The sequence below is a fragment of the Mustela putorius genome, unplaced genomic scaffold (genome assembly GCF_011764305.1).
Source record: "Mustela putorius furo isolate JIRA1106 unplaced genomic scaffold, ASM1176430v1.1 tig00003896_pilon_pilon_pilon, whole genome shotgun sequence".
NCBI lineage: Eukaryota > Metazoa > Chordata > Mammalia > Carnivora > Mustelidae > Mustela > Mustela putorius.
The window spans coordinates 11,752,676-12,040,184 of NW_025422045.1; the positions used below are offsets into that span (position 1 = coordinate 11,752,676).

At 48.6% G+C, this 287,509-nt stretch overlaps 2 protein-coding genes, 1 long non-coding RNA gene and 1 other non-coding gene across 5 annotated transcripts; 2 read left to right on the forward strand and 2 right to left on the reverse strand.

Annotated features, from left to right (window-relative positions):
* Positions 1-26,307: 26,307 nt before the first annotated feature.
* CORO2B (coronin 2B) lies at positions 26,308-154,372 on the forward strand. Of its 2 annotated transcripts, none has more exons than XM_004758606.3 (12): positions 26,308-26,421; positions 93,553-93,753; positions 132,602-132,718; positions 141,564-141,713; positions 142,364-142,528; positions 144,350-144,466; positions 144,597-144,701; positions 145,223-145,319; positions 148,310-148,422; positions 148,748-148,838; positions 149,051-149,190; positions 152,374-154,372. In XM_004758606.3, the coding sequence occupies exons 2-12, from the start codon at positions 93,553-93,555 to the stop codon at positions 152,503-152,505; spliced, it is 1,428 nt and encodes a 475-aa protein (XP_004758663.1). In that variant the 5' UTR covers positions 26,308-26,421; the 3' UTR covers positions 152,506-154,372. The 2 variants fall into 2 exon arrangements, with proteins under 2 accessions (XP_004758663.1, XP_044923504.1); XM_045067569.1 differs by lacking the exon at positions 26,308-26,421 and adding an exon at positions 26,871-27,542.
* Positions 154,373-187,207: 32,835 nt separating this feature from the next.
* ANP32A (acidic nuclear phosphoprotein 32 family member A) lies at positions 187,208-224,741 on the reverse strand. Its single transcript, XM_004758605.3, has 7 exons — positions 224,566-224,741; positions 194,790-194,939; positions 194,475-194,597; positions 192,424-192,622; positions 191,178-191,275; positions 188,714-188,777; positions 187,208-188,462 (listed from the first exon to the last, which is right to left on the reverse strand). Exons 1-7 carry the CDS (start codon positions 224,617-224,619, stop codon positions 188,401-188,403), a joined length of 750 nt encoding a protein of 249 aa, XP_004758662.1. The 5' UTR covers positions 224,620-224,741; the 3' UTR covers positions 187,208-188,400.
* On the forward strand, positions 221,280-225,508 carry LOC106006477. Its single transcript, XR_006602755.1, has 2 exons — positions 221,280-222,198; positions 224,642-225,508. It is a non-coding gene; the product is annotated as an uncharacterized LOC106006477 (long non-coding RNA).
* A 21,404-nt stretch (positions 225,509-246,912) lies between these two features.
* LOC123388248 lies at positions 246,913-247,019 on the reverse strand. Its single transcript, XR_006602803.1, has one exon. It is a non-coding gene; the product is annotated as a U6 spliceosomal RNA (small nuclear RNA).
* Between the last annotated feature and the right edge of the window lie 40,490 nt (positions 247,020-287,509).

A 287,509-nucleotide genomic window follows, 5' to 3' on the forward strand; every position in this document is an offset into this window, starting at 1 on the left:
GAGCAGGTAGAGTCAGCCAGGAGGTGGATAAGAGAGCTGCCAGACCTGGTGTGCTTGGAGCTGGGAGTTCTCTATGAAGAACACTGCTTGCCTCAGGTAGATTTAAGCTACTTCTTTCTTGCCAGCATGAAAATGCAGAGTTGCTCAGACAAGTCCCAAATGAGCTTGTCCTCCAAAGTGCCTTCTTGTTGATTTAGGTTCCTTCCCAACTTTGTCACTGACTTGCCCGGAGGCTTTGGCAAGTCACTCCGCCTGGGCCTAGGACCCCTTCTGGAAACTGCCCTTCAGGGGAAGTAGGTAGTGATGTGAGGAGCAGCGTTCATTTTCTCCCACCCCTGGGCGACTTATGCAAATTATTTAATCGTTCTGAAGCTCAGTTTCATAATCTATAAAACTGGAACCTGATAGCACCAAATAATTTATTGATGCAGGCAAGGTAAGGCTCAACATGTCCATTTTAGTATAAAGACAGAATTCTAGGATTCCGGGGTCGCCCAAGAAGGGATGGGTGTAATACCCAGAATGGCCAGCAGGTGGTGCTGTCTCAGAGCAAATCTCCTAGCGGCGGGTGAGTAGGTTTTCTCCAGCAAGTGGGGAGGTCCCTTTGGAGCCAGAGTACATTGTGATTGAAGGGGCTCTGGAGAGTCCAGCGCCCTCATCTTCCCGAGACAGGCTCTGAAGCTAAAGAGAGCATGCCGCTGTAGTCACAACAACCAGAGCTCCACCCCAGGGCCCGTGTGGCCAGAGGGAGCCTTCTTACTCTCCTCCCACGTCCAGTCTCCCTGCCACCTAAGGGCCATCTCTGGCCCTCCACAGAGGTGTGGTAGACCCTGCTGGAGAGGTTGGGATGGCTGGTTTCCCCAAGCCTTGCTGGGTGTCTGTCTGGGTGGGGAAGTGGTGTCTGACTCTCCAGGGGAGGAGGACCCAGGCTGCCCGACCCTTGGATGACCCTGCACAGAATTCCCCACTCAGCCTTTCTCAAGGGTCCTTGGCCAACAGTGGGTGGAGAGGGGTGCAGCTTGGAGAAACTGCGGCATGACCTGAAGGAGGCAGCTCAGAGGGCACAGAGCTGGGGTCCCCTCTGCCCTCCAGGGACCCCTTCCTTGTGAGTGCCTGATCTACTTAGCCCAAGCAAGCAAGTATCTCACTCTCAGGGTCTGGGAGCTGAGACACCCAGCAGATGACCCCCAGGGGCTCTCCCTGCAGGCTCAAGGCACAACCTGGCACTAAATGTGGCTCATCTCCCCTTGGAGACCTTAGCCCCAGGTCCCCTCATGGGCTGTGCACATGGCTTGCTATCCCTGGCTCTTGTGTGCAGAGATAAATTCTCCCCAGCTCTGCCTCCCCAGTCTTTTTCTCCCTCTACTGCATCCCCTAACAGACCTTGACCAGCCACTCCACTCCCTCTGAAGTTCTTGCCTCATCTCCAGGTAGCCCCAGACTCCTAGAGCCCCTAGGAGGGATGCTGAGTGGCTAAGCCCTTGGAAGCAGGGAGCCAGGGCCCTCATAGGGGGAATGAAGGCCTGGGCCATTTCCATTTCTTCAGACCATGGTCTATTTGAAAAATGAAGAGTGGTAATGAGAGTTACAAAGACTGAAGCTTATTTTAAATACTTACCATTCCAGATGAACAGTTTCTACTTATAAAACATGACAGGGACTAAAACTTCTCTGGTATGACATCTAACGTCTAGATTTGGGGCCCTTCATGAACGTAAGGCCCAGAGCCAAGTGGCTCCCTGTCCTTCTCCCTCCCATAGACCTAGACGGACCGCTGTGGACTTGGGTAGGTCGGAGGAGGGGAGAGCAGTGCAAAGCCCTGGCTGGAATGTGGGGCTTGGGATCCGCTCCATCTCTGGAGGTTCTGAAATCAGAGAATGTCAGGCCCAGAAAGGGCCTTGGGGATTCCGTGGCTTACACTCTTCTCTTACAGGTGGAAAAACTGAGACCCAAGGACAAGTGCCTTCCTCAAAACACTCGACAAGTGAGAAATGGATCCAGGCCATGACGCCAGGTCTCCTGACTCCCAGGCTGGTGTCCTCCCTGCTTCATTTTAGTAAAAAGAGAAAAGGAAAAACACCCAGCAAAGACTGAGACTGAAGTGCCCCCTATTCACCTCTCCTCCCCTAGGCAGTCTCAGCTCACCTTTCTCCCGACGTCACCAATTCCAGAACCCCGCGCTCGTCAATCACAAAACCATCCCCTTTCCTTTCCTACCCTTGGTATTTGGACACAGAGGGAATCTGGTTCCATCTCAACACTGGAGCAATCTAGAAAGGGCAAGAAGCTCCCAAGGGGCAGAAATGGCCATAAGAGGGATGGGGGAGGTGGGCCTCGTTGCTAGGCAACCAGCTTCATCTGTTGCCTCGGTGACAGTCCCATCAGAGGGAGGCTGTGTGCTAGCGCGTGCCTGTGAGTCTCCAGGCTTCTCAACACCAGCTGGCTGGAACCACGTCCTCCCCCATGGTAGACTCCCTCCTGCACATATCTGAGCCCCCCCCCAACACGAATAAGACCCTGTCCTGCCTCATTTCCTGCCTGCTGCCCCCTGCTCATCACAGAGTCTCCTGCTTCAACTACCCCAAATTGTCAGCCTCACAAATTACAAGAGCATCTTTGATCTTGCCTCTAGACCTCAGTTCAAGCAGTTCTCCCCATCTAGTGGCCCGCTGGGCTGTTGTCTCATGGGAGCAGAGAGGGATGGAGAAGAGGGATGCTTGCTACTCCCTCCCAAGGACACTTAGCAGTTGCAGAGGTTGCCCGTGGCTGGGTCCCCTGCCGTCGACCTTCAGGGACCGAAGAAGCCAGACAGGAAGCCCTTCATACACTTCACAGACGTCCAGTGAGAGCTGCCTACATGCCAGGCACTGTGCCAGGCCCGGGAGCCCAGGAGCTCAGCCTCACAAGCGAGTCAGACAAGGAAACAGAGTCATACAGGTGGGTGTCCTTATAAAGAAGAGACCTCAGGGAGCTTGTGGGCACAAAGAAAGGCATCTCATCCATGGCTGTGGGAGAAGGGGCTGTGGTAGGCTGAGTCAGCGCCCTCCCCCGCCCCGACCTGAGAGACATCCATGTTCTAAATCCCAGAACCTGCAAATGTTACCTGGTGTTGCAAATGTTTACAGACGTGGTTAAATTAAGAATCGTGGGATGGGGAGATTGTCCTGGCTTATCCGGGTGGGCCCAATGTAATCACGATGGTCCTTATGGGCAGGAGGCAGGAGCATGCGAGGCTGGAGTGAGAGGAGGCAAGGAAGGCAGGCGGTCTCAGAAGCCAAAACAAGCAAAGATCAGATTCACCACCGAGCCCTCTGGAAGGAATCGAGCCCTGCTGACACCTTGAATTTAGTCCCTAGAGACTCCTGCTGGGACTCCCGACCTCCAGAACTAGAGAGTAAGGAGTACACTCCTGAGCACAGTCTCATCTGGGCTCTGCTGAGAGCTTCAGGCAAAGCCAAACCCTCAGGAGGCCTGGAGACAACTACTGGGAGGCCCAGGACTCCCACCTGCCAGAGCCTGAACAGACCTTGCCTCCTCCTCCAGGCAGCCCTCCAGCCCAGGCCCCTTCTTCTTCACAGACCTAGTAAAAGAAGCTTATCAGTTCTAAGACCCTATGATTGCCATGCGTTGGGCTGGGGCATTTGGCTCCATTCCTGGCCTTCCTCCGCCTTCATTCGAAATTCCCTGATAAAACACAGGCAGAGTCAGCCCTGGTCTTGGCAAGCGGTGGGCTGTGGCCTTGCTGACGGCCCCTGCTGTCAACGAGAGTTGGGGGCTACAGTGCCCCCTCTGCACCCTGCATGACCCCGGTCTCAGGTTAGGGCCTATGAAGTCTCCATCTGCTAATGACTAGGAAGCGATGGAAAAAGACGCTCACCTTTATGAGAAATCAAAGAATGGTTACTCAGCGGGAGAACATTCTCAAAGCCCAAGGTGGCCAGGTTGACAGAGACACTGCGGGAGTGACGTGCTATGTTCGGAAAGCAGCTTCAGAAAGCGTAGCTTGAAAAATGCTTGTTTGCTTTTACTCAGTAATTTCCCTTCTGGGAACGGGTCCTCAGGAAATAAGCAGAGATGTGGGGGAAAGACTTATGTACAGAGCGGTATCTTGTGGCCGTGTTATCATGGCGGAAATGAAAACAATCTCATGAACAATGGGGTAATGGCTATGGAATTCAGGGTCCCTGGTAAGGAAATTACGAGGCCTTAGAAAAAGATGTTAAAAAAAAAAAAAAACTTAATGATATGGAAAAATACACGTAATATAAGATATTTACATCATGCACAACTGTCTTAATGGTATAAACAACTCCACCAAGGAAACTGCAAAGAAAGAAATTTGAAAGCACTGGGCTGAAGTGAAACATTGATTAGTTATACATGCTGGGTCGCCTGGGTGGCTCAGTCCATTAAGGGTCTGCCTTCGGCTCAGGTCATGATCCCAGGCCTGGGATCAAGTCCCCCATCAGCGGAACGGGCTCCTTGTTCAGCTGGGAGTCTGCTTCTCCCTCTCCCTCTGCCCTTCCCCCCTGCTCATGTTCTCACTGACTCTGCTCGCGGCCTCTCTCTCTCTCTCTCCAGTAAATAAATAAAAAATCTAAAAAAAATACAAATGCTGGTGGGGCACCCAGCTGGCTTGGTAAGTAGAGCATGGAACCCTTGATCTCAGGGTTGAGTTTGAGCCCTGTGTTGTGGATAAAGTTTACTTTAAAAAACTAACTAATTAAAAACATTTTTAAATAATAAAGAAGCCTTCTGCTTCTCCAAGGTCTCCCTCCTGGGCCTGGGGCCCAGCCCACCGCACACCCCACCCTGCTCCACGGGGGTGGGGGGGGGCTTGGAGCGGGAGGCCCCTTCCCACATGCCCAGCCTCAGGCAGGCCAAGCTGTCCCTCTTCATGGGTACCTGCCCTCTTTGTCACTAAAGACGTTCTGTCAGCAAGACCCCATGATGCGGCTTGTGTCCCTGGGAGCAGTCTGTGGCTTCCCCAGGAGCTGGCAGAACAAATTTGTTGGCAGATGGGTGGGTGAGAGGCTAGCTGCCTCTTCCCCACCCGCCCCGGGGTCGTGGTCCTCACAGCCTGCCCCCCACTGGTGCTCCAGCAAGGCCCTGCTCCTCACTTTCTGCTCCCCTTCCTGGGACAGCTGCTGGACCCCTAAGCCCCTGAGTCCACTGCATGCAAACCTGCACCCTCCAACCCTCCTGCCTCCTCCTGGGTTGCTGGGAGGGTCAGAGCGCAAGACACCCAGGGACATGGCCTCCACGCTGGGTGACTTCAGACACAGGGGCACTAATTCCTCCAGCCCAGGTGGCCAGGAAGTCAGGGCCAGTAGGGGTTGGGTCCTCCCATCTGGAACCACAGCAGGTGGCTCTCCACAAACGGCTTTTTCCCCTCCCCCGAAACTAGAGCCGGTTCTAGGCCAGGCTCCCCCCTTTCTGCTAATGAGCAAACAGAGGGGCTGGGAGAACAAACAAGCTTCCTGCTGAAGGTAACCCAGACCTCTGAGTCAGAACTCACAGCCCTACCTCCCCTGTCAGGGCTCTCCTCCCCCCCCCCGGGGGGAGGGGTGGCCAGTGGACAGGGCAGGCAGTGGCAGCCCAGGGTGCTAGGACTCACGGACCTCTCACCCCGGTTCCCCTCCCGCGTCTGAGCTCAGGAATCTGCATGCACAATGTCAGGAGAGGGGCCCCGTTTCCCCCGTGGTACTGGTAGGTTCTTATTTCCATCTTGAAATTTGTATGATATTCCAACCTCCCAGATGAGAAGAGAAGGACTTTGCTCCCAGCTGATGGGTTCCCCAACACTGCGAAGTCAGGCAGCTGCAACACGGCCCCCTCCTCTCTCCGATGCTCCTGTGATGATGTGTGGCAGAGTCTGGAAGGAAGGGAGCAGGGGCTGGGTTCCCTCACGAGAATTTGTGCCGAGGGTCAGGGGTCAAGGTCCATCCATCGTGTCAGTCTCAAGGTCACAGAGCCACATCTGGCCCTCGCTCCTTGACCTGGGCATGTTAGGACCAGAAGGGGCCAAGGTTGGAACGGAGGAGGGCAGGTTCCAAAGAGGAGAGAAGAGAAGGCCCATCTGCCCCTCTTCCCTGGCAGCTCCTGGCTGGGGCCCTGAGAGATGAGAGGAGGGTCAGGGGCCAAAAAAGAAGTTCAGAAGAAGGGAAACCTACTCATTTTTACCATATTCCCACAATGCTTACTGGTAATAGGGATGCATGGCAGGAGGAAAGAAGGGGTGACAAATGCGGAGATGCCCCCAGGGAGAGAGCAGAACAATCGCCTCCTGATTGCCACAGGGAACCAAGCTGGCAGGGCTCGCCCAGGCTTGCTGTCGGCGGTGGGGGTCATCGCTGGGAGGTGTGTCTCCCCTTTCCCAGACTAAGCACTGTCCCCCGACCCTGCCCTTCCATACTCAATGGGTTGTTACCATTTGTGATGTAAACATTAAGTATAGAGGGGAGTTGATCTCGAATCTAGAAGGCTGCTATGCTCACAAAGCCTGCAGATGGAAGGTTTATAAAGCCCAGACCTGCATGGCTCAGGCCAGAGATGTTGAGGTCCAACAGACCCCCAAGGGTCACCGCCAAGAGCCAAAGTGTTTTGCATGTGGAGCAAGGCCAGTTGGTCTTTATTTCCATGAGACCATGTTCGTTTGGCAGATAGATCTGCCACCAGGTTGGGGAGGAGTCCCTTTGGTTTTTACAAGGGGTCTTCTCCCCCACCCAGAATCACACTGAACGGGCTGCCCAAATGCTCACCGTCCAAGCCCGTGTGACCCTTTGGCTTGACCAACCTCCCAGAGACCTGACCACTTCCCGGAGCCCGCTCGTGGGACCCGTGGGCCTCCTCCCTGTTTCTCAGGATCTGTCCCCTGCAGACCTTTCTCAAGGACTCTTGGCAACCGAGTCAGGCGTCCAGCTTTTGGAAGCTCTTGGAAACAAACAAATGAGTCTTGTTGGCTGTGAACGTCCCCAGGGAAGGGAAAGCAAAGCTTGGCTCCCTCACAGAAGGGAGATGACAAGGACATGGGGCTCTGCACAGGATCTGTCCCACTTATGTGCTCACCAGGGCTCCGAAGGGGACACGTAGAGAATTACAATATGGAGTTCAATCTGCAGTGGAACTCCTGGGAGGGTTGCAGACAAGGAAGCTGAACCTCTGGGTGAGTCCAACTGAGGTTGTACATCTGGAAAATGTCAGAGCAGGGAGGGGAACCCAGAACTGTGCTTTGCACACCCAGCTTTCAGAAATAAGTCAACTTCACACCATAGCAGCAGCATCTCCGAGGGCTTACTGGAAGCCAGCCACTGGTCTGCTTGTGACTGCCTCACAAGTAACCCTGGGAGGTGGATACCTTTGTTTTCATGATCACTTGGGAGCATAGAGAGGATAGGGGAATGTCCAAGGTCACAGAGCTGGTGGGTGGCAAAGCCGGGGCTTGAGCCTGGGCCATCTGCCCCCCGAGTCTGCACTGCGAACTTCTAAACAAACAAATAAGTCTTTGGACCAGGGTGCAGGGGTGTGGGGGAGGGGGGCTGGCGGTGGTCCCAGGCAGCTCAATAGGTACTTGGGGGCACCTCCCAGAAGGGGATGGCAAGGAGGGTAGAGGAAGCACAGGGCCTCCCACAGGGGCCAGTGAGTGTGCTGGGGCTGGCAACAGCCTAGGGGAGGGCACGGGCAGGTGGGAGAAGCTGACAGTTGAGGCTGGCCTGATCCGCTTTGGGGATCCACCCAAGGGGTTGGTGAGGACCCCCCGCCCGATACATAATGCCTCCCTCGGCTAACCCCAGCCTCTCTGGAAGCTGGCTCCTGCTTCCACTGCCTGGCAGGTTCAGGGGTTCTGCTGCAACTCCAGATGTCTAGGAAGGTTGGGGGGTGGGGAGGAGAAAGCAACTGCCTTCCCCCAGAATCCAGACAGGATGTGATCTACAAGAAGAAAGGAGAAGGAGGCTATGGGGCCACAGCCCCCCTACTAGCTCCTTGCTGGGGGCTGTAGGAGAGATAGGTGTGAGAAGCTGGATAGACCTTGGGGCAGATCCAGGCCTACCTTGACTTGCTGTGTGACACTGGGCCAGTTAACTCCCCTCTCTGAGCCTCAGGTCCCTCATCTCTGGGTCCTGTGGGGACTAAAATGAGATAACAATGAGGAAGTGGCCCAGACAGGCCATGCAGTGAGCACATCTCTCATCCATGGACAATTGCAGAACCATTCGGTGGTATGAGAAAAAGTATATACATTGGAGGTCAGTGTGGCTTAGGAAAATGAAGACCTGTCCCCCTTCTTACATTTTGAAAGCATGGATTGAACTTTGCTTCCTGAATGGTGGCCTGATGAGGTCGGTGGAAAGACAAGCCTCCAGAAAGGGCCAGCTCTTCTGACATCTTGACTTCAGCACAGGAAGGCTGATTTTGGATTTAGGACTTGCTCTAAGAGAACAACCATGTGCTGTTGTTAGGCCACTAGGTTTGCGGTAATGTGTTACAGGAGCAGTGAGGGACTCTTACACCCACCATATAAGATTAAAGGCCCCTGGGTGAAGGGCGCTCAGTCTACATGGAAGAAACAACCATGCCTGGGCTGGGGGACATGGGACTTCTGCTGTCCTCCGGTGCTCGGTGACGATCAGCAGAGGGTGGGGAGTAGCCAGATAGGACCACAGGGCAGAGGGCCTCAGAAGCCGGGGTGCCACTGGAGGCTTGTTTCAGGAAGGTCACTCCGCTGCAGAGAGGTGGATAGGCCACAGGGATCTCTGGGGAGCAGTCACCATGGTCTGGGGAGCAGGACAGTGTAAGAAAGGAATGCACGTGGGACGCCTGGGTGCCTCAGCTGGTGAAGTGTCTGCCTTCAGCTCAGGTCATGATCCCAGAGTCCTGTGAATGAGCCCCGCATCGGGCTCCCTGTTCAGTGGGGAGCCTGCTTCTCCCTCTGCCTGCTGCTCTCCCAGCTTGGGCTCTCTCTCTCAAATAAATACATAAAATCTTACAAAGAAAGAAAGAAAAGAAAAGAAGGAAGGAAGGAAGGATGCATGTGTGGGATTGGCTACCAACGGAGGAATAGAGCGCCGAGGACAGAACCTAAGCTAGCGCCCCCAAGAAGAGGGGGAAGGGACAAGATGGGGGTGAGGGGGTAGAGGAAACAGGTTTGGTGGTGACAAGATGTTGTCAGCCCCAAGGACTTTTCTGTCTTTAATCCTTTTTCTTTCTGGGCCTCAGTTTCCCCGTTGGTAAGGTGATCTTTGATGGTCTCAGAGCAAGCAGTCAATAAACCTGAGGTCACAAAGAGACCATTCCATGCTTCCCACCCGTCTCCCCTCCTGGAGGTGTAGTTCCCAAGGGTGTCCACCAGAGGGCGGGGCGGCCCAAAGCCTTCTTAACTCCAGGGCTTCCTGAACACCCTGTGTTTCCACATGCGTGTGCGCGCAGGACCGTGGCTCTCGGCCTCTGTGTCATTTTGGGTCCTGTGGTAAGGAGTCAGGGGTGCATGAAGTTGTCCAGGCTTAAATCTTTGGCAGACGGGGAGGGAAGAAACGGGATTGGCAGGGAGAGCAGCAGCCCCTGCCTCACAAAAGCACCCCCCAACCCCCACCCAACAGGGACACCCGAGCCCAGACTGCCAGTCTGAGGGGTCTTTCACAGGCACACAGGCTGGTCCCTGAAACTCGCTGTGCTCATACGTTAGCTGAAGGCTGCTTGGCAAGATGGGCCTTGTCATTCAGCTAATGGAAGGTGCTGGAGGCTGTCACCCGGCTGTATTCCCTGGAGGGGTCTGCAAGTTCTTTCTCACAGAGGGACAGGAGAAGCTGCAGCCTCCCCTCTCTCAAATAGCGCTGCCCCACAAACAACCCATTCCCTCCGTCAGCGCTTGCCCGTCGGTCCCCTCTAGCTGCCCACCGTAGGCCCTCCCTTTCCGGCACGTTTTTCAGGGGCTTGGGGCCAGTCTGCCAGGCTTCTGACTCATGCACTCAGGGTGAGAGCAGACAGCAGGGCCCACCAGAGGCATGCGCCGGGAGGAACCAGAGCCTGGGCCTCCTCACCCTGTTGTGAGGTTTGCACAAATCGGCTCCCACTCTTTGGGTTTTGTATGGCACCATCGTATGGTAGTCTTCCCTACCAGCTCCCAGGGAGAAGATCCAAAATGGGAATGCAGGAAGGGGCCACGGGTCCCCCAAGAGAGTGGCACACAAAGGGCGCAAGAGCCCTGGTGGTTTTAAGGGCCGTGTGGGTTCCCCACCCCCACTCCCTCACAGCTCCACCTCTCCCTGGTGGTGGGGTCCCAGGAAGGGGAGCTGTGAAAGGGGTTTTTCCAGAATCAGTGAGGTCTGAGGGTGCTGAAGGCAGTAAGGCTGTGGAAGAGGACCAGACTGCAGGTGCTCTGTGGGGCTGTCTCCCTCCTCCCCATGCTGCTCAGGCGCCATGATGCCCATCTGCCATTGCAGAGTCCTTGGGCCGGGCCTGTAGCTCCCCTCTCCTGGGTCCAGATGGTCATCCCGGGCCTTCCTCCCCCACTCTCCCCACTGCCTTCGTCCCCCCCGCCCCCCCAGCCCCACTCAGAGCCAAGGCCTGGGCAAAAGCCAACTCTGCTTCCCAGCACCTTTTCCTTCCCAGGTGGAGGGTCCTTGGTTGCCATGGAGACCAGGCCTGCCCACCCTCCCTCAGCCTTCGCTGTGGGGAGGGAGAAGACGGCTGGGGTGGGAGAGCGGAAGTTGGACAGATATCCAGATAGAGATAGCAGGAGAAAATCCACCGCCCAACACACACACACACACACACACACACACACACACGAGCCTGAGAAAAAAAAGGCAGAGTATATGAGGTTTGTTGTGACGGATCTATGATTGGGTACAGGGTCCACAGAGTGTGAACACGTATGTGAATGGGTGCAGGGCCAGCGTCTGTGTGAGCAAAACATGTTTCGGGGGTCTGAGCAGACGGGAACATGTTTCTCTGGGGCTGTGTTGGGCAGTCCTGTCTGTAAGTGCCTGGGAAGGTGTATCTAGGTCCAGCGAGCTAGACCAGCGATCTGGGCAGTGGGGACTGTGAGCACATGTCTAGAAGGATGCATGTGTTGTAGGGGTTGGAAGAGCCCTGGTCTTCCACGTAACTTGTCCCCCGAAAGCAGGTTGGCTGGGACTACCCTGCTCCAAACCACTGGGTGAAGAGGTGGCCTTTGGGTGCTGGGCACTGGGTGGACAATGAAGTGTAGGTGGGGGAAGAACCAAGAAGGAGCAGAGACCGTGGTGCCAAGGCCTGACTTGCCCCACCACCACCCCTGCCTTCATGGGAAGATCGCACTGTCTCCCCACTTGAAGTGGATGCCTGTCAAGCTAGGTCCTGATTTTTCCCCTTAAGTCAGAAATTTCCAGAGTGTAGGGCTGTGTCTTTACATTCTTACTGGAATAAAGTTCTCAGATAAAATACAGAATGCTCAGTTAAATTTGAATTTCAGATAAAAAGTGAATAATTTTTTAGTATAAATGCATCCCAAAGAGTACATGGAATATACTTATACTAAAAGAATTACTCATTGTGTCTCAAAATTCAAATTTAACTGGATGTCCTATATTTTTATTTGCTAAATCTGGCAACCCTATACTGGAAACCCCCAAAGACACAACAGGTTGGAATGAAAGGATAAAAAAAGATATTCTATGCAAAGAGAGACCAAAATAGAGCAGATGGGCTATATGTACTAATATCAGACAAAAGAGACTTTAACTCCAAAATTGTTACCAGAGACAAACATGTTATATATTCATGAAAGGGTCAATCCAACAAGAAGAGATAAGGATATAAACAAATGTGCATTTACCTACAGAGTCCCAAAATATATGAAGCAATCAGAGACAGAACTGAAAAGGGAAACACACAGTTCTACAAAAATAGAAGACTTTAATACCCTACTTTCAATAATGCAGAGAACAACTAGGGAGAAGATCAATAAGGAAATAAAGGACATGAACAGTTATAAACCAAATAGACCTGACAGGCATATCCAGAGCATTCCATCCAACAACAGAAGAATACACTTTCTTCTCCAGCGCACGTGGAAGGTTCTCCAAGAGAGACCACATTAGGTCACAAAACAAGTCTCAATAAATCCTGGAAATCTGAATCATCTGAACTATTTTCTCCGACCACAATAGGAAGAGACTGGAAACCAACAAAGAAGGAAAACTGGAAAAATTCACAAATCTGTAGAATTAAACAGCACAGTCTTTAGAAACTAAGGAGTCAAAGAAGAAATCACAAGGAAATGAAAAAATTAGAAAACACTTTGATACAATAAAAACACAAACACAAAATACCAGAACTTTCAGGATTCAGGGAAAGCAGTGCTGGGAGGGAAATTTGTAGCTGTAAATGCCTACATCATAAAAGGAGAGTTCTCAAATCAGTAGTGTAACTTTACACCTTGAGAAAGCAGAGAAAAGAGAGGTACTTGGGGGGCTCAGTTGGTAGAGCGTGTGACTCTTAATCTCGGGGCTATGAATTCCCCACATTGGGTGCAGAGTTTATTTAAAAATAAATTCTTTAAGAAATTAGTAAAAAGAGCAACCTGAGCACAAAGCAAGCAGAAGGAGGGACATAATAATGATTAGAGCAGAGATGAACAAAATAGAGTGGAAAATCTGAACCAAACTGTAAGAAATAAAGAGCTTGAGTCAATAATGAAAAATCTCCCAAGAAAGCAAGGCCCAGAACCTGATGGCCTTCCTGGTGAATTCTACCAATCATTTAAGGGGAAATCGACACCCATCTTTCCTAAATTCTTACAGAAAACAGAAGAGGAGGGAGCACCTAAATCGTTCTGGAGGCCAGCATTACTCTTATACCAATCCCAACAAAGATGTTCTAAGAGAGCTACGGGCCAATATCCCTTGAGAATGTTAGATGGTCTAAGCTCTAAATAACTACTGTATTGTTAGTGCGTGTGTGTGTGTGTGTGTGTGTGTGTGTGTGAGAATAGGGGTGTATTATAAGTTAGTGCTTTTTACTTACTTACCCTTTAATAAGTAGTGATTTCAACATATGAGTCAATTCAGAGAACTCACATTCATACAGTGGGCCTTGACACACCTAAACTAAGTTTCTACACAGGATTGTTTGGAGAACACTTTAATCATGGGGAATTCCTTCAAGTCTTCAGGCATTGTTTGTGTCTCTGTAGATTCAAAATCATCAGTGGCTACAGATGAAGAAACAGGGGTGCCTGGGTGGCTTAATCATTAAGCATCTGCCTTCTGCTCAGGTCATGGTCTCAGGGTCCTGGGATGGAGCCCTGCATCTCTCTGCTCAGCGGGAGACCTGCTTCTCTCTCTCTCTCTCTCTCTCTCTCGCTATGCATCAAATAAATAAATAAAATCTTTAAAAGATATAAAAATGAAGAAACAGAACATGAGTCACTCAGTTACTGTCATATTCTAAAACAATGGGTCAAAATCATGTCAATAGTCTTTCTCTCTGCCCTTTTCTCCGGTTTTTGGAGAAGAAAAACTTTAGGTTTTACCAAATAAGGTGAGAATTTTCTGGCAAAGATAGTTTACTGGAAATTTTTGCCTATGGAAACATTGGAGAACCACTATAATCAATACTAAGGAAACAAAGATACAAACACATTGCAATTTCTAGATTCTGTTGTGAAACCATCTCGACCAAATTTATCCTCCTATTCAAGACTTCCTATTTGTAATCTGCTGCTCCAGGTGGAGGAAAGTTTTCAAGGTTAAAATCAATAATTGTTCTTTCATGGGGCACGTGGGTGGCTCAGTGGGTTAAAGCCTCTGCCCTCAGCTCAGGTCATGATCCCAGGGTCCTCGGATCAAGCCCTGCATCAGGCTCTCTGCTCAGTGGGGAGCCTGCTTCCCCCTCTCTCTGCCTGCCTCTCTGCCTACTTGTGATCTCTGTCTGTCAAATTAATAATAAATAAAACCTTAAAAAAACAATTGTTCTTTCATGAGTTAGGAGCAAATTCGGATGGGCATCATGGTATCATGGATTGAATATGATTTAGGAAGATTCACTCGGACGTATTTACATATTTGCAGGAGCTGTCATGTGATTATTTGCTACCCTAACAGGCTAATAGAGAGAAATTTTTCTCTATTTTCAAAAACAATTAAGGTAAATAAAAAGTATTAAGCATTGCTATTTTCCTTTTTAGGACTTTTATTTTTTAATTTTTTATTGGCATGAATATATATATAAAGTCCATATATAATGAGTTTATATATATAAAGTTTGTGTATTATTCTACACAATTGTGTATTATAGTTTGATTTTTTTTTTCATTGCAAGTAAGTAAAAAACACTAACTTACAGTATGCCCCCTTACACACACACACACACACACACACACACACACACCATTTTCGCTGTCTATATTTCTTTCCCAGCCATTTTGATTATTTCTTTCATTGCAAGATCATAGCTCCAGTTAAATTTATTTTACAGGGGAAGGGGACAGCCCCCACTCCGGGTGTCAGATGCCCTAGAAAGTATTCCTGCCTGGAAGAGCATTTGTCGATGGCCCCAAGACCAGGCCTGCCCATTATTCCATGCTCGCCACACCCCTTTCTGGAACCTTCCTGCCCAACTGGGAATAATACCTGCTGGGATACCCAGACTTTGCTGATAGTTCCACAACATCCCTCTCACCCCTCCCCCCATCCCCACCCCCCCCACCCATAAGCCTGGCTGCTTCCTCTGCCATGTGGTTCTAGGCCCTGAGCCAGCAGTGAGGCAGACCAGGGTGAGAGCAGAAGGGAGCCTCACGGTGTTAATTGGTGCTAACGAATTCCTCCTGCAGCCCTGTCTTTCCTCCACCACTGTGGGGAGGCAGCAGAACCCACTGCTAGCTTTGCACTTTGCATCCTAAAGTCAAGCAGCCCCTCCCCCCTGCCCTAGGTGCCCCGCACATGTGAGAAGAGGTAGGAGGAAAGAGGGCGTTAATATTAAAAATAGTCAATGCCTTCTCTGTGCCGGATCCTTCCAGAGCACTTTGCATGTATGTTTCTCCCTTAATCTTCATGACAAGGCAGATATTATCAGGAATCCTAGTACACAGCTGATAAGCAGCTAGTATATGCTGAGCCCTTACTCTGTCCAGTGCTGGTCCCAGCTCAGGTACAGACTTTGCCTCGGTAGGTAGCTCCTGTCAGTCACTACCATCTGATAGAGGAAGAAACTAGCGCCCAGAGAGGCTAGGTAATTCAACCAAGATCACGCAGTCAGCAAATAGCAGAGACAGGATTTGGACTCAGACCAGACTGATTCTCTCTTAGGTTCCTGATCGCCACACAAAACATCCTCGTGGAGGGGCTCCCACTCAAAGACCTGTCTCCAACCTGTGAATAGGAGAAATACCTGTAGGGACACTGGCCCCTCCCCTCCAGCCTTGGGTCACACCTGCAGGGAGTCAACACCCTGCAGGACTGGCTTCGGGCCCTAGGGATGTGGCTTCCCTGGGCTACCGCCTGCCCTGTTCCTGCATGGTGACCCCTCCCACCTCCCTGTCCTCCTCTGTGTTTCAAGGGCAAATGAGACCTCACTGCTCCTGGATTTCCTTTCCTGGCCTGGATTGTGGGCACAGATGTCACATGGGGGAAGGAGCCTGTACCACCAGAAGCTCCTAGGGTGAACACGGCAGGAGCCAAAGCTCCTGGGGCCCAGGTTTGGCCTCTCGTGGCTCTTGATTTGCTGAGTCCCAAAAGGAAGGATTGCAACAGCACAGCACAATGTGCATAACACACACACACACACACACACACACACACTAGCTTGCTCATTCATGCCTGACTCAACTGACCTTGCAGCAGCTCAGGGACCTGAGGGGTTTGCCAAATGTCCAATAAAAAACTCGGACCAGCTGACCCCCATGATCCTCCTTGGACCTGACATGTTCTGCTCTTTGACGTCTATGCTGCAATTTTCTCACCTTCCCTTGGGCATCAAAACAGGAGCTATTCCACGGAATTATGGTAAGAAATCAGTGAAACGGTGCGTGTCACGTCCTTAAGGATGGTCCCGGGTCACAGTAAGTCCTGCAGAAAGGTTGGCTGTGACCGTCCCCTGTTACTATGAAGCCAGTCCCCAGCAATCAGGCAATGGGGCCAACCCCTGGCTGGCCCTGGAGGGCATGGGGGTAAAACAGAAGGTTGAATACAAACATTGAGCCTTCCAGAATCTTCTTTGCCACTGACCAGCTGGGCGACCCAGGGCACATTTCCTGTTCCCCACCTGCTGCTCCCCTTCCTACCCTAATTCCATGTTTCTGTTTCTTATCTATAAAATCAGGATGGTTGTAGGGATTAAAAGAAATCATGTGTATAGAGTGCTTAATACAGAGTCTAGACATAAAGGTGCCTATGCCCATCATTATCACTACTCACTCTCTGAGGGGTTGTCATGGGGATGGGAGCAAAGAACACGTGTTTTCCTCTTGGTTTATAAAGAAGGATATTGGGACCCAAAAAGTCAAAATGACCGATGTGCACCCCAGTGCTGATCTCTGGCGAGCTGGAATTTAAGAACATAATATCACTGGTCCTTCATACCAATAAACTAACTTGCTGTCTACAAACAGTCTCCATGGGCACAAGCTTGTGTATCCTAGCTTGAGACCTGGGTCATTTTGCCTCTGTCTTTAAAAATAGATTTTTATTTTTTAAGGCAGTTTTAGGTTAACAGCAAAATAGAGCAGAAAATACAGAATTCCCGGGGCACCTGGGTGGCTCAGTGGGTTAAGCCTCTGCCTTTGGTTCAGGTCATGATCTCGGGGTTCTGGGATAGAGTCCCGCATCAGGCTTTCTGCTCAGCAGGCTCCCTGCCTCTCTGCCTACTTCTGATCTCTCTGTGTCAAACAAATAAATAGAATCTTTAAAAAAAAAAAAAAAAAAAGGAAAGAAAATACAGAATTCCTGCATATCCCTCTCCTTCACAGACATAGCCTCCGTCTCAAGTTCCAATACGCACCAAGTGGGACATTTGTTATAATTCACAAACCGGCACTGACATGACATTATCACCCGAAGTCTGTAAGTTACATCAGGGTTCCTGCTTGGTGTCGTCCATTCTGTGGGTTTCCACAAATGTGTAATGTCATGTGTCCACCATTTGCAGGAGCATACAGAATGGTCTCACTGCTCTGAAATCCTCTGTATTCTGCCTACTCATCCCTTCTCTCCCTTAGCCCCTGGCAACCTCTGCTCTTGTTACTGTCTCCATAGTTTTGCCTTTTTCAGAAGGTCCTGTAGTTGGAATCATACAGTGCGTAACCTTCTCAGATCGGCTTCTTTCACTCAGTAATATGCATTTAAGCTTCCTCTATGCCTTTTCATGGCTCAGTAGCTCATTTCTTTTTAGTGCTGAATACTATTCCATTGTTTATCCATTCACCTGCTGGAGGTCATTGTTGCTTCCAAGTTTGGGCAGTTATGAATAAGGCTGCTTACTGCTATAAACCCCATGTGTAGATTTTGTGTAGATGTTAGGGTTTTAAAAAATATTTTATTTATTTATTTCATACAAAGAAAGAGAGCACGAGCAGTGGGAGTTGTGGGAGAAGGGCAGAGAGAGAGGGAGAAGCAGGCTTCCTGCTGAGCAGAGAGACTGATGCAGGACTTGATCCCACGACCCTGGGATCATGACCTGAGCCGCAGGCACATTCTTAACCAACTGAGCCACCCAGATGCCTAGCATAGATGTCAGTTTTCAACTATTTTGGGTAAACGCCAAGGAGTAGCAGTGCTGGATTGTATGGTATGAGTATGTTTAGTTCTGTAAGAAACCGCCAAACTGTCCTCTGAAGTGGCTGTGTCTCTTGTGTACCCACCAGCAACGAACGAGAGTCCCTGTCGCTCTACATTCTCACCAGTGTTTGCTGTTGTTCATGTTGGGAGCTTTCCCTCCATTTTGCAGGCGGGGGTACCGAGGCGCAGAGAGGCAAAGGCTTCGTCCGGGCAGTGACAGATCATCCTCCCACTCCACCTTCTCCCTGCGCACCTAGCTCTCGCAGCACGTAGGCTGGGGAGTCATTTTCCAACGGGCCCTGTGCCCTGCCCAGCAGGCTGCAGGGAGCAACTCACCTGCAGGGAGAAGCTTCTCTGATGAGTCACCTGAGCAAGCATCCCTGCAGAAGGGATTCTGGAACAAAGGGCAAACCTGTGGGGTGGCTGTTTCTCTTCCCCTCTGCGGATGGCTAGGTGATGCTGTCGGAAGAGCCAGCTTGCTGATAGTTGGACAGAGTCGGTGCCACTCACGCGCTGTGCGGCTGTGTCCAATTACCTTCCCTCTAAGATTTCGTTTCCCCACCTGAAAAATGGTGGCCACTCCCTGGGGTTGTTGGCAGGATCAGAGAGGTCTCTGCATGTGTTAAGTGCCTGCAGGTAACACAGCAATGACTCAGACCTTACACCATCTATATTCATAAGGGATATTGTTCTAGGGTCTTCTTTTCTTGTGATGTCTTTGTCTGGATTTGGTGTCAGGGTAACCCCGGCCTTATAGAATGAGTTGGAGGCTACTGAGGGTCTTGATCATGAAATTGTCCGACATTGGAAGAAACTTCTGGGTGGTGACTCATAAGCCGGTGTCCTCACAATGAGAAGAGTCCAGGGGCTAAGACAACCAGGAACAAGCCAGCCGACCACAAAGATGGGCTGGTTTGACAGCCAGGAAACCCCAAATAGGAAAGTAGGGGCGCTTCCGTGCTCTCCTTTCAGTATCCCCTGGGGTTCGGTGGAGACCGTGGAAGCCGAGCCAGTCCCACCTAAGCAGCGGAGAGCATAGGGAAGGAACTGTCCAAAAGGGCAGAGATCCAAGTGGTACAGCAGAAAGAGCCCAGCTTGGATGCAGGCTGACCCACGGGTGACTCTTGTCTCCATCACTGCCTCTTCCAACAACCTTGGGCTCCAACTCACTGAGCCTCTATCTCTCTATCTGCAAAATGGACATAAACCCCTCTAGGATCACAGTAAAGACAGATTGAGACACCAGCCCAGAGAAGGCTCCTGGGACTAGTCACCTTCAGATTTTTGATCTTGGGTCCCCATGTCTGACGATGGCAGAAAACATGAATCTTCCTGCCTGCAGAGGTCCCCTGGCAGGATTCTGTCCTTTTGGAAGGAAGTCTGGAGGAAGAGGAAGAAGTAATGGGTGGTGCCCCTGGCTGTGGGCACCTATAAGCCATGGCCTGGGTAGGGGAAGAGGGCGATCAGTCCACAGAGTGTTCAACTCTTGCTTTCAGTTTGAGTCATTATCTCAGAGTCATAAGATCGAGCCCCATGTCTGCGCTGGTCATGGAGCCTGCTTGGGATTCTCTCTCTCTCCCTCTGCCCCTCCCCCCACACCCACTTTCTCCCTCCGCCCCTCCCCCACACCCACTTTCAAATAAATAAATAAATAAATAAATAAATATCCATGCCCACACTTAGGTGGCTCAGTCAATTAAGTGTCTGACTTTGGCTCAGGTCATGATGTCAGGGTCCTGGGATAGAACCCCATGCGGAACTTGAGCTCAGTGGGGAGTCTGCTTGTCTCTCTCCCTCTACTGCTCCCCCTGCTTGTGCTCTCTTTCTCTCTCTTTCAAATAAATAAACTCTTAAAAAGAAGAAGAAGGAGAAAAAGGAGGAGGAGGAGGAGAAGAGGAAGCAGCAGCAGCAGCAACCATGCCCCAGGGTGCGTAAGAGTTTGGGGATAGAGATCTGATGGCAGGGATAGACATCTCTCTAAAGAATTGTCCAAGAACGTTGGGCACTGTCTTCTGCGTCCTCTCCTAGAGGATCGGCTCCACACCAGTGCAGTATCCTTCTCTCCTTCCATCCAGCCCTGTGGGCCACCACACCAGGAAAGGCAGCCTCACTCTCCCCTCTGCCTGGGCTTCCAGTGCCCAGACGCACGCAGCGCACCTAGCCCGGTCCCTCAAGGTTCTGCCCGAGTGTTGCTGTGTTCCTTAGGTCTCCCTGACCCCTTCCTCCTTACCTTGCATCACACCCTTCAGCCCCAGCCATGTATTTACTGGGGCATTTGCTCATTGTCTCTATCCCTGGCCCCACACCCACAGAACACAAGTTTATGGGGGGCAGGGACCTTGGCTTTGGTCCCACCCCCGTCCTCAGCCCCCGGTACCGCAGATGGTACAGAGTAGGTTCCTGTTAAATATTTGCCAAATGAATTGTCAAATTAATACCATTTTCCTGATGGGAGAAGCAGTCATGGAATGGAGACATAACCGGTAAAGAGGTAAGATTTGGGGGAAAGGAGCCTGGACCACAAGGAGACCAAGAGGCAGACGCCAGCCCCCATCTGTAAGAAGCACTCCCGGGGCTGACCATGGGGGTGACCTGTTATGCAAACACACGGGGCTGCTGTAAGCAACGAGGCTCAGGTCCCCAGACCCACAGCCCAGCACTCTTCCCTCCAACCAAGTTACCTTCACTGGTCTCTCTGAAAGCAGGTGCCACTGTCTTGGAGAGAAGCCTAGCCCAGTGAGGGTGGGGGAAGGGGGAGAACCAGTCAGGGCCTACACTGCCACCAATGCAAGATGCCGGGGAGCCTGGCCTGGACCCTGCCTGGGGCTTGGTGCCCCATTTCTCTTGTTAGGATACCCTCTGACATTTACCCCAGGCGTGGGGTTGGCTTGATGACTCCCCCACCAAGAGCTCTGGGACTCACACTTGGGGAGCTGTCCTAGAGCTCTGAAATCAGGCCTCCCTTCCAAGAGGGTGGTCTGATGGGTAGGTAGTTCCCGCCGTGTGGCTGGTACTCAGGCTTTTGTAGGATGGAGGTCCCTGAAATGGGGCTGACACGCTGATTAGGAGTGATTCCCATGTCAGACTCAAGACAAGTTCAGGCCTCTGGGCTACCATCGGTCTACCACTGACCCTGTGCGTAAGTCTGGGCTGGGTCTTCCCCTCATCTATGATCTGACCACAGTGTCACCTCTGGCCAATAGCCCACAGTGGCAGGGGTGGCAGCAAGCATCCTTCACCCTAGTACTGACCTTCCTGAGCCCCCGGGACAGTTCTCCACCCCACTGCAGGCTTCTATGGCTTAAAACATTGGTCATTTACACCCTGGCATTCTGAACGCTCAATTTACATCCAGAAAACAAGTGAACCTTCTCCCACACATCGGGTAAGACTCGCATGAAGGGGCATCACCGATGAAGCAGATGAAGACCCTTTGAAGAATTCACTGGAAGCCAGGATTTCTAGATGTCACAGTGGATGGTACAGCGTCATCAGTAATGATGTAACTGGCATGAAAGAGACAGTAGCAGGGACCAGCAGAGGCAAGGGGACCCGTACTATTTGGCTACAAATAAGTTCCTAAGAAGCACGAAATTGTGAATGATAGCAGTGTTCTAGCCTTTTTCTCCTGGTGGAAGATGAGGAATTAACCAGGAATGACATATTTGACAATAAAGAATATGAGAGATGGTTGAATAAGAAAAGATGGTTCTTGGGGTGCCTAGGTGGCTCAGTTGATCAAGTATCTGCCTTCAGCTCAGGTCATTATCTCAGGGTCCTGGGACTGAGTCCTAGATTGGGCTTAAGGCTCAGTGGGAAGTCTCCTTGTCCCTCTGCCTCTGCCCTTCCCCTACTCCTGCTCTCTCTCAAATTAAAACAAAAACAAAAACAAGAAAAAAAACAACTAAAAAAGAAAAAGTTGTTTCCTGGATTCTACAAAGAATCTTCATATGCCCTGTTTGGACAATAAACAAGTTAGTTAGTTTCCTTTCTCTACACATTATTATAAATTTTTATTGATAAATCACAACACCACATATGGGCCAAGAATTTTGTAGTACATTTAAAAATCAAATTGTTTATATAGACATGGATCCCCCGCCACACACACACACACACAGATTTCCATAAGGCCCTGCCCACACTAAGAGCAGTCCTAACAAGGGGGAGATAAGCCTGATTCTTGTGGACCGGAGTCAGAATGTCTTACAGCAGGGGGAGACCTCGGGAACCATCTGGTCTAAAGCCTGCTCTTTACAAGTGACGGGGGATTAAAATGCAACAGTGACACCTCGGGGTATTTAACAGGGACAAGCTGGTAAGTGCTAGGGGCTCAGTGGAGGGAGAGGACAGAGTGTCTGGGTGTTGGGGAGGGGGATTGTCAGAATGGAAGGACTTTCTGCTGAGCCAGACTGGAGGAGGATGGCACGGAGCATTCCTGGGGCGGCAGTGGGGGATCCAGGATCTTCTCATTCTATTAAAGGAGCCCCAGACTCCTCCTGAAGGAGTCTGTCCCTGGAGACACAGAGGGAGAGGGATCTGCGGGGGCATGGGACTGTCAGGGACTGGTCTGGCTGAGGGCATCTGGGAAGGGTAGTCACCCCATAAGCATATCTCTGAGACCCTTCTCCAAGTCTCTGAGCCTTGAGGGCCTTCTCTCCCACAAGGCAATCAGGATACCCAGGCACTTCCCACTCCTGGGGGCATCTTCAGGATCATCCTGGAAGGGCCGAGGGGGGCTAACCCTGGTAGTACCCGCAGCTCCTGAGGCTGTGCATGATTTCAAGCCAAAGTGTGAACACCCAGAGCCAGGGCCCTTCTCTGGTTCTGCCATGCCTATAACCTCCTCATCTTTGGTGGAAAGATCTTAAAAGCCTCTAGCTACGGATTTTGAAGTACAGGTTAAAGTTCCAGGCTGTTGCCTGAAAGACGGGAGGTGAAACAGCCCCTTCCTTCCTCCTGGTTCTGTGTGGTTTGCGAAGCACCTTCCAGCCACTGGCCCACAGGATGCCTGCCGTACTGTATGCTGAAAATCAGTGCTCTTCAGAATCCCAGGAGGACTTACTTAAACACAGCGCTGGACCCACTTTCAGAGTTCCAGTGCCAGTAAGCCTGGTGTGGGGCCCAAGAATCTTCGTTTAGAACAAGCTCCCAGAGCCACCTGCTGCTGCTCTGGGACCCAGGCTTTGAGAGGCACAGGTGGAGGTGTTCCTGAAGTTGAGATGCAAAAGGAGCTCCAAGCTGGGTGTCTGGTTCCTAGGTCCCAGGTGGCCAGATACCAGGGACCGCTCATGCCCTCTGTTGGTGGTTGGTGGCATGGCTGGCTTTTCTTCCCCTTTCATTTTTTCTTTCAAACATTTTTTATCTTTAATACACGTTTGCCAATTGATACTACTAGAGACGATGGGTTTCTGTCATCTCATTCTATAAAGGAGCAAACCATGGCCTGGCAAGGCTAGGGGGCTTTGGTAAACCACATGCTCACAGATGGTACAGCTTGAACTGGAACTCAGGCCTCTGATTCCCTTTCCTGTACCCTGGAGGAGTCTGAATCCACAAGCTACTCGGGCAGATACACGGCCCCCAGTGCTCTCTCACTGAGATCCCATAACAGCTCTCTGGGCCAGTGGTATTACCGCCACTGGCGAAGAGGAGATCAAACACCTGTCCTGATCCCACAGATAGTGCGGGAGAGCCAGGATTTGAGCCCAGGCATTAGGGTTCCAGACCACAGCACTGAAGCCTTGTACCGTATAAGAGTGGGCAGAGTTTCTGGAGCACATCTATCTCTGGGCTGCATCTGCGGTGTCTGCCATCTTCCTTGCCAGTGGCTGAACATGCCTGTTTGCCACCATGGCCCCAGAGAGAGCTGGGAGAGCAGACAAGGGCAGGGGCAGCTGACCCCTGGCTTCCCTCATGGAGCTTCCCTCACTTACGCAGCTCCTCCCTTCTTCATCCATTTCCATACATCCCACATAGGCACAGCATGCATACAGGACACAGACTTGCAGATTTGAAGCTTGGAGAGGTGGGGGCGACAGAGACAGAGGCTGGAGAGAACCCAGGGACTAAGACATGTAGCCAAGGAGTGAGACTGGGAAAAAAACGAAGAGCCAGGAAGGGAGAAATATAAACCATGAGAATTGTATAGAGGGAAGGGGATGTAGGAACGCTCTAGAATGGCTGCGTGCTGGAATCGCCAAGAAAAGGAGTAGTTCCTGTCTTCAAGCAGCTTGTCCTACTGCAGGATGCCACACACACAAACAGGAAATGTCAAAACAATGCACAGGCACAGAAAGAGACTCGGGGAGTGTGGAAAGTAGCACAGAGGCTGGGCCACTACGCCATCCTTGTCATAATCCAGGAAGGCCTCCTGGAGGAGGCAACATCTGAGGAAAGAATGAGGAAGACTCTGACAGGTACTGAGGAGGAAGATATGGTTAAGAGTATGATGAGACAAGAAGCCTGAAGATGAAAGAGACTGGAGTGGGTCTTGGAGGATCCTAGTTAGGCTTCATCCTGAAGGCATCAGGGAGCCCCTGATCAGTTTCATGGAGGCAGATCTGTGCGTGTTTACTCAGGAGTGCATGAACTGCTGGGTAGAGAATGGATGGGTGGGCATAAGATAGGAGGCAGGAGGACCACTTGGTGTGGCCCAAGCAAAAGAAAATGCTGTGAGGGCAGTAATAGTGGAGACAGCTTCTTTTCTCAGGCTGTGCTTTGGGAAGAATGTGAAGTGAGATGGGCCGTGTTGCTGGAACTCAGGGCAGGAGGTGTTGTGGTATAGACAACTGCATCACAGAAGAGGCATTTCTGAGCATCTTCTTCGGATTTGACAAGGGGAGGCAGAGTTCTTTGAGAGGCTCTTCGCTCTCTCCCAGACCTCCATCCCGAGGGGGAGATGAGACAGAGGGGTGAGCCACCAGCCTGTGAGGGATCGGGAACATTTTCTGTCTGCCTTTGGAGCATGTCACGTGGGTTGTGGGCAGAAGATTGATGTTCCTAATTACATTTGGCTCAAGCTGATATTAAGTATTTGTCTCATTCCCAGAGCCCACAATGCCGGTGGATGGTGGGGAAAGTGCCAAGAGGCATGCTGGCTAGCTGAGGCTAACAATCTGGGATCTGAAATATCCGTGAGGGATAAAATGGACAAGTCACAGCCATGGGGGAAGGGTGACCGGTGATTTTGAGTTGTCCTTCAGTGTCTTCCAAGAATGGTTGGAGGGGCCCTGGAAAGGTCTGAAGGTCCAGCCTCCGGTCTTGAAGGCTGATCTTACCAAGACAATCCAGACAGGGAATGTGACCCACTTCTGATGCAGGACAGCTCGCCTAGGAAAATGCTTTTGTGGGTCTAATTTAAATTTTCTCTGCTGTGTGTCAAAGGTTTATTTCGCTTGATTCATTGTTAAAAGTGTTAAATATTCACTGAGCACCTACTGTTTGCCCAGGGGCACACAGCAAGAGAAGTCATGGCCTTGTGCTCAGGACACTTGTTAACTCACCTCAGGAAGCTCATGAAAACATCAGGCACTCAGACCCAAATGAGCGTGGGGGCTGGAGTCCGGATGCACCAAAGAGGTAGGGCCACAAGAGATGGGGTATGTTGAATTAGTGCATAAAAATCAGGAGGGTGTTCTTGGCAGGGGAGCACTGTGGTCAAAAGCATGTAGTCCAACATGGGAACAGGAAGGGTGTGCACAGAGGAAATGCAGCAACATTTGCTCCCCAAGAGAATTAGCAAGTCATTGAAACACATTGAAGTGGGGCCAATAGCTGTCCATCCACCTCCGAGGACAAGTGTGAAGATCACATAGGGCAGCAAGTGTGAGTGTGCACTGTGGAACCTGCAGAGCCACGGTGCAATGCTGGGAGTGCTAGTCACCATTTAAAAAGACTTCTGGGGCACCTGGGTGGCTCAGTCCTGAAGCGTCTACCTTTGGTTCAGGTCCTGGCCCCAGGGTCCTGGGATGGAGCCCCACATGGAGCTCCTTGCTGGGCGGGAAGCCTGCTTCTATCTCTCCCATTCCCCCTGTTTGTGTTCCCTCTCTGTATGTCTTTCTCTGTAAAATAAAATAAAATAAAATAAAATAATCAAATAAAAGATCTCTATTAGAAAGACTTCTGTTCAAGTCCTGGCTGTCAGTGTGTGATCTTGGGCAGGTCCCCTCCCCTCTCTGAGTGTGTTCACTCATCAGCAAAATGAAGATGGTAATTCCTTCCTCATACTCTTGCAGGTAGGGTTACAGGAAAAGAAATTAAAATAAAAATATAGCAGGCCCATCCACTGAGCGCTCAGCAGATCCCGATGACTACTGTTGTCGTCTACTCAGCCGGCTCCTTGAAGGCAGGCAACTGGTCTCCCCTCTTTCTCCAGCACCTTCCGCAGAGCAGGTGCCCAGACACCACCAGGTCCACTTGGTCTAGTTAATTGCTTTGCACAGTCGCGGTGGAGCAGGAAGCCAGCACTTCCGGGCTTAAGGCAGGCAGTGGGGCGCGAAGATTCCTCCGCCTCCGTCTCCACTAACCCCTCCTCTTTTGAGTTTCAGAGGTTCAGTATCTGCCGAAACCGGTTCTGCTCAGGTGCTCGGGAAGGAGGAGACTTGCCCCGTTACCTTCAGGTGGTTGTCCCTCAAGTCCGTCAGCGGCTGGATGTGGCGTGACCCAGGTCAGGATTCATGCACCACACAGGTCGCGTCTGTGCTCCGCCAGAGTAGCGCTGCACCCAAGCGCAGTGTAGACACTCCTAGGACAGGGACGGTCCGATTTCTAGAGGAGTCTAGCTTTTTAAACAAGGGGTTCCGTAGAGAGCTTGTGGAGACGTGGAAAGAGCGGGCGCCAGGACGACCGCCTGGAGCCAAGGATGGCTGTTTGCCCTTGTCTAAGTCACTTCCCAGTCTGGTCCTCAGTTTCCTTCTCTGTGAAACTGGCTACACTGCCCGCTGGGCCAGCCAATCGCTGCGGGGAATTAGATTCAAAAGACCGCCAGTCCCGCGACCCCGTGCGGGGTCCAGCGAGGCAGGGCCTGCGGCCGCCACGCCCCTCTCCGCTGCTGCGCGGCACTCTAGGCCCGGGACCGACGTCGCCAACCTCCAGGGGGCGAGCCTGGCGGGCTTCCCGGCCCACGCGGCGTCTCGGCCGTCTAGCGTGTGACTTCAGCAGCGTCCCCGGGCCAACGGGGGCCCCCAAGCGCGGGGGTGGCCGTGCGCGCCCGCAGCCAGCAGGTGCCAGGACCTGGCCTCGCCCGGACGCGTGGCGTCCGCGGGCGCGAAGGGGTTAAGGCCTCGGGCCTGGGCGCCTGGCCGGGGCCTGGGGAGCGGCGGTGCCCGGCGGCGGGCTAGCAAGCCCCAGGCGCAGGGCAGGGCAGCGAGCGGGCGTGCGCTTCCTCCTCCTCCTCCTCCCCCCCCTCTCCTTTGTAGCGAGTTCCCGGCCCCTCTTCCTCCCCCCGCCCCCCAGCCTGGGCCCTCTCCCCCTCTCCCTTTCTTCCTGCCTCGCCTTCCTGCGGCGAAGGAGGCTCATCTATTATAAATGCACATTCGGGGCTGACATCAGCGGCGAGCGGCGGGCGAGCGCCGACGAGCGGTCCCTGCGCGCTGCCCGCCCGGAGCGCGGCCCCAGGCTCCTGCGAACTGCCCGCGGGGCGCGGGGAGCGGCGAGCGCGCCCAGAGCTGCCCGCGCCGCGCCCGCCTGCTTCCCGCCGCCGCCTGGGGCCCGCGGTGGACCCGGGCCGCCGCCCCCGCACGCCGCGCCCCCGCACCGCCCCGGAGTTTCTGCATGACTGTCACAAAGGTAAGCGCCGCTCGCCCGCCGCGCCCGGGACCCGCCGGCGCCTGCAGCCCCCGGCCTCGGCTGCTGGGGGCGCGGGGGTGTGGGCGTGGGGAGGGGGCACTGGTGCAGGGGAGGTGCGGCGCGCGCCTCCTCTGCTCCCCGGGTTCCTCCAGTCGCTCTGGCCCCCAGGGACTGCGGAGGGAAGGGGGAGGATGCCGCTTTGGCAGCCGCAGTGGTTTGGACACCCCCCCCCCCCCCACACACACACCCGCACCGGCCCACCCCGCGACTGCATTTTTAACCCTTATTTAGGATGCTGCATTTTTAACCCCTGGAGAGCAGTGTTGGGCAGCTGCTTGGTGTCTCCCGTTAGAGCGCGCCACGGGGAGCGACGCTAGCAGGAGTGGGTGTGGGAATGGGCTTGTCGCCCTGGGGAGACCATCCGACGGGCAAATCCACCCCACCTGCCAGGCGCTGCTGCCGGTCCTGCGAACTCTGGCCCCACTCCGGAGCTACTTAGTGGAGAAGGCACTCCTCCAGCCCCAGGAGTTGCCACTAGGGGTAGGACAGGTTCCCTGATGACCCTCTTGAAGATGCGGGGAGGGAATGTGACAGGGACAGGAGAGATGCGTGTTCTGACAGCCCCCATACTGGAGGAGAGTTCTGACTCTGCTACAGCGGCCCAGGTTTATTGGAGAGACTTTGTGGCCTCCCCATTATGGAAAGCAGACCAAGATAGTTGTGGAAAGTGCCCAGCATCAGGAGACCTGTGGAGACCTAAGTTCACTCTCCCCTCTGCCCCAAACCCTATGGATGACCTTGGCTGGGCCCTTCTACTCTGGGCCTCAGTTTCCTCTTGTGGAATATGAGGATGAAACTGTGGATCCTGGGGGTGGTGACAGACAGTTGAAGAACTAGTAAGAAGATCAGAGGTGTAAACCCAGACTTTTCAGAGGGCCCTGTCAGGTAAGGAGCTCACAGCGTGGCCTTGGCCTTAGGATTGGCAATCCCCGCACCCAAGGCCAGATTCCATCAGCTACCCACCTGGTTTTCAGGACTGGAGAGCTGGAGGCCAATGTGGAGAGGAGGTCAGAGCCGTGGACCAGATGGAGGGTCAGCTGTGGAGGTGATGGGAAGGGTTCTTCAGGCTCCTTCTGCTAAGCCAGGGGTTACCAGTGCCTCGAGGAGATCTGCCTGCCCAGAGACAGCTTGTCTGTCCAGGGTCTTTAGGCTCAGTGCCCAAACTGGGACTTAGAAACGTTGCTGGGGGTGGCGGGGGGGGGGGGATGTGCCTGGGGGCTAAGGATCTGCCTCAGTTTTGAGTACTCCTGGCAGGGCTGCTGTGGACCACGGTGGGTAGGATGCTTCGTGTTTGGAAATGATGCAAATGCTGTTTGCCTGGGAAGGATTATTATTATTAAGGTTATTCATGTCAAAGACGCAAACAGGCCAAGGCAGAAGAGTAATGGATGGGCCTGAATGAGAGATAAAGCATATGAGATTTGTAATAATAGCACTGAAATTTGACTCATTGCCTCCCCTGCGTCTCTTTATGTACATGAGCTCAGGCAGCCTTCCTTCCCAGGAGGCCTGCAAGGAAGGTGTGTTCAGCCCCCTTAGGAGTGGAAGAGGCTGAGGCTCAGAGAGGAAAAGGGACTTGCTTAAGTTCACACAGCAAGTAAGTAGCAAAGCTGGGGTTTGCCGTCAGCTCTATCACAACCTATAGCTTATGATCTTTGTCTTGCTCTGCCCTGTTGAGTACATGGACGCTGGGTTATGCCATGAAAGGGGGTCACTACTCGAAGCCTCAGGCCCCCGAGGCATGGAGCCCACAAAAGTGGGTACTTGTCTGCTAAACTCAATGGCAGGCCTAGCCTCTTGAATCTAGTGATTATTCACTGATGCCCTCCTCTTTCCCCGCAGCCCCCACCAAACCCTCCTGGATGTTCTCCTGCCCTAACCAATGTGGCGTCAGTTTAAGCCAGCTCAGAGGATTAGATAAAATCCCCACCTTAACCCTAGCTTCTCTCCCCTTGCCAGCCCTTCACAGACCAGCAATGTTCATGTGGGGAGGCCTAGGAGAGCAAAAGAGAAGCAGGAGAGGGCCTAGGAGCCCTCCTGCTGCCTGAAAGCCTGCCAGAAGAGGCTTCTCCAAGAGTTCTAGAAGAACCACAGTGCTCTAGGAGTCTGAAGGCCTGGCCTCTAGTCCTCAGTCAACCTCCAAAAGGCTGTGTGACCTTGGGCTAGTCATGGCCATCTCTAAGCCTCTGTTTTTTCCATCTATGAGGTGAGCAGTTGGTTTCTTGGATGTCTTGGATCCCTTCTGTTGGGCATTGGCACATCTTCTGCGAGGAAGTGGGCTCTGATGGCGACAGGGGGAGCTCTCTCTTTTGGGGGGTTGGTCGAACCCTCGAGGGGGTCTGAGAGGTGGAATCACTGCTTACCAGCTGGAGTGACAGGCAAGGGAGGACTGGGTTGGAGGGTGAGACCCCAGCCCTGCTTGTTCCTTAAGGCAAAGGTCACCCCTTTCTGGTGAGCCCCGGCTGCCTGCCGCTTGGAGTCCTCTGGGCCAGGGGTAAGGTGTGGATTGGGAAGAAGGTCTCTTTAGCTCAGAGGGCCTGGAAAGTGGAGGAGAGGAAACCGATGACAAACTGTTAGATCTTCAGGAGAACCTCCTGAGTCTGGATGGGCCTCCAGTTTCCATCTACCGTCCCCCTCTCGTGCGCACCCTGGCCCCCTTCCTTTTGAGGTGCAGCCGCTAATGTTGCCCTTGAAGTCTGGGGGGCTTGGAGGAACCCCTGCCCCAGATGGCATGAGAGATGAAGAGCCGTGCAGGTCTCCGGAGTGGGACCTTCCAGGCTGACAGAATGATTCCTGGTTATGATGTTTTAAACTCTTATTTTATTGTGTGGAATCTCATAAGCTGTCTTAGGTTCTTTATGCAATCATGAGGAGAAGGAAGATAAAAAGAAGGGATGCAGCCTGTCAGACCATAAACATCCCCAGGAGGTTAAGGGCCCATCTCCTCCCAGGTTCAGTCCCGTATCAGTCCAGAGGGCAGGTGAGCACGGAGGGAGCGAAGGCTGCTTTCCCAGTAATGGGATGATTTTATTCTTTGCCCTTTTCTGCCTGCTCTCTATACGTTTTCTGTCTCGATGCCGGGTCAGTCATGTACCAGCCTGACTGTGCTTCTCTGGCCCTAAATATGTTTCTAAACTCCCATCAGCTAGCAAAACAGAAAAAAACACATTAAAATTGTGCACAGAGTACAAGTCAGGAGGCTATAAGAAAGGTCTGCCTCTGTAATGCAGGGCTTTGCAAACGCCTTTTGCTGCCTTGAGGTCCTTTGGAGTGATTTCCTGGCTTTTGTCTGGCTGTGGTCAGAGCTGGGCTGGTAGGTAAGGAAGGTGACTGGGCTTCCTCGTTCCTGAGTGTGGCTTGTCACACGAGATGCTGGGAGCTCAGCGCTTTCCTGGTCCCCAAGGCCACCTCCGGGGGGTCGGCAGTCCAAGAACAGAGTACCCCAAGCAGCCAGAATGCCTGCTGCACCTCAGAAGGTCTTAGGAGAAGGAGTGTGGGCAGACAGAATATTCTAGAGGCCAGCATCCCCCACTCTGAGCAGCCAGTTCCAGGTTCAGAAGTGACATCCTTGACCATGGCTGGGCCCCTCATTCTGCACGGCAGCCCTTTCTCTCCTGCCCCTGTCCCAGCACAGCCTAGCTCACAAAGGGGAGCCCCTGGCCCCTGCTGGATGTGCTGGAACCAAAGACAGTGTGGCCTTGTCCAGGAAGCTACTAACAGACCTTTGTTTGGCCAGGTCATGTGTCCTTAGGACCCCTGAAGAGCGGCCTCAGAGAATAGGAAGTTTGAGTCAAAGCCATCCAAATCTCTCCCCTGACAAATAATAGAACAGGGACCCAGGGAACGAATCCTAAGTTACCTAAAGTCACTCAGCGGGTTTTTGGCTGGAGGAGTCAGAACCTGAGGGCTCCTGATTCCTGGCTGCCGTGCGAGGGGGGCCTCAGGCAGCCCGTGCCGGGACAGGGAGTTTGGCCCCACTCCAGTGACCCCACTGCACCACCCCAGCCTGGACCTCTCGGGTCAGAGTCTCCCTCTTCTCTTGAAAAAGCATCTGGGGTCCCTTGCGACCTCCTGGGCCAGGACAAAGGAGAAGGAAGGAGTATGAAGCCTTCTGCTTCCAATTCCCAGACCAGGGTCTGGCCAGTCCAGAAGATGCCTGGACTCCCAGACATTCCACTTCCCAGCACCTGTCTCCTGTCTGGCTCTTACTGGGAGAAGAGAGGAGAAAGCAGGCCTGTGACAGAGCCAGTTTGAGGGCAGAGATATTCACCGTTCCCCACAGAGACCCAACTCCCAGAAACCTGAAGCGGAAAGTTCTGCCTCCCGTGCACTGTGTGCCCATCATACCTCCTCCCTTGCCTCAGTTCTTGCAAATACCCAGCATTCTCATGCAGAAGGTATGTGCTAGCATTCACTGGTTCCTAGGGCCAGCACCCTGGGAGCTCCTAGTCTGGGTCAGGCTGTGTGTTAGGCATTAGGGTCACAGGACACCGAAGCCACGGCCCCTGCTGTCCAGGACCTCTGAGGAGATGGATGCGGGAGGAGTTGTGCCAAAACATTGAGTTAGGATCTCAGGGTGCCGTGGGCACAAGCCATGTCTGTCTCCTGCATACTGTAAGTAACCTCAGCCTTTCTCCTTCCTCGCTGTCTCTCCCTCCAGAGCTCCCAGGGTTATTTTCTTCCCACCTGGGCCCCTAGGCCCTGTGTTCTCTGGCCCCGGGGTCATTGCCACCTTTGCCCCTATGACAGCACGCAGAGGCATCTGGGAAGGACGGTGAGGCGCCCTGGGGCCCCCCAAAGCCCCACAGTGAGCCGGCCCTGTGGAATCGGCACAGACTTGATTGAGCTTGGCGGGTTCGGGAGTGTGGACACTGGCTAGACCCACGGCCTGGCAGCATCCATCCCTGGCAGCTCAGAGATGGAGTGAGTTTTTCCATTTCTCTCCCGGGTTGGCCAGCCTGGAGCAGACATGGCCTCAGCCACCGCCGGCTCCTGGCACCGGGGCTGATTCTGATCTGGATACGCTAGCCACAGAATTTGTCTGGTGTCCAGGAGATGAGAGAATGTGCAAATTCCCTCTGCGCCCAGCCCCCCTCTCCGTCCCTTTTCTGATCAGCTAGTTCTGTTCCCCTTCCTCTCCTGGCCTGTGGACCCTGCAGGCTCAGGCTGGGCAGCTGGCATGGAGCAGAGCCCACTGGGCGAGGACAGATGCAAATCCAGTGGCTTCCGCATGAAAAGAAGCTGTTTTGAATGAGCCTCTCCTTTGTGGGCCTGGAGTGTGGGACCAGCTGCCTGGGAGGGGGAGGGGAGGTTGTGACAATGAGGGAGGAGCTGCCACCCGCCCCTCCTTGCCCACTGCCTCCCCTCTCCCAAGAGGTCCCTAGAGGGACCTCCTAATTGGTTTCTGGCTGGCACCCCCCCTTCCAATTAATTAACACAGCAAGGAGGAGGCACCCAGTTCTGGTCAGGACAGTCCCTTCTACAGAAAACAAACACAAATCCCTTGGAGGGTCCCAGGGCAGGGAGGGAGCCCCCTACTTACAGATGAATAAACAGAGTCTCCCGGTGAAAACATGGCCACACCCTAATCCCAGAGCTAATATGGGTCAGAGCCGGGTTGCACACCCAGATCTTCTGACATGGAGCCAGAACCTTCTCAATCCAATCGCTAATGGTCCACAGCCCGTGGACATTAATCACCAGGCTCTCAAGAATAAGTTATGAAGCCGCCATTGGGCACACACAGTCGCTTGGGCTCTGGGAGCTTGGTTTTGTTAGCAGACACTCCCATTTTCCAGAGGCGCAGGGAGGGTGAGTGACCTGCTCTGGGGCGCAGGTTTAGCGGTTGGGGGAGTAGGTGGGGACCGGTCCCTCAGCCGTCAGACCCCAGAGCACAGGGGCATCTCATTTCCAGGACTCTCTTCCACCCCCTACCCCCCAAGGCAGAGGGCTGTTGTCTGTGGGTCTGGGGACCCGGCACCAAGGGGTGCTTGGCAAAGGCTGCTTGCCTCAGGGGACACCCATGGCTGTGTTCTGCTTAGGCTCCCGCTGTAACTGGGAGCCCTGTAAATCCTTTGGGAAAAGAACGTAAGCTGAGTGAGTGAGGAGGAGGGCACCCTGCACTCCGTGTCTGAGGTCAGACAGGGCCTCTAAGGAAGGGCGACCAGCCCTAGAGGGTGAACGGTTATGACACCTCCATTTCCACAATTTGCGTAGGGAACCCGGGTCTGTGGTCCAGGCTTGCAGGCCTTTCCCACTTGAATGCACAAATCCCCTCTCAGCCTGGGGTGGGCGGCCCTCTTGGGATGGCCCCTGATGACCAGGGCGGGTGCTGCTGGCTTAAGAATGCCAGCTTAGAGCCAGACAGATGGCACTGTATCATTGACTTGCTGTTTGCTCTTGGGCAAGTTGCCTAACCTCTCTGAACATCACTTTCCCCGTCCATTAATTGGGATTGATAATAGTAGCACTTAAAAGGATTATTATAAAGATTAAACGAGCTGATCCTGTGAAGCACTTACCACATGCCTGAGTGTTCGCTATTCACGTCGGGAAGACAGAAAATTAAACAAATGCTTATAATGAGCGTCCTGGGGCTCATGAAATGAGAAGTACCAAGGAACTCTGGGAATCACAGCAGAGGGCCTGACCTAGTCAGAGGGGGTGTGGAGGGGACTTTTCAGCTGATTCACGAAGGATGGGTACAGAAGGTAGCAGGTGGAAGGAGAGGAGCTGAGGAGAGGGTAGGAGGCAGAGGGAACAGCGCAGGCAGAGGCCCGGAGTCAGATGTTCAGCAAGAAGGCCCCCTGCACGCAGGTGTCTGAGAGCTCGCACGTGTATTAGGTCATTGTATGCGCTGAGTGACTTTACGGTCCTCCCCCACTTCAAGAATGAGGAAGCAGGCACAGAGAGGCCGAGTAAGCTGCAAAAAGTTGCCCAGCAGGCAGATTAGAGGCTGGTCCAAACCCAGGCTTCCTGCGTCTGGCACTCTCCTCCTCCTCCTCTCTGCGGCTTCCTGATCCCAGGAGGATGGCTCTTCCGTGGGCCAGGAGGATAGCTTTTCCGTGGGCCACTTCTTAGACTCAACCTGGGCCAGTGGGGTATAAGGTATGATGTTCTGTTTTCCCTCACAGAGCCTCCCTGGGCTGGGTTTTTGGGAGGACAGGACCCTTCTTGGCTGGCAGGCAAGGGTCATTTATTTTTCCAAAGGGAAACTTTGCTCTGGCAGGGAAATTTCTACCTTCTATTTTTACCGGGCCCCGTTAAAACCATCTGTAGTCCTTCCGATTATCAGGAGCGGGCCTCAGTCTTTAAAATAAAATTGTAGGGCACCTGGGTCGTTAAGCATTGGCCTTCGGCTCAGGTCATGGATCCAGGGTCCTGGGATAGAGCCCAAGTTGGAGGCTCCCTGCTCAGTGGGGAGCCTGCTTCTCTCTCTCTCTCTCTCTCTCTGCTGCTTCTTCTGTTTGTATTATCTTTCTGTCAAATAAGTAAATAAAACTTTAAAACAAAATAAAACTATAGGGATATATAGAGTGAACTTACTGGCCCGTGTGTGAGACCGAGGAGAACACCCATGCAGGATCCAGCTGCCTAGACAGACGGATGTGGGGAGGCTCTCTCAGAGTGGGGGAGGGGGGGGATGGTGGCTGTTCACACCCAGCCCTCAGAAGGAGCCCCGTGCTCAGGGTTCAACTCCAGAGCTGTCTGGGGTCATCTGGTCCAGTCCTCTGCCTCTGTGGCACTCCACACTTTCTAGGAACACGAGTATGACTCCTAATCTGAATTTTGATCCACTTAATAAATGCTAGTTTCTTAGGAGACCGATCCTAGCCTTTTACCAAGTGTTAGGTCCCTGCTTTCAGGAAGCTGGCCGGGAAATAAAGATCGCCAGTGGAAGGAGCTGACCTTTCTAGAGGGCATCTATACCAGACTCACAAAAAGTGTTTCACACGTATTTCCTTATTCAGTCTTGATGTACCTTTACTGCTCCTCCTCTGCTCGGTGCAGAAACAGAGGCCCAGAGAGGGAAGGGAGGTCACTTACTAAGGTCACAAAGCTGGTGAGGGGCTGAGCCTGCCTTTCAGGCCTCTCTTGCCCCTTAGTCAGGCTGGTAGGAATGACCCTGAGACCTGTGGCCAGAGCCGGGGGGGTGGTGTCTGGAGGCAAAAAGACTCAGGCTTTGCTCTTAACCTCTGCTCCTCCCTGCATGACATTGGGCTAGTCCCCTCGATGTCTCTGAGCCTGTTTTCTCACCTGTGAAAAGGGAGTTAGTGCTCCGCCTCACTAGGGCACTGGGATCTCTAGGGATCTCACACCCCTCCTGCCCCCTCCCACCACCAGTGTCCCTTGGCCTTGGGAGTTAGGCAGTCTGTCCAAGAGCTTCCCCGCTGCTGTGGTCGTGCCAGCAGCCCTCTTTCACACTGTGTCCGCAGAAGAGACCAGGTCATCTCTCCCAAACAGCCTCTGTCTGTTTGTATTCGGTCAGGCTGGTATGGGGCAGATGAAAAGTTGCTTTTCCCTCTTCCTGTTCTATTTCGGGTGTTTTAATATGCTTGGGACAAATAATCGGGCTAAGAATCGGATGTCCTGCTTTCGTTTGAAAAGTGAGACAAATAAAGCATCCAACCCTTGATCTGTATCGTCCTGCATCCGCGCAGGCCCCAGCGCCCTGTGGAGGGTGGGGGAAAGTTGGTCTCAAAGCCCAGTGTTGCCCAAGTCACTGGGCAGAGAGCCCCGAGTCCCCGCTGGCAAATGACCTTGACCTTTGCTCCAGATACATCCTGGTGCCCCCCAGCTCAGACCTGCTTTTCCTTTGAGTGTATGGGAAGCTGTAGCCTCTGCTAGCTTGAGGGATTTGCAGCAAAACATTTTTTTTTTTTTTTTTTTTTTTTTTGAGAATGATTTCAGGGGCGTGAAGATCTGGGATCCAGGGGAGTTTCCAGGACGTGAAACAGCTGATGGAAAAGGAAGGTGTTGGGGGAGGGGGACAAGGGGATTTAATTCCTGCAGTTTGGGTGTAGCTTGGTGAAGAAAATGCTGTCCACGCCTGCCTTGCTGACCTCCCGGTAGAGATCACTTCGCAGGAATGCGTGGGGGAAATTTAGGATTCCGAAAAGTTTGGAATTCTGGGAAAGGGGATTTCTGTGTACCTGAGGGTCCATCTGATAACTTTTTAATATCACCAGTGTGTTCTCCGAAGACCCCAGGGCTGCTTTCCTGCCATCGTCATTATAGTGTGTGAGAACAAACTCAGGTTGTTACGGATTGAGGCCATTTCAGGTCCCAAAATCCCTGTTAAATTGACCTTTTAGGGTCTGGATCCAAGATAATTCCCCCGTTCTCCAAGCTCCTGTCCTGCCCAGCCTCTACGACACCAGTCTCAGGTAAAGGCCCAACAAGTTATGTTGTTATGGGGATTGACCTTGATTCCTTGACTTGACTGTGAGCTCGCTGAGGCGGGGGATGATGTCTGGTGTTTTGGGGTATCTTTCACAGTGCTCGTCAAAGGTGTGGTGTAGACTTTGGGGTAGCCGTTGTGAAGTGCAAGGTTGGGCGGGATGTCCGGGAAGCCAAAGCTCTTCCCTAAACATTGCTCCTGCTTGGGCTTAGTCCTTACTTTTGTACGTCCGTGGACCGCTGGAGCTGGAAGGAACTCTAAATAGAGACATAATGGGACCTCTGTTTTGCAAAGGAGAAAATCGAGACCCCAGAAGGTTTTCCTGAAGGGGGCACAAGCGGCGGAGCAGGAAGTGGGGCTCCCTTTGGTTGATGGCAGGCTCAGGCTGGGTGAATTTCAGTTCCGTGGGTTTTTCTCCGCTTCTGGTAGAAATCAGGCCAAGGACTGATTCAGAGGTGGGTGGCGGGGGAAAGTTCTAGAAATGAGACTTGGAGAACTTCGCCTAGCTGGCAGGGAGCACCCGAACGGAGAGGCTCAGCTCCCCAGGTAATCAGCCAGGAGCACCACGCCTAGTCGTGGCCTTGGTCTGGCAGAGGCAGGAGGAGTGCGTGCTGAGGCTCCTTCTTGGCCACGGAGCTGTGGTCCCCGAGATCTGGCAGCCAGGTACCCTGTGTACTAGGCTGCCACTCCGGCCGCCGCAGAGGCCCACGAACCCCACTCTCCCTCCTGGAAACCAGCCCTCCTGGCATGTTGGGCTGCAGCCAGTCTTTTCCTCCTTTGTTTCTCTGAAACCATTAGAAGGGCCTCTGGGTTGGGAGCCTGGGTTGCTAAGAGCTTTCCTCTGGCCAGACCTTATCAGGGCTTGAGAAGTCTCCCGGCAAAGGCAAAGTTTTCCCTGGAACTCTGGTTTGGAGGGAAGGAGGGAGGGAGAGACAGAGAGAGGGAGAGAGGGAGAGTGGGCGAAGGGAAGGGGGGGGCTCAGGAGCTGCAAACAAAGCCACCCCTTTGCTGGCCCCCTGGGGAACCAGCAGACCTTTGCTTTTGAAGAGCAGCAGGAATGATGCTGTCCCCCAAGCCTGCCCCCCATGCGATGTGGGTCACATCTAGGATGTACCCCATGACTCGAGCATCACCCCAGCCTCAGAGAGGGGCAGTAGCCCTGAGCATCCCAGTTGGGGGGGGTGAACCCGGACCTGCCCCAGGGTGTCTGACTGCACCACCCGCGTGGGCCCAGCCTGACAGTGGGGGCCGATTGTGCTGTATGATTACTTTCTTCAAGATCACCCTCCCAGCACCGTACCCAGGATTCTGTTCCTCTGGGCCTTTTAGATGTTATTAAAATATAAATTCCCCCAAGAGGGGTAATACCTGACTTAGGCAGCTGTCACCCACTAGACTCCGCCTGCAGATGGCAAGACCCGAGAATAATTAGACTTTACTTGGGAGACGATCCTGAGGAGGAAAGTGAGGCAGGAGTGAGGGAGCGGGGAGCCAGAGTGGCCAGGGGAGTGGGGGCAGTGAGGACTTGCCGTGGTTCTGGGTACCTCTCCACCCTCGCTGCCTTGCTCTCGCGACCACTGACCAACCCCGCTTCCTTGCCCCTAAATAAAATGAGGCGCTAGATACATTCGAAAAGCATTTGCTGAGCACTTGTGAGCCAGGCCCGAAGCACGTGGCACCAGGCATGAAAGGGTGTCCCCAGGCCATCCTCTCATCAGGGAAACCCCCATCCTGTGGCAGAGACGGGCTGCCCAGAAGGACAGGTGCTTCAGGGAGGCGGCAAAGGGAGGCTGGTGAGCAGCAGTGTGGGGAGGGCAGGGATGTGTGTACCGAGCGCTGAAGCCATGGGGACGGACCCGGGAGGCCAGGCAAGTTCTCCGGAGGAAGAAATCGTAGCCCAGTCTCCAAGGCCGAGTAGGCAGAAGCGTACGAAGAGGAGGGAAGGGCATTCCGGGGAGAGGGGGCGGCATGAACAAGACAGGGAAGGGGGACATGGGTTTGGCTTAGTTTGGGAGAGTTGGGTGTGGCTGGGTGGAAAGGGTAGGTGAGGGGTGGTGAAGCAAAGCTGGAGGGGCAGGCGGAAGCCAGGTGGGGTTTGGGCTGTACCCTATAGAGATGTCAGGTGCCCTGGCTCGGCTGTAAGGGGAGGGACCTGATCCGACTTGCCCTTAGGTGGTCTCTTCCAACCCTAGAGGCAGAGAGTGAGTGGACATTCCCAAAACCTGGGTGTAGCCAGGTGGGGGCAAGGGGTTTGGGCCCCCAGCCCAGATCCCCAGCAGGTAGCTCCTGCAGGGCTGCGAGGGAGCGCTGCCTGTGCCCCTCTCCCCACCAAGGAGATACCCGTGGTGGGACCACACCATGGTACTGGCCTTTCCCGCCTGCCTGGGGCTACTAGAAAGGTTGGCTCTGGGAGTTGAGGATACAGAAGGAGGGGGCAGAGGGCCATAGGTCTCCTGCTGGGAAGACATGGTTCCAGCATGAAGAGAAGACCATCATAGGAGGCTTCTAGCAGCTCTCACCTAAAGCCCAGCTCAAATGCTGTGTGACCTTGGGTTAGTCAGCCTCCCAACTCTGGTTGGGACGCAGTTTCCCCAGCTAGATGGCATCGCCTGGTCCAAGGTTGGGTGCAGGAGGGAGCTCATGGATGTACTTACTTCCTGCTGCTGTCCAGCCTCAGGCCCTGGCCCATCTTCCTCCCTCTGAGCCACGTCCACTAGTGCATGCACACGTGTGCATCACACATACTCCAGACTGTCAAGGTTGTGAACAGCTAACAAAACTCGGGCATTGATGGGGCGCCTGGGTAGCTCAGCCGTTTACTGTCTGCCTTCGGCTCAGGTCATAATCCCAGGGTCCTGGAATTGAACCCCACATTGGGCTCCCTGCTTCCTCTCCCTCTGCTGCTTCCCCTGCTTGTGCTCTCTCTCTCACTCTCTCTTTCAAATAAATAAATAAAATCTTAAAAAAAAAAAAAAGCCAAAAAACTTGGGGGTTGAGGATCAGAGTTCGAGTCCTGGCATTGCCACAGCTGGCCCTGTGACTTTGAGCAAGTCGCTCAGCCGATCGAAACTTTGGCTTATTCCCTGTCATTTGGTGTAAACATCAGACCCTCCCACGCCAGGGAATTCTATGGGTCAACCTTCTCCACATCTTTTCCTATACCCCCTTTGTGCTGATGCTGCCTTGCTCAGCCCGAGAGCCCTTCTTCGATGAAAATTCTATCCACTCTTTATTGGTGACCTGGGGGGGCGTGTAGTATTCACTAGGAAAGGACACAAAGGAACCTTCCGGAGTGATGGCCGTCGGGTGAACGTATGCATGGGTAAACATTTTTCAAGCTGAACACTTAAAGTTTGTGTGCTATGAGCATGCTGGATATATTTTAATATATTAATGTTAAAATATGAATATTTTATTTTATTTTCTTAGACAAAATAATTATTGACTTATTGTATTTACTTGTTAATAATACAATATTAATATTTAATATATTTATATTTGATTTTTAAAGCAAGTGGAAAAAGGATCCTTCCCGGCTTTCTGGTATAAGCTTCATCTCTCTCCATCCGCTCATATGTTCATTCCCACTACAAATATTTGTGCTCCGGGCGGCCCAGGCATGCAGGGGTGTGAGCACTGCCACGGGGGCTCAGGGGTACAAGAAACTTCGGTGTCCCCATGTTGTCAGGGGCAGTGGTTCTCCAGGCTTGGCTACACATCCCCTGGGGACATTTAAATGCTTTGCAGGATTATATGACCCGTGGGACACTTGGTTTAATGTTCTGCTGATACTGTCTTGAAACCCTGTATTCTTTTTGATCAAGGGCCCCTACAAATGATGGAGTTGGTCCTTTCTCTCCAGCCCACCCCCACCTTTGCCCAGAACAGTAGAATCAAAATCTCTGGGAGGTAGGGCACGGGCATGAAGATGTCTTTACAGCTGAATTTCCTTCTGGAGTAATGTCCAGGGGCAGCCCTTAATCCTCAGACAGCTGGCTGAAGCAGAAGCTGGCACCTGACTCTCTAGATGCTTGTAAATGAGTTGGAACGCTAAGACCTCACACGTGAGGGTGTCCCAGGAGCAGTTTCCAGGTGGCTGCAGGGACAGTGATCCAGGAGGAGGGGGAGGCCAGGGGAATCATTGCGAGGGTGGGGCGGCCAGGAATGGTCAAGGAAGACTTCACGGAGGCGGTGTCTCACTCACCATCCTGCAAATGGTGAGAGCAAAGAACCGAGAGAGGAGAAAAGGCAAAGGCAGGTAGCAATAAGGAAAGGGAAGGACTCATCTAGGGGAAGGGAGCACACAGGAGCACTGCAGTGTGCCCTGTGACTTGAGTGGAGGGAGGTGTGGCTGGGATTGGGGTGGGATTGGGAAGCACAGGAAATGACAGTCTGAGAAGTCAGAATCCTGGTGGCAAAGGGGAGCTGCTCAATGTTCCCTGCCCAAGAATAATGTGCTCCATGAACGACTGAAGGAATAAACAAAAGGAGGGTATGAGGGAGCCCAGGGGGACTGGCCCACTAAATGGCCGTGGTCTCCAGCCAGAGCTCTGGTCCACCTGTGCCTGGAGGCTCTGTACCCTTGCCCCGCAGGTGGTGCCTGTCTGAGCAGGAACCTCAGGTCCCCTGCACTGTGGTCTCGGGCAGCAGCCACTAAAGTGTCCCCAAGAACAACAGATGCCGAACAGACTATGTTCTCCCATTTCTAGGGACAGCAAGCAGTTGGGGGGGGAGGATGCTTCTGGTGAAAAAACAAAAAACAAAAAACGGGTCTATATTCTCCTGCTCCCAGCAGGTTCCCCAACCCAGGTGCGCACCCTGTGCAGGAAGGCGGCTGTGCCTGCCACCCTTTATTTCCCATGGCCTCTGGGAGACACTGCAGGGGTAGGAGTGGTGAGGGTCCTGCCCGCGGCGGAGGAGCCCCCATTTCTGAGTGACCAGAAGCAGACCAAATGCAGATCTGTTTGTTTCTCCGCCTCCTGAAATATTTAAGCAGGAAGATGAGAAAGGGGTTCTGTTTATTGAACGTATCCTCCAGGGAAGAAGCCGCAGGGAACGGGCTGCTTCCCGTGTCTGAAAGCCAATGAGCAGAGAAAGGAATTTCTTTGGGTTTGAAGCCAGACAGAGCCTGTGTGCCTGCAAAAAGGAAGGGGGCGGGGATTTCTGGAGGGGACAGAAAGCCCTCTCAACCTCCTGCTTCTGGTCCCAAGAAAGCCATTCAGCACATGCTTTCTTGGTGACTCCAAATAATAACAACTGAAATCTCAGCCTAATTTCTGTTCTGGGCTCTGCCTCTACCATGCTGTGTGACCTCGGGCAAGTTGCTTAACCTCTCTGGGTCTTTATTTCCAGCTCCGAAAAGGGAGAGATATCAATCCAGTTCTGTCTGTCTCTTGCCAGTATTTGGAGAGTCAGATGAGCTGTGGAATGGATAAGAAGAGGTGGACGGAGCATTTCACCCTGCGAAAGTCCCAGCTATGCAATGTTCAAAGCCAGAGAACTGACAGGAGACAGGATTGAAGGGCCAGCCCAGCCGGCAGCTGTGGCCTGGGGGATCAGGCCAGGGGGAATGCTCCCAGGACCAAGGCCCACCCTGGGACCCCTTCCCTCCTTCCTCCTCCAGCTGAGTCCCACGCATGTGTCCCTGAGAATTCTGGCAGGATTTCCTCCCAGGAAGGGGACACGGCTGTCGGTTTCTATCCCCTGGGAGTTGCAGGCACCAAGGGGCCAGGCTGCACTTCCCCTGACCATGGGACTGGCCTTGTCTTCAGATGTGAAATTCTGCAGCTCTGTGCCTGGGTTCTGGCAGGCCCCAGGTCACCTGCTGTGAAATTCTGCAGCTCTGTGTCCGGACCAGGCAGGCCTCAGGTCATCTGCTGTGCACACTCCAGGGGCCAGCAGCCCTGTCCCCAGTTTGGCCCCTGGGGCAGGGCTTCCAAGGCTTCTCCCAGGGCCAGGTTTCTATTCCCAGCTTCATCACTGGCTTGCTTTTCCTGTATCTCATGGGGGACCTTATAAGAAGTCATAGTCAATAACATCAGTTAGGATTAGAACAGATTAGGATGATCTGAATCTGAATACGAAAGACCATCCAGGTGATAGCCCACTTAGGGGACTGGCCCTGGAGGCTTGGGAGACAGGACAGAACAGAAATGTCAGGGGATGGTAAACGCCATTAAGAAAAATGCTTTGGGGTCAGGGGCGGAGCAGTGGGGGCCAGGGAGTTATTGTGAATAGGGTGGCTCTGAAAGGGGATGTGGAGACCCAGAGTGGAATGAGGGGAGGGATGGAGCCCCAGGGAATCTGGGAAGAATTTTCTGGCTGAAAGCAGAAAGCTCAAGGCTTTGAGGAGAAGGCCACCTGTAGCTGAACCACAGACAGAGGCCCTAGTCTGGGGCATGGTGAAGGGAGAGGGTCAGAAGGAGGCTGAGGCTGGGTCTGGGTCACACTGAGTTCTCCTCCTCCCACAGGGTGCCTCCTGCTCAGTAATGTTTGTTGACTGACTGCTTGAGAATGACTGCTTAGGAAAGGCAGGAAAGGAGGCGGAAAAGAAGGCTGGAGGTCTGGAGCCCAGCAGCCCCGTTGAGCTGATGAGGGTCTAAGCCAGGGCAGAGGACTCTGTCTGGTGACTGGGTGGGAGGAGGGGGAGATGGCTGTCAGCTCTTCTAGGAGCTGCTCAGAGGAGGACTGTCTCTATGCATCCACAGGACATGACCACGGGGGCTCGCACCCCCCTGCCACGATGGGTCCCCGGAGCTAGCCCTTCCCCTGGCCTGGGACCAGTGAAGCAAAACCAGAACCTCACATCCCTCTTGGCCTCTAGAGGATGCTCCAAACTGGGCTGCAGCCTCCCGCAGGGCCTGCTGGGTTCTCGCAAAGTCCTCAGGGCCGGCCTCCCCTGCCCGCCTCACCTGGCGTCCAACCTCATTAGTATTTTGAGCAGAAGCATATTTATTTTTTCCTGCGGGGAATTGGTGCCCTGCTCATTTCAAGTGGAGGAAAACCAAAGAGCAATTAAGAGGCTCAGCCGTCTCAGGTCAAGGAGAAGGGAGGAGGAAAGTGAGGCAGCTGCCTTGTAGGCTGCTGTGCTCTGCTCTGGGTTGGCCAGGGCTGGGGAGGCGAGGAGGAAGGTGCTACAGGATTTGAATTTGCTAGTAACAAAATACTAATGATCAATGTTTACTTGGTTCTGAGCATGTTCCAGACTATGCTAGTTGCTCTGTGTGCCTCTCATTAACATTCTTTCAACAGCCTGTGAGATGGAGGGGTGGGGGGGTTGGCATGGGCTGCTGTTATGTCCATTTTATGGATGAGAAAACTGAGGTTTGGAGAGTTGCGTGTCCCAGCCCACACAGCTGCGAAGCTGATGGAGCCAGCGTTCCACCCATCCCTGAAGCACTGGCCCTTTAGCCAGTTTGGTTGCCATTTTGTCCCTCAAAAATAGTATATTTGGGCACCTGGGTGGCTCAGTTGGTTGAACGACTGCCTTGGGCTCAGGTCATGATCCCGGACTTCCAGGATCGAGTCCCGCATCGGGCTCCCAGCTCCTTGGGGAGTCTGCTTCTCCCTCTGACCTTTTTCTCTCTCACTCATTCTCTCTCAAATAAATAAATAAAATCTTAAAAAAAAAAAATAGTATATTTAACGCACAGCTTCTCCCTGATTTCTGTTTCCCTCCCATCAAGGGGGGAAAAAAGGACCAAACGAACAAAAAGCTCTTGGTTGTGGCGCCCCACTCCCACTCCCTCCAGTTACACCCACTGCTCTGGTTGGGCGAGGGGGGGGGCAGCAGACCTGTGGGGGGTGGTGGTCGTGCTGATGCGCCAGGGGCCCTGAGCCGGGGAGGGCTGGAGAGGAAACAGGACATGGGGATGACATTTTGGAGGTGGAAGCGGGTACGACGTGGAAGTCAGTAGGGCACTGGGGATCCTGGGAGGGGCCAGCTCCCATCAGGGGCCCTATCTCTGATCCGTCCCCCTCAGCCAGACCATCTACCTATTCCACAGACTGGGCTCTGAGAGCATTTTCAGTTTCAGAAAATCAGATCCCTCAGAGGCTGAAGCTCGGGAGGAAAGGGACAATAGCAAGCTGGAATTGGGGTGTCCTGGCTTCGGAGTCCCTGGCCAGAGAGAGCAAGGGGGGAGGGGGCTGGGAGGGAGGGAGAGAGAACAAACAGGAAGTTTTCCCCGTCTCTGCTTCTCTGTCTTGCTGCATCAGTGATTTTGCTAATAGCAACCTCCTGGTAAAAAATTGATCCAATTTTCTCAGGACAAGAGGCCTGATTTTTTTTTTTTTTTTTTAAAGCCTGGACCTTAGAGAAGCCAGGCGGAGGCAAGTCCCTGGCAAGCGTCCCTTCCTGGAGCCCACCAGGCCCGGGGGCCTTTCTGCCTTTCCTCCCCAACTCCTGCTGCAGACCCTATCCTCCCACTCCCTTCCCCTCTTGATGCTGGGCTCCTCGCGGGGCACCCAGGGGCTCATCTGTCACCTGGTCTGTGTCTAGAACGCTGGGGTTTTATGCAGGAGCCTTGCTGGGAGCAAGCTCCCATTCTGCCTAGAACTTCTGGAAGCCTTGGAAGGGTGACGCTGTTGGAGGGATGCTGGGAGTCGGGAGCTAGGGGGATGGAAGCTGTGGCGGCCCTGCTCTGAGCCTGTTCTGGCTTTAGGCCTAAGCTGGCCCGGGCTTCCCCAGATGAGGGGATGGAGGAAGGAGGAAAGCTCTACCAGCCTGTGCTCCTGGAGTCCGTTGTCTACCGGAGTGGCAGGGTTCTTGGCTTCCCACCACCCAGGCTGCTTAGCCGGGTGTGCAAAGCCTTCCTTCTCTGACCAGGTTGCTCTCCTTGGTTCCTGCCCACACCCTTCCCCTTAGCCACATTGGTGTGCTTGCTGCCCCCAAATTTAGCTCGTGCTTTTCTGCTCCTGGTACTCCAAAGGCCTCCTGATCCCCGATTTCAAGGCCCAGCCAATGGGCCCAATGCCACCTCCTCCAGGGAGGCTTCTCTGATCTTTCCTCAACTCCAAACTGTTCTTCTGTCGCAGCTCTGCGGGGACCCCCTACCTTCTCCACCAGAGGGCGAGCCCCATGTCCTGAGTGGGAGGGAGTCCACGATGCCGCGGATCCTATGACGCCTTTCTCGTGCCTGGCCCCGGATATGTTCGAGTGGAGATTTTTGAATGACATTTTTGTATTGTGCATGGAGAGGACTCTATTCTGTGCTTGTGAGACTTCAGCCACGTGAGATGCATTTGTTGGCGAACCTATTAAAGGGCACAGAATAAAGCTTCCCAACCCTGACCTCCGAAGGGCCTGGGACAGATAGAGGGAGCTTATTCTTCCTTTTCCCATCCCCCCAGCACCGCTATCAGCTGTGCTGCCCTTGAAGAATTCTAAAGCGGGGAAGTGCTCCCCAGGGCCTCCCAGACCTCCCGCCCAAGAAAGGCGGTGGCCTGGTGACCTCCTCAGAGCGGCGTGCTACCCTGGGGGCTCTGCCGTCCCCTGGGAGACTGCCATATGCTTTCCGGATGTCCGGGTCTCATTATGCTCCAACTCAAAAATTCATCTTGTCTAATTGTGCTCCAGGCCGGAGTGAATTCAGGAACTCTTACCCAGGCTCTGTGGGCTGGGAGTTTCCATGGCAACAAGGGATGCGTGGTAATGAGCTGCGTCCTTGGAGATGCAGCCCTGGGCTAGGGGGGGTCTCTGCCTGTCTCTCTGTGTAGACTGTCCCTGCTGCTTGGTGGAGGCCCTCTCCAACCCGGGACCAGGGGCTGGGGAGCAAGGATGGAGGCAACCTCTGCAGACCTTTGGGATGGGTCCATAATTCCCCTCACCCATGGTGCAGGGATAAAAGGCACTCAGATGATTTCAGTCTCAGCCTCTTTGCAGGTTGGGGGGTTGTCCTTGTCCCACAATCAAATAAACACCTCTTCATCTAGAACATATGAATGTACCCCAAATTCCACTGCTTTGACTGTCATCTGTTTTGCAAACTTTCTAAAATGTGGAAGTGGCACTCCTCCTTGAAGGCCTGACTGAAAGGCCACCTCCTCCAGGAAGCCTTCCTGGAACTTCTCTCTGCCAACCCCCTTTGCCACTGTGCTTGGTCTGTCCCTCATGCATATTTTTCAGCACAGTTGCCCAGGAGTGGACTTGGCCCAGTATACTTCAGGTTCGCTTCATACCAGGTGACGAAGTCCTCTAACATAGGTAACCTTCTGCTTTCCTCTCTGGAGCTTCAGATATGGTGCCCCCAGAGGGCTTAGACAGAAAAAGGGATCTTTGCTAGCCGCCTCTCTCTGCCCTCAGTCCTACCCTAAGCTTCTCTGTTGATGTGGCCCCCAGGGCCTCTGGAGACCTTGTCTTCCGTGACTGCGGGTGACAGCCAGGGGACAGCCCTCTCTGCCTTTCCCTCCTGAGGAGGGGGGGACGCCCGGGCCTTTGGGGAAAGAGTGGGAATGAAAAGGAGACGAGAAGAAATGAAGATAGCGAGCGGGGGACAGCCTGGCCCGGCGCCCAGCCTCCTAGCTGCTGGGCCCTTCTGTGCCTGGTCCCCGACGGGGGAAGATTAGTGTGGGAGGAGGGTTGTGGGGGGTGGGGGATGCAAACCCAGCAATCTCTCCACAGCCACCGCACTTCCTTCTCCTCTGTCCTGCTGACTCTCAGTTACCAGAAATGACCTGGAGACAGAGGAATGAGTGGGGAGGAGGCTGCCTGTCTGACTTTTAATCAAAAGGACCAGGACACTTTCCAGCCAGCCTCTCGGGCACTGGCAATCTGTGATGTGTGTCTCCCTTGAGGGATGGGGTGGTGGGCAAGTTTCTGGGGGTGCAAATAGTGACAGGAGTAAAGATTTAGAAATCCACCCAGAAAGTAGAGTCTTCTGCTTGTCTCTCTGTACCCACTCCCCTCAAGGCTGCAAACTGTCCTTGAGCACCTGCTGGGTGCCAAGCCCCAGGCCCTAGGGATGCAGTGACGGATGAGGGGTGTCCCTGGCCTCCAGGGCTGTGGGGACAGTGGTGGGGCCCGCCTGTTGCTGGGCCTTCCTTCAGCCAACATCCCCTGAGCGCTGCCTGTGAGCTGTGCCTTTTGGTGAGTCCTAAGGGTAAAGCAGCAAACGTGGCAGCTGTCAGTCAAGGGCAGGAGGGGGGTGAGGAGGGCAGGGTCTCACCCTCACAGCATGGAGTGAGGCACATAGGCCAAGGGAAGCAGAGGAGCCCAAAGGAGTAGGAGCCGCTAACACAGTTGTAGGAGATTGGAAGGCTGCCTTGAGGAGATGGTTCTGGAGCAGAGAACTCCAAAAAGGAGGAGGATTTGGCCCAGTGATTACTGGGCAACAGGATCAAGAGAGAGGAAATCAGCACGTGCAAAGGCCCGGAGAAGAGAAGCAGAGGCCCCGTGGAACAGGAAGAAACTGAGTGCATCCGGGGCCTAGATGGGCCGTGCTGGGGGCCCAGGCCACAGAGGACCACCATAATCCAGTTCGCAAGGACCACGGACTTGATCTTGAGGGTGGAGGATGGGACAATTTACTGGCTTTACGCAGGGGAATGACATCAGATTTAGGTTTAAAAGGGCCACTCGGGGGTGTATTCCTTTATGATTAAAAATAAATAAAGATCCCCAGTTTTTCATGTCAGGTCACCCTCAGTGCTGTGAAGGGAAACCAGGGAGAGGCCAGGCGGGAATCGCAGTGACTGGGGTGTGTGGCCCACAGTAGGCTCTGACTTGGGACGCACACACACTTTGCCTATCTGGTTTCATACAGACATTCCAGGCCACTCAAGGGAGAGATGAGCGTAAGGGCTCTCACTGTCCTGTGTCATATGTGCCTTTACCTTCTGCCTGTCCCCGTCTGTCCCAGGTTAAACAGGATCCATCCATCATCTCCATGGTCCCCGGGGCTCTTACTGCCCCGGTTGGTGGGGGTCCCGTAGTTTGCCTGCTCTATGGTGTCTCCTCCTTTTATTGCCCCTGGTTGGGGAAGGATGGTAGCTGTGGGTTTCAGCTTCTCCACTTCAGCGAAGCGAGATAAGCAACGCCCTCCTTCTTCCTCCTCAAGAACACAAAGAAGCCTTTCCTTTCTGTTTTCTAGTGGGAATATTTCACCAACGTGGACTTGTTTTTTGGGCAAGGAGGGCCTGCCTGTGCAAATCTTGCGTACACACACTTACATCTCTTGTTGGGATGCGTGTAATTTTATTTTCGGGGAAGGGACACGGAGCTTGGCAGTCTCTTGCTTAGAAACAGCTGGCTCGTTGGATTAACACCTGTTTCCCTTGAGCGGGAAGGTGCTGGAGAGCCTCCTGCCCAGTGTGGGTTTGGGATGGGAGGTGACAGATGTCAGGTGGCCGGGGCTGAGGGGGGAGAGGAGACAGGTCGGCAGCTTTCGGAGGCAGAATTGCCTCTCTGTCTTGGGCACTGGTGCCCCCATCAAAGTCCCAGGCCAACAAGTGTCCAGCTTCTAGCAGGTGTTGGGATACTAAACTAGCTGCCTGGTGGCCGAGTGACTGACTCAAGGAATGAATGAGTTGAATGAATGAATGGGAGGACAGCGCGGAGCAGTGACCGTTGGCCTGGAACCTCCCGATAATCATAAAGTACTTACACAAAGGCATGCTTGAGGAGGAAGCTAATGGGAGGCGGGACAGAATGAGCCACGGGGATGGTGCAGGGTCCCCTGGATGTCAGCATTCTGCGTCTCCCTGAGCACATCCAGGGGCACGTATTGAAGGGATTATCCCCCATCGCCCCCCATTCATATGTGGAAACCCCAACCCCCAGTGGGACTGTGTTTGGAGATGGGACCTTCCAGTAAATGCTTAAGGTTGAAGCGGGTGAGAAGGGTGGGGCCCTAATCCTGTAGGGCTGCTGTTCTATGGGAAGGAGGGAGCGTATGGCGCCCAGAGGAAAAGCTGTGTGAGCCCACCAGGTCAACCAGACTCACACCTCCGGAGCCAGCTGGCCTGTGGCCCTCCGTTTCGGCATTGCTAGCCGGTGAGCAAGCACAGGGTTGCAGGAACTCAGGTGGGACGTCAAGGTAGACGGAACATGGGGGGAGGAATTCCGAAGGGCCTCAGGTCTTCTTCCGGGGCTCATAGGAGAACATGCGCACTCTGGACCTTCAGGACAAGGGGCCGGGCTGTGAGGTCAGACTGCTGGGATCCACATCCTGGCCCCTCCGATCCTCCAGCTGGGAGGTCCTGGACAGGTTTTAGCTCTCAGTTTTCCCATCTGTAAATGGAGATAGTAACCATGGTCGCTATGGTTAACCCCTTGTTGTACAAGTAGCATTGTGAGTGTGGGGTTTTTTTACATACTGAAGCAGTGAGTACTGAGCCTGGCGCCTAGTGAGTCCCCCGCAAACACAGCTGCCCCCTTCATCCTCACTGTGTCTGCTTGTCAGTGATGTCATTCGGGTGTCCCCACATGTCACACGCATGCCAGGGGCTCCAGCCTTTGTTCAGAACGTGCTGGAACCTACTTGGGAGCAGCTTTCGGGACCAGCTTCTAAGGGGGTCCAGCCTCCTACTTCCCCCTGCAAACCATCTTCCCCACCTTGGAAGGACCAAGCTTGTGTCTGAATGACTCTGACTGTGGCTAAGGAGAAGAACCCTATTAATGAGGGCAAAGATATGCCTTCACTGAAGCTATTCCTAGCCAGTCCTAAGCAGGGTTTCACTCCAGGAATTTAAAAAGTGATTTAGTTTCTTTCTTTAAAAAAAAAAAAAAATGGTGATTTGCTCTCAACGTTGTGGTTAGAATATGTGCCTGTCCTTCCCAGGGGGCTACTCCAGGAAGGCCATCCTTCTCTGTGTGTATAAGCCTTGACTTAAAAGCACCATTTCACTTCTCTGTAAATTCAGGGAGTTCCTCGTGCTAGCATTCCGAAATCAGAGGTCCTGAGAACCTACACAAAAGTGGGATTGTAGGTGTTTTTGTTCTGTTTGGTTATACGTCTCTGTTTGCCTTTCTGTACTGTATATTTATTTATTTATTTATTTTAAGATTTTCTTTGAGAGAGAGCATCAGAGAGAGTGAGAGCAGAAGCAGGGGGAAAGAATAGAGGGAGAAGCAGAGTCCCCACGGAGCAGGGAGCCGGATGCGGGACTTGACCTAGGACCGTAGGATTATGACCTGAGCCGAAGGCGGATGCTTAACCAACTGAGCCACCCAGGCACCCTATACTGTACATTTATTATTTTGACAGTTCAGAGAAAATTAAGCAAGCTTTTAAGAAGTCCTCTGAAAAAGAGAGAAACTCCAGACTTGGAGCTGCCCTGGGCTGTCCTAGGTCCTGTGGCACTGTCCTCCAGCGCTGTAGAAGCCATTATCAAAGGCACATAAAAGTAAAGGAGTGTCAGCCTTTTGAAAAGCAGTTTGGCAACATGCATCACAAGCCATAAAAATGTCCATATCCTGTGACCTAGTAATCCCACTTCTGGGAACCCATCCAAAAGAAATAATCCCAAGGCAGGGAAAGGCTCTATGCATCAGAGTGCTCATCATGGCATTATTTATAACAACAAAAGATTGAAAGCAAAATAAAGGCTTCGCAATATGAGACTGGCTAAGTAAATTAGGCAGCGTTTATTCAATAGAACATTTTGCAGCCGTTAAAAATTAGAATATCAAAATGATACAACAATGTGGAATAATGTTCATGCGAAGCGAAAAAGGAAGGATACAGTTTTTCTGCACACCGTGATTATCGCTGTGGAAAACCAAAGAGAGGAAGAGTGGACTGACCTAGAGGTGGACGGGGAAGAAGTGGGGTGGGGGATTCAGAGATGCTCTGAGGTTTGTGGGCTGATCTGCTGGGTGGGTGGAAGTTTCTGTTACTGCGAGTCGCGGTGGCAGAGGAGGAGCAGAGAGAGGTGGGGAGAAGATTCATAGTTTGTCCCCACGTGTCGGGTCAAACACACCTGGGAGAATCTGAATGGATGGGTCAGAAGTTCAGGAATGGGGCCCAGGCCCGGGGTAGGAATTGCAGAGCCATCAGTTTGTCGATGGTGTGTGATCCCGGAGTGTGGGTGACCTGAGGCAGGACAGCGGGTCTCACCCTTGACAAGGTTAGCATCAGTGGAGGTCCCTCCTGGTAGGTGAATCAGAATCTCTGGGTGAATCAGAATCACCAGCGTTTGTTCAGAGCTCCCAGGCAATCCAGGGGTGGGTTATATGGGTCAAGGTGAAAGAAGACAGGCTGGGTTTGAACCTTGCTGAGACTGGGGACAGGAAAAGTCCCCAGAGGTGACTGAGAAGGTGTAGCCAAAGGAGAGTCAAGGAGGGGAATGGTCATCGGTGCCAACTGCTATCCAGAGGTTGGCATGTGGAGGCCTTGGCCTCTGGATTGAGCTGTGCAGATGAGGCCCTTCCAGCACTGGGGTTCGTGGTTCTAGAACTGCCTTGAGGCCCTGCAGTACCCAGCACAGAGCCTAACATGCAGGCAGCAGGCTGAGGCACCCACCCTGTGGAACAGAATAGAAGAGTTGTGGGTCAGTCACTTTCCTTAATGGAAATGTTTTCCATACCCCCAATTCTGGCACACAGTTTGCAGGACTTCTGAGCTGATTCTGGGTGGAAGAAGCCATGTAGAAAATGCAGATTGGGGCGCCTAGGTGGCTCAGTGGGTTTTAAGCCTCTGCCTTTGGCTCAGGTCATGATCTCAGGGTCCTGGGATCGAGTCCTGCGTCGGGCTCCCTGCTTGGCCAGAAGCCTGCTCTCCCTCTCCCACTCGCCTTGTGTGGGACTCTCTGCTCAGCAGGGAGCCTGCTTCCCCCTCTTTCTCTGCCTGCCTCTCTGCCTACTTGTGATCTCTCTCTCTCTCTCTGTGTCAAATAAATAAGTAAAATCTTTAAAAAAAAAAAAAAAAAGAGGGGTGCCTGGGTGACTCAGTGGGTTAAAGCCTTTGCCTTCAGCTCAGGTCATGATCCCAGAGTCCTGGGATCGAGCCCCACATCAGGCTCTCTGCTCAGCGGGGACCCTGCTTCCCTCCCTCTCTCTCTGCCTGTCTTTCTGCCTACTTGTGATCTCTGTCTTGTCAAATAAATAAATAAAATCTTTATTAAAAAAAAAAAAAGAAAGAAAGAAAGAAAAGAAAATGCAGGCTGTATGTAGAAACACCAAAATGATGGGGATGTTTTGCTAGCTCACGGGTACAGAGGGCAGGCAGAATATTTGAAACTGGGACAGACAGAGAAATCTGGAGCATAATGCGGAGTTACATATCTCCCAGTATCTCTGGTTAGTCTCTGCTGGTTCCAGAAAAAGGGTGGTTTCTTGAGCAGAGAAGTGGGCACAGGAGACATTTTTCGGATCCCCTCAAGCTTCATGAACTGGGTATGATTCAGAGCCAGGGAAAGGATGTTCCCAAACTGCAGAGCACTACAAAAAGGAGCCTTCTCCCATGTTCTGAGTGTCTCCTGGCTTTCTCTCTGGCTTACCAGGGTAAAGACACATACCGGGGTTTTTTTTGGAGTCAAGGGAAGGGTTAACAAGGAGCCTCATGGACTCTGTGGGTCAGATTTTTCAGACAAAGAATAGAGACAATAGCTTGTCTCTCTTCTACAACATCTAGGTTCCCAGCTAGGATAATGCAGAGGACGAGGGGTGACTTGAACATGCCAGGGGCTGGAATCATCTGGAAGTTTCTTCAGTCTCATATCTGGTGCCTGAATGAGGTTGACTTGATGGTAGGCCTATCTGGGGCTTGGGACTGGAGCATCTACACGGGCAGCTCTGTGTGGCTTGGGCTGCTTCATGACGTGGCGGCCTTAGAGTTGTCCGATTTTTTTTTTACCTCATGACTCGGGGCTTCAGAGGCACGTGCCCCAGCAAACAACACAGAAGACTCATGGCTTTTTGTGACCTAACCTCAGAGCCACACAGTGTCCCTTCCACACCTAGATTAAGGGGGAAAGGACATGGAAGCCATCTCACAGCCCCCTCTAAGATGTGCTTCTCTGGCTTTCTAGAAGGTGAGTCCAACTAAATCTCCAGGAGCAGACACTACCCCGTGTTCATATCAGCAGCTTTCTTTCTTTCTTTCTTTCTTTCTTTTTTTTTTTTTAAGATTTTATTTATTTATTTGACAGACAGAGATCACAAGTAGGCAGAGAGGCAGGCAGAGACAGAGGGGGAAGCAGGCTCCCTGCCAAGCAGTGAGCCCGATGCGGGGCTCAATCCCAGGACCCTGGGATCATGACCTGAGCCGAAGGCAGAGGCTTTAACCCACTGAACCACCCAGGCACACCTATCAGCAGCTTTCTTGAGACCCTCATGGTCTTTATCATCTTCCAATCAAAACTTGGGCGTGCACTTCATGAAGGGGAGTTCTGGAGAATGGGGGATCCCGGGGCTCCGCTGCAGCTTCTCCACAGCTCCATAGAGAGTTTTCTGGACTGAAAGGCTGCCTTGCTGAGTGGACTTACACCCCTCGGCCCCCACCAGACCTGGCAGCCTCCCCAGAGCCACCACAGGCCCAGAGCCAGAAGTTGGAGGCTGTCCTGTGTGATGTGGGCTGCACAGTCTTCAGGGTGAGCAAAACAGGTTTGGCCTCCTATGACTGGCTGCCACGGCCCGACCCCAACACTGGTAGTCACAGTTTCCAGGCCTCCTGAGGAAAGAGCCAGCAAGGCAGGTCTCCCTCCCCATGCTCCGTTCCCCTGGTCAGGCCAATGGGTGCAGCCTGATCTTCCAGCTGGCCCGTTGACTGGCAGGGAGCCTGGCCCTCTCCACCTTCGTGTGTGTGTGTGTGTGTGTGTTGGGGAGCATTTCTGTTTTTCAAGGATTTGGCTCTTTGTGCCGTGAAGTGATTTTTTTTTTTTTTTTTTTTTTTTAAAGAATGCTGTGAGGACCAAGGTCAGGGAAATACCCTCCCTATTCTTCCTAATTCCTTCTCTCCTAGAGAGTGACCACCCCCTGAACCAGAACCCTGAACCCTGAGTAGTTGGAGCCTCAAGGCTTTGTTCTCAGCCCCTCCCCTCCAGACTCCCAATGGCCCTTTCTCAGGAGTAATGGGACCGCAGGAGGGGACTTGGAACTCTTCCAGTTGTCGTCACCACCGCCATCATTCCTGGGCACACGGCCCTAGCCCTCCACCCATCCATTCAGCAAGGGTTGCAACATGCCTTTACTGAAACTGGGGGAGAGAGAACTCTGACTCTGACCCTATCCTCAAGCGACAGCAGTGGGAAGGTGCAGAGCAGGGAAGGAAGCAGGGCCAAGCAGCGTTGACCTACACCTCTGGAGGGCCTGGGATTTGGCTCTGGCAGGTAGGGCAGGAGACAGGGGAAGAAATATGGGACAGGAATGTCCTGAGCGTGGGGCCTGGTACCAGGGGTTTGCCACCCGCCAGGGCCACATTTGCTGCATTGAGAGAATCAGTCCTTATCCACCAGCGTTCTTAAGGCTTTTCGGGCAGAGGGGAAGAGGATCTGTTGACCTGAGTCCCACACAGCAGGCCAGTAGGAATGGACTTCCATCTCTCTCCTGGCGGGGTCTGTTGAAGGGAGCTCTGGCTGTGCAAGCTCTGGGACAGGGGATCCGTTTGTGGCCCCTGTGGAACATCTAGTAGGTGGTTACAAGAGTCTGAACCAGAGTAGCGTCGGCGGGGAGGAGAAGTCAGTGTGAGGTCAGGGAGTATCCAAGTCTCCAGCTTCTCCTTGCTCCTGGCCTCCAGCTCCTTCTTGGGCCGACCTTGGCTTCCTCACTACCATTCCTTACCCAGAGCGTAAGATTTCAGCAAAGGCCTGAGAGCTACGGATGGAAGGCTGCTGCTCAGCCTGCCCAGGGGTGAGCTGGGGTCATTGGTGAGGACACGGGACTGAGAGCGGCTTTTCACCGCACGCGGTGTGGACGGGCCTTCTGGGCCTCCTCACTGGCTGTGATGGCAGACAGGATGGAATGGGGTGGGGGAGTGCGAAGAGGTCCCATTCGGTACGCTGGCTTGACCTGGAATCCACATGAATCATCCATATTGGCTCCCTAGCCCATCCCCAAGGGGCTCCCTAATTGTGCAATCAACTCCCCCCCCCACCCCCCACTTTTCTTAGTAGAAACCCCACCAGAGACTCAGGCACAGAAACAAAATGGGTAGGGCTATTATCTTGTCTGTTATTCAGAACTAACTAGGTGACTCTTTACTGAGCCCCTCCTACAAGGTGAGCACTGCAAATCTGTCAGAAACGGACCCTGTCTGCAGAGAGCCAGTGGCCCTCAGTAAACATGAATGTGTACAGCCCAGAAGAGGAGCCAGGGTCCCCCAGGAAAGCATGGGGCCTCCAGTGCCTGGTTTATGAAGCAAGAAGTGAGCCACTCCCTGACCCCATGGGGGATGGGCTGGCAGCAGGCTTAGGTCCTGGGAATACCTCTTCATTGCCTACCCTAGATTTGACATCAAAGACCCCTCGATGCCTGGCCCCACCCATCTGCCCGAACCAGTCTCCTGCCCTGATCTCCAGACCCCCTGTTCTGGCAACAACAGGCTCTTTCCCAAGCGGCTCATGAACTTTACCCTCTGTCCACTCATGCTTTTGTGCTGTTTCCTCTACCCACAATGCCAAGGCCACCCCTCCCTCCTTGCCCCGGGTTCGGCAGTCTGAATCTGGAATCCAAGTTAAGCTTCGGGCGGGTTCCCATGCCAACTTTTCCTCGACTCCTTCCCCATCTTTCTGTCGGAATCAATCAGGCATTGTCCTGCTTCCTGCCCAACATTGCCGTTAGCTGTCTAACTCAGGCACTCACTGGAATTTGAGTTCCTTGAAGGCAAAAGTAGCGCTTTTTTCCTTACAGGGAAGATGAGACATAGTGGGTTAACTGGGGTTAGGCTGTCAACTCAACTATTACCATTTTATGACCTTAGGCAGATGACCTAATAGTTCTGAGCCTCAGTTTTGCTGTCTCTAGAGTGGGGAAAATAATAACTGGCTCCTGGAATGGTCACTAATGATCAAGCAGCTCCATGCCTGACAAATATTGTTTGTTCTCGAAGTGTGTTCCCCCCTCTTCTTCTGCTTTGCAGTCCTGTGGTCCACATGCTGTGGCTCGCACACATAATTTGTTCAGTGATTGTTTGATGAATAAAATGAGTGGCTCGAGATCAGAAATAAACCCAAAGCATATATAATCAGCTAATTTTTGATAAGAACACCAAGAATGTATACAATGGGAAAGAGAGCCTCTTCAGTAGGGTTGGGAAAACTGGATATCCACATGCCAAACAGTGAAGTTGGACCCTTATCTTAAAGCATACATGAAAATCAACTCAAAATGGATTAAAGACTTAAATGTAAGACATGAAGCTGTAAACAATCTGGAAACAACAACAACAACAACAACAACCACAAAAAAAACTATAGGGAGATAGCTCTTCTACATTGGCCTTGGCAATGATTTTTTGGATATGATACCAATGCTCAGGCAACCAAAGCAAAAATAAACAAGTGGGACTACATCAGACTAAAAAGTTCTGCACAGCGAAGGAAACCATCTACAAAATGAAAAGACGGCTTATGGATTGAGAGAAAATATCTGATAGGAGGTTAATATCTGTAATATATTAAAAAAAAACACAGCTCAACAACAGAAAGACAAACAACCTCATTTGTAAGTAAGCAAAGAATTTGAATAGGCATTTTTTCCAAGAACAGCATACAAATGGCCAACTGATACATGAAAAGGCGCTTACCATCACTTATCATCAGAGAAATGCAAATCAGAACCATAATAAGATACCACCTCACACCTGTTCAGATGGCTAGTGTCAAATAATAAAAGATAAGAAGTATTGGCTTGGATGTAGAGAAGAGGAAACCGTCAGGCACTATTGGTGGGCATGTAAATGGGTGCAGCCATTATGAAAAAAAGTGTGGAACTTCCTCAAAAAACTAAAAATAGAAATCCCGTATGGGAGGGGCCTGGGTGGCTCAGTCATTAAGCATCTGCCTTCGGGTCAGGTCATAATCCCAGGGTCCTGGGATCGAGGTCTGCGTTGGGCTCCCTGCTTAGCCAGAAGCCTGCTTCTCCCTCTCCCACTCATCTTGCTTGTGTTCCCTCTCTCACTGTGTCTCTCTCTGTCAAATAATTAAAATCTTAAAAAAAAAAAAATCCCATATGATCCAACAATTCCTCCTCTGGATACACAGCCAAAGGAGATGAAGTCAGTACCTTGAATAGATAAATTTGCAACCACCATGCTTACAGCATGATATACAATAGGCAAAATATGGAAGCATCCTAAGAATCCGTTGGATGAACGGAAACAGAAACTGTGATATGCTTGAGATGCGTTTGTATATGTGGAATGGAGCGTGACTCCACCTTAAAGAAGGAGATCCTGCCACTTGTGACGATGTGGATAAACCTGGAGGGCATTATGTGAAGTGAAACGAGCCAGGCTCAGGAAGAAAAAAAAATGCACGATCTCACTTACATGTAGAGTCTAAAAGAGCCAAATTCATAAAAGCAGAAGGCAAAATAGTGGTTACCAGGGGTGGGGGGGGAGGGATGGGGAGATGGTCAGTGGGTACAGAGTGGCAGTTCTGTAGGATGAGTAAGTCTAAAGACAGCATGGTGACCATAGTTAATCGTATTGTATCGAATACTGGAAATTTGCTAAGAGAATAGATTTCAGGTGCTCTCATCACACACGCGCACACACAAGGTAGCTGTAGAAAGATGGGTATGTTAATTAACTTGGCTATGGTATCATTTCACTACCTATATGTATATCAAATCATTATGTTGTGCACCTTAAATGTATACAATTATTATTTTAAAATAAAATAAAATAACTTTTTAAATGAGTCGCTTGATTGAGTTGCATCTGTTTAGGAACCATATGTCTAGATCAGACTTGGTGTATGCCCTCCATTTCTTATTTCCTGAAACTGACCATTGGAGAGCACATGATGTACTGAAGGTCATACATCCTCCCTAATTTCCCATCCCTCCCTACCCTTTTTCCCCCTCCCCACAAGCACCCTGTGCCTTTAAGTTCTATTGGTAGACACCTGATCTCAGGCTAGATCTGCCCATCTTCTGTGCCTGAGGGTACGTCTCTCCCAGGGTCCCCCATCTGTCAAGAAACTGATGTTTTCATTTTCCTTATTCAAATGTCATATCACCTGGCAGAGTACGATATTCTACTCCCCAGTAGAACTCCAGTTTCTGTGAGGCAGGTTTGGGAAGTCAGTATGGCATCAGGCTAGTCCAGAATGTTCACATCTAGAAACAGAGTGTCATAGTGAAAACGGACCTTAGACGGACCATTCTGTCCCTGGACTGCAACTCTGAGTCGCCAACGAACACCCAGACATGCCGGGCAGCACCTTTCACGCAACACCCTGGAAGGGGTCAAGAAAAGGACCCAAGACTGGGGCGCCTGGGTGGCTCAGTGGGTAAAGCCGCTGCCTTCGGCTCAGGTCATGATCTCAGGGTCCTGGGATCGAGTCCCGCATTGGGGTCTCTGCTCGGCAGGGAGCCTGCTTCCTCCTCTCTCTCTCTCTGCCTGCCTCTCTGCCTACTTGTGATCTCTCTCTCTCTGTCAAAGAAATAAATAAATAAATCTTTAAAAAAAAAAAAAAAGGAAAGGACCCAAGAGGGAGAACAAAAGAAGCACTTTGCACAAAGCTTTATTTGTGTTAGCAAAAAATCGGGAAACATTCCATGTACATTCCATGAACATGTCCTGGAACAACAACTAAGCTAAGCCAACTGCCGTTCATGAACACGAGGATATGTGCCCCAGCCATGACCATGATAATAGGACCAGCTGTCCATATATAGATGCATATGAGTTCACCGTGATTTCACCTGTTCCGTTGTATTCATTTTTTTTTAAAGATTTTATTTATTTATTTGACAGACAGAAATCACAAGTAGACAGAGAGGCAGACAGAGAGAGAGGAGGAAGCAGGCTTCCTGCTGAGCAGAGAGCCCGATGCGGGGCTCGATCCCAGGACCCTGAGATCATGACCTGAGCCAAAGGCAGAGGCTTCAACCCACTGAGCCACTTAGGCGCCCCTCTGTTGTACTCATTTTTATATATTTTTTTGAATTACAGTATTTTTCTTAGATTATAAAAATGATACATGATCATTCTGGAAATCTGGAAAATCAAAACACTGTAAAAATGGAAGTAAAATATCACCCTTTATCCCACCCTCTCAAGGTACTACCCTTTGCATTTTAGTACTTCTTTTACTTAGGTTGTCTTTTTCCTATGTGTGTATATGAGTATATCTTACCCTGTGCATTTACTATTATAACATTATATCAAGAGAATTTCTCCATTGTGTTATTTATACCATATTTCATTGATTATAATATTTTACATTTTATGATCCTTGAAATTGCAATGTATTTTTAATTGATAGCATGTTATAGTAAATTATTTTTTTTCCTCTGAAAGCATAAAATAATGGTCAGGCCTAGAAGTAGTTGAATTGGGTTTGATGAAATATGCTTAAATGCTTTGAAAGCATGGATTTATGCTTGTATAACAGTCTATCTGTTACAAATATGAATATACTGGATTTTTTGTTAAGATTATTTTAATATATTCATTTGAGAAAGAGCACGTAAGCAGGGGATAGGGTAGAGGGAGAGGGAGGAGCAGACTCCCTGCTGAGCAGGGAACCCAATGCTGGGCTCCGGGACCATGACCTGAGTCAAAGGCAGACACTTAACCAACTGAGCCACCCCAAGTGCCCCAATATACTTGATTTTATCAGCCTTATATTATTGAACATTTAGGTGGGTCCAACTTTCTACTCTTAAGAAACATCCAGTATGTGAAATGTGTCCACACTGCTCATTGTTTATTGGGGTGGATTCTTAAAAATAGATACAATGAGGCAAAATGAATGAAGCTTTTTAAAGGCTCATGATGGCTTTTCCTTGTACATGCTAACAAGGACCAGAAGTGAATACAGAGGGATGAAGATGGGCATTGCATTTAGCGAGTTCTCCTTATTCTCTTTGCAATTCTTTGTGTGTAGACGTCAAAATGATGATCATAAAAGGACAAATCACCAGTGAGTGGCTCCATTTATTTATGGGGGGGGGGCGATGTGCAGGGAAGAGAGGGAGAGGGAATGCAAGAGACTAGGAGACTGAGAATTGCCCAGCACTGCCGGGGAGCCCGCAAATACTGGAATGGATGATGTAGGAGTGAGTGCTCTGATCTGAGGTCTGAGGTGGGCAGGAGAGCTGTCGGGGTGATGGGAGGTCTTTATTTGCATACTTCTAAATTCCTGGGAGCTGGGCTGTTCCACCAGTTGGTAACAATATCCAGAAAGCACATTGAGCAGGGTGGGGCCAGGAGACCTGGGTTCCAGCCTCGGGCTGCTGCTAACTTGCTTCCTACCTAACCTTGAACACATGACTTGCCCCCTCATGCCTCAGTTTCCCCCTTTGTAAATGACGGAATGAGATTAGATGATCTTTGGGAAACCTCCAGTGTGAAGATCTATAGCTCGGGCATGCCCAGCCTATGAGGAGAGACAGATGGCAGTGGCTGATTTATCCCTCACCTCAGCCCTCTTGTTCCTTCTGTCCTAGAACAAGTTTCTGGGCGTCCCTTACCGAGGCAGAACGTTAGAGCCATTAAGCTGAGACTGCACAGGGAATTGGTATGACCAGTACCCTCCCTAAGTGCACCAAAACAGAGGACTCCTGAGAAACCCACCAGTCTTCTCCTCTTTCCCAGAAGTTCCAGGAGAGGCCCTGGGCATGACGGAAACCTTAAGTCCTGGCTTGTGTGCCTTATCCTCACCCGCCTCTCTGAATCACAAGTCAGACACTACCCTCTCCACCGGGGTCAGGAAAGAGTGAGAAACGGAGGTTAGAAACAGGATCTTTTTTTTTTTTTTAAGATTTTATTTATTTATTTGACAGAGAGAGAGATCGCAAGTAGGCAGGGAGGCAGAGAGAGGAGGAAGCAGGCTCTCCACGGAGCAGAGACCCCGAGGCGGGGCTCCATCCCAGGACCCTGTGATCATGACCTGAGCCGAAGGCAGGGGCTTTAACCCACTGAGCCACCCAGGCACCCTAGAAACAGGATTTTGGTTAGGGCTGCTCTTTAAAGACTCAAAGTAGCATAAACGAAGTTGAAGTTAGCTTGGGGTCCTCTTTGAGCAGGCTCTGATGTCCAATTGCTGCTGTCCCTGCTTTTTAATGCCAAACTGCTCTGAGTTTAGTTCCATGGCTATTGTTTCATTTGCGGTGGGTTGTTTCGTCAGCCACCTGTGAGTGGCACTAATTTGCATACTTGAAACCTAGAATTTTTCACTAGTCACTGTGTCTTGAAGTGTCATCTGTGGACGACCTGCGCTGGACTCTCTTAGGTACATGTTAAGACGCAGATTCCTGGGCTCTCGCCCATATCTTCTAAATCAGTCTCCGGGAGCGGGCGGAATAAACATCTCCATGCCAGGGAGAACCTCTGAACGCATTTTTAACACGTTTGCCAGGTGGTTCAACAACAAATCTCACGGGCCCTTATTGTCAAAGTACCCATGTATGTCATTGCCCAATACTGCTTATCCGAGTTGGGCTGCGTGTGGGTTTACTGACTTAAATACTCTGCAAGAGGAAGAGTGCTGTCTTATCACATAAAATTGTGCATGGCTTCTTTTAAGAACGTTGTCTTTGATTCTTAGTCTCTTAGTCTCTGTTACCCCACCTTGCTCTTCCGCTGATAATAGGGGCCCAGGTATGTGAGGGGTCTGTGTGCCACCCCAAATCAGAAACCATTGCCCAAGACCCCAAGGAGCACCCTAGACCCTGATGGGCGGTAACAGCTGATGGAGAAACTCTTTTAAAGAAGGAGCATGAGGACCAAGACAGGGACGGGTCCTAGAGGACCTTCACAGGTCACAAGGGAGAAGCAGCCAAGCCTGTGAGCCAAGGATGGGGCTGGAGGTTGTACTTGGAAGGTGGCTGGGAGGATTTCAGGACTCCAGGGGCTGTCTGGGGACGGCCTTCCTCTACCCTTGCACTGTGTGTTGGGGGAGGGGCCGGTTCGAGGGCCCCAGCAGACCCTTTATCCGCTGCCCTCAGCTCTGACTGGAGCATTGTGTCCTGGTTGTGTCCCTCACAGCCTCTTAGTGACGGGCTTGTTGTCCAAGATGGGCCCGCGGCTGGTCCGGGCCTGCGCCCATGTATTATGCATCAACAGCTCAGACAAAGCTTCTGTGTGTGGAAGCCCAGTAGGGTGGGGGCTTGGGCCCCCGCAGAGTTCTGTTTACCAGGCACTGGACGCCCAGAGGGTGGGATGGTGGCGGGCGCCGCCAATAGAGGAGGTGGGATTCGCAGTGAGGTCAATGAGCGGGGAGAGTTGTGGTGTCATGGATCGCAATACGGGCCTTCCTGGCTGGAACGGGAAGGGTGGCCTACTTCAAGTTCACGGCAGCCAGGGAAAGAGTCCCGCCGCCTCCCAGGGCTCCCAGGCTTGCTCTGAATACACTGCTGGGTCATGAGCAGAGGCTGTCTGGCTAACCCAGGCCCCAGCGAGCCAGTAATTCCCGGGGTCCCCTGTGGGGGCGCCCAAAGGCCTCAGGCCCACAGGAGACAGGACTAAGGCCAACCTCCCTGATCCGAATGGGGAGCCTCTTGAGGGGCTCCGAGAGGTGTGGCCTCTCTCTGTGCCACCGAACTTGGGGGATGGGAGATACAGATCTGACCTTGAAGAGGAGGGAGATGAGACTGGCATTTTATTTATTTCTTTTGGAAGATTGATTTATTTATTTGAGAAGGGGGAGGGGCACAGAGAGAGGTAGAGAGAGTCTTAAGCAGACTCCACTCTGAGCACAGAGCCCGATAGGGGCTCCATCGCTCGATCCTGAGATCACCACCTGAGCCAAAACCAAGCCTGACGCTTCACCTGACTATGCCACCCAGGTGCCCCGAGAGACTGGCATTTCAGAGCCTCCACTGAGAGTCAGACCTGCCAGGAGGTTAACACGCAGGGATCGCTCCCTCCGGTCTGCAACCCTGCCCAAGGGAGACCTTTCCTCCATTCTGGGCTGGAAGGACCCATTGTCCCCTGCCCGGGGCTCTGATCGGAGTGCATCGTGAGAGCTGAGCTCAGTTAAGCACTCTCCCCCTGCTGAGACAGCCCGGAATGTCTCCAAAGCGTGTGCTTTGGGCGTACCTGGATTGCTCTGGGAGCCAGGACTAATCAGAATTCTCTCAGAAGACTTTGCAAAATAATAAGCTTGCCTCTTCTCCAGCACCCAGACGCTGGTGTGCATTTATAAGGGGGAGGGGGGGCTACCAATCTTGGGCAGGATGTATAGAGCTCAAAAAAGCTCCTCCATTGTCCTAGTTCCTTCCCAGACAGATATTTAGCCTTATTTTTAGTCTTATTTATAGATTTTAGAATTTTACTGTGACTCCAACAAAAGAACAAAGCTTTGTTCAGGGTCACCCAGCCCCCAAGTGTGGGGAGGGGGCTTGCCTGTTGTCTGGCCTGCTGGCCTCTCTGCCGTGCCTCACTTCCTTAGAAGCAGGTGGCTGCCCTCGAACAGATTCAGACCCGTCGCTGGAAGCTGTGGGCAATTGGGTGAGTCTCCGAGGCCGTGGTTGGGAGGATCCTGAGTAGCTGTGAGCGTGGCATGTCAGCACGTGGGCCTCAACTCTAGCCAGGAATCCCATGCCGCAGCCCTCTGTGAGAGTCCCCATGTCAGGGCCTGGCACCCCCCAGGGCCCGAGATCCGGGTCCTGCCTCCTGGGCACCGAAGTGGGGGGGGGGGGTCACGGCAGATGTCGTGGATGAGGGAGGATTATGGTGTGCTGACGTGCTTTTGGTTCCGGAACCAAACACGCAGGCAGACCCGTTCCAATGGCACGGATCCGAGGAGGCTTTCAGAATGGCTGTTCTGGAAGGAGGATGTGGGAAAGGCCAGCCTGAGGGGAGAGCTCTCTGTGTGTGCATGAGAATGTATGTGTGCATATCTGTAGACGCGTGTACATGTGTGTGTGGGCATGCAGGCCTGCATGCTCCTGTGCAGAAGTGTGTGTGTGCGCGTGTGTGTTCATTCACAGCAAATTCTGCGATCCTGGTTGACAGGTGCCTGGCCCATCTCATTGATGGACAAAGGAAATAGGATCAAATCCTTGAAGGATCTGAGTGTGGGGCTGGGGAGTGTGGACATTCTTCTCCTAGTGGAGGGACATTGAAAGTGTTAGAGCAGATTCATGGTCGGAGGTGTTTTGTTTTTATTCAGAAGAAATCTCAGAAGACGAAATAAAGGGTTTCGGGGAGAAGGGAAGGGGAGGGATGAATGTATGCACGGACTAACTTATCTTCTTGTTTACTCCTCCCAACCACCGCCAACCTGGAGAGCAGTAACCATGGTTACCAGTTGAGGCTCCGGGGCTCTGAGGGGTTAAGAAAATGGGCCAGGAATTGTTGGGACTGAGTCACAGCTGGCCTCTGTTTTCCCATGACAATCAGCTCCCTCCCGCTCAGCAAAGCAGGACAGGTCTCTATCGCAGCTCAGGTAGTCCTGGGGACTGGCATCGGAAATGGGTAGGAACCTGGAGGTGGAGGGGGAGGAGAGGCTGCTGGACCACCGTGACCTCTTGTGTCTGCAGGTGGCCCAGCATCCCCTCTCAGTCTCAAAAGGACCTTCGTGCCTTACCAGGTGCTCTTCTGTCTACTGCACGATTTGTCCTGTCTTCTCTCTTGGTCTGGGAACCAAGGGACTTGGTTCTAGTCCCAGTCCTGCCACTAGCCTGCTGGGTGACCTTGAGCAAGTCACTTGCCCTCACTGGGCCTCCACATTCCCACTTCTGAAATGAAGAGCAGGGTGTGCACATGTCTGTGAGTCTGTGTGCAGGGTTGTGAGCCTGTGCCTCTGTGTGTTCATTCTCGGCCACCCAGACAGACTTGAGGCCTTTCTTTACCATGTTCCCTCCCCGTGGGGTGGACAATGCTGGTATCATCGTTCCTGTCTCCTGGAAGATGAACGTCCAGTCTTGGGAAGGGGGTGCTGAGTGAGTGGGGACTAAGCCGTATCATTCTTTTCTACCCACACCTGACAACCTCAATTCTGAAATCCATCCTGGGTGGCCCCCTTCTAGGTGAGTGGGTCCTGTGGCTGAACACGGGGGCTTATACTTGAATCTCAGGCTCAGTACATTATTCTGAATTACTGGATTTTCAGTTCACTTCATTAATGTTTACTGAAAAGCAAAAACAAAAATAATAATGTTTACTGAGTGTCTACTATGTGCCGAGCTCCATGTTAAGTCCTGGGGACACAGAAGTGAACCTCACCTGGTCCCCGCCCTCCAGGAACCCACAATTAGTGCTGTAGCACTCAGATAGTTTTGTGACTATGACTCCTGGATGAAAATCACCTTATGTTGTGGCCACAAGCACACACACGCACACACAAATACTTATATTACGTATATAAAACCAAATCACAAGGCAGGCCATGCACTCTGATATTTTTTAGTCTTTTCTACTCTGTCTCATTTTTTTTTTCAGTGCTGGTATCATCCTGCCACTTTGATTTCATAACCTGCTGATAGGAGGTGACCCTCCAGTGTGAGAAACATGGGTTGAATGTTGCGTCTGGTGTGTATATGAAATTGCATATAAATTACATGCTGTGGGAAATGAGAGGAAGGCATGGGTTCTTTTGATGGGGACAATCAGGGAAGGCCCCTGGTTCAAATGGCACTTGAGCGGATGAATGATAGGATTTTGGTCTGCAGAGAAAGGGGAAAGCTAACCCGAGGCAACAGCACTAGCACAGGCCAGGAGACAGTAGTGCTCCAGGCAGAGCTCACAGTGAGAGGTTCGAAAGCAAATGCTTTACCTGGTGTGCCACACTCAGTTCCCATAATAATTCTAGGAGGCGAGAACTCCTTGTACCTTCATGTCATGGATGTAGAAATTGAGACTCAAAGAAGTTATGTAACTTGCCAAGGATCACATAGCTAAAACTGATAGAGTCCAGATTTGCACTCAGGCAGTTCCACAGAGATCTAAATGAAGTTCCTAGAGATGTGACCCTAAAGATATTTGGGGACTAATTCATTGAGATGCTTGAATACAAGCCTGAGAATGTTTAATTTCACTCTGGAGGAAAGAGAAAAAAAAGTTACACATTTTTCAAAAAGGAAAGTGACAGGATCACACGGGGAAAGATCACCAGCATAGGAGATGGGCTCAAAGAGAGACAGGGACATCTGTCAGAAGATGGGAGCGGCATTTTTCTGCTCAGGTCAGCCGCCCCAGAGATCATTATGTCACATTTATCTCATTGCAGTTAAGGACTTGGCTCATATATCATATGAAAGGAGGAGAAATCATATTTCCCTTTTTACCTTGGCTGCTAGGAAGCTCAGAGTTCCAATCGGTGGCACTCTTTCATGGAACATTCGTGGATTCCAGTGGGCCTTTTATGTACTCATTTTGTCTTGCCTTAGTTTTCCTACCCTCACTTTCCTTTAAACTGAATTTCGTCACTACTTGATTTTTTGCCTCACCATAATGTATGCATTTTGGTATGCGTACCTTTGAGCAGGCTTTAAATGAAACATAAGGGAAACACACTGAAGCAACTGGAGAGGTTTTGCTTTGTTTTGTTTTGTTATTGTTTTTGTTTTACAGGCAAGATTGGAGCTCCTGGAGAGTAGGGATTGGCTTACCATCTCCCTCTGTTTCTCAAAGAACTGACACAAGCCACCAGTGATGTACAAGATGTTTTCACTGGGGCCTGGATAAATATGGTTTGGTTTAATTGTGACATATTTAATGTGTAGTAGAAAAATGTAGCTAACACATTGAACCAGTTCCATCACGGATAAAATTCCTTAGAATGAGGCTCAAGCATTTATTTAAATTTTAGAAAGGGTCAACTTAAACAATATTCTTTAAACAATTCTTATTTTTAAGTAATCTCTACACCCCACGTGAGGCTTGAACACACAACCCAGAAATCAAGACTGAGCCAGCCAGATACGCCTAAACAAAATCCTTAAATAAATATGGCTCAGATGATTTATAGAGATGGCAAAACAGTGTTGGCAGTGGTCCATAAATTATGAAGTTTGGCAAACAGGAATTCATATTAGGCCCTCATCTGACAAATGACAAAACAGAAGCCCAAAAAACCCTTGTCCTTGGGTCCTGCAGGTTATTCTTAATCTACAGAAGTACAGAGAGCTTTCCCCTTCCAGCCTCATTGTGCTTCTGAACCCTTTCTTACATTTCTGTCTTTTACTTACTTAATCCTTTTACCCCAGTAAATACTCCCAGAGCAGGAGTTATTGTTTCTCCCATTTCATGGATGGACAAACTGAGCCCCAAGGCGGGGTCAGGCCTGCCATTACCCAGCCAGCTATGGACTGATCCAGGTTAGAATGGTTCCAGGCCTTCCAACTGGGTGTTAGACGGAGTCAGGTGGGGAGCCAGTTTCTGTGTTGAAATCCCCCAACCAGTGTAGAAAGTCGGCTGGATAAATCAAGCAGTCCGCTGGCCTGTCTCCACTCGGAAGGAGCCTGACCCGGACGTCGCTGCCCAGTCCACGCTGCCCCACCTCTGCTCCACTTCTGGGAAGACATAGCTTTCCGAAGGAGCCCAGATGTTCCCGCTGGCATACTGATGGGCTTGGTGCTCCGCTCTGTGGGGACGGATGACATCAGCCATGAACGCACTCAGCTCTGGCCGCCGGGCACCTGTGGGCGCCCTGTGTGGGACCCTCCTGGCCACGAGTAATGAGACCACAGCATTTATTGGGCTTCTATGCCTTGCCAGCCCCTGTGCTCCCAGACGGAAGCTCACATTGAATGAGACACAGCCGTGAGCCCTGGGGACTCACAGTCTAGTGAGGGAGGCAGACACATAAACAACTAGCCAAAGAACAATGCAGTAAAAGCTGGAAGGGAGGAATGGACCAAGGGAGGGAGGGACCAGCTCTGCCTGCCGGGGATCAGAGAGGCTCCATGGAGCAGGATACACCCGAACTGAACTGTGCTCTTGAATGGGGTTTGCCAGGAGAAGAGGAGAAGGCATTCCCAATGAGGGTCTGCCAGAGCAAATGCTCGGAGGTGACCGGGAAGGGACCTGTTTGGCTGGGATACCCAGCTGAGTGAGGCCTTTGAGGAGAGAAGCTACAAAGGTGGGTTGAAACCATTCGCAAGCTGGGGCCCCTGTGCTGCTCAGGCTCAAGCAGGAGCCCGCTGCTGGCGAGGATTCCGTACTCCCGTGGACCTGGAGACCAGCACAAGTGCAACTGAGGGGAGAATGTGCCAAGGTCGGGTGACGGCTGGGCTGGAAGCAGCCTTTTGAGGACAAGTGGGGCTCACTTTGGTTTGGTTGTTGGTTTGTGTTAGGGACGCAATGTGGCTCACGAGACCAGGCTTTGGAGCCAGAAAGAACGAGGTTCAAAGCCCATCTTCGCTCCTGCCAACCATGTGACCTTGAACATGTCGTTTTACCATCTCAGCCTTGGTTTTCCATCTTTAAAATGGGAATAGAAAGCCCTTTCTCTTAGGAGAACTCAAGGAGATCAAGTGAGAGGAGGACTTAGCCCAAAGCCTGGTTTGTAGTGAGTGCTCAGTGTGGTGGGTGCTACTGCTGTTGGCAATGATGGTGGCAACTGCTCAGTGAGTGGGTGTGCAAGATGGACTTGAGTGTGTGCAAGTGTGGACTTGAAGGTCTTTTTGAGACCATCTGTCCAGGTGAAGTCTGTGACCACAGCGTGAGGAGGCAAGGGCTGGTTTTATAGGCACTTGAGTGTGAGTCTGTTAGACAACATTTTACTGAGGGCTGCTGGTGGCTGGAAGGATGAGATGAGTGAGTCTGTCATTCTCTGAGGTGGAAGACCCTTGAAGTGTCATTCAGTTCAACCTGAATCTGATGTGGAAGTCCCTTCAGTACCCACCTGTACCAAAGGACCTTCCAATGTCATTAATTGCCTCCAGAGATGGGAAACTCACCACTTATAAATAATCCATTCTGTCGTTGGACTTCTCTGGCTACTCAGTAGAAATAAAAGTGTCACCCCTATGGAGTGCCTGCAGAACTGAAGCAACTGGACTGAGACCCTGGGCCCTTTGCACACCATGGGAAAGTCATTCGGGAACCCTGGCAGTGTCCAGCATGTGCAAGCTGACACCCGTGACCTCTGGCCCTCCCCTCCCACAGCCATATTTGCCCTGCATCTTCAGCCCTGCCCTGTCTTAGCCCAAGAGGACAGAAATGGGTGAGGTCAGCCTCTCCCAGCAGGGATGTACACTGAGGACATCCCTGATGATGTCCAGGAGTCATCATCGCTGGCAGCGGGATGGACTCTGATGGGGGACGCCAAAGGCAGCCTGCAGATTTCTTTGCTCCAGAAGTCCTGTTGGGCTTCTCCATCCTGGGTCCCAGGAGCCTGGAGCAAAGATGTCAGCAGCTCCTCTGCAGTCAGGCACAGGGAGCGCAAATGGGCTTCTTAGTCGCTGGCTGGAGAGGAAACCCTTGCTGAGCCCTCCTCCCTCTGTGCCCAACCCCTCCTCAGCTCAGCCTCCAGTGAAAAGGAGGGATGGTGGAAGGCAGGAGAGATGGACCCAAGGACCAGGTCTCAGGTCTTGCCCCTGCCCCACCCTGGCAGGTGACCTCCCCTCGATTTCTGATTCTCTTATCTCATCTGATAAATGGGGATTAAGAAAGCCGGCTTCCTGGTTTAGACGAGGTAATCCATATCCCGGTGCCCCACCAAGGTTAGACAGAATCAACGGAGAACGCGATCACCAACACGAACAGTAATGGGGATGCGCAGATCATTAGAGTCTTCGAAAAGTACCATTCACAGACTTTTCCCCAGCCTGAACCCACTGTCTCCAAGGCCCAGAGCCCATATACCACACATCTCAAATATTAGGGTTATACTGGAATTACCCAAGGGGCTTTTTAAACATCAGCCTGGCGGCTTCCTGGGTCTGGCCTCTGGATTTTAATTCAGTGGATGTGGGGTGGAGCCGGGGATCTCTGTTTCTCTTCCAGTGTTAGTGGCTGAAGGCCACATCTGCCCAGAGTGGGGCACACCGCTGGACAGCTGGCAGGGTGCCCGGGGACACCTCCTCTGTGCTGCACGACCCTAGACTGCCTGCACAAGGTGTCCAGAGTGTGACACAGTGGGAGGAAAGAGACCCTGTCTCCTCAGCGTACCACACAGGGCTTAGGAGTCCTTAAACTTGAGTTATTCTGATCATTTCTTTATTTTATTTTATTCATTTATTTGACAGACAGAGATCACAAGTAGGCAGAGAAGCAGGCAGAGAGAGAGGAGGAAGCAGGCTCCCTGCTGAGCAGAGAGCCCGATGTGGGGCTCGATCCCAGGACCCTGAGATCATGACCTGAGCCAAAGGCAGAGGCTTTAACCCACTGAGCCACCCAGGTGCCCCTGTTCTGATCATTTCTTGTATGCAAATTTCTCTATGGAGGACCAGGACAAAAATTTCTTCGAGGAATTTTTTAAAAGTTGGTTTTATTGAGGTATCCTTTCCATGCAATAAAAATCCTTTACTGTGTTCTCTTCCATGTGTTTCAACAATGACATACAAGCTATACAAGCTGTGCAGTATCAGTTATGACCTAGAACATTTCTGTCTCCCCCTCCCCCAAATCCCTTCCAGCTGCTCTGTAGTCAACCCCTCTTCCCACTTACCACCGATCTGTGTTCTATCTTTATCGTTTTGTCTTTTCCGGAATATCGTATAAATGCAGTGTTTGTGTCTGGCATGCTTGGCTCAGCATAATGTATTTGAGATTCGGTCATGACATATGCGGGAATCGGTCGTTTGTCCTTTATTATTGCCGAGTCGGATTCCATGGTGTGGATGTGCCACGGTTTACCTTCCTGGGGTAACCACTGTCCCCAGATTTTGTGCAGATATATGATCTACCAAGAAACGCAATGCATTTGGTTCCCATGCTGATCGTTCTGCTCTGGCTTTTTCAAAAGTCACAAAGTAGACTCATTCTTCAGCAATGTTTTTTAAATTAGCTACTACATGCCTCTACGAGGGCACCTAGTTCATAAAGAGGGGTGGCTTGGGAATAACTGGAAGATCCCTCTTCCCTTCAGAAGGAGCAGCTCTGGGAATGTAGACCCAGAGTGGGCCAGAACTTCTGATTTCCGGTTTTTCCAGAAGAGGAAGGAATCTGGATTTTTATATGAAGTGTCCTGATTTTTTTAATGTTGGCAAGTAATTCAGAATGATTATAATCACTGTGCTGGCCCTTAAGTCCCACATCTGCGAGCCAGATTGAGTCTGTGGGTCTCTGCCTCCTGGCCTGGGGCTCTTGCTGTGCTAGATGTTCGAGATGCAAAGAGAAAGGATTCTTGCCTCCAAGTTGATCACACACCAGTGGGAGAAACAGGGCTTGTAGAGCAGTAATTACTCACTGGGGGAAGGTCCTAGAAGCCATGTAAAAAGATATTTTGAGAACTCAGTATTGTACCTTGTACCCATCACTGTCCCTAAAGGTTTCCCAGATAAGGTGACCTTGAGGTGAGCCTTGAGGAAGGAGTAGGGGTTTGTCCATAGCGGGGACACGTCAACCAGAAGGATTAGCCTGGGCAAGGACTGTGAACACGGAAGAGGCTGGGTGCCCCCCAGAGAATGGCGAGTCAGCAGGTGTGAGTGAGCCCTTTGGCACAGAGGTTGATTTATTATAAATTTCCTTCATGGACTTGACCTTGAAATACTGGTTTTTCAAATCAGGAAGTCAGCACAGCCCCTGACTGTTTGTTCTTGTAACATATTCTACTGAAGACCTAACTGTCCATCATACTGGAAGTCTTGCCACACCCTTTAGTGGACACGTTGTGGCGCTATGTCTAGCATCTCGCCCCTTTCCCTTGGAAGCCTGGGGCTCTGGGGCTTTCTGGCCCTTTCTATCAGGTGTGCTTGGAGGACCAAAGCCACCTCCCAGAAGGGATTGAAGACCAAATTGCATGACCATGTAAATAGCTGAAAGACAGAACCAGTGGCCAGAAGTTGGAACGATGTTATTAAGTCTTAAGGTCAGAAAACACCGAGGAGAAACGTTCAGTGTCCTGGAGAAAGTGAAAAAAAAAAAACAAAAAAAACTCGAGTCAAGTCCAGACTTACATTCCTGTTCTGAGGCAACTCCAGCTGCACATGGGGCCCAGCGCTGGTATGAGCCGGCATGAGTGGGTTGAGTTCTGCTCTTTTCACCTCCCCTGTGTCCCCTGGGGCGGAGTGACATCAACAGAGAAGGGAAGATGGTGGCCGGATGACATGGATGGTGGCCGGATGCAGGACTCCTGGCCTTTAAGTGGGGTGAGGAGGGGGCAAGATAGAGCCAGGGACCCCCCAGGAATCACCACCTTTAGACTGGTGGCTCCTCCTCCTCACTGAGCAGGGTTTTAAAAATGCAGATGCCCAGACCCTGGGACCAGCTGCCTGGTGCCCACTCCCAGTCTCATCACTTGACTGCAGGACCTTCGCTCGGGGCTGTGGAAGGAAGGGGGGCTCAGGTCATACAGCAGTCCCCCTCCGGCTGATGGGGGGAAGGGGTGGCAGTGTCTCCCGTCGCCCTCCACAGCCAGCTGGGATCTTACATGGTTCACCTCTTGCCAACCCTGGCATCTCAGCGGTTGCTCGGCAATGGGGAGGTCACAGAAAAGAGAGGTGGGCGGGAGCCATGTCCCCTTCATTCACTCATTCACTCAACAAGTGTTCACAGAGCCTCCATTGTACCTGCACAGAAGGCCCCACAGGGGATGCCACCATGACAGCCCTGGTCCTTGCGCTCCAGAAGACTCAAGTCCAAGACACATTGACCGTGCTTGGCTGAGGCTCTCGCATAAAGGTGGCATAATATGGGCAGGGCAGGGCTAGATCTATAAAGTGTTCTGATGGCACAGGGAAGGAAGGTGTTGATCTGCCTGGGATATCTAGGAAGGCTTCCTGGAGGAAGCAGCCTTGGGGATGCTGTTAGGCAAGTCAGTTATTATTTTTTGACTTGGACCTTGTTGGGGGCAGCCTGGTCCCCTTCGTCTGCTTCCTTAGCCCAGTTTACTTCCAGCCTCTCTGTATTGGAGCCCACTTTATTTGCTATGCATCTCCAAGTTCCAGAGGGTTCTGTGCTGGGGGGTTTTACTCCTCTTCCCCTTGATACCCGCAGTCTTCTCTCCCCATCCCCAGACTGGATACCCAGCAGGAGACCTTCTACAAAGAATGCCAAGACTCCTGCCCACCACCACCAAAATGTAGCAACATCAGCGCTGGAGGAGGGAGAAAGGGCGAGAAGGGGCAGGTGATTCTGGTGGGTGCTTTGCACGTTTTAGTAATACCAGTGATAAATGTGCGACGATAACAATACATTAACATAACGACCAATATCAAGTTTCTTCCATGTGCCAAGCATGTTGCCTGCATTATCTCATTCAGTTCCCACCCCAGCCAGCAAGAAGCCCTATGGCCTGCATGTTGAGCGATACACCCAGTGGAGCTGGAAGGCTTGGGTTCAGATCCTTCCACCACTTCATCTGTATGGGATCTTGGGCAAGTCACTGGACATCTGTGCCTCAGTTTCCTCCCCTGTAATAAGGGGAAGATTATAGCACCTGCTATATCCCTGAATTGCTATGAGGATTAAGACTGGCAAAATGCTTAGACTAGCACCTGACACATAGTAAATACAATGCAATGTCAGATACATTACCCGGTGCATTACCTTGCTTCATCCGGGTTAAAACAAGGAATCAGGAACAGCTGAGTCCAGGGACTGTGGCTAAGTGAATTGAGCGCAGAGTAGGTGCCAGGTAATGTCAGGAGCATTCTATACACATTTTCTCACTTAATCTCCCATCAAGCCACCTCCTGTGGCTTAAGGAAGCACCACGAATAACCCCAATTTCTTGTGAACTTGTGACAGTAGCTGGTTAGTGATAGATAAAGACATCCAACCAGAGCTAGATGACAACAGCAGAGGGGAGGACACCCCCATGTCTCCTGAGATAGCTGTGTGGTTCACCTTCAAAATGGGCAGGGAGGAATGAATTGGAATTGGAGGTGCTAGAGGTGCTATGACATTAACAAGCATGAGCAGGGAGGAGTCCAGGGAGCAAGACCTAGCAGGGGGTGCTGGGTAAGCCACAGGATTGTGCTGAGAAGTACTAAATAGGTCTTGATGTTTTGTGAAGTTGTTGCCCCCTGAGCTGGTCTGCCCCACATTGGAAATTCTGGAGTAGTCAATGTCTGAGAATAGCATTTAGGTCAGAAACACAGGAGGGTAATTGGAAAGGCTCCATGCGTGGCCACCATGTACAGTTGTGCAGGTTGTGGTCTGCACAAAGGCACCTGGCAGAGGAACAAGTCCAGCTCACGTTTCCCTCACCAAGTCATGGGCTCTGATCTGGGTCTACATCTGCCTAGAGGAAGAGGCACCATTTTCTATTTTCACTAAAGTGCCCTACAGACTGGGGTGGTCTTGACTCCAGGTGAGGGGGGAGCAGAGAGACTTTATCTGCAGAGATGAGTCTGCAAGGTCAGATGTTGCCATTGGGCTGGGGAACCGTGGCTTTGGTTTCATAGTGATTGGGAGGCCCTGAAGCAAAGAACACAGCCTGGGACCATGTCGATGGAAGGCTGAGCAATTTCTGGGTCTTCCTAACATGCTCACGAAGTGAATAGGGACCAGCAGAAGCGTCTGTGATGGGAGTAGCCCCTGTGGGGGGACCAGCTCTGGGAGGTTTGAGTGGGGCTGAAGAAGATGGTAACCCCATGACCCTGAACCCAACTCACAGTGCAGTCAGGGAGGCTAGGCTCTTGAGCCAGCAGTGTGTGTGTGTGTGTGTGTGTGTGTGTGTGTGTGTGACTACCATAAGGGAAAGGAGAAAGGGAACCTCAAAAAAGCACGAATCCCAACAGACAATGGCAGGGTATCCTGCTCAAGGCACCGTGGCCATGCTTTGCCACCCGCTTGGCCGCCATGATGGAAGAGGGGAAGAAGGGTGCTGGTGTTTGTGTGCTCGTCACCCACCAGGCCCGTGCCAGATGTTTTAGACACATGACCTCATTTTCTTCTCCACCCCCTTCCTCATGCTTTCTGTAGCAATGACAGCTTTTAGTAGAATGAAAAAAAAAAAAAAAGGTGGGGAGATCTTCTTTCAAGTCTCCACAGCATTGCTGGGCCTGGAATACGCTGTGGGGAGTAGCTGTGTAGCCAAGGGCAGCATGAATCTGATTCTTGCTCTCCCCCAACCCCCCCATCCATGCGACTTTTCCAGTAAGCACACAGGAAGAAGAGCCAGCTGCCTCAGCTCACCCCAAGAAGCTCTGCTGGGAGAGGAGAGAAAACCTGGAAGGGGAATGGAGGGGGTCCTGGTCCTGGTTCTTCGCGCTCTGGCAGAGGCCTAGGCTGGGTGTGGGCTGGGCTGGGTGGGGTCTGGGCATCCTCCCCTTCTCTAGGTTTTTGACTCTGGGGGGAGGGCCGCTGAGACAGAGGCCTCATGGAGACCTGTCACAGGCAGTGTCCGAAGCCCTTTCTTCTATCAGCTGCGATGCTTTGGGCTACAAGTAACAAAAAAGGCCAACCAAGAAAGACTCAAGCTGTAGGCACGTTTCTGTTTTATCAAACAAGAGGTCTGGGGGGTGAGAAGGATCACATCCTTCCCATCTCGAAGCCAGCACCCACACTGGAGGAAGCCCTGATGTGCCTACATGAGGAGAACCCCTTCTCTTGAGCTGCCAGAGATGATGGTTGTCACTCCGCGTTGCTAGAATGGGGTCTATGTTGGTGGCTAGAAGCAGACCCTTTTACGGTCAGTAATAGGAGGCAAGAGAGTAAGCGGCAGGCAGGCCTCACGGGCTCCCAGGGGCAGCCACGTGACCAGGCATTGGAAGTCTGGAATGACGTTTCTGATCTGCAAGTGCACAGGATTCCGAGGTTTTTCTTGTCTGCTCAAGCCTGGCCTCTGGGATACTGATGAGAGCTCTTACTCTGTCGCTTGCCTCTGCAGCCTCTTCCTCATCGGGAAGGGACAGGCTGTACCCTCCCCGCCGCCAACCTGAGCTCTGTAACCCCAGGGGGCGCTATTCACATGGTCAAGTGTGCAGTGCACGTCCTGCATGGCCTTCCACGCCGGCCCTGACAACTTGGAAGCACAGAGAAGATACAGATCCTTTATTTTCTCCAAAGCTGATCTGATCTAATTCAGAAGCCTTGCCTCACAGAGTCACTGTGATAAAACACATCTAGCCCAGTCCAGTGGGGCCGGTCTGATTCAGTCATGTAAATCATCTTGTAGGGTAAAGGCTCGGCCTCTTTGGGGGTAATTTGGCTTCTACTTGAATGATTCTCAAGGGCTCATCTTTCAGAGCTCCTCCTCCTCTGGCTCATTTTCAAAATGATATCTGTGGATATAGACGGCTGAGGCTTATACGACCTCAGATGTTAGGGGGAGGGGGACCCCCAGTTCTGTGCTGGTCCTTAGACATGTCCTGGCTGATGTCCACTAAAGTGTGTCTGGTCTGTCCTTCTTTGGGCATTCATTGGGCACCTACCACTGAATTCTCCAACTGACAGACTCATGGTCCATTTTTTCTTGGCTCTAATGACAGTGTCTGTTCCTAGCTGGTCCTTTGTCTCATATCCATCTTGCCCCTGGCCTTGCAGTTGGTTTGCCCCTCTCAACAGCAACTTCTTGGTGGCCCGTGGCTCTTAGACCTCCCATATCCTCCCTCAGAGGTATGCAGGGACTGATGGCAGGGTTCTCTCCAACACGCAAGAGCTGAAGGGAGCTCAGGTTTGCACACACAGCCCCTTCTGTTTGGCCATTCCCCTTGGCCATCTTAATTCTGTGAAACCACATCTTGTTTGAATAGTGATCTCCTTCCAGAATCCTTTGTTCTTTTTAAAAGTGGGCTCCATGCCCAGCGTGGAGCCCAGCGCAGGGTCGGAACTCATGACCATGAGATTAAGACCTGAGCTGAGATCAAGAGTCAGACGCTCAACCCACTGAGCCACCTAGGCACCCTTCTTTCCAGAATCCTAACCAAGAAGTTGGAGGGAAACCCGTCTGCCTACCAAGCATATTGCCCCCGAGATGGAAAATCAGGACACATACCTGAACACGAACTTCCGTTCTGATTTCTGATTTCGCATTCTCCGTCTCCATCTGCCAGGAGTGGGCTTTCCTCTTGCCCTGGTGTCTCACCAGAGTCAGCCAAGGAAGACTCTTCCCTTGCTAACAGGGGGAGATGGGAGTCCAGAAAAGCCTCTTAGGTCTGGCTCTTAAGATGGTCGTGTAGCTGTGCAAAATCCTATTTTAGAAGTCAGAACCTTCTTTTTTTTCTTTTTTCTTTTCTTTTCTTTTTTTTTTTTTGATTCCTGCTTTAACCGTCCTAAGTCTCTCTGAATAAATGGATGCCAATAAGAGGAAAAAGGAGAAGGTCACAATTAGCCAGTGCACAGGAGTGAAGCACACTTACATATCTGGAAAGTAAAACTGACCCTCTTCATGCTTCTCCGTGTCCTCTTCCCCATGCCCCTTTACTGTGCCTGTGGCTCCTGTCTCTGCCACCAACTACTGACTCCCCGTAGCTCACATTTAAACTCCCAAAGAAGGAGCTGAGTGGTTGAGCCAATCGCCGTTGAGCGTGGGTCTCCCCTACCATGCAGAGCTCTGGAGCTAGGCTAGAGGTCCCTGTGGGACACAACATGGCCACCTCGATGAGTCAGTGTCCCTGGTGAGTTTGGGCAACAGTCGCTGTCATAGGGGAATTGGCCAAAGATCCAAGGAGATTCCCCTTTCCTTGCCAGGTCTTAAATGAATTAGTAGGTTCTTTTTACAAGGCAATGAGTGAGTGAAAGGTGCAGGACATCATGAGATAGTCATCAGTCAGATGGTTTTTTTAAACAAAAACCTTTTTATTTTCTCAGTGACATTTTCTTCACAAAGTTTCCACTCTAGTTTCTAGACCTTCAGCTGATAAAGTTTTTCCAGTGTCTTGGAGGAAATAGTGCCCCCCCACACACCCCCCACACACTTACACACACACATCCCTAGGGGATAGTAGAGGGTGAGCAACACAGAGAGTTTATCTCCAAATTAGCTGTGTGCATGGGGCCCAGTGTCTGCTTCTCTGTGGGCAAGCGGACGGTCCACCTTGTCTGTGCCCAAGATAGTTAACAGTAACACAAAGGCCTTCAAGCTTTCAGGGTGCCTGAGTGTCTCCCTCAGCTAAGCATAAGACTTCGGCTCAGGTCAGGATCTTAGTGATCCTGGGATCCAGCCCTGTTGTCAGGCTCTGTGCTCAGTGGGGCATCTGCTTCTCCCTTTCCCTCTGCCCCTCCCCGGGCTCAAGCTTGCGCAAGCGCTTTCTATCACTCTCTCCCAAATAAATTAAATCTTTAGAAAAATAGCAAGGTCTTCAGCTTTCCCTTTCTCCGTTGGCGTGCTGAGGGATGGGTGCGCTTCCTCTGTTCTCTAACGGAGACCCCACTACGAGGCGTGCAGACTGTCCTGCTCCTCGTCCCCCTCTCCCCCCAGCCCCACAACAGTTTATCAGCCCATCTTTGTCTGCACTGCCGAGTGACAGGGAGGCATGGTCTTGTTCTGTGAAGTAGGTGGTCCTAGGACCCCGGGCCACAGGGACCAACACGTGGAAGAGCTCCCCAGCAGGCCCCGATGAAAGCTCATGGGACTCTGCCCCACAGGGAGCCCTGAATGTCCCCTTCCAGGGAATCACCCCTGACACACTGTTTTAGAAGTTCTCCTAGACAGAAGCGGCATCCACATGCGAGGTCTAACCACCCAGGGCTGAGCCCCGAAGGTTTGGGGATGCCTGGGTGGGCAGGTTCTGCCACGGGGAAGGAGCCCTGCAACAAGGCGCAGGACCAGGCACCTGCACATGGGATCCCCAATCATCCTAAACATCAGGCAGGGCATTTGAAGAGCCTGGAGGGTCTCCCCAGCCCAGCCTTTAGCCTCAACTACCAAACAACCTTGAAAAAAAGTTGCCTGGGTGGCTCAGTGGGTTAAAGTCTCTGCCTTCGGCTCAGGTCATGATATCAGGGTCCTAGGATAGAGCCCTGCATCAGGGTCTCTGCTCAGCAGGGAGCCTGTTTCCCCCCCACCCCATCCCACCCCCCACCCCCCGCCTGTCTTCTGCCTACTTGTGATCTCTGTCTGTCAAATAAATAAATAAAATCTTAAAAAAAAAAAGAAGAAGAAGAAGTTGCTTAGTCTCGCCTAGCGAGAGACCGGAGAGCCACGGAGGAAGGTGTGAGAAGTTGAGATTCTGGGGAAAAGAAAATCGGGCGGAGAACCAGAAGTCTGGGGTAGAATGCTGCCAGCCCTTATTAAGCACTTACTGTATGCCTGACCTTGCAGCTGTGCAGTCTAGGAATGAGAGTAAAGCCCTGGAGGAACGTGTTAGGCCCTCTCTTTGATTGACTCACTCTACAACAGGATAGCTGTCAAGGACAAATGAGATCACTGCAATCGTTTTAAGGAACTAATGGATTTATATAATAGTCCTCATACAGTAGTTCCCACAGTGCTCCGCACACGTCACTATTTCACAGGGACCTCACAATTATCCTAAGGGGAAGGTATGAATTCTGTCCATTTCACAGATGGAGAAACCGAAGCTCAGCAAAGCAAAGGGACTTATTTAAGATCACAGAACTAGGTGCTCCTTGCACCATAGCCCGAGGACTTACGTCCCCTCAGATCATCTGGCAGCTTGTTAGAGATGCAGAGACTTGCCCCCACCCCCACCCCAGACTTCTTGAATCAGACACGGTGGAGGCGGGGCCCGGTGGTCTGTGCTTTACCAGGCCCTCACTCAGGTTTGGGAAGCACTGAACTAAAGCCCTGTTTCTCAACTTTGACATCTCTGCAGATCACCTGGGATCTTGCAAAACTGGATTCTGTTTCAGCCCTGCATGGGGCCTGGGATTCTGCATTTCTGATCGACACCCACCCCACCTCACCCCCCCCGCCCCCCCCCCCCCCCCGCCCCCTGAGGATGCCAGTGCTGTTGGCCCACAGATAGCACACTGAAGAGCAGCAATCACCTGGGGACGTGGGGGTGGGGAGCTCTGTTCAAATGCAGATTCCCTGGTCTATTCCCAGAGAGCTTGATCCTACAGTCCAGAAGTGGAGCCCAACCATGTGAATTTCCACAGACAACCCCCAAGGATGACTCTGAGACAGGTGGCTTGGGGCTTAGCCTCTTGAGGACTGCTTCTCTGGAGCTCAGTCTTGCAGACATCCCCCCAGCCTCATTTTCAAAGGTTTTTCTCTTCCACTCAACATCTCCACTGGCCTTGAACCACCCATCTGATCCCCTGCCAAACTGGGTTAAGGGTGTGAGTGGGAGGCCATCCCTGAGCCAGTGGGTCCTCAGTTCCTCAAAATAGGTCAGAAGTCTGGCACAGACCAGGCTCAGTGGCTGCAAATAGAAACCATCTGTTGGGCCTCTGCTTTGAGTTCCCTTGCTCCTCCCTCACTGGGCAGAGGAATATAGAACTCAGAACCCCCATGGTGGGTGGGCGCTTCTCTGGGCTGGGCCCGCTTACCCCAGACCTTCCGACTGGGCATGCCTGTGGAGGAAATGGGTAACCCTGTGTTGCACACCTCCCCCCCTCATCCTTTCACCCCTCCTCACCCTGCACCAACAGGTGTCTGGCCGTGTGCACTGGTTATCACATAACCTTGCTGTGTGACCTTGGACAAATCACTTCCCCTCTCTGGGCCTTCTGCTATGAAACAAGAGGCTGGATTTTGGTGGACCCAAGGGTGATTTTCTGCTCTGACGAGCTCTGGTGGGTTGCATGAGAGCCTTTTGGTGTCAGAACCCACATGTAGAAAAGGTCGGGCCCCTAGAGAGGCAGACATTTCCTTCTCCCAGCTTTCTGCCCAGGTCGGATCTTACAAGTTGAGAGTTGATCCTGCAGATCTTCCGAAGGAAAGGGGCATGGTTTGTGATCTGGGAGGGCCGGGGGGGCTTTTGGAGGCTTTGAGGGGAAGTGACGGGGTCCCTTTTCCTTATTCCTGTCCTCATCCCTTCACTCATTTGTGCATTGGCTAAACATGTAGCAGCACTATATTCAGTCTAACGATAAGTCCTGGAAAAATGAGGGAGACTGAGACCTAGTTCCCGCCCTCAATCACATCCAGCGTGGTTGGGGAGCAAAGATGCCGGGTGGAGCCCCGGGGTCAGACCTGAGTTCACTCCAGCTCCTCCACTCCTGTGAGCTTCGAAGCCCAGGTGATTCTGTCCATGGGGATTATTGTTGTATCTTTTCCTAGGGTTGCTATCAGGATTAGGGGAGGTAATGGACATAAAATGCTTGGTTCACAACGAGCACCTCAACATCGGCTATTGTCATGAGTGTGCTAAGCCAGGAAAAGGAGAGCACAGGACGGAACCTGGGGGCTTCTGGAAAGACTTCTCTGCCCGGCAGCCATCTTGCCGTAGGTGGGAAGCTCTCCTGAAAAGCTTGGAGCAGCGCAGGCCGGCAGCCTTCTCCTCACGTGTCCAGTCCTGCTCAGCGGTACAGAAAAGATGCGGGGATTCAGGGCAGAAGCCTGCTCCAGGAATAGACTTCGTGTCTGGCTGGACGTGTGTTGGGTGATGGGCAGTGGGCAGCATCCTCGGGAGCCAAAGCTGGATCCTCCCATCTGTAGGCTGTTGAGAAAGTGCCATCCCAGCCCCGTTCGTTCCCACGTCGATCTGCTCTGATAGCATGAGGGAGACGGGACAGAGCTGGGAGGGGTCCCGTTTCATGGCGGAGAAGGGCTTGCGCAAGAGGCTCTGGGAATCTGTGGGCATGCCGGCCTGGGACCCAGGCATTCCACATTTGCTGCTCAGCGGTACAGAAAAGATGCAGGGATTCAGGGCAGAAGCCTTCTCCAGAGCATGTCATTGGGGTGACTCCAGACCATGACCTTCCTTGGTTCCCCTGAATCCTGGCCGGGAACTATGGGATATGAAGGTTCAGTCTGATCAGTCTCTTCTAGGATATGACTTTTGGGGACTAATCAATATTCTAGCAGCACTGTCCAGTAGAATGTTTTGCAGGGATGAAAACGCTCTGTAATCTGTACTGTTCAAGATGGTAGGCCCTAGCCACGTATGGCCAGTGAGCGCTACCAATGTGGTTCGTCTAAATAAGGAACTGGATTTTGCATTAGATTTCATGTTAATTCATCAGGCACACATAGCAAGTAGCTGCCACGTGGGATGGTCTAGCTTTGGGCAATTGTTAGGTATAGGGGCTAGAGGAAGTATCCTCAAAAGTGGGCATCCACAGAGATGCACCTTCATAACATGCCCCTAAGGTGATCCCTGTGTGCAGTCAGGTTAGGAGATCAGCGGACCAGGGCTCTGAGAGCCACTGCACTAAGAGAAGTGGTCAACATCCCGCAGCGTACGGAGCCTCACACCATCCATCCATTGGTCTGTCTGCCTTGTAGCCTCTACCTCTTTCTCCATCATCTGATTTCCACTGCTGTTTAATTCCGGACCAGCTACACATTCAGTTATGCCACAGTCATAGTGAGAGCATTTAGGCCACGGAAACTGGAAAATACTAAAAACCAGGGCACCCCTTCCCTCAATGAGCTGGTTGATAATCATTTACCAGCACGCTTCTGCCCCAGACCCCCTGGCAGGCACATTCTCTGAGTCGTGACCATGTACCTAGCACGGTTTTAGGCATTGCCGATGCCACAGTGAACGGGAGAGATGGAAATGCCTGCCGTCCTGAAGCTGACTCCGAGAGGACAAGGGTCCCACCAGATGTGTCAGAGGCGTTGTGTGTTTGATAATGACACGTGCCTGGGACAGGTCTCACTGAGAGATCACCTTTGAGAAAAGAGCTACAGGAGGTGAGAGAAGCAATGCAAGGAGTGGTGTCCTCCTGAGCAGGTCACGTCACAGACGAAGGGAACCGGGTCTCTGATGGGCTCGGAGCCTCACACCAGGTTGGGGTGCAGCCAGGGTGCGAACGTGGGTCTCCTTGGCACGAATGCTGTGGAGCTGGGATCTCTGGTGGAGGGTGGGGCAGGGGCAGTGAGCCAGCCTCCTGCCTCACCCACCCCTGTGCCCCTGCTGACACTGGGTATGCTTAGGGGGCCAAAGATTCAGGGACAGGCCCTCAGGAACTCTCTGGAGGCCCAGACCCAGCAGATCCAGGAGTCAAGAGAGCGGGTCAGAGAGAACACGTGTGGTGTGGCGTGCTAGTAACTGCGTGAGTGGCCACAGCATCTTCTCAGGAGTCCTGAAAGCCAGTGCGAACCCCGTGTCCTGGGCTAGACCACAAAATGGCAGAGCAGGTTGGTGAGCCACTTGGCCCAAACCTCTCCTATGGCAGAAGGAGGGATTGCTTGAAGGCCCCCAGCTCATGAGGAGTTGAGCTGGCTGGAATGCAGGCTTCTGGCACTTTCCTCATACTAGAGGTTCTCAAATTGGGTTCCACAAGGGTCCAGGTTTCCTCAGTGTGTTTGCAGACCACTGCATGAAGGTGTTCCCAGCTTCCTTCTCGAGGAACACAAGCGTCTCCAGCTTGGCCTGTGTACACTTTGGAGGTCTAAGTAATGCTCTATTGAGAGAAAGGACACTCCTGCTGAAAGGAAGAGACCACAGCCCTTCATTTCACAGAGAAGAAAACTGAGGCCTAGAGTTAGTCAGTCCAGCCACCCAGCCTGGTGGACTTCTCAGGCCCCCAACTGGTGGTCACTTCTGCTCTCTCCAGTTTGGGGTCCCTCCCATGCATCCAGCCCTGGGCTCAGAGACAGAGGAGGGCCAGGTGACTGGCTTCACTCAGGGACCCTGATCGTCATGGTCGAATGAGACAAGAATAGTGATAACAGATGTGCCCTTTGGGACAGTGGCACACCATTTGCAAAGCACCCCTGTGATCTCCTGTCCCATCCTCACAGAGATTTGGGACACCGAGGAGGACACTGAGTCGGCGGGGAAGGAAGGTGACTTGACCCACATCATGTAGCTAGTGATCCCCACCAGAAGGAAAAGATCAGCCTTCCTCTGGCAGCACATGGACAGAAAATGGCTCTCCCACAGACCCCAATGGGTTGCCCAGCAGCTGTCAGGTTGAATTCCAGAGGGGTCCTGGGCTCTGGGCTCTCCACTGAGGATGTAGCCATAAACTCCCCCGTCACCTGAGTCAGAGACAAGGAAAAAAAAGAAACAAAAACCGCCCTGGTACATTTTTGTGTTCCAGTTAAAGGACTGAATTTTAGTCATCATCATCTAGAAAATGCGCCCGCTGGCCACAGTAAATCATTTTTAGGATCGGAGGACAGGATACAATTTGCTTCCATGTGGAGTGTACATAGTGATTATCTCAGAGGAGAAAAAAGGCAGTCTCCATTTCTTAAGAGGCTATAAGGGCCATTCAGCTGCGAAATGAATGCTTCTTCCTTCCGGGCCCTCCCCCTCTCCAAGGGAGACCAGGATGGCGCTAGGCCCGGGGAGAGGCCGCTAGGGAGTCGGCCCAGCAGCTGTGCACATCTGGAGGCCAGAGCATCTCCCTCCCTCCTCCGACCATCAACCCAGCCCAGCCCCCTCGTGCTCCTGGCAGATCCTGGCCTCCCCAAGTAAACACGTAATTGAGGTCAGAGACTCCCTTGCAGGACCAGGAGAGAGGGCGGAGCTAATGTTTGGCGGACACCCTGTCGGGTGTCTTTGGATATGATCCCTTCACCGCATCCAGTGAGCCAGGTGGCATTATTTGCCTTTTATGGGTAGGTAAACAAATGCTCAGAGAGGTTGAGTAACTAGTCTAAAATCACACAGCTAACAAATAACAAGACAGTAACCTTTGGATTCTTTCTGACTCCCGGACGCCGCCTATTATATAGTTTCTTGACACTTCTGTATCATGAGCATCCTGGATGCTATGGAACAAGCGGGAAGGGATAGAAGTTTAGGGAGAGGCCAAAGGAAGGGAAGATGTGTATTATATTGGAAAGAACAGTAGACTTAAGAGTCAAAAGTTCTTGGCTGGCCTTGGCTCTGCCATGTTCATAGCTTGTGACTTTGGGCTGGTCTCTTAACGCCTCAGAGCCTCGAATGAGTCACAGAGGTACTGCATGTTTTCAATGAGGTTATGGTATCTGCACAGCTCTGTGCATTGGTCCACTGGGGTGGAGGGAGGTGAACAAGGTGGTGGATAGCCTGGGTCATGGCTATGATGTCGGTGGACTTCTTGGCACGGCTGTGCAGATACTGGTCCCTTGCTGATACTGTGCTGTCTGCAGCAAGGAGAGCTGTGTTGAATGCAGAGGCCTTGGCTTCCCGGTGACAAGGAGCCCCAAGGACATGGGGCTGCATGACTGCTAGGCCAAACACTGCGCGGAAGGGCGTGGACCCAGAAGTACTGCTGCGGGAGGGTAAGGACCCTCATCCTGTGGGCAGGAGTGGGATGTCAGCTTGAGAAGGCAACTCGAAACTTCAGGAAGCTGAAGTCACAGCCCTGGGATGAGGTTCCTGAGGGACTTCTCCCTCTTCCATCTGGGGAGCCAGGCAACTGGGTCTGACCTCGGCCTGCGCCTCGCCACCTGACACTTTATTCAACCATAGTCACTGTGAAGGTCCTGCTAGACAGGAGTCCGGGACCAGGCCAGGGTGGGGTGCACAGAAGGGGATGGATGACCAGGTAACTCCCAAGCTAGTAACAGGAGAGAGAAATGAATGAGTAGCAGTAAGCAGCCCTTGGGACACCCTGGGAGAAATGGCAGTCGCCACGAGAGTGGTTGTCATTCAGGGTCACCACAGCCCAGCTTTGCGGCATCAGGCTCCCTGTTTCACAGAAGAGGAAGAGCCAGGGTGACAGAACTAGGACCCCCGCTGGGCACTCTGACCCCATGCCCCTTTCTATTACAACACAGCGCCTTTCATAGAGGAGCTCTGTGATCTCATCTTGGGGCCGGAATACCGCTGGACCCATTCATTATTCCAGACCACCCTGATCAGAGGTCATCCACCAGGATCTTGAACCCCTCCCGGGATGGGAAGTTCATTACCTCTAAAGGCAGCTTCCTTTCCCACCGCGGGCAGCATTAACCATTAAGAAAGTCTTCCCTTGGGGCACCTGGGTGGCTCAGTGGGTTGGGCCGCTGCCTTCGGCTCAGGTCGTGATCTCGGAGTCCTGGGATCGAGTCCCGCATCGGGCTCTCTGCTCAGCGGAGAGCCTGCTTCCCTCTCTCTCTGCCTGCCTCTCCATCTACTTGTGATTTCTCTCTGTCAAGTAAATAAATAGAATCTTTAAAAAAAAAAAAAAAAAAAAGAAAGTCTTCCCTTGTAGGGAGCTCAACTTAGTCTCAGTCTGTGCTGATTGCTTTGAAAGGCTCAGAGAGCAAGCGTGTGTGTGGTGTCCCACCCTCACTAGAATGAGCTGGGGCAACCCACCAGGATCCGGGCTGTGCTTGGGGGCATGCGGTAAAAGACAAAGGGCCAGGTTCTAGGTCATCTCTTGGCTGCCACACTGCCTTCCCTTTGAGGTCTGGGCAGCAGCTTCATCCCAGCCTTGGCAGGGCCTCCTCTTCTGGCAGAAGAGGGAGGAGTGCTTTCTGTTCTCTGCCTGCACACGCAGCCAGCTGACCTCAGAGTGAAGTCAGCCCCTTGGGAACTGCGGGTGGAAAGGTCAGCCCTCCGGGGGCCCGCGGTCGCCCTGCTTGGGTCCACAGCGCGTGTCGGTGCCTGACCCGGCCTCCCAGGCCTTCCAGCCTTCTGTCCACCGCCCTCCAAGAACAGACCCTCAGCACACCTAAACCCGTCCCCCCCGCCACCAGTCAGACCAGGTGCGTGTGACTCGTTCTATCTGCCTCCTCCTCTCCATCCTTGCCTCAACCAAAGCCAAGGGGTGAATAACAGGGCCGTCTTACACCTGGATCGAATCAAAGCCTTACACTTGACTCCTAAAGTTTACAGGCAACACAGGGATGACTTTGAAGCTGTCACAAAGCAATATGGGACAGATCGCTGGGACGTTTTGTCACACAGCTGACTGTGTGTGCTCAGAAAGTCAATACCACTAAAAAAAAAAAAAAAAAAAAAAGGAAAGAAAACAAAACAAAAAGATGATGGGAATGTTCTAGATTGAAAGGAGGCAAAAGAGAGATCACCGCCAAATGAAACCCATGGGAGCGCCCAGTGGCCCCTGTCCTGGTTGTTCACGAGAGGGAATGGATGTAAAAGGGAATTTGGAGCATTCTGTGTATGGGTTGGGTCTTCGACGGAATTGAGGACTTGTTAATTTTCTTAGACGTGGTAATTTGTAGGAATTTGTCCTCCTTTGTAGGAAATGCATGGCGATGTAATAGAGGGTAAGAGTCATGTGTGCAACCTCCTTTCAAATGATTCCACAAAAGGAAAAAAAAAAAAAAGACACGCACATGTGCATGCATACACACACACACATACACACACACACGGAGAAAGAGAGAAACATGGCAAAAAGTTAATGACAACCTAGGTGCTGGGTGTTTTTTGTTTGTTTGTTTGTTTTTTACCATTCCCCCAACTATTTTTATGCATTGAAATCTTTCCTGATAAAATAAAAATAAAAATAAATATAAAATAAAACATAAAAATCTGGACCCTGAAATCTGAAAGACCAGGTTCCAGTCGCCCCTGTGCTTGCTAACTATCTGAAGTTTGACTGGGTGTTTCCACCCTGTACAAGGACAGCTGGAGCTCCCCCATGGGCATCATGTGCAGCCCCGTACTCTCGCGGCGCCTGGGACAGGCAAGCATTTGTGGGCTTCTGCCCCCAGGAAGCCCACCCTGATGCTCTTCTTCCCTGACCTCCCATCCCCACAGCATTTCCATCCCGCAGTCTGTTTGCCACCAAGCGACTAACCACCATGAACGTTTCAGGTATAGGCTTTGTCTTCTCTGTATTTGAAAGCAGGATCTGTGCGGGAGCTTTCCCGGGCCCCATCGACGGCCTGGGCCCATGGGAGCAGCAGTGGCATGGTGCATGGGACCTGCACCTACATTATCTCTTTTTGATTCTTCAGACAACCACATAATCAGAAATTACGGATCTCTTTTAAAAATGTAGCTCCTGATGCTCAGGGAGACAAAGTGTCTTTTCCAAGGTTAGCAGGAGTCAGAGAGGGGAGGGGAAACCCAGGGTCCAGCACTCTGCCGTGCTCTCGGTGTGGGCCTATGTGCAGTGAGGGTGCAGACCCAGTGATGAGGACCATGGTCGGCCACATGAAACCCATGGGAGCACCCCGCGTTCACCCTATTGTGAACAACCATTTGGTCGACCAGGACCCTTCAGAAGACCCAGCTGAGAGATCCAGCCCCAGCCTACTGGCCAGTAGGGAAAACCAGCAGGGGGCTTGCTGAGAACAAAGCCCTTGGAAAGATGCTCTCCATTTTCCCAGGAAGAAGGCTGGCCTTATTCTAGGGTCCGCTGGAGCCCAGCCCAAGGAGGCAGGCTCACTGGAAGAATGGGCCTGCTGAGTGCAGGTCCCAAGCCCGAGAGCTGGGCTCAGGGCAGCCCCCACCCCCCCACCCCACCCCCCCGCAGGATACTGGGCTGTGAGGGGCACCAGTGGGATATGTTCAAGGAGAATACAGGTGCCTCCACCAGGAGCCTTGACCACAAATGCTTCTTTGGGCGCAAACGCCCTGGGGAATGGGGCAATGGGGAGATGGGATGGGGGGGAGAAAGGGCAGAGAAGGGGGGCAGTGCAGAAAGTGGGGGAGGGAGTAGGGAAAGAGTGGAGGAGAGTTGGAGGAGGAAGAAGTGAAGTCAGATGGGAAAATAGATCCAGATATATCCAGCCGCTGCGGGCTCCACCCAGGGAAACATGGGTGTCACGGGAGGGCTCCCGAGAGTCCGTCAGGTCAGCTGGCCTCAGTGTCACCAGAACTCTGGAACAAGGCATGTCTCAGGAGGCCCGTGGGATGCCCCCAGCCATGGCAGACCCAGGCTGGGGACCCTGAAGACCTGGGCGCAGGTCCCACCCCTGAACCTGCAGGCCTCTGGGGCATTCATAATAAGGGGGAGTGGGAGCCCAGCCCTTCCACTCCTGCTTTCTATTCTGCTCTGTGAAGTGGGCATTCAGACGGGGCCAGGCCTGTGCCAGGCATATCACAGCATCTTGGCATTGACTCCTCCACCCTCTCGGAGGCAGTGGGGATTATTGGCCTCCTTTATCTAAGAGCAGACAGATGTAGCACAGAGAGGTTAAGGGTTTTTCCCAAGTCACAGATTGAGGCAGCAGCAAACATGGCACCGCATCTGGAGCTATGTGGCTATAGTCTGGCTCTTGTTACCCGGGAAGGGTAACAGCCACCCAAGAGACCCTGCAGTGGAGTCCGCACTGGGAAGAGTGTGGGGCTGAGCCATTATCAACGTGCCTGGGTCAGCCCATCCCAGGTGCCAGGCCAGGGGCTGTGCTTGGAGCAGAAAGAGAAACTGTTGTCCTGCTCACCAGATGTGGGCTAAGAAGTGGCTCCCCATGCCTCTTGTGGTGGGGAGGCTGAATCACACCGGCTGTCTCCCCACCGTGGAGTGGGGGGGGGTCCCATTGGGGAGGGGCCAGAAGCCCAGCAAGTCTTCCCTCCCTCTGCCCCCCCCCGCCCCACCCCGGCATCTGGGACTCATGCAGGTTGCCCAGGAAGAGCAGACACCAGTCTGCAGTCCGGCTCAGAGGCCCTGGGGTCAGCACCTTCCATCACGATGCTGAGACTGTATTTCGGGGAAGAGAGAGCCGGTGTGACACGGTAGAGACTAGTTCCTGAGGGAGAGGTGCTGGCTGTTCAGGGGCTCTGAGGAGTCCAAGTTGAGCCGTGCCCTGAAGGCTAACGGGCTGGGCAGGGAACAGGGGTGAAGACCTTCCAGGCCAGGGATGCACCAGCAAAGAACAGGAGATAGAATTTCTCTTTTCCTTTCACGGGAACTGTGGAATCTAGAATGTTCTACCTGGAAGGGACAGAGAAATTCTTAGCACTCCCCTATGAGATTGAATTTTTGCCAGGTCTCTGCTATATTTTTCATGCTATATTTTTGTAATTGATTCATTATTTTTTAACTTAGCCTTATTAGCAGTGATATCTGTGAAATTATGGATTTGGCACGCAAGTTATATTATTTCTAATGCAAATTAAAATAAACCCGTAACTACTAAAATTAAACCCTTCATTTCTGCACCATGTAAGGGGATCGAGAGTGAGCACCTGGGACCCCAGCCTGGGCATCGCTGATGTAATCCTGATTCGGAGTTGATGTCCTGAGCGAGCAAGTGAGGTCTTGCAGATAGCAGTGCCCATGGGGCTGTGGTCCGTATCCCACAGGACTTTGTCCTGAACAGTCCTGACAGACCTGGGCAGGAACCAGAGCAGGCAGATTGGAGTGGGTGGCAGTGTGGGCTGAGGCGGGGAGGAAGGAAGGAGTGATGAGCAGGGAAAGGCCCCCCCATCCCCGCAGGGTGCACAGTGACCCAGGCAGAGGAGAAGATGGAGGTAGGGGACAACCCCCAACCCCGCAACCCTGGGGCCAGTGGGAAGAGGATTTGCTGGCAGGTGAGAGACACTCCCTGGGAATCTCCTTATGGGAGCTGAATTCCTTCCTTCAGTGACAAGAGAACTTCGAAGCTGGGTTCCTGGCTTTATTTAAATCAAATGCAAAGTTTTGTTTCCAGATTCCCAGAGTTGGTGTCCTGATTCTATGGTGGGGCTTCCTTTTTTTTTCCTTCCCATGGAAATTTCCTATAGGGAAATCACCCTTGCCTGGTTCTGTCCCCAGATGCAATTGGAGATAACAGGAGAGTTGGCAGGAAGGGGAAGGCATGGATCATGGCAAAGTTGGTCCAGCAGTCTATTCATTTACAAAGGGCTCTTGAGGGGCACCTGGGTAGCTCAGCTGGTTAAGCGTCTGCCTTCAGCTCAGGTCATGATCCCAGAGTCCTGGGATCAAGCCCCACGTCGGGCTCCCTGCTCAGCGGCAAGCCAGCTTCTCCCTCTGCCTCTGCTTTTCTACCTGCTTGTGCTCTCTCTCATCCTCTCTCTCTTTCTCTCTCTCACATAAATAAATACTATTGAAAAAAACAAATAAACAAAAAACAAAAACAAAGGGCTCTTGAGCTCTAGCCATGTGCCAGGTCCTGGCTGGGTACTGGCGGTGGCCTGTCGCACTTGGAGGCACATCTACTGGGAGAACTCCTATTCGGGTTCTGTCTGTGAAGGTGACCATTTGTAGGGCTTCCCTCTAGGAGAATCCATCCCTCAGTGAAACTGGACTCCAGCGTGGGCTGCCCACTCATTCTTCCAGTCCCCCCCTTGTGCACATCTGTAATCTAGGATGCATGGCACAGGATACACATGCAGTAGGGGACAACTGATTGCTTGGTTGGAATGGGTATTATTGATGGTGGGTAGAGAAGGGTTGGGCTCTCAGACTTTAATGTGTGTCTTTCTCGCTGGGTGTTTCCTGCAGGTGGGAGAAAAGCAGAATTAAAATCTAATTTCTGGGCCCATCCCCCAGATATTGGGTTCAGTAGGTCTGGACTGGGACCGAGGGATCAGCATTTCTCACAAAGGATGTGTGAGGCTCAGGGCGCCTGGGTGGCTCAGTGGGTTAAGCCGCTGCCTTCGGCTCAGGTCATGATCTCAGGGTCCTGGGATCGAGTCCCGCATCGGGCTCTCTGCTCGGCGGGAAGCCTGCTTCCTCCTCTCTCTCTCTCTCTGCCTGCCTCTCTGCCTACTTGTGATCTCTCTCTGTCAAATAAATAAATAAAATCTTAAAAAAAAAAAAAAAAAAAAGAATGTGTGAGGCTCAGATGAGCCTTAGACCACACACTGAGAAATCTTGCTCCAAAGAATATTCTGGCATAGGAAAGAGTCTCGGATTTCCAGTTAGGAAGCCTGTGTTCAGGGCTCTACTTATTAGCTGTGTGGCCTTGGACAAGTGACTTAACCTCTCTGTGCCTGATGATGAAAATGATGATTTCTGACGGTGCATTTGTGGATTAGAGGCTTTCGAGAGAACAAGAGAAGGGGATGATAATGGGTGGTCATGTGTCTCTTTGCACATAAAGGGGAACATCTCCCCCCGTCCTCACCATAAAGGGGGACATCTCCCACCTTCCTCACCAACAGCAGTGTTCTTTGTCTTTGGGGCCACCAGACTCCTCTGTGTACCTCCCATACTGAATTGAGTACAACCTTTGAGAGGCAGGAGGCAGCCCATACGTGTTGTTGGGGGGACAGTCTGCTCTGTCACATGCCATGTCCCTAGGAAGTGAAAGGACCTTACATCATTTCTGGAAGGTGGGATAGGAGTGTGCATCAAAGGCAGGAAATTCCTGTACGAGTGCCCGCATGCCAGTCTTTGCTCTTGTAGGACTTTAGTAAGAGAGGAAGTCCACTAGCACAGGGCCGGACACACAGAGGGCCCCGCATTCCTGGAAGCTTCTTCCCCTCTCTCCACGTTCTCCCCATCCCCCACCCCGTGCCCAGCCCAGGCTTTTCTGGAAGCAGTGACCTGCCTGACACTTGTCTCTCCTGGTCCCTCACAGATGTCCTGGCGTCCACAATACCGCAGCTCCAAGTTCCGGAATGTCTACGGGAAGGTGGCCAACCGGGAGCACTGCTTCGATGGTATCCCCATCACCAAAAATGTGCACGATAACCACTTCTGTGCTGTCAACGCCCGCTTCCTGGCCATTGTCACCGAGAGCGCGGGAGGTGGCTCCTTCCTGGTCATCCCTCTGGAGCAGGTAGGACCCGCAGCTCCCTAGCCCTGGCTGCTGTCCGGAGAAGGGAGAAGCCTTCTTTGGTCACTCTTGCCTCCATTTCTCTCTGTGCCCTCCGCCCTTTTACTGTCTCATCATGTGTCCGGTGGCTGTGCCCTCCCCCGGGTTTTCCCAAGATTTGCCAGAAGAAGAGCAGGCCAGGATCCAGGAGACCTGAGATCTGTTCCCAAAACTTCCCCAAAGATTGCACTTGAACAAGTCACTTCCCTTCGGATACATGGGGTTCCCGTTAACACTAGGGATTGGAACATCTGATCTCCAGGTGATCTCCAAGACCAGGTCTTGCTCCACAATTTTGTGTCCTGGGTTGTCCTTTTTGGTGTGAAGCTGGAAGGGTTGAAGACCCAGCCATAGGCCCATGGGGGCATCTGCAGAAATGACACTCGCATTAAAAAACGCTGTGAGCTCTCTCCACTGAGAGCCTAGGAATAATTCACCTTCCCTCTCATCCCCTCTTCCTAGATAAAGGTTTTCCCTCTTCTGTGGCTGCCTTTGTGAATATAGCAAATTAAATCTGCAAAGCCTAGATCATGAAATTTTGAAGCTCTGTGTTCAGGCAGTCCCTGGAGACCCGTGGGAGGTCACGCGCCTCAGGGAAAGTGCTCGCTGTCAGTCTCGCTTGTTTATGGCTGAGCTCTCCCTTCCCGGCCTGACTCATCTCCACTCCCACCCTCCGCCAAACCAAACCGCTCAGGGGAGGAGGAGGTACAAGCGGAAGGAAGCCTTCGTTCTCGAAATCTACCGTCAGCTGGTGGTGGAGGATGGATTTTTCCAGTCTCTCCTGCCCACAGTGGGGGAACACGGATTTGGGAATGCCTCAGGCCATAGCCTCCCTCCCACCAAAGGGGGCACAGCCGCAGTGACACTGAGAGGTGCGAGGACAGAACCCAGTGGGCAGAGAGGTCTGGTCTGAGGAGCCATGGCCTCGGTGGCAGGGTTCCAGCTGGCTCTGCCACTTGCCGCCACTGTGATCTCAGGCGAGTCACTTAACCTGTCTGCACCTGATCCTCCTGTAATGTTAAGACGAGGATGCTGAATCGTCCTCTGTCTACATGCACCATGTTGGCATGGAGTAGGACGATAGACATGGAAGCTCCTTGTGAACCACATGGGATGTTAAAGATGTTTGGGTATTTTCCTGGAAACATCTATTAGCTCTGCTCATGGACTTTGCCTACAGATGCCCACAGCAGCTCTAACACTTTTGGAAGGATTCTGAAATATAGCTTGTCTCCCCTCTCAAACCAGATGGGCTCAGACACCTGTCTACCTTGGGGACTAACTAAGTTCCAACCCACGTCAGGTCCCCAGCCAAGTGTGGCTTGGTCCTTACAGGGGTTCAAGGACAGTGCCGGCACACACTCCACCGTGTGGCTTTCCAAGGTCAATAGGCAGTACCTCATGCTGTAACAATTAATTCCAGATGTCTTAAAGGTCTAACCATTAAAAGAAAAGAGAAAGAAGAAAAAAGGAGAGAAGAAAAGAAAAAGAAAAGTTGCATGTATATTATAGGAAAAGAGAGGATTTTTTAAATCATGCAATGAGGAAAGTCTTTGTAAATAAGATAAGAATCCCAGAACCATAAAGGAAATGAGTAATAGATTACAACAATTTTTTTTAAAAAGTAAAGTTTCTATACTACTATATTATTACTATACTACTACTATACAACGTATATACTACTATACATGTAAGGCAACTTAAAAGCAAACCCCATAACTGATACAGACAAAAGATCCATGTTCAAAATAGCTAAGTATTCCAGAAAAATCTATTAGCAAAAGAACCCTGTAAAAAACAGGTAAAGGAGGGGTGCCTGGGTGGCTCAGTGGGTTAAGCCTCCACCTTCAGCTCAGGTCATGATCTCTGGGTCCTGGATCGAGCCCCGCATCGGGCTCTCTGCTCGGCAGGGAGCCGGCTTCCCCCTCTCTCTCTGCCTGCCTCTCTGCCTACTTGTGATCTCTGTCGGTCAAATAAATTAAAAAAAAAAAACAGGTAAAGGATATGAATAAACAGTTCACAGAAGATGAAAATAAGTCTTTTAGCCTACTAAAATAGGAAAAGATTTAAAAGACTAATTATCTTTGGTATTCCTGAGTGTGTGAGAGAACAGGTGTCCAAATACGTTCTTGGCGTATTTAAGGTACTTAAATTTGATGTATTTGATGTACATTTGATTTACATTGATGTATTTTATTTGATGTATTTACATCAAATTTATAGGTAACTTGGAAATAGCTATTAACATGTAAATGTACATGTCCACGGGCCTAGCAATTCCACTTCTAGGACTCTATCCAACAGAAATGTTCTCAAGGATACCCAAAATGTTTGTACCATTTTTCAGTACTCCATTTTTTTCCAATTTATTTTCTACAGAGATCAAATTTCTCTCTCAAGTTGCTTAAAAGTTTCTAAACTCTTCTCCTCGGTTTCTGTAATGGTACCAGAGAGTTTTTTATTATCAGTAGCACTAGTCTAGAATGTGATCGGATTTTGTAAACACTTTAGGGACAGCAGGGAAAAGGGAATTTTTTTATAGAGTGTGAGACTCTGCATAGAGAAAACAATGTATCCAAACTCATACATATAAAGCCAAGGCACACAGAGCCTTTCAACTTTATTTGTTCATATATTGTGACACATTGTGTTTGATTTGATTGCTAAGGAACAGGTAGTAATGGCTCATTCTACCAATTGGTTACTGTCAGTTTCTCTGAATCCAGTAGGTTTTCACTTTACATAAGTGCATGATGGTTTGTGCAGCCCTTTTATAATAATGAAAATTGGAAGCAACCTGCAGGTCTTTCAATAAGGAAATGAGGAGAGCATTAGGGAACATCCAAATAAAGGGATACTAAGCAGTCATCAAAATTGGTGATGTACAATGGTTGTTCCCAAGTGCTCAGCTCAGAATCAAAAGTATTGAGGATGCCAAAGGGCTTTTACTTGGATAAGTTATGTATCAATATTTGGCATATTCAAAATAAAAAAGAAGGAATTTCAAAAATATCTATTTGTTAATTCATTTAAAATAACATTAGGGGTACCTGGGTGGCTCAGTCAGTTGAGCTTCCCACTCCTGATCTTGGCTCAGGTCATGATCTTGGGATTGGGGGACCTGGGCCCACTTTGGGCTTTGCACTTAGCATGGAACCTGTTTGAGATTCTCTCCCTCTCCCTGTGGCCCTCCCACTGCTCTCCCTGTCTCTCAAATAAATAAATAATATCTTAAATTTAATGAACCCATTTCATGTTCTCCCAAGAAACATTTTATGAAAAAAAACTATTTTCCAAAACACAAAAGAATTAATGAGAAGAAAGGCATTGCTTTACCCTTTTGCAAGTCTCTTTAAGTTAGTCTGGCTTAATAGAAGTTTTGCATGTTATATATGTGTATATTGGAAGATTTGCATGTTTACTTTTGCATTCGGCCTCTTTTAATAACAGGCACGTAGTCTCTGGAAACTTCACTCTATGCTCCTAAGAGAATGGCAGTGAAAAGGCAAATAATATCCCTGTATTATTAGAAAAATTGTTTCAACCCAACAGAATCCTTGAAAGTCTTAGGAATCCCCAGGGATCCCCAAACACACTTTGAGAACCACTGATACTGGGGAGTATTTCATGAGAGAAAATTTTATGACATACTGTTAAGTGAAACAAAAAGAAGAATATAATTAATCCCATCAGGAAATTTCTATCTGGGGCGCCTGGGTGGCTCAGTGGGTTACGTGTCAGACTCTTGGTTTCGGCTCAGGTCATGAGCTCTGGAGTCATGAGGTCAAGCCCTGTGCTGGGCTCCAAGCTCAGCTGGGAGTCGGCTTAAGATTCTTTTCCTCTGTCCCTCCCCTGCTCGTATGTGTGCTCTCTCTCGCTTTCTCTCTCTCTCTCAAATAAGTAAATCTTTAAAAAAGAAAAAAAGGGAATTTCTATCTATCCATGTACCTATCCAGAAAAGACTTGTTGATATACACCTAAGGATAATAATGGTTATCTCTGAGTATTATTAGGATCAAGCAGGTTCTTTCATTTTCTTCTTTTTCCATAGCTATAGCTTCTCAGTTTTTTTTTAGGTGAACCCTGAAGGTTTCATTTTTCAGAAAAAAACAATAAAAGCAATTTGTTGACGTAAAGATGGAGTCCCTGAGGTTTGAGAGGCTGTGGGGAGGAACTCAGTTCAGCCCTCCATTACGTTTGTTGCAAATGTTTTCTCGAAGAGTTACACATGCTTAGGAGCTTGCTGGAGAAAAGGCTGACGAGACAGTGAGGGTGAAGGCTGGCAGTGGGTGGGTGGGTGAGACAACTCTTTTGTGGTGTTCACTTAGTTTGGGTGTCTGAGGCCATGTGGAGCAAGGTTCCACATCCACAGAATGGCTCCTTAGGAATCAGAGCCAACACCCGCCGTCCCCTGCTGCACCAGCCACGGCTGTCAGTGTCCTGCCCATGGTGGCCGCATCGAGCCTGCAGGCACAGCCCGGCTGGTCTGGGGGCAGGGCTTACCAACCAGAATAGTAACACCCAATTCAGAACCCTCCCATTATCGGTCAGCAGTAGAGATGAGCTGTTAAACGTTGGCCAGTTTTCTAGGAAGAAGGTTCTCTTATTTTAGTGCCAGGTTATTTTCCCTCAGTTTGATAGAAACCTTTCTACAAACCCAGGTTTCTCAGTACAAACACCAAAAAGATTTTGGCCCTTTCTTAGCAGATCCTAATCCCTGCTTTGAGCGCTGGTTATGAACTGTGGACTCCTGGGGACACACTTTGTCCCTACACTAAATGACTCTAGGCTGTTTTCCCCGAGCAACCGGAACCGTCTGCTGTTATTGTTCTTTTCCGAATGTTTTCCGTCTGCTATCAGGTGTCCTTCCCTTTTCCCTTCCTGCTTCTCTGAGAGGTTCGGGCCAAATGAGAATAGCACTACCTGGGACCCCCAGATCCCTGCCCCGAGACCGAGCCTTCTGAAGGGGACTCCAGCTGCCCCTTTGCTCAGGTTCCCTCAAAGCTGGCTTTGCCTAAGATTTCAGTATCTGTGACAGAAAAGTTTTCTCCAGGCCAGAAGGCCCGTCTGCAGCGACTCCCAACAACGGCCGTGCTGATGCTTTCTTTGCACAGTGCTCGCATCCAACCAAAAGCTTAGAGTCAGTCCTCTTGGGTGGCATTTCACAGTTGGGGAAACTGAGGCTGGGGAGACGGACCTTCCCTGGATCAGTGTGGGAGCCGGACCTGAGGCCAACTTCCTGCTTTCCGAAGCCACGGCTCTTTCTACCACCCCTGCCGCTGGTGAGCAGATCTGCTCTGGCTGGCCAGCCGGTCTCAAGACTTGCATTTGCCTTCCCTGGGGCTCTTGCTCGGGCTGCTGCGGGGAAGGCCCGAGCCTGTTGTTCCCCTAGTTAACATTCAGCCGCCAGCTCTCTCCTTTCTGGAGTGGAATGTTAAGCTGCAGATGGGGGAGCAATCATCACCCTGATTGCCTGGCACAGCTGGAGGAGCCTTATGAATATTCCAGAGACCAGGCACGGTGCCCAGAGGCCTGATTAACCACTTGGGCCTCCCCAGGTGCACCGCCCCTTTCCTGCCGCACGCACTCCGCCCGGGCTGCCTGCCGCCTCCAGATCCGGGCTGCGGGAAGGCCAGAGTCTGGAAGCGGGGTCTTGCCCGCCGAAGCTTTAGGCAGCTACCCGGTAGTCCCACTGGCACCTGGAGGAAGAGGGATGAGACCTGGCCTGGACATCAGGAGGCTGGCTTGTCCCTGCAACCCAGCGGTTCTCAGTCCTGGCTGCGCGCTAGAATCAGCGGGACAGATTTTGAAGTCTAATGTACTTGCTGCTTTTGAATCTCACCTCCAGTCCCATGATGAAGATGTAGAGTTGTTCTCCGCATTTTACAGATGAAGAAACAGAGGCTCGGAGGAGTCAAGGGACTCCTTCAAGATTGCACAGCGTACACGTGGCAGAATTTGAACTCAGGGCTCTCCCAGCAGCGGGCCTGCCCACGGAGCATTAGGCAGAGGCATGTCTGGAGATACGCCTTGTATTGTCACTACGGTTGTTTGAATGTCTCCAAGGACTTCCTTGGATGTAAATTCCACAGTACTTTATGATCTCCTCTGATATGCTAACACCATTCGTCTATTCCTGCTGAAAGCCAGGAGAGTGGGTATTTCCTAAAGCCTGTGGGAAGCTTCCGCTCTGAAGGCCTGAAGCAGCAATTTCAGTCAGCAGGAAGAGATGGGAGAGGTGTTTTGGAGCAGGAAACCAGACAAGATGGCATCCTTCCTTCAGTCAGCGGGCATGGACTAAGGACCAGCCCCAGGCACTTCTACCCCCTTGTGCAAGCCCTATGGCCTCCCTCTCCCCCTCCTATTGCCCACTGAGTCTCCGTGACCTGGTGGCAAAACACTTTCCCCTTGGACTTGGGTCTGAGATGCTGCATTCTCCTCCCCCAACCCAATCAGGGGGGCCTCTCTTGCTTTTTGGCTTGTCTTCAGTGTTCAAGGTTGGGAGATCTAACCGGAGTTGGGCAGGTGCTCCCTGTTCTCCCCAGCCCTGCAAGGGTGGGTGGTAGAGTGGAATGGGAGCAAAACTCCACAAGGCATCGCGGTGAAGACAGCAGAGCCCTGGAGCAGGAGAGCATCACAGGAGGGGTCTAAAAGATCAGACTCTAGACGCCAACAGACCTTGCTTGAATCTCTGCCTTGCCACTAAGTTGCTGTGTGATCTTAGGTGAGTCACCTAAGGTAAACCTTCCCATGCCTTAGTTTTCCCTTCTGCAAAATGATGGGGTTGGGCCACACGCTCTCTCCGGTTCAGTTTAGCTCTCGTGGTTTCTTTCCCTCTCACACTGTTTTGTTCAAATATGTCATCACCAGCATGCTGCTATGCACTGCACAGAATACAAGAATGGCTCCTTCTCATCGCTCAAGGCCCACCTCAAACAAGGCCAGCTCCCCAAAGCTTCCCCTATCCCAGTACCCATCCAGAGGCAGTCTGTGACTGTTGCTGCTAGGCTACTCCTTAAAGGTTTCATTGTGTCCTAAGTGGTTAGTGTATCCATCCATCCAACCATCCATCCATCCACCCACCCAACCATTCAACAGATGTTTATCGAGCACCTACTATGTCGCAGTCCCCGTTCCAAGACCAGGGATACAACAATAAACAAGATCAAGTGCAAACAAGACCAAAACCTCAGGAGTTTGCAGTTCAGGGAGTTGCTTTGATTGGCCTGAGAGCCCTGAGGGTGAGGAACATGTCTGAGTTGCGCCTGCACACAGTAGGTGCTCAGCAAGGCGGGGGGTGGGGGGTCATTGGGCTGACCCGATGCCAGCTCCCGAGGTTCCCATGCCCCATCTCCCCAGCTGCAGTTTTCTCTTTGCTGGTCCTGGGATCCCCTCTCCTGCAGGCCCCAGGGACAGTGCAGTTTCCTCTCTGGGGGGCTTCCCAGCCTCAAGCTGGGTGGAGGGGAGGCTGTACCCTCCCCCTAGAGCCCTCAGAACATTATTGCCTGCCCAGCTGCTCTTATTCTGGAATCGACCCCAGAAGTTGGCAGGCCAGTTAGCTCCATGACTCACTGTACATTTGAGGCCTGATAATAAAAGAAGGACCAGAAATGAGTGCCCAGCTCAGCGCCGAAGGCTGTAATAAGACCAGACTTTCTGCTCTGCCGAAGCCTTTACTTCCATTCCAGATTTCTGGAACACTCCCTCTCCATCGCTCCCTGCCTCAGCCCTGAGCTCCTCAAGCCTGCTGGCTCCCATGGAAAAGCCCCAAATCTCCATCCCTGCTCCCCTCTGCAGACAGGTCTCCCCCCTCTCTGGGGGGAATTCGGAATCTTTTCCACATCCATTTTTCAGATCTTTCCTCAATCGTTCTTTGTTCTTCAAGCTGCCTTCCGCTTGGTGCAATTTGCATCTCAAAGCCTGTGACAGCCGGAATGTACAGTAAGTGACTTTGGGAAAAGGGGGGGAGAACTGTGCTCCGAGGGAGAAGTCACAACTTCGTTCCATTTGTCTGAGGGCCGAGATTGACAGCCTTGCTTTGTGTTTTTCCCTTTTTTGGAAGAATGGGTGCTTATTTTTGAGAAAAGTGAAGGCGCGCTTTTCAGCAGACATGGAAGTGTCGCTCCCTTATTTTAGTTCATGGTTATGGGATGGAATCCTCTGGATTTGAGGTACAGGAGGCCAGGGAGGCAGCTAAACTGGTAGATATCCTGAGAGGTCAAAGAATCCATCCCCCTGCCTTGGGTCAGGGCTTCTGCGGAGTTGTCTCCCCAGCTCCATTCCTAGCACAGCCTGTGAGGCTGTGAACTTGGGCCTTGGGCCCAACCTCCCCCGCCCCCCCCGCCCCCCCCCCCCCGCCACCACCCCGACCCAGGCCCAGAGCAGTCACCCAGATTGCTGGATCTGCTCTCTGCTTTCCTTCTCAGACCTGGAGCCTCCCGCATCTTTAGAAATCATCTTTAGAAATCCATCCCTTGGCTGTGACCCCCTGGGTGTGCACCCTCTCTGTGCCTTGCTTTCTCCATTTGCGAAATTGTAATCATTCTCATGACTCCTGGGGCCGCGGTGGTTAAACAGCACTCAGCACATAGCTGAGCACACGGTGTATGTCCAGGAAGTAGGAGCTTGGTGGGGACAAGGGGTTTTGCAACCTCCCTCCTCTTCCATGGTCCGTCTGGGCCCAGAAATAGCCTGTGGGCTCCCCAGCCTGCATCCAACAAGGAGGAGGCTTATCTCTGGCCTTCTTAGAACTGTCTGGCTGGCTACAGTCTCTGAGCGCTGTAGATAGGAAGGCACTCATAGCCCCGTCACTTGTGCCCCAAAGGGTCTGGGGCTGGCAATACAGGGGGCCACTGATGGGACAGATGGGAATGCCTGAGGGAGGGGGAACTTGGGGAGGATTCTGGGCACACTTTGGTGACCAATCAGTGGTGAACTTTGTAGCCTGCTGCTTACCGAGAATCTACCTGTCTGCAAGGGTTAAATGTGATAAGGCGTGGAAAGGTACAGCCAGAGCTCAGAAAGTTGAGCTAATGGTTCTAATCCCCTTCTAGCTAACTTAGAGTTCTATCAGAACCGCTATCTTCCACTTCACATCACGGGAGAAGAGGCACTGGGGGATGGGGATGAGCATCGGGACTGGGACAGGGGCTCTCTGGAGTCCAGCTGGCTCGGATCCGAGCTCAGGACAGCTGGGCAGGTGAGAGTTTGAGATTCTGGGCTCTGAGCCTGCCTGAGGCCTCAGAATCCCCATAGCCCCTTCCCACCCCACCCCTGCCCATCTCCCCAACACCCCAGCTCCAGCCTCACTTTGAAAGGATGTCAGAGTTGGACAGCCTCCAGTGATCACATGTTCTCGGCACCAAGCTGTACCCATGAGAAATCCTGACCCCGAAGAGAAACGACTTACTGAGGCTGCAGGGTGCCCCCAGACGCCCTTGGCGCCCTTTCCCAGGGGTCCTTGCCAGGCCCCTTGTCCAATATCAGACCTACCGAGGTGGGGACAGTTGCTTCCCTTCACCAGGGGAATTTGCCTTTGGTTAAGGTGAGGGTGAGATTTAAGAAGACCAAACCTTGAGACCCAAAGGGAAGTGTGGCTAGTAGGAGAATTTCAACCTCTGAGATCAGCTCACCCAGGGCAGCCATCCCCACACCCTGGAGAGAAACGTGTCTGTTCTCTGAGGTCTGGGGTGGTGAGGCTGCAGCATCTGGAGTCCCTCTATGGGCTCCCGACACTTCAGGGAGCAAAAGTGATACAGGGTACAGGCAGGACAGGGGAGTGGAACAAAGGTGGCCTGGCTGGAAGCAGGGCATATCCCCGAGGGCCAATAGGGTCCTGAGGCCTTGGGCAAGACCCTTCCTAACTGGCCCTTCCCATGGCAACTTCCAGAACAATGAGTGTGTGTTTGCTGAGCCTGAGAAACTCCAAGCCCCCAAGTCCGATTTAGTGCTGGGGAAGTTTTCTGTTTAGGATGGCCTTCCTAAAGTCCCTGAGCCCATCTCCGTCCCAACGCTCTTAAAGGGCCAGGTCACCTTAAGGTGCAGGGATAGGTCATAGCATTCAACCTCTTAAAACACAAGATAGGGACACCTGGGTGGCTTAGTTGGTTACGCCTCTGCCTTCAGCTCAGGTCATGATCTCAGGGACCTGGACTTAGCCCTGCATTGGGCTCCCTGCTCAGTGGGGAATCTACTTCTCCCTCTCCCTCAGCCCCTCCTCCAGCTCATTCTCTCTTTCTCTCTCAAATAAGTAAAATCTTAAAAAAAAAAAAAAAAAAATTTAGGGGCACCTGGGTGGCTCAGTGGATTAAGCCGCTGCCTTCGGCTCAGGTCATGATCTCAGGGTCCTGGGATCGAGCCCCGCATCGGGCTCTTTGCTCAGCGGGAGCCTGCTTTCTCTCTCTCTCTCTGCCTGCCTCTCCGCCGACTTGTGATCTCTCTCTCTGTCAAATAAATAAATAAATAATCTTTAAAAAAAAAAAAATTAAGAGATGGCTTTTTGGCATTGGCATCCCATGGTGTTAGCTTGTCCTACCCCCCACTTTCTATTCCCCTCAGCCAAGACCTTGATTTTAGTTGCTAAGCAACCCATGCCCAAGTTTCCAAGTGGGTCATCTGTTAGGTGAACACAGGAGAGGCAGGTAGGGACGACTGTGCTTAGAACCCTGCATTTTATAGATGAGGCCCAGAGAGGGCTAGGGACTTGGTCAAGGCTGCACAGCTAGTTGGTGCCCCATGTGTCAGAGGATCAGCTGGGGCCACAAATCCTTCAGAATCTCATTTCCCTATGCCCCTCCCCCCACCAAGAGAAGCACCCAGGCAGCAGCAACACCTTAGGGACTTTCTGTGAGAAGCTTCCATCTACCCGGACAAGGAGGCAGAGGCCCAGTGATGAGGGAGGAAGGCTCTGGGATCATGTCCTGGATTCCAAACCCAGCTCTTGCCATTCACTAGCCATGGGCTTTGGGCTAATACCTCATATTCTGTGCCTCAGTTTCCTCAGTGGCAAAAGGGAAGAAATGCTAAGTCTCAACCCCAAGGCCATTGCAAGGATTCAGTGAGATGTCACATAAAGCCTGAAAGGGTACGTGGTGTGGGGCGTGCCCATGGGCTTCCCACGCATGGTGCCAGCCCCCTACCCTCCAGCTTACCTCTGTCTCCAGTGAATTCAGCCACAATCTTTGTCTTCTGAGGTAACAGATGTGACACAAAAGTTGTCAAACTTTGGTTTTTAACACTGGAACATTTTGTCCAAATAAAACAGGTTCTTTTTTTAAAGATTTATTTATTTATGTGTGAGAGAGAGAGTGGGAGGAGGGGCAGAGGGAGAGGGAGAGAAGCAGACTCCTCTCTGAGCTCAGAGCCCGCGGTGGGACTCGATCTCATGACTCGTGAGATCATGACCTGAGCTGAAACCAAGAGACAGACACTCAACCAAAGGAGCCACCCAGGCACCCCAAATAAAACAGGCTCTTATCTGTAAGGGGGGGGCAATCTGGATAAGCCCATGAACCCCTTCAGAGAATAACAATTTTAAATACGTAAAATAAAATAAATAGGATTAGAAAAGAACCAATTATGTTGAAATACAGTTATGAAAATGTATACCAGAACTGTGATATAGTATTCTCTGTGCTTTTATATTAACACATTAAATAACGTGATTAAAGCAGAGGGCCTAATAAGTTCCATAATTTCCAAGTAGTGCTGAGTGTAAACATTATTTCTGGACAGCAGTAACAGAATAATGTGATCTGAAAATATCCGTGATTATTGATGAAAAAGTCACAGGTTCGGCTAATCTTACTAGGATTTGTGGCCTACATTTATAAACAAAAGAAATATTAAATTTCAGTGAGAAGCTAGTGAAATTTCTCTCCTATCCAAGCTCACAGACCTAAAGGGTCTGTAAACCCAGATAAAGACCCCCAAAGTCACAGGTGGACGATTATTATACACAATCAGGATGAGGAGAACTGCTCTGCTGGAAGCTTGGTCCGAAGGACCAGTGGAACCCATCTGAGTACTTCCCCTTAAATCCTCAACTTTGCTGGCAGTGAGGAAACCTGTCTTCTCTGCCTAGTTCTCTGTGGACAAGTCCTTTTGCCTTTCTGGGCCTCAGTTTCCCCATCTGTAAAATGAGATGTTAGACCCGTTGTCTTCTAAGATCTTGTCGGGAGTCATGCCTCTTCCCTTCCCCAACAGGGTCCCCCAGAGACAAAGGCCTCAGAAGTGTGGGCCTGCAGGAGCCCTGGACCAGAGAGAGGGAACAGCTGGGGCCAGGCTGGCCAGCTCCCAATTGTTCAAAGCAGGAGGAGGAGGAGATGCGTGGTGCTCTCCAAAGCGACAGCTGGGTGAGCCTGGCTGGGGGCCTCATCCTCGCCTGCCATCTGTGCCTCCTTCCTGCAGTCCGCCAGCGGGGGGCGGGTGGGGGTGCGCATGGGGCCCGAGGCCAGGCAGCAACCTGGGTGGGAGGGGGAGGGGGCTGCCTGAGAAAGAGCCAGGGAAGAGCATGGTTGCTTACTGTTGGGTGCTTAACTCTTTCCACCCTCCCTTTTTCCACCCTGGTCTTAGAGAGAGTTCTGAAGAGGGGAAGATAGGCAGCCCTGGGTCCAATTAGGTTACTTCATGGCTGTGTGACTTCTGACAAGTTCCTTGACCTCTCTGAGCTTCATGTTCCTCCTTTGTGTGACAGACATCATTCCTAAAACTGCCCCTTGGGATCTGAAGGAGGTTTAAATGACATGGGATAGGTAAAGTACCCCAAAACAGCGCTGTCAGAGAAGGCCTGGGGGCTCAGTGCTGTAGGCCATCCCAAGAGGGCTTACACCTGAGACTGGAGAGTGCCTGCTGCTTGGAATGCAACCGGCAGGCCAGGATGAGGCCCTGGGCAAAGATGTATGACACACTCTCCTTGTCCCCAGGCACGTGGGACTTAGCAGCCTAGGAGTGAGCTAGAGATCATTCACACTTTGATTCTGGTTCTTTCCCCCTCTGGACTACCCTTACTCACCTGTATTTGCAGACAGAACGTCTTACCCATTTAGAATAACATCTCTCTATGTGTAAATGTTTATTTCCAGGTAGTAAAACCTTCACATAGTTTAAACTTCAAAAGCAATCAAGGGACATACAGTGAAGGATATGCCTCTCACACCTAGCTTCTGGTTGTCTTTTTTTTTTTTTTTTTTAAGATTTATTTATTTATTTGAGTGTGTGTGTGTACACGCACAAGAGCAGGGAGGGGAGGGACTGAGGGGGAGAGAATCTCAAACAGATTCCCTGCTGAGCGCAGATAACCCGATCATCCCAAGACCCTGAGATCATGACCTGAGCCAAGATCAAGGGTCAGGCACGTAACCGACTGAGCCATCCCGGCGCCCCCTAGCTTCCAGTTTTCGGTGGCGGCAACTGGTGTCTTTCCTGAATAAATGCCCAGAAATTGAATTGATGGTTCGAGATTTGCGATTTCTCCCAGGAAAGGCAGATGCATGCACACACACACACGCACACACATGCACGAGAATTTCTTCCTGACGTAGTAGTCAGAGGTTGTTTAACAGGGCACAGAAAGCAATAATCATAAAAACCACTGACCAGCTGGACTGTATCAAAATCAAAAACTTGCTCATCAAAAGAAACCATTAAGAAAGCAAAAAGGCAGACCACAGACATGAGGGCAATATGTTCGTGTATATTCCTGACAGAGGACTGGTGTCCGCAGTATATGACAGTGTTTGTGTCGGCAGCAAATGAAAAGGTAAACCTTAGATGAGCATCATATAAAAGTAAATATCCAAAAAAGCCAACCAGCGTATGGAGACGTGCTACTTTGGGGGTAGTTTCGATTAGCATTTTTATTAAGACTGAGGCTAAAAATCTCTTTACGTGTTTAGACCTATTGGTACTTCTTTGGGTCATGACACCAGGAAAATGCAGATTAAAACAGGTGTTCTTCCCATACACTCACTAGCACTGGCAAAATTTAAAAGACTGACAACCTCAATTGTTGATGAGGATGGGAGGGTGGCCGTGGAACTGCCCTGCTTTGCTGGTGGGGATGTAAGATGTTCCAGCCACTTTAGAAAACTGTTCCGAATCTCTAATATAGTGGAACAAACGTCTACCCAAGCCATCCCACTCGCAGCTTTATTCCCAAGAAAAATGACTACTTATGTCCACAAGAAAAGACTTGTCAAGGAATGTTCTTAGCAGCTTTATTCATAATAATCCCAAACTAGAAACAACCCAAATGTCCATCAGCAGGATAAACAAACTGTGGTAGATACATAAAATGGAATAGTATGCAGCAGTAAAAAGGAGTAACTACTGATACCCACAGCAACATGTGAATCTTTAAAACACGTTGAGCCAGGAGTGCCTGGGGGCGGGGGAGGGGGGCGGGCTCAGTCTCTTAAGTGTCTGCCTTGGGCTCAGGTCATGATCTCAGGGTCCTGGGATCGGGCCCCACATTGAGCTCCCTGCTCAGTGGGGAGCCTGCTTCTCCTTCTACCTGCTGGTCCCCCTGCTTGTGCACTCTCTTTTTATGACAAACAAATAAATAAAATCTAAAAATAATAATAATAAATAAAACACATTGAGCCAAAGAAGCCAGACACAAAATGGTACACATTGTATGAATCTGCTTATTGGAAGCTCAAGAACAGGCAAAATGATTTATGATGATGGGAGTGAGAATAGCGATTGCATTTTGGGTTGGCACAAAAAAACTTTTAGAGTGATGGAAATGTTCTAGTTCTTGATTGTGGTGATAGTCGCATGGTAGTACACATATGTAGAAATTCGATGATTTGTATAGCTAAGATTTCTGTATTTTGTTGGGTATAAGTATTCCTTAGTTAAAATTCACAAATTAGGGAGAAAGGTGATGTGCCTTTGAAATTTCCATAGATATTGACACAACGGTCTTCCACTGAGGTTGTAACAATGTACATTCTCACCAGCAAAGTATAAATGTGCCTGTTTTCTTGACCCCTTAAAGATGGAGTCTTGCTGTGCTTTTAAATTTTTTGCTAAGATGGTGTGTGGGAAACTGTCTCGGAGTGGTTTCAAGTAGCGTTTCTATTAAAAATGAAGCTGGGATATCTTTATGTGTTTAAAGTCTATCTGCATTTCCGTTCTGAGTGGTTTCAAGTAGCGTTTCTATTAAAAATGAAGCTGGGATATCTTTATGTGTTTAAAGTCTATCTGCATTTCCGTTCTGTGTGAATTATCTATCCATTTCCTTCATCTGTTTTTCTCCAGGATCATTGATTGTTTTACTGGTTGAAAAAGCTCTTTATGTATTAGGGAAATTAACCCTTTATTTGGGATATAAGTTGCAACTATATTTTTCAATGCAGATTTCTTCTTTTAAATCTCAAGAAGTCTAATTTACCAGTCTGTCCCTCTAGATTTAGGACCATGGTTAGAAAAGCCTTTCTTTCTCTGAGATTATACGGTAGTTTTCTCACTATGCCTTCCTGTACTTTTATAATTTCATCTTTATATTAAAATTTTTGATACATTTAAATTTACCTTGGTATAAAGTATGATGTATAGATTCATCTTTTTTTTTTTTTTTTTTTTAATATGGCTCTCTGGTTGTCTTAATACAACTTAGTGAGTCCTCTGTCTTTCAAATCATCTGATGGGAGAGGCAGTCTTTGCGACATTCAGCATTTCTGTTTGTATTTGGGTTTATTTATGGATCTTTTCTACTGATCTCTCTATTCAGGTACCAGTACAATAATGCCATGTCACTAAGGCTCTATAATGTGTTATAATATCTATAAGGCTGGTCATATGACTCATCATTTTTCTCAAACATTAGCTGCCTCTTCTTGCTTCTTATTTTAATATTTAATTTTAGAATCTACTTATATAGATATGAAACGAGACCCTCTTGTTTTTATTGGGATTATGTTGAATGCATAGAATAAATTAAAGAGAGTGGACAAGCCTTTGATGTTGAGTCTGTGATTACAGTTTTACTTATCCTGGTCCTTTATGTCCTTTTGTAGGAAGTTAAAAATTTCCTCCATATAGATCTTAATGTGTTTCTTGTTATCTGTATTTGCTGCTTTGCTGGGGTATCATATACAGGGCCCGCTTTCCATTATATATGTGAATTGGTGACTATATATTGGAAAGCCGTTGGCCATTCTATGTTAATTTTTTATGTCACCATGTTACTGGATTCACTAATTGTTGCTAGTACTTTTTCAGTGTTTTCTGTTAGCTGTTCTGGGGATACTATCTTATCATTTGTAAGTGGTTCTAGTTTCACCTCTTTACTTACAATTTTCTGGTACCTTTTCTTTTCTGATTGCATTGGATACCACCTCTAAGGAAGTGGTCAGCAATAGTGCTGTCTTGTTTCTAACTTTGATGGCCCTACCTCACTTGTTTACCCAGTAAATACATGAAGTTGAGAAAGATAACTTCCTTCCATCAACATTTTATTATGAAACTTTGTAAACAGACCATAAAGTTTAACTAATTTTGCAGAGAATATCCCCCAGCTTGTACTGTCAACAGCGCACTGCACTTGCCAATGGTGGGGCCCTATTTGTTTGAGGCAGGGAAGGGACTTCAGACAGAGAATTCCTCGGAGACATTCTGTGTAGCCAGACCAGGACTTGGCATGTCCTATGCCATCACGTGATGCTCTGATGTACAATTACTGATAATGAGGCCCCAGGCCACTTAGTGCTCTGCCCAAGATGTCACACAAGCCTCAGAAGTAGAGGGGAAGGCCACCTGGGTGGCTCCTTTGGTTGTGTCTGACTCTTGGTTTTGGCTCGGGTCATGATCTCAGGATCATGGGACCAAGCCCTGCATTGGGCTCCACACTCGGTGGGGAGTCTGCTTGAGATTCTCTCTCTTCCCATTGACCTCTGCCCCTCCCCCTGTTCTTTCTCTCTCTCTCTCTAAAATAAATAAATAAATCTTAAAAAAAAAAAAAAAGAAGAAGAAGAAGAGGAAGAAGAGGGTAGCTCAGATGTCAGGACACGAAGTGGGTGAGTTGGTGCTCTCAGGTGAAAGCAGGAGAAGGATGACCACCTCTCCCACCCGCCCGTCCCCCCCAGCATTCTGAACTTCTGCCAGACCCGGGGAGTGCAGACAGCATTCCCAAGAGACACCCTCTTTCCTGACAGCTGGTGGGGATTTCCTTTTTTCCTTCCTTTCTGTCTCCTACTCCTGCCTAGCTTACCCCTTTTAGCAGAGCCCCAGACAAAGAAAGGGAAGTGGGCTAAGAAGGGACTTCCCTCCTGCTCTGAATGACATCTTCCTGGACAGCTGGAGTGGGCAGCAAGGTGGGGGTGCTGGGGGCTGGGGAACGGTAAGGAAGGGATCCAGGGAGCCTTGTGCTGGCCCAGGCTGTCATTTTTATTTATAATATTGCAGTCCCCTCCTTGAATATAAGTAAGTAAATAAATAAGTAAATAAAATTCATGTATAAATTTATCTTTTCTATATGTAATTTATATATATAAATATACACTTACATATACATATATATGTATACACACACAGGTGTCCAGTCAGATAGACTTGAGTTCAAATCTTGTCACTGCCAGAAACTAGCTGTGTGACCTTGGGCCACTTAGGATTCTCACTCCTCCTCGGGGCAGTGAGAGGACCTGCAGTCCCAGGGGAAGGGCTAGTCTGCACCTGCCAGAGGGAAGCCCTTGGCAAGTGGGCACTGAATGTTCCTCTCCCCAGCCTTGCCCCTCCCCCCTCCCTCCCCCTGTGAAATCTCCCCACATCTCTCCTCCCTTTCCCGGTAAAGCCGACACCTGTCCTGGCTCCACAGAGTCTCCCCACCCTCCACGTCCAACCGCCATCCCACTCCTGAGCTGGTCTTGGTCTTTCCAACCCCCGTGCCCTTCTCCCTCCTTCCCACACAGCTTCAGGGCACCACCTGGGGGAAGCCCCCTCCAGAGCTACCATGCTTCTTCCTCTGGTGGGCCAACAGAGGCTGTTCACACACGTGTGACCTCGCTCTGTGGTCACACCTGTTCCTGCTACACTCGCTGGGCTCCTCAGGGCTGGGGACAATGTCCACTCATCCTTCTATTCCCAACGCCCAGGGTTCTGCGAGGACACTGGACCAGGATCTTTGGGGACCAAGAAACATTTTGAGGGATGGTGACAAGTCTTGGCCAAAGCCCCATGTCTGCTGGACTGTGAGCTTTGAATTTAAGGCCCTGGCTGAGGGGCATGATGGGTGAGGCCCTGGGGACAAGACCAGGGTTTCTGGCAGATCTCAACCCAGCCACTTGCCGCCATCCCCCCACCCCAACCCCAGCCTGAATGAGTGTCTGGGAGCAGTATCCGGTGACCTTGACATCATGAAACTGGGTTGGCCCTGGGCTTCTCTGCTCACCCACATGTCCCTTCTCGGCCTCAGTTCGCCCCACCTGTGAGAAGGGAGAGCACACTGGAGACTGTGGTAATGAGGCCGCCACCTCATGCTGGAGGAACACAGAAAAAGCTAGTCCTATATGTGTTAGCACGCAGTTGCTGGGAAAGGGAAGAGAATTCAGACCAGTGAGTTCCATCTCGGTAAAAAGAACTGGAATATGGGGCTGTGAAGTCATGGGATTTGGGGCTTAGAATCCTGATTCAGCTACTTCCTACCTAAGCTATTAGACCCTAAAGGCTTGGTTTTCTTGTTTATAAAATAGAGGTAATAAATCCTACCTGACAGGGATGCTATAAGAATAATTTCTTACACCTGTCAAGCCCGTACGATGGGCCAGGGACTGTCCCATGTCTTAATCGGATGCTCACGCAACCCTATGAAACAGGGGCCATCCTGTGCTACAGATGAGGAAACTGAGTCACAGAACAGTTAGGTAATTTACCCAAAGTCACACAGCTGGAAAGTGACAGAACCAGGAGAAATAGGGATGATGTGGACCAAGAGGTCAAAAGTCCCTAGCATATGCCACGCCTCGGTCAACAATAGGGCCTCAGTCATCTGCCCCACTGGGTACCCAGCCTTGGCAATTGGCAGGCACAAGGGTGGGGGGCTGGGCAGGGAGGAAGAGCCACAAAGGGAGCGACTGGAGACCAGAGAAGGTTCTGGATCACGCAAACGATGCAGACAGGTATACAGACAAGGTTCCTCTTCTCAGGGGCTGTGTGGGCCAGTCAAGGAGACCAACAATAAACAAGAGAACAAACTGGTCAAGATTATTTCAGACTATAAGGGCTGTAAAAAAAAGCCCAGCTCAGTGATGTGATAGACTTGAGAGGGATACATTAGATGAGGTGCTCAAGAAAGACCTCTCTGAAAACTTGGATGGGAAGGATCCAGTTATGTAAAGACCACAAGGAAGAGTGTCTTCACAAGAGGGAACAGCATGTGCTAAAGCCCAATGCAGCAAAGAAGACCGATGTAGGGGGTGGGCATCATAGGTAAGCAGGAGAGCGGAGAGAGAGATGCAGGAGAGATGGACAGGTAGGCAAGGGCTAGATGACCCAGAACCTGGAGATCATACTAAGGAGTGTGAGTTTTTATCTACATGCAGTGGGAGCCATTCAAGGTCAAAGTTGCCTCTTAATTGAGCTAAGTAAAGAAATACACATAATAACATCTCCCTTAGAAAACCTGAGACAGGATTTGACCTTGACAAGATGCCCACATTTGGACCACAGCTCATTTGCTGACCTATTTGCTTATCTGCAAATGGGCAACTGTGCTTCCCTCTGGTCAGGGCAAAGTGGGGGTGGCTGTGAAGAGTGTGGTAAATTTGTCTCACCCAGTTGGGAGGGGGTATTCTCTGAAAGAAATTGCAGCACTTTGCATAAAGGCTGGTGGGGACCAGAGAGGAGCACTAACAAGAAACGCAGTCCTGTGGTTGCCCCTACTTCTGGTGTATCACTGGGTGGCCCCACATCCCCTGAGAGCAACGAGCAAGGCTGTCTCTGAGCTAGCTATAATTTGATGCCCCCGGGCCAGAAACAAACGTGAACCTTCTAGAGAGATCATTCTAGGGTGTTTGGAGGGCTCAATAAAGAAATCCCTGACACTTTATCTAATAAAAAGTTTGTGTTTATTACAGATAACTGACCATTACAGGGAGCTGGACAGGGACCAAGAAGGTGAAGTAAAAATATTTAGAAGCATTAGTTTTTGGTATTCATTTTCTACTGTTGCATAAGAAATTACCCCAAAACTCCACTGGAGAGACCTGACTCAGGATCTCTCACAAGGTTGCAGATAATTTGCCAGCTGGGCTGCAGTCATCTGAAGGCTCGACTGGGGAGCCACACAGCCTTCCAAGCTCTCTCACAAAAATCTTAGCTGGAGGCCCTAATTCCTTGCCACCTGGGCATCTGGCTTCCCCTGACTGGTGATCCAAGAGGAGAAGGGCCCGAGGCAGAGACCACAAGCTTTTATAGCTCTCACCACATCCCATCAGCGTCACAGACCAGGCCCTGTAAAACTTGGAAGGGGACTGCACAGGGTGCGCCGGCCAGGAGGTGGAGATTGCAAGGGACCAAAGCAAGTAGTGTTCTGAGGGGGGAATGGGACAGGGCGGGAGGTGGGGTGAAGCTCACTCACAGAATTCTGAGTATGCCTTACTCTTTCAGAAACGCAGGGAAAAAAATGCAATGGGGGGTGGTCCCTAGGGATAGCAAATAGGAAGGGATGAAAGGACCCTACTCTACTGAGCGCAGCTTGGGGAAGACTTACACCAAAAATAATAGGATTATCCCCAGGGATAACAACATGATTTGGTAATTTGGAGTTGTGTGTGTGTTGTGTATACTTTTTGAATGTCTTCAAGTTGTCTTCTTTGAGTATGTATAACCATCTGACTCTCAAGAGAAGCCACAAATGGCTCAGTGGCTCAGGTTTGGAAGTGAGAAGAAAAGGCAGCACTAGAATCAGAAAGAACGCTGGTCCGAGACAGAGTGGCCTGGGAGGGGTGGAAAAGGAATAAGATCGATCAAGGCATCACACCGGGTTCTGAGGCGGGGACCTGCCACTCATGAACCTGTCCTCCCCGCTCCCCACCGCATGGCATCACTGGGATCACAGGTGGAATATGAGCTCAGGGACCTGTGGCTTGGGTCCAATGCATCTAGGGGAAGGTGTCGGGATCACCCAGTTGACGATGAGCTCAGGTAGAGGTGGAGGAGAGGAACAGCTAGGAGAACCCAAACTCCAAAGGAAAGGGACTAAGAACAGGCTGTGGCTTGGAGGGTAGTGAAGGAGTGCCTGGGAGCTGTTGTGAGTGCTCAAAACCCAAGGAGAGGTGGGGGGTGCAGTGTCCCCTCTCTTGCCCTTCAGCAGCCACCAGGAAAGGGATGCCATTGGGAATGTCAGAACTGGAAGGAGCCTTGGGATTCATCAGGGTCCATACCCTTGTCTTATAGGTAAGGAATAAAGACCCAGAGAAGGATAAGTGTCTTGCCCAAAGTCACACAGCACTGTGGATGGCCAACTAGGACAGAGACTCCAACTCCCAAGAGCTGGCAAATAAAAAACTGGTTGACTTTGTCTGTGTGGCTCCAGAAACAGAGCTAGGCCCTTATGGCAAGACACATAAGGAAGTAGATTTTCATCTCCGTATAAAGAAGAATTTTCTAGTGAATTGAGCACAATAGTGAGCTACAGTTGACTGGGAACATTCAAGTCAAGGCTGGAATGTGAGTCAGGAACCCTGGCCTCAGGAAGAGCTGGTTTGTGAAATTTCCTCCCACACTCTAGATCCAGAGTTCTGGAAGTGGCTGAGAGCAGTGCCGCCACCGCCCTCTGCTGGTCGAATGGCAGTAGTGCAGCATTCCCTGCTTGGCCACCACACTGTCCTCTGGCCCGCCCAGCCAGGCTTTCCAGAAGGGAAGCAGCCCTTTGGGATCTGAGAGCTCCCTGCTGGAGCTTCCAGAGACTAGATGGGGATATCCCCTGCACATACGTGCCAGAAGGCAGGAGAGGTAGGCAGAATCCCCGACCGTGTCTGTTCTGTAACCAGGGAATGAAGCCCGTGAACCATCCTCAGGTGACCCCTTACTGTGCCCTTCCCGCAAGCAGGGCTTCCAGAACTGGTGTGAGCAGGGGGCTGGGGGGACTGAGCACTGAACCTGAGTGTCTGCAGACCTGGGTGTGGCCCTGGGAATAGCCACTGTTCGTGGACTCCCTGAGTGACTTGAGCAAGTGCCCTCTCTTCTCTGGGTTTCACACTGATGGTGGGGTGGAGGGGCAGGGGCTCTGACCACCAGAGGCTCTCAGTGGTAGAAGCTCTTGTGTGGGGCACAGCATGAAGATCACGAAACTCAGTGATGGTGAATGACCTCATCAGCCAAAGTCTGAAGTTAATAGTTTGCACCGACCCTGGCCACTCTGTTCATTCTCATCTCCCCATTTCCACCCTTCCAACCAGTACCCTTAGTTTTTTTCCCATCAGATGCGTCTCATGGAAAGTTCCCAAAGTGCACTCACAGGAGTTGTCAGTATCCAAGAACATCTCTCCCCACTAGGTACTCCTCAGGAATATCTATATGTTAAAAGCAGCAAGGTATAATACCAAAGGAATGAATCCCTAATGGTGGAGTTTCAGGTATGAGTCAACTGAAGAGTCAGTGATCCTTTTATAAACCAGCAAGATTTTAGAGTCAAGAAAGCTTCCTCCTTCCTTTTGTGCTGGTCAGACCACAGCCTGGAAGTACAGTATTGTTCTCTGCTCTATGAGCCATACTTTAATTGGGAAATAGAGCAGAAGGTAATCTGAAGAAGGCAGCCATGATGGCAGAAATACTTCTGATCCAGCAGGAACTGGAGTGTTTGTACACCCCCCCCTTCCATGTGCTCTGGATTCGCCTTCCAACGTCTGCCTTCTGCTTTGCTGTCATTCCTTTATGAGGCTTTCACAGTACCTGGGCGGCGAGTGACGGGGTGGGGGGGCGAGCTTGTGTTAATTCTCCTTCTTCAGTCCATTCAGCCTCTGTTTGGGCCTATAAATCCGTCCCTTCCTCTAGCTGCTTTTCGCAGGGAAAGAGTACATTTCTGAGGACAGGAATAGCACTTTCTAGACACAGGAAAGATGCCTTGGTGTCTGAAAAGAGGTGGTGCTCCGGGGGAAGGTGTGAAGTCCGAGGTCATGCCTCAGCTCTGCTACTTTTTACTTTGTGATCTTGAGCAAGTTGATTAAACTTTCTGGGCCTCAGCTCTCTCTCATCTCTAAAATTAGAGAGCTAGTACCTCCCCAGGGGAGTGGGGAGAACTCAGGGACCGGTTTATAAATGTGTCTGCAAACCATAAAACCAGTATCACATAAAATAGTACACCTAGATCCAACCAGCCCCTGCAAGACAGCTTTGAGTCTTGCCTCTCCATGTCACCTTAGACTAGTCATTTGTAAAAAGGAAATAACAAGCTAACACATATTTGAAGTACTTAGAAAATATGAACGATATAGGTGTTCAGTGAATGTGAGTTATGACTGCATCTCCTGGAAGAGAGAATTCACTCAGTCAGCCAATTTTTGCTGAGTACCTACTATGTGTCAGGCACTGTTGGAAACATTAGGGACCCAGCAAGAAATAAAACAGACAGAAATCCTGGCCTTCCTGGGGCTTACATTCCAGTGCAGGAGACAGACAATAGGGTGAGGTGAGGAATATAATAGAAGATAATGCTAGGAAGAGAAATTAGGGAAGGGGACAGGAATGGGGGAGGGTGAAGTTGTAGTGACAACTTTAAATTCAGTGGTCAGGTACTCTCATTAGCTCAATTTGAATTAGATGTTCATCCTCATCCAATCAGCTGTATAGGAAGAAAGGGGGTATGATTCCAAATCTGATTGGCTCAGCTTTAATTAATGCTCATTCTGATCCAATCAGCAGTGTGTGTGTGTGTGTTTGTGAGTGTGTTTCGGGAGTGACTAACATGGCTTCAGGCCTCCCCATCTATAGATAAATGCCGTAATTAGGGAGTCATTGTGAGCTGCACAGACACTCCAAGGGAGGACCCCTGAATTCAAGCAGAACATTCTCCATCTCCTGGTCAGCCTTGGCTTTTGACGACCTAGGGCCAATCTAGCTGAAGTCTTTTTCTTCACAGCTATCAGGATTAGGGAGACAGAGGTTAAGGGGGCCACTTGAATGGCAAGGATCACTGCCCTCTTGTACCCCAAGTGCTGCTGTCCCTTTCTGACTAGGGCTTTATGTGCATGTGACATCCCCAGAAGAGCTGCTCAGCACACAGGCTGCTGGCTGCTAGCTCATCGAGCAACCCTGGGTAGGTTAGAGCCCCTTCACACCCAGGGCTCCGCAGTGCAGGGTGTGGGCTCTGGCAGACAAGGAAGCCCCCATTTCTGTGACGATGGGAGCCCGCTCTTTCCTCTCCCACCCAGAGCCCCCAGAATGTGGCCTTGGGGCCAGGGGACAACCAATGGAGGGTGTTCCAGGGATTGACGGGTGGGCGGCAGGGGCCAAGCTCAGAGGAGCTGCCCACACTGTCTCCGGTGAGGGGCCCCAGACCCACAGGCACCGCGCTCCCCACCCCCAGCTTTCACAGCTGCTGCATCTGTTGCTGCTCAACACAGACCAGGCCTCACATCCACTTATTGTTCGAGAATTAGAGTAGCCCCAGGTCCCTGGGAGGATAATGGATCTGGCTGGAGGCCAGGTGGCAGGCCTACTAGGGGATGTGTCCCCTGCCCCACCCCCCTCTGGCAGCCCAACCCCACTGGATGGTAACAGCCAGTCTCTTCCCAGACCCTGGGTACAGATGAGGGAGAGTATGGACCTTCTGCAGAAGGTCACCTGCTTCTCACTCATACATCCATTCAATAAAAACTTACTGAGAGTCTCTCCCATTCCCAGCACTATGCTTGGTGTTGGGGCTATAGCCACGACCAAAACAGACAGAATGTCATGGAGCTCACCTTCAAAGGGGGAGATTTCCTTTCTAGGCGGCCAGTGCCAAGCCCAGGGAGGGTTCCTGTCTGTGTTGGATGAGGACATAGATGGAGGTTCAGTTTATAACCACAGCCGGTCAGAGCTGGGAAGGCCCCGATGGCTCAGCTCAGTCCCACAGACACTTCTGAGCATGTGTGCAGGGCCTGTGTTGGGCTGGGGTTGCAGCTGGGCTTAGGTGCCGGCCCCACCCGTGGAGAGCTCACCCGCTCACGCTCACCGATAGGCGATGGGCGGAGGAGACTCAGCCCAGAGGCACTGAGCGCAGTTGAAGGATGGGGGTGGCCAGATGGGGGTGGCAGTGGTCCCGGGTGCAGAACACTGGCAGGGTGGGGATGTGGACCCTTATTTTGTAGATAATAAAGATAAGTGAGGTTTACTGAGCACATATTTGGTGCCAGGGCTGTGCCAAGGGCATTTCGTTTGTGTCTCCTAAAGGAACTGAAGTCCAGGGAAGGAAGGGACTTGCTCACTCAGTGTGCGCAAAGCCAGAGCCAGATACCAGCTCTGGGAGCTCGGAGTGCATGCCGTTTGCCCCTTCAGCCACCACCCCGCCACCGGGGACCACCAGGCCTCAGCAGACGCAGTGAGAGGAGGCTTGGGATGGAGGGGGGCATCTAAGAAGTGAGCTGTTCACCTTCCATTTAAAAGAGACTTTCAAGGCCATTGATGTCCCAGGGCTACTGCCTCTGAGATGGCGCAGCCCCTCCTCTGGTGTCTTAAGTATCCCTGATGGGGATGTCTGGGTGACTCAGTGTGTTAAAACTTCTGCCTTCAGCTCAGGTCACGATCTCAGAGTCCTGGGATCCGAGCCCCACATCAGGTTCTCTGCTCAACAGGGAGCCTGCTTCCTCCTCTCTCTCTGCGTACTTGTGATCTCTGTCAAATAAATAAATAAAATCTTTACAAGAAAAAAAAAAGATATCCCTGAAGGACGGGTCCCCTGCCCTGCCCTCAGGTTCCGCAGCTTCCATGTGTGCAGGTGCCAGCCCAGGGTTGAGTCTTGGCCAGGAGGATGCCAGGCATTGGGTTCCTGCAGTGTCTGGATGCTCCGGATGGATAGTGGGCTCTCTAGAGGGATAATTCCAAAAAGATGAAGCAGAGGAGTAGCCCATCTCTAGGGGGTGTGAATAGTGCCCTGTGATCCTCTCCTACGGCTGATAAAAGGAGCACCCAGGCAACTGGCCGCATGTGGTTGGGGGGATTATTTGATTCTGAATATACACTGACATTGTGCTTAGGGCCAGAGGGCATAATAAGCATGTTTCATACTTTGTAGGTTTCATTGGGCCCCATACTCTGCTGAGAACCGTCCATGCTTATCTCATCTAAGTTGAAGGTGCTGATGGGGCCCCTGGGTGGCTCAGTTGGTTGAGCACCCAACACTTCATCTCAGCTCAGGTCTTGATCTCAGGGTTTTGAGTTCAAGCTTTTTTTGGGCTCCATGCTGGGTGTGGAGCCTATATTAAAAAAAGAGGGGGGGCTAATAATCTCTTGGGAAAGACAACCAACATCCATGAAAGAAAGCATATAATACAAGGTAATGCTAAATTGAGAAGCAGGGCAGCGTCATGGTTAGAGAACCACAGAAAAGGATGCACCTTGTGAATGGTAGCTCCTTTGAGTTGTACAGTGCACAACCCATGCAACTATCCAGGGGATCTGATCTGGTCCAGAATTGGTAATATTATTCTCACTCAGACAGTTTATGGCAGTCAACAAAAAGTTACTGAGATCCTGCCATCGGTCAGGCACAACTGCAGGCCTTCAGGTTACAGCAGAGAACAAGCCCCAGCACCACGCCTTACATAACTTACATCCTAATTCAGAAGTCACATAGGCTGAGGTCTGAGTCCCAACCTTGCCACTGTATTAATTAATCTCTCTGAGCTTCAGTTTCCTCATCTGTAAAACGGTTACAATGATGATATGTGCTTCATAAGGTTATTGTGATAAATAATTGAAATAACACTTGGAAGGGTGTTGGAAAATGGCAGCCATGGTGGGGCATGGGGGGCACAGCCTTGTGAAGCTGATGGAAGAGGGAAATCACAGGTTGTGGAGGGGTTAGACAAGATGTCTTAGCAAGAGCAGGAGTCAGGGTGTCTCCTGAAGGATGGTTAGGGCTTATAGAGGGTCCAAAGGAGCAGGTCCCTCTAAGGATGGGTGTCCTGAGGAATGTGGGGATGGACAGTGAAGAAGCCACAGGCCAGTGGGGAGCCCCTGATTTGGGGACTGTGTTTTCCGCAACCAAGGGTCAGGACACATGATCCGGCAAAGAAGCTCTGTGTTTCTTCCAGATGTGAGAAGCAGTCTGAGAAAATTCTGGGATTTAAGGAGATTTCTGTGTTTTATTAAGACCTGAGATATAACACTTAACATAGGGTCTGTCTCTTGACAGATCTGAGAAGTATGACCCCAAAAGAACCAGTCAAACCGGTAGGTAAGGTTAGGGGAAGGCAGGTGGGATCAGGTTGTGGGCCCCCAAATGCCAAGCAGATACTTGAGGAGGTAGGGACAAGGCAGCTGACTGAGTCAGGATTCCTGGTTGCTAGCAACAGAGGTCACGGTGGCCCTCGTGAGCAGACAGGGGTTGGGGGCCCTTCACGGATTCAAGGGGCCGGGTGTAGTGAAAGGTCAGACTTGGAACCCAGGGAAGCACAAAGTCAGCCCCTGAGGGCCCAGAGCAGGAAGTTGGGTCAGTCGTTGGCCATCCTGGGTGGGAAGTTTCATTGGCCACAACATGTCAGGCATTCCTTCCTGGCCCCCAGAGGGCCCTGGATAGGAGGAGCCCCACTTCATTCTCATGATGGAAGATGAGGAGCTGCATCCCATCAGTCCCCCCAAATCAGGAAAGGAACTTGGATATCCAACTGCCCAAATTCCTACAAATGGTTATACCCGTGGAAGTTTCCAGAAGAGCTGTACAATGAAAGGGATAATTATGGAATTCCAACATCACACTAGGGTTCCAGAGGAGCCAGGCACCCAGGAGACTCACTGGAAGGCTGCTGGAGCACCTCGGGGATGGTGTGGGCACAGTGGGTCCGGAAAGGGCAGATGCAAAGGCATTTGCCGGGACTAACTTAGCAGAGGCCTTGGGCATCCTCTCTGAATGCTGAGAGCAACCCCGTGTCTCTGAGGCTTGGTGAACAGCTGTCAGGGCTCCAGAGGGTCACATGGCCCCCCGGCAAACGTTCAGATGTCCCCTTGCTGTTCACCAAGAAGGGGCGCAGGGCTCAGGCAGGATGGAGAGAACCATTAGCAATGATGGCCATAGAGATGGAAGCCCCCCGGGCGGCAGGTGTACCATACGCTTCCACGGTTCCGAAGAAGAGGCTGAGGCCCACAGAGGCGGGAAATAGCCCCAGGCCAAAGCCAGTGAGCAGCTGTCATCAACCCCAGTGCTCAGACCCCCAGGCTAGGGACTGGGACAGGGAGGTTCAGTGGTGTTCCCCAAACCCTGGGGGTGAGGAGAGGACTAGACAAAAGCCCGTAACCCCGAAGTTGCTTCCCTTCACACTGCAGGAGACGTGCAGGGGTGTCTCAGCAAGGGCCTCAGGCCAGAAGTTGTCCCTTTCTCTCTCCTTCCATGGCTCAGACAGCAAATGGAAAGGATCTTTATATTCTTGGCAGTGGTCCCTGGAAAACACAGGAAGTCCTGAGGCCAAGGGGTCTCTGGTGGAGATGGCCCCTGTGTATTAGACGTTCAGGCCTTCAGGCCCAAAAACAGAGGACTGACCCAAGAGCTGCTCCTGACTTTGACTAGGTTGCCCCTCAGGCCCATCCAGGCCTCTATCCCTCTCCAGGATGCTCACATTCGGAGTGGGTTCCCACTAGGGCCCTCTCGGTAGCAGGGCCCCTGGGGAGAGGCACCAACCGGGCTCTGGAGGAGCGCACAGGATGAGGCCTGCTTGGGGCCAAGAAATGGGGAGAGACTGCACAGCCAGAGGCTGACCCCACAATGCTCCGGGCCTCGTGTCCCCAGGGCTCCCCTCCTTCTGGGAGAGCGAGGCTCTGTGGCAGTGGGGAGAGGCCAGGGCTCTGAGCTCCCCTGCCTGCCTTGAGAGCGTGTGTGAGCACCCTCCTTTTCTTTCAATTTTCTGCCTGGACTAGAAATTTGCCTTTCTATTCGTCATAAAACAAAATAAGTCTTTCCCCACAATTTGCATAGAAGCTGTCTTGTATTTTGTATTTCTGTATGTTTTACATTTTTGTCATATTTTGTTTGTTGTTTTTGGTTTTAGTTTTGTTTTGGTATTTTTGCCAATTCTTTCATGGTTCCAACAGGTTACGGTTTAGGTGTTTCTACCCACACACCCCTTCCCTACTGTGGGACATTGGGAAAGGATGGGGGTTCTGGGATGCTGGGCCTTGGATCCTTCCCTCTGCGGTCTCTCCCCCACACCCTTTTCCCCATCACACTTAAGGCCTGGGATACCGGGAAACCTGCTCCCTGGGCTGGGAGTCCCTCCCCAAGCCCCTCAGTTCCCTACGCATGTGTAACATAGTTCTTGCTCTGCAGGAATTGCTGGGCACTCCTGGGTCCCTCTGCGGCACATTCTCTCGCGCCGAACCATCAAAGGTTCCCATTGCCGTGGGACAGAGTCCAGATTCCTTCTCAAGACCAGCAACTTCCTCAGCCTTCTGGTCTAGGCCTTCCTCTGTGGTCTTTCTCTCTCCACTTACTTGGCTTTCCAAATATACCTGGGCCTTTGCAGGTGCTGGACCTCTGTGTCTTAAGCATCCCTCATGCTATCCGCTGGCTGTGTACTATCAATCCGTTAGATCTTTAGCACCTCCTCCGGGAAGACCTTCCTGATTTCAGACTCTCCAGGACTTTCCCTTCTCTGGCTCCCATAACTTCCCCTCTCCCCCATATTTCTTCCACCAAAGCACAGCCCACCAATTGTCTGGCTCTCTGTTTATTTCCCACAGTAGATTAATAGCAACCAAGGGCACAAACCCACCCCCAGGACATCCCAACAGATTTGTCAGTTTGGGGTTTTCCTATCTTCTTTATGTATTTAAGCATAAAGTTTTATAAAAGGTGCCAGTTATCAGGAAACTGCAGAGACAGGCATGAACTCTGAGGTCCCAGGAAGCCCGCCTCCCCAGTACGCATACACATAGAGTCACTCAACATCTTCCTATCCCAGACTCAGGGAGCCTCTTCCTCTCTTCTCATGGGGTCTGCAAAAGGATACTACCTAGGACCGTGGACAAAGGTGGCCCCATCACCTGTTCTTCCTGGAGCCTGGAAGAAGTGTGTCTCCCAGAGCTGAAACACCCAGAAAAACAGGATTCCTCACTGATCTTCCCCAAACAACACCCTCTCTCCACCACCCCCACCATCCCACCCCCCTGAGCCTTTTCCCACTCCCTCTGCCCATGCACACATACACCCATACAAACACACCAGGGATCTTAACTGGAAAAGTCAGCAAACCCTTTTCATCTTGAAAAACACAAAGATAAAAGAATGAGGGGGAAAATCAAAACAGGAAGCCGTGGGGTTAGGAGGCTTTCTGAGGTCCTGCCATGAGCTCGGCTCTGTCCGGATGACTAACTTGAGAGCATTCACGGCCCCTTTCCCACACTCTGCCCTTTGACTATGAATCTACCCCAGAAGCTCTGCCCCAGATGTAGAGTTTCTCAAGGTCACAAGAACAGGATCCAGAATTATCTCCCAGCATAGGGATGGGAGAGAGCATTTGTCTAGTCCTTGGATGGTATTTTCTAGGTCTCAAGAATGGGAAGGGGAGTCCGGGCTGAGTGAACGGCATGAGCAAAGGCCCAGAGGTGGGAATCTGGGTGGCACCCATTCACCCAGCTTGAGTTCTTGCTATGAGCTGGGCCCTGAACAAGGCCCCAGACATGCCTTTATCAGGGTCACTGACCTGGTGGTGTTCACAGCCCCGTGGCAAGGACGAACCAGGAACAAAAGTCATCTAGGTAGCGGGAGCATTGGAGACAGGGGCACGGAACTGTGTGTGGCCTTGGTGGGGTACCAGCAGTGGGTGAGGGACTCTGTCCAAGCAGGACTCAGCTGCGATGACAATGGCTCTGATGTCTGAATAAGGAGTTTAGCTTTTCAAATCTAAGCAATTGGGAACCATTGAATCTTACGGAGCTGGGGAGTTACTGCAGCAGAGGTGGTCTCTAAGTGACAGAACGGAAGATGGATTGGCGAGAGAGTTGAAGAGAGTGGACGCTAGAGGCAAGCAGACAAATCGGGGACCTACTTCAAGAATCCCGCAGAACAATCCTGCAAGCTCTGGCGTGAGTAAAGCCTTCCATCCAAATTAGATCTCCTCCCCAGACCGCCTGAGAGTCTGAAAACCCAGGAGAGTACCTGGGGCCCAGAAGGCTCTCTCTGAAGGCTCTTTTGGTATCCACATAGAAGACCTGTGTGCGGGAATGGACTGACCCGTTAGCCCCCAGTGTCCTCCTTAGAAGGTTTCCGTGTATTGGATTAACTGGCCGGAGAGATCAGAGACCTGAACTACGGGACATGAGAACAGTGCCTTCCGATTGGGACGGAGGGAGGGAGCAGCGTCAGAGGCCTGGACACAAACGACCACGTGGGTTGTACATGCACGTGTGTCTAACTGTCTGTGCACGCACATGTGTGTTGGGGATTGTCCCTGGCAAATCGGGTCTACTTTGGGGGGGCACCCACACTTGGGGTGAGGGGCACACCATGTTTAGGAGCATGGGACGCCCCTTTCACTCCTGCTGAGATGGCCATGGGGGTGCCCAGGGCTCCGATCCTGCACAGACTCATCCTGGCCTTCATTTCAGATGTGGTGACGAGGGACAACTGTCCTCCTGTGTCCAGTCACACCTTCCCCAGGCAATACTCATTAGGAGCACAGGCTGGAAGTACTTTGTGAAGTGTCAAGGGCTGTGAGCTGGGGGCAAGGTCCTTCAAGCCCAGGGCCAGGACTACGCTTCCCATTTTATGATGACTCTCTCTCTGTTAGTGTCACCTCCCATCTGGAGGAGAGCAAGCAGGGAAGACCGCAAGCAGCCGAATGGGGTGGTCTGGGAGGCACGGGACAGCGCGGAGCACAAGTGTCATGTCTGGGTGGCCAAAAACGGCTGCCCCACCGAAGCTCGGAATGCCACCCTCAGACCTCCCAAATTCTGTTGCCCATTGGAATACTTGGGAATCCTGAAAAAATACCGATGTCTGGCGCCCCGGTCCCAGTCGTGGCGATGAAATCAACAGGGGAGAAACCTGGGCACTGGGATTTTTTTAAACTTCCCGGGTAATTCTAAACTGTAGCCAAGTGTGAGAATGACTAGGGACGGGAGAAACTGTGTGAGGGGAAGGGGTTCTCCAAGAGCAAGTTCAAGGGGCTTCACAACAGACTCACCAGCCAGCCCGTCCTGAGGAGCTCACAAGAACTTCTGACGTCCTACTTTGGGATCGATGGCCACGTTTCTCTCTCCTTAGCAAGTGTCTCACCTCCAATGTGGGACAGGAGGTGGCAGAGTGGAGGAGCCTCTGCCCAGATAGCCCCAAGTGCAAACTTCAGCTCCCTGTCTCGCAACTCCTCCCCTTCAGCACGGGAGCCTGGGAGCTCAGTCTTCCTCTACTTAAAATGGATTGTCCCTGGAGGGTTATAGAAGCATTTCATGAAGCTTTGGAGGGTTATTACAAGAATTAAATAAAACAACGTACATAAATTAATTGCTCAGCGCAAGGCTTAGGGGTTGGTGAGCCCTTGTCCACCGATCTGTTGTTACCATCGCTGCCACTGTCTTCGTGAGTCTGGCCATTGCCCGTCTTTCCAATAACTCACTTAATGTGACTGTCCACAATCTATCCTGGTACCAGAGAGGCAGCAGCCTGGCCTGGCTTCCTACAGTTAAAAGGACAGCCACAAAGAAACAGAAAAGGTGAGAGCCCAGGGTATGGGAATCTGGGAAGCCCAGAGAGACCAAGGGCCAAGTTCAAGGTCACTCAGCCACTGAGGTGAGTTTCTGGAACGGGGCCTGGCAACTCTACCTCTGGCTCAGCGTCTGTCCCTGCCGCCCAGGCTGAGCAGACTCCCCAGGTAAGAAATGCTTCTGTGTACAAAATTCAGCTTTGCAGTGGTGGGAAATTCTAAGAAGCTGAAGCTGCAGTGTAGGTTGTTTTGAAAATATCTGGTCCTCTCTCAGTTCACTGGGTTCAGGTAGAGCCTGGACAGAGGCCCAGAGCACTCGTGGCTCCTGGAGGCAGCCTTTCCCGGGGCGGGGGCGGGGGGCGGGGGGGGGGCTGGCTTTGGCGGCCCGCATGCATGCTGCACTCTCTGAAACCCGCTTGCAGTCCATTATACGAATTTTATGCCATTTCAGGGAGGCTATTTCCCCCCAAACAATTCATGGGGTAACAACGGAGTAGAGAACTTGTGTGAGCAAACGTATTTATGTTGTCCCCCGCCCAAAGCTTCTGAAATATGTAAATCTGGTGGACACCAGCCTGCCCCTCACTTCTTTAGGATCTACTTAACCACAGCCAGAGAGGAACATCTTTCTGTCAGAGCTGTGGAGTGGGTATGTGTGTATTTTTAATAACATCTATCTTTGTGATAGATGTTGTTTTAAATGTTCATCGTAGAAGAATTGGAAACCATGAATATATAGCTCGCCCGAGATTGCCGCTCTTAACGTCTGGATGTATTTTCTCACAAACTATGTGTTTTTTTAATAGATAGGGATCATTTAATGTACATAGCTTGCTTCTGACTGTTTCACTAAACATAAGCTCTTGAGCAATTCTCAAGTCTTTAAATATTCTTTGAAAATACAATTTTCAGTGACCTCATAATATTCTTTTTTTTTTTTTAAGATTTTATTTATTTATTTGACAGAGAGAGATCACAGTAGGAGAGAGGAAGGGAAGAGATCACAGAGAGAGAGGAAGGGAAGCAGGCCCCCTGCTGATCAGAGAGCCCGATGTGGGACTCGATCCCAGGACCCTGAGATCATGACCTGAGCCGAAGGCAGCGGCTTAACCCACTGAGCCACCCAGGCGCCCCCATAATATTCTTTAATATCGGTGTACTATAATGCATTTTGGCAGTGCCCCCTTGTTGGACATTTATTATACTATTCTCTATTGTAAATGACACAGCAGTGATGTCTTCCTATGTTTCTCTATTGATTCCCCGGGTAAGTTCCCAAAGTGGAATTATTAGCCAAAGGCTATGAACCTTTCAAAAGTCCTTGAGACACTAGGATAAAATGCACCTGCGAGAAGGTGGAGAAGCTGTGTCCCGGCTTCTACAAACTCTGCCTTCTGGGAAATGAGGTGTACTTGAAATATGACTGGACCCCCACCCCCACAGCAAACCCCGGGCTCCTCCTTGAGAAGGCTCAAGGTATGTAACAGCTGCAGACCAGCATTTGAAGTTGAAGGCCTGTCTCACTGAAGGGGGGGACGGATTTGTCCTTTGAGGCCTCCAGGATAAGGCCCACAGCAAGAGCACAAAGATTTCCGTCGGGATTCTAGGATTCTAGACACCAAGGAACGGGCTTCCCCACCCCACCCCAGGAAGCAGGATCTCTGCCTCAGCTCTGCTGAGGTTGAAGCTGTCTTTGAGGTTCAAGGACCAGTTGGTAGGTTAGACCCCAGGACCCCTGACACCCTACCACTGGGACACTGGGAATGACCATCTCCACAGTGATCCTAACAATTATGAAACACTGAAAAACCCTGACTCTTCTCCTTGGACACCTGCTGCCAAGGGACAACTCGGCAGTTGTCCTGCTCCCTTGGCTGTGAGATGAAGCTGTCATGAGAGTTAAATCAGATTACATTAATGATCGCTGTTAGTGTTGGTGTGTGTATCAGGAGGAGAGTGAGTGAGAGAAGGTGGTGTTGGGTAGCAGTTATGAACCAGATCTGGATTTGGACTCAAGTCCCAGCCCCACAGACTACTTAGAACAGAAAACAGAGACATTTGCAGGTCTGGGGGGAGGATTGTTCACATTAAAAAAAAATAATACAGAACAAGCTTCCTTTAGAACATCTGGTACCTGCATTTTATTTCTTTGTTCTTTCATTTTTATGTCTCTCAAAGCAGTAATGGTCTAGAGTTCATAACGGTCTAGTGCCGCTAATGGCCTGTAGTTCAAGTGAGGAACTGTAGTCCGCTCACTGCATTTTTAGGAGCTCTGCAAGCTGATTGGTACACGTGGCCATTATTAAAAATTCAGTTATGCAAACTTGTGGTTAAATAAATGACATCAAAAACAAAGGTACTGAGTGTTAACAATTCGTTACTCCCTAGCTATTTGATTACTCTCTGTGCTCTCCAGGTGACTGCTGTCTATAATATCAGTGGTAGAAACTTCACATAACCGTGTACTGTTGTGAGTCTCTTCTGACTCTTCTGTTGCTGACATCACCTTGGTATATCGAAGTTAGCCTGGTGGGAATATTTACACCACGGAAATTGGCAAATGCTCCAAATAGGGCCTTTATTTTTTTTCCTGGAAAAGCAGGTAAACAGTTACCAGCACACCACTGCCTGTAACTTCAGTACCCGCCCCCCCAACTTCGCTACATTCCCCCAAATGGAGCTCTGCTCCTGGCTTTTAGCTGTTTCCTTTTGCACTTATCCCCATATTTCTTAATTACATGCTTTCACCACCATGTCTAGATTTTTAAATTTTAGACATTGTATGTTGACTTCCTTTTATAGAAAATGAGCATCTGGCTCTCTTCCAGCTCAGTCTCCCCTCTTACTACACACACACACACACACACACACACTTTCCATACCTCTGTGCTCCCAGTATGCTATAGTATAACTTTTTTTAAAAAAAATATTTTATTTATTAATGTGACAGAGATCACAAGTAGGCAGAGAGGCAGGCAGAGAAAGAGGAGGAAGCAGGCTCCCTGCAGAGAAGACAGCCCAAGGCGGGGCTCGATCCCAGGACCCTGCGATCATGACCTGAGCCGAAGGCAGAGACTTTAACCCACTGAGCCACCCAGGCACCCCTACAGTATAACTCTTATTTCAATTAATATTCAAGATTTACATTATTACAGCTATGTAAATATTATACATAAATCATTATCACTGTGATTTACATTTGCTTTCTTATAGAACCTTTTTCCTGGGGTTAATAATTGTGTTTTTTTATTTACTTGATTTCTCCATAGAACAGTGGTTTTCAGACATTTTTTCTTAGTAGTAGAACTTGTCTTTCAAACAAAATGTTATGTAGAACCTTACAGTATAAAACAGGAAAAGCAGAGCTGCCACATCGAAAGGGGGTTCTTCCCCTGAGGGCTGCCATGTACAGCTAAGTAGGTTGTGCACTGTACAATGGTAGGGGTTACCATTCACATAAGCAACAATGTGATTCAGTCACGACAATCATAACTCCCCACCCTATTGGGGAATGCTTCCATTGTGTAAGGCAAGGTCCGCGGGGGAGGATACATTACATCAGGATCATTCTCGTCTTTAAAAAGACTTATTCCCTCCCCAGTGCAGGGCTCTGACCTCACTCCGTTCTTAATAGGTTCCAGGGATGTTGCTTAACCTGTCCTTCCAGTGCATAACCCACACAGGCTGTGGGCCAGAAGCTGTTGTTAGCTGATGGCCACCTATTGGCTGATTCAGTGCCCCTCAGATATGCCTGGGCTGGGCTGGGAGCCAAAAGTATCATGCACACAGCTTTGCTCAGGGATCACACAGTTCAGCTTTTGGGATTAAATGGAAAGGATGGTGCCATCAGAGAGTGTGTGAGCTGTGGGAGCAGACAAGGCAGGACCTATCTACCCTTGGGAATCAGGGCTGGAGGAGAGGAGTTGGCCCAAAGGACTAGTGGGATTCAAAGAGCTCAGCTTTGAGGGTCACACCTAGGCAGGAACCCCTGATTTGCTTTCAGCTGGGTAACTTTGGGCAAGTGGCTGAAGCTTCCTGGGCCTTAAGTTCTTCAGACCTAAGTCTGAGATGTGCGAGAGTCGAAGAAGGTCACGTGTAACCCTGACAAATGCCATGGGCACATGTGGCTCAGTCTCTGCTCAGAGTCTCATTTAAAGAAAGAGTCCAACAGCCCAAAGGTAACTGTAAAGGTATCATTCTAACTGCTTCCCCCATAGAATGGCAAAGGGGACCCCATTCCTAACTGCTGGTGGTACTCCCCAGCTGTCCTTCGCCTCCATTCTGTAATTTTCCCACAATGCATGGCATCGACGAAACTCCCCTTTGTACACCTCCGATCGATGCTCCCTCCCCCGTTTCTCTGCTTCATCTCTCACGCTCTGTGCTGTTGTCATTTGCTCTTGGGTCTGTTTCTTCTCCACCCATCTCGCCATTGCTGTGTCACAAAAAGTCAGAGGATCTGGAAATGAGTGGCTAGAGATGCGGGCAGGACTTGGGTGGGGAGAGGTTACAGCAGGACACACTCTGAAATCACTCTTGCCACATCGTGCTGGTGAAGCGTAAGACACATGAAGCAAAGAGGCTTTGCAAAAATTGATTCTCTTCTTCATTAGACTGTTGAGGGGCCAAAAAGTGGGGTGAGGTATGGCCTGCCTGAGGGACCTCCAATGACCTAACCACCATCAGCCGATGGGCTGTGACTGGGAAAATCCTCCCTCTTTCCTCAGATGCTCCCCAAACCTAGCATTAAAAAAGTCCTGGGGATGGAAACACAGTTTCTGCCTATAATTCTTCCTTCCCTTTGTTAAACATGGACCTCCCTTCCTTTCCCCCTCCCCCACATTCTTTGTTTCATCTTTTGTGGAGTCCATCCCTTTGAAGATCACCTTTCAGGTCCTGCACCTAGCACATAGCATATGCCAGGCTTGTGAGGAGCTGGATAGTCAGACAAGAGACAGATTCTGTCCTCAGTTCCTCGCAGACAAATGGAAACAGGCTGCCATTGCACCTGATGGTGTCTGTAATAGAAGGAAGCCTCGAATTCTCTGAGCACACAGAGCAGGAGCTCTTCCCCCTTGAAGAATCAGGGAAGACTTCCTGGAGGAGGTGTTATTATCTAATCTGTATGATAATACTACTACTAACACATACTAAGCATTTACGGTAATGATAATCTCCGCACAAAGCATTTTGCTAAGCATTAGCTCATTCAGTCTTCACCAAAGACAGAGGCTGGTATTACTCTCCTCATTTCAAAAAATGAGGAAACTGAAGCTCACAGAACTTCACTGACTTTCTCACGGCCACGCAGCTAAAAGGCAGCCGAGCTGTAACTCAAACACAGGCCTGTGTGCCTCCATAGACCATGCTTTGAAACACGTGGCACTGTGTACAGCTGTTTAAGATGCACACTGAACAAGGCTCCATATCTAGCAGCGGCATTGTTCACATCGTAGGCAGAGTGACTTACATGATGGCGTTCAGGTGGACCCAGAGACTCAGGCCTCTTTGCTGACTCCTGGAGCAGCAGGAAGGACATCCTCCCCTGGAGGGCAGGGGGGAGACTATGGACACTGGGGAGAGTACACATGCCCCCATGTCTGGAGATGTAGGCTGCCAGGACTGCTGCCCACTAGGCTTTGGTTGTTCAGGCGAATAAGAGCATCTTTAAGCTTTTTTACTTGAGGAAGGGTACCTTTTCCTGATTTGCACAAAGAACTCATGTGGACTAACAGCAGACCTGCCTTATCGCTCTGCTGTGTGTCCCCTTCCCCACTACCATTCGGTGTTGGGGAGAACACAGCCACAGAACAATTTGGACCAGCCTGAGGCAAGGATGCAAAGGTGAATAGGACAATGGGAGGTCCTGGGGACCTTCCAGTCCAGTTTAGAAGCCCACAATAAAGGCTCTCCTTTCAGGGTCACCCTAGGACAATCAAACTAATCCTCTTCTCTCTCCCTCTCTTTCTCCTTGGCAGACGGGCAGGATTGAACCCAACTACCCCAAGGTCTGTGGTCACCAAGGCAACGTGCTGGACATCAAGTGGAACCCATTCATTGACAACATCATTGCCTCGTGCTCAGAGGACACATCGGTGAGCAGGAGGGGTGATCCCCAACGAGAGTGGACCCCCAGGGGGCTCCTCCCTGCTTTCTCCTGGAGGTCTCCCTTCCTAAACTCCTCTCTTTCTCCTACCTTTGCCCTTCTTCTGTCTTCTTTTCATCTTTCCAGCCAGGCCCAGGATGGGGGGGGGAGTTAGGAAAAGGACCGAGAGAGTGAATCCATGAATATTTGACAGATCTTGTGCCTTTAGTGTGATATATTTTGGAGGTGTTGATTTTGTAGGTGAGAATTAAAACACGAAGTTTAGGGATGTGATTCAGCACTCATCTCAAGAGAAGACCTTCCTCCCTGTCCGTGCTTTCCCTCCTGCCCTTCCTGGGCTGGGCAGGATGCCACTGGAGCTTGGGGTTTGGAGGGTGCAGCGTTCGGGGCCGAGAGCAGAGGGGCCCAGCGGGAGAGATGGCAGACGGGGGAGCGGCCAGTCCTATCTTTGGGGCGCCGGGAGCTCAAGGAGGTGTGTGGTGACCACAGCCGGCTCCGTCTCTGCCTGCCGAGGTGCTGGGCCCCTGTCCCCAGCCATGAGGAAGCAGACACGCTCTCCCTCATACCAAGCTCCTCCACTCTGAGCTGGAGTGTCGTTGGGCCTCACGGCCACTGCCACCCACACGCTGAGGGTCAGGCAAGGCCAGGCTAGAAAGTACAGGAGGGCTGCTGGCCACCCAGCCCTGCTCTCCCTGCTCCACCAAGCCTCATCAGGACACCAAACCCCACGGTCCAGGCTGGAAGCCCCTGGCCCTCTCAGCAGGGCAGCCAGCGGGGAAGGAGACGAGCAGCGGGCAGCTCAATGAAGGGAGGGACAGATAAGCCACCCACTGACGGGGGGACGGCAGTGTGCCCTCCCGTGCTCCCGGGGGTGGCCTTCTTCAAACGGATCTCGGCTGTGGGATCTCACGGATCGGGATGAAATCTCAGCTTACCCACTTGGGTGACCAAGGTGACTCCTCTCTGGGCCTCAGTTTTGCACCTCCGTGTCACAGCAGTGGTGAGATGTGCCAGTGGCAGTGAGGAGTTTCTCCAGAAACACTACCGGTAGAAGGGTAGGATCACACGCCACGTGCTGAAGGTCTGCACAGACTGAAGTCACTGTGGCCGTGGAGGTCAGATGAGGGCTCGTGCTCGGGGAAGTGGGATTCGTGTTGTGGGGAGGGAATTCGAGAAAGCTGAGCCCTGGGGAAGCAAGGCTGCTGGCAGAGAATGGGTGGAGGGAGGCCAGGGGAGAGGGCACAGGCCTTGGGGGAGGGTCTCAGCCCCCAAGCCTCTGTAACAAAACACCAGGCTGGGGGGGGGGGGGCTTGTAAACAGCAGGTGTTCACTGTTTCCAGTTCTGGAGGCAGAAGTCTGAGATCAGGAGCCAGCATGGTCAGGGAGGGCCTTGTTTTTGTCTTATGTTCACGTGGCAGCAGGAGGGTGTGGGGTCTCTCTGGAGACTCTCTGGTAAGGGCACTAATCCCGTTCCTGAGGGTTCTACCTCATGACTTTGTCACCTCCCAGACACCCCACCTCCCAATACTCTCACTCCTGCTTAGGGGGCAGGATCTCGACATATGTAGGGGATCAGGGAAGGGGAGCTAATGGGCCAGGGTGGGGGTCGGCCAAGAGGAGGGCGTTACCTGGGGAGGAGCATGGCTGGCAGGGGTAGGAGATGAAGGGAAAGGACCCCAGGCCTGGGGGCACAGCAGGGAGGGCTGGCCGGGGGCCATAGAGCCAGAGAGAAGGGGATTAAGTCTTTGGTCCAGAAAGGAACCAAGCTGTGGCTCTGGCCGCTGATCCAGCTGGTCCTTAGGCAGCAGCTCGGAGCCCTGCTTAGCCCTATTAGATCTCATCCGGCCTAGGGGCCAGTGGAGCTAACAGGCCCCCAGGCTGGAGTAGCCCTCCTGGAGAAGGTCCTTGAGGCTTGCTGTCCCACGGGAAGGCGAGGCACAGGCAGGGCCGGGACCCCTCAGCTCCTCACCAATGGTCCTGGGTTTCCAGGTAAGGGAACTGAGGCGCAGTTGCGCAGGGCTGGCAGCTTGGGTCCATCCACCACCCAGTATCGACGTCTCTGAGGCTTCTCCGAGCACGGCCCAGCCTGCACACTCACCAAGGGCACACAGCGGGGGCAGGCATCCTCCGCAGGGCCTGGGAGGGGTGGCACAGAAGGGGAAGGAGCCTGCAGCTCCCCCAGCTCAGGTGAGGAGGCCTGTCCACACCACCAGTGCTGTTGGGACTGACAACCCTACTGCCCTCAGAGCGCCTCAGGGGCAAGCCCCTGAGACGGCCTCCCTCAACCCATGCTGGCCCAAATGGTCAACTTACTGCCCAGCAGACATGATATCCAGAACCAGGCTGAGGTCAGTCAGCAGAACAAAGTGACAGGCACCGTGCTCCTCATGGGGGCTGGGGAGTCGCTGTTGAAGTGGGTGTGGCCCAGGTCTCCATGTCCCTGCCCACCCCCACCCCTCCACTGCCCTCTGCCTGGACATTGAATGGAGCCAGCAAGCCCTCCCTGCTCCCCAGCTCCTTTCCCATACCCCCCACCCCTGGAAAACCTCCAGGGAGATCCATGCCCCATGCCCTCCCCTCCTCAGAGCATGAGGAGGGCCTCAGGAGTCTGACCCCATCCCCCCAGGGCTCCAGGGGCACATACCCGGGCCCTTTCCCAGTGGGTTCCTGTCCTGTGGGAAAGGTTGAGGCCATAACTCTCCCTGGCATCTGGCAGAATCCAGTTCTTTCCGCCACTGGGTGATGTCACCTATTGTTGAACGGCTGTGCTTTTTATAGCTTCTGCGGCAGCTAGGGAGGGTGGATGGCAGGCGGCAGGGAAGGCTCTACGGGCTTCCAGCCGCGTGTTCCTAGCCTTCCCAGAGGGCCAGCAGCTGCAGAGAAAGGGAGAAGTTTCTGACATCTAAGGAGAGGGAATGAGTGGTCCCAGAGGGGAGAGGGAGGCAGGCCCCTCTCCCTGGTGGACTGAGCTCAGCAGCTTTTCCTCCACTCTTTATCCAAGGCTGCCCTACCAGCCCACCCCCACCTCCCAGAGAGCATGCCCCTCCCCAGCGAACTGGGAGTGGGATGGGGCAGGATGTCAGCCGTGCAGGAAGCAGCCAGAAACCACCCACCACCCTGCCCTTCTCTTCTAGACACACACACACACACACACACACGCATATGCACACTAGAGAACCGATACCGCTTAGAACTGGAACCATGCCCCTTTCAGAGACAGAAGGACAGTGGCCCCAGAGAGGCTGACAAGGCCTCACCCACAGACCTGGGACTGCGGAGCAAGTAGCAGTGTGCCTCTGTCCTTAAGCAGCTGCTGGGCTCAGGAGTCCATGGGTCTATAGGTTCTGCCACTTCCCAGGCCTGTGACCTTGAACCGGTTTCTCTACCTCTCTGGGCACAGGTTGCCCTCCTGTCAAATGGAGCTCGTATTGGACTTAGCATCAGAGCCGAATGAATACACAATCGTTTGTGTTTCTTGTCTACTGAGAACTCTAGGGCCCCTGGGGAGTCAGCGAGCTGGAGTCAGACACCCGGGGCTCCTTCCACTGCTTTTCAGTCTTTGCTCTTTGAGCCCTACATAGGTCTTCGGTCACTGGTTTCCAAAAGAAGGACTAAGCTGAATGGTGAACCTCAAAATCCAAGAGAGAAATCTCCCACCCCTTCTAAACCAGGAGTACAGGGGTGAATCCCCGTCTACCCAGCTCACCACCGGCCAGAGTCAGGACTGGCGGGCTCCCTCCAAGTCGGGGGGCTGACTCACTGCCGAGCCAGCTGCTGAGGTGATGGCAAGGTTTCTGGGCTTCTAGGTTTCTTCCATTGGTTCCAGTTCCAAAGGGATTTGTCAGGCCCTGTTCCTTGCACGGAAGGCCAAGGTAGGGCTTAGAAGATCCTACCCCTGTATGGAAGAGTCAGCTGTCCAGTGTGATGGCTTGGCAGGTTGTCAGTGCCCCCAGAAGGGTGATGTCTAGACACCCCGCGCTGGGGAGATGCTCTCTTTGGGGGGATAGATAAGCAGGAATAACAGGGCCAAGGTGTCAGGTTCAATCCAGGGGAGAAGGGAGGCCTTGGCTGCCTGTCAGGGCCTGGATTTGAACAGAGTTTGTCAGCCTGCAAAGCTCTCACGTTGTTGACCCCTCCCCAAGGGCAGAGACACTTGGTTTTTTTTTTTGGGGGGGGGGCGGTTGGTTGGTTGGTTTTTTAAGATTATTTATTTATTTATTTGTCAGAGAGAGAGAGTGCTAGCGAGGAGAGCGCACGCACAGGCAGGCAGAGTGGCAGCAGAGGCTGGGGGAGAAGCAGGCTCCCCGCCAAGCAAGGAGCCCGATGCGGGACTCGATCCCAGGACGCTGGGATCATGACCTGGGCCGAAAGCAGCCGCCCAGCCGACTGAGCCACCCAGGAGTCCCTGGTTTTGTAGTTTTATTAACCGTTCTTATCGGCCATCTTGCCTTAGTCTTGTCTACGCAGTCTGCTGTCTCCCCCCACGAAACTGTGAGCTGCTTTGCATCTAGTATGTGGGACCCCGGCAGACACGGAGCATATTTTGTTGGATTGACTTTGACCCAGGGACCTGAGAAGGGGCCCTGCTGGTTTGCTAGAGGGAGCGTTTTGCCACAGTTCTCCACCCCTTCCTTCCAGAAATCCGGTTTGTCTGGCCCTATCAAGTTTCCTGTTGAAGCAGCCTCTGAGCAGATCCACAGGGCTCTTCCCACACCCATCCTCTCTTTGCTTCAAACAAATCCCTTGAATGCGGAGGGACTGGAATTCCTTTTCCAGCTACTTAGGCCCACTGGGAACTCCAGCTCCTCCTCGGAGTGCCTATGGCCAACTATTTGCTGTAGCAGTAGATCATACATCTAACAGTTCTTGGTGAAAATGGCTCTTTGGGCTTCCCGCTGTGGGCCTCTGCTCCCTGAGACTTGGATTCAGTTCAGAGCCTGAACCAGGGCACAGACGCAGCCCACCCTCCCCAGCCCCTTGGCTTAGCCCTTGGGTTCCTGGGCAGAGCTGTCTTCCTAACGAGTCAGCTTATCTGGCTAGAAAGCCTCCAACTCACAAGGACACGAAGCCCAGTTTAGTTTAACCTACACGCCTCTAAATGGTGGGCATATCTCTGTTGGTTGTCTGGACAAGGAACCTGAGCCTCAGAGAGGTCACCTGGTGGTCCCGGGTCATCCAGCCAGTGAGGGGGCTTAGAGCCTGAGTGGACCCTCACTTCAGTTTCCCTTGTGCCTCTGCCTTCTCCTGGCATGGGGACATTACCCAGGGATGATGTGCCTCAGTTAGCTGGACACTCAGGAATTAGGCTGTTGGGAGGGGAAGGGTTTTTCCTGAGACTTGCTCAAGGCCTCGGTGACCCGGTGGGACACACAATGGCTTCCGGCCTCCTCTGCTACCTGCCAGCCTGCTCCACACCCCTCAGGCTGACCCACCTGCACTTTCCCCACCCACCGTGCCCAAACCCAAGCGCGCTGCTCCTTTCTCCGTCTCCTTCCCCCTCCCCAGCGTCCCCCCCCACTCCCCCTCCCCCCCCCTCTCTTTTCAAGCTTAAGCCAACATGATATCTTCCAGCCTTGCTTTTCCCGGACCCTCCCACCCTTGACCTCCCCCCACCCCCAGAAGACTGGATTCAAAGCCCCTCCAGCTCTGTGTCTATGGGTTCCCTGCTCAAGAGTGGCACAGCCGACTCAGCGAGACCCCTGTGGCTAGCAGGAGTCTGGCTCACAGAAAGGAGTGTGGAACGAATCAGGCTCTCCTCTCTGTTTCAGAGATCTTTCTCCAAGTCCAGAGGCCGCTCTCCTGCCTCAGTCAACATTTCGGCACCGACTGCTTCGGTGTTCATGGGTACACACTTGTCAGCTGTCCTCAAGCTACAGTAGAAGGTGTTCTCAACCCCAAACGCTTCCACACAAGCCTGTCACTCTGACCCGCAAAGTATCATCCTCTAGAGTCCAAAGACTTCTAGAGCTCCCTCCTCGAGTGCCAACAAGGAACATAGAAAATGATGCCGAGTAGTTCTGGGAAGCAAAGAAATGCAAACCCGGGTAGTGAGATGGCACTCTCAACCTGTTGGGTGGGCAGAAGTCTATTTCTGAAGGCATAGTTGGAGCCGTGGGTAAAGAGGCACTCTCAGACTCTGTTGGCGAAAACTGGGACAGCTTTGGGGACAGTCTCACAGTAACTAGTAAAAAATGAAGCCACTTGGAGGCACACGCCCTACAGGAGTATTGGCACCCAAACTCGTATTACAGGGCTGTTCTGCATAGAGTGACTTGTAAGAGGGACAAAGGACAAAGGCAGATCCTGGGTGTCTGTAAATGGAGAGTGGTTAAGTCATCATGGCAGAGTCAGGCAACAGATGTCCCTCTGGCTTCTCACTAAGAGAAGGTCAATCCAGGGGTACCAGGGTGGAAAGATGCTTACTACCTATTACAGGAGAAAAGCAAGTTCCAGAAGAATACATGTAAACTAACAACTTTCTTTTGGGTAGAAGAGAAAGAAGTGGTGGCAGGGGAGGGTGTGTGCAACGCGGGCGTGTGTCCCCGTGTGCATGTCCCACCAGACCATTGGTCTCCTCTCTTCAGGGGTTATTTTCCTCTAGTGCATGGGGAGCAAGAGGACTCTTGGTGACTACACAGTCATCTACACGGGTCCCTGTCCCAGCCTCTCCTCCACTTCCAGATCAGACCTCATCTCGGAATGCCATTGTACAGGGCCCGCTGAGGGAAAACCATGGGTCCTGCTGGGTCCCCTCTGTGTCACCTTGCTCCCCCAACCCTCCCCCAGCCACCAGCTCTCTGTGGAGAACTGCAGCAACCACAGGGGACTGCACTGTCAAAAACATATTTTAAACTGCCCCCTAATTATAAACTTTTTCTTGACCATGTTTGGTTTTGGGTTTTTTTTTTTTTTTAAGATTTTATTTACTTGACAGACAGAGACCACAAATAGGCAGAGAGGCAGGCAGAGAGAGAGAGAGAGAAGCAGGCTCCCTGCTGAGCAGAAAGCCCGATGCGATGCGGGGCTCGATCCCAGGACCCTGAGATCATGACCTGAACCGAAGGCAGAGGCTTAACCCACTGAGCCACCCAGGCACCCCATGGCTATGTTTTTTAAATGGAGAAGGGTTCACTGAAGGGTGACCCCAAACTTTGATTGAACTTGCCTTTCTCACCCTGATACCTCCTGTGTCTCGATGAGCAGAGCTGGGTCTTCGGGGAACACAACAAGAAGGGAAACCACCGCAGGAATCGCCTCGGGGGCACCCCCAGTTCCCAGCCATCCCCCCTGTTCCGAGGACTGCTCTTAGAGTTCCACGTTTATTCATAGGCTTCAGAATTATCACCAAACAGCCAATATTGCATAATAATATAACGTATTAAATTGTTCCCCTAATGTTGGTCACTTTAATATTTCTAAATTTTCCACGTGGTGGTGAACACCTTCCTGCACGGAGATTTTTGCTTCTATCGGATTTTCAGAGTGAAATTACCACATCAAGGAATACGACATAAATGTCTTCATGGTTCCTGCTAAAGATTGCCAGATTGCTTCCAAAAGAGTGACTCTGATTTATAATGCTACCAACGCCCATTTCATCCACCAGTTCCAGTACAATCTTGCCAGCATGGGCTCTCCCCCACCCCACCTCCCAGTTGGCTACTTTAGAAAATTATAAATGGTATCTCAAAGCTGTTTTTCCAGTTTTTCTCCTTACTGGCAAGGATGGAGTTCAGATTTTCAAATGATTTGCTTCAAGGATGCCCTATGCTGTAGAGACGCACGCTCTTTCCTTTCTGGTCAGGGCATAATCAATAGCATTCGTGATGACAATGATTATAGAAAGGATTAGAATTCCTTAGGTCTCACGAGCACGTCACAGGTGACAAGCTTAGGCACCCAGCATCTCATTTTATTCCACCAGGAGGCAAGGCTAGGCAAAGAGGGTTCTTCTCCCATCTGTGGATGAAACAGTTGCAACTAGGCAGAGTACATTTGGCCCCGGGGAGGTGGAAACCCATGGGGCTGATGTCAGTGATCCGGGAGGTGCTCAAGGATGGCAGAGAGGCTGCGCACTCTCTCTCTGGGGCCGCATGGTCTCTGCTCTCTGCTCCTCCCTGTGTCCTTCAACTCATCATCTCTTTCGGCGGCTCCCCTCTTTTTGAGATTTTATTTATTCATTTGGGAGAGCATGAGCAAAGGGGAGAGGCAGAGGGAGGGGCTGTGGGAGAAGCAGACTCCCCACTGAGCATGGAACCCAACTTGGGGCTTCATCCCAGGACCCAGAGATCAGGCCCTGAGCCGGAAGGCAGATGCTTAACTGATTGAGCCCCCAGGTGCCCCTCTCTCTGCTTCTTTACGAGCTTCCACAAGACTGCTGATTACGGCTGTGTCCAGGCTCTGCCCATCCTCCTAGTATAGGCTCCAAACATCAGATGGTCTCCAGCCCTTGGAGCCTCACCTCTCGGGAGAGACTCTGGGCCTCCCAGCCTCCCAGATGGGTTTTCCTGGGCTCTAGAGTTCTCCTTGGTGAGGAGCAGAGTGAGCGGCAGGGCCGTGTGAAACCAAGAGAGCTGCTGAGGCTGAGATCAGAGCTCTTAGAAGGGCATGGGAAGGGAAGCAGACTTAATACGATGCTCACCCAAAGCTGCTTAGTGTGTGCCGGGCACTTTGGAGCTTCCCCCGGGAAGTCAGGCTCTGCCCACCTGACCGACCAGGGAGTGCCCCATGGCGCAGATCTGGAGGAGCCTGGGGTCTGAGGGAGAGGGCCGGCAGGGGCTTCCCCTGGCCTTTGCCCACCCAGTCTCATCTCGGCTCCCCGTCCCCCTCTGCAGGTGCGGATCTGGGAGATCCCCGAGGGGGGTTTGAAGCGGAACATGACTGAGGCTCTCCTGGAGCTGTACGGGCACAGCCGGCGCGTGGGGCTGGTTGAGTGGCACCCCACCACCAACAACATCCTGTTCAGCGCCGGCTATGACTACAAGGTGAGCAGCCCGGCAGCCACTGTGGCCAGAGCAGCTCAGTGCAGGGTTGAAGGGAAGGGGGCGCTGCTGGCGGGGATCTCTTTAGGAGCCACCTGTAAGGATCACTGTTACTCTCCTGAACTTGTAGACCAACATCGTCCTATCTGTCCCTTCATCCATTCATTCATTCCACAGGGCTGGGCATCTTCGGGGTACCCTGTCCTTCTTGGGGTCCACAGCGGCCACCTCTCTGGCTCCTTTAGCCCTAAGAGATTAGAAGAGAATGCCCACTCCATGCCCAGACCCTCTCCAGAGCCACTTCTTAAATCTAGAAGTGGCTACTGCCCTCTTGGTAGGAAAAAGGAGCAACCAAAGTTGCTGGAGGAAGGAGAATGGCGAGCCCTCAAAAGAGGTGTGCCGACCTCGGGACCCTGGCCAGGGACTTTAATCCTTCTCCCTAGTATCAGAAACCGAGCTGCTCCCCAGGCTGGGGCTGGGCTCTGCCAAGGGACGGTAGAGGATTTGCCGGACGAGGAGCCTCAGCCTTCGATACAGAGTTTCATGCTCCTGTCCTGCCTCCCAGCACACCCCAACCCCCCATGGGGCGTCTCTCCCACGACCCTCGGGGGGCAGACCGGGGACAGACGCCTCTGGCATGCCCACCCTCGCAGGTCCTCATCTGGAACCTGGACGTGGGTGAGCCCGTGAAGATGATAGACTGCCACTCAGACGTGATCCTCTGCATGTCCTTCAACACAGACGGCAGTCTGCTCACCACCACGTGCAAGGACAAGAAGCTTCGCGTGATTGAGCCCCGCTCCGGCCGTGTCCTGCAGGTGAAGCCCCACAGTCTTTGAGGGGAAGGGAAGATGTTGGGATCTGGGCCGTGGCTTTCGATCAGGCCTAGAGGAAACGGCTGTGCCGGCTCCCCTTCTCCCATGCACCTGCCCTGCACCTCTGTGGACCAGCCCCTGTGTTCTGGGTTCTTCTCAACTCACAGGGACCCTGCCTTGGTCTGGGTGGGGAGGGAGCTCGGTACCCTTTCCCATCCCCAACGTACTCCTCTTCCTAGATGGGATTCTTCTGGCTTTCCTCAGGGGCAGCACAGGTGACACCTTTCAGCACACAAATCCCAGGTGTTACCCAAACCCCATCATGGGCCCAGGAGGAGGGGGCTTTGGACTCGATGCCCAGCCACCTGCGTGGGACAAGCCTGAGGGAGATGGGTCAGGGCACGGGCCCCAGGGACAGCTCCAAGTGGGGAGGCTGCTGGTGAATTTGGCTCCAGCTTGGTCACTGGGTCTCCTGGATCTTGACTGCGGGGAAGGGATTAGATGCCATTTGGGAGTAAGAAACAAACACTTCCTGAGCACCTGCGGTGTAGTCACAGGGCTAGGTGGGGTGGAAATTTTGAACCAAATGTGAGGTTTATCTCCTCCTCGAGAAAGGATTGATGCTTGACCTGGTGCTGTTTATCTTAGAAGAGTCAGAAATTGCTGGAGCAGAAAATCATCAACTACTTACCATTATAGATAATAACACTCAGTTATTAGCATCATTAGTACCCAGCAGCATTGACACTGAGCTCGCTGTGTCCCTGAATCCTCCTGCCAGCCTGCTAAGGTGGGCACAACTACTCTTCCCTGCTTCCCACACTGGGGAACCGAGGCTTGGAGAGGGTTCGAGATGGAAGCTCCTTACAGCTGGGGCTAGCATTCGAGCCCAGCCAGTGGCCTCCAGAGCCTGCGCTGAGCAGAGGAACAGAGAACCCAAGCTCCACCCCACAGACATGACACAGGTCGTGGAGGTGGCCCTCCTGGGTACCACCCTCCTTGGGCAGCACCGGAAGTGACGCCAGCCTGGGTCTCCGAGCTGCTCCTCCACCAGCCTCTGGTTTCCGACCTGATGCTGACTCATCCCAGCAAAGGACTGTTATGCGTTAGGAGGAGGAGGAAGGGTCATGAACTGAGAGGCAGGGGGGAAAGGAGGCGGAGGATGGCCCTGTTAGAAGAAGCCCCAAGTGAAGCACGTAGTGGAGCAGTGACCCAGGGAGGCCCCTGTGCTCCTGAGCTTCACCCTCAACCTCAGAGGTCCCCTCCAGCAGGTACCCGTCGTGAGGCTTGGAGGAGAGACCTCGCTGGGAGCACCTGGTGCAGCTGACCCCTTCCCATCCCCCCACCCCACCCCCGCTGCAGAGAGGACTGGATTCCCGGCCCCAGGGCCCCTTTGCTCCGTGGCACCTGCATAAGTGTCGTCTCGCGCCCCCATCAGTGGCTTACAGCAATGCAGCAATACAGCAATGCTTCCCTTGCAGTTCCGGAGACCAGCAGTCCAAAGTCAAGGCTGCACTCCCTCTGGAGGGTCCTGGAGAGAGCCCTTCCTCGCCTCCTACAGCCTGCAGCCACATTCACTCCAGTCTCTGCTTCTGGAGTCACATCACCTCCTCTGTGTGTCAGCAGCGCCTCCCTTTTTCTTACCTCTCACAAGGAGGCTCGTGATGACCTTTGGGGCCCACTTGTCTAATGCAAGGCAGTTAAGGACCCCTCACAGGCTCCAGGGATGAAGGCCTGAACCTATCTTTTGGGAACCCCATTCAGCCCACTGCAGTTCTCTAGCATCTGGGGCCCTGAATTACCAGCTCTCTCTGTCCCCACCAGGAGGCAAACTGTAAAAACCACAGAGTGAACCGGGTGGTGTTCCTGGGAAACATGAAACGGCTTCTCACGACAGGGGTCTCCAGGTGGAACACAAGACAAATCGCCCTCTGGGACCAGGTCAGCCATGGGGACGTTGGATGGTGACACAGAAGGGTGGTCACTCTGGGGGTTTTGCTGGGGTTGGGGAAGGTAAGGTGCCATCCTGCCTGGACATAAGCTGATACCAGTCTTTACCCACCCCCCACAGGAGGACCTGTCCATGCCCCTGATCGAGGAGGAAATTGATGGGCTGTCAGGCCTCCTGTTCCCCTTCTACGATGCTGATACCCACATGCTCTACCTGGCTGGAAAGGTAGTAGAAGATGGGGGGTGGGAGACAGGGGCAGCCTGTGGGAGACCCCACCCCCATTGTGCCCCTGCTCCTGCCCTGCCCCCTAAGGAGAGCCAGGCTATCCTCTCTGGTCTTCCCCTCAGGCTCTCACTCCCTGCCTTCCAAACCTGCCCTCGGGTCTGCCATTCATTCCTACTGAAGGGTCAGTGTCTGGGAATGACTTCAGAGGAGCAGTGGGGTAGGGTTTACACCGGAATAAGGATCAGAGCCAGAAGTGTAGAGGACAGTGACTCGTGGGGGCATTTGAGGCGCCTGACAGGCACCCTTTGGCAAATGTGGCCTCATGTATCAGAAGTGCTGTCTCCACACATGGCGCCCCAACCCCCTCACCCCTCTCAGTGCCCTGTGGTGGCCAGCCCCGGGTCTAGAGGCCAGGTCTCCCTGGTCTTTTGACCACCCCTGAGACACATCCGAGGCGTCTTCAGCAGACCTTGGGACCACCCCTCACTCTCCTTACCTGCTTCCCTCTCCCCTCCCCCCAGGGAGACGGAAATATCCGGTACTACGAGATCAGCACTGAGAAGCCCTTCTTGAGTTACCTCATGGAGTTCCGCTCCCCAGCCCCGCAGAAAGGCCTAGGTAAGGATGGGTCCAGAGGTTTCCCGCGCTATGATACCGTAGAACGAGAGACTGGACGTTTGGCTATGGGTCCCCATCACTGCCTCCCCCAGTCTCCCCAGAGGGCCCAGGATTGATGGAACGTTGTAACTGAGTGAGGTCAGAAACTTCTTCCAACTTCCTTTTCTTTCTTTTGCATTCCCTCCTTCCCTTGGAGCCCGGGTCTGGCTTGTTCCCTCTGGGGGTGTGGTGTTATGGATAGGACCTGAGAGCCAGCTTCCCAGGTCATCAGTACTGGAAGGGCCCAAGGATCCATCTCAGTGACTGACAGCAAGATGGTGGCCCAGAGATATACCTGAGGTCCCAGTGACTCCAGCCTTCCCCACCTCCGTCATCTCCACCTCCTCACTGTCACCTCTTCATCGAGTAGAATAAAAAGCAGCCTGGACTTTGGAATCAGACCTAAGTTTACATTCGGATTCAACTGTATACCTCACCCTTCTGAGGCTCAGTTTCTCCATCTGTAAAATAGGGAAAATCAGCCTTTTAGGTAAGGCTGTTGTCAAGCTTGGATAGAGCACCTGGCAGAGCATCTGTTCCTCCTGCTCTTTCACATAGTCATGCAACAAACACTTACCAGGTCGCTGCCACTAGACACAGTGGTAAATAATACAGAACCCAGCCTTTCTCTTGTGGGGCTCATATTCCACTAAAGGGAGACAGAAAATAAACAAATAAAGAAGGAATTTATGACCGGGATGGTCATAAATTCTAGGCAGAGATTCAAATAAGGCAATAGAACAGAGAGTGACCAAGGCTATTTGGGACCTGGTGGTCCGGGAAGGCCTGGCTGTGGGTGTGGCCTTTTAAGCTGAGATCTGAAAGGCAGGAAGAGGGAAGAGTAGGGCCAGCAGGAGGAACAGTCAATGCAAAGTGTCTGTGGCAAGAAGGAGCCTGGCATGTTCTAGAAACAGAATGGAGGTCAGTGTGACTAAGTATAGGCTCTGTAATATAGCAGAAGATGGGGAGAGAGTTAGGATGTGAATCTGGAGCTGAGGGCAGGGACCAGATGCCATGGGATGGATTAGAAGGATGTATTCGTGACGGGGTCTCCAGAGAAACAGAAATATATATAATATGTTATATATATAAAACATAAATACATATACATGGATTTATGAGGAACTGGCTCACACAATTATGAAGGCTGAGAAGTCCCATGATTGGGGCGCCTGGATGGCTCAGTTGGTTAAGTGTCTGCTTCTGACTCAGGTCATGATCCCAGGATCCTTTCAGCAGGGAATCTGCTTCTTCCTCTCCCTCTGCTTCTCCTCCTGCTCATGCTCTCTCTCTCTCTCAAATAAATAAATAAAATCTTAAAAAAAAAAAAAAAGAAGTCCCATGATCTGCTGGCTTCCTGGAGACCCAGGAAAGCTGGTGGTATCATTCAGTTCAAGACCAAAGACCTGAGAAGCAGGGGAGTTGATGGTGTGAATCTCAGTCTAAGGGCAGATGACATGAGCTGTCCTAGTTCAGACGGTGAGGCAGGAAAAAAAGGAGTGACTCTTTCCTTCCTCTGCCTGTGTTCTGTTCAGACCATCTGCGGATTGGATGATGGCCATCCAGCCTGGGGAGGGCGACCTGAGCCCACAGACACATACAGTTAACCATCACACAGGGGAAGGAGTTTGGGTTTTCCTGGGAATGAGCTGGAGGGTTTTCTTTGTCTTAGGTGGACAGGAGGGAGATAGGACAGAATGATGTGATCTGGAATGTGAGTCTAAGGTTGCTCTGGCTTCTGTAGAGAGAACGGACTTGGAAAGGACAGGAGGGAGGCCGAGAGACCCGTTCGGAGGCCCCTAGGAGCTTCTAGCCTAGAAAGGATGGTAACTGGAGAGGCAACAGGAAGATGGGGAGATGAATGCAGGTGTTTAGGAAGTAGAGTCAGCAAGACTTGAGGAAGAGAGATGGGGGAGGGAGGAACCAAGGAGAACTCTTTCTCCTCCCCCCACCCCCACCTCTGGCCACTGTGGAGCATCCATTGAGGGCCAGGCATTTGTCATAGTTTCAGTGTGGTTGAGTAGCTCACTCCAGGCAAGTCACATAGATCCTAAGTGGCCGAGCCAGAATTCAAAACCGGGTCTGCTGGCTCTAAATCCTGCTTGGGTACCTTTACAGTTTTACCCTCCAGCTCCTAGAACTCCTTTATCTGGAAGGGTAGCCTTCCATTCCAGTCAAGGAGAGCCTTAACTCAGGTTCACATCCTGGAAAAAGAAGCTAATGTTATCTGGGCTCACGATGATGCCAGGCGGTCAACGAGCGTCTTCCTGCTCAGTCTCCTGACCGACTCATGAAGAGTCATACTGTCCACCTCTAACCAGCCAGGGAGCCTGATGCTCAAAGAGGCCTAGTGGTGGTTTGCCCCAGATCTCCCAGCCAGAGGGAGGGGCAGAGTCAGGACTCAGAATCAGGTGTGTCCAACCCCAGAGCTTGCGTTCCTAACCCCACACCACTCAGTTTTCTCAGTAGGTATACAGTAGACCTGTTCGGAACAGTGGCTAGTGCACACACGTGGATAGGTAGTACACGCACACGCGCACACACCCACTCTCTGTCAGTCCCAGATGTACAACAGAACAGCAGTCTCAGGCTTGAGGGTGAAGTGGGAAGGTTTCTCTCTCCTTCCTTCTCTCTGAGGACCAGAAACACAGAGGCTTAGGGTAGCCTGTTTATTTTAGAAGGTGACAGGCTCCGTGGCCCTACCCTAGCCATAATCTGTAACCTGAGGCAAGCCCCTTCCCCTAGACCAGCAGGAGCTCCGACCCCAATTCTAAAGCCCTTTGGTGAGGTGGGTCTGGCCTGAGGGGCTTCTCTGAGACCCAGGACAGAGCCCAGCCCCTAGCCCCCCCTGCTGCCCTGTGCATAGGTCATTGCCTCTTAAGTGCTCAGGGAGGAGGGGCGCTGCCAGGGGCACCCCGGGACCCCATGGAGCTGCCTGTGCCTGTCCACAGGGGTCATGCCCAAGCACGGGCTGGACGTGTCAGCCTGCGAGGTATTCCGCTTCTACAAGCTGGTGACTCTCAAGGGCCTGATCGAGCCCATCTCCATGATCGTGCCCCGGAGGGTGAGTAGGGGCCGCGCTGGGCTTCAGAGGGACCCCCACATTGAATCCTTGCTGGCTTGCCACAGACTAAAACATGAGGAACCCAGAAGAAGAAAGTCCTATGGACTGGGGTCTTTAGGCCCGATTTAGGGGGGTGGCAGGGGAACAGGTGGGGACCATTCTAGGGTGGGGACAGTCTGCCTTGCTGATGAATGCAGGGTGGGGATTCCAAGGCTGAGTGCTAAGGCTTGGGGGCAGGACAACAGGAGCACGGTGGCAGGTCAGCAAGGAGGGGCTGCCGAAGAGCAGGGGTTCTCTTGGTTCTCTTCTGCTCCCCCCTCTGCAGTCGGATTCCTACCAGGAAGACATTTACCCCATGACACCAGGCACGGAGCCAGCTCTGACCCCCGATGAATGGCTGGGGGGCATCAACCGAGGTATGCCAGGGTTGGGCTCCCCAAGAGAGGCTTCGAGATGGCAGCTTTTGCCTTCAGTCTGGTTCACCTATTGCCCCCTTGTGTAACCTCCTACTTGACTGCCCCCACCATACACACACTCGGCCAGCTGTCAAGTATGGTGTGAACAAGAGAAGCCATCCCTTGACACATCACCAAATTGTCAACATGAATGTTTCCCTTGCCTTCCGTAGATCCCGTGCTGATGTCTTTGAAGGAAGGCTATAAGAAGTCCTCAAAAATGGTATTTAAGGCTCCCATCAAAGAAAAGAAGAGCGTTGTGGTCAATGGAATAGATTTATTAGAGAATGTCCCGCCCAGGACAGAGAACGAGGTAAGGAATATAAGTTATTACCTCCATGGGTCCTGGAAGAGCGAGACCTTTACATTTCAATTATGGGCTTCAGGCCTTTAAGCCGGCTGCATCTGGGGCATTTTTCTTTCTGTGACAAATACCATAAGTAGCCTGCTATTGGCTTCCGTTGCCTCTGACCCCAATAAATAGAGGCTGGGATACACAGGGATATTGATGCCCCACACCCACCCCGGCCCTCACTAACCCACGCAGTCCCGCGTCTCATACCAGAAAGAGGCTGTCATTTGCTGTTACGGGAGTTCTAAATTGCGGACTAACAGAGGGAAGCTTGGCCTCAGCCTTTCAGCACTGCCTTCCTCCCTGGCATTGTGGCAAGGACAGGGTCTGACAGTTCCCTGTTTGTTGGGGGAGAGGCTGTGTTTATGAAAGTACTTTGCACCCTGTAGAATGGGGGCAGCTCATTCAGGGGCAGCCATGTCTGAGTCTTACCCAGGCCCCCCAAAGTCTCCTTTGCACCATACCTCCAGACCCCGGTGCCAATACCAGGGGCCGAGTTTGGCTCGGGCCAGGGTTCAAAGATGCATGCCCTGGGCCAGGATCTTGGCCTGATGCAGCTGAAGTAGAGAAGGCTACATGGACCCATCTGCATCGAATCGGCTCTGCCATCTCCTGGCTGAGCCCAGGCAAGTTTCCTGACCTTTCTCATGGTGAAGTGGGGACAGGAAACAACACATAGAAATAAGACAGGAAATTTCCTAAGGGTCTAGCACTCTTCCTGGTCCATACGAAGTGCCCAGTGAGGCTTCCTGTATTAGTTATCTTTTGCTGTGTAAAACATCACCCCCAAACTTAGTGACTTAAACCCACAAACATCTATTATCTCCTAGTAGCTCAGAATGGATGCCTGTGGTTCAAGGTCTCCATGAGACCTTGTAGTTAAACTGGCAACTGGGCTGCAGCCTTATCTGAAGGCTCAGCCGGGGAAGGATCTGCTGCCAAGTTCACTCACACAGCTGCTGAAAGGACTCATTTTCTCATGCGTTGTTGGACCGAGGGTCTTGGTTCCTCACAGACTTTCAGCCGGAGGCCTCCCTCAGGTCCTTACTGTATGGACCCCTCTGTAGGACAGCTTACAACATAGCAGCTGGCATCCCTCAGAGTGAGCAAGAGAAGGTGTCCAAGATGGAAGTCACAGTCTTTCTGTAACCTGACCTTGGAAATGACATCCCATCACTTCTGCCATATTCTATTCATTTGAAGCAAGTTACCCAGTCCGGCCCACCTTTGAGGGGAGGGGTAACACAGGGGCCATCTTAAAAGTTTCTTATCACACCAATTTACAGTTATCTATTTGGCATTTTCCGTTTAAAAAATATTTTTTTAATTACCTGAGAAGGTAGAAGGTACCTGAGTTGCTGGGATAGCCCCAGTGGGCCATAACAAGAGACTGAGCTCTGTTCTAGTACCCAGTGTGGAGGAAGCAGGGTTGAGCAGCACTGAAATCAAGTAACATTTTGCTACAACTTGTTTCTATGAACAGAAAAGATCCAAAGAGAGATTTTCAAGGGTCTCTGGGCAGGCAACATAGATGTCACAATCTGTCTACACTAAAGCTTATGCACTTTGTTCTTGGAAAGAACTTAGCGGATTGGGAGCAACCAGTTAGAAAACTGAACTGTAAATGGTGGACACATTGTCTACATGGGAAGATAAACTGGTGGCTTGATACAGGGGAGGAGACTTACTACAACTCTGAATCTTACTAAAAATCAGTTCCTTGTGCACTTAAAATGAGTGGAATTTATGGTATGTGAATTACACCTCAATAACACTGTTTTGTTTTGCTTTTTTAAACAAAAGCTGACCAAAAGATTATGCAGAGGAATTTTCAGAACTTGGAAGCCACAGGATTGTGTGGGATCATTGAGTGCAGGGACAGAGTACATCATCCCACCAAAAAGATGTAACCAGTACCAATTTGTTGGTTAAAAAAAAAAAAGTCAGTTAAAGAATCATCAAAATGATAGAGATATTCTTCAAACCATTAATTTTCCTTTGATGCATTAAGTAAATAGTGCTCACTTTGACAGTACATACACTGACACAGTAAAATAAACACATACATACATACATAAATCCCACTTTGATGCAGGACGAAGACTTCTCTTTCAGGAGATTCCTGGCTGGGAACCTGTTATGTTATTCACAAATAAATCACCACCCCCCATTTTTTTTTAGAGCTGACCCCCGTTGTTTCTTGCTTTAAGACAGATTTATTGGGGTATAATTTCCTGCTGGTAAAAGTCATCCTTTGTAGTGTACGGTTCCGTAGGTTTTGACAAGCACATACAGCCGGGTCACCACTATGGGACAAGCAAGATATACACTGCTCCTGATCTCTTATGTTTTCATGGCTGGCACCGAACTCAGGAGCAACTCCATTAGCATCCCCTTTATCTAATGCGTGCAACTTAGTTTTCATGGGGACATTTTCAAACTATTTCATCAGTGTCTATCCTATCTCACTTAAGTATACAATTACAAGAACACGTGCAGTTCACACCCAGGAGTGCTCCCCCACAAGTGTGCATCAGGAACATTTAGTTCAAGGCTGGGGTTCCTCAAGGGGTCCGCTGTCTTGCAGAGCTCAGTGTCTTGCAGGCATCTGGTAGTCTGTTTTCTGGTGGAAGGGGTGAGTCTGGTTAATCCAGGGACTTGTCCCAGTGAAGGGCTGTCCGATCCCTCTGCTTTGCCCATGTCCAACCCTCCTGGGAATCCCTGCACAGTGCGAACGTTGGCGGCTGTGACAGTCACCCCCCGCAGCCGAAAACCTGGCTTCCGTTCTGTATCTGAGCTTCCTTAAGAAGAGAAGGATACAAAGCATTTTAGAAAGGTTCTCATTCACAATGGTAAATAAGAGTATTATGTTTGCACCCTTAAAAGTTGCGCTCGAAATATTTGGGAAAGTGGGCGGTGTTGGGCTCCCAAGGGAAGAAGGAGCCCTGAGCTGGGTCTGGAGAAGGGCACGCTGCAGGGACAAGAACCTCTGGGGACACTAAAGCAGGGGTGGGGGGAGAGGCCCCGGGGGACAAGGGCAGAGGCTGCAGTGGGCGGGGGCAGGGCAGGCGCGACACCCCCTCGAGAAATCGCCTTCTCACCTGCTGTCTCCTGCCCGCCGCCACCCCTCTCCGTCCTCCCCAGCTTCTCCGAATGTTCTTCCGGCAGCAGGATGAGATCCGGCGGTTGAAAGAGGAGCTGGCCCAGAAGGACATCCGCATTCGGCAGCTGCAGCTGGAGCTGAAAAACTTGCGCAACAGCCCCAAGAACTGTTAGCTCCCGGGCAGGGCTGCTTTCTAAGCTGACCTCTGATCTCTCCGCGGTTTCCACACGCCCCTTAACTTCCCCTTCTCCGGCGCCCCCAGAGACAGAGCCGGGACTGGAGCTGGGGACCGCCTGAGGACGCCCACCTGCCACCTTGAGGACTGGAAGCTGCCCTTTGACCTCTCGGCCTCCTGCTGGGAAAGTCCCCAGCCTCTCCTGGAGACCCACCGCTGGAGACCCCCCCCTTTCCCCACCACCCCAGGAGCCTCAGAGGCCCCTTGGAGGGGTGAAGACCATGGACTCCTTGTGGGGTGACCCTCAATGGATCAGGGAGCAGAGGGCGAAGCCAGGACCCCAGTAGACGGAGAACTTGAACTTTTCCCCTGCCAAGGGCCTGCAGGGACATCTCGGCTCTCCCTGCCGGGGCTCACAGCACCCTTGCCGTTGGCCCAGTAAGGGCTGGATTACAGGCCTGGGCTGTTCTGCCTCCCCTCCCCGCATCTTCCTCCCCTCCCTGACAGCCCCGCAAGCCTGGCTCACCTGACAAGGGTTGCAAGCAGCCCAGCTCCTTTCTGTCTCTTGCCCCCTCTCTCTTGTCTTCAGGGAATTAAGAGGATTGCTCACCAAGGCCATAATGACCCCTTGCCTTCCCATGATTCTCTTCAAAGCTCTTGGAACACCCGTTTCCCGTTTAATTTGTGAGGTAGGCAGGGTAGGGAATAGGGTCCCCATTTTACGAAGGACAGAACTGAGGGTTGCAATGGGGAAGTGACTTACTAAGTCACCCAGAAGGTCAAAAGTCAACCCAGGACCAGGACCCAGCACGTCCAGACTCCGGGCCCGGGCCCTTCCCCCCACATCAAGATGCCAGTCGCATGGGGACATCCCCTGTGCCCACGTCTCTGTGGAGAAAGAACTGGAAGCCACTGCTACCATCTGCCCAACACCAGTAGTGCCAACGTGCCACACTGCCCAGTTGAGGCCCTTCCCACCCAGTGCTCCCGGCCCCTGCCCTGTGCTCTCCCTCCCCAGAGGACTCCCTCCCGAGGAGGCCCCTTCCCCCTGGAAGCCAGGGCTGAGAAGGGGGAGCTCGGCCCTGGGGAAGACAGGGCAGAAGGGGTCTGATCACTTCAGAGACCGCTCTGCACCTGTCCCTCGCCACTTCTGTCTCAGCCACTTTCAGCCTTACACTCGTAGAAGGACCACAGCCCCTTATGTCCGTATAGCACTTTAAAGTTTACACGGTTCTCTGACCCGTAGGACCTCATTCAAGCCTCGCATCTGCTCCAAGAGGTGGGGAGCCTTCTCTCCACGCTGCCGATGAGGACACAGACGTGGCCCAAGGTCACAGGACTCTCTGAGACGCCATATTTCATCTGGTCTTCTACACATTTTCTTTTTTATTTCCTTATTTGCTCCCGTCATTTCCCACTATCCACAGAGTCTGTAAACACTGCTGTCAGAAAAGTCACGGTTCCGGGAGCGAGATCTGGCCTGGGGGTCAAGAAATGGGTGTCCACTCCTCTCTCATTAGCTAGGATCTACTAGACGCATTTTACCCCACACCTGCTTTTCCCGTGGCCACCCTCTAGTACGTCCCTCCACAGAGGCTGGGGCGCCCTCAGCCCCTCCAGGTCACCTGGGCAGGGAAAGCCCCAGCCCTCAGGCTTTTCCTCCAAGAACCCTCCACCCTCTCAGCCAGCTACAGCAGGGTTTCTGGGCCTGCCGCCCCCTGCAGCTAGACAGTGTCTGCTCTTATCCCCTCCTCACACTTCTGGACCTTTTTTTTCTTCCCCCTTTGACCTTAATGGTCTTCTGTGATTATTTATGCTGCCTCCCAAGGATAGAATTGAAATAAAATGTTTTCGACTTATCCCAACTGTGGGTGTGACATTCTCATTTAACCCCGGTGGCCGTGGCGCTTGGTCACTGTGGTATCCTGACGGTCAGCCTCCCAGCTGCGACTCTTGCCTTTCCAGAACAACAAACCATGTCTGTACCTACGGATACCACGCTTCACACTTCGACAACAAGGCTTTGGAACCAACACCATTGACATTTGGGGCCAGATAAGTCTTTGCCGTGGGGGCTCTCCTAAGTTGTTCAGCCAATCAGACGCCATAGCAGCCCCTCCCCAGCTGTGACAAATAAAAATGTTTCCAGGTGTCACCCAGTATCCCCTAGGATATGAATATCGCCCCCAGTTGGGGACCACTGTGCTTCAGTTATTCGATGAGCATCTGCTCTGTATCCCCCCCTGGCTTGGGGTCTGGGGCCACTGGTGTTTGACACTGGAATGACGCTTCCCAGTTTCCGTCTACTTGACTCTTCTGATCTTCACAGCAGCTCTACATGCTATGTTCTAATATTATTTCCATGTTCAAGAAGAGTAGTCAGCTCCAGACCAATGACATGCTCAAGGTCACTCAGCTGGCATGATGGGGAAGACACACAAGGACGTAGATTTTCTGAGTCCGGAGCTGGAGGACCACATGCTCCCAGTTCCCACCCCTGCCAGACTCAGTGCTGGGCAGAGTCTGGTCTGAGAGGGAGGTCTGGGGCCCATGATGAGGCAAGGGATGGTGGGCAGGGACTGCCAGGCCACCAGGAGACACTCCCTCTCTCATCAAGACAGGGTCATCGTGGAGCAGAGTGGCCGGGTGGACACCACAGGAAACTCAGCAGAACCAGAGGAAAGCAAGGACCGTCTTAGAAAAGAGGGCTGGCGAGGGAATGGCAAAGGGTGGGCAGAGGAGCGGTGAGCAGGACGCCGGAGACGGGAGGGGTGGTCCCGGCTCAATTCTGCCTCTAACTGCTGTGTGACCTTGAGAACTCGCTACTCCTCTCTGGCCCTCACTTTCTCTTTCTATAAAATGGAGGACTGAGACAATTTTAGGGTCCCTCCCTGGTCTAACGCTTCAGTTTCCTTGAGGCCAGCAGTTGAGAGAATGGGACAAATCACTAAGAGCACCCAGTGTCCAATTCAAGTAGTGCAAACCAGAATATGTCAGAAGGAAAACAGCATCTTGTGGGGTCTGGTTGCAGGAAAGGACTTTGGTCAAAGATGAGTTCGAACAAAGACACCTCTAGAGTTTCTGCTCTAGATCAACGCACCAAGTCCTGGGCTTGAAAAAAAAAAAAGTTCCCAGAGAGTCCATTTGTTGAGAGCTCCTGCTCCTGGCTGGGATGCTGAGAAAGACACATTCTACCTTGACAGGGACATCCTCCTCGCCAGGTCCAGGGGAGCAGATGAATGGATAAGGAAAACTGTCTCCTGTATGCCTCTGTCCCGCGGAATCCCCAATTCTGAGCCCAGCTGGCTCAAATTATCCAAGGTCAGGGTCAAATGCCATTTCCCCCATGGGGCCCATTTCCCCAGCAGCATTATGGAATAACCCATCAGTCCCTTATTGGTTGTCTTTAGGTCCTTTAGTTCTCATATACTAGAAAACATTCCAAGCCTGGTCTGTGATGCTGATCCCTCTGCCAGCTCCTACTGCCTAGCCTACCATGTTGCTTTGGTGATTGTAACGACAAAGGAAAGCGAGCCCCTTCTATGGCTCTTTGAACCTGTTTCTATTGCCATGTTGCCCACCACTTACTTGCTCCTTCTTTGCTCCAGGTGAGGACATCTTAGGCTTAAACTCCAGATCCTTCTCTTCTATGGAGAGGTCCCTCCTGGGCATGCCTAGAACTCCTTGTCCTGCACCCCAGGCAACATGAGTTTTCAGCAGAGTCCTACCCATGCTGAGTAGCTGGATCTCCTCAGTACTGGGTGCTGGGAGCCCAGAAATGGGAAGGAACCAGGCCTGCCCTTGAGGGACTCAGCCAGGAGTCCATCTATGGGCATCGTGTCACCCCCTGGGACACAGAACCCTTGGAGGCTGGAATGAGCTTCCCCTTCTGTTGGGTTCAGTGTGGGGTAAGTGGTTGTTTGGGGATTTACTGTCACCTGGGTTCTCTTCCAGTCAGATTCCTGAGACTCTGAGATGGGCTTGAGGCATTTTTAGACTCTCCTGGTGCTAAGCAAAATATCCTGAGTTGCCCGTGGACCACGTGGAATGTGGCTGCTTTTTCACTCTGGGAAATGGTGTCATAGTGAAAATACCCCCACCACGAGGCCCCTGCTTCCCAGCCTTACTGTCTGGAAGGGCCACACACACTCACTCACAGGGGCTGCCCAGAGCAGGAGCAGACACTTAGCCTGACCACAGGAAGCATTACCAGATTGATTTCCTCCCCGGCGGGAGTGTGGAACAGGGAGGGGAAGAGGGCCCTGTCTGGGATGCTGGCAGAAGCTCCTTGTTCCCTGTGCACATGTGTTTCTGTTTGGAAACCACCTGCAGCCTGTCTTTCCTTGGGATTTTAATTCGGTCGCGAACACAAATGGGTCAGCCTTACTCGGTGCAGGTGAGCAGGGCCAGATCTGAGCAGTCCTAAGAAGCTCCTGGCTCTGAGCCCCTCCTTTACACCTGGCTGTCACACCGCCAGCTACTTCCCATTAGTAGATAGCCCCTTTGGGTTGAGCCTGCCCTTGCCAGTACCCTCTTCATAGACCTACAGGTCCCTGGGTTTGGGATGCTAGCATGAACAGGGTTAACACACCTCATGAGGAAAACATGGGGCACTGGAAAGGGGCGGGGCTCAAGTGGGAGGAGGGCAGTGGGGGCACCCTGGATTGAAATCTGGGATTTCAAGGTCACAGTGATGAAGGCAAGATTCAAAAACCAGGAAGAGTTTGCTGGGAGCCTGAATCCAGCCAGCAGGTGGCAGCTGATGGCCTTCCTATCAAGCCCATTTTTCCTGAGCTGGGTCCCTTCTGCCACCTCCCACGCCACCCCAGAATTAATGATCCAATGGTAGGCACCAGGACTCCATGACAAAGCAGACACGCGGAAGAGCCAGAGCCTGAAATGCTCCAAGTACAGAAGAAGGGAAGCTCAAAAGGGCAGCCAGGCCCTCTCACTGCCCCGGCCCATTTGCCTCCAAGAAGCCGCCAGAGGAGGGCACTCGCACCTCCTTCCTCCAAGGCCACCGACCCTGAAGTGCTGGAAAGAGACTGGATCTGGATTCTTGTGCGGCCCAACCCCTGACCTGCTCTGTGACCTTGAGCCGCATTCCCTTGCTCTCCCCGTTCCCTTAGGGACAATGACAAGGAGGACCTGGAGAGTCTGCAATTCCAGGAGGCTTGGGCCTGAGGAGGGGACTGAAGGAAGAGCTGGGGACAGGAAGCCTGGGGAAGAAGAAAAGGTGGGGTGGGAAGAGCAGGGGTTCAGGCCAGACCTCTGCTGCCTGCTGGTGACAGCCCAGCCCAACCCTGGGGCTCACTAGTTCCGACCCTGCCAGTGCCCAGGAAGTTACTGATGAGATTAACAGGCACGGCCTGGGGCACAGGAAGAGGGGGTCACAGCCATACCACGGAAGCCCTAAATCCTTGCCCTTGGCGTCTGGGCTCGACCCGCTGCAACGGGGAGCCAAGGAAGGAATGGAAGCTGGAATGGGCAGTTCTTCCAGCTGCTGTGAGGGGAAGGAATCAGAGGGCAGCCCCAAAGCAGGAAGCCTGGCAGGGGCTGGTGAGACGTTCCAGGGAGTGGGAGGTAGGGGGCACAGAGAGCAGTCAGGGCAGCCTTCAGAATGGACATCTGGGGTTAGGCGGCTGGGGTCGGGAAGAGGGGCATAAGGGCTAGGGAGGGGGACATGGTAGAAGACCCCCCAGGAGGGGAACCCGAGCTGGGGTGCCAACAGATAGGGTCGGCCCCAGAGGTGGGCACGGCGCTTCCTACCTCTTATTAAACCAGCGCCACCCAATAGGGGACTGAGAACAGCAGGACCACTGCGCCCTGCTTAGCAAGTGTCCTTTGGATTCTTTTTTAACACCTGCATTTTTCCATAATAAACAAAAAATTTTTAATAAAAGAGGAGGTGTTCTTTTTTTTTTTTTCAGGTTATTTTAAACACATGTAAAAGCTTGAGATTTGCCACCAACTGTTTGCCTTGGGATGAAACCTCCAGACTCTGAATGTTCACTCTACCAGGTGTGGGTGCTGGGGCTTTTCCTACTATATCACCACAGCCCCTGGGGCCCAGAAGAGATGGCCCCTGTGAGTCGCTGGACGGGGTGAGCAGACTGAAGTCCGGCCAGGTGTTACTTCTGTCAGACACTTGGTGAATAGGGTCCTTTCCAGGAGGTTCCCAGCTCCCTGCCCCCGAGATGCAAGGCTCACTCCCATGGATGCCTCCAGAAGCAAGGGCGGGACGGATTTTCCCTGGGCCCCGGCTCAGCCTTCTCTGGATCCTCTTGATGCTGACTGGGCCTTTCTTGATCCCTCGAGGTCCAGTGCCACCCACTGACCTCCTCCCACTTGACCCCAAGTGCCCCCAATCCCTAATCTTGCCTTTGGAGGAGCAGGCTGAGCTGGCTCTTGACCCAACTTCAGCCGCTGCAGCCTAAACCCCATGACCCGCCACTGAACCCTTTCCTTCAAGTCAGAAGTCTTGGCTTTCAAGATTATTTATGGTCTCGGTCATGAATTTTTGAAAATCTGTTTGGAAACCCCAAAGCCCGGAGTATTGACTATGTGTTTATTTATGCATTCCGACTATCAGAATCCTGATCTTCCCTCAGGCAGTGAATGCCTCTCGCTGGGGCTGGGGGGAGGGGAGGTCCATCGAGTAGAGGCCACTTTTAGGCCACCTGAGTAAGGCAAAGGGCCCGCAGAGACCACTGAGCTGAAAGCAAACAGGCTCATGAAGCGGCCCATAGGCCCTAACTGACCAATTACAACCAGGCACCATTTCTAAGATTTCCAAAAAAGGGAAAATTCCATAAATCCGCATACTCCCTCACTCTGCCCCATGACTATAGCCCCTTGCCACCGCCTCATCACAGTCTCCCCTCTGCTATCCTGCCCACTGCTCCCTTGCAGGGCATTCTACAAACTTCTTTTTTGTTCTGCCTTAGGTGAATTCACCGCCCCTGCCACCAGCCCTCATCCAATTGCGATACCCCATATTGGGGACCACCCCCCCCATCTGATCAGAGTGCTCCCACCCATCAGGGACTACAAAATCAACCACCGTTATTTCCAAAACCTACCCGCTCTACCCCGTACGATACGCACGCTCGTGCAAACACACACATATATCACTGGATCATTCAAGTGGCCGGAAAGAAGATCGTTCGGCCCTGGGAGAAATGTCATCAAGGACATGCGACTGGAGAACAGTGTTCTTTTGCTAATTTTCTGTCAACATCTGCTGGACAATGACATTCCATTAGGTGCCCGGGATAGAACACAGAATACAAGTCATCAGCCTTGGGTTTATTGAGGGATACAGATGTGCGCACGAGGATTCACAATTCAGGGTAGTAAAGGGGGGTCTCACAGCAGTATAGAGGAGCAATCAAAGCCTAGAAGACAGACCTCATGGTGATAGGTAATCTGAGTTTGATTTTTTATTTATGGAGATATGATTTACATGGAACATCGTGTAAGTTTAAAGTACATACACCATCGCGTTAGCTAATACCTCTATCCCTTCACAGAATTGTCATTCTTTTTCGTGGTAAGAACATTTAAGACCTAGTCTGTTAGTAGTTTTGAAGTATATAATATGGCATCACATTACAATATACTGTAATGCAATATAGCATACAATTACCCTGTATAATAAATGGCCCTTAGATCCCCAGAACTTATCTATCAGTTGTAAGTTTGTACCCTTTGACCAACATCTCCACAGCCCCCCTACCTGCAAGCTTCCAGTAACCACTCTTCTGCTCTCCATTTCTACGAGTTCAGCATTTTTAGATTCCATACAGAAGTGGTATCCTATAATATTTGTCTTTCTCTGTCTGGCTTATCGCACTTAGCAAAAAGCCCTCAAGGTCCACCTGTGTTGTCACAAATGGCAGGATTTCTTTTTCTAGTAACCTGAGTTATTGAAGTGAAAGCAGTTTCCACTAGAGAAGCGAACAAGGCATTCCAGCCAGGGAACAGCATGTGCAAAGTCACAGAAGGGAACGGGCTGGTATCTGGCAGGGGAATGACAAAGGGCTTTGATTTTTTGCTGGAACCAAGGAGAAGGCAGGCGGGTGGATGGTCTGCAGAGGGCCTTATGCGCAGGCTACTTATATGAAGTGCACTTTTAAGCAATGGAAAGCCTCGGGAGGTTTTTAAGCAACAGAATGATCAGTCAGATGAAATCTGCATTTAAGAAAAAGCAATGGGGAGGGTGGAAGAGAGAGAAAGACTAAAGGCAAGGAGGCTGGTGAGAAGCTTCTGGGAGTTCCCGGTGAGATATGAAGGGGAAGTGAATTTGCAGATCAGGAGCCGTCGGGAGGGAAGTGGGCTGCCATGTATAGTAACACACCACGCTGTGTTGCGGAGAATTAGATTAAAGGAATTATTCTTGGTGGGTCGTGACATCAATTTAGTGGGTTGCAACCAGCATGTTGTAGTAGAATAGAATAGAATTAAGTAGAATAGAAAAGAAATATTGGTATGCATCACACAAAATAAGGCTCAGTACCAAGGGAACTCTGTTCTATAGCGTACATGTGCGTACCGCTCTACGTGCGTGTGAGGCAGGAGAGGGAGGCGTGGCATGTGTACTGACATGCAAAGCAAAAGACGGGTTTTTCTCTGTGGGTCGCCATCAACCACACTTGCGAGCCACTGATCTAGAACATGCTAATGGTGCAAAGCAGAGAGTAATTGCCAGTGGGATTCCCAGGAGAGAGAGATTCAATCCATGTGTGGCTGTCAGGGATGGCTCCCCAGAGGGTGTTGTGGAGTGGGGATTGGGCCTCCGAGGAGATTGGGGGAAGGATGGGAGCAGGGGAGGGAGCGTCCAAGGTGGAGAGAAGGCCTTGAGCCGTGGGTCTGCAGCTGCCCTGCTGGAGCCTTCCCCAGCCTCAGCCCCTTCTAACAGCCTCGAGATGGTTATCTCAGGGGGATGACAGTTGGTCTCAACCCAGAAAGGCATCTGCTGACAGCTCCTCTTTTCCTCCCGCTCTTCTGCAAAAGCAATCTGGCAAATAATCCACGTCTCTTTTGACCTCGTCCACAGGAGTATCAAGTTCATTCTCCAAACGGTTTACCTGACTAACAAACAAGGGACATTTTCCATGGTCAGGAAAACTCTCAAAGGGAAGAGAACCGAATGAGCTGGGATCTGGGTTCAAGTTCGGGCCCAGAAATGCATTCATCTGGTCAATGACCACTTCTAAACTCCATTTTTGCCCATCATAAAATGAACACATTGGAACCACCCAACCCTTCTCCCAAACCTGTGAGCACCTAAATCGAATGACAATGGGGTCACACCTAACTTACCATGAGTGCACACCAATTATTTTTCCCACCAGCCGGAAGGCCCAACCTAAGGTCAGATCTCACAAAGAGTAAACACAATTTGGCAAACCTGTCATTGTTGTAGCAGATAAGAGAAGCTATTACTTTATCAGCTGACACCAGAGTTCCTTTTAGGGAAGGAAATGTCTTTGTTTGGGAAAATACCTTGATAGGCCCCTTGGGGGGGGTAGAAGGTGAGGCTCTAAGGACATGGGTGGGGAGGGAAAAGACAAAGAGAGCTAAATAACTCTGCGGAGGCCATGAACAAGAATTTGAGGATGAGGAAGAACAAAGAGAAAAAAAGGAAAACTAAGCAAAATGCTCAAAGACTGAAAGTGGAAAGTTGGGGAAGCTTTTATTTTTAAGCTTTTTAAAAAAATTTTATTTATTTTTGAGAGAGACATGTGCACAAGCAGGGGGAGGGGCAGGGGGAGAGGGAGAGAGAATCTCAAGCAGACTCTATGCTACATGTAGAGCCTAACTCAGGGCTCCATCCCAGGAAACCAAGAGTCGGATGCTTTTAACCATGTGCCCGCCCCAGGTGCATGCGCACGCATGCACACACACACACGCACGCACAAAAAATATTAAATAAATTAAATTATATAAATAAATTTTTAATAAATTAAAATATAAATAATAAATTAAAAATAGACATATATATTTTAAAGTGAGATCTCTGACTGCAATTCTGCAATCCAGCCCTCTCTCCAATGTAATCCATTCCCCAGATCAGTAACGAATCTCCATTCCACAAAGCTACCTCCTGGGAGCAGGGTCAGGGGACGTCAAAGAGAAGGGGTGTGTTCAACTCCGGGGGCAGTTCTGGGATAGAGATAATGGGGTGGTCACAATTCAGCAAAGGAAGACATTGAGAGTCAGAGGTAACACTGAGAAATCCAAATCCAAGGAATTAACAGAAATCTTGGAGAATGCCTGGTTTTTCCCTGCGCTGGGAGGTGGCCTTCCGACCAATCCCGTGGAGAGTGGAGGTATTAGGATGAGCACAGTAGGTAACTGAAACCCTCAACCATCTGATTCTGATCACAAGAACCATTTTTCCAGGCTTCTCTCTGGCTGAAGTCAGTATTCTTTGGCTAGTATTGATTGAACTTCAGTCATAATTTAAGAATCAACCATGCAAGAGAGTACGGCGGCTTTTATCTTCTCTTTTCTGACTGTATCCTGACCAGTATATGCTCTGGGAAGTATTAATTCAATGCAGGTAGGTGGTTCCTTTATGATAATAACCCAGTGTATCTGCATGCTATCTATAATTCTTCACCATCCTAGCTCATTGAATATTGGATCTTCACAATAACCCTACGAAGCAGGAAAGACATGGATTATCAATTTCATGTTAACAATGAGAACACTGAAGCCAAAAGAATCAAAAAATTAAATAGGTATGAGAAACAATTCCAATCTTAAGGAATGTCAGATTGAAAAAATATAAATGCATGAAAAGCCAAATAACAGCATTAAAGAAGTAGGAATAAATATAAAAATAAATGTTGTTGGGGTGGCTTGGCTGGCTCACTAGGTAGAGCATGTGACTCTTGATCTCAGGGTTGTGAGTTCGAGCCCCACGATGAGTGTAGAGATTACTTAAAAAAAAAATCTTAAAAAAAATTAAAACTAAAAAACGTTGTGAGGAAGAACAAAATTGATGGAAAAATGGTAGAGGTCATTATGCATCCAAAAATCACAGTAGGGTCAGCTCAACCTTCTCATGACCCCACCCATTTCTGGCCAACCTCATGACCTCCCAAGGACTTCATTGTCTCCATCAAGATCACCATAATAGCTTCCTCACTAGTCTCTCTGACTCCAGGCTTTTTTTTTTTTTAAAGTGAGCATACAAAGTGTCAGGGATGGGGAGAGGGAGACAGAGAGTCTTTTTTTTTTTTTTTTTTTGAGACAGAGAGTCTCAAGCAGGCTCCACACTCAGCGTGGAGCCCAATTCAGAGCCTGATCTCACAACCCTGAGATCATGACCTGAGCCCAAATCAGGAGTCTGGTGATGCTTAACCGATGAGCCATCCAGGCGCCCCTCCAGGCTTGTTTTTCTTTGTTTTCTCCAAATAGGATGACCTTTATAACATGCAAATTCATTCCTTCCCTCCCCTCCTTACTCTTCAGAGGGCTCCCCGCTGCCCTAATCTCAAGTAGAACTCTTCAGCCTCACCTACCTATCTGTCTTGATCTGGTCCTCTCATCTCCCAGGCCTCCTCTCTTGCCAGTTGTTGTCTGAAATCCTCTGCTCCTCAGACCCTGTTGTGTAATAAGAAAAATATCTGGGCTTTGTCTCTCTTCCTGGCACAAAGCTCCTAAAACATCTGGGATTTCCTGGATGAGAGGAGTGTCTTTTCTTCTTCATAAGAAGTCCCTTCCTGTCGCACCTGAGCTTACACTAATGAAGTAACTTAGAGTGGGGTTGCTAGATCGCCTCAGGATGGGGCTGGTCACCGAAAAGACCCAGTGATCAGAAGGTTGGAACCTCCAGCCCCACTTGCAACCTCCTGGGAGCTGGGGAGGGGAGGCTGGAGTTGAGGTCCATAAAAACCTGGATAAGACCCTGGGAGAATTGTGTTGGGTAAACACACTCAGGTGTTGGAAGGGTGGTACACCCCAACTTCCTTCCTTCCTTCATTTTTTTTATTTTGAATATTTCATTGATTTATTTAACAGAGAGAGAGAACAAGTATGAGCAGTGGGGGAGAGGAGGAAGCTGGCTCCTCACTGAGCAGGGAACCTGATGTGAGGCTCCAACCCAGAACCCTGGGACCATGACCTGAGCCAAAGGCAGACACCCAATGGACAGAGCCACCCATGCGCACTGCCCACCCCCAACTTCATTTAGACAGAAGTTCCTGTGTAATAAACTATGGAAGGTAAGTAAAGTGCTTTCCTGAGTTCTGTGGACTGATCTAACAAATTATGGAGCCCAAGGTGATGGGAACTCCCAGTTTATAGCTAGTGAGAAGTATGGGTGATGTGAGACTTGGTAAGTGAGACTCGGTAGTGAGAGCAGTCGGAAGGACTGGGCCCTTCCGCTGTGGGGTTTGTGTGAACTCTGAGTGGTTAGTTTCCAAATCGACAGCAGCGGGTGGTGGAGAATCGGTCAGTGTCAGAAAACATCCCAGACAGATGGTTGTTCTGTTTCGCTTTCCCAGTTTCCTGAGCTGTGCCCCCAGGCCCACAGCCTCCTGGCCTTTGCACCCGTCATCCTTTCTGCCTGCATCACTCCTGCCCACACTCCTGGTCTGGCTAATTGCATTCCATCCTTCATGTCTTCCTTTGATGCCCCCTCCCAAGAGAGGCCCTTCCCACCACTATGTACCAAAGCACCTACATCCTGCTCCTTCCTAACACCTTTGACTTCCCCTTCTACGACTGTCTTCTCCAAAAGCAAAGGTAGCTCTGTAACTCGCTGACAGGTGGGCTACATCTGTCTGTCTGTCCAGCTTCTCATCATTTCCAGCACTTCTCACTGTGCCTAGTGTGTTGCAGACACTTAAGTGTATTGTGTTGAAATGAATGAATGGATTTGAATTCAGAAAGAAAAGAAAGCAGTATAATTGGAGGTGGTCAGGAAAGAGGTAGGCTAGGACTTGAATGACAAGTGGAGAAGCTCCGGCAGCCACCCGATACATCAGTGACAAATCATGGCTCCTTCCTCCATCCCAGGAGGCAGCTTCGATGTGGAGGACAGAGCACTGAACTAGGAGAGAGTTAAAAAAAAAAAAAAAAATTAAGTGATAAAAAAGCACTGACAAAATATAGATTATTTCCTTGGCCCCAAGAGTGTATGTATGCACAAGCAATATTCAAAAAAGAGAAGGTGGTTGAAAAATGCAAAAAATAAGAAAGAATGATACTGTGGCAAATAAATAAAGTCACTCATCCCTCCAGGGCAAAGGTTGGCCAGGTTTGCTTGCATCTTATTCAATGTTGGATTTATTTATTTTAAAACAGCTCTATGGAGATGCCTGGCTGGCTCAGTTGGTTAAGCATCTTCCTTTGGCTCAGGTCATGATGCTAGGGTCCTGGGATCGAGCCCCGCATCCGGCTCCTTTCTCAGCAAGGAACCTGCTTTTCCCTCTGCCTACTGCTCCTCCTCCTTGTTCTCTCTCTCCTCTGACAAATAAATAAATAAAATCTTAAAAATGAATAAGTAAAACAGCCATATTGAGGCATAATTGATATCAGAGGATTATACACACATTTAATACATACAATTTTATGGTTTGGACACATGTAACACTCATGCTGCATTTATCACAAGCAAAGTAACAGACCTAACTATTGCCTCCCTAAGTTTCCTATATGTCCCTCTGTTTGTTTCTTTGTTAATGATAAGAACACTTAACACCCTAATCCTGACTAAAAGTCACGAGAGTGACTTCCAAGCAACCTGTAGGTGACAAGAACAAAATCAAATAGGGAAGTTCTTGGTCCCAGGGGCCCAATGGGATGCTAGATTCCAGGAAGTGATATAATCCAGGAAGTGACATATTTCACAGAAAGATGCAATCCGGGAAGTGGTGTTCGAGTTCCAGTCAAAAGTGTAGGAGGCAGACATCCTTGCTGAGACTTGGCATAGGGATCTACCAAGGCAAAGAGCTCAGGGTAAGAGGCAAAGCTTTGCAGGAGATGTAGGGGCTGTGGAGGAAGAAGATGGGACTGGATGTACCACTCCCCAGGGAGGTGGCAAACTCGGAGCCCGGGACTCCCCACCAACAAGCACGTTCATGGGATGACACAGGACCAGGAAGCAGGCTTCTCCCAGGCTCTGTATTTGCCCATTTTCATCATGAGGGAAGAACAGCTAAAAAGAACAGACAGTTTAAGTACTTCTGTAAAATAGACAATATTTTAACTAAGTAAGGAAATGAAGAAAACGGGAGGAAAAAGGAAAAGAAGCACAAATATCAAGTATCCTACCAGTCAGGCTGAGCAGTGATGGAAAAGATCTCAAAGAAGATGAAAAATTCTGTCCCTTCTTGCTGCAAAGCCTTGGGTCGGACTCCCAGCCGAGGGACCCCGACCATGGCCAGAGACCGCAGATTCCTCTGGCTTCTGGATGCAAAGGAAGTTCATAGGTTCAGGAATTTCAAGAAACCCCTTCCAGTCACCTGCAAGCTAATTGCATAATTCTCTCACAGAATAATAAACAGGAGACTGAATTTTAGGGCAGTAAAATGGGGTCCCCGAGATACAGGAAACCACATTTTCAGATTAACCATAAAGGAGGAGGTCAAACTTTCACTCCTGAAAAAAATTTCCAAATATTCCAGAAAACTCAGGTAAAGAATGAGAGAGAGAGAGAAAAGGAAGAAAGAAGGCGGGCTTGCAAAATTAGGACCCCCTGCCAGACAGACGCTCCATCCAGAGTCTGAAGATATGCAAGGCCGGAGGGTCGGGTATCCTGAAACATTCTTCCTGCTGAGACATCAGAACACACTTTTTTTTTTTTTTTTTTTTTTTTTAACGAGCGCACTTCTTAATGAGAAGATGAAACTTTACTCCTTTCTCTGCTTTCCTGGGACAGAGCTGATTCCTTAGACATTCCCTTTACACCATCTCAAATGCTCTTTTCCAAAGATCAAACCATCATTTTTCCATGACACTCCTCCTTTCTGGAAAGCTCAAGAGCCCATCTCTCTTCCCAGAAGCCTGAGCTGACCCAGCACCAGCCTCAGAGAGGTGCTCAGGGGCACAGGGCTGTCCTGGAGCCAGACCGCCTCCCTCTGGGACAGCCACGCCTTGCTCTCCCAACATCAGCAATGACTACTCCCAACATCAGCAATGACTACCCCCTCACCAGTGTGCACCCAGGCCTCCTCCACCATCTCAGCCAGGACTGCACCTTTCAGAAAAGGGATTCCTTTTTAAAGGATCGCTCATAGGCACCCCGCACATCCTCGTGAAAAATATCTTAAACTTTCCTTTAAAGAGTTTCAAATCGGCTTGATAAGATTCTAGGGAGTAAAAACTTAGAAGTCTTGCTAAAAAGAAAACTAAACTATATCTTAATTATTTAAAAACATTCATATTTGGTAAGTGACTTTAGTAAGCGATCGTGCCCAGTTATCGCCCAGGAATACAGTCGTGCAGCTCAGTGCTATTTACTCCTGAATGTGGGTTGGTTCTTTTTTTTCACAGTGGCCACATGCCCCTTCACATACAGTCATTTTGGGTGTTTCTGACGATGTTGGTGCAGGAATGAAGTCAAATGTCAGGAATCTGGAATGAAATGCCTTTCTAAGCCAATAACAAATCTGGTATAAGAACACAGGCTTCATAGAAAAGATTCAAATAATTTGCAAGTGTACAAAGCGAAGTTCCCCCTTCCCTTCTCCTCTCTCACACCCAGGGGTGGTTAGAGCGAATATCCTTAATTGTTTAATTATCCTTCCAGACCTTTTAATATCTGTCTATCTGTCCACCATCTGATCGATACATCCCACAATCACATATATCGAAATGTACTCGTGCCATGCAAACTGCCCAGCGGACTCCCTTTTCATTGTTTTTAACAAGACAATGCAGGATGGACATAGGTTAGGGTTGTTGTATACGAAGATTTACTTCATTCATTATCACGGTCACACCGTCTCCCACAGTGCGGGTTTGTAACAATATAAACTAACTACTTTGGGAACTCCAGGCTTCTCAGATATGTTTCTACAACTTCCAGATAGGGTACTTGTATGACGCTTTAGAGCACAAGAGTTGTAATGGGCTGCTCAGGTCCAGCCCTGTCTCAGCTGCTGGAGTTACCTGCTCTGGGTCTCAAGCCTTTGAATCTTGAAAGCTGGCAAGCAGAGCCCCTACCTCGCAGTGCTCTGCCCATCAGACACGTTAACATCAGTTCACCTGCACATCCCAATTGCCCTTAGTATTATCTGCACCTTCGCAACCGGTGCTGGTATTTCTGAAAGGTAGCTTCCTAGAAGTCGGATCTAAGAGATTGACCAAAATGCCTTTCGAGAAGCCTGACTAATTTGCACAGCCACCAAGAATATACAGGAATGTCCTTCCTCCCTTACCTCTGTGGTGACACTCTTCCAATTCCACTCTGGGACTTTGATTTCAGATCTATCCTTCTCAGACATTCCTGAGTTTGAGTTGGTGTGAAGCAGCCTGGAAATTTAAACTGGAGCTTAGAACACCTGCCAAAATTTCAAATACCTGTGCTCCTTCATCCAGCAGTGCCGATTCTGGGAACTGATCCTACAGACATGCGAACAGACTTGCCAAAGGACATATCTACAAGGTTATTCATTGCGGGATTGTTTGTAGCAGCCATAGACGGGAAACTAACAGGAGACGGTAAAGTAATTGATGGCTCACCCACACAATGGATTACTATACAGCCCTCTTTTTTAAAAGGAGAGAAGCTGTCTTTATACCAATAAAGAACAATATCCCAGATGTATTTTTTAGGTGAAAACAAGAGTATAATAGCTAACACTTGAAGCCCACATTTCATCAATTCTAAAATGTGCATTTTTTTCACTTTGTTAAACATTTTTGAAACAAGGATGCGTTATAGTCAAAGGCATGTCATAATTTAATTGGAATGGTTTTTCTTTCATTGTCCATGAAATAACGATGTCTCACAATCCATGGAGTCTTGGATCTGATGAAACATAGTAGTGCTTACCAGGCCCAAGGCATCCTTTGTTTCAGCCTCACCACAACCCTGGGAGGATAAGTACTATTCTCTTCTACACTTTACAGGTAAGGAGATGAGATTTGACCTTGGGCCGTCCTGCTCCAGAGTCCATGACCTTAGAATCCTGATACCACACCTCCCTGTGATGACAGCACCACGTGTCCTATAGAGAGGACTCCCCGAGAGCCAGGCTCTGCCCTAAATGCTTCTTACCTGTATTTGCTCATCTAATCCTGTTACCATATAAGACAGATACTAGTATTGTCTTCATTATACAGAAGAGGAAACTGAGGCACTAAGAGGTCATGAAACTTGCTTAAAGCCACACAACTAATGGGTTGAGGAACTGGGCTCTGGCTTCAGGAGTCATGCTTTTAGCATTCTTTATGCTGTCTTTTGTATAAAAAGAGGGGGTTATAATGATCTACTCATATTTGCAAATTGGCATCTTAGAAGACGTCAAAGAAGCAGTTACAAGTGTATCAGTAGGGTAGTAGGCAGGAGCTGAGCAACTGGGGAGGGGGTGGGAAACAAAACTTCCTTCTTCTACCTTTTTGTTTGATTTTTGACTCCTGGCAGTGTATTACCCCCTTTAAACTGAGTGCAATGACAATTTTACCTTCGCTTTAAATTAATACACCGTGGCGGGAGAGAAGTGGTCCTAAGTATCCTGTGAATCAGATTTCGCTATCCATTTCTATCTTTTAAGCCTCAGAAGGACTTTTGTTTTATTGATATTAGAGGAGCAAGGGAAAACCATCAATCTTCATCACAGATACCGTGATTTCAAGGCTTGTGTCCTATCCTAACATGCATCCATAGCTCTGTCAGACCATGCCGATACAAGATGGTGGCCCATAACCATGCATCGTCCCGCCCTTTGACCGCTTGGTTCCAGCTGGTGAACAATGGAGTCACGCAAAAATCTAGGCTTCCCCCCAGAATCCTACCTTTAAGGATGGGGACTTGGATTGCCTTGTATTGATATGACACAGTTGTGGCCTCAGCTGTAAAGTAAATTTTAGAAACTCCTTGGCTTTCCAGCAAAGACATAAAACGTTTCCTTTTAATTTGTATTTTTTTTTAAGATTTTATTCATTTATTTGACAGAGATCACAAGCAGTCAGAGAGGCAGGCAGAGAGAGAGGGAGGAGGAAGCAGGCTCCCCGCTGAGCAGAGAGCCCGAAGCAAGGCTCAATCTCAGGACCCTGAGATCATGACCTGAGCCAAAGGCAGAGGCTTTAACCCACTGAGCCACCCAGGCGCCCTGTATTTAGTTTTTGAAGCTTGCCTGCTAGTACGTAAATGAAGGATATGATGGGGGCAGGTGCCTGGCTGGCTCCGACACTCAATCACAGGGTCCTGAGTTCAAGTCCCATGTGGCACATGGAGCCTATTTAAAAATAAATAAATAAATATAAATAAATAAGTACATGACATGATACATTTTGGGATTTTTTTTATTTATTTGAGAGAGAGAGACAGAGCACAAGCAGGGAGAGCTGCAGGCAGAGGGAAAGGGAGAAGCAGACTCCCGGCTTAGCAGGGAGCCCTACATGGGGCTCTATCCAAGGACCCTGGGATCATGACCTGAGCCCAAGGCAGTCGTGTAACCAATTGAGCCACCCAGGCACCCCCATCTTGGTTTTGTTAAACAGTAGAGTTGGTAGTTCAGCACCCCACCCAGATGCTTCGGGGGCTGGGTAGAAGGCAGCCATCCTTCCAATGTCAGTCTTCCCACATGCTATTTTTCTAGCTTGAGGCTAGAATACCTGGATTCTGTTTCTTTCTAGATAAAGTCCTAAAGAATCAGCTAATATGATTCTAGTATTCCTAGATCAGGGCATACTGTACTCAAAGGACTCAGGGCTTGCTGTAGATTCCCTAAGCCATCAGAAGAGACCTCAGCAAATGCCTTTTTTTAAGAGAGAGAGCAGGAACAGGGGGAGCAGAGGGATAGGGAGAATTAGACTCCCCGCTGAGCAGAGTCTGATGTGGGGCTCCATCCCACAACCCTGGCATTATGACCTAAGCTGAAGACAGATGTTTAACTGACAGAGCCACCCAGGCATCTAGCAAATGCCATTTTTTTAGAATTCCTGGTAAAGCTATAAAATGAAGAAATGCCCAGATGGGGCCACAAAATTATGGCATATTTAAAACATACACATTTTTAAATCAGTCCTTTGAACATAAAAAAAGCAGAAATAACGAAAGGTAGTTGTTAGAAGATTAATTAGAAGATAATTACAGAGTTTATAAAAATATTTACTCATAGCACATGATCAGCAGTGTGGTCCAGGCAAGGGCCACAGGTTTGAAGGCACTGGATGAATATCTTCTCTCAGTTTGTTGGTGTGTTTCTGTGGCTCTGCGTATAATCTCATTTGGAAATAAGATTAAAATTCTATATTTATGATGGTCTGTTCTTGTGAGGCCTGAGGAAATTCAGCGAAATTCTTGAGGCAGGAGAGAATTAGTCCTACAAAATAGAAATTAGAAGAGTCCTGACAGTACTTCTGCTCTTTGGCATAAGTTCTGCAAGGATTGGTATAAGCCAGCTTTGAATCGGCATATCAGAGTTATTAGGATGCATTTCTATTTTTTGTATTAATTTGTTCACCCAAAAGACGGCATGTAGGGAGTAAAGTAAGTGAATTCCGCAATGCTACCTCGTCTTTGCACTTTTAGATTCTTTGCATTATGCACAACTAAGAGTTCACTATATTTTTGTACAGGTATTTAATTAGAATTGTCATCACCCATTTTCCATTTTAAAGAAGATCTTTAGAAAGAACGGCTCCCATGTAATGGCTACACGCAAAAGAATGGAACAGGACCACTGGCTGACATCGTATACAAAGGTAAATTCAAAGGGGATTGAGGACCTAAATGTGAGACCTGAAATCATAAAAATCCCAGAAGAGAACACAGGCAATAATTTCTCTGACATTGACATTGGCCAACTTCTCTCTGGAGGGTTCTCCTGTAGCAAGGGAAACAAAAGCAAAAATAAACTACTATAAAAAAATATCAAAATAAGAAGCTTCTGCACAGAGAAGGAAACAATCAACAAAACTAAAAGGCAACCTACTGAAAGGGAGAAGATATTTGCAAACGACATCTCCGATAAAGGGTTAGTATCCAAAATATATGAAGAACTTGTGAACTCAACACCCCCAAACCAAATCATCCAATTTAAGAAATGGGCAGAAGACATGAACAGACATTTCTCCAAAGAAGACATCCAGATGGCCGAAAGACACATGAGAAGATGCTCAGCATCATTCATCACCAGGGAAATGCAAATCACAGCTACAATGAGGGAGCACCTCGCACCTGTTGGAAGGGCTGACATCAAAAATACAAGAAACAGGGGAGCCTGGGTGGGTGGCTTAGTGGGTTAAGCCGCTGCCTTCAGCTCAGGGTCCTGGGATCGAGTCCCACATAGGCCTCTCTGCTCGGCAGGGAGCCTGCTTCCTCCTCTCTCTCTCTGCCTGCCTCTCTGCCTACTTGTAATCTCTCTCTGTCAAATAAATAAATAAAATATTTTTAAAAAAAAAACAAAAAATAAGAAACAACAAGTGTTGGAGAGGATGTGGAGAAGAAGGAACACACATGCACTGTTGGTGGGAATGCAAGCTGGTGTAGCCACTGCGGGAGATAGTATGGAGGTTCCCCAAAAAGTTAAAAATGGAATTACCCTGTAATCCAGCAATCACACTACTGGGTATTTACTCAAAAAAATACAAACGCACTGATTCAGAGTGATGCATGCTTAGAGCAGCATTATGTACAATAGCCAAATTATGGAAGCAGTCTGTGTCCATTGACTGATGAATGGATAAAGAAGTTATGGTATATGTATACATGGACTATTACTCAGCCATAAAAAAAAAATCTTGTCATTTGCAACAATGTGGGTGGAGCTAGAGTGTATAATGCTAAGTCAAATAAGCCAGATGGAGAAAGAAAAAGGCCCGATGACTTCACTCATATGTGGGATTTAAGAAAAATACAAATGAACAAAGGAGGGAAAAAAGAGAGAGACAAACCAAGAAACAGACCCTTAACTATAGAAAACAAACAGATGATTATGAGCAGGTGGAGGAGTGAGGGGATGGATGAAATAGGTGATGGGGACTAAGGAGGGTGTTTGTTGTGAAGAGCACTGGGTGTTGTCTGAAATTGTTGAATCACTGTATTGTACACTTGAAACTAATATAATACTATATGTTAACTATACTGGAATTAAAACTTAAAACTTAATAAAAAAGGGGCGCCTGAGTGGCTTGGTGGGTTAAAGACTCCGCCTTCGGCTCAGGTCATGATCCCAGGGTCCTGGGATCGAGCCCTGCATCGGGCTCTCTGCTCAGTGGGGAGCCTGCTTCCTCCTCTCTCTGCCTGCCTCTCTGCCTACTTGTGATCTCTGTCTGTCTGTCAATTAAATAAATAAAATCTTTAAAAAAAAAAAAACTTAATAAAAGAAAAAGGGAGAGGCCCTCGGTGGCTTGGTCAGTTAAGCATCTGACTCTTGAGTTCAGCTAAGGTCATGATCTCGAGGTCATGAGATCCGCCCTCAGTGGGAGTCTACGGGAGATTCTCTCTCCTTCTGCCCCTCCCCCTGCTTGCTTGTGCTCTCTCTTTATCAAATAAATTAAAAAAATCTTTAAAACATCTTAATTTAGAAAAAATAAAATATAGCTCCCGTGCAAGTATCAATTTTAAAAAAAAAGCAGGAGGGGTTATATTCTTATCAGATAAATTGGACCTCAGAGTTTAAGAATTTTATCAGGAACATTACGCAATGATAATGGGACCTATCTACCAAGAAAGCATAGCAGTCCAAAGTGGGTGCTCACCAACCACAATACTGCAAAATATGTGAAGCAAAAACCGATAGACGTAGTGGAGAAATAGACGTATTCACCCTTGGTGTTGAAGACAGCAATACACCTTTCTCAACAACTGATCGAATGAGCCTACAGATGAGTAAGGTTAGAGAAAAACTCAATACGCAGGGGGACCTTATGGACATTTTTAGAACATTCCACCAAAAACAGCAGGGCAGACATTCTTTTCAAGCACTCATGGAGCCCATATCGAGATATACCAGGATAGGCCACATACTGGGCAGTCAAACAAGCCTCCACAAATCTAAGAATTAAAGGCATTCCGAGTTTGCTCTTTGAACCACAATGGAATCAAAATAGATAAAGAAAAGGTACCGGTGAAATTTTCAAACAATCGGAAACTAAACAAAATGTGACTATAAAAATCCACAGGTCAAAGAAGATCATACGAGAGAAATTTAAAAAAAAATACATTGAACTGAATTCAAATGAAAATAAAACAAACCGAAATTTGTGGAATGCAGGTAAAACAGCGCAGAGAGGGAAATTTAAGCACTCCATGCATACATTTGAAAAGAGGGAAAATCCCAGATGAGCGATCTAAAACCTTATGTCAAGCAAGAACCTAGAAAAAGAACAAAACAAACTCAAAGCAAGAAGGACGTAAGAAAGACGAGTCGAGTCGAAACCAATGAGATTGAAAGCAGAAAAACAATAGAGAAAAATCAGCGAAACAAAGAGCTGGGTCTTTGAAAAGACAAGTAAAATTGACAAAATTAGGAAGACAGAAGAAGAAAAGAAAAAGTGAGAGAACATGGGAATGACCAATATCAGGAACGAATGTGAGGATACAGCTGCAGACCCTGTCGAGCTTAAAAAGAAACAAAGGTGCCACTCTGGACGAATGTACACACATAAGTTTGCCCACTTAGATGGAAAAAACCAAGTCCTCAAAAACCACAAGCTGCCACAATTCACTTACTATGGCATAGGTAACTTGAGCAGCCCTACACTACAAGGGAATTGAATTCATATGTTAAAGAATTAACACCAGTTCTATATAATTTTATTCAGAAAATGTTCATCACAGCCTGTAGTTTTCTCTTCTCCTGGTGTCTTTATTTGGCTTTGGTACCAGGGTGATGCTGTGCTGGTAATATGAGTTTGGGAGTGTTCTCTACTCTTCTATTTTTTGGATGAGTTTGAGAAGCTTTGGTGTTAATTCTTTAAATGTTTGGCAGAATTGGGGCACCGGGGTGGCTCAGTTGGTTAAGTGTCTGCCTTCAGCTCAGGTCACGATACCAGGCTCCTGGGGTTGAGCCCCGCATCAGGCTCCCTGCTCAGTGGGGAGCCTTCTTCTCCCTCTCCTCCCTGCTTGTGTTCCCTCTCACTATCTCCTTCTCTCCCAAATAAATAAATAAAATCTTAAAAAATAGAAAAGAGAAGCCATTTCGTTAGAAAAGATACGTCACCAAAGAGGTTAAAGTGATGGCAAACAAGCACATAAGAAGATGATTAACATCATTAATTATTAGGGGAGTGCAAATTAAATCCACCAGGAGATACCTCATTACACCTATCAGAATTTTCTAAAATAAAAAATAGTGACAAAACCAGGGTGCTCGGCTCACTTGGTCGGTTGAGCATGTGACTCTTGATCTCAGGGTCGAGAGTTCAAGAAACTGGACTATTTATACAATCCTGGTGGAAATGTAAAATGGGATGGCCTTTCTGGGAAAGGGTTCGGCACTTTCTCCGAGATCTAACCATGCAAACTACCATGCAATCCAGTTATGCACTCCGAGGCATTTATCCCAAAGAAATTAAGGCTTATGTCCAATAGAAACCTGTATGTGAGTGCTTATGGCCACTTCATTGATGATAGCCAGAAACTGGAAACAACCCAGATGTCCTAGAATGGGGGGAATGGTTAAACTGTGATCTCTGCATCGTGGAACACTACTGAAAACTAAAAAGGAGCAAGTTATTGATATGGCAACAACTGAGATTGATCTCCAGAGAATTACACTGAGTGAAAACAGACAACTCCAAATGGTTACATATTATAGTATTTCATTCACATAACATTCTTCAAATAACAGAATTATAGAAATGGAGGACAGAATCGTGGTTGTCAGATTTAAGGAGGGATTGGGGTCAGGAGGGAAGTAGGTATAGAGGAGGGATCTTTGTGGCTGGAAGTGTCCTGGGGATTGACTGTCCATGTTAATATCTTTGTGATGAGGGCGCCTGGGTGGCTCAGTGGGTTAAGCCGCTGTCTTCGGCTCAGGTCATGATCTCAGGGTCCTGGGATTGAGGCCCGCATCGGGCTCTCTGCTCAGCAGGGAGCCTGCTTCCCCCTCTCTCTCTCTGCCTGCCTCTCTGCCTACTTGTGATCTCTGTCTGTCAAATAAATAAATAAAATCTTAAAAAAAAAAATCTTTGTGATGAATATCGAACTATAATTTTGCAAGATCTTGCCATCAGGGGAAACTGGGTGAAGGGTGTACAGAATTTCTTTGCATTATTTTTTGCAAGTACATGTGAATCCACAATTATTTCAAAATAAAAAGTTCAATTAAAAAATATTCAAAGGGGCACCTGGGTGGCTCAGTGGGTTAAGCCTCTGTCTTTAGCTCAGGTCATGATCCCAAGGTCCTGCTATCAAACCTGAGCCTCCCATCGCATCGCTTTCTGCTCAGCAGGGAGCCTGTTTCCTCCTTTCTCTCTGCCTGCCTCTCTGCCTACTTGTGATCTCTGTCTGTCAAATAAATAAATACAAATCTTTAAAAATAAATAAATAAATAATAAAAATATTCAATAACCAGGAAAAAATATCTGTAGCAAATACATAAGGTATGAGATTAATAAACTCACTTTACAAAAAGCTTTAATACAAATATTTTTAAGAAGTTTTAATACACAAATTTAAATATAGTAAAAAATCTCCCCAGAACAATAGGGAAAGGATGCAGATGTTAATTCAGAGAAGAAATACAAATCACTAATAAAAATTTGGGGAAAGAATTGTTTAATAGTATTCAAAGGATTACAAATTAAAATTATAATAAGATACAATCTCCTATGAAATTGGCCAAAGAAAAAAAAAAACTAAATAAAAAAAATATTCAAAGGTGATGAAGTTGCAGGAGAAAAAAACAGTCTTACATACTACTGATATATGTAAATTGGTATAACCCTTCTGGAAAGCAATTTGCTAGTATTACATGTAAAAAATATTCCTAACTTTTGACCTAGTAACCCAGCTGCAAAGAATCCATCCTAAAGAAAAACCAAAATGTGGTCAAAGATGTATGTACCATAATGTTCACCCTTGCTTTGTTTGCAGTAGAAAAACCTGGAAACAAGCCAACATTTAACAATAGGGAATGATTAACAATTTATATATAGTACATACATACAATGAAATGTACTACTATCTAAAAATCACATTTTCAAGGATATTTAATGACAGGGAAATGTTGGAGATATGTTTAGTAAGAAAATATACAAATAGGTTGTTAACTGATTTTCTATGGGTCATGGGAATACAGATTTAAAAATTTTTGTTCCAAAAAAAGAAATTTTTGTTTCTATTCTGCATAGTCCAAAGTTACTATAATAAGCTTTTTTTTTTTACACTTTGGCAGTACAGAATTATGTTAAAGCATTTTTATTGAATACAAAATATAAAGTTAATGTTTCATGTGATTTAAAATAATCTATAATGTTAATTCTGTAATATATCTTTGTTTTGCATGCTATCTTCACATCATTCTTTCCATCCTGAAATTTTTCTACATACAGAAAACCTGAAAAAATTGTGCATTGAAACCTCATATATTTACCACTTAGCTTCTATAATTAACATTTTTGCTATATTTACTTTATCACATATCCATCAATCCATCTTATTTTTTTATGCATTTAAAAATAATTTGCGGAAATCAGTGCCCTTCATTTCTGAAAACTTCAGCATGCATATCATTAGCTAAAGTTCAATATTTACTTTCGGTTCTTAATTTTTCCAGTTAAAATTTACGTACAGTGAAATACACCAATCTTCTGTTTGATGAACTCTGACAAATGTACACATGTTTGAAACCCAGACTCTAATCAAGATATAGAATAATCCCATCACCCCAGATAGTTCCTGATGCCCCTTTCCAGTCAATCCCCAGTTCCATGCCCCAGAGGCAAGCCAGTGTTTGACTTCTACTCCTATAAATTAGTTTTGCTTGTTACTAAATTTCATGTAAGTGGCCTCACACAGTCTGTACTCTTTTGTGTCTAGCTTGGTTTTGGTTAGCATGATAGCTCTGATACTCTTCTGAGTTGTTGTGTATATCAGCAATTCATCTATTTTTATTGGTGGGGAGTATTCCATTATGCAATTTTTTTATTCTTTGTTTCTTTATTTTTGTTTGTTTCTTTATTCACCTCTTGTTGGACATTAGAATTGTGTCCATTTGGGGGCTATTGCAAAGATGCTGTCAACGTTCTTGCACAAGTCTTATTGTGTGCATGATTCATTTCTGCTGGGTAAATAACTAGGCATGGAATTGCTAGATTTGAGGATAGGTATACGATTTTAAAACTTAAAGAAGTTGCAGAACTTTTTCCGAAGAGGCTGAACCGTCTTAGACACCCATCGAGCATAAAGGAGAGTCTGGTTGTTCCACACCAATTTTTGTTGTTGTCAGTCTTTTTAATTTTAGCTGTCCCGAGGGGTGTGAGTGATAACTCGTTCCCCCGATAGCTAATGATGTGAGGTATTTTTTCGTGTGCTTATAGGCTCTTTGTCTCTTCCTTTGAAAAATGCTCTGTTCAGAGATCTTTATTTTACTCATTTGTTTAATTGGGTTTTTTGTTCTTATTGAATTATGGAGCATGTCATCTTTTTCATATGGCAATAAACAACCTATTTTTCTTATTTGTGTGCATATTGATTAGTTTTCTGGGGTTTCTTTTTAAAATTTTGTGTAATAATTATAGAACATTTTTCCTTTTTTCCTCCTGGTCAGCTGGAAACTTGGTCCGTTTGTCACAAGCCTTTTTCCATGCTGATACAGTTTTAAGAATTATCAGTTTGGGTAGCTACTGATCAAATTGGGCAAAATTTCATTTGTCGCCACACAATTTCAAGGGACAGCTCAAATTCAGATGGTGCCTCAGTCCGCCATCTTGAAATCAGGGAGAAGGTACGCCTCCCTAAACTTTGTAGTCCCAGTCAGCACCTCCGACCATGGCTGGCATGGTGGTCAATACTTGCTTTTTCAATTATTTCCTGTGGTGTGGACCATTTTATTAAATACTGACCTGTAGGGGAGAATTTGGCTCCCCAGTATCAACAGAACCATCAGTTTATCCTTTTAAGGTCTCTTGCCATGAGGGCCCTGTGTCTTCTAAGACACATTGAATGGCATAGCCTGGAGGTGGTCAGGAGGAAAAGGGCTGTCAGGAACCTAAATTATGGAGATCAAAGAGACTTCCAGGGGCCAATCCAGGCAGCCAAGAACTCTTGGAATCTGGATAGGGTCCACAGAAGTGGGCAAAGGCAGGTTCTATGACAGACGCCCATGGAGGATCTGGGGTGCACGAAGCATGAGCGACAAAACTCGGAAACTCGATTCCTCTGACAACTTTTAAAACCTTCAAGCGCTTTGCTTGCCCACAGCCCCTCCTGAGAGAGGGGGCCCAGGCAGCTCTTTCCACACAGTAGGAGCCCCCTGGCCAGATGATTGAGGCAGGGCTTGGTGTCCAAGCCAGAAGCAGCCTTATGGTGGGGTCTCCTAGTGCCAGTGACTAGCCCACCGGGGCAGCACATTTTTGCCTGGGAAGGGAAGGCGTGATGTCCAGACAGCAGCAGAGTCCACTGAATGGCCCAGGCCCCAGAGCCACCATCATATCCAAGTAATGAAGAAGCCTTTGCTGTAATTCTCCGAATTGTTTGTTAGGTCGTCCATGAGGGGCTAGGGCCCAGAGGGTTGGGCTGGGATGGTGTTTCTGGCTGTCCTGCCTGCCATCGGAATCCCAGAGATGAAGTCTGGAATGCCAGCCCAAGGCGTGTGAGATCTGGCTTAGATATTTGGCCAGTTGAAAGTCTATCACCAGCTCTTGCTGGGACTGTTCTGGAAGGGAGTGGACCTAAGACAAGGGGCAGAGCCGACCACCTGTACTTGGGTAGGACAGAGAAGTCGGGCGTTTGGGGTCGTAGGGGGTCGGCAGCCTGGGAGGAGAAGCCAGCAAGCTCCAAAGAGTCTGAGGCAGCAGACAGCCTGCACAAGCGCCATGGTGGCCCACTAGCACCAGAATGGAAAAGACCTGGTCCTTTTGCCGGCTCTAGCCATGAAGATACACGGAAGCAGTCTGAAGAGGAAGGAGGGCTGGTCTTCCCCTTTTTTCACCTCCGCACACCTTCTGCAACCTTGTACTGTCCATCAGTAAACAGCTGAGGGACCTCCTCCCTTGTCCTAACTCAAACCTGGTCCGAACCCACCCCCCTCCTTGAGGGGTCCCCAAGCCTGGAACTGGGGACTTTTTCCTCGTGCTCCATCACCACTCTGTCTCTCCTTCCTCCTCCTTTAAACAGTTATGACTGTCTCTTCCTTGCTGTCATGTGCCTCCTTGTCAGGGAGGTGGTTCCACATCTCTTTTCCTCTTATGATTCTTGTTATCATTCCTTCTTTTTTTTTTTTTTTTTTTTTTAAGATTTTACTCATTTATCAGAGAGAGCACAAGCGGGGGTGGGGGGTGCTGGAGGAGGGCAGCAGGCAGAGGGAGAAACAGGCTACCTGCAGAGCAGGGACCCTGATGTGGGACTCGATCCCAGGACTTGGGATCACGACCTGAGCCAAAGGCAGATGCTTAACCTACTGAACCACCCAGGCGTCCCTCCTGTTACCATTCTTAGTAACTCCCGTGACCTCGCAGATAAACCCTCCGATGCCTTGGCCTCTCAGCTCTGTCATCTTCTCGTCCCCAGTGAAGATCTGCTCTTCCATCTCACTCAGACACCCACCCTCCACCGCCCAGTCCTTGACCTTCCCTCTGATGGCTGCCTCCTCACACTGCAGCTCACCTGCCTTGGTGGTCCCATCCCAACAATCCTTCCAGCCTGGCAGTTCTCCAATCTACAGAGCTCCTGCTTTCTCACTATCAATCATGACTCACTTCCCTCCTTAGCCGACTTGGAATTTCTGGTCGGTCCTGACAATCTCCCAAACACCCCATCTTCCGTGTCCCACGCCTTACGCATTATAATCATCCCACTAATGAAACCCAACTGTCTACCACCCTGACGCCTGTTGGCTAATCTTCCTTTATAGTCGTGGGTCCCCCGTTGCAGGTAAATGGGCACTGGCTCCTCCCAGACTTCACAGTGTGCGGGTGTGGGGCGCTGTTTCCCCACCTTCCCCAGCAACTGTCTCACAACCTTCTCATTCCTCTTCAAACCCTCACTCCCATTCTGCCCCCTCTGCCCCCAAACTCCACTGACCAGCTTGCTTCCTAGTTCCTTCAAGAGCAGACAGGAACTCTGCCACCCTCTCTCCACCCAGTCTACCCACCCTCCTGCATCACAGCCTCTCCTTTCTCTCCCAGCGACAGAGGAGGAAGTGGCTTTTCCTCCACCAGAGGCTAACCAGGATTCCCTGCATCTTGATCTTCTCCGAGACACTCTTCATTTCATGTACCTTCTCTTCTGGATCATTCCTGTCAACACATACATGGGTTTGGCCCCTCTGGATACTTTTGGGATGGAGGCTATGCAGAGAGGTGGCCCGTCCCAGGTCCCAGGGCCTCCCAGCTCCAGCCCGGGATGAGGACCCTGGCTGTGCTGCCTCTTCTTTGGTTTTCAAGCAGGGGAAGGAGCTGCTGTTGCTCCTTCAAGACATCCAGTGTCCCTCTCTCCAGAGGTAGAGTCCCAGTCTCCTTGTTCCTGAGGTCCAGATCATTTTTGTTGTAGACATCTGTTCCCAGCGACTCTGGAGAGACTGGTTTTGTCACAGACTTAGGAGTCTGGAGAACCGCAGAGCAGAGTGGGAGGACCGTGCTGGGCACAAGAGCTAGATTCCTGGGGAAAGGTGTGAAATTAGTCAAAGCAAGATTTGGAGCAGACGAATCTTGCTGCAGCTCTTGTCAGCGGCATGGGGCTGAGTACGGAAGAAACATCTCCAGCCTTGGAGCCGGGAAGCCTACCGGGTTCTCCTACCAGCGGGGGCCATCCTTGCTGTGTGATCGCAAGCGAGTTCCAAGATGTCCTTGAACCTCAGTCTCTTCATCTGGAAAACGGGGAGAGCACATCAAAGACAATCGCACTGTGAGGATGGAGTGAGGTCACAGGCGGCAGACTCTGGGCACACAGCGAGGCCTCTGTACAGATTGTGTTTCTCCTGAACTCCTGATTGGCTCAGCTGGGTTACCCGTGCAGTGCTGGGTGTGTATAGACCTGGCACCTGTCTGTGTCGTGAGGCCTCAGAAACCTGTTTTGCTCACCAGAGTGCACCTGTCTCAGCAGCAAGGCTGTTTCTCCCACCTTGACCTTCTGGTCGGTGCCTCGGAGTCTGGGCAGGCAACGCCATGACTAAGAGGCATGATGGGTAGTTGATTGGGGGCAGGGGGAGGCTCAAGTCAAGAGGGAAAGACAATCACAACAAACCCTTGACCAAGGCTGTTAGAGGTCACTTACTCGGCTCTGCTCTTCCAATAGCTCCTAAAGGCCACATGTCTGCCTTCCCCGGGCCAGGTGGTCTCAGGGCAGAACGAGGATGGGGACCCAGGCCTCCTGGCCCTCCTGAGCCTGGCCAAGATGCCTCACACTGCAGAAGGCGGTCAGCAAGATGGAGGCTGCCCTGAGAACACAAATTCGTTTTTTTTAACAACTAACACCTTGCATAAACTGCACCCTGACCGTGGCAGTCGGTGCAAAGAGTGAATTTTGTTGCATGTGAGTTTTTCGAGGGGGATGAGAAACCATCCACACAGATTATCTTAATTACCAAGTGGTTTTTAAGATTTTGTTTTCTGCTTGTTACAGAAAGTATTTGGGTTGCTTGGGCCTCTTTTTCATAAAACTGGCATCTCTCTCTCTCTCTTTTTGTTAAGTTTCCTTATTTTTTTAGTGCTCTCTACACCCAACATGGGGCTCAAAATCATGAACCCTGACATTAAGAGGTGCAGTTCTTCCCACTGAGCTAGGCAGGAGCCCCCATCCTTCTCTTCTCTATACCAATGACGGCCTCCCACTTTGCAATGTTCTTTCCATCTTTCTGGTCGCCTCACAACCTGTGAGCTACACAGCAGTTAGTGTCCTTCTCTTTCTGTTACATGTGTGAAAGTCGCAGAGACCTGGGTTCGAATCCCAGTTCTGCCCATTGCCCTGTGGTAGCTTGGGCGGGTTACTTCATCTTACTCTGATCCCCACTTTCTCAGCGTGAACTGAGCATGGCCACGCCTTCCTCACCAGGCCATTGTAGGAAGTGGGTTTGACACAGCACTCCCCAGAGGTCCCCAGTGATGAGAATCCTCTGGGTACTTGTTAACACACACATTCCCAGGCCTCGATCCAGAGCTACTGAACCAAAATTCCCAGGGGGTGAGGCCTGGTCAAGTCTGAAAAGCCCCAGGGATTCTTATCAGGACATTGGGGAAAACACCAGGCTGACTTCTAGAAGGCATTTATTGTTGCGTCTGGCACTAAGCGGCTAATATTTATCGAGCATTTGTATGTGTTCAGTCTTTGAAATGGGGTAAGAATGACTCTACTGGATGAGAAACAAGCAAAACGATGTACGATGTCCAACAGACAAGTTTTAAATATATGCCGGTGTGTTCACTCCGTCGTAGTGGGTCAGGTCTTTTCCAGGCTGAGATGGAATGACCCAGAAGCTCTCTCCAAGGGATGTGTGTACCTCTACAACTCCAGGTCTCCGACTTCCCAGCTCCAAAGCTCCAACAGGAAGTTTCTCACTTTCCAAATTCCAAGGACCAAGCTTCACTTAACCAGATTGGGTTCCAGGCCCTTCCTTGTACTGGCCACTATGGTCTAAGTTCAGAATACACTAAATGGCCAGGACTGGGTCATCCCGGAAACTGGAGAGGGTAGTCCCACTTGAACCTCAGGTTCCATATCCATGTGAGTCCCTCTGGGGGACCCCAGAGTGTTGTTGCCAGACCCAACTCCATAGATGTCTCCTACATCAGCTTCCTGTCACTGTTAGTCAGCAAGGCTACACAAGTCCCCTCAGGTTGGAGTCTTTCTTGTCTCTCCCCTGCATACGCATGGCGCCCCCTGATTTGGCCTGACCTGCTCTCCTCCGTGCCACCATCTCCCACCCTCTCCTCGGCCCTGTTCACTCACCCGGGGGCCCAGCCTGCCACAGGGGCCTATCTAAGGGCTGGTGCAAGGACTCAGGGCCACCATTGTGCAAAGCTGCTTCTTAGGGACCCACAGTGGGAATCCTTCCAACCACAAACAATGAGTTTCTGAACAAGGATAAAAACAGCCTTTGCAAGTCAGCAAATGAGAAAAACGGAACTGCTCATCACCGCCGCCCCCCACCCCCTTCCCTCATGCCTGGCTCTTTTAACACAGTGGATAGGAATGGGGTCTCTCACATTAGGACGTAAGTTTGAGACTTAACTGCCACTGACTAGCCGGGTTAGTTGTCTCCTCCTTGAACTCTGACTCTACAAGATCTATGCAAGGATTCAGGGAGACCATAGATATAAAGCACAGGGCACGGGGCAGCTCATAATCTAGAATCATCACCATCATTATTCTCTTTCCAAGGACAGTTCTCCATCAGGAAATGTGCACAGGTTCCCTGGATAATCAATGGGAGACACAATGGGGAAGCCACCCCCCCCCCACACACACACGCACCACGCATCTTTAAAAACATAGGATGCTCTCCAAAGCCACACGGAACCCACGATGTGCCTGGTGCTTGCTACATCCTGTCAGCCAAAGGCCTGGCTGTTCTTCCCAGGAGATGCTATCCCACTTCCCACAGTAGCGGGCCTCCCTGCGACCACAGTGACGTTGTGGGTATGAGGCAGCCACCCGGGAACAGGGGTCCTGCTTTCCAGGTTGGCCTTGCCATGGCCTTCCTCTTCCATCCAATGGGACTATTGATGACCCGGTGATTTCTAACAGTCCTCCCCTCTCAAGGGTCCATGCAATGGTATTTGCCAGCACTCAAGCTCTGCCCGCCACACCCTCATGGTCGAGGGAGAGGAACTGCATGAACACAGCTGGCCCATATGGGTGGTCCCAGCTTGGGGGAGGAGGTTGCTGGCACTTGGGGGTAAGGAAAGAGGGCTGACTCTGGAAACAAACCTCCATAGCTTATTATGGTGCTGCTTGCTGCTCTTTTCCAGCTGCAGGACCTTGGGCCGATCCCTCTGAGCCACTGGTAGAACAAGGAGGATGGCATTTCCCTGCGTGGCTATGAGGATTCTGTAAAATGAACGAGATGCTGCAGATAAAGCCTGGCACCAGGTACACAGCCAGTTTGATAGATCGGCTTTTCCTGGCTCTCCCCCTTGCACTGAGCTTCCTCTTCTTCCTTGCCATTCATGAAATGGAAATAGCCCCAACAGACGGGGATTCAGGCCGGCTCCATCACTTCTCACCTCCCTGTCACTTGACCTCAGTTTCCCTCATCTGTAAAATGGGCACAGTAATCCTTTTCCTCGAGGATTGGTGTGAATGCGTTGTATGATTGATAGCCTGTTCTCTTAATCCCATCAGCACTAACCTGTTCATCACCATCCATTATGTTTTATAGCACGTATGTCCAGAACTACGAGTCGACTAACCCCAAAAACCTCCAAAGGAGTCAGGGCCAGAAAATCCAGGGCTGGGTCTGCAAGTCTCTTGATTCCACTCCACTCCTATGTTCTTTTCCTGGCTCCTCCTTGCTGCCCTAGGGTAGAGCACAGCACCTGGCCCTGGGAAGCCTTCTCTTCATCCTGCACCCAGAAGAGTGGGTCCATCATTCTCCCCTCAAGAAGCACCTTATTCTGTGGGAACCACACAGAACTAGCCCTCGCTGTGGGGTTCGAGGCTGTAGGGCTGAGAATGAACGTATGTGTATGTGCATTCACTACCATAGTACATTGGTATAACCCTTCTGCAAAACACAGAACCTTGCACCTAAGCCTCAGCAATGTCAACTTTTGTTCAAGGACCCTACTTTTAAGCATTTGTACAAAAAAAAAAAAAATCCACAAAATGTCTTAACAGAACACTCACTGTAGTGAGAAGTGGGAAATAACCCAAATGTTTCTCTAGCCACGTGGTTAGCATTCAGCAAGTCCGAACAGTGAACGAACTGCTACTTCATCATTGAAGACACAGGCTTTTGAACTCTTCAGAGATCAGAGAAACGACCATCATCATGGTAAGTCAAAAAGGAGTAGATTTGTTTTATACGTTCCCGAGATCTTCACGCACATGTCCTTTCTCCAGAGTCTGAACAAAACCGTAAGAGAATTCAAAATAAGGTCTCAAAGTTGGCCTAACAAAATTTTTGGTGATCATTTTGGTGTTTGAGTAATTTTCTGTATCTTTACATCTTTCTGGGGTTTTATGCTGATGACGAAACTCTCGACGAGGACAGCACACCACCCAACCTTGTTTTGGGAGCCAAGGCATCCAAAACTCAGGTATCAGGTTACCTGCCCTGGAAAGAAGCTATTTGATCAGATAACCTGTGCTAAGCTCCCTCCCCCGCCCCATCAGCTAGCAGCTTATCTGGAATGCATCTTAGAAAGACTGATGACCCTGTTGGACTCAAAGAAGCCACCCCCAAAAAAATTGTATAAAAAGATTTATTGAAATTTATCAATGACAAACAGACATAAAACTCAAAAGTTTGGCTCTTCTGAGGGGTAGGAGAGAAACCGGTGCAGATGTTCTTTTATACAGATGAAACACGGGCTAGGAAATCACACGTCACTTCTAAAGCAATCCAGAAGAGGGACATGAAAGCAAACCTGTACATTCACCAGGAATTTGCAGTCATTTCAGATTTCCACTAGGTAAGAAAATACAATTTTGCGTTAGTTTTTCCGTGCTCGGGTGTATGAAAAAAAAACCCAGCCGACATGCAGCAGCGTCTCCTGTGCTCAGGTCTGTAAAAATGGTCTAAGCACAGAAGTACACGTGGAGGAATTGTCTTGTCATTTTCATAAAACAAAGCGTTCTAATATTTTACAGAACAAGATAGGACACGGTTTTTTTTTGTTGTTTTGTTTTTTAAATCTTTTAAAGAGGTTGACGTTTGAGGGTTTGCTTCTTCTCTTTTAATTAGAATTACCAACTCCATTTTACTAACTCCTAAGCCTGCTGTTTTCAGCTCTCCAGCTCCTAACTCTGAAGAGTGACCTCAGAGTCTTCTTCGGAGAGCAAAGCCCACCACCATCTGTGAAGGAGGAAAGAAATGAGAGACGGGGAATGTCCCCCAACCAGTGCCAAAATACGCCTTTCGGTTGCTATTTACAAACCAGGGCGTTGGATGCCTCTAGAAGGCCCAAGAAATGCAGGAATCACGGGAACCCGAATAAGAGGTAAGATGCCGGCTGGTGCTCAGGCCCTCCCGGGCTTTTAAGAAACCAAAAACGGAGGCCAGCCATGACCTTCCAACCGATTCCAGAGACTCGGGAAATACCAGGAAGTGTGAGAGCCCTCCAAACCGTCCTCTTTGAGAGTAAGGAACAAATGTTTACTCGGTGTGTACTCAGCTATCGCATTTACAGGGACAAAACCAGACACAAAGAAAAAGTAGGGGAAAAAAAATAAAGAGTGGCAGTAAAAATAGTATTTTATTCCACCCCCTCCCGCCCTCCCTCCCCCCCAACAACCCCCAGTACACTTTTCCCCTCTCGTTCCCACAGCAACGTTACAATCAGAAAAAAATAAGTTTCGGGGGGCGGGATTTCGGGGGGGGGGGTAATGGGTAAAAACAGTCAAATCACAATAGGAATTTTTCAAAATAGGTTATTCCACTTAGTCGTCGTCTTCTCCCTCATCTTCAGGTTCTCGTTTTCGCTTCTGACCCCTTTCTTCTTCTGGAAGAGGAAGGAAAAGGCATTTAGGTTAAAACACTGATCCTGCCCCTGACTCAACCCACCTGCCAGGAAGCCAGGGGACCACAAATCTGGGAAGCTTTGCCGCCCCTGGCAAATCTGAGACGGGGAATCTGCCAAGACAGGGAGGCCCCAGGAGCCTCAGACGGTTGGGTCCTCTGGGCCTTTGCCGTCTACTCTGCCAAATGAGGGGGCCAGGCCGCTACCCGCCGAGAGTAAAAATGCTGCCATACCACCAACTTCTTCTTCGTCTTCCTCATCATCTACTTCCCCGTCGTTATAACCCTCTTCATCCTCCTAGGAAAGAAGATGGATGGCGGACATTAGGGGTGCCTCCTTCCCAGGGACATGCTGAGGAAGGCACTTCCCTGGACCATGGGAGAAAAAAGTGGAGGCTGCCCCTGCCTCTCAGAGCCCCACAAGAACCTGTAACCTCAGGATGGATCCAGAGCAGAGGTCCCCTTGCCTCAAGGAGCCCATTAAGAATCTGACAAAGCCCGGAACCCCTTGTCCAGAAAATACCCACACTACACATAGGAGCTGTAAACCCAGGCTCAGAATTTCTGACCCCGAGTCCCTGTAACTCAGGCACGCCTTCCTGAGTGTGTGCTCTCCAGAGAAAAAGCTCCCCACGCCAACTCGGTCCTGCAAAGCCAGCCAGCTTTTCGTTTGGCTTCAGAACAGTTCTGCCTTCGAGGGAAGACCCCAGTTTTAGCAAATCCAGATTCCGTGGGCAAGCTCAACCTTGCCCTACCCAGCCCGTCTACCACTCTGCACACGTGGATCCCTTGGAGGGGGGAGTAAAGGCCCCCTAAGGATAGCATTCCCAGCTCCTTCAGAGTCGGCAAGGTGTATGAACTCATTCTCAATACAGGACCGCTGCCTTAAGCTGTTCCTGCAGTCGCCTGCTAGTTGAATGTCTGCAGGCCAAACACCATTCCTAAAGCATAAGGCAACCTGTTGTTTAAAAAGAACTTGGTGGGGGCGCCTGAGTGGCTCAGTGGGTTAAAGCCTCTGCCTTCAGCTCAGGTCATGATCCCAGAGTCCTGGGATCAAGCCCCGCATCGGGCTCTCTGCTTGGTGGGGAGCCCCCACCAACCTCTGCCTGCCTCTCTGCCTACTTGTGATCTCTGTCAAATAAATAAATAAAATAAAATAAAATCTTTTTTTTTTTTTAAAGATTTTATTTATTTATTTGAGAGACTGAGATCACAAGTAGGCAGAGAGGCAGGCAGAGAAAAAGGGGGAAGCAGGCTCCCCACCAAGCAGAGAGCCTGATGTGGGGCTTGATCCCAGGACCCTGCTATCATGACCTGAGCTGAAGGCAAAGGCTTTAACCCACTGAGCCACCCAGACACCCAGTAAAATAAAATCTTAAAAAAAAAAAAAAAAAAAGAACGTGGTGATAGACTTCTTTTTGTCAAGGGAATTACCCTTTTATAATGTCACCAAATAGTTCTTTAATCAGTCTGTTTGCTAAGACTTTTTTTTTTGGGGGGGTCTGTGTATAAGCTCTCCTTCGCTGGAAACTGGGACTCTGCAGATGGTCAATGAGATTACCAAAAAAAAACAAAACAAAATAAAACAAAAAAAACATACCAAAAACAAAAGAAAACCAAAAAATCCCCAACACCCCACCCCCAAAGAAACCCCTGCACACTGTGTCTCCTGTGACAGGAAGTGCAAGATGAGAAATCCATTAGCCAACCAGACCTACTGCCCTGTCCTGGGGGGACCTGTTTCTCTAAGTCTTTATTTTTTAAAAACGCGCAATATTCTTTAGAACTGAGCCTAGTGGCCCACACTTAGGGAGAAGGAAAACTCGGCAGCTGAACAAGACAGGAACCAGGCTAATCACAGTGGCTTTTTTCTGTTTGCCTTGACCGGACTCTCCCAAGCATGGGGGTGGGCAGAGATCCAGCCCAAGCAGGTCTGTGTGTGGCAGGCAGGTGTCTGCACTCTTAATGGATAGAGATGGCAAATCAGGGGGTGGGGAGGCGTGGGGGGGCGGGGAGTGGGGAAAGAGGCAGGTCCCTTGTCTGCGCTGTTGTCACTTTAAGCCTCTCGAGGTCTAACCTTTGTAATTAGCAAGAGCTGACTTAGAATTCCAACAAGTCATGAACATGATCTCCTAGAGGGAGACTCCAAACACCTAAACACAAGACCTAGCACACAGAACCGAGAACCCTGAAGGGTATAAAGGCCTAAAACAGCAAGTGGTCAAACACTGTTCTCGAGTTCTGGTTTACAAATTATTATATCCTCTTAAGAATTCACTGAGTTGATCCCTATTAACAACCGAGATGCAAAACAATACCTATTCGACAGATGAGGAAAGAGTCTCAGAAAGGTTAAGGAACTTATCCAGGGACGCACAGCCAGCAAGTGGCAGAGCTGGGCTCACTCCCCCACCCCCCAGACTGGGCTGTAGTAACTCTCACAGACATGCATAGGTCTTGTTAAGAAACTGGGGTGTCAGCATAAAAGCATTATTTCCACATGCGCCAGGGACCCTGGTCACTGTCATTTGGCACCCAGCAGTGTCTTACCCTACCACTGGCACAGACTACCAAGGTAGTCTTTGGTTTTCCCTAGGAGACTCTAAGGACAGAGTAAATACCTGAATTAACATACAACTGCGAAGAGGCAGTAAGTCAGGTGGAACCTGGGAGATGGTGCCCCTGCCCAGCCCCTTACCTCCTCTTCTCCACTCACGTCCTCCTCTTCTCCTTCCTCCTCCTCCTCTTCATCCTCCTCATCTTCCACTACCTGAGCATCTTCATCATACTCTTCCTCTGTGCGGCAGAAACGGGGACAGGGGAACTGGGGGTGAGCTGGTCTCCCTCACAGCACAAACCCAGGCTCGTGGGCCCGGCACAGTCTTTGGTGGGGCCCAGGACCCTCTCACACCCACCGGCGCCCACACCAGGGATGCTCCAATAGGACTCAACACATCTGGAAGTAATCCAAAAGACAAGCCCTCCCCTCCCATCTCTTACAAAAGCAGAGATCCCTTGTGGAGGCTCAGACCACAGAGCAATTACGGGATCAAAGGACCAAGTCACAGGGCTTACAGAAGCCAAGACGCTTATTCACTTGGAAAGAGCATCTACCAAACTCCTGGCTTTAAAGGTGAAAATCCGAGTCCTTGAGGGGAGAAGTGACTTGTTTAAGGTCACTCATCAAGTTAGCCACCGAGGTGGGCCTAGAAACCTGGGCCCTTCCCGTTGGGTGAACACATGTGTGAGTATCTTGCAAAACACCCCAACCTAACAAGGAAAAACAAAAAATCTTGTGTGTGGATTATGGGCGAAATGTCTCCTTTCTCATGGTTACTGTGGCCATGAAGCCCTGTAGGGAGGCCGCACTGTGTTAGCACATGGGAAGGGGACAGCAGGAGGTGGCCCTCTCTTTTCTTCCTTCCTTCCTCCCTGTAGGCCCTGCTGGCTCACACTCACCCTCACTTCACTACCAGGGTGCTCAGCACAGCCCCTGCAAGCCTCCTCCATCTCCCAACCCCTCCTCACTCCCTTACACCTGCACCCTGGAGGTCCTGTGTCCTGCAGCCACCAGGGGGCTCCACACCCTCTCCAGCTCCTGCCCTCCTCTCCATTAGGGAGACCTAGATGAATGGTACCCTCAAGCCACACCCCATCTTCCCCACTACTGGGGGGTGGGAATTGAGCCCAGGGGCATACTACAGAGACACTGTAGGATCTCATTCCAGGGGCCTCTGGAAAAAGAAGAAAAACCTGACAGTAGGGTTCAGTTAGATGCTTCTCAAGTCGTTACCATGCCATCAGGGAGACTCAGGATGCTTCTCTGCGGTTCTAGACTCCGTGAGCAAGATCAGGGACCGTGGTTAACAAAGCAGCCCCCCTTCCCTCCACAGCTGTGCAAAGGAGACCACCAGCCTGCCCCTATCCACCCCCCCAGCACCCACCGTCCTCATCCTCCTCATCGTCATCCAGGCCCTCCACGTAGCCCTCGGCGTCCGAGTCAGGGGCCTCCTTGTCGTCCCGGTCGTAGCCATCGAGATACGTGAGCTGCGGGAGGAGCTTGAACACGTTTTCTCGGTAGTCGTTCAGGTTGGTTACCTCACAATTGAAAAGGTCTAAGCTCTTGAGGTTTTCTAACTTTTTCTGCAAGCAGAAAGATGAAGTTCAACAGTGAGTTGTGGAGGACGGGGGGGGGGGCAAACAACCCAGGGAAACAGTTGGAGAAAATGGCTTTGCTCTGCCCAGCCTAGTCACTGATGGATGGATCTCAGTTCCCGCCACTGGAAAAGGCCCCCTTAGGGCCTTTAAAGCCTCATCCAATGGCAACAAAGTCTGCAAGTATGGCTTTGGCCCCATCAGTGACTGGCTTCAAATTAAGCTGTGGCTCCCCCTGAGGCTCCAGCCAAGAGCTTTGCTGCTGTCCCCATGACTGGGGAGCAAGAGGGAAACGGAAAAGGTGGCACAAACTAACAAGGTCTATTAGTAATGATGGTGAGGATGACGGCCCTTAACACAGCACACCAGGTAGCAGTGGCTCAGTTTATCCTCACAGCCCTGATAAGGCAGAAGTGATTACTAGTCCAGCAGCTCTCAAGATCTCAAGAGCAAGAAGTCATTCTCAACAGGTCAAGGGCAGGGAGGGAGTTGTGGCCTGGGCGGGGTGGGGTGGGTGGGCACAACCCCAGCATCTTCTCATCCCGCAGAGGGGAGCACAGCACATCACTCACACTGGTCACCAAGGAGAAGCTACAGAAAGGCACGTGGTCTGTGCAGGGAGAATAGGGTGTGTTTCTGTGTGCGTGCATCTGTTTGTGCCTAGGTCTGACCTTTAATGGTAACCAAATCACAATGATTTATATACACACACACTTGGTCTCCATACCCGTCTCCCCAAATACACATATACAGAACTTCAAAGATTGTCCTATGAAATCATTAAATCAGGGCTTCCAAATAGATCAAAATAGGGGGCTGCCACCTATGGTAGAAGTCTGAGCTTAACGAAGAAGGACCAGCTTCCGCCACGCTGGCCCATCAAGCTGACCCTTGAGTGTCCAGAGTGTGAGGAGTGCTCTGTGCACAAGAACCTACAAACCCAAACTGAGCGATGCCCCAACTTGTCCTAATGCGGCAAAGCTGGCAAAACAGCCTCACAACCTGGCCCTGATTCTGAGGTATGTGGCTTGCGGGACGGTTCCTACGTGTATGTTTACAGCAAATGTGCTCATTAGATGCGACATTATTTCTCTGTTTCAAGAACACTGTTAATCAATGACACAGCTGAAATCAGGGGAACACAATCCTTCAGACGCAGTAATGCAGACACTGTTGTTCTGACCCAGCCTTGCCCCTTCCTGGCGAATAAATCCATGAAATGTGAGGCAGGTTCAGCTAGTTGAAGATGAGGCCCCGGTCACCATCACACCGAGAACTGGAGACCAAGGGTCAGTCACCCTCTTCTGTGCCCCTTAGGAGAGTAAGGCCGGCATTGAGGCTCTCATCCTATACCATCCTGTGCCATCCAGGGCACCGTCTCACCATTCGAAGGTACCAGCCTCAGGCCAGCCATCGGAGGAGAAAACAAGTGGCCAAATCCAGGGACAGCAGAATTCCTGATGGTTCCGCCCTCCCCAACGAGGGACAAGGAATCATGCTCTAAGAAATGACAGCTTGGGTTTCCAAAGCTGAGCAGAAGCTGTACGAAGGAAAGCCCCAAGGTGAGGGTCAGAACCCACCCTTGCCTCCCGACCGCCACTCGGCTGTGTGACCTTGCTCAAGCCACTGAGTGTCTCTAGGCTTCCGTTTCTCTATGGACCAAGCAGAAATGAGCTCCAACTCTACCTCGTGGCCCATAACAAGAGTCAAATAAAGTAAGATACATAGGGCAGGGGGGAACGACAGAAAAACAATACTCTACAAAGGTAAAAGTAGTAGTCCCTGATACCAATCCCTCCCCCCTCCCACCCTGTGGAGGGGAAGGACCCAAATGACTCACCAGTGGCTCTATTGTGCTGAGGTCTTTAATTTTGTTGCCACTTAAATTTAGATGCGTGAGGTTCGGACACTTTTCTGCCAATACTTCCAGGCCCCCTGAGATTCTGTTATCGCTTAGTTCAAGCTAAACAGGGCAGGGAGGGGAAAAGTGCAAAGAGCTGGTAAAATGAAGGCCAAGGGCCCAGAGCCCTCGGCCCCCAGCAGACAGGCGAGGGGCAAGTCAGCGCACTTGCCCGGCTCCCCCTCAGTTCCGCTCTGCAAGCACAGAGTAACGACCCCCTCCTCCCTGCCCACACACACTCCTCACCCTATTTACCTTCTTAAGTTTGTTTAACTTTGGTAAGTTTGCGACTGAGGTGAGGCCTACGTTGATTGTACTTAAGAACTCCAGTTCCTCAAATTCATCTGTGAGGCCTTCGATTTTGCCTTCGATCGACCGGCAGTTGTCGAGGACAAGCTCTTTCACCTGCAAAGGGAAGGCCAGAGTGAATGGAGGGGCAGACTCGGGACTGGGGCTGGGGAGGGGGGTCAGGCCTCCTCAGGACGGGGAGACAGGTCCTTCAGTATATGACGGTGGCACCCGCTTGCCTCTCCGGGAGCAGGCCACCGCCAACACCCACCCTGGGCTTCCCACCTCTACCTGAACTGAGGGCAGGGAGGGCTGTAGTAGGGACACACTCCCGAAAGGAGCTTGGGCCGGACCACAGTGACACACTCCATAATCCCTGGTGATCATTCCAACCCCACTGCCACACTGCTTCCAAACTCCTGTTAAAAATCAGCCACCACAGTCTCCAGCTTCCCGTCAGCCCTGGCCACTCCCATGGCCCCATGGCCTCGGCCTGACCACCTCCCCAGGCCAGCTACCTTCCTTCCCATCCTCAGGCCCCACTGTCCTCCACCTCTGTGCACCTGTGACCCTCTGAGTGTGGATGGGTCCCCAGACACACATGGCCGCTTGTTCCCACCGGCTTGCCCACCAGAGCCCGCCCACCAGGTCTGGTGCTTGTCACCATGGTCACCGACTTGGCCTGGCCCAGGGTAGGGGCAGCATACTCTATTCTGCAGAGCAGCCACAGGACTTCCTGTAATGATGGACGCCTCCTGCTCTGCCCATGAAAGGAGCCACTGGCCATATGCAACATGGCTGGGGAGAATGAGGGACTGAGTTTTCATTTTCTTAATTTAAGTGTAAAAAGACACTACTTAAAAAGACACTACCATATTAGTTAGAGCCTCTCTAGGCCCTGCTCTTCACAGGGCCCTGAGAGTAGATGTGAAATCCCCCAAAGTGACAGGCTGAGGCCATCAAAGAACAAAGATCGGTCTTCAGGAAGCACCTCTGTGACCCTATGCCTTCTTTAAAACTCCCTGGAGACAATGTTGCCACCATAGTTATGTTTTCCTCGTTTCTATTCTTTCCCAAGTTTGGGTCCAAATCCTTTCTAATCATGTAGAAAGTCTGATAAAAAGCCATGTCTTGGGGTGCCTGAGTGGCTTAGTGGGTTAAATAAAGCCTCTGCCTTCCGCTCAGGTCATGATCTCAGGGTCCTGGGATTGAGCCCCGTATCAGGCTCTCTGCTCAGCAGGAAACCTGCTTCCCCCTCTCTCTCTGCCTGCCTCTCTGCCTACTTGTGATCTCTGCCTGTCAAATAAATAAATAAAAATCTTAAAAAAAAAAAAAAAAAAAAGCCATGTCTCTCTGGGTTGGTAAAAGGCAGATGTGGCTGAAGGTGATTCCAGGCTCCAGTACAGATGGGAGGGAGACAAGCTGAAAAGTAAAGAAAAGATCAAGTCTGGGGCCTGAATGACCCTGGGGAGTCAGCAAGGGAGGCCAGGGTGTCCCACCCTCCAGGCAGATGTCTGTGGTTACCCACTCCTGTCCTGCAGTCCAGCTGCTCCCTGGCCACCCAGGGCTGCCAGGCCCCATAACGGTGACTCCTCCTGGCTGCACCCAGTGCTCGACACCTGACTGCTCGCTAGAACCTTAGGGAAGCCTGCATCCAGGTGGCTGGTACGCTGCTGGCCTGGGACATCCACCCACATGTTACTTGTCTTGGATGGGTCACATGGCATCAGACAGTACAGTCTAGTTCTTCTCAATAGCAGTCCCATATGGTCCAAAGGGTCATGCCAGCCCCTCAGAGTCTTTCTTTCTCCTGGATAAGAGGACCAATTTGCTTAGACCTTCCTGCTGGGCCCAGGACGACCGCCTTGCCACAGTCCCCAGGGGGAATCTTGGGGGAATAGAGTCCGCAGTGGGCCTGCCATGCTCCTTCTCAGCCCACCTCTGTCAGCAGGCAGACCACAGGAGCTCAGGGGCACATCTGGGCTGCAGAGCCCCACAGCTGCCCTGCTTTCCGCCTCCTTGGTGCAGAGAGGTGGTAGGCTCAGCCCAGCACAACAGCACAGTTTGCCAGGAGGGGCCGAAGCCAGGCACAGGAGCTCCTTCCCAGAGCTGACCTGTTCTGGGCCCAGGCACTGGCCGCCAAGGCCCGCCTATCCCTTGGATTTAGGATGGGAGAAGTTAAGTCCTTTTCCACTCCCTCAGTCCCCAGGAGAGGCCAGATGTCTAGGTCAAGCCACCTTCTCAAGGTCACTGGCAAGAGTGGCTGGGAATAAATCCTATGAGGCCTTTTACCCCAGGGCAGGAAATCAGTGTAGAGCCAGGAAGCCTGCCCTTAGGGGAGCAGGGCAAACAGAGGGAGAGCCACTGTGCTGGGGGAGGGAAGGCCACCACCTCTGCGGCACTGGAGCCACAGGGCCCACAGGCTTCAGAAGGCACTGCGGATTCCTGAAGCTCCACCAGAGAAAGACAAATATGAGAAGGGATCCTAGCCCAGCCTCAAAGATTTCAGACGTGTGGTTTTTCCAGATGGGTCAAGGGCTTCTCCTCTTAACGGCCATAAGCCAAGGAAAAGAAGGTCTTAGAGACTGGGGGAGGTGGTGTTGGGAATTGGGGGAATTCTTCCCTGGAAGCTGGCGTCTCCTCCAGAGAGACACAATGCTGCCTGGGAATTCTACAGACAGACCCAGGGTCCCAGTCCCAACTTCCACCACCATGACCAACGGCGGGGACATTCCTCTCAAGGACAATACGTAAGCTGCTACCACTAACGTTTTTTGTGGGTTTGTTGTGTTGTTGTTTTTTTTTTTAAGATTTTATTTATTTATTTGACAGAGATCACAAGTAGGCAGAGAGGCAGGCAGAGAGAGAGGAAGGGAAGCAGGCTCCTTGCCGAGCAGGGAGCCCAACGCGGGGCTCAATCCCAGGACCCTGGGATCATGACCTGAGCCAAAGGCAGAGGCTTTAACCCACTGAGCCACCCAGGCGCCCCACCACTAACGTTTTTATTCCTAGTAAGTCAGATCTTTCCTGAGCCCTCAACAGGTACCCTTAATGTGCTTCACCTGCACCAGCTCACCTAATCCTCACCACTGCTCTCTGGGGGGGAGTTTCCCATCTCACCCCAGAACCACTGGCCCTCAAGTCCCAGGAATGGTCAGCACCAAGCTGGTCAGTGCTGGCTCCTAACTGTTTCTCAAACCTTCCCAAACAAATGTGAGGTCCAAGTTCTCTCAGAACTACCTCAACTCTCCAAGCTCCCCGACACCCTTCTTCTAAGGGTTCCACCAGCAGGATGGGGGCCAGTCCCATCAGTCCCTGCCACCGCTAAACTTCCTCCGTAACCAAAACAAACCCCAAGCCAGCCCTCATTCAGATGAGGCTTCAATCAGGGAGCAAGGATGTGGAGAGGGGTTGGGGGAGTGAGTAGGAAGAGCCCCCCCTCCCCAGCCACTTGGGCAGGCCCCCTGCTGTCTGGTCCCAGGTGGCCCTTACAGGTCAGGTACGTGGGGCCTCTGGGACCCCTACCGGTTTTTGCATTTCCTTCCTGGCAGGGGGTTTCAGCAGTGTTGGGGCAAGATCAAAAAGGTGAGAGAGGGGCAAGGCTTAGACTTGGAGGCTGCTGAGATCACCAAAAAGCCCAAACCACAGCTGCTTTGGGGAGTGACTGTCACTTTGGAGATGGCAGGTAAGCTCCCTGTGAAGTATCTGAAATGGACCAGACAAAAAACAAAAACACCAGCCCAACAGGAGGCCTAGAGTCATCCCATGCACCCCCTCCTGACCCTGGACTCCGTGGAAGGCTGCCCTTTCCTAGAGCTCTGGGACAGGCTCACATGTTTCCAAACCCGCAACCAGCCCCACACGCCTCAGACCCACTCCGAGCTCCTGCTCCAGTCCCAACCCACTTCCTCCCCGTCCGTGTGGCTCCAGACCCTTCCAAGCAAAGAGCGTATCCCTTTTACAACCAGGGTGTGTTCTGCTTAAAAAAAGAAAAAAAAAAAAAAAATTAAGGTCCACGTCCCCCTGCCAAATCCTGGGTGTGAGCTAAGTGCAAAGTTAAAATTAAACTGAAAATTTGTACTTTGGGTTTAGATTCTCTCCCAACTCCACTGGCCCTTTAAAAATATCTGAATGTGGTTCCTCTCTCTCTCCAGCCCAACCACTGGCTTCCTCCGCTGGTGTCAGAAGCTTTTCAAACACCCATGGACAGAAGTACTCGGGACTCTATGCTTCACCCCTCAGGTGTCAGCACCCCCCAGGGGTCTGTATATTCATCCTCGGCCCCAACTGAGAGGTCAGGTGGGAGGGGGGCAATGAGGCTTCCCAAGGAATCAGACTGTCCGGCTCTGGTATTTCCTGAAAAACTTGTCCCCAAAGCAAGGACACAGCAATCGCTTCTCACCAATGGGAGCGGAACCGTCCGTGATAAACACAAACACATTATTACTCTAAGGAACAACCCATTGCTTGTTTCAAAACTGTGAAATCTTGTCTTCACAGTTCTCTCAAATTCGATCATTTCCTCTCTATTCTCTACACTGCAGTCCTGGTCACGGTCATCTAAGTCACCCCAAGTCTGTTTTTGCCTCCAAATGGGGTCTCTGTGACAGCGGGGGGACAGCTGGACTACTGGAACATTCAAGTAGCCCAACTCCATCCCTGAGCTCTGAGGCTCTGGCTCCGCAGAAAGGGGAGAACGGTATCTGTTTAACCCACGAAGTGCAAACTCCAGCCTAGAAAACATGCCTCCTGGCTTCCTGCCGCTTGGGGGTGGGGGTGGGGGTGAGTCCAAGTTTTTAAACGGACCTAAGGAGGCCCTCCACTAGCCACCTCCCTACCTCCCCCAACTACAGGGCTCCCCACGTCTCACTCCTGCACCACAAATGGTGTTCAGGCCCCCCTCCCCAGGAAGCCTTCCCCCGCCCAGCTCCGAGCATCCCAGGGCACCGAGGGCAGCTGCCACATGAATCATTTAATCGTGTATTAAGCATCCGATCCTCCTAGAGGTCAGGGACTGTCCTTCCCCATAATCAGCCTAGCAGGGGGCGGACACCAGAGTAAGTGCTTAACAAACATCCCGTTACGGTGCCAGGCACAGCACTAGGTGCTGCGCAGTGAGTCAAACTGCTGTGAAACATACAGTGTAATCAGTCCCACACAGATGGGAATGAACCTGACCTCTTCTAGACAATGTGTCCCCCAGGAGGCAGGCCAACTGCGCACACTCCTCTTGACCTGACCCAGTGCTCTGTACACCGACCTCTTGCCTAGAAGCAGCCCCTGCCTCCATAAAGGGTGTACCTGTGACATTGTTATAGAGTAACATGCTGGGGACTCAGAGGCTGCTGTGAGCCACAGTTGGGGTCCTTGCCAGCAGGGGTGTGGTGCCGGCTGGGAGGAGGCTGCCTCCTCCCAGCTGCCGTCTGGTAAACAGCTACTGGAGCAGGGTGCCAGGTAGCGGGCCGGAGCAGGGGGACCGAGTGCATTCTTTAAATGCCCAGAGGCCAGGCATGCTCAAGGAAGACAGGAGGGACCCAGAAAAAAACAAGAAAGGGGATGCACTGTATCAAGTTCTGGACCAGCTATATAGTTGGCAAGACTTCGTTCAAAATGAAAATTTGAGGCCCACTGCTCAAAAACCGTTAAGAATTCCAGAGACAGCGACAGCACTGCATTAAACCCAAGGGAGGGCCCTTCGAAGCCCAGGGCCCTGTGTGACTGCACAGGTCACAGGCCCATGATCAGGGGGCCCTGATTTAAAAGGACAGCTCAGGCCTAAAACAGAGATCACTGAAGGCCAGAACCAGAAAGAAGGAAGCTCGGGCGAGAACAGCTCTTTATGTTTCCAGGACCTCCGGACGCAACGTGGAGAGGTGGACAGAAGGCAGGCTCTGGAGTCAGACAGACTGGGCTCCAGTCCACATTCTCCACTTGCTGGCTCATCTCACCTCTCCTGAGCTTCCGTTTCCTCCGATGGCAGTAATGCCCATCACCTAGAGCTGGATTACGTGAAATAACGCACTTAGAGCATCCCCTGCTTGGAAAAAGCCACTTGTCTTCTCCCGGATCCACAGCCACCTCTCCCCACTGTGTCCACAGTCACGGCACGAGAATGGGAACAAAGGGTGGTCGGCACATCTGAGCCACCAAAGTTGTCTTTCATGAAAGGCATGAAGCTTCATAACATTTTGGAGAGCGAAGATGTTACACCCAAAATACACCCCTCTTGACTTTGTATCTACACCTTGTTTTGTTTCTTTTTCCCCCAGGAGCCTCCAGCCTTGATTTTTTTTTTTCTTTCACTGAGCAAGAATTCAATAAATATGTGTAGCTTTGGTTTCAACCCTGTCAGTCCCTGACCAATTTAGTTTTCAGGTTCCAGTCTTGCACAGAAGAGGAGACTCAAATCAAATTGACCCCGTGTTTTTTTGGTGCTCATGGGTTTTAAATAGGTCAGCTTTTAAATGGGCCATCCCCTGTTGCAGATTCCATTTCTAGCTAGAAGGCCAAACTGTTTGAGTCACCAAGGCTGAGGGGAAATGAGCTTCTTCCCAAAGGTGTTCAATAGGAGCGACAGATGCTTGTGATTCTGTTGTTTCGACCCTAAAATCTCTACTTTTGCTTAACAGTCTGTGGGGCAAAACCTGCAAAAACCGGTCAGGTTCCATGAGGGGAAAGCCAGGCTCTGGGAGAAGAGTCGGACATTTTGAAAGCTGGAAAGGCCTTCGGGATCATCTAGGTCAGTGGCTTTCTGACCACAGCCCACAGTAAAAAATACATTCCTGCCTTGGCTCAGTATACCCATGTGGTGTGTACAGGCACACACACCAAAACAAAACATACCCAATCACAATGACTCTTTTCTATTACATTGCTTTTAAAACACTGGTCCAGTTTAGCCCTCTTTTTGCAGAGGAAAAGGCAAGGCCCAGAACTGGCCCTGGGCCCAGGAAACCCCGAGTGGGGTGGTCCTTCTGCTACACCATTTGCTCCGATCAAAAACCACTGTTCCCAGTGGAAGACTGTGCATCCTCCACATTGCTCACGAATTTCTGCTAACAGGAGGATATTCTGCAGCCCCTGGGGTCGCTATGACTCTGGTCTCTGCACCTTAAAGATCTTTTAAAATCGTAACTAAGGGGCAGGGCCCCCAAATTACCTTAAAACAAAACAAAACAAATCTCTCCAAGAAGAAAAGCATCTGAGTGTCTGGATTTTGTTTGTTTCCTACAATAGAGCTCGGAAGGCACGGGTGGGAGCACATGGCCGCGGGAAGTCAGTGACGCCATCCTTATTATTTTAGGGAACCGTGGAACGCAAGCCGAGGCGCGCTGCGGCGTAATTAAGCTGTCGGCCAGGCCCAGGGAACAGGCTGAGCGCCGGCGCGGGGAGGGCCCGTATTAACATAAAGCCTGTGACTGGCTCCTGCGCTGCCTGGAACCGGATTCCTCCCTCCTCCAGCGGGCGTGGGGAGGTCTTGGTTTCTGCCTGGCCGAGAAAGAGGAGCTGGTTCCCTTGCAGATGCTTCCTCCAGCCAGAAGGACAGACGCAGCTGAACTGCAGGCCGGCCCCGGCAGCTGTAGGACCCGGGCTTTGGGCTGGTCCAGTGGGCCCATTCAGCAAGTGAACTCCCAGCAGAGCTGGGGCCGCTCCCTGATGTTCCACCCTTGCTTGCCTGCCTGGACACCTCATTCCTCCCTTCCGGACCCGTCTAGAGTCTACTCCACTTCCAGACCCTGTCCGTTCCACCTCTTGGACGAAGGCCTCCCTGATCACCCAGACCCTGCCCCAGCCCTACCCGCTTTGAGCGCATGTGAAGGACGGTATTCCCAGGGCAGCAGAAAATAGGCCCAGAAGGCTGTCTAGGCCTGGGAAGTGGGGAGGAGTCATCTTGGTCTGACTTGGCTAGAGAAAGGGGGTGTAGGGGGTACGGGGAGAGGTGAGGTCTGGGAACTGGTGGAGGGCACAATCCACTGGCAATCTAGCAGGCTGCCTCTTCTCCTTGGCTGTCCCTCTGCACCTGTAGTCCCAGAGGGCGGGATGAGGCAGGAGTCTGAAGTGCAGTCCAGCGAAGGCCCTGGTCCCAGCAGGTGGGATCTAAATGGGGACCAGGAGAAAGAAAGGGGGACAAGAAGCGTGGAGGTACAGTGCCAAGGATGGTCACTGTCCAGTCTGATGACTGGGATGGCCCCTGGTTACTTTGCCAGTAACTTGTCCTATGCCTTGGGGCAGTCCCCTACTGCGCACGCTGGACAATGGAGCTTGAGTGCAGAGAGGAGGCCCCCTTCTGTGGGTCCACATACTTTTAATCCCACCTCACATCCAAACTCAGCCTCTATTCCCCAAAAGGAAGTGGGAGATTTCATGGACAGAAAGAGCCCAGAATTCATCCCTGAGGGATGCCAGGAAGGAAAATTGGGGCCCCAGGCAATTAATGAAACACAAAAATCAATCATGTAATCTCTTAAAACAAATCGGGATCACAAAAACAGCCCCCAGAGGCAAAAGGTGTTGAGTTCCAAATGCAGAAGTCTGGCATCGTCCCCTCTGATGTCTGCCATCTCCCACGGCAGCAGGGAGTAGGCAGCTCAGCCCATGGGGTCCTAGTCCCTGTTCGACAACACTGTGGTTCACAGAAAACCACACTGTCCGTGATGATCATATTAAAGAGCCATAGCTGGCCCCATGCAAAAGAAGAGCCATGAGGAGACAGAAAAGAAAGGCCTGGAAAGCAGAAAGGCAAATCCTAGCCCATCTTCCTGAAACACTGCTTTGAACATGTCCTGTCAGGTCCTGTCACTCCTGGTCCACTGCCTTTACCAGCCACGGGGACTGCAAAGCCAGAGGATTCCCAGCCTCCCAGCGACCCGGTGTGCCAGAACCAAACACCCAAGGCGGTTTGTCCCCACCCTCACCTCTCTGTCAGCCTCCCTGCCCTGCAGCCAACATGGTGACACCACCTGGCATTTCTTCCCATGTGACAGGTGACAAAGTGGTTCCCCAGACATCACTTCGTTGACTCTGCAGATGACTGGAAGTATACCCATCAGATCCCTCTCCCAGGAAAATGGCCCCTGCCCACCAGGGCCCTCTGAGAGAGCGCTGCTTGGCCACAGGGCACCTGGCAGTCCTTCTTTCTGCGGTCTCTCCTCCAAACACTGCCTTACCAAAGTCTGAGGTCTCCGTGTTTCCCTGCTGGTGCCCTGCCCACAGGGGTTGGCCTTCAGTAAACACTTGCTAAGTGGTCAAAATGGACTGGGTCACTCAAGCCAGAGCCAAGAGTGGAGCAGGGGTGGGCAATGGCTCCGAACAATCTAGATTCTAAAAGGCTAAAGAACCCCTTACTCACTTTCTGCAGCAAAGCATCCCACTAATTCCACTCTTAGGCAAATCCACAAACATGGCTTCCTGGACCCCCTGTCTGGGGTGGCTGCCTGGGGTGGCTGACTGGGGCTCCTGAAATCAGACTTGGGGATCTTTAGCCCAGCTGGGATCGCCTGTGGATAGAAGGGACTGTGTGCTGTGGAAATGCCACTGGAGTCCTCAAGTTAGCAGGGTCTGAAAAGACAGCGCAGGGTCTCTGCGGTGGGTCCCACGTGGACCTTCACAGCTACCCAGTCCCCATGGTTCCCGACATGGAACAACAGTCCACAAAACAAAAGTTAATTCACTGGCTTCCTCAGTTTCACTCCTTGGGGCTCCATGAGCTGGCACGTCAAGCCTCTGCCCAGCCCGGCCCAGCAGCACAGCCCCGAATGTGCCTCTGATGGAACTTCTAGCTGGCTCTTCCAGAGTGCTTCAGAGAAGCCAAGGACCCCATCAGCACCACTGGACCCAAATCAGCTCCTCAGGTATCTGATGAAGCTCAGTGGAAACCAACCCAGTGACTCACCCAAGGTCACACAGCTAGCCCATCATGGAAATCCAAAGTCCTTGGGCTGTTCTCCATCCTCTCTCAATTTAGGGCCCACACCCCAAAGCCTCGGGCCTCTCCAGAGTGAACTCGTTAAGGCAAGAGGAAACAAGGAAATGGGCTGTGAGGAAGAGGGCCCCAGGCCGGATCCCGGCCCTCCTCCCTCCCTCCTGCCTCCGCGCACCCCCAGCAGGGCTGGAGATACAGAGAGGGCAGAGAAAAAGGCTCAGTTGTCTCCTTCCCTGCCACCTGAACCCAAGATGACAGCGGCAGTGGCAATGACAGAAGCGAGCAAACAGCATGGCACTCAAGTCCCCCCATCCAGTCATCCATCTGAAGCCACGATGAGGGACAGACACAAAACCCAATCTCACACAAGTGCCTAAAGCTGGGGGTGCAAGTTTCTTCTATCCACAGCAAATCAGCCAAGGGTCTCACATACGAAGCAATTTAATGTCAGTTCTTTCTCCTTGAGAGAGATGGGACATGTGCAACTTGCCTAAGTCTGTAAATGACAGGCTTACGGTCAAAGTATTAGAGAGGGACGTGGGCCCAACGTCCCTATCTGTTCCATGTCTGCAGACTGGCGGGGCAGGGAGGGGAGTAGTGGCAGGAGGGTGAGGAAGGAAGGGGGAAGCGAGAGGCTGCCAGGAGAAAGGAACACGGAGGGCAGAGGGACAGACAAACCCTGAAAAACGCCATAGGCACTGAAAAAGAGAGAAGAGATGATACACATAAAGGTTCAGCACATTCTGCGGGACTTCAGAGACAGAACTTGACCAGTATTTACTGTCTTTTAAAAAACAGGGTCCGGGTTAGGTTCCTGGTCCTTTGCAGATCTACTACAGCTGCTATAATCTCAAAAATGCTAAAAGCCAAGCCAAAGACCTTACAACCTTTATGATTCTAGAGGGGTCAGGGCGGGGCCCCACCACTGAAGAGACCTACTGAGTTCTGTCTTCATCCGCAGAGCCCATTCCAGGCTGTGTGGACAGAGACAAGTCAATAAGGGACAAGGTGCCTCGGTCAGGGTCCCCAAATACTCTGCTCCAACAGGCCTAAACCTTAAATTCTGAACCTTGAAGCCGAATGTTGAGGAAGGCCCTGAGGGTGGGAAGGGCCCTTACAGCTGCAGGCACTGGGAGGACAGTCAAAGGAACTGGCAATGATGGGGGGACAGGGGCGCACGCCCGGGAAGAGAAGTCTTGTAATAAGCCATCTTTCTGCAACTATTTGAAGGAGTGTTACATGCATGCATAAGTCCAATTCTTCCAGGTTTTCTGGCACTTCAAGAACTGAGATCAGTGTGCAGGAATTGAAAGAGGCCGTTTTCAGTCCCCGTGTAAACTATAAGAGTGTTTAATGGGCACCTGGGTGGTCCAATCAGTTAAGTACTCAGGTCATGATACCCGGGTCCTGGGATGGAGCCCCGCTTCAGGCTCCTTGCTCAGCAGGGAGCCTGCTTCTCCCTCTCCCTCTGCCTGTAGCTCCCCGTTTGTGCTCTGTCAAATAAATAAATAAAATCTTAAAAAAAAAAAAAAGTTGCTGAAACACAAGAATGTAAAAAATAAATAAATAAATAAATAAGAGTGTTTAAGTCATTACAATTGTTCCCCAAAGGAATGGGCTGCTCTGAAAAATCCATGCGTGGTCTCCCTGAGTATACAAATCAGAGGGTGCTAAGTGACCGTCCGCAGAGGACTCCACACACACCTGGTGCCGAACGATTATTAAATGAATTAATATTATATGATGAAGCTCTGTAAAGAGAGAAGCCTTGGGTCTTTTTCACCTCTTAAAAAAGGCTATGATTTGCTTCTTCCCTCTTTAAAGAAGTGTTACTCGTTTAGGCCATAGGGCGATTTTACTCATTCCACAATATTTACAGAGTATCTATTCCATGCCAGAGGTTAGCGATCCAGTTGGAGATCCAGTGCTAAGCACAACGAGCCAGACCTCATGGGCTTACATCCTAGCAGGGAGCGAGACGCTAACCCAACACATGTAAGCTGTATGTAATCCACACATATACTAGACAGGAAAAAACCGGGGAGGAACTGGCAACAGTGGGAAGGGACACCACTGAAAGGGTGGCCAGGAGAGACATACCCAAGGTGAGTTTCCAGTAGGGACCTGAGGCCAAGTGAAGTCCAAGGGGAGAACTTTCTAGGTAGAGGGAAGAGCCAGGGAGGGCAGAGACCCTGAGCGGGGAGCATATGTGGCTCTTCTGGGAAAGAGCTAGGATGACAGGTGGCAGCAAGAGAATTTGTGGAAGAAGGGAAGGGAAAGAAGGGAAGTGGTGGCATGAGGATGGAGTGGGAAGAAAGCTGCTGTCATAGCCACCCTTACACACATACGGGACATCCTGCCTGGAACTAATGGTAAGGGGGTGAGCTTTCCAGGCAGTGGAGGGCGGAACTGTTGGGACCACAGCAAACGGGGGATAAGACTCAACATGTGACTGCAAGCCTGAGATTTCCACTACCCTTCCACAAAGAAAACCAGTGCAGGAGGTTTACTTAGGGCTGTGCTCACCTGGTATTTCCAGGTAGAAATGGGCCTACGCCACACATACCTCCAGGAAGTACCATGTGGCAGAATGTTCGGATTAGAAGGGTTTGGCCTCACAGAAAGCAGTGAGAGAAATCCTAGTTTGGTTCCAGGCTTGGGAACTGTGTGGCTTTGGGCAAGACTTCCTGAGACTCCATTTCCCCCTCTGTGCAATGGGTAGAATTCCTACCAATCCCACAGGCCTCTGCGGGACCAGATGAGGTGAACTGTGCAGTCCTGGAGGGCAGGAGGAGGGGTTTTAGACTCAAGTTTCTCACCCAAGACTTTGCACCCTGGAGAGCAGAGATGAGGTGCTATGTTGCTCTGACTCCCCCACACTGCCTTGCACTTAGCTCTCAATTAATGTTTGCTGAACTGAAATGCATTAAAAATAACCTGGGAAAACATTCTGCCATTTTTCTTCCTATCAAACTGCAGCACTTTGCCAGAACGCTCCAGAACAGTCTCTCTTCACTGTAATCCTCCTGTCTGGGGGAAGAACCAACTGAGTCACACCAGGGCAAGGTGTTCAGAGGACAAACTGCCAGGCATGGGGACAGGAACAAGGCCCACACCGCTGCAGAAGGCCACTTGCTCTCGGCATCACCCTGGCCTTTCTCAAACAGCCTGGGCTCATCCAGGTCCAGGCCACCAACAGAAGGGACTGCAGACCACCCTAGGACAGGGCCAGAATCTCCTGGACAAGCCTACAAAAGCCAGAGATACACCCAACATAGACAACATCGCCCTTCTACGCGAAGCCTTGCTCTAATCCAATCACCTCATTATTCAGATGAGGAGACTGAAGCCCCGATAGATAGAACAGCAGGTCCAAAGTCACTTTCACTATTTTTTTCTTTTTAATATTTTGAGTAAGTAGTAACATTCATTCTCATGACTTCAAAACCAAAAGGCATAAGATTCAGTTAATTCTCCCCCCGATCCTGCCCAGCTAACCATCCCACCCATTAAATATCCTTCCAGAGTTTGCTGACACATATACAGGCAAATTCAAAATCTTATTTTTTTCCCTTTTACCCAAAATGTGCATATTATATGCTGATCTTTGTTTTTCTTGTGAAGCTTGTGTAATACAGTTCACGAAAACCTTCCTCGTTTCTTACTTCCATCGTGTCCCATTGTGCAGATGTACCATCGTTTTCCTTAACCTGTCCCTTATTGATGAGTATTTGGGTTGTTTCCAATCTTGTGCGATATTAATGTTGCGATTTATACAAGTGGGCACATACCTCATTTTGTGTTCACCAAACTTATCAACCTTTAAGAGCTGGAATCAAATCCTACTTCTGACCTGCAGAACAGCTGTCCCAGAGCCTCAGGGTCCTACAATTTAATGGGTTCATCACTGTACCTACGTGGACAAGTCACTTCACCTCCATTCCTTCAGTAAAGGCTTAGAACCTACCAAGGCCAGGCACCACACCAGGCACTAGGGACTCAGGGATCAAGGTATCCTTGCCTTCTGCACCCAGATTGTCCAGTCTGGAGGGACAAGAAGAAGGGACTCACAGGGGCAGCTCCATGTGCCCCAAGGGCCCGTCTCCCCATGTGGTAATAGATGGCTATAGATATATCTTAGGAGTATCATTTGCCAAACACCTAACATGATCCAAGGCTTGCAGTAGGTGCTTAGGAAGGGGGAGGCCTGACTCCTGCCCCAGAAGGGGTCCAGTTAAAGGCAAAGCAGCCAAAACACCCTGCCACGCCTCTCCCACAGTCTCCACTTTGGTCTTCTTAACTAACGCTGGAGCACACTGCTACTTAAGTTTTTGGGACAGCACCTAAGCCCCTAATTGCCTTAGCCTACTTTTACTGGAAAAGGATTTGGTCTTCTCCCACTTTTCAGACCCTCTGGAGTCCTCTGAGAACCCCCAAGTATGCCTCTCCTCTGTGTGCTTAAGCCCTCGTGTTTGAAGTTATGTCAGAGCCACGAGGGGAAGGTCAAGTCAGACCCTGGCACTGATAGGCAAGGGAAGGTACGCAGGGTTGACTTGCTGGGATTTCCTTGACAATGTAAAATGATCATTTAGGGGGGAAAATAACCCGAAGGAGAAAAATCATCGAACTTCACACTTACTTCCTTTACTTTAATGTGTTCCATGTTACAATAAAATATTTTTAAAAATCCGAATTGCTGGTATCCCATGTTCACCCTCCACGGGAAAGACAAATGCAGCGGATTTTACAGAGGAAAGAAAGAAATAATATCAGGAATCTAGAACATTTTCATATTATCAGCAGCCCCAAAGTGGCTGGGAAGATGCAGGAAGTCACAGTTAAGATCCAAGGCAGCTTGAGGTCACTGACCTGGCTTTGCACCCAAGCACAGCTCCTCAGGAGGGTATGACCTTGAGCTAGTTCCTTAACTAGGTATATGAACCTCCCTTTCCTCATCTGTTAAAGTGGGAATAATCCCACTTATTTTACAGCATTTCTGCACAGATTAAATAAGAATAAATATGGTATCTGGCACATAGATACTCAACACCTAGAAACAAAATACTTGCAAAAAATATTACATATTTCTCAGTATTTAGTAAAAAAATGAAAATGCAGTGCCTTCCCTTTAGAAGCCCAAAGGAGAACAGTGGTCATCAAATTTATCCAGCCCCCATAATAATGGAAAGCCGTTTCCCTAACAGGCTAATTAATGAAGTCTTACTTCACCAGCGCTCCTTTCAACTTCATGTGGGACACCTTCTTCTAGAAGAAAACTATCAGCCAATTAAGGCTGGTCCTTGGGAGAAGAGGTGGATCAGGGCTGGTTCTGTGACCTGATTTTACTGTTTCTCCCTGAAAATAAGCCCTAGGGGCCCTCTGGTGAGTCCTACCTCACCAGCTTTGGTCAGAGGCATCAGTACGGTGTCTGTGGCCCCCAGAGAGATACCTAAACCCTCAAACCAGACTGGGAGGGCCAGATAGAATTCCAAAAGTCACAATCGCAATGGGCTCCTCAGAGAACCTGGCTCTTTCAGAAAGAACAGTGGAGATCCCACAGAGAGGGGCAGCAGGAGCCTGCAGTCACCCAAACCGGGCCATATCTCTGCCTAGGCAGGGAAAGACCAACACCAGGTGGTTAGCCCTTGCCTGGAGGGCTGACTGGTGGACATAAGATGTGTTTCAACTTTCTGCCCTCCACCCTCCAACTCACACAGCCATAAATGAGGAAATAAGTCTGCTATTGTTAATAAATGCAAACTTGCAAGTACTGATCTTTCAAAGCTTGAGTCTTGACAGGATAATAAGACATTCTGGGATGAAAAGGCAGAGAGGGTCAGCTGGCCCGGGGAAATGCCCAACACTGGTGTGAGCAGAGTACTGGCCAGTTATGTTTTGTCCCCACCTCTACCACATCATCCTTCCTATTTATCATCTCATGATTCTGCATCTTAACCGCCCTGGGCATCAGCTGGCTCCTCAGCAAGGATGACTCGTAGGTATTCCGAGATCAGATATTCTAAGGTTCTGGTTCACTGGGACCAGATGTCCACTGTAGGTTATTCAAGTGACTGCTCAAATGCCACCTCCTCGGAGAGGCCTTCCAGGCTCACACATCCCCTCGAACACAGCTTGGTCTTCTTGGGACCCAGCACAACAGGAGTCTTGCCTTTTGTTTGCCGACCATCCCCCTCTGTGGACCAGGAGCCCCACATGCACAGCACAGAGGACAAGCCTGTCTAGCGCACTGCTGTGTCCAGAATGCCCAGAGAAGACCCAGTGCACAATGGTCAACCTATGTGAAGGTGAATGACCCCTCCACAGCCTTTACTATCTGCAAAAACCACCCTCCTAACTCTGGTTACCATCAGGCACTAGCTGGCTAAGTGCTGCTTAGCGTCAGAGACATCTGTGGACTTCATAAGCTTCCCCGGGCCAGCAAAGCATCTGCCTGACACAAGTGTATTTCGCAGGACAGCGGGCACCTTGCAGACCAAGACCCAGACCTTGTCGGAGTCCATGGCTACTGGTCATACACAGAGGTGTATTTTCACTTCCATGTCAGAGCCTCCCCTGTGGCCACTCCTGGCAGTGACCACACTGGCCACTGGAACTGAGGGAAGGCTCCCAAGTGCCTACAGAGGCCAAAAGCCTGCCCTGAACCACGTATTCCTTCACTCTGAGGACAGCATTCCATTTCTGCTCCCATGACCACAGCACCTCTGCATCCCCCCAAAACAGCAGCTCCGGAAGGCCCTACTCTAGAAGCCTCCCCAGACTCACAGACCACACCTAAATGTGCAGACACACCAGCCCTCTTGACCAAGATACACAGAGGCATATCTGCAACAGAGCTGCAAATGGGGGCTAGAAGGAGCAGAACCAGTCATTATGGCGGCAGGCCAACCGCTGCAGATGGGAGGCTTGGATTCTTCCAGCCTCCCAGACACAGCTGGGGAGCTGTACCAGAGTGCACGCCTGCCTACCTTCCCCAGGCCATGCCCAGGGTGCACCCAAATCTCCCTGGGGAAAAGAAGACATGCAGAAGTGGCAGGAACGCCCTGGGTGACCAGGATGGCCAATTCCCGGCCGTCCATATGGAACAGGCTCTGCTGCCAGAACAGACAGATCCTTCCCACAGGCAGCTAGGCGGGAGGCTGGAGATGCATGACGTCATCACATAGCCTTCCCAAGGCACCCAGCTGCCAGGGAGCTGTGGAAACGCTGACCTGACCCCATGGAGAGCTGAACCACCACGCACCCCGCAGTGAGGTGCTCCGGGAAGGAGCTCAAGGGAGGGAAGCAAACTGCACTCTTCTGGCGAGTGGAGGAAGACTTCCTGGAGGAGATGTCTCAGGAGCTATCTGAACACAAGAGGCCCGAAGGGGGCAGACCCAGAGTTCTGAGAGGCAGGAGGGTCTATGGGCAGGCCCTGTCCAGAAAAGACAAGCCGGGCAGACGTCATAGGGAGAAGGGCAAGAGAAGCCCTGGGGCAGGGGATGTCTGTAGCTCCAACAGCCCCTCCAGCCCCACATCCACAGAAACATGCAGATGTTTTCCTGCCTGGGGCCCCTCCAGCCCCTTCCCACCTGCAAGAGCAGCTCCAAGGGAGGCCTCCTTCGGGGCAGGCAAAGACAGCTCTCCCCAAAACTGCTCCCACCACACACAGGCTCAGACACCGAGCAAGGGCCTTCTTCAGACGGGCCGCCCCTTCCCCAGCCCTGTTCCAACAGCTCCTCCAAGCCCAGGCTGGTTAGCATCTAGCCTCCAGGGGCTATCCACTACACACACCTGGCGTAAACATTTCTTTCAGTCCCGACCACAACCCCAGGGAAAGCAGGTATTATCGTTAGTCACCCTTCTCCGGACGAGGCAGCTAAGGCTCATGGGAAACCTGCCGGGTGTCCTCCCACAGCGGAGCGCAGCAGCTCAGGCCCTGCCTGCTACGCCTGCCTGCTTGGCTCTGGGTCCCCTCCCTCCTACAAAATGCCCCCTGGCCTCTCAGTCCCCTGGGGACAGAGGAAGGGTCACCTCTGGACTTGCTCAAGAGATGCCACCGGACACTCCAGCAGCAGCCCCATGGGGAGACCAGTACAGGTACAAGTGTGAGGAGCTGGAATGTGGGTGCATGAGGGGGGCCAGGCCAAGGAGCAGAGCAGCCACCCCTCCCTGTGGCTGGAATGCCACACCCCACTTTCCTCTTTCCTTCTCCCATTTTCTTCTTCTTTGACATGCACTCGGCTTACGTCTTCCTACCTGCTGTGAAGTTCTGCACCCTGCCTCAATGTGGCAGTCCCCGGCTGTGCTTCAGAGCCCCCTTCGGAGCAGGCTAAAAATACACGGACTGGGCACCACCCTTAGAAGCAGATTCTGAAGCTGGGTAGAGCCTGGGGATTTCTTAAAATGCTCCCCTGGCGGCTCTAACACAGCTGGGGTTGGAGCCGCATACCCTTCTTCTCTGGTCGGTGCTCTACCTCCCCAGCCCCACCAGAGACCTCACTCCTGTCTGTATCCTGCCCCCAACCCAGAACATAGGAGCTGGGTTCAGCACATTCCAGCTGCTACCCAGATTCTTAACCAGCATTCACAGAACTCCCTGCATCATTCTGGAGGCTGGGCACACAGGCCATGGCAGTGAAAGTGAGCTCCCTGCACCCTCCCTGCCTTCACAGCCACACCATTTGGGCCTGCTGGGGAGGCCAGCAGCTAGGGATGGAGGAAGCTGGTTACATAATGGGCAATGAGTGCCTCCCTGGGATACATGCCCCTGAAGAAATCTGTAAGGAATCCCTTTAAATGTACTATTACAGGTTCTTGCCTCAACCTCACCACCTGCTACACACACACACACACACACACACACTCTCTCTCTCTCTCTCTCTCTCTCTCCCTCTCTCATGACTTCTGAGGGAGGCAGCAGGATGCAGATATCAAGGCCTTCTGGACACTTCTGACTGCACAGTCCTAACACGATGCTGCACACAAGGAAACACCATGGGCCCTTCTCCAGACTTGACTCCGGCCCTCCATGCCTGCTCTTCCAGCCTGCAGCAGACCCTGCCTTATCCCTTACTCCCAGCCTGAGGACAAGGAGGAGAAAGCCTCCTCTCCCGACCAGGGTCAGCCTCCGTCTGCTGCTCACCTCAGGCACTTGGGAGCCTCACAAGACATCTGCAGACCCGCACAGGGGTTTGCCTTCACTGGACCCTAAGGGACGGCCTGAAAGGGGCTGGGGGAGTCTGTGCAGAGCAGACACCAGCCAGAAGCTCAGCGAACATTCCCTTCGCTGGGGATCTCGGGCAGACTGCTGCATTTCCCCTGCTTGTCAAAGAAGGGTTAAGCATGCTCTCTGCCCGGACCCATCACACACCAGAGCTGGGAAGTTCTGAGCAAGGAGAGAGTGCTGGGTAAAGTATGGGCATGCCTTACACAGCCCAGACCTTCACGACCAAATTAAAAATAAAACCAACCACAGATCAGTCTCCTAAGTGGATCGGCCAGCACAATCTACTGACCTGCAGGAAGAAAATATCAGGACATTTAAATATTTTTGGATATCTACTTCTGAGGTTTACTTTCATTTTTTGGTGTTATGTTTTATACCGTACATACGCCCACATGGGGTGTGTGAACAATCCATGAACTAACAGGTAGATAAGCTAGGGCTGAGATTCAAATTCTTCCCACTAGGGCTGTAAAAACCAGAAACATCTGAGGACCACAGGGTATGAAGAAAGTGTGAACCAGCCCAGAGGCAGGAGCTCACTCACCCAAGGAGAGAACAGAGGGGTGGGAGTGGGGGGTAATGAAGCCTACATTGTTCCTGATATTTGTTTCAGGGGCTTGTGCTTGGCTTTCCAAACAGAGAGCAATGACAATGACAAGAGCACGTAAGCTCCCTGGTCTCTTCATTCAACCAGAATTTCTAGAATGTCCACCATGTGCCAAGGGCAGTGCTGTGCTGAGGGTACCCGGTAACGTGTACCAAAAACGGGGACTTCAAATCATGCAGCTACACAGGGGGACAGAAATGCTCATGAAAACACTCACATTCAAGAATGTATAATTACCAACTGAAGCACTGTGAAGGACATTTCTGTAAGAGTTTCTTAACAAAAGAACCAGACCCAGAGCTGAGGAGGGAGCATGAGGGAGCTGGTAGAGACAATTAGATGCTAAGTTGGTGACAGTGGTGGCAGTTATGGCCTGGAGTAGTTTTGTGGGAATAAAGGCCAGTGCCGTGGGAAGGTGGTGAGGGAAAAGATGAAAGCACGCCACAGCCAGTCCACACGGGACCTCAGTAAGGTCTCAGTAAGGCTCTTGGACCATCTCCCAAGAGCACTGTGGGTCTGAAGCACAGCGACATGATTACATCTGTGTTTGATTCTCACCATGCTGGCTGAACATGGCTCAAGGGGGCTGCTGATGTAGGGACATCAGCTGGCAGGCAGGAAAGGATGCTATTTCGAATAGACAGGACTTGGGACAAACAGAAGATCATGGGTGCATCTGCGGGAGCACAGAGGTGACCGAAGACAAAGGGATCTTTTTGGACACTCAGGTGGAGACATCAGGTAGGTCCTATGCGGAGCCAGGAGTTCGGGGCCGGGAGGCCCTTATCAGATTGCAGGGAGGGCATGGTCCCTTCCGCTATCAGTACAAGAGAATGCAGATCGAGAGTGCCCATGCCCCAGTCTTCGTGGCCACACAGAGGAGGGACCCACAAAGGACCCCAGAAACAAGGAGTGGCCAGAGCTGTAGGAGATGTACTGGAGAAAGGGGAGAGCAGGAGAAAACAGCCCTCAGGAAGGTCAAGGTGCAGACACTGCTGAGGAATCATGTAAGGGAAGACTGTCTGTCTAGAGCTGTTTAGGAAGCCAACCGGAGGGGGAGGGCTGAGGTGTCGGAGAAGTGAGGGCATGGAGAAGGTGGTTCTAGACAATTCAGGAAGTCTGACTATAAAAGGCAAGAGAGAACTAGGCAGCAGCTACGGTGACACAGTAGATCAAGCCAGGTTTTCTGTTTGCTTTGAGATGGGAGAAACATCTTAAGCCTCAGAAGGACCAAAGCAGTGGAGTGACTCAGGGGCCCAGGAGGCAGAAGGGAACTGAGCAGACCAGACCCCAAGGGCAGCGAAGATGAGCACGGATTCCAGACTCTGCTTGGGCATTTCTTCAGAAGCCAGGTGTGGATCATTTGTGAGAGGGGAGGGGGTGGCCAGGAGGGCAAGGAGACAGGGTCAGAGGGCAGTCTGGGGAGGGGGTATGACACGGCTGCCCTGGACAGTGAGCAAAGGCACAGTCAGGGAGAGGGTGGGCAGTGGGTGACCTTACCATCTTTAGCAACTGCATGGGATCCCGTGCTGGGGCTGCTCAGCGGGATGGAGATGCTACAGCCATACCCACATCTAGAAACAACACATTTACTATTGAACTGCTTGTGAGGAAGAAGACTTCTGCCAAGTTAGAATTTCTAGCTTCTAGTCTCCTTTCTTACTGAAACAAATGTGACTTTTTTATATAATGTGTCTGTTGTTAACGTGTGTGTGTGTGTGTGTGTGTGTTTTAAGTGAATGCCGACAATGGTGCTCCAGCAGAAGCAACCATAATACCAATAACGGGTACGGTTCACTGAGCACTTACTGGGCGGTGGGTACTATTCTACCATCCCTTTACAGAGAGAGGAGAAGTGCCATGGCTCAAAGTGGGAGAGACAGGAAGCATCACCCAGGTAGTCTGAGTGTAAGCAGGAGCCAAAGACACTCTCCTCTCTATCCCTAACAGCCTCTCCTCCGTGCTGGGAAATGTCGGAGTCAGTGGGCAACCTGCACAGGGTGTGGCACACGGAGGACAGACAGTGACCCGCGGTGAGTGTGCAGAGAAGGGGGGGCATGTTTGGCTAGGGGTCCTCGGGCATAACCAGGAACCTTGGGAAGCGTCCACCTGAGGGTAGGAATTTAGGGTAAGGATTCCTTAATGCCATGCGAAGGCTTGGAGTGGCAAAGAGCTAGAATCCAAAGGGCCACATTTGAGAACATGGGGACCCAGGGACGAGCTGGTTTAAAAGCAAGAGAAATCACTATTGACCTTAGGTGGAGGGATTTCACAAAGCTACAAATGGCCTTCTCTCGTTCTCCCAAATCAAACCACAAGATGTTTGAGTGTGAAGGAAGCTTAATATTCATCTTTTAATGCTTCTCAAATAATCACAAGCAATACGATCAATTTGTGGGTCAAAGCCAGAACAGTTTGGTTTTGTTTTTGTTTTTTTAATGAACAGAAGTGTTTTCCATGGAGTAAGGAAGCATCTTGTCATTGTTTTGTGTAACCTATAAGTATATACACACTGAATAGTGGTGTGAAACACATTTTTATGGTAGGATCAGAGTTGGAAAGCCACTCATCTAATACTCCCATTTTAGAGCAGAAGAAACAGAGGCCCCAAGAAGCCAGCAGCATGTCCAAGTTAGTTAACAGCAAAACTGAGAATAGCACACAAGTCTCTAAAAGTCCTCTGCTAATTTCCTCCCCAAACCGGAATCTCCAAACACAAACATCTCTGGGAAAGACAGCTGTTGACTTTAATCCACATTAGGGTAAGTGATAGTGGAGTAAGTAAGCTGATCTTGTAGATCTGCTGCCTAGAGCGAGTTCTGGTAAAGAAGATAGGTGAGCACACCAGGGCAGCTGAGGGGCTGACACAAAATAGATCGGAGCGGAAACACAGGGGTTGCAGGGTGTGGCTCAGTGGGCATAAGCCAGGGCCTGGTGTGGCAGAACAAAGATATTTTATCTTGTTTACATACTCTGTATGGACAAATATCATCAGGACAACTGGTTCTATGGAAGGAGCTGTTTTCCTGTCCAGGCAGGTGGCCCAGAGCCATGGGTGCTTTGCTCATCTTGTTTCAACCAATTTTATTAAATGACAAGTTCTGAATAACAGATGCCTTCGCAATTCTCCATCCCTGCCAGACTCCATCTCTCTAATGAAAACATCATTGTTGGGTATTTATCATTTGTACAATTGTATTTCAAGGTAACAGAAGATTACAGATTCCAAGTCAGGTCCCTGTTTCTCTGTTATTTGTGAGAAGGCAGTGGTGATGGGGGAACTAATGGTGTGCACTTCCTGAGAGACCAGACAACTAACAAGTGCAGGGGGTGGGTAGGTCAAAATGGGGTGGAAAGGAAAGGTAGCACCCATCTAGAAGGGAGTGGCCCCCTCTGGACACCAGAGTAATGAGTCTGTCTCCTCTTCCTGTCATAATTCAGGCCAAACAACTGGGACAAGTTCATTCGACCAGGGCTCATCACCACTCAGCAATAAGCTCTGTGCTCCTCTCCCAACTACACCAAGGTAGAGAGGGCAGGTACAGTGCTGAGATGTGTGAGGAGTATCCTATGTATACAATACCCATAAAGGGTCACCCACAGCCCCAAGTTCCTTATTTCAATGGGGTATCATTAATTTGGACTGAAGCTCTGGGATGACCAGTCCCCATAGTTCAGGTAGGTGCCTGTATTACAAATACAAAAGACTGTGAAGTCTAGAGGAAGTCACCTTGAAAGGCTAGGGGTGCACGACCAGCCAAGACAGGGAACTGGGTCTGCGGCCCGCTGCTCTTAAGTATAGGTCAGAGCTGTAGACTCCGGAGCTGGGATTCTTCCCCTTAGATTTATCTCCTCCTCCCCCTGGTCTGGCCAATCTTACTCTATTCCCTCTGCTCATTAGCTCAAGCACCAGAGGCTAGAGGTAGAAAGGGCTCTGAAACTCAAAGCCACTTTGTTGCTGGTATGTTCCCCAGGAAACATGCATGGTGGGAGAGCAGCAGGGCAGAACCAGAGACTGCAGGATTATCTGTGGCTTTCAATGATCTGTGTTCCGAGGGTCTGATGTCAGCCATGGAGGATACAGCTGCTGCACCTTCTGCAGGCCCCAAAGCCCTAAGAAGCCATGTGAAATTTAAGAGTAACCATTTAACTACAAGATATGCAAAAACCTTCTGAAATACTCGGGAGTATGCAAGCTGAGGAATTTTAGTTCGTTACAGAAAATGACTTCTAGATAGAAGTGGCTCTCAGTTCTAAATTGGTAACAAGGCCGATTTCCACTAGGCATCAACTAGTTAAAGGACACACAAAAAAGAACTTGGAAAGACTCCTAACGTACCACCCAAATGAATGGCTTGCCACATTTTAATTAAAACATTTAAGAATTAAAACACACACACACAAAACAAGAAAAAAACCTAGATCCCGAACCCACCACCTCACAAACAAGGATGACCAAGCTTTCTCTATAAAAGGCGAGACAATAAACTTTATCTAGAGACAAAACTAACAATACTACATAGCCACTTTTATAATGACAAAAAACAAAATTTCCACAATTCTTTTATTGACAAAATTCAAGATCTATAATGAATACAATTTGGGGAGCACCTGGGTGGCTCAAGTCATGAAACCCAGGTCCTGGGATCCAGCCCCGCAGTGGGAAGTCTGCTTTTCCCTCTCCCCACTCCCCCTGCTTGTGTTCCCTCTCTCATTATTTCAAATAAATAAAATCTTAAAAAAAAAAAAAAAAAAAAAGAATACAATTTGGGGTGGTGGAAGGGTTATAACTACCTAACAAGACAAATGGAATTCTTTTAGGGGGATAACATTTCACTTAACTGAGATTCAAAGTTAAGTGTTCTACATCATCAAATTGATTGCAGTGTTTCTATGTACAGATTATTCTTAGTTCATGATACAGAAATGGGCAGCTTACCCTGAATTTGACGACCCTTGTGGGATCTGCATTTTACACACTCCCCTGGTGATTCTGATGAAGAGCCATGTATGGGACCTAATGAACTATACAACACTCCAAGTCCCTGCTGTCCAAGGAAAGAGGCCCCTAGCTTAATGGTGGGATGAAAACTCAACTCTGCAGCCTACTGTGACCACCCTCGCAGCATGGAGGATGTCAGCCGGATCTGCCGACCCCTAATGAGTTGTTAAGGAGAATTAAAGGAGATGATCCGTGAGCTGTTATTATTATACTACATCTTAGGTAGAGAGGCCATGCCAGTTCTCTTCAGTTTTCTGGCTGTAGATGATGACAAACAGAAATGGAAAATGCATTAGATGCAAAATCCCACACAAACCACTGCCGAAGAGTCTTCTCCTTACCCAAAATGTATCCCCCAACACCTAAAAAGGACAGACTTATTTCAGAGTAAACAGATGTGATGTTCTAAACCAAACTCAGAAAGTGTACGGCTTCCCCTCTATCAGAGCCCCTGGTCCTGACCATCCATCTCAGTATCTTCAACCAGGAGGCCATCCCGGGTTCATGCTGGCACCTTCAATGACAGGAAACTCAATCTCTCTTACGGGGGTACTGTTTTAAAGGCAGAGAAGAAAAAGCTCTTCCACTTAATGTCGGACCAAAAAGGGTGCTTCATAGGAGAGAGAACAGAGGCTAAGAGTTCTGATAAGTTCTCTATGCCTCAGTTTCCCTATGTATAATGTGAGAATAATAATAGTACCTACCTCACAGTGCTGGTGTGCAGACTAGATTTACTGATCTGTCTACTCCACTTAGAACTCTGTCAGGCACAGCGTGGGGCTGTGTAAGCATTCACTATTATTACTGTTGTTGTTGTCCAGAGCCAGAGAGAAGCTCAAAGTTGTGCCTTATGTCATCCGAGTTCTCTCTCCAGTAACTATCACATACTGAGTACTGGAGGGCCAGATCATTACTCATTAAACCGGATCACCATTCCCCCTTTACAGGTGAGGAACTAGAGTTCAAAGAGGAGGTTAACTTATCCTACCTCTTTGTAGTAGTCAGAATTCCAACTTAGGTCCATGGGAGCTCCAAAACCCAGCTTCACCATGGAGTCCCCAGACTCAAAACTACGACCAGCAGCAATCCACTAACAAAACAACCAACCATGACCATACTGAGCTGGAGCTCAGTTTTCTGCTTGGGGATCCTTGGTTGGCTTGCATAAACTGGAGTTAATATCAGGCTACATGAACCCAATTAGGCAGTAAGTCAGTCTGGAAAACATCATGCGACGTATTCCAAAGGTCAAAGTTAAAACCTGGCTTCCTGGGCAGCCTTTGCCGGGCACTGCCATCAAAGCCAGTCTCGTGCAGACACCAGACTTTAACCAGTGAGGTGCTTAACCAGCACTGACATCGGCTCTTTAAAAAGTACCGGAGAGAAGCCAAAGACATGACGCAGAAAAGCGGCCGGGAGAAAGACATCACCTACTTTTTTAAAAAGCAAACCTTATTCCTTATTACCTTCTCTTTTCGGGTTTAGGGTTACGTTCACTACCATAACCTGCCTTCCCCAAAGCAAAAAATAAAAGGGGAGGGGCAGAGGAAGACTGGGGCGGGGGGGGGGGGCGCTCCCCTAGCTGCAGGACGCTGCAACACCCACCTGAAACCCGGAGCGCGACCTACCTTCCCGGAGAGCCCAGCCCAGGAGGGCGTTTCCCCCAACACACCGACAACTCGTCCCTCCCGGGTAAGCGGCTGCTGTCCTTGGCTCCAGTTAGGGCCGCTAGAGTCCCGCGCGCGCCCCCCTCCCGAAAAAGAAACCTCATGTTTAATTTCTCCCCCAACCTTCCTATCAGTTCCTCCGAAGGAGCAAAGACCGGGGCGACCAGTACGTCTTTAGGGCCACATTTAACTACGTCTAAAACGCCAGCGGGAGGAAGGGCGAAACACTGGCGAGCAAAGGGGCGGGGGGAGACAGGGAGCGCGACGGGGGGTGGCGGGGGAGCACTTGCGGGGAGGATCGTCGCCCTCCCGGGGCGACCGCCGCCGCGACGCTCCAGCAGAGCCTCAGGCCGTTGTCGCAGGGAGGGAGACCCCCTCGGGGCCCAGAGCACAACCGGGGGTCCCTGGAGCCGGCTTCCCCTGCTGCCTCCACGTCCGGGGCCGTCGGGGCGATGGCGCAAGACTCTGCACCCCCCCCACCCCCAGCGACAACAGCCACGGTGACAAAATGGCAGCCCAGCGCCCGGCAGTCGTGCCACAGGCGAGCAGGCTCCCGGCGGCCGCCCCTGCCCCCCAATAACGCCTCGGCGCCCTTCGGGCTCGGCCTCCGGCGGGCCTGGCCTTCATGAAAATAATAATAACAGAACACCTCGAGCTCCGAAGCAGCTGAGGAAGCCAAGAGGCCCGCCCGCGGTCGGCCGGGCGCACCCGTGCCCGGCCCGCGCGCGCGAGGCCCGGCCACCCAGGCGCCAGCCCGCCCGCCCGCCGGCCCGCGCCCCGCGCCGCATGGAGCCCGGCGCCCGCACTCGCAGCCCCGCGCTCGGCGCCGGCCGCGCCATGGGGGAGGGGCGGGGCGGGCCGCGCGAGACCCGGGAAACATGGCTGCTCGTCCTATTTCGGCGTCGCGGCGTGGCCACCAGCCCCCGGATCCGAGTTGGGAGAGGCTCCGAAGGTGGGTGTGAGGGGGCCCCGGGTGGGGGGGGGAGCGCAGCGGGGAGGGGCGCAGGGGGCGCTCTCCGAGAGCTATTTGTCTTTAGAACGGTTAAAAAAAAAATAGTTCCTCCTCCCCCACCCCTTTTGTCCCTCATTAGCTAGCTTTCTCTCTCCCCTACTCCTCCCCAAATGTGCCGAAAGTGCCCCCTCCATCCCCTCCCGCGCCCCACCCCGCCTCGAGGCAGGGGGCAGGCGAGTGGGCTGGGAGACTCGGAGGCGAGGGGGCGAAGCGTGAGAAATCGCTCCCAGTTCGGCGCGGCGCGCTCCCCTCCCCCAGCACACACTCGGGGAAGTTTAAAGAGCCGGTTCGACCCGCTTTCGATCTCGCTCCCAGTTGGCCAGCCGGGTGGCTGGGGTTGGCGGTGCGAACCGCACCTCCACACCCACCCGCCACGACCCCGGCCCCCTACTGTGCGCCCTTCCCCCTCCGCATGGGGGGCTTCCGGAAAGTACGCGGGAAGACCGCGGCTCCGGCCCCCTCCCCCATCACCACACCCAGCCCCCAAATCCTCTGGCTCGGGGTCTAAGCCGGGATGAAACCGGCCAGAGAAAGGCAGACCGACGGCAAATTGTTCGCGGAAACTCCTGCCTTCTCGGCGGGCACCCCCTCCCCTCGCTCCGCCACCCCCTCCCCGCCCTGCGCGCCATAAGGCACTGCACGTCTACAGTCCACAGCTGCGTTATGATGGGGGGGGGGACCACAAAAAGGATCTTGTTTTCAAAAGTCTCACTCAGGTTTGGGGGAGGAACTAGAGAAAAGAGGAAGCAAGGCCTGCCTTCGCCAGGGATTCGGTTTTTAACGGGCTGAAGGGGCGACAGGTCAGCGCACAGCGCTCCCCAAACTCCCAACTCTGGAACCCTGGCCACCGAGGCTGGAGGAGAGGTCCTCCTGCCCGCGCCGCCCTGGTCTCCGGAGGGGCCCGGAGAGGAGCCGGCCAGGGTCTCCGCCCCAGAGCCGCCAACTCGCGTAAAACACTGTTTGAAAGCGAGAGGGAGACAGAAATACAAACGAGCGTTCGAGTAACCCACCCTCACCTTACCCCCCTCCTGGGGGTGGGCTTTCGCCCGAGCCTCCCAGTTCCCATCCGTGTAAGTTTCCTCCGGCCGTACTCCCGCCGCTGCCCAATCAATAACGGCGTCCAGAAGGCAAACTCCCATCCCGGAGCTGCGTGTTTCCTATGCCCGCATAAATCTGGACCCAGCCAATACCCACCACGGGCACCAGGTCTGGGCAGCTCGCGTCCTGACAAAGTTTCCCGTGCCCATGTAGGAACCAGGCGCCGAATGGCTGCCGAGGAGCCCACCCTGGTGAAAGACTGGCCGGGGGGCCGTAAGGGCTTAAAGGTTGGCATCTTGGAGAGGCCGGAAGGAGCAGGGGTGAGGGGGGACCGGGACGTAGCCTTTGGGTAACTTGCAATAGCGATCGCTCGAGGTGGGGAGGCGCGGGGATTATCTGTGCCTTTGCACGTTCGAAAATCCCTCCCCCCTTCCAATTTATCCTCCCTTCGCAAGGAAAGGAAGAAACATCAGCATCTGGCCCGAAGGTGGGGTGGAAAGAGTGAGGGAGAAAGAGGAGGAGAGGAAGGGAGGCAGAGAAAGGGAGGGAGGGAGAGAAAGGGCGCGTTCACGAACACTACAAAGTTACAAATATGGCTCCCCCGTCTCTCGCCTCATCACTGCAAAGAAATGAAGACGCACTTTAAACTCGAGCCATTCCCAACTCCACGGCAGCCCCCTCCCCACGCGCTCTCCCCGGGGGCCTCGGCCCACATTTATCAGAAACTAAACCGGACTCGCGAAGCCCAAAACTTATTGTGTGTGTGCGAGAGAGAGAGAGAGAGAAAGGGAGGGGGGAGGCGCCGGAGGGGGGCGGAAGGGGGGATTCATTTATAAAATATAAAACCCCTTTTTTTTGTTGTTGTTAAATCCAGGAGGCAGCCCCCCTCCTCCTCCCTCGTTAATCTTCCCCCCAGACGGAGTCAAGGGAGCAGCGAGCTCAGATGGTTATTTTGCCTCATTCTCTCCGACCCAAACGCGTGCGCCCGCTGGCCCCCGGTGGGTGCACACTCGCACGCACACTCTCGCACCCACACTCGCACACGCGGGAGCACACGCACAGGTAGTCACACACCAAGGGCAGCGGCGGCGGCAGCCGGAACATGCTCGGATGGCATTGCAACCCCCCAACCTTGCAATTCATTTGCAGTCCGACCCCCAAACCCACACCTCCCGGGCGCCCCCCCCTCAAAAAAAAGTGCCTCCCCCAACGCACACACACACAAAGTAGGAGAATGGACCGACAGAGATATTTTTGGCAAATGCTCACATCAGAGGGCGTCCTGTTCCGCAGCTCTAAATGAATCCGTTTGTCCATGTCCATCTCTCGCGCTCTCTCTCTGCAGAGGCTCCCGCGCCGGCGGAATTCAATCAATAAACCCCGAACCCACGGCCGCGCGTTTTAGGACTTTGAAGGCTCAACCAGCTCCGCTCGGTTCTCGAGCCCCCAGCACCCGCGGCGCACACTAACCTGATCACGGAGGAGGCGGGACCTGCGCTCCGGCGGATGAGCGGCAACAGCTGAAGCCAATCGCTGCCGAGGGTCTCCGGGCAACAGCCAATGGTGGCGGCGGCGGGGGGGAAGGGACCAATGGGCGGGCTGCGCAGCCGGCCAGGGAGGCTCAGCCATTTGGTTGTGGTGCCGGAGACGGACCCCTTTAGATTTCGGGGCGGCTGAGGAGCGCGGCGGCTGCTTGGTGGCTGAGCTAGGGGGGTGGGCAGAATGGCGGGGGAAGGGAAGGTGACTGCGCCTGGAGGGCCGAGCCGCTCGGCCTCGCCAGCCCGCCGCCGCCTCAGCGTTTGGCCGGGGGCGGGGCCGCAGGTGCGTTACTCGAGGGGGAGGGGCGCGGCCGGAGGGGTCGGGGTCGGGGGTCCTCGCCCGACCGAGGGTTTCGTGGAGCCGCCCTGAGCCTGCCCGCGTCGCTGGACCGGGTTGGCTAAAGAGGTGGACGGCGCGAGGTCCGGGGCTGCCCGGCGGGCGACCGGGCGGATGAAAGGCCTGGAAAGAGGGGGAGGGGTCAAGGGTGCAGTGGGGGGAGGGCCTGGTCATTTTCTGGGTCCGGCGGGCGGAGCTGGTAGAGCGTGGCTGCTGCCCTCCACTTCTGTGGGTACCCACCCCGGGGCTGCGGCTTACTGCCCGCGCGCCCCTTCGCCTTGTCCTCGTCCAGCCGCGGCCATCGCCGCCCCCCTAATAAACAAATAAATGAAAGCAAGATGCGTCCACCTTTGGATGACTTTCCTCGCGGTTCTTGACCCTCTCCACGGAGGGGCATTTCAGTTTGCTGTCATATCAGGTCATCCTGGAAGGAGCGATCACCAGGAGGCATCCAGGATCTTGTTCAGTCAATAAATGAATGAAGACCATGGATTAAGGATTGTTGCTGAATATATTGAATATTAAAAAGTGAAAACGGAAGGTGCTAATAACTCCTGGTTTTCTGGACCAAACATAATTTATGGGCTTTGTAGACCTAGTGAAAGAAAACGGCGCACAATTTATTCTAATTGTCCACCTGAATCATTTGGTTCAATTTGGGTTGCCAAAGAGGCTCTATTTGGAGCACTTTCTCCAGGTTTTACGGTTTGCTTGCTTTGCGTTTGGGGTTTTTTGTTTTCATCACATTAGTTGTTAAGACCTAAAAGCCTTCACTCCCACTGAGTTACCCACTTCTTGTGGCCAGGCCTTGGACCTTGTCATTCACTAAGCTCCCTGCCTGTGGCTGTTAATAAATCGTGGGGATTGTTGTCAACAAGGACAGATACATCTTTACCCTTCCACACAACTGTTTTTCAGTGCTTATAGTTTTACAGGTCTACACTCTCCCTTACACACTCCATGGTGGTTTTGGTGGGGAGATACATTGTGTTTATTTTTCAGGCACATGGGAGAGGTTCAAGGGAGAGATAAACCAGTATGTATGTTGCAAATCTGAAGTATTGTTACATAACACCAATACAGTTTCTTTCTTGAGCATATAAAGTTTAGGAGGAAATAGAAAGTGACAGAATGTAAACAAAATGCACATACAGAATGCTCACACTGGGGAAGAAACTGTAGTAACTTTAATATTGTAACCTGATGGATTGTAAACATAAAATCCTACAGCTAAGCATTTTACTCGGCAAATTTTTGTTTCAGATAAAATGATCAGTGGAATTTGAAATGTGATAATGTTTACTCTGAGTAACTGGGAAATGCAAAATAAAAATGGAAAGTCATTGTTTTATTTCAGCTGGATATAAGTAGTATAATGTATTCGACTTGTTGACTTAGCTGACATTTGTCTCCCTTAGTTTTGTTAATCTTACTGAAGTCAGTTTTTTGTAGTTGGAATTCATTTATTTTTAAATTGTATTGGCTTTGTTAAAGAACATACAGGGACCCCGAATTACCTCTCTTTGCCAGAGTCAAAATTTGTTATTTCTGGGTATAGCATTTAAGGTTGTTCTGAAACAGAGCTCTTCATCTCACACACATTAAGTCGATATGATGTGTAGACGCTATGTAACGTAGGAGTACTGAAGTTTACATTGTCTTTGGTGGTAAATACTCATCCTCAATATGAATTTTTAACCACAATTAAGTCCACAGTGCTAGCAATGTGATATAGAACAGTGGCTTTCCAAAGGAGTAATCCTTTAAAAGTCAGCCAATCAAATGCAGAGATGCTCCTGATCCAGCTCTGCTAAACAGAAGCCAGTAGCTCACCTAATGCAGATTGAAGAAGATGACTTGGAAGCCCAAATCCCCATTAAAGAGAGTGTACAGAAACAAATTCAAGCTGGAACTGAAAAAATTATGGCTTGATCACTCAGTCCAAAACATTAAACTTAACAGTGTTTGTAGAAGCAGCTTTTATACATTTTGATGACAGATTTTGTATTGGTGTTAGAAAGTTGAAAGAAGGCTTCACTAGATTCCAATCTTACAGAAGTTGAAATATCCAAAAAGTATATATAACCAATTGAATACTTAACTTTTCATCTTTCCAAAGTGCTTTAAAAGAAGAGATTTCATCCTACTTTTACAAATAGAGTTGTTTGTAGTTTATTTCTAAGAAGTTTTATTGATTTTGACTTTTTCTTATCAAAACGAAGTGGGAATTTAACCTTGCTAAAGCTTTGCCCCATGCTACTTGACCAAATGTTTAAAAAAAAAAAAAAAAGCCCAACTGCTCTTATATTTCTTATTTTGCAGAGTTGTTTCTTAAATGACATTTCATTGCATATTATAGTAGAAATAAATGCTTTGAATGGTTCTGAGTATCAGAAAATAGAGTAAGAAAAGCCCATTTGACAATGGGAGTTAGCTTACGAAAGTATTTGCAGTCTGTAACTTCTAGAGCTGGGTTGGATTCACACTGAGAGGAATAAATGAGATACAATTCAAAGGCTTGAGCCCATAGGGAGAAAGATGGCCTTCAAATAAGGAAAGCTCTCTTCCTGCCTTCCAGAGTATTTTCCTTCAAGAACCATTCCAAACAAATGAGTATCCTATTTTGTTCTCTAAGAGGTATGAGCAATAGGTGTCTTAGCTTCTTGATATGTGTTGCAAAGTACTGTTTATAAACAACCCACAGTGATGCTGCTACCATTTAAGCTCTTTGCCCTTGTTCGGTCTCCAAAGATGCAGACCCTCTAGTTAGCGTTCCCTTTCCAAATTGAGCTAATGTATTCACAGTTCAACTTTTTGTTCTTTAGCTTGAATCACATACATTGGAACCTGGCCATAGTACTTTTTCACCGACATCATGGTTATGCTGCCTGGACCCCAAAAGACAATGCAATGGAAAGACTCCAGCTTAATTATGTTCTCTTTTGTCTTTATATATAAATAGCTTAGAAATGTAGATTATTCTTTTGAAATCCATGGTAACAAATGTGAAGACTACTCCATTTTGATGTGAATAGCAAAGGAATGTTGAGGTCCAGGATCTAAAAAGTTAACTATTAATTCGTTTGCTTAATAAAGCATTGAGTGGTTTTATTTATTTTTTAATTATTGAAGTTACCTTTTCAGTGGGTTGTACATGGAGAAAAAGCACTGTTAGATGAAAGCAGTCATTTTATGTGACTTTTAAAACTAATAGTAAAAATCTTAAAACCAGCTAAAGATAGTTTATTTTGAAAGGGGGGGGGACCCCAAAACCGACAGCTATCACCTGCACACTAGTGTGGAAATCACTGGAAATTTTTTGAATCCGATTCTTAAACATACTTATTAAAGATAATTTGTGGGTAGAGAAAGTTCGATTACTACTCACCAAGAAGAAAACTAGAGCTAGAAACTCGTATTCCTAGAATTAAAATACAACTATAAAGGAAAAAAAAAAAAAAACCAACAGATGCCTTAAAGGCAAATAATGGAATGAGGAGCCATTAGAACAAGACTGGCTAAAGGCAAGCTAGGCTGAAAAAAACAGAAATGCAATTAATTTAGAACCTACTCATTTTTTAAATCTACCTGTAGTTGAAGTTTGCCGCTGAAGAAAAAGGTACTAAAGTCTATTAAGACATAAGAGGTAGAAAACAGACTTTCTAAGAACTTTGCATATATTTGCTATTTACAAGTAGTATTTCTAATTTAAAACATACATAGCAATACTGTCCTCTTTGATTATGTACTTTGTGGCAGCAGTTACTTGTATATATATAAGTAATGATTTTAAAATCCAAATCCTACAACTCTTCCGACTTAGAGATCAATTTCATGCATTCTGAGAAATGAGTAATTTTTAAGTGAATTTCTAGTTGAAATTGTGGTCCTCAGGAGAGTTTACCTATATCCTAAATTTTCCCTGGAAATCCTGAATCCTAGCAACTTGAATATAAAAATGATGCCTTGGTTTGCACATGACCAAACAAAGGGGGCCATGTTAGGTGTTTGAGGACTTTTATCCAGGAGAGGAACACTGGCCCTCTGCTGGATTAGTTCTGTCCCAAGGATGTACCTGAAATAATTTTGTATGCCTTCACTTCTATGTATATTTACTCAAAGGAAACTTGAGTAAGTGTGACAAATACGAGCTGGACCAACTCATCATGTTTGTGTTTATGTTCATACAGAGATGCAATGCTACAGGTGAGGCTGAATAGCAGGCAAATGACAGGCATGTTGATTGCAGTGTCATAGCATTTCTTATAAGTAGCTAAAGAAAGAATCTGTTCATATGCTCAGGAAAAAGTTGGGGAGACTGCACCAGAAAATGTTTCTTTTTCTTCTTCTTCTTCTTCTTCTTTTTTTTTTTTTTTAAGATTTTATTATTTGTCAGAAAGAGAGAGCACAAGCAGGGGGTAACAGCAGGCAGAGGGAGAAGCAGGCTTCCCACTGAGCAAGGAGCCAGACAGGGACTCCATCCTAGGACCCTGGGATCATGACCTGAGTGGAAGGCAGACGCTTAGCCAACTGAGCCATCCAGACATCCTTGCACCAGAAAGTGTTTCAAAAAATTTTTACAAAGTTGCTCTGTGGGTGATAGGGTTACAGTGGTTTTTTGTTTATATTTTCTAAGTTTTTCAGCTGCTTATCTTTGCAATAAGATAAAGTTATCTTTAATGGAAATATAAGTATAGCATATTTGGGGCATGTTTGTGCTAGCTGGAATTCTTGGTTGCAGACAACAGAAATCTTCCCTGACCAGTGCAAGCAGAAAGCAATTTCATATAAGGCTATCACAGAACCTAAGAAGAATAAGGTACTGGAAAAGAGCCGGAAACAGGGGAAGCTGGGCAGTGTTCTTTTGCAGTCCCCAGAGGACCCCCTTCCCCTCAGAAGTCATCTCTAAACTGTGCACTGCACCCCTCCATTGCTGCAAGTGATCTCTCAGGGGCTTCCATTTTTGTGTAACTCCTTCAAGGTTCAAAGCCCTTGGCAGGAACATTTGCAGATGTCCCAGCTGTCAGGGGAAAAGATTATCTACCCTCTTTAGTTTCTACAATGGGATGTGTGACCCTGCCTCCTATCTATTTCAGGACTCTGCCCAAAGAGTATTCTGATGTGCCGGGACCAAAAGTAAAATCCACTGAAATGTTCTGATTGAACAATACTGTGAAGGTTTCCTAATGCTTCAAATTGTCTTAACCTCACTCTGGCTCTCTACTACTTACCAGGAAAAGACTCCCTACTGTCTGAATGTTTGCAACTCTTCCCGCCCACCTCTCCACCCTCCTCCACACACTCCCCACCCCCACCCCAAATTCACATGTTGAACTCTTAACCCCCAAGGTGATGGTATTATGAGGAGGGGGCCTCCTAATAGAGATGACTAGGTCACAAGGCTGGACCTTCACGATGGAGATTTGTGACTTTATTAAAGAGGACCCACAGAGCTCCCTCGTTCTTCTACCATGTGAGGATAGAGCAAAACTATCCAGCTCAGAAGAGGGGAGCACCTGACCTCCAACTTTTAGCTCCAGAACTCTGAAAAATAAATGTTTTGTTTTGTTTTTAAACCACCCAATCTGGTATTTTGTCCTAGCAGCCCAATCAGACAAGACCGCATCATCTACCTAGGATCAACCTAAAACAGAGCTAATATCTGAAATCCTTAATTTCCTTTCAAATGCTTCCCTCTCCAAATCCTAGGCCATACTAAACAATATGTTATTGTTCGTGTCAATGAAATACTTAACAAAACAGAACTGATCATAGCTTTAAGACTTCGAGAAGAAGGATCTCCAGTAGAGAGATTTGATTTTAAGTCACAAGCAATTAGTCCCAAGGAATACGCTAAAGAGAGGAACAATCTATTATCAAATAATCTTAAATTTCATGAATAAAATCCAGATCTCTGGCTATCAAGCAATAAAAGATCTTGAGTAGTGATGTATTTATTACTGCTGATGGGTTTCCATCTGCCACTCTGAGCACACGTTCAGGCTCAAGTGCAGGACGAAGCTGAAGTGGATGAGATTTGTTGTAAAAATTTATTGGGAGTAGGCAAGTGGTCACAGGCTAAGTAAGGGATCATAAAAGGATGCAGTCACTTTAAGGACAATTTTGGAGAAAAAGTGCTGATGCTGAAAGAAATGTCAAAACCACAAACACATCAAAGAGGCCCATATTCCTGGGAACAGAGGAAGGTCGTAAAGGATCTGCTTATAGAAAACATATTAATCCTGGGGTACTGTCCTCTTGCCTCTTGCCTCCCCCGCCATCATTTCAGGTCACTTAGCTCAGATTGCTTTTCAGCTAGAAAAAGCAAATGATAGCCTCGCGAGGACTCTGAACAACGTTACAGGGATTCGATTGTTTTCATGTTTGATTTTTATAACTACTAAAGCATAGCTTAACTGTTACATGAATAGAAGTTCCCTAAGAATGGTAATCCCTTCTCTCCAGAGATGCAGTGCTAAGTATTCTGTTCATTCACACACAACAGGCAGGCTTTCCATGACCAACTGTTTTTTTGTTGTTGTTGTTGTTATTTATTTATTTATTTATATTTTCATTTATTTATTTTAGAGAGAAAAAGAGAGAGAGCACGAGCAGGGAGGGGGACAGAGGGAGACACAGACTCCCTGCTGAGGAGGGAGCTCCACATGGGGCTCAATCCCAGGACCCCAGGATCATGACCTGAGCTGAAGGCAGATGCTTAACTGACTGAGCCACCCAGGCACCCCTGTTTTAGTTATTTAACTTTTACTCAAAGGATTTAATGCAAATCATAGCAGACTACTAATTATTGAACAAAATCTATTTCCTCTTCTTCCTGGACACAAAGCTGGACTGTGCTTTCCAGCTGCCCTTGTAGTTAGATCTGGCCATATGACTGAGTTTGAGGTTCCTAGAAGTGACCTTTGCCCCTCTGAGGCCTTAAATCTTCAATGCATTGGCCCACTGAGCTGAGGGCGACAGAGGATCTTAGAAGCCACATGCTGCTCTCGGGAGGTGGAACCTGTCTCAGCATGGGTCTCTAAGGAGAACCTGGCTACCAGGCTATTCACTTGCTAATCTAGAGATAAAACTGTGACCAAGATGGAAACTTCCATGGCGCTGCCCCATTACCTTTTTGATCTATTTATTACCTCAGCCTATGACAACTCAATACACCAATAAAGTTGGTTTTCAGTCTTAGTTTTCTATCCATTTAGGATTTTGTAGATAGGTGAATTATAAATTCATAATATTTATTATTCTATTTGCGGTATATCCTTGAATTAGAGGTTCTCAGAAGCATCATAAACATAAAGGAATAATGTTTAAGTAACAAGGACTTTAATGAAGAAAAGATACTTTTCAGAGAGTCTATATAAATGACAAGCAAATATTTCTCTTTCCCCCACATTTAGGGCTTGGTTCCTAGTAAGTGTAAAATAAACATCTATCATCTCATCAATAAAGGAGACTCCCTCCCGAGCTCCAGACTGACATTTCCATTGCCCATGGGACCGTTCCAAACAGCTTTCCTCAGAAACATCCACACATTCCCCAAACTAATCTTCCCTGTCAGCCTCTGCCTGTTCTGCCTCCACAAAATACTGTTGTGCTCCTCGCTCTCCCGTTTTTATCAGTGGCACCCTTGGAATTGTCCTCTGTTGACTCACATAGCCAAACAGTTGCCTCGTCTTCTAAGTTTTATTTCCCAAATATTGCTGCTCCTTTCAGCCCTTTCTCTGCTTTAAGAGTGCTCCAAACTCCCTCATATCCACATTGACCCAAAGGGACAGTAGTTCTCAGGCTTCTGGTTTTTTCACTGATAACATTTCAAAAAAAAAATTTTTAAGGACAACAGAGGATCACCAGCTTTTACTTTTGCCAGATAATCAATCAATCAATCAATCTATCTATCTATAGATAACACATTTTCTTTATCCATTCACTGTTGATGGCCACTTAAGTTGTTTCCGTGCCTTGGCTAATGTAAATAATGATGCAATGAACATGGGTACTTGTCATTTATTTATTTACTCATAGACTATTTTAAAAATGGTAATGTAGGGGCGCCTGAGTGGCTCAGGTCATGATCTCAGGGTCGGGCTCCCCACCCAGGGAGTCTGCTTGTCCTCCTCCCTCTGGCCCTCTCCCTGCTCATGCTCGCTCACTCTCCCTCTCAAATAAATAAATAAAATCCTTTTAAAAATGGTAATGTAGAGAGGACTCATATTCAGAATATAGGGGTGTCATTTACATTACATATATTTAATTTTATGCAAATTCACTACGGTTTCCAAGACTTTCTACTCAAGTAGTTGGAAACTCTTCTGTGAACCAGCACTTGCCTAGATGTCCTGATATCTTCTTGTGGACAGATGAATGTTTCCGAGCTCCAGTCATAGTGCTCCTATGACCAGTAACAGCCTCCCAGTTCCTGGTGGCCTACACCTCCCAGCCTGGGAGGTAAACTCCCAGCAAGCACACACCATACTATACTACCTTCCCATTGCTATCTCTAATTTTCAGAAATTTGGACCTTCTGCTCTTCCTTTCTTTTCTATCTTTGACAATATGTTTCACCCAGCTTGCATGTTCTTTTTTTCCCCTCCAGTCAAAATTCTACCCAAAATTTAAGACCAGATTTGATGCCAGTGCATTCATGAAACATTTTATGATCCACCCAAACAAACAAGATCTTTTCTCTCCTTGAACTTCCATAACACTATACAGGGCAACGGGGGCCAATGTTTCCAGGTGCTGTTTTTTTTACCCCTCCCACAATAAATCCTTGAAGATAAGAATAATGTTTAATATGTTTTTGTTGCCACTGCCTTATTTGAACATTGAATATTCAATATACATTTAATGACTAATTAAATGTTTGAACATAGTGGGCACCCTATTTTTAAAAAGTCCCTTTGACACATTTAAATAACTTTAATTTTCAGTGTCAAGTAAATAGCAATAGGGTATAGGGGAAAAAGGGATTGCTAAGTATCTTCTTTGTTCTTTCCAACATGGGAGAAACAAAAATAAATCCTTGTTTCTATGACCATAACACAGAAGCTTTCCTACTATAAAAATTTTATTTTAGACTTCTACCCCGGAATTGTCTTGTCTTTTATTTTAGGTTCCTACCCAGGATTGAATTGTCTTACAGGCAATTTGTAAGAAAGATGGGAATTACGGAGCTCACTAACTCTAATTTCGTGTCTATGCCAGTTTTAGAGAGGGTACACAACTTTCGTTCCTTTGGGTTTTGCATTCATCAAAAAAAAGGAAGAAGGAACGAGATGATAAAGCTCTAAGACCTGAACGCATAAAAATCCTAGAAGAAAACACAGTGCATAAACTCTTTGACATTGGTCTTGGCGATGATTTTTTGGATTTGACACTAAAAGCAAAGCCAACGATAGCAAAAATAAACAAGTAGGACTACATCAAACTAAAAAGCTTCTGTGTAGCAGAGGAAACCATCATCAAAATGAAAGGTGCCTACAAAATGGGAGAAAATATTTGTAAATCATATATCTAAGAAAGGGATAATATCCAAAATATATAAAGAACACATTCAACTCAATATCAACCCAAGGGAAAAATGCGCAGAGTGGGATGCCTCGCTGGCTTAGTTGGTGGAACATGTGACTCTTGATCTCAGGGTTGGAGGTTCAAGCCCCATGTTGGGTGCAGAGATTGCTTAAAAATAAAATCTTTAAAACAAAACAAAATAGGGGATCTGAATAGACATTTTCCAAAGAGGACATACAAAAGGCCAATGGGTACATGAAATTATACTCAATATCACTAATTGTTATGGAAATACAAATCAAAACAACAAGAAAATATCACCCCACACCTGTTAGAATGGCCACCTCATAAAGACAAGAGATAACAAGTGTTGGTGAGGATCTGGAGGAAAGGGAACCCTTGCACTGTTGGAAATATAAATTGCTGCAGCCACTATGAAAAACAATACGGAGTTTCCTCAGAAAGTTTAAAAAGGAGCCTTTCCACTTCTGGAGTATGTCTGAATGAAATGGAATCACTACCTAGAAAAGATACCTGTACCCCCATGTTCATTGCAGCATTATTTATGAGAGCCAAGGCATGGAAAGAACCTAAGTATATGTCAGTGGATAAATGGATAGAGAAAAATGTGAGATCGAGCTATCTGTTCATCTATCCCTGACTCAATCATTAAAAAAGTAGGAAATTCTTCCATTTGCAACAACATGGACAGAACTTGAGGATACGCTAACTTATGCTAAGTGAAATAAGTCAGACAGAAAAAGAAATACAATATGATCTCGCTCATATGTGGAATCTTAAAAAATCAAACTCATAGGTACCAAGGTTGTCAGAGGTGGGCGAGTAGAGTCTGGACAAAATGTGTGAAGGTCATATGGTACAAACTTCCAGTTATAAGATAAATAAGTTCTGGGGATTTAATATACACCATGGTGACTATAGTTACTACTGTACTCTATATTTAAAAGTTGCTAAAAGAGTCAATCTTGAAATTTCTCATCACACACACACACACACACACACACATTATAACTATCTGTGGTGACAGATGCTAACTAAACTTACTGTGGTAGTCATGTGTCAATATGTACATATATCAAGTCATCATGTTACTAAAACTAATACAATGTTCTATGTTAATTATATCTCAATACAACTGGAAAAATTTTTAGGTTTTTTTGTTTTTATTTTTCAGATTACAAAAAAGATTTATTTATTTATTTGAGAGAGAGAGAGAGAGAGAACATGTGTGCATAAGTGTAAGCTGGGAGGGCAGGACAGAGGGAGGGAATCTTCAAGCTGACTCCCTGATGAAACCCCCCTTATTTGAGCACCCCTATTTGTTTTAGATTTTTAAAAGAAGGAACGAGGGTTGCCTGGATGGCTTAGTCAGCTAAGTGTGAGACTCATGATTTCAGCTCAGGTCATGATCTCAGGGTCACGGGATCAAGTCCCAACTCCCACGTTCAGTGGGGTGTCTGCTTGAGATCTCTCTCTCCCTCTCCTTCCGACCTCCCCCAGCTCATGTTCTCTCTCTCTGTCTCTAAAATAAATAAATAATTTTTTTTTTAAGATTTTATTTATTTGACAGAGAGAGAGCACACATAGGCAGAGAGGCAGGCAGAGAGAGGAAAGGAAGCAGGCTCCCCATGTCAGGCTCTCTGCTCAGCGGGGAGCCTGCTTCCTCCTCTCTTTGCCTGCTTCTCTGCCTATGTGTGCTCTCTCTCTCTGTCAAATAAATAAATAAAATCTTTTTAAAAAATAAAATAAAATAAAATAAAAAGAAATTTTAAAAAAAGAAGGAATGAGATGACAAACTCATCTTTTCCACTCTCCTTTAATGACTGAAGGATGTCTGAGCACTTGTACTTCCATGTTTTATCTTTGGCCAAAGAAATCTAACTTTTGCCTCTAATGGTCTATAAAAATAAATATGTAAATGTTTTAGGTTTCTACAATTATATGACTAGGAAATTTAGCAAAGATTGGAATGAATATATTTTATTAAGCTCGTCACTGTTTTATGGAAGGTGTGAAAAGAAAGGACGGAGCCCTACAAAAATATAGGGCTTTCCATTTAGGATTTGAATTTGACCAAGAGTATTTGGTAAGTGGCTCTTTAAGTTTACCCTTGCTACAGCTAGAGAGGAGAAAAACATAATGGTTCTTTAAATTAATTCCTTTTAAAAGATGAAACTCTTGACTTCCAGTTATAGTTAAAATTGAGTGCCTGACATTGGACCTATCTTCCTACTGTAAACAACAATAAAACTAGACAAATACAGGCATTTCAACACACAACAATCGCAGGCATTGAACAGAAACCAAGGCAGGCTTATTACCCTTCAGAAAAGGGAAGCATTCATCACAGGGCTATGGCGCCCAAGCAGAGGGCAGCAATGTCTCTGGGAAACAGAGGAAACAGAGCTCAGAGCAGGTACCTGCTAACACAGCTGGGTTTGGAGGGCAAGGTGCCTTAAGAGAAGGCAGCTACAGAGAAGGAACCCTGTAAAATTGCATGAAAAATTCCCTTGGGTACTTGGCCCACTGTTAAGATGTGTATGAGTAGGGCAAGACTCCAGAAGATCCCACAGCGAAGCTTCTGGGAGGCTGAGAGCTGAACAGATTTCAGAGGTAGCACAGTCATGAAAGACATGAGAGGTTAGGCCCAGCCTAATAGACAATGTATAAACATTCACAGATCTGGAGGCATGAAAGGAGACCCCAGAAAGGTCACATCCTGGGATTGAGGACCATGGAATGCTGACGTTAACAGGAGTTTAGAAGAAGCAGATTCCAGTCCATGTGGATGACTTTGAAGGGTTCAAGACTGGAGTGGAGGAAGTTAACTGCAGAGGTGGTGAAAACAGCAGGGAACTGGAATTAGAAATGGAGCCTGAAGATGGGACCGAACTGCTACAGTCTCATGATAAAACCTGAACAGATGAGGAGTGGCTTCCTATGGATGAGCAAAGAGGGTGACTGATTCCACTTTTGAAGGACTGCGGGGAACTGCTATCAAGCAGCATTGCATGCAACAGAGAAATAGTACATGCAAGGAAGAGTCCATCCATGCAGCAAACTTCATTGTTGTCTTATTCTAAGATACTGCCACAGCCACCCCAAGCTTCAGCAATCACCACCCAGATCTGTCAGCAGTCATCAGCAGCAGACAAGACCCTCCACCAGCAAAAAGATGATGACTCGCTAAAAGCTCAGATGATGGTTAGCATTTTTTAGCAATAAATTTTTTTTTTTTACTTAATTAGGTATGTACACTGGGGGTGCCTGGGTGACTCAGCTGTTAAGTATCTGCCTTTGGCTCAGGTCATGATCCCAGGGTCCTGGGATCAAGCCCCATATCGGGCTCCCTACTCCATGGGAAGCCTGCTTTTCCCTCTCCCGCTCTCCCTGCTTGTGTTCCCTCTCTCGCTGTGTCTCTCTCTCTGTGTCAAATAAATAAATAAAATCTTAAAAAAAAAAAAGGTATGTACACTGTTTTTTAGACATAATGTTGTTGCACATTTCACAGACTATTGTGTAAGTGTAACTTTTCTATGCACTGGGAAACCAAAAACTTCATTTGATTATTGTTTTATTCATTTTATTGTTGTGGTCTGGAATGAAACCCATAGTATCTGTGGTATGCCTGTATACTGCAAATGATAAACATTGTGAAAAAATTTAGGAAAGACCTAAATAAGTGGAAATATACAATGTTCGTTTCATAAAAACCCAATATTAAGATGGTGACTTTCCCCAGTTTGACCTATAGATTTAATATCATACTAATCAAATTCCCAGGCAGCATTTTTTATAGCTAATCAAGCTGATTATAAAATTTGTATGGAAACCCAAGGGTCTAGCAGACACCATCTCGAAAAGACGAACAAAAAGTGGAAAACTTTTGGGATGCCTGGGTGGTTTGGTTGGTTAAGCATTTGCATTCAGTTCAGGTCATGATTCCAGGGTCTTGGGATCAAGCTCTATGTTGGGTTCTCTGCTCAGTGGGAACTTGCTTCTCCATCTCCCTCTACATGCCACTCCATCTGCTTGTGTGCTCTCACACGCGCTCTCTCTCCCTCTGTCAAATAATTAAATAAACTCTTTAAAAAAAAAAGAAGTGGAGGACTTACACTACCTGATTTCAATGGTACAATAATCAAATATGATGGGGTACTGGTGTATTAGTAGACTACATATAGAGGTAACAGTACAGAGAATACAGAAATAAATCCACATGTATACAGTAATTGATTTTTGACAAGAGATCCAAGGTCACTCATCAGAAAATGAAAATCTTTTAACAAAAGTTATTGGCACAACTGGATAGCTGCATAGAAAAAAATAACATTGGCCTTGGTCTCACAGCATAAACAAAAATTAATTTGAGATGGATCAGAGACCTCACCATAAAGTCTGAACTTTAAAGCTTTTTAAAAGAAAACACAGAAGATCTTCATGAATTTGGAGTAGGCAGATATTTCAGATGGAACACAAAAACACTAGCCAAAAAATTAAAACTCATAAGTTGGTCTTCATAAAAAGTAAAAATTTCACCATTAATATAATAAAAAGGCAAGCCACAAAGTGGTTAAATACATTCTCAACATATACATTTAAAAAGGACTTGAATCCAGAATGTATGAAGAATTTTTACAAATCAGTAAGGCAGAGGGAAAAAAAAACCTCAACTAGACACTTAGAAAAGATGTACAAATGGCCAATAAATACATAAAAGAAGATCTACATCATTATTCATCGAGGATACACACTCTAAAAACATAATGAGACACTATGTCACACCCTTTAGAATAACTAAAATTTAAAGGAATGACATTAGGTCCATACACCTTCCTCCTTCCCTTTGCTTCCCAAATGATTCAGTCCTAAAGTCATTATGTGGAGTAGAGCCAAGTAGGTGCCACATGATGGAGACCTGGGGGAAGGGGCAGCCACAATGGATTAGAACAGTGTATCAGAACTCTAACAGAATGAGGGGAGCAAGCATGTTTAGGGACAGTCCAATATGGCATATTGGTAAGGTGAGCAAGGTAAGACAGGTGCTTTCACAGAGGGAAGCCCAGTGTTAGATGTCAGAACAGAATAGAGCAGAGAGTCCAATGGGAGATAGCCCAACATGGGGAGCTAGAGCCTGAGATGAGTGAGAAGGTGTCCCTGTGAGAGTGACCCAGAGAGTCAGAGCCCAAGTGGTCTAAGGAAGTCATCTGCTTGAACAGGAGGCCCAAAGCAGGATCTCAGAACCAGAGCAAGGAGAGGAGGATGTCCTGGTAGAAGAGTAATCTGGAGTGGAGTATCAGAGAGTAAGTATAGTGAGGAGGGTGACCACATTGGGGAGGAGATAGCAGTGGACATGGGAGATAGGATACATTCAGTGTACTGATCAAATAAATATAATAATGATAACACACGTCAGAGAAAAGAGTTACAAATATGGAAAGTGGGAAAACTAATGTGAATCATATGAGTTGGGCTGGAATTGGAAGTATGGGTATAGACTTATGGTTTTCAATAAATGTAAAGAGGTATAGAAATGAACATAAATAGGGATGCCTGGGTGGCTCAGCTGGTTAAGAGTCTGACTCTAGATTTTGGCTCAAGTCATGATCTCAGGATTGTGAAGCCTGCTTAAGATTCTCTCTCTCTCCTCTTCCTCTGCCCCTCCCCCCACCCTACCTCTCTGTGTGTGCGCACTTTCTCTCAAAAAAAAGGAAAGAAATAAACATAGATATAACTGTGTGCATTTGGGGTGTGTGCATGCACACACAAGTGCACGTGTGTGTGTGTGTTTGTGTGTATCCATCCACATATTCCCTAGTTTTCTCCTGAGATAGGCACTAGGAGCAGTGTTATGCTAGTAACAATGACCACACCTAGGGCCTAAATATTGGTTTCTAAATGCCATCCTCCACTAAGAGAAACGAAGTCTCCTTGGAGAATGGCTCTTTCTCAGTTCAAGGCAACAGTGAATGTTCTTGTGCCAGAAAGCAGAGAATTGTTCCAAGAATTACGGGGACATTTCAAAAGGACCGAGAAGCCAGCTTATAGGGGCGAATATGGTACAATTTAAGTATCAAAATAAATGATAGTATAAGATTATTGTCCACTGAAGACTATAGGAAACCACAAGTCCATGCAGATATAAATTAATGTTTGGGAAGCAATTAAATAGTTACCTAATATCAGAGTACTTCCCTACAAAAATATGAATTACAAAGAGAAAAGAGTAACTTTATATTGGAGAAACCAGGCAGATATCACTTTATTCAAATCGATCGAAATGAATATGATCAGCAAGGGGACAAATTAAAGTCACGTACCTGCTATGATAATCTTGCCAAAGATGTGTCACATGGATACAATTATGAAGAAACATCAATTGGCCCCAAATTTTGAGGCTATTCTACAATATAATTGGCTTGGAAACTTTAAAAAAGGCAACATGTTGGGGAACCTGGCTGGCTTAGCCTGTTAAGCTTCTAGCTCTTGGTTTTGACTCAGGTCATGATCTTAGGGTCATGAGATCGAGCCCCACATGGGGCTCTGCACTCAGCATGGAGCTTGCTTACAATTCTCTCTGTCCTTCTCCCTCTGTCCCTTCCTGTTCACACTTTCTCTCTCAAGAAAGATTAACTAATTAATTAGATTTTGAAAATTAAAATAAAAAGGGCAACCTGAGGAAAGTTCCAGTTTCATGGAGACTAAAGAAACTTGACAATTAAATGCAACATAAACTCCTTGAACAGGATCCTTTTACTAGAAAGGACATTTTTAGGACAAATTGTTAAATTGAATAGTGAAGAGTGTCTGAGGATTAAGTATTTGTTGTGTACCAAGATTAACTTCCTAATTTTGATCATCATGTACAAGGTCCTTGATTGTATAAAATACACACTCCAGAATTAGAGGGGGACGGAGCATCAGGTTGGCAACTTATTCTAAAATGGTGAAGGAGAATGTTCTTTGTATTCACTTGCAACGTGTGTGACTGCGCTATAATTTTAACAAAATATATTAAAAATATGATTACACACAAAAGATAATATAAAGTTTTGGTGAGAATGGGAAGCAGCTGTTCCACACTACCAGTGGATGGTTAAATGGTACAACCACTTTAAAAAACCATATGTCCCTTTCTCATAAAATTAAAGTTACACCTACCCTATGCCCCAGTAATTCCACTCTGGAAATGCTGACAGAAAGTCTTATACTAGAATGTTCTTAGCAGATTTATTTGACATAGTCTCAAACTGGAAAGAACTCTTATGTCCATCAGTAAGTTTTAATGGGTAAATAAACTGTGATTCATTCATGCATTGGAAAACTATTCAGCAATAAACAGAAGTGCTAATACACAAAATAACACTGATGACTCTCAAAAGAATTATGTTGAGTGAAAGAAGCCAGACATAAATGAGTTTATACTTATGATTCCATTTATATGAAGTGTAAGAACAGTCAAAACAAGACCAAAGAGATTGAAATTGGAACAGTTGTTGCTTTGGGAATAGTTTGAAATGGGGTTTGAATGGCAAGGGGCAAGAGAGAACTTTCTGGGAGCAGAAATGTTTTGTAGTTAGATTGGTTGATGGTTATATGGGCATATATATTTGTCAAAACTCATCAAACTGTACATTTAAAATCTATGCATATTTCTTTTGTACACTATACCTCAATTTAAAAATCTAAATTTTATGGGTGCCTGGGTGGCTCAGTCGGTTAAGTGGGGGACTCTTGATTCCAGCTCAAGTCATGATCTCAGGGTCCTAGGATCCAGCCCAGTGTGGGGCTCCAGGCTTAGCTCTCAATGAGGAGTCTGCTTGAGATTCTCTCCCTCTCCCTCTGCCCCTCTCTGCCATGCTTGGACATGCAAGCACATACATGCTATCTCTCTCTCTCTCAAATGATAAATAAATCTTTGAAAAATAAATAAAATAAGAAAGCTACATTTTAAAAAATTCACTAAGTCGGCAGTGGTTAACTTTAAGGGGTGGGATGCTTTCATTTTCCACATTATGTATTTCTGAGGTGTTTGAACTTTCTTCAACATGAATGTCTTAATTCTTTAAAAGAGCCACATTTAGAATCTAAAAATATGATTACATAAAGGTAGGATTTGTCCCAAGGGTGCTCAAGCAACTAGTTTCTTCAGGGAAATATTAACTTAGATCTGCTTTTCTTAATATATGCTCCCCCCTCCCCCCAAAAAAGTTCAGGCAAGTCAAAGAGGTAATGTATAAAATCAAGCCATAATTTTAAATCAAGCCATAAATAACAGAAAATAGAGGGTAGTATTTACCTTATTTCCAAATGACAAATAAACTATTTAATATTGAAAGCAATGTTAGGAATTCTAAAGGAACAGATTTTTGCTACATTAAAACTATTAAGATATATAATAAAATGATATGCAAACAGAACTAAATGCAACAGGAAGTTGGGAGAATTTATAAAAACATGGTTCTTGACAGATTTATAGGCAAAGCATGTGAATTCTAGAAAAGAGGAAAGAATAGAAGAAAAGAATGAGAGAGAAAGAGAAAAAAAGGAACGAAAAAAGGGAGAGGAAAGAAGGGAGAAGAAGGGAGGGAAGAAGAGAAGGGAGGGAGAGGAAGAAGAAGAGAGGGGAAAGGGAGAGGGGGTGGGGGGGGGGACAGACGGAAGCTAGGAAAGGAACGAAGAGAGAGAACAGTCTTGGCTAATCAACAAGTGAATAAAAATTAAACCTGAAATTTTACCTAGCAAATTAGCAAACATTACTGGTACATTCTAGTATTTGATGGCAGCCATAGGCTGTCCCGACAGGCAAGACAAATTCTTGGTCACTACTTGTAGGAGTCTAAATTGCTACATTTCTGAAAACCAATCTAGCAGAGTGTATTCATAATCTTTAATATGTTTATATTCTTTGAACCAGAAATAATTACTTTTTGGAATCTGTCTAAAGAAAGTAATCATAAGAGTCGCTCTTTTCCGGATTATTCATAATTGCCAAAACAATTTTAAACAATAGCCTAAATGGCAACATTATGGGACTAGTTCATTAAATCGTAGGATATCTGTTTGATGGATTATTATTCTACCATTAAATGGAGATTACAATGAGTTTTAAACGACACTTTTTTAATGTCTTTTTTTTTTTTTTCTTCTGTCGTTGTTTAATGCTCATGAAAATTAAGACTAGCAAGGCTGGCTCCGGTTTGTCTCCGAAACAGAAATTTCCCATAGGTGCAAAAACAGTCTCTAGACACATCACATTTCCCGCCCCCCCCCCCATTGTATTTTTTTTTTTTTTAAAGATTTTATTTATTTTTATTGGACAGAGAGAGAGATCACAAGTAGGCAGAGAGGCAGGCAGAGAGAGAGGAAGAGAAGCAGGCCCCCTGCAGAGCAGAGAGCCCGACATGGGGCTTGATCCCAGGACCCTGGGATCATGACCTGAGCTGAAGGCAGAGGTTTTAACCCACTGAGCCACTCAGGTGCCCCCCCCCATTGTATTTTAAATACATTAAATGTTAAATGGTACCTCTGCCCCATATACACATGTATTATTCAGGGTTTGCTCAGGAAACCACAAGCCACTCTACGTCTTCGGGGTCTGGGGTCTAACACAGCAGAAGGGGCTTACACGGTTGTTGGACGAGCAGGCAGGGAGCGGAGCTGGGGCAGCCGCTGCGAAGGCACAGGTGGTCGCCGGCGGTCTCAGCCTGAAGCGGGGGCTCCGGGGGAACTATCGGGCATCCTGGGCGACTCAGATCCGCTCGGCATCCGGCTGTCACCACCTCTGGAGAATAACAGAGTCGCTTTCGCGTCTACCTTCCAAATTTCCCCCGAATTCCTTTCTTGCGAACTCCAACCTCCATGTGGGGGCATTCTGGGAAATGTAGTTCGCGGCTGCTCTGCATTGCGGAAAAGGGGTGGACGGAAAGCTGAGGGCATTCCAGCAGGACTGGCCAAGTCCGAGACTCATTCTCCTGCTTAGCTGTCCGGGTCCGGCAAGTAGTCAGGAGGCCATAGGTGTTAGGGTGGAATGGAAGAATATTCTGGATTAGAGATACCAGAGGTGGTAGTATATATTTTATTATTAAATTAGCTCATTTTCGCCCTCATGTGAGGCATGTCTAGCTTATTTGATTACAAATTTGCAAAGCAAAACTAAGCACAGAGCTGTATGATTTAAGCCAATGTATAGGTCGTTATTTTAGAAAAATTATACAATTACTTTAATACAGCTACTCAAAAAAACTATTGGAAACCCTCATACACTGTTACTAATGTCAAATACTGCAGCTGCTGGGGAAAACAGCCTGACAGTTCCTCAAAAAGTTAAGCATGTTACTCAAAAAAAAAAAAAAACCCCATTTTTAAAATTTTTCTTTTATTAAAGGGGACCTGGCTGGTTCAGTCAGTACAGCACATGACTCTTGATCTCAGAGTTATAGGTTCAAGTTCCACTTTGGGTATAGCAATTACTTAAAAATAAAAATTAAAACCTTTAAAAAAAAGTTAAGCATTGAGAGACTATATAACCCAGCAAATCCCCTCCTGGGTATATATCCGAGAAAAATATGCTCACACAAAAACCTTTACATTAATGTTCATGTCAGCATTATTCTTACAAGCCCAAAATGGGAACAATCCAAATATCCACCAACTAACCAATGAATAAACAAATACAACATATCTGTACAATGGAATATTATTTGGCCATGAAAAGAAATGAAATATTCATGCATATTACAACATGAATGAACTTTGAAAATATTATGCTAATTGACAGACACAAAGTTCACATACTTTTGATTCCATTCATATAAAATGTCCAGAAAACGCACATGTATAGAGATAGAAAGTAGATTTGGGGTCCAAATCACTGGGAAATTATTGCTGGCAGTAATTGCTAGTAATTCCTAACACCAGGTTTCTCATGGGAGTGATAAGAATGTTCCAGAATTAGGGCGCCTGGGTAGCTCAGTCACTAGGCATCTGTCTTCAGCTTGGATCATGATCCCAGGGTCTTAGGATGGAGTCCCATGTCGGCCTCCCCGCTCTGCTGGAAGCCTGCTTTTCTCTCTACCACTCCCCCTGCTTGTGTTCCCTCTCTCACTGTGTCTTTTGCTGTCAAATATATAAATAAAATCTATAAAAAAAAAAAAAAGAATGTTCCAGAATTAGAAGTGGTGATGGCTGTATGACTCTGAACACACTAAAAAAAAAAAAATCATTGAATTTTTAAAACTTGTGGTAAAATATATATAACATAAAATTTATCATTTTAAGAATATTTGAGAGTGTGGTTCAGTGGTGTTAAGTACAATTTACACTGTTGACCAACCATCACTACCACCCGTTTTTCAGAACTCTTTTCATTTTGCAAAACCAAAACTCCATGTCCCATTAAATAATAACTCTCCATTTCCTCCTCTCCCAGTTCTGAATTTGACTTCTCTAGGCTCCTCATGGAAATGGACTTACACTGTTTTTATCTTTTTGTGACTCTTTTATTTCACTGAGCATAATGTCTTCAAGTTTCATCTATGCTGGAGCATGTGCAAAAGTTCCTTCCTTTTCCAGGAAGATAACAGTATATAGATACTCTCTCCATATATATTATAGTATATGTATTTATCTCACATGTTTATCCATTCACTTATTGACAAATGCTTAGGTTTCTTCTTAGGCTATTGCTAATTATGCTGCTCTGAACATGGGTGTTCAAATACCTTTTTTGAGACCCTGCTTTCTGTGCTTTGGGGTATATAACCTAAGAATGGAATTGCTGGTCATATGGAAATTTTATTTAGAGTTTTTGAGGAACTGCCATGCTGTTTTCCATAGCGGCTATACCATTTTACATTCCCATCGGCAGTGCACAGGATTCTAGTTTTTCCACATCCTTACCTACATTTGTTATTCTCTGTTTAAATTATTTTTCTTTTCTTTTTTTTAAAAGATTTTATTTATTTATTTGACAGAGAGATTGAGCACAAACAGAGGAAATGGCAGGCAGAGGGAGAGGAAGAAGCAGGCTCCCGTTGAGCACAGAGCCCGATGTGGGACTCGATTCCAGGACCCTGGGACAATGACCTGAACCGAAGGCAGAGACCTAACCCTCTGAGCCACCCAGGGGCCCCTAAATTATTTTTCTTATGATAGCCATCTTAATGGTTGTGAAATGGTATCTCCTTATGGATTTTTTTTTTACACTTCACAAATTTGTATGTCATCCTGGTCCAGAGGTCATACTAACCTTCTCTGTATTGTTCCAATTTCAGTATATAGGCTGCTGAAGAGAGCACTCATTGTTCTTGCTTGCTTCCTTGATTTTTTTTTTTTTTGTAAGATTTTACTTATTTATTTGAGAGAGAGCGAAAGCAATCACAGAGGCTGAGGGTGAAGCAGACTCGCCACTGAGCTGGGAGCCCGACGGGGGGATCGATCCCAGGACCCTGAAATCATTACCTGAGCTAAAGGGAGAAGCTTAACTGACTGAGTCACCCAGGCATCCCTCATTGTGGTTTCGATTTGCATTTTGAATTATTTACTTTTAAGTGTGAATTTTATGGTATGTGAATTATACCCTAATTTAAAAGACTGTTCATTGAGAGACCCTTGTGCACTGAGCATACCTAAGGTCCAGATCTTGGCTTCTAAATAGCCTTCTTCACTAAAAGAAACCCAGTTTGGAGTGGAGAAAGTACAAGGTGAGCCTGGAACATTTCATTGTACCAGAAAGCAAGGCAGTGCTCAAATAATGATGGGGTATGTCTAAAGGACATTGGCCAAATTTGGGACAACTTGAGCATCAAAATGATGCTATACTTGATTGTAAATTATTAAATTAATTAAATTAATAAATACTGAAATACTGAATCTAAATAATATTAGTTTTAAGTGCTACAATCCATGAACTCATGGTAATCAAAAGGAGAGAAAGAGAGAAAACAATGATTCTTTACAGCAGAGTGCCAGCTAATAGATGTAAAAGGAACTGGAGAATTTAGAAATCACCATTTTGCAACTTCTAATGAAATAATTGGTTCAAGCAAGAATTTGGTAATAGATGCTACAACCATTAAGCGAACAGTTATTACGAAACTGGTATCATCTACAAGATTACTTTTAATTGCAAATGGAAACATATACTTTTGCCATGGAAAAATCTGGCAATGACTGCTTTTTAAAAATTAATTGGTTAATTAATTTGAGTAATCTCTGCTCCCAATACAGGACTCAAACTCACAGCTCCGAGATCAAGAGTCGCTCACTCCACCAACTGAGCCAACCAGGTGCCCCTGGCAATTGCCACTTTAAACACGTGACCAGTTTAACATCATGAATTGTAGAAAAACCTGACATACGTGCTTCCTAATATGATGCAATACTAAGTACATAACATCAACCATTATTCTTACTAAACCGTGTGGCCTGAATGTAATCAGGCTTCTCTAGACCCGATCTTTCATTTCCAGGAATTCAGGGGAGTGTGGAGCAAGTAAAAGGACACCATGCAGAATATTCTACAAGGCACTCGACTGCAAATCTTCAAAAAGTCAAGGCCACAGAAAAAGAGAAACAAGCAACAGCAGCAAGGGACTGCTGAAGATTAAAAGACACTTAAGAGACCTAATTAAACAACAGCAATGAGAACAAAACATCACACCTGTTCAGTAAGGGTCTACTGCTGGCTGCATGTAGATTTTGTAAATTGGTGCTAAAATTATGCAGGCACATTATTTATTATGCTTTAGTGATAACCTAAAGTATTTATTATTAAAACTTGTTAACGAATGGAAATTTTTATTGCAAACTTCTTTTGTATCTCCTCCCCTATGGGAAAAGAAATCATAATCACAGAAACGGCTGTCCTTGAAAGCATGTAATATACCATGTGCTTCAAGGTAGTTGTAGGACTTATCACTAAATCATAGATTCAGCCTGGAAGAAAATAGAAATGTATGGAACAATTTTTTGTTTCACAGGGCCTGCAAACCCCTCCCACCTGTTAATATTATTAACTGTGGTATGGGCCACTCCGTAACATAATATTTCTAGACGAATGAAACTTTTAAAATAGCACTGCCTGGTAGAAATATAATGTGAGCCACAAATGTGAAAACATATATAATTTTACTTTTTTAATAGTTATGTTAAAAAACAAAAAGAAATAGGTAAAATTAATTTTAACAATATATTTTATTTAACACTATCAAATCACCGTTTCAATAAGAAATCAATATAAATATTATTAAAAAGGCATTTTACATTCTTTCATTGTACTGTTTTTGAAATCTGGTATATAATTTACACTTGAATGGCTACATTTCATATACTTACTAGTGGCTTACATGCTGGACAGTGCAGGTTCAAGGTAATAAATACTGAAATACTGAATCTAAATAATATTAGTTTTAAGTGCTACAAATGAATGGTATCTAAATATAGCATTTTCAAAAATGAACTTTCCTCGTATCTACATTTGATTTGCTTTTGCTTTCGAATTTTTTCCAGGGCTAAAAAAATAATAAGCTGAAAAAATTTTGGCTTCTTTATCATGTGACCAATATTTTTGCATTTAGGGTAAAAGTGGAAATAACCATTGGGGTAAAAAAGAACCTCCAATTTTACACATATTTATTCAAAATCATTAAACACTCAGTTAGCTTTTAGTGCAGTTTGCCATGAGCGTCTGAATGCAAGGGACATAAATGTTCCAAATTAGCCCTTTAGCCCAGCCTTAGCTTTTTTCCTTTTAGGTTCCCGCTACCCAGGCTTTAATGCACCAGCGTGTGGGCTGAGAGCTTTCTCCCAGTTTCCTCTGCCCTGGAAGTTGTTCCAGCCCCACCTCACAGGCTTGTAGGTGCATTTCCTCCCCTTCAGTGGGTTCCAGCCGTCCTGGATGGAAGCTTTCTATTCTCTGGCCTAACCCTGTCTTTCCACCTTGAATGCCATCCTCCTTCCCTCAGTGACGCAGGCTCGCCCCAGATGTTCCACTTTGTATCCTGTCATTTCCCTCAGGGCAGACCTTGTCCCCACCCTCTGTGTGGCTAGTTAAGTGCTAGGCGCCTTTCCCTGCCTGCCTCGTGTAAACTTCAAGGAAGCTTTGCTTTCCTGACCATCAGCAAGCTACTGCCACCCCCTGTGCCCACACTGAGTCGCTGTCCACTGCCATTCGCCATCTTGTGATTGTCCCCATGTATACCTTACCTTGCCTGTGAGCCTACAGGCCCAGATCATGACTCCCGCAGACTGCTGCCTCGTCTCCTCTCAGCACCCTGCATGGAATGGGCACTCAGGTATAGAACTACCTACCCAAGGATTCTCCACAGTGTACAGATGCCTACAAAGTCCAAAGGTATGACTATTTCTTATACTTAAGAAAAGTTTGTGTGACACTCATGGCTCCTTTTGGACAGAGCAAAGATCAGGCAAGTGGAAGACACTTGCCTTTTGTGTTTTTCTTAGTTCTTCTCCCTGTTCTGTATCCAGGCCTGGTGCAATGTGACGTCGCAGCTTCTCCTGCCAGGTGGTAGACCCTGTTTCCCCAGCCCCCCAGGCCGGCCAGGGGGACTTGCCTTGCCTGTTAGGATGAGGCAGAAGAGACAAAGGGCCAATGAGGATCCTAGGCCTCCGAGGCAACCATGATCAGTGTGGACCCAGTGCGAGGAGAGGGGAGTTGGGTGCTAGTCATCAAGGGGGATACCTAGGGCAAGGCCCTTCAACCCCCTGGGCTTCAGTTTCCTCCTCTACAAAATGAAGAGATCAAGCCAAGATAATGCTCAAGAGTCTTCTGGATCTTTATCATTTCACCCTCATGAAAACTAATTACACATATGTATTATGTAAAGCCATTCTCGCCCAATGGGACTACTGAGTTAAACTTTTGCCCTCCATTGCGAAAGCAAAGAGTATCCTGTACGTGGAGCAGAGAATGGAGAGGTGTTCACACAGGCTTAGCAATCCCTGAAGTCCTAAACGATCTTAAACCATCTTTGAAAATAGTCTCTAAAATTAATCACTACTCTTTGCCAAGTACTTTCACGTACCATTGCCTCATCTCATCCTTGCAAACCTGAGAGAGGGACATCAGTTTCTTGTGACTTTGAGGGGAAACAACCCCATAGAGGTTAAGCCCACTACTCGGGGATCATGACCTTAGCCAAAATCAAGAGTCAGATGCTAAACGGGCCATCCAGGTCTGCCCAAGCTAGTAAAACACTTTTAAATCTAGTAATTTTTGTTGTTGCTGTTAAATGTACTGTCATCCTCTTCTCTCAGTGTTCCTGCCTAGGGGCAAGTCCACAGTTAGGTCTTTCTGCTTAACATCCATGGTTCTCCCAGTCAGAGCCTGTCAGGGTCAGGGACTCCCGTTTCCCAGTACAGCATTCACATTTAGAACATGGACATTATGTCATGCTGAGATCAAATCTCTACTTACAAGGTACATAGATGGGAATGGAGGAAAAGTTGGTTTTTTTACAGTTTTAAACTCGTGGCCCTTTACTGGACCCCCGTGCTGATAGTGCCTTGTTAATTAATAGCCTTACAATTCTTCTAGGTGTCTAATAAATAATAAAATGTAAGCAATGGCACGTTTTATATTTTTAAAAGGTCATATTTGTTACATATGAACATTTAAAATATGTTCTAATTTTTGTAATTCTGGTTTGAAATTCCTCTATTTTATGATACAGACTTGATAAAAGGAAGAAATGGGCTATCTACTGAGAACAACAGTTTTCCCTCACATATGAGCCCTTCAGGGCACAGAGAACCCTGATCTGATAGGATGGCTGGTTTCATGTTCTTTCCAGAGAGGAACAGAATATACCTAATTCCCTCTAGCACCTAAATAGGCAATTACTCTAGAAGGATGGTAGTCCAAACACAGCCCAATCCTCACCCCGCCAAAATCGCACAGGGAACCTATTGACTTCCCAACTCAAAGCAACATTTATCAAGAAGGAAAAACAGAAAACTAAAGGTAGATGTCTGCTTCTAGCTAGGACAGAGTAGGGGGTATCAGATTTATTCTCCTGCTAAGAACTACTATGAAGGGCTCCTGGGTGGCTCAGCGGGTTAAAGCCTCTGCTTTCGGCTCAGGCTCAGGTCACGATCCTGGGGTCCTGGGATCCAGCCCCACATCCGGCTCTCTGCTCAGTAGGGAACCTGCTTCCCTCCCTCTCTCTCTCCCTGCCTCTCTGCCTACTTATGATCTCTGTCAAATAAATTAAAAAATAAAAAAAATAATAAAATTCCATGACACTGTGCTAAAAAAAAAGAACTACTATGAAAACTAGATTTTATTTTTTAAAGATTGTATTTATTTGAGGGAGAGAGAGAGAGAGAGCACAAGTGGAAGGAGAGGGAGGAGGGGGGAGGGGAGAAGGGACAGAGGGAGATGGGGAAGAGGCAGAGAGAGGGAGAAGCAGATTCCCTGCTGAGCAGGGAGCCTGATGCAGGGTCCTCCATCCCAGGACCCTAAGATCATGACCTGAGCTGAAAGGAGATGCTTAAACAACTGAGCCACCCAGGCGCTCCCAAAACTAGATTTTAAAAAGCTGCTTTTTGACTGCATTGGAGAGTAAGCAAGACAGCTGGGACTTGAAGGACCAACATCCTAAAGCCAAGAGAAGCTTGCTGATTATGATCTAAATTTTCAGTAACTTGCCCCCTCGCGGCGGTTATCAGTTCATGGTCCTGGCAATAGAATGGGAAGCAGGAGAGGCAAAGCTGAAGCAAGCTTATGGGACCACAGAGGCAGAAATTGAAGTTCAGGGCTACCTTACACAGGATTTGAGGACTAGAGATCCCAGAAAAAAAAAAGGGAAATACAAAGAAGTGAGCCTGAAATTCTACTTATAATCCCTTCTCAAGACATTTGTTGACAACCAAGTTGAACCTATGAGTTTCCAAGAAAAACGAACGGGAAGTTGCTAAGGGGCTAAAAAGCTAAGCAGAGGGTTTGGCAATCTCACATGTATGTGGAGACAAATATTTAAAGATCCACCAAGGTAACACATAGGCCCTCCCACCGAGACTCATGATGGGCATTTGCTCTAGGGGCAAAGGTGAACTGGACATAGACCAGCTTCAACTCGGTCAAGATGATCTGTCTTTATCTCTCTGTGTGCCGGCATGAGGAGGGCCTCTGTGAGGGCTGGGCAGGGGGGCAGGCAAGACACAGTGCAGGAGCCGGAAGACCATAAGAAGGGTATTACATAGTGAGATGCCCAGTGCAGGGTGCGAAGGATATCCATGTGGCAGAGGAGGGACAGGCTGGCGTGGGAAGCATATTCAGAAGTTGGGGTGGTCCTTGCTGGGGGCTCAAAGCCCAAGCAAATTGAGGAGGCTATCCCTATAGAGAAGGAGTGCAGATGCCAGCAAGGACTGTTGTGGGGTGTCAGATCCTGAGCAGGATGGGGAAGGCATTCACATGGAGGTGCTGGGGAGACCTAGAAGGGGGTTTCAGAGCCCATGCATAGGATCCGGAGGGATCTAGAGGGCATCCATCTAGAAGGCTAGCCTGGCACTGGATGTTGGATCCCAAGTAGGGTGAGGAGGGGTGCTTGTGCATTGGGCTGGTCCAATGTGAGAAGCCGAAACCCAAATGGGAATTTGGCATGGGTGAAGGGTTGGTGACAGTGATGCAAATTTGGGTATATACTAAATAACTAAACACATTAAAGATGATTGGAGTCATGTTTCTCACTGTCGGAGAAGAGAGTTAGAAATACAGAACAGGATAAAGCTTGACTGAACCCTGTGATGTTAGACTGGAATTCAAGGTATTGGTGTGAGCTTATAGCTCTCTCTTACTCTCTCTCTGTCTGTCTCTCTCTCTATATAGAGAGAAACATAAATAGAGATAAACATGGGGAGGGCGCCTGGGAGGCTCAGCTAGTTAAGTGCTTGACTTTGGCTCAGGTCATGATTTCAGGGTTTTGGGATTGCGCCCCACATTGAGCTCCCTGTACAGCAAAGAGTCTGCTTGTCCTTCTGCTCCTCCCCCAGCTCATGCTCTTTCTCTCTCAAACAACTAAATAAATAAAATGTATTTATAAATAAATAAAATAAATAAAAATTTAAAAAATACGGGTGGAAATGTATATGTATTTATCATATACATACCTATGTACATGCACACATACGTACATATTCTCCTGCTCTGTCAACTGAAAGGACCCGCAAATCCTCACATCCCGGGAGTGATGGAGCCCCTGTAAGCCTGAGATATCTTGTGCTGGAAATCCAGAAAGCATTCAAAAATGATGGGGCTATGTCAGAGGGAGATAGATGCCAACTTGAAAGGATTCCGATTAGTCAAATCAGGAAAAATTTGAGCATCAAAATACATGATGATAGTAATAGATGTAATAGATTTAATCAGTCGGGAACCACGAGTTCATCCTGATATAAATGGGTAAATAAATAAATAGAAAGCATGATGAAGAGCAGGATATTATACAGTTTAAAATGATTTCCCCATAGGGGCGCCTGGGTGGCTCAGTGGGTTAAGCCACTGCCTTCGGCTCAGGTCGTGATCTCGGGGTCCTGGGATCGAGTCCCGCATCGGGCTCTCTGCTCAGCAGGGAGCCTGCTTCCCCCTCTCTCTCTGCCAGTCTCTCCATCTACTTGTGATTTCTCTCTGTCAAATAAATAAAATCTTTAAAAAAAATGACTTCCCCATAAATATTAACTGCAAGGACGCTACAGTAACTTTAGCTACATACTGTATGATTCCATTTATATGACATTATGGAAAGGGCAAAACTACAGGATGGAGAAGATATCAGTGGTTGCCAAGTGCTCAGAGAAGAAGGAGGGCTTGACCAAAAAGGGACAGCAGAAAGCAGTGTTTTCTGGAGTGGTAGAATTGTTCTGTCTCTGGTCTATGGTGGTGGTTACATGATTCTATGTGCTTGTCAAAACTCAAGGAACTGGGCACCAAAAAAGGGTGAGCTTTACTGTATGCAATCTAAAAAACCACTTTCTTTAAATTTAAAAAATTTCAAAAGGAGTAACTTTACAGTGGAAAAGCCTGAGAGATGACACCTTAATCAAACAATCGAAGTGAAAACCATCAATAATGGGACCAAGCGAAGCCCTACAACACACACGAAGATTCAATAAGAACATAACATCACTTGTGATATTCTGAAGAACCAGATACAGATCTGTATGTATTCTATTAGATTCATATCTAGGTATTTGATTTCTTTTGGAGTGATTGTAAATGGTATTGTGTTGTAAATTTTGTTTGGCCCATGTTTGTTGCTAGCATAGCAACATATGATTGATTTTCTTGCGTTGATTTTCTATCTTGGAATCTTGCCAAGGGGCTATTCCTCAGGCTTCTCCTTGAATGTTAGAATTTCTCATCTATAGTGGGTTTCTTCCCCAGAGCGCTAGGTTCTTTTATTGTTAATAGTCCATGCTCCTTGGTACTTCTTAGTGTAGCTTTGTTGTTGGTGGTGATGGTAGTGACTTTTGTTTGTTTTATTGGGGTGAGAACATTTAACATAAGATCTACTCTCTTAACACATTTTTAAGAGTTTAATTCAGTACTGTTATAAGCATGATACTATACACCAGAGCTCTAGAATTTATTCATCTTGCTTAACTGAAACTTTATGTTGGTTGAATAAGTGCTCCCCATTCCCCTCTTCCCAGTCACTGGCAACCACCATTCAGCTTTCTCTTCTCATGAGATTTTTTTTAGATTCTTCAAATGAATGGAATCAGGCAATATTGTCTTTCCATGACTGGCTTATTTCGCTTAGTGTAGTGTTATCCAAATTTGTTTGTAGTGTCACGTACTGCAGGATTTCTTCTTTTTTAAGGCTGAATAATATTCCAAGATATGTATATACCACATTTTCTTTATTCATTCATCTGTTAATGGACATTTAAGTTGTGTTCATATCTTGGCTATTGTAAGTGATGCCTTCAAATTGGTATCTCTGCAATAATCTCTTCAAGATCCTGATTTCAGTTCTTTTTGATAAATACCCAGAAGGAGATTACTGGATCTTCTGGTAGTTCTATTTTTTATTTTTTGAGGAACCGCCATATTGTTTTCCACAGTAGCTGCACCATTTTACATTCCCACCAGCAGTGTATAAGGATTCCAATTTCTTCACATCCTCACCAATATTTGTTATCTTTTGTTTTGAAGTCTGTGTGTATGGGAGGGGAGGATAATAGCTATTCTGCCAGGTGTGAGGGGATATCTCTTTGTTGTTTTGATTTTCATTTCCCTCATTATTAGTGATGTTAGGCACCTTTTAATATACCTTTGGACATTTGTATATCTTCTTTCTATCTATGGTGTTTTTGAAGGTATCTCTTTCATAGATTTTTTTCAATGGCTATTTTAGGTATTATATTAATATGTATAGCTTATCACAGTTCACTAATGCCATTGATTGAATTGTGTTCCTCCCAAATTCATATGTTGGAGCCCTAACCTTCATTATGACTATTTTTGGACATAGGGCCTGTAGAGGTAATCAAAGTTAAATGAGGTCATAGTGTTTGGGTCCTAATGGGATAAGACTGGTATATGCATGGTATATACCTATAATAAGGTATATTATAAATGGTCCTATAAAAGGAAGAAGAGAGATCTCCCTGTTTTTCCATGCAAGCATAAAGAAGAGGTCACATGAACACATAGCAAGCTAGTGGCCATCTACAAGGCAGGAAGAGAGCTTTCACCAGGAACTTAAACAACTGGAACCCTGATCTTGGTCTCCCAGCCTCCAGAACTGTGAGAAAATAAATTTCTATTCTTTAATCACAGTCTATGGTGTTTTCATTATGGCAGCTTAGGCAGACTAAGGCAACTGGTATCAACATTTTACCATTTTGAGTGAAGTGTAGAAACATTTAGGTCCCTCTACCTTCCTCCATGTAATTGTCTTAACTATTTACTCACAGACATTGAGAACCGTACCATACAGCATTTTAATTTTTGCTTCAGCCATCAAACATAATTTTAAAAGCTCAAGAGAAGGAAGATCTATTGTACTTACCCACATTTTAATTTATTTTTTGTTATTCTTTTTTTTGTTCTTTATGTTTCAAGTTTGCCTTTTATCATTTCCTTTTTGTTGAAGAACTTCATGCTGTATTTTAGGGTCAATCTCTGGTAACAAATTCTTTTAGTCTCTCTTCATCTGAGAAAGTCTTGATTGCCCCTTTATTACTGAAGGATATTTTAGTATTTTCTCATGATTACATTTAGTTTATGCAATTAAAGAATTTCTGATTCTTTAAAAAATTGTTTCCCATTTCTCATTGAAATTCCCTATCCATTCGCCCATTTGCCCATATTTTCCTATTATATTTATTACACCAGTCTTAAGGTCCTTTTCAGCTAATTCTAATGTGAGTCATTTGTGGGTCTGCTTCTACTGAACTCTTAATTACAGGTCACATTTTTTTGCTTCTTTGCATGTGTAATAATTTTCTTATTGTGTTTTGGGAACTGTAAATAATATGTTGCAGAAACTCTGGATTGAGTGATCTTCTTGTAAAGAGTATTCTATTCTGTTATGGCAGCAGTTAAATTACTGGCATGTTACATGGATTCTTGGGGGATTTGTTTTGGCCCTTGTTAGAGTAGCTTTATTCAGTTTGGCCCTTGGTCCTCAGATGTGGTCTTTATGCATAAAGTGTGACCCTCCTGGCTTTTCAGTGCAAAGTCCAAGCTGTTTACCAAACTCCTCTATTTTTGTTGGACTTAAATGTCAAACTTAAACTTCTAAGTCCTAGACAGTGGCTAAAATCTCAGTTCAGTTCCTTAGCTTCCTTCCTTTTGCTGGGTTTCTTGAGGCTTTGTTCCATGCATACAGTATTTAGGAATCCGGATTTAAGAGTAATTTATGTGAAAAATTTTCATCTCCTACTTTCATGACTTTTTTTTTTCCCCTGGGATTCTCCCCCCTCCCCCCACCAACAACAATTGCCCATTTCCAGTGCATCTGAATCACTTCCAAAACTCTGGCTCTCTCTCTTCAGCCTAGTGAAACTGTTACTTTCTGCTTGAGCTCTATTTCCCCAGGCACTGCAGTAAACTATGATGTGCCTTCAGGGGAAAATCTGATTCAATGTGGACCTCACACAGTGAGCTTCACTTCTTCAAGGATACTATCCTTTCCATTTCTCCCTACTTTGGGTTGCTCTCCAGTGCCTTCACAGAGTTGTTTTTTATATTTTGTCCAGGATTTATAACTGTTATTGGAAGAAAGTTAATCTAGCACAGAACTGGAACTGGTTAAGTAATGTTTTGATTCAAGGATATTTAGAATTAACTATGAAGATGAAGAACAAACAGTGTTAATACTTATGTCTTAATGAATTTGCTTGCAATTCTAACTTACAATGTATAATTGAATTATTGGTTTAAACATGTCATGTAATGTTTATATTTTTAAGATTTTATTTATTTACTTATTTGACAAAGATCACAAGTAGGCAGAGAGGCAGGCAGAGAAGGGAGGAGAAGCAGGCTCCCCACTGAGCAGAGAACTCAATGCGGGGGCTCAGTCCCAGGACCCTGAGATCATGACCTGAGGCGAAGGCAGAGGCTTAACTCACTGAACCACCCAGGCACCCTGTCATATAATGTTTAAATCTCACTTACTTTATAAACAGTATGGGAACAATTAAAGGCATTTTAGACATTTAGACATTTAATTGATTGAATTTACAAATATTACTTAGATACTTTGGAGAGGTTTTTCTGTAAATCAGATACTGAAATACTTAGAAAAGAAACTGACTATATTAAATTTCAAAATTTAATTTGAATAATTAAAGCATTTAATTAAATTTATAAATGGAACCAAAATTCATACAAGCTTCTTATTGATAATTATTAAATTTTTCTACATTTATATGGAAAATAAGAGAATGATTAACATTGTGAATTGAATGAGAATTTTATATTTGTAACTTTAATAAATTGAACAATTAACTTTAAAACAATATTCGAAGTGAGAATTTATTGACAGAGATTAAGTACTTGAGTTTTGGAGTCTACAATACTTGGTGAAAATTGTTCCAGATTATAACTTATTTATCTATTTATTTATTTATAAAGATTTTATTTATTTATTTGACAGACAGAGATCACAAGTAGGCAGAGTCAGGCAGGGGAACAGTTTCCCTGCTGAACAGAGAGCCCGGTGCAGGGCTTGAACCCAGGACCCTGGGATCATGACCTGAGCTGAAGGCAGAGGCTTTAACCCACTGAGCCACCCAGGCACTTCAAGATCACAACTTATATAATGTCTGTCATCCTCAATTTCTTAATCTATAGATGGGGATAATGGTACCTCCCTAAAAGTAGATGTTTCAATAAATAGTAGCATTCATGATGCTAATAATGATGATTAATGGTAACTTATTTTCAGAGGAGAATTATAGAATAATGTGTATAGTGGGATTCCAGTTTTTGGTTTAAAAAGGTATGCAAACACAGGTATTAAAAAAATTTCAGGAGGCTATGAATTAGACTTTAATTTATATATAATTATATATCATTTCTAATTTTTCCACCATGTAAACAAATATATTATATTATTTATTTGTATGTGTGTATATATATTCATGTATAAAACTTTTAGTTGCAGCTAAGTATTTTGTGAGGTGGGACTATGAGTAATTTTTACTATTTGTATCTTTTTTTTTTTAAGATTTTATTTATCCACTTGATGGACAGAGATCACAAGTAGGCAGAGAGACAGTCACAGGGTGGGGAGGGGGAAGCAGGCTCCCCGCTGAGCAGAGAGTCCGATGTGGGGCTCCATCTCAGGACCCTGGGGCCATGACCAGAACCCAAAACAGAGGCCCAACCCATTGAGCCAACGAGGTGCCACTTTACTATTTGCATCTTAATTTTCTATGTCGAACAGATATAATGTATAACCAGAACAAACATAAACCTGAGCTTTTTAAAGTTAAGAAAAAGACATCCATCTTTCCTGGTTTTAATCTTTCATGAAGATCTTACCACAAAGATTCAGGGAGATAGAAAGAAGTCATGCTCAGTATAATCCATCAGCACAACTATTAAGTTATTCAGAAATCCTTCTTTAGCGTATTTGCTTTGAGATGGGTGCAGACTGCTTTCCATCCATCCATATTTCATCCCTGCCAGTAAATGTGGTCTTGCTTCATTGTGTAATAGAGATACATGCCTTTGCCTGGCCCGGGTCTGCCAGTAAGGTGTGTGTCTGGGGAGAACCCTTGTATCCTTTCCTTTTTTCTCTTTGCCACCCCATTTCACTCTTCATGCTCGCTTCTAAAGATCTTAAGCACTCTTGAGGCCTCCCTGATCCTCCCACCCCCACCTAGGCGGTTTCCATATCTGTCTTTTAAACTCCTTCCTCTTCCCAAGACCCATGTCAGAACATCCAATTGCCTATGGGATGTTCCCATCTCAAACCCAGCAGACCAAACACTGAGAGAGTTCCATAGTCTACAGACTAGCTTTTTGTCCTTTTTTAAGATGATTGTTCATGGGCTCTCCATATTTTTATTGAACCAGACAAACTGTACTTAAACTCATTGGTCACTTCCTCCCCAAGATGCCTATAAAGTGTTCTCATCACTTGTTAATTGTCTTGAAGCAAAAGTAATGCATTTTGAGCCTTAATAATGTACTCCCCCACCAAGAAGAGGTAACTTCTTTACAGAAGAGTCCCAACTAATATATGTAGAAACCCTGCCTCCTACTCTAACTATGGCCCATACTTAGTGACTCACTTCTAGAGTATAGTAAGGGAAAAAATAATAATTTATCGTATAGAAGTCTTGCCAACACCACCTTAATCAGGTGATGAAGGTTAACATCATCAGTGATGTCATGTAGATATCAGGTACCCCCCTGGTAAGATGTGATGAGTAAGGCACTTAACGTCTGTGCTTCACCCTAAAACCCATAACCCCAGTCTAACCATGAGAACACACCTGACAAACCCAGACTGAGAGATATTCAACAAATAGCTGACCTGTACTCCTCAAAACCATCAAGGTCATTTGGAAAACAAAACAAAACAAAAACAAAAAAAGACCTGAGGAGTCATCCCAGATCAGAGGAGACTAAAGAGACATGATAACTAAATGCGATGTGGGTTCCTGGACTGGATCCTGGAACTGAAAAGGGGCTTTAGTGGGAAAACTGGTGAAAGCTGATAAAATCTAGTGTTTCCTTAATGATGATGTACCAGTGTTGCCTTTCTAGTTCTGACAAATGCACCATAGTAATTAAGAAGATAATATTTGGGGAAGCCGAAACTGTAAACAAGGAGTTCTCTGTGCTATATTTGCAATTTTTCTGTTAAGTCTAAAATTATTCCAAAATTAAAAATTTATTTAAAAAAATCACTTCCCTATAGACTGTACCCTGTGTAAAGACTGGAAGGTCAAACATCTCTATCTGGATATAAATGGTACCTGTTAGTTAGATACTATGTGATAGAATTGAACAATTAAAGCAACATGATTTATTCTTACCTTATACTGATCATAATTGTCTGGGGAAGAGAATGCCTACTGCCGGATATCCACTTTAACTAACAGAACTGACATAGGTGCTTAGCTGAATGGCTACATATACTGCCTCCCTTGCAGCCTCTGGTGACCCTGTGACTAACTTCTGACCAATGTTCTGGAAACAGAAGTATATGGCATTTCTGGGGAGTCTCCAACAGAAGGGAAGCTCCCTTCCTCTTTCCTGCTGCTGATATGAACATGGGAAGACCCTGAGGTGGTTCAGCAAGGCAATGGGGCCAAAAGACAGCATGTGTCTGAGTCTTTGATAAATTCTTGGAGGTATCACACCTAAATTCTGCCTGATACATGATCATACACATCATTTTTTAAAATCAGAAAAAATTCAGAAAAACATATAGGTGCATACAGAAGAGAATAAACCTGAATTGTAATTCTTCCACCCAGAAATAGATTGTTTTGACATCACCAGTATCATCTGTGAGATATATAGATATATACTAAATTTAAAAAACACACACACAAAAAAAAAACCTCTTAGGATTCTACGTAATGAGCTTTCTTTCTTATTTTTTTTAAAGATTTTTTATTTATTTGGCAGACAGAGATCACAAGTAGGCAGAGAGGCAGGCAGAGAGAGACGGGGGCGGGGAGCAGACTCCCTGCTGAGCAGAGAGCCTGATGCGGGGCTCAATCCCAGCACCCTGAGATCATGAATTGAACCTAAGGCAGAGGCTTTAACCAACTGAGCCACCCAGGTGCCCCTATCTTATTTTTTTAAGTTTATTTTTTTTAGTAATCTTTACACTCAACATGGGGTTTGAACTGATGACCCAGATCAAGAGTTGTGCGCCCTTCCAACTGAGATGGCCAGGTGTCCCTCTATCTTATTCTAAAAACAATATTATATAATGGGCATTTTCTATATATTTATTTTTTTAATATTGTTTTGATGTTTGCACAATATTCATTACAGTGATGAATGACTATGAGGGGTATGAATTTTGTGTTACACAGACTTGGGCCACTGACTGTGTAACTTCAAGCGAGTTTTGCCACCTCTCTATAAGATGGGGATAAACAGAGGATCTAACTTTCAGAGTTATCAAGAGGATTAAATGAGTTAACACGTACAAAATCTCTCGCAGAGGACCTGGATCTTAGTAAGGTCTTAATAAATATAAACTACGGTGATTATTATCATTCTTTAACCAGGTCCCTCTTCTTGGACAGTTAACCTGTCAGGGTCTATTTCAGAAGTACAAACCACATGAAAACTTAAAACAGAGGAATTTAATGCAGGGAAATTGGTTGCAAAGGTTTTAGGAAAGCTAAGAAATCAAACAGAGGGAATTAGATAACCTAAATATTAGCAACAGCAAGGAGTCATTACATAAGTGCAGTACAGCACTGTCCACAAGAAACCCTGGTCATGGATCATATTGCCATGCAATTGACTACATAAACTTCTTCGAAGGGTGAATCCACTTTTCATTTGTTTTCCTGTGCCTCTCAGAGTGAATGACATAATGGACATTACTAAGTATCTCTAAAATTAATGTATTTTACTGAACAATCTGTACCATTCCTGAACTTCTTTAGATTTCAGAGGCTATATTTTTCCATACCTGGGTGTGATGCTTCAACCCACCTACAAGTAATCTGGAAGACTGAGTTTTAAGTGAGGCTCAGAGGAAGAGCAGATTCTATAGTGGGTCGGGGCTGTGGCTTTGGCCTGTGACCCAGTAGACCTAATGGTACTCAAAGTTTTGTGGAACAAGAAAGTCCTAAGAAGAGAATCACAGCATATTCCCGTAGAGTTCTGAAACTGTGCCTTCCTGAGCTAATCACTATTCTCCCTTTGAGAACAACGCTCTGGCATGCCTTGAGGACTTCATAGAGCCTGAACACTTGATTGTGTGTTTGGTTCCCTAGGGAGTCAATTCTGAAATGGAGACTAGTGCATAGGGGGCATCCTGGGGACTGCACCTGGAAGCAGCAACTGTGAGAATTGGGCAGAGGGAGAATTTGAACTTGATACAGTTGCAACAGATGCCTCAGCTGAACATGCTGGGAACTTTAGAGTTGGGATGTCCCTATCGAGCTGTCTTGCCTTGAAGTGGAAAGGGAGCCAAGTATTGCAAAACCAGAGAGGTATAGATGCAGGCTTCCCCCAGGGAGGGGGCATAGCTTTGAGCAAGGCTGCTTCTATGGGCTTGGGAAATTTCCACAGGGGGCTTAACTGTGATCATGCTTCTTGTAACTAAGGTAATGTGTGTCTCACTCTTGGATTGGCGAATATCAGGAGGGGGACACAGTATTCATTATCCCATGGACTATGCAGCTTGAACGTCCCATCATGAGTTGACTGCTCTCGGATCCAGTAAGCCGCGAGGGTTGGTATATGCAGAAACAATCTCTTATCAAATGGAAGTGGTATCCAGGAGATCAGGTTCAAGTAGATCAGGAAGGCACAAGCAAGCTACATCTATCAACTTCTGCTTCAACACTGGTCCTCCCTCAACTCATAGCTGTGCCCTTATGAGGACCTCTCATTGCTGAGTTGATAGAGAAAGAACTTGTGCCTGGTTTATAGATACTCTAACCAGAAGTGGATCCTGCCACAGTAGGGCCCCAATGAGGTATGGCCCTGATGGATGGTGGTGAAGGAAATTCCAACCAGTAGACCAAGCTTGGAGCAATCTTTGTGGTTGCTCACTATACACAGAAGAAGAATGAGCTGAAAAATAGATCTATACTGAGTTTGGGGCAGTGGCTAACACCTGGTTAGGGGCTTAGAAAGGGACAAAATTGTAAGACTGGAGACAAGAAAGTCTGGGTAAGAGGTATGAGGAAGAACATCTGAAATAGGCCTAAAGTGTCCCAAGTTAATGCTCACTCAAGGGCAGAGAAGGCTCTTAACACTATGGTGGCCAAATCAACAACATGCAATTATGCATCTAGAGTGGACCAGCTAACAGTGGAAACCAAGGCTGAGCATTCTATCCTAAGAAAACCAGTCAATCACCCATTAACAACTCTGTTAACTTGGACTCATCAATTTATCCCAAGTAGGATAAACTTATTTTGGTGTATCTATTTGTCTTCCCTGCCCACCAGGCTTTTGCCGGTATCCCATCTGCGGAGATAGAGAAAATATATATATTTAAGATTTATTTATTTATGAGGGATAGAGAGAGTGGGGGTGGAGGGCAGAGAGAGAGGGAGAGTCTTAAGCAGACTCTGCACTGAGCGTGGAGCCCAACACAGGATTTGATCTCACAACCCTGAGATCATGACCTGAACTGAAACCAAGAGTCAGGTGCTCAACCAATTGAGTCACCCAGGCACCCCATCAGAAAATCCCATTTATCATCATTAAATCCTACACATTTATTTTTTTACCGAAGTATTCACTTCATAGCAATAGCATTGCATCAATAGGCTCTTGCTCATGAAATTCACTGGTTTTGTCACATAAGCCATCACGGAGAAGCAGGTGCCTTTTCAAATGAGAATGACTTGTTAAAGACTTTTTTTTTTTTTTTTTTTTTTTTTTTTTGGTGTCTACCTGGAGACCATGCCTGCATGGTTGAAGTGCCAGCCTAAAGGGTCTGGGAACTAAGATATAAAATTGGGAATAACCTCTCCCACTGTTATACCTGATTGTCACTGGAAGAATTTTCTCTTTCCCATTCCCAAACCTTGGGCTCTGCTGGTTTTGTGACCTAGGTGCTCAAGAACAGTATTATTCCTTCAGGAGATACAATAATACAAGGTCCCATTAACCTTGAAACTGAGTATCCCACATGACCATTTCGGATTCCTCAGGCCACTGAATTGACAGGTTGAGAAAGGACAACTGCACTTTCCGGGGTTATTGGTATCAATTATCAAGGGACAATTACATTGCTGCTACACTTCTGGTGCAGGAAGGACCATATTTGTGACTAAGGGGAGTCACTGGGGTGTCACTTAGAATAGAGAAATAGTTCAAGAATAATAATTGCATCCCAGTATTAAAGGTCAATTAAGACCAAAGTAACCCAATAAAGCCATGGAATTACAAGGACTCAGATCATTCAGGTATGAAGGTATTTTTCACCAAGTAAATAATCCGTTCAGACTCTATGAAGTCCTCAAGGCAAGTCCTCAAGGGAACCAAACACACAATCAAGTGTTCAGGCTCTATGAAGTCCTCAAGGCATGCCAGAGCGTTGTTCTCAAAGGGAGAATAGTGATTAGCTCAGGAAGGCACAGTTTCAGAACTCTACGGGACTACGCTGTCATTCTCTTCTCGGGACTTTCTTGTTCCACAAAACTTTGAGTACCATTAGGTCTACTGGGTCACAGGCCAAAGCCACAGCCCCGACCCACTATAGAATCTGCTCTTCCTCTGAGCCTCACTTAAAACTCAGTCTTCCAGATTACTTGTAGGTGGGTTGAAGCATCACACCCAGGTATGGAAAAATATAGCCTCTGAAATCTAAAGAAGTTCAGGAATGATACGGGTCATAAAATACATTAATTTTAGAGATTCTTAGTAATGTCTATTATGTCATTCATTCTGAGAGGCGCAGGAAAACAAATGAAAAGTGGATTCACCCTTGAAAGAAGTTCATGTAGTCAATTGCATGGCAATATGATCCATGACCAGGACTCCTTGTGGACAGTGCCGTACTGCACTTATGTATGAAGTACTATGAGCATGCAAGGAAAGAGTCATCATTCCTACCCTGGCAGGCTGAATAGGAGGAATAGGCAGTATCTGGTCATATTAAACTGAGCTGATCAGCATAATGAACAACAAAATATTTTATTCTGGCCAGATATGAAAGATGTTAAGATAGTTCACGACTCTGAGATTTAAGCTTTTCCTAAGTATATAATTTACCTATCGGATAAATTTGTTTTCTGGGTTTACAACTGAAAAAGGCAACAGAATTATTTCTATTTCTCTTTTGTAAAAGGAGAATTTAAAAATAATTCAGATAATTTCTCATTGATCTTTAAGACAACAACAATAAATCTTCACCATAACCACTTTCTGCTTATGGTCTAGCATTGAACAGTGATAAACAACTATACACTTAGTTATAAATCATGCACTAAATGGGTGTTCTAAGTATATTATATTATGCCCAACATAACAATATTGGTATCAAATTTTGAGACTTGAGTACAGCCATTCTTTTGTCTCTTAATGATAAATCAGATGCAAGATACTCAGGACACCCTAGCATTAATTCTCATTTACTATTTCTACTGTGTGTGTATGTGTGTGTGTTTTAAACTAGGAAATCTTCTTGGGAATAAAGTCAGGAAACGTTTAGTAACTTGGATCAACAGGCTGTATGTGAGATGTTGTATCCATGTAAGTCAAATGTGATCAGGTTTGAAGGGGAGCACCTGGGTGGCTCACTTGGTTAAGTGTTGGACTCTTAATCTCAGGGTTGTGAGTTTAAGCCCTGCATCATGCTCCACATGCCACAGGCAACATGGAGTCTACTTTTTAAAAAATTGAATAATTTATATTTTCTTATTAATAGCAAAGCTATTTGGAGTTTTCCTTACAAAAAATTAATTTCTCTGATGCATCTTTTCTAAACTAACATACACAGAGGCATTTAAATGTCTTCTCTTATATTGTTATAGCTAAGATCTTTTCTTTTTTTTTTTAAGATTTATATTTATTTATTTGACAGAGAGAGACACAGCAAGAGATGGAACATAAGCAGGGGGAGTGGGAGAGGGAGAAGCAGGCTTCCCACTGAGCAGGGAGCCCGAAGTGGGGTTTGATCCCAGGACCCTGGGACCATGACCTGAGGTGAAGGCAGAGGCTTTAACCCACTGAGCCACCCAGGCACCCCCTGTTATAGCTAAGATCTTAAGGCTTAGTGTATACCTGAGATGATGTTGATAGTTGACAATGATAGGTGTTAGACCTGATTATTTAATGATTGCTATTTTTCAGCCTTGTACATTGGCAGGGGATATATCAGGTTTGCTGCTTTTTGTTGTTCAATTGTGTTGCCTTTTTTAGTGTTATCTTTGATCCCAAGTCCCTTTGGAGGCCCAATTTTGCAACATTTGGGGAGGGGAAGTTAGTAAACTTAAAAGGAGATAATATAGTCTGTAAATCCGTATAAGCCAGTGCCTGTAAACTTTCATGCATTGCTGTGAGCTAGAAGAAATTCTCAAGGGCACTGTCATCAGCTGCCCCTGGTCGTGGAGCCACCTCTCAGCCCTTAGCTCCCTGGGATTCCCCTGGATAATGTGGCTGAGGGTACTAGTGTCAGTCTGATCAGAAGCACCTCGTTTTGTTGTGTTTTGCTTTACTGTGCCTTCCAGCTACTGTGTGGGTTTTTTTTTGTTTTTTTGTTTTTTTTTTTTTTTTTACAAATTGAAGGTTTGTAGCAACGCTGCGTGGAGCAAGTCTATGGGCATCATTTTTCCAACAGCTCTGGCTCACTTCATGTCTCTGTCACAATATTTCAAACTTTTTCTTTATTACGTTTGTTATGGTGATCTGTGATCCGTGATTATGACTCACTGAAAGCTCAGATGCTCATATGATAGCTAGCAGTTTTTAGCAATCAAGAATTTTTTTTTTTAAAGATTTATTTGACAGAGAGAGAGAGATCACAGGTAGGCAGAGAGGCAGGCACAGAGGGGGAAGCAGGCTCCCCGCTGAGCAGAGAGCCCTACGAGGGGCTCGATCCCAGGACCCTGAGATCATGACCTGAGCTGAAGGCAGAGGCTTAACCCACTGAGCTTCCCAGGTGCCCCAGTAATCAAGTATTTTTTAATTAAGGTGTGTACATTGCATTCTTTTTTACATTATGCTATTGCACACTTGGTAGACTACAGTATAGTTTAAACATAACTTTTATACCCACTGGGAAGCCAAAAAATTTACTCGATTCATTTTATTGTGATGCCAGCTTTATTACTGTGGTCTGGAACTGAACCCGCCATGTCTCAGAGGTAAGCCTGTATTACAAAATTGTGCACGGGTAAAAATCCATTCAAACTGCAAATTGGACCAATGGATTTCAATGCAACAGCATACTGAAAGTTTATTGCTATGGGTTCAGATTCTGCATTGTGACTAACCTAAAAAATCAACCACAAGGATCTGAAAAGGCTATTGAAATATTTTTTTCAATTACAGATCTATATGAGATCAGATTATCTTCAAATATTTCCACCAAATAACATATCACAACAAATTAAATGCCAGAGGAGGTATAAGGATCTGGCTGTCCTCTATGAGGCCATACCTTGAGGAGATCTGTAAAAATTAAATAAGGGTTTAGTTTTCTCCCTACCTTTTTCTCTGTTTTTGAAAATGTAGGTTTTTTTTTTTTTCATAAAATATGTTGTTTGTGGTAGTATGCTATGGGCTGTTATTGTTATCTTAAAGTCAATTAGTAAATATTTTTAAATGCACAGATTTCATTTCTAATATGGTATCAATATATAACTTTCATAAAGAAAAACTCTTAGAATACTCAATAACTTTGAAAATACCAAAAATGAAGAAAATCAATGTACCATGGTAACACCAACAATGTGGATAACTTTTATTAACATAAGAAGGAGTAAAAATAGGTTGTGCAACATTAGTGTGAAGACATGACATCAGCATCATGACTGAATAAGATGTCCCTCATCTGTGTCCCCTCCCCCAACAACTATCTGGCATCTGTCCATGGACAAAAGCGCCTTTGTGGAGCCTGTGGGATCCAGCACCATACAATAAGGGGCCTGGGAGGAATCTTGCCTACCTGTGCATCAGGTAATAGACTTAGACCTTGGTCCCAGCTGTGGACGCTGCATGTATCCATGAACTGGCTCCAGTCCTCCTTGACCGTGATACGGAAGCCTCTCAGACAATCCCCATTGAAGGATGTCCAGGTTTCTAGTGGAGAATTTCCAGTACACTGCTAGAGCAAAAAAAAAATACATATATATGAGTTTGGATGCATTGGAGAGGGCAAGACAAATGGTTTGACTTTACGTGCATCATCTCTGCCTCAAGGTGACAACTTAGGACCAAGAGAGATCCTCTTGACCTGTGATTTTTCTCATGCAGAAAAGAGAGAACATGTGAATGAGCATCTGGCTTCCCCAGCTGTATGGGAGGCTCCCAAAGAAGCTCATTTCTCTGTCACCACATCCAACATACGGAATCATGAGTTGCATGACCAGGGAAGTGGGCAAGAAGAGGCTGGGAGAACAGCAGATATGACTCTCCCAGGGCATTAAAGGATGTGGCTCTTAACTGTGTTGCAGACTCCTTCCTAAAGCCTGCAAAGCCAGCCACTGGGGAAACCTTGCTCTCCAATCTCCCAGCTGACCCATGGGGACTCTGTTATATCACCGACACACACAGATACACACACACACACACAGACACACACACACACACCCCATGGCCAGCTCCCCGGTGTTCCTGCTTGTGACCTCGAGAGAAAGGTTTGGCAGACAGTTTAGCAAGCATGCGCAGAAAGCCAGCCCCAATCTCCAGGCCAAGGAGAGACCACAAACGTGAGCTTTAGCACCACCTTTGGGAAAACAAAAGAGAGGCTGTCGGAGCTCAGCCTGGTGCATTTCAGAATAGAGGGAAGGCATACAAGCTAAAGAATTCTGCCACAAGAGGGGGCTAGAACCATGGAGCAGGTGTATGCATGGAAGTTCTGAGAAAGCCTCAATCCCTGGCAGGATTGATGGAAGGTATTTCTCTCCCAAAGGCAGTTAATAAAAATTGGAGGAGGCGGCTCCTCATTCAAAGGCGAAGACAGCAACGCAAAGCTTCAAGGAACATGAAAAACTAAGGAAGCGTGACACCAGCAAAAGATCACAATGATCTTCCCTAACCAATCCCAAAGAATTAGAGATCAGTGATTTAACTGATAAAGAATTTACAATAGTGTTTTAAGGATACTCAAGCAGTTATAAGAAAGCACAGAAAGCAATTAAATGAAATCAGGAAAACAATATGTGAGAAAAATGGGAAGTTTAACAAAGAGATAAAAATCATAACAAAGAACCAAACAAATTCTGGAGCTGAAGATTACAATGAATGAAATAGAAAAAAAAAAAAGTAACAGACAGCATAACCAAGAGAAAGGATTAATCAGAAACAGAATCTGTGAATTAGAAGACAAGAACTTTGAAGTTATTCAATCATAGGGAAAAAAATAAGAAAGATAGTGAAGAAAGTCTATGTAAGCCATGGATTCCATCAAAAGAAATAATGTGCAAATTATTAAAGTTCTAAAAAGAAAAGATAGAGAGAGAAGAGGGCAGAAAACTTATTTAAAGAAGGAGTGGCTGAGAAGTCCCCAATCTGGGGAGAGATTTTGATATCCAAGTTCATGAAGCTCAAAGGCTACCAAACAAACTCGGCTTAAAGAAATCCTCTCCAGGACATATCACAACAAAACTGTCAAAAATCAAAGACAGATAAATAACCTTAAAAGAAGCAAGAGAAGAGAATCTTGTAACATACAGAGGAACTCCATAAGGCTATCAGTGGGTTTTTTTTTTTTTTTTAAAGATTTTATTTATTTGACAGAGAGACACAGTGAGAGAGGGAACACAAGCAGGGGGCGTGAGAGAGGGAGAAGCAGCTTCCCGCTGAGTAGAAAGCCCGATGAGGGGCTCTATCCCAGGATTCTATCCCAGGACTCAGATCATGTCCTGAGCTGAAGGCAGACGCTTATCAACTGAGCCACCCAGGTGCCCCCAGTAGGTTTATATTTTATTTTAGAAAATATTCTGAGGGGCGCCTGGGTGGCTCAGTGGGTTAAGCCTCTGCCTTCGGCTCAGGTCATGATCTCAAGATCCTGGGATAGAGCACCCCATCAGGGTCTCTGCTCAGCAGGGAGTCTGCTTCCGGCCCCACCCCACCCCCCGCCTGCCTCTCTGCCTGCTTGTGATTTTGTCTGTCAAATAAATAAATAAAATCTTTTAAAAAAATATTTTGAGAGAAGGGGTGCATGTGCATGCGTATGAGTGGGGGTGGGGGGGAAGGGCAGAGAGAGAGGGAAAGAAAGAATCCCACACTGAGTGTGGATCCCAATGTGGGTTTTGATCCCATGACCTTGAGATCATGAACTGAGCTGAAATCAAGAGTCAGACATTCAATCGACTGAGCTATCCATGTGCCCCTATCAGTGCATTTCTTAACACAAAACTTACTGGCCAGGAGAGAGTGGGGTGATACATTCCAAGGGTTGAAAAGAAAAAGCTGGTCAAGAATACTCTATCCAGCAAAGTTATCCTTCAAAAATGAAGGAGAGGGATGCCTGGGTGACTCAGTAGGTTAAACGTCTGCCTTCAGCTCAGGTCATGATCCCAGGATTCTGGAATTGAGTCTGCATTGAGTTCCTTGCTCAGTGGAGAGCCTGCTTCTCCCTCTGCCTGTTGCTCCCCCTGCTTGTGCTCTCTCTCTCTCTCTTTCTCTGACAGATAAATAAGTAAAATCTTTTTAAAACATGAAGGAGAAATAAAGACTTTCCCAGACAAAAGCTGAGAGAGATCATCACAATTAGACCTGATTTACAGAGATGCTGAAAGGAGTTCTTCAAGCTGAAACAAACGGCTGCAAAATAATAATATGCAAATAAGCAACACTCCTAAAGGGAAGTGTATGACAATTTCAGAATACTCTGACACCGTAATATGGTGGTATGTTAACCACTTAACTCTAGTATAAAGATTAGTGGACAAGAGGATTAAAAATAACTACAGTGACAAAACTACAGTTGACAATAATTTGTTAATGAATGCACAATGTAAAAGAAGTATGTTGTGACATTAAAAACAAAAATGGGGGTAAAAGGATAGAGTTTTCAAAAGTGATTGAAGTTAAATTGTTACTAGCATAAAATGCACTATTATAGGGTGCCTGGGTGACTCAGTGGGTTAAAGCCTTGTGATCTCTGTCAAATAAATAAATAAAATCTTTTAAAAAAATACATTGTTACATATTATATAAGATTTTTTAAAAGATTTTATTTATTTATTTGACAAACAGAGATCACAAGAAGGCAGAGAGGCAGGCAGAGAGAGAGGGGGAAGCAGGGTCCCTGCTGAGCAGAGACCCCTCAATGAGGGACTCAATCCCAGGACCCTGGGATGGTGACCTGAGCTGAAGGCAGAGGCTTTAACCCACTGAGCCACCCAGGCGCCCCTATATCTTATATGAGATTTTTATTTAAGCTTTATCGTAACCACAAAGACAAAACTTACAGTAGCTTCATAAAAGATAAAAGAGAAGGGTATAACAGACATATACAGAAGATTCCATCCAATGGCAGCAAAATACACATTCTTCTCAAGTGCACATGGAACATTCTCCAGGATAGATCATAGGATAGTTCACAAAACAAGTTGAGCACATACAAGAAGACTGAAATCATACCAAGTATTACTTCTTCCCACAATTGTATAAAAAATTATTTTTATTAACATATAATGTATTATTTGTTCCAGGGGTACTGGTCTGAATCATCAGGTTTACACATCTCACAGCACTCAACATAACACATAGCCTCCCCAATGTCCATAACCCAACCACCCTCTCCCTACCCCCTTCCCCTCCCAGCAACCCTCAATTTGTTTTGTGAGATTAAGAGTCTCTTATGATTTGTTTCCCTCCTGATCCCATCTTATTTCATTTTTTCCTTCCCTACCCCTCCACAACTCCCTGCCCTGCCTCTCAAATTCCTCATATCAGAGGGATCATATGATAATTACCTTTCTCTGATTGACTTATTTCTTTTAGCCCAATACCCTCTAGTTCCATCCACGTCATTGCAAATGGTTAAAATTTCATTTCTTTTGATGGCTGCATAGTATTCCATAGTATATATATATATATATATATATATATATATATACCACATCTTCTTTATCTATTCATCTGTTGAGGGATATCTAGGTTCTTTCCATAGTTTGGCTATTGTGGACATTGCTGCTATAAACATTCAGGTGTACATGCCCCTTCAGATCACTACATTTGTATCTTTAGGGTAAATACCCAGTAGTGCAATTGCTGGGTCATAGGGTAGCTCTATTTTCAACATTTTGAGGAACCTCTATACTGTGTTCCAGAGTTACTGTACCAGTTTACATTCCCGCCAACAGTGTCAAAGGGTTCCCCTTTCTCTGCATCCTTGACAACATCAGTTGTTTCCTGACTTGTTAATTTTAGCCATTTACCATTATTACCAAATTAAATGATTAATTTTAGCCATTTACCACAGATCACCCTCTGTGATCTGCCGCCAAGCCTCAGTCTAATGTGAGGTGGTATCTCACTGTGGTTTTGATTTTTACTTCCCAGATGCCAAGTGATGTTAAACACTTTTTCATGTGCCCATTGGCTATCAAGTGGAGAGATTTAAAATGCAAAAAACCTTGAGAGAAATATCCCACAAATTAAATTTACAGCAAGGAGGAAGTGATTGATATTAGATTTCCTCATTAAGAATGTGTTTAGCAGGAAGCTAAAGAAACAGGATTTTAAGTTTCTTGATCAGGTCTGGGAATGGAGGGATGGAAAAACAGAACTCGGATATGTGCATTTAAGTAGCTAAAGACAGATTGGATCCCTCATAATTTTGATTAAAATTCATGCTCATAACAAATTTTATATTGGGGCTGAAACAAAAAAGCATTCATGTTGCACTTATGACAATTTAGTTCTCTTGAGTTCAAGGTTCACCACAGAGAAATTCCCACCCATTTTTTTTTTTAAAGATTTTATTTATTATTTTGTCAGAGAGATAGAGAGAGAGAGAGCGCACACACACAAGCAGGGGAAGCAGCAGGCAGAGGGAGAAGCAGGCTTCGTGCTGAGCAGGGAGCCTGATGTGGGGCTCAATCCCAAGACCAGGGAATCATGACCTGAGCCAAAGGCAGACGCCCAATGACTGAGCCACCCCTGCATCCTGAAATTCCCACCCATTTAACTTTCACTGTGGTTAACAACTAAATAAATTTATTACTTTAATCTCTAATAGTGAATAGATATACATGTTTATGTGATAGTCTATCCAAAATGTAAAAGGATAATAAACATACAGTTGAGAATAATGGTTACCTGGTGTGGGAGAAGGAGGAGGCAAATAGGAGAGGAGCTCAAAGGCAACTAGAAGTTATTGGTGAAATTCTAGTTGCTGCAAGAAGGTATGAATAAGTACAGTAAAAGGGCCATGAATGGACTGATGATACTGGTGCCATATTAACTAAGCATTATCACTAATCAAATTCTGTACATCTGAAATTCAACTGTAAAAGGGAAAAAATGAATTTAGGGCCCAGCGATGCAGGTGAAATCTGAGAACTAAGATCTGTTGGCTGCATCTACAGATGGACATCGGTGCTTTCCAGTAGAGGGGACAGTGTTTGTCATGTTGGAGACACGTTCTACAGCAGCTCTCCTGGACTCATGAGTCAGGCCGGGGCTATCCTGAGAGGCGATCTCATCTTGCTGTGTCTCCTGAAGGAAGTAAACTGAGGCAGTTCTGCATCCATCCAGACTGAGAGAGCCCTTGAGACTGGGTCATCGGGAGTCTACTTGGTAACTGCGTGGGCTGGAGCCCCCCAGAGTCAGCCCCTTAGAGACCATTGCAGGGGTGCAGCTGGGAAGAGGCTAATAGTAGATCTTAAATGTTCTCACCACGAAAAAGAAATGGGCCTCCCCTATGGGTGGCCTTAGCAGGGAACGAGGTATAATGCGGACTCTAATGACAGAGGCTGGTCAAGTCCAGAAGGGCAGTTCTCCCACGCAGAGCCTTCCTGGAGGCAATTGTTACACAGGAGAATCCCAGAGAGCTGGACAGGAAGGGGCCCATCTGCGTGCCAGGAGGCTTCCCCGGGAGCCTGCCATTCCTCAGTATAGCTGGTGTGTGGAGGGAGGAATGGCGGGGCCCACAGCTTCCTGTTTTGTGGGTGGCAGGGGCAGTGAGCTGTGGCTTCTCTGCTGGTGGGCGGAGCGGGGGGAACTTCTGGTAACAGATCAAGAACATTCAACCACTCACCAGGAGAGCCCCCTCCAACCCGAGCCTGGCCTGGGACCCTCTGTGATCTGCCGCCAAGCCTCAGTCTAATGTGGGGGCTACTGTTGGGGTCTTTGGTGAATTCAGCTCTGTCCACTAACCCCTGTGTTCTCTTGTATTTATTTTTATGAATTGAAATGCTTATAAACAGGTAATACAATGACATATTCCAGAATTCACAAGCAAGAAAAGGTTATCTACAGTGACAACTCCCTGCCTTCCTCCGTCAGTCAGTCCTTCCCTCCAGAGGCAGCCATTGCTGTCAGATCCTTGTACTATCTCTATTATAGACAGATGTATATGTGTCATTCTGCAAACACATATTCCTCTTCCTACCCTTCGCACATTAATAAAGAACACCATATACATGGTCTTGTACTTTTTTTGCCTAATTTATCTTGAAGATGTCTTTGTATTAGTACATTAGGAGCTTTGCTTTCATTCTTAGCCATTGCATAATTTTCCACAGGACACCTGTATCATAACTTGTTTAACCAGCCACCTATTGGTGGATATTGAGATGCTTTCCCATCTTCTGATAACACAATGTGGCGCAGAATAACCTGGTACAATGTAATTCCCACCTGTGGGAATATATGTAGGATTCATTCTAAGAAGAAAATCCTACGTCAGAGGTATATTCACAGCTTTGAGAGATACTGCCAAATTTCCTACCCCAAATGTACCAATTTTTAGTTCCACAAGGACTGGGTGAGAGGCCTTATATTTTTGGATCTTTAGCATCCTTGTGTATTATTCATCTTCTTGATTTCTGCTAGCCTCCTAGATTAAAAATAGTATCTTGGTGGGCTTTCCATTTGTTTTTCCTTAATAAGAGTGAAGCTGAGCTTGTTGTCATATGTCCAAGATGCATTTTTCTCTCTTTTCAGTAAACCGTTCATTCAAATGCTTTACTCATTTTTCTATTGAGTTATCTGTCTTCTTAGTGATTTGTATGTCCCTTAGGATGCACTTTAAGTATTTCTGGCATTTGTCTTCTGATTTTTCTCATAGTATTGTGGTGTGTGTGTGTGTACAGTTTTTCTTCCTTTTGCATGGCTTATGGATTTTTGTCATAGAAAGGGATTCTTTACTTCCTAATATTGAGATTTTTTTCCACCCTTATTTATTCTAGTACTTTTACAGTCTCTGACTTCTGTACATACAATTTTTTAAAAAAAGATTTTATTTATTTGACAGGAAGAGAGGGAACACAAGCAGGGGGAGCGGGAGAGAGAGAAGCAGGCACCCCACAGAGCAGGGAGCCTGATGTGGGGCTTGATCTCAGGACCCTGGGATCATGACTTGAGCTGAAGGCAGACACTTAACGACTGAGTCACCCAGGTGCCTGCCCCCTTTTTACACACCAATTTTAATCCATTTTCCATTTGTCTTTATTAAGTTGTGAGACATGGGTGGTAACTTTATTTTTCCCAGATGGTTATCCAGATGTTGCAAATACCATTTGTGAAATCACACATCTTTCCCCCACTGATAATCTTCTATCAGAATTCTCCTGAATATTATTGTTTCTTTGTTGTCTGTTAAAAAATTGGAGAGGCACCTGGCTGACTCAGTCTGTGGATCATTGACTCTTGATCTCAAAGTTGTGAGTTTAGGCCCCACGTAGGGCAGGGAGCCTACTTAAAATAAAAATTAAAACAAACAAACAAACAAACAAAAAAAACCAGCCTCTCCAGATACTCATATACAGACCCCCAAAAAACCCCCATGTTAACCTAAGAAAAAGTCACATGTTTGACATATTCCTTGATCCTTCTCACACATGTGGCAAATTTCCATTTGTTCAAGTATTTCTTGTGTCTTACAGGGGTAATATAAAAAATTCTCCTCTCATGGCTTTTGCTCTGGAGTTCAAGTCTGCAATCATGTGGTCACTGTTGAGCCAACGAGAAAGATCCAGACTCTATGAGCCACCCAATGGGCCACTAGACGTATCCGTTTTTTAAAAAAATAAATTTTATTGAGGTATAATGCACCTATAATAAACTGTGTCTTATTAATACACTTTTGCTCAAAAAATAAAAATGTCAAAAAATTTTGTTCAGAAATATACAGCACATTGACACTAAAAAGAAGAGTACCAGGAGGTTTTCCCAAGCCCATGAGTACAATGTAATCAAAGACTGCTATGTACTATCTCTGCTTCATTTGCCTTTCTCTGGTCCCAAACAGGCCACCCTCCCCTCTTGGTGAAATCTGTGAGCCCAAAGCATCATAGGATGTTGCAGCTGGAAGAAGTTCCTTGCAGGCAAAGGAGTTTAGTTGACCAGCTCAGTGTCATGTAGGTGAGAGAATTCTGCGTTAAGAGGCAAAGGACACCTAGGCATCCTTGTCCGTCTAGTATCCAGCTGCCTGGTCAAGACTTTTAGCTTTTTAGAGACTCAAGTTCCACAACTGTAACTGAGGGGTACATAATGCATGCTTGTTTTACCTCTAGGATTGTTATGGGGATGAAATGAGACAGAAGGTGGAAAAGGTATTAGTAAAGTCAAAAGACAATGAAAATATAAGGGATTATTATTAAACAGATAAGAAAAATAAAATAGAAAAGTCCCTCCACCAAAGATCATCTTCTTTTTGATTTGGTGACACCAATTCAAAGAGTTCTGTATGTTACTCACCAAACTCTATAATGCTTACCCTTCGGCCAAACAGTGTGTTCAGGACATGAACAATAAAAGACATAGTTATCCCTGCTCTAAAGAAACTCATCACCTAGTGGGTTTCAAAAATAAAAGTCTTTTGGATATGGTACAATGAAAGTTTGTGTACTTTTCTGTATGTATGTTAGGTTCTACACGGAGTTTACAGGAAAGTAATTTGATTCATTTTAACTTTGTGTCTGTAAGACGCATTCACAGTTGAATAAAGCACAGCATTTTATAATGTTTTGTGCTATATATATATTTTTTTTTTTACCTCTTCTACTGGTGATGGACATCTTGTTGTTTCTAATGTGGGGCGATTGTGAACAATGTTGCTGAAAGAGCCTTATGTGTGTCTCCAGGGCCACCTGAACATGAATTGCTCTGGGGCTGGAACAGTCCAGTCATTGGTTACGGGTAACTTCAAGTGTACGAGACAGTGTTAAACTGGTTTTTGAAGTGGTCGCTCTAATTCCCTTTCCCCGTAGCAATGTAGGAGTCTTCTCCAATTGATGTTGACAGATAATAACATTTTTGCCGCTCTGACCAGAGTTCGTGGTGTCTTATTGTGGCTTTACTTTGCATTTTCCTGATGTGGAATCTTTCTATGTGTTTATTGGCCTTTTGGATTTCTTCTTTTAAGAAATCTTCCTCAAGGGGCGCGTAGGTGGCTCAGTGGGTTAAGCCTCTGCCTTCGACTCAGGTCATCATGATCCCAGGATCCTGGGGTCGAGCCCTGCATCGGGCTCTCTGGTCAGCAGGGAGCCTGCTTCCTCCTCTCTCTGCCTGCTTCTCTGCCTACTTGTGATCTCCGTCTCTCTAATAAATAAATAAAATCTTAAAAAAATAATCTTCCTCAAGACTTTGCCCATCTCTCTACTGAGTTTTCCTTTTCTTACTGATTTGGATCAAGGACTACTTAAGAATTCTGGAACTCTAAGTGGACAGATACCTTGAAATCCTAGTATGATCCAGTGGGCTCCAATACAATTCATTGGGAAGAAGTTAGAGCTTCGACATCTCTGAAGTCTTCAGCTGTGCTTCTTCTCTCAACATGTCACTGGGGAAAAATTGATTTTCCATTATGTTTTTATTATTAATTTTTATTTTAATTGCATTATAGTCAAACCTCTGAAATTGTGGATATTTGATTTGTGAACTATTGTGCAGTCAGTTTTTGTAAATATTCCACGTGTGATGTGAAAAATGTACATTTTGCAGAGTTGTTACAGGTCTATGTGCATGCCTTGCATCAAGTGTTTTATTCGTGCTGCTCAAATCTGTATTCCTTATTGATTTTTTTGTCTGCTGCTCCTATTCATTACTGACATGAGTGTGTTAGAATATTTCATTGTAATTATAGATTTGTCTATATAACCTTGTAAGTGTGTCCACTTGTGCTTTACATATACTACAAGACCATTTCTGTCCACTTTTGCTTACATATTACATGTCCACATTATAAACCCAGCTTGCCATCAAAGGCTATGGGAAGCCCCTAGAGCTGCCTGGTGTGCCTCCAGCCCAGGCATCATGAAGCATCTCCTTTCACCTCCCTTTGTAATTCTGCTTCCAAAATGAGGGCATCTCGTTCACCCATTTCACTCCCCACAGTTCTTCTTCTTTTCTCTGGAGCACCAAAAATGTGAATTATTAATATTAATCAAGACATTATCAAAAGAAAGCAAGACTTTTGTTTATCATTAGTCAGACATATGTGTGTTAAGAGCATAGCATAACATTAGATAATGATGGGATTTGGGGGCATATAACCCAAGAACATTGAAAAAGTTGAATGGCATTACATAACAAACTTCTTTCCATTTCTACCCACCGATATATGTAAACAGGCTTTCCAGCTATTTACATATAGAGAAGTGGAAACAGAAATAGAATTTACTGTGAAACCTGTCTCATTCAAACAATCAGTAGTGTTTATCACAGATATATGAAGTAACTGAAAAACAAAAGCTCCATCCATTTAATTAAGAAATTCATATACAATTCAATTCAAATATACTTAATGTGATTCAAAATTTTATGTTTAGGTAATGCAAAAAAATTTAAGGGCACCTGTGTAGCTCAGTTGGTTAAGTGTCTGCCTTCAGCTCAGGTCCTGGGATCTAGCCTTTTGCATCAGGCTCTCTGCTAAGCAGGCAGTCTGCTTCTCCTTTTCTCTCTGTGTTCTCTCTTACTCTTGCTCTCTCTCAAGTAAATAAATAAAATCTTTAAAAAAACCTTATAGTTATGATTTGGTTAATTTCATACCAATAACAATCACAATGATAACAACTAGAATTTTTTTGAACATATAGACCTTCATGGTCACATGAAATTAAAAAATGAAAATCAATTTTCCTGTATTTTAGTTGGAGATAAAGATGATAGGGTAATCAATAAAAAAATCTATGTAATATAAAGATTTATGTAAAGATATATTTTTATGTAAAAGTCAAGGAGAAAAAAGAATGTTGTAAAATGGCTGTTAAAGATGAGTTAGTTCATGTACATTTTAATTCTAATTTTTTTTTTTTTTTTTTAAAGAGAGTGAGCAAGAGCCAGCAGGGGTGGCGGGGGATGGGGGAAGAGGGAGAGGGAGAGAGAATCTTAAGCAGGCTCTACACCCAGAGCGGAGCCCAATGCCTGGTTCAATGCCTGCTGAAACCAAGAGTTGGACCCTTAGCCAACTGAGCCACCCAGATGCCCATTCATGTACATTTTAAATGGACAGCAATGGGAATCAAGTTGCAGAGTATTTATTTTCCATTGTGTACATTTAAAAGAATAATGTGAACCTTTTAAAAAAATGTAAATTCCTGTGATGTGCAGGAAATAACATGAGATCAACTTTTAAAAAGTGTAAAATCCTTTTAGAGTATACATGAGAAGACTGCTTCTGAAGACCCGTCACCTTCTGCCCATGGGCATTCAAACCCTGCCAGACCCTTGAGGAACTGGATTTCCTGGGAAAACATTCCTCCCTGGGTAAAAACGTTTTCTTTATTTTGTGCATTTGCCACCTGGGAATTCTCCTAATACTCATCTTTATATCTAATCAAGGTAAAGTTGTGCTAAAGGGCTTGATTATCCACCTAAGAAAGAAGTTGTGGCACCCAGCCGTGAGTGCTCAGAGCTGGACGTAGTCACAAGGAAATGGAATGGTGGGCAGTGCTCTCTTTTTGAGCTAATATCTGATCACCCACCTTACTCCTGCTGGAAAGAATAAGAAAGGAAGGAAAGATAGACAGACAGATTTATGAAGTGCCTACTGTGTTCAGATATATTACTGGCTGCTTTCCTGCACACTGTTTGATTTCTAGAACAATCCGTCCTACATATGAGGAAATGGAACATCAGAAAGACTACTGACCAAGTTCGTACAGCCTGTCAGTAGTGTAGTTGGGATTTGATCCCAGGTCTGTCCAATGTGGCTCTATGCATGGCCTCAGAATTGCCCCCTTGGAGAAATTACTTTACTTTTCTGAGCTCAGTGGTATTCCTCACTGGTAAAACGGGATAGTCATAGCTCTTTGGCAGGATGGTATTCACAATCAAGGGAGTTAATATGTGGACATACTCAAATCCTTTGCATAGGGCCAGGCCTGCAAAAGGCCCTAAAAGTATGAGGGTTGACTATTCTGGCATAAAGCTGGTGTTCTGGCAAATCCTTCTGCCAGCAAAGTGATGGTTAATATCTGGGACACAAACCTTTGCGAGTAGAGCTATCACCTTCAGGAAACAAACTGAGTGACTTGCCTTAAACTTTGAGACCAAGCAGCTACAACTGAAGGCTGGACTTTGACTTGCGGGGTAGTCAAAGGAAAGATGGCTGCTGCTTCTCAGACCTGTCCTGAGAGATCTGAGGCTAGTATCTGTCCATTGCAACCTTCCCCCCAACACCAAGTGCTTCCCACCATTCACATGTTGAAACAACGCGGTCCACACAGCCCATGCAGTGTTCTGTAATAGAGGAAAAAACCTCGTGTCGTCTCACCCAGGAGGGACAGCAGCCACAGGGGACATCTGTCTCTGCTGTGTGCATCTAGTTTTTTATATTACAAAGTAGTTTCAGCCCAAGGCCCATCTTCAGCTCGCAGCAGTGGGTAACCTTGAAGAAAAAAGTGGCAGACAGAAAAGGTCTGTTTAGATATTCTGGACTGAAGCAAATCTCACTTGGAGAGAGCGAGGACTATTTATTATTTTTTATTTTTGAGTCACTATTCACTTAACCATTATGTACCTTGATGCATTTGTTATTCGAAGTACTAAAGTGTGCGTGTGCATGTCCTACAAAAGCAAAAGATGAAAAACAGCCCCCTGTGTCTACATTTTTCCACGCAAGAGATGAAGTCATCAAGTGGGAAGTCGTTAGGTAGCTGGATGTTCCTGGAAGCATTGGCGTGGTTTGGGTGTCTTCCAGTGGCCTGTTGGAGAGGTTACTGGCACTGGTCACCAGTTTATTGACCCTGGCTCCGTGTTAAGAATCACCGTCAGATGCCGATTTAAAAGGTCTATGGAACTTTCAGGTTCAACTTCTGCATGTAAGCAGCTTGGAAGCCACCCCACTAAACCACGAAAAAAACTGAACAGACTGAAAACCAACTCCTTCCTAGGATCCCTTAGAGAAGTGAGGATCGGGCAAACCGCTGCCCCTGAGATCAGAGACTGGCAGTGAATACAGAGAATATTAAGTTCCTGGAGTGGAGACTCATGAGCAGAAAGTGCTCTGGGAACCGGTGCCAGGTAGGAAAACCCGAGCTGGGTAATGGATGAATTGCTGGAAGCTTAGTGTAGACAACTCAGAATTTAAAACTCCAGGGGGACCCAGTCATGGGGTGCCCTTACAACAATGTGGGATTTACTTCCATGAGCTTGACCAGATTTCCACAGTAAACATCAGAGAGAAGTCCTCTCATGCTTCTGGCGGGGTAGACAGAAAAGGAGTCATTTTGAAATATGCCAGAGCACACTGTTCTTCTTAACACCTGCCCTCAGGAGAAAGTAGTTAAGCAGAACCTAACCTGCTGGGATAGTATCAGAGCGTAACTGACCTGGGGGAAGGGAAACACCCAACTCCAGCCAGCTCTCGCTTTCCATGTGGGAGAACAGAAATCCCCAACTCCAAACATTTCCAGCCATCCTGTCTTACCTAAGGTAGGGGAAGGGAATTAAAACACTTGTGAAGTTCACAGCCCAAAGCATGGGCTCACTAAAAGATTGAGACCTAACTGCAGACTATAGACAGCTTCCCCTACCCCACACTTCACCTATATATTACAAAAGGCTCATTTATAACAGTTCCTTTTATCTGGTACTCTATGTCTAACTACCAAGAAAAAATGACAGAGCATAGCAAAAGGCAAAAACCAAAAGGCAAAAAAATATGATTGGGCTCCTATTAGATGCTAGGCACATGATAAGAGATCATGAGGGAAAAAAGAGCCAGTCTCCTGTCCTCATGTATACGACAGAGAAAGCATCAGAACCAGAAATGATAGGGATGTTGGAATCATTAGATTGGCAATTCAAAGCAACCACGATTAAAATGCTAAGGATCTAATGGATAAAGTAGACAGCATGTAAGAACATATGGGCAATGTAAGCAGAGAGATAGAGATCCTAAGAAAGAACCAAAAAGAAATGCTAGAGATAAACCAAAAAAACCCCCACTATATTGAAGTGAAGACTGCCTTTGATGGGCTTAACAGACTGGGCATATCTTAGGGAAGAATCTCTGAACCTAAGAATATCTCAGTAGAAATCTCCCAACTGAAGAACAAAGAAAATAAAGACCAGAAAAATAGAACAGATTAGCCAAGGGTTGTGGGGTAACTACAAAAAGAATAACGTACATGTAATGGGAACACCAGAGCAGAGGAAGGAGAGAAAGAAACAGAAGAAATATTTGAAACAATAGTGACTTAGGATTTTCCCCCAAATAAATGTCAGAAACCAAACCACAGATTCAAGAAGCTCAGAGAACACCAAGCAGGATAAATGAAGAAGGAGAAGAAGGAGGAGGAGGTGGAAGGAGAGGAGAAGGGGGAGGAGGAGGTGAAGAAGGAGAAGAAGCAAAGGAAGAAAAGGAAGACGAAGAGGAAAAAGAGGAAGAGGAAGAAGAAGAAGAAGAAGAAGAAGAAAAACCCTATACCTAGCCACACCATTTTCGAATTATAGAAAATCAAAGATAAGAAAAAATATCCTGAGAGAAGATAGGGGAAAGAAAGATACAAATTACATCCAACTTCTTTTCAGAAAACTCGAAAGCAAGAAGAGAATGGGATGAAATATTGAGAGTGTTGAGAGAAGAAAACCACCAATCTAGAATTCTGTTCCCTGTGAAATCCTGCTTCAGAAGAAAAGTAATAAAGTTCTTCTCAGACAAAAATTGAGGGAATTTGTTGCTGGTAAACCTACCTGGCAAGAAATGTTTATTTTTTAATTTTTAAAATAATTTTTAAGGGCGCCTGGGTGGCTCAGTGGGTTAAGTCGCTGCCTTCAGCACAGATCATGATCTCAGGGTCCTGGGATCGAGTCCCACATTGGGCTCTCTCTTGGAAGGGAGCCTGCTTCCCTCTCTCTCTCTCTCTCTGCCTACTTGTGATCTCTCTCTTTCTCAAATAAATAAATGAAATCTTTAAAAAAATAATTTTTAAAGATTTCATTTATTTATTTGAGAGAGAGAGAGCACATGCGAGTGAGCACTGGGGGAGGGGCAGAGGGAGAGGGAGAGAGAGAGCAGACTCCCCGCTGAGCACAGAGTTCCACAGGGCTCCATCCCACAACCTTGAGTTATGATCTAAGCCAAAATCAAGAGTCGAGACACTTAACCTACTGAGCCACCCAGGTGCCCCTAAGAAATGTTTAAAAAGTTATTTGGAGAGAATGAAAGTAATATAGGTCAGAAAGTTGGATCTACATTAAGAAAAGGAGTTATCCAAGTATAATGTGAAGGCAAAACGCTTTTGCTATTCTTCTTCTTTTTTTTTTTTTTAAAGATTTTATTTATTTATTTGACAGAGAAAGATTGTAAGTAGGCTGAGAGGCAGGCGGTGGGGTGGGGGGAGCAGGCTCCCCACTGAGCAGAGAGCCCGACGCCAGCTCCATCCAGGACCCTGAGATCATGACCTGAGCCACCCAGGCGCCCCAGTTCTTATTCTTAATTGATCTAATAGATAACAGTTTTGTTCAAAATCATAATAGCAATAATGTATTCAATTATGAATGCTCATGTATATTAGATATATACATACATACATGCTTATGTAGAAGTGAAATGGTATATGGGTACTCTCTGTACCATCCTCTAAATACTGTTGCAAACCTAAAACTTCCCCCACAAAAGAGAGTCCTTTAAAAAAAAGTCTATGGGGCGCCTGGGTGGCTCAGTGGGTTAAGCTTCTGCCTTCAGCTCAGGTCACGATCCCAGGGTCCTGGGATTGAGTCCCGCATCGGGCTCCCTGCTCAGCAGCGACCCTGCTTCCTTCTCTCTCTCTGCCTGCCTCTCTGCCTACTTGTGATCTCTGTCTGTCAAATAAATAAATAAAAACTTAAAAAAAAAAAAGGTCTATGCTAGGGATGGACATTAATATTATTTAAAAAACACCACAAAACTTCACAGGTTAGTTTCAAGTGCAGCTAGGGCTGAGAATCACTGTGCTAAGAGGATGTCACATGGAATTTCGGATTTTTTTTTTATTGATTCACCTCATAAAATATGATTGGCCTCCTATTAGATGCTAGGCATGTGATAAGAGATCATGAGGGAATGTCCTCATGTATATGACAGATATTAATAAGATAAGTATACAATTCTCTAATCATTATTACAGCTAAGAGCAGGGCAACCTGAGCTCATCTGGGCATTAGCAAACGCTTACCTGAAGAACTGACATTTGGAGTGAGATCTGAAGAGTTAGGAGGAGTTGACTGGGTCTGGGTGATGTACTGAACTGCCCAACTAATTGTAAATGGCCCATGTAGTTGGAGGTAGACCTTCCTAGTTCTGGCCCTGGCCTCCTTTCTCAGTGATAGACAAGCATATCCTTGGATGACCAAAGATGATTTCCTATTCATTTCATTGAGAAAACATTAAAAGTAGGCAAGTGTTGACTCCAGGGACAAAGGACTGTGATCGAGGAAGGTAGGGGAGGAAGACAAGGGGGAACATGGAAAAGCAAAAAAATGAAACTTTTTTTTAAATAAAGGGGTCATATTTTATCAAGCTGATTGGCAAAGGTGGATGATACACAGTTCTGGTGAGAATGGAAATTCTTCTCTCTGATCCAGTAGATTCCCTCTTAGGAAGTTACTCTGGAGAATGGTGGGCATGGATATGTGGAGAGTCCAGCAGAGAAAGAAAGCATGGCTGCCCTGAAACAATAGGATACTAGCCACTCTGGAGAAGAGGCTTCTTTCTGAGAGAGGAAGAGTAAGTATTGTGTGGGAGGTTGTCAGTGGCTGAATTACCATTGATCACCCCAGGTGGGATTATGTAAAAGCAGGTTCATGTGTAGAAAAATTTCAATATCACAACCTCTCCCATCCTTTTAATTCAGTTGAATAGAACATTCTTACAGAGAACCTGCTGATCCAGAGCTTAGGTGGGGATGAAGAAGTGTATTATAATGAGAATGGGTAACACCTGCCTCCCTGCCCCCAGCAGCGCAGTCTAGAAAGGAAGGCTGACATGTTACGAATTCAAATACAGTGATTATAATGAACTAAATATCGTATTATAGGTATAAGAATGTGTGTTTAAAAGTGATATGAAAAGAAAGGAAAAGCACAATAAATTGCAGTTGGGGGAATGTGTGAAGGAGATTCCCCAAAGACAAGTCATTTGAACAAATTTTAAAGAACTAATTAGATTTTCTTAGATTTGGCATAGAGGCGGGGAAGGGAGGCCCCTCTGCTTCAGAAAAGAATTGCACAAGGCTTTTATATACGTGATGTCTTCACTGAACACACACTGAGCATGTTGCTAGGGGCTGGGTAGGACACAGAAATATTACTTTCCTCTATAAAAACAAGATAAAACATATCACAAGAATTTTTAAAAAAGGAAAAGTATGATGTTAAATTACTGTGTAATTAGGTGTCAATGTTATCAGCAGGATCCAGAGATGGGGCAGAACCATTGTCCAAAATATTTGCAGCACAGTGGAAAGAAGCCTACTGGGAGCCAAGGGAGAGATGAGAGTACATTTTATCACCCCATTTCCTCAGTCTTCTAAATGAAAAAGTATTATTATTTCTTAATGCTGTATGAACCATACCTGAAAACGCTTTGGCAAAAAAATCAGACATAAAGAGTAAAAGAAAATCGAAGTCTCCCTTTACCACTTCCAACCCCCCTCCAATCCCATCTCTCTCCCTAGATAGAACTACTATGGCCAGTTTGGTGTGGATTCTCCCAGAACTTTATCTATGCATTTTATGCACAAATAGGTACATGCACAAATATATAGGGTTTTGTTTTGTTTTGTTTTGTCTCTGTGTGTTTTATATAAATGATTCTGA

Coding starts and splice junctions, on each gene's coding strand:
- CORO2B (XM_045067569.1), top strand. Junction 93,754..132,601: donor TGGTCATCCCTCTGGAGCAG/GTAGGACCCGCA, acceptor TCTCCTTGGCAG/ACGGGCAGGATTGAACCCAA. Junction 141,714..142,363: donor GCGCCGGCTATGACTACAAG/GTGAGCAGCCCG, acceptor CCACCCTCGCAG/GTCCTCATCTGGAACCTGGA.
- ANP32A (XM_004758605.3), bottom strand. CDS start 224,619: ATGGACATGGACAAACGGATTCATTTAGAGCTGCGGAACAGGACGCCC. Junction 192,623..194,474: donor TCAGCACAATAGAGCCACTG/GTGAGTCATTTG, acceptor TTCTGCTTGCAG/AAAAAGTTAGAAAACCTCAA. Junction 188,778..191,177: donor ACGTGAGTGGAGAAGAGGAG/GTAAGGGGCTGG, acceptor CTTCTTTCCTAG/GAGGATGAAGAGGGTTATAA.